The 288,358-nt window shown below is 44.7% G+C and overlaps 5 protein-coding genes and 1 long non-coding RNA gene across 17 annotated transcripts; 4 read left to right on the forward strand and 2 right to left on the reverse strand.

Moving 5' to 3' along the window:
• Positions 1-16,810: 16,810 nt before the first annotated feature.
• CC2D2A (coiled-coil and C2 domain containing 2A) lies at positions 16,811-99,282 on the forward strand. Of its 7 annotated transcripts, none has more exons than XM_081157294.1 (38): positions 16,811-17,074; positions 21,861-21,920; positions 23,861-23,944; positions 25,761-25,890; positions 32,016-32,104; positions 32,423-32,524; positions 33,517-33,618; positions 34,359-34,541; positions 36,446-36,608; positions 38,932-39,068; positions 39,698-39,829; positions 45,042-45,251; positions 46,205-46,311; positions 48,303-48,443; positions 51,271-51,427; positions 52,227-52,465; positions 53,653-53,830; positions 60,170-60,326; positions 62,910-63,057; positions 65,477-65,615; positions 67,528-67,731; positions 69,255-69,347; positions 70,920-71,011; positions 74,152-74,319; positions 74,526-74,631; positions 74,825-74,934; positions 76,670-76,766; positions 77,228-77,326; positions 79,309-79,485; positions 81,268-81,288; positions 83,842-84,045; positions 88,909-88,998; positions 90,928-91,041; positions 92,338-92,472; positions 93,262-93,384; positions 94,574-94,632; positions 96,341-96,518; positions 98,245-98,568. In XM_081157294.1, exons 2-38 carry the CDS (start codon positions 21,882-21,884, stop codon positions 98,431-98,433), a joined length of 4,896 nt encoding a protein of 1,631 aa, XP_081013420.1. In that variant the 5' UTR covers positions 16,811-17,074; positions 21,861-21,881; the 3' UTR covers positions 98,434-98,568. The 7 variants fall into 7 exon arrangements, with proteins under 7 accessions (XP_081013420.1, XP_081013419.1, XP_081013421.1 ...); XM_081157293.1 differs by lacking the exon at positions 81,268-81,288 and adding an exon at positions 99,164-99,282 and having other exon boundaries at positions 16,888-17,074; positions 98,245-98,429; XM_081157295.1 differs by lacking the exon at positions 81,268-81,288 and having other exon boundaries at positions 16,888-17,074.
• A 2,621-nt stretch (positions 99,283-101,903) lies between these two features.
• FBXL5 (F-box and leucine rich repeat protein 5) lies at positions 101,904-138,288 on the reverse strand. 2 transcript variants are annotated; one of them, XM_081157367.1, is made up of 12 exons: positions 138,094-138,276; positions 129,754-129,969; positions 126,928-127,023; positions 124,993-125,179; positions 122,761-122,943; positions 120,616-120,741; positions 117,726-117,874; positions 117,041-117,123; positions 115,558-115,994; positions 115,275-115,461; positions 109,152-109,300; positions 101,904-102,701 (listed from the first exon to the last, which is right to left on the reverse strand). In XM_081157367.1, the coding sequence occupies exons 1-12, from the start codon at positions 138,175-138,177 to the stop codon at positions 102,625-102,627; spliced, it is 1,974 nt and encodes a 657-aa protein (XP_081013493.1). In that variant the 5' UTR covers positions 138,178-138,276; the 3' UTR covers positions 101,904-102,624. The 2 variants fall into 2 exon arrangements, with proteins under 2 accessions (XP_081013493.1, XP_081013492.1); XM_081157366.1 differs by having other exon boundaries at positions 115,275-115,994; positions 138,094-138,288.
• Positions 138,289-160,504: 22,216 nt separating this feature from the next.
• Positions 160,505-166,142, forward strand: LOC308568742. The gene is made up of 2 exons (XR_014000522.1): positions 160,505-161,269; positions 163,403-166,142. It is a non-coding gene; the product is annotated as an uncharacterized lncRNA (long non-coding RNA).
• A 2,465-nt stretch (positions 166,143-168,607) lies between these two features.
• On the forward strand, positions 168,608-174,809 carry BST1 (bone marrow stromal cell antigen 1; the record flags this gene model as incomplete). Its single annotated transcript, XM_081156751.1, is given in 7 exon segments — positions 168,608-168,677; positions 169,395-169,477; positions 170,938-171,014; positions 171,350-171,442; positions 172,788-172,804; positions 172,807-172,873; positions 174,746-174,809. Coding segments are annotated over 7 exon segments (471 nt in total).
• Positions 174,810-192,674: 17,865 nt separating this feature from the next.
• Positions 192,675-216,707, reverse strand: LOC308555484 (ADP-ribosyl cyclase/cyclic ADP-ribose hydrolase 1-like). 2 transcript variants are annotated; one of them, XR_013998547.1, is made up of 7 exons: positions 216,380-216,707; positions 202,102-202,231; positions 200,264-200,399; positions 198,322-198,407; positions 195,649-196,457; positions 194,044-194,136; positions 192,675-193,696 (listed from the first exon to the last, which is right to left on the reverse strand). XR_013998547.1 is itself a non-coding variant. In XM_081133828.1 (7 exons), exons 1-7 carry the CDS (start codon positions 216,568-216,570, stop codon positions 193,582-193,584), a joined length of 825 nt encoding a protein of 274 aa, XP_080989954.1. In that variant the 5' UTR covers positions 216,571-216,707; the 3' UTR covers positions 192,675-193,581. The 2 variants fall into 2 exon arrangements, 1 of the variants encoding a protein (XP_080989954.1); XM_081133828.1 differs by having other exon boundaries at positions 195,649-195,722.
• A 25,344-nt stretch (positions 216,708-242,051) lies between these two features.
• Positions 242,052-273,300, forward strand: LOC308560667 (ADP-ribosyl cyclase/cyclic ADP-ribose hydrolase 1-like). Of its 4 annotated transcripts, XM_081144820.1 has the most exons (9): positions 242,052-242,292; positions 243,135-243,440; positions 259,907-260,036; positions 261,912-262,047; positions 263,890-263,975; positions 266,516-266,589; positions 268,112-268,204; positions 268,553-268,639; positions 269,151-273,300. In XM_081144820.1, the coding sequence occupies exons 2-9, from the start codon at positions 243,190-243,192 to the stop codon at positions 269,212-269,214; spliced, it is 921 nt and encodes a 306-aa protein (XP_081000946.1). In that variant the 5' UTR covers positions 242,052-242,292; positions 243,135-243,189; the 3' UTR covers positions 269,215-273,300. The 4 variants fall into 4 exon arrangements, with proteins under 4 accessions (XP_081000946.1, XP_081000945.1, XP_081000947.1 ...); XM_081144819.1 differs by lacking the exon at positions 242,052-242,292 and having other exon boundaries at positions 243,064-243,440; XM_081144821.1 differs by lacking the exons at positions 242,052-242,292; positions 269,151-273,300 and adding an exon at positions 268,766-269,141 and having other exon boundaries at positions 243,118-243,440.
• Positions 273,301-288,358: the final 15,058 nt, after the last annotated feature.

The following is a 288,358-nucleotide window of genomic DNA, read 5'->3' on the forward strand; positions in this document are numbered from 1 at the left end:
AAATGTGATGAATTAATCAGTGATGAGTTCTTTTCAGTCACAATTTTTACATGTGGAGGGAAGGAGGGAGGGAGAGAGAGAGAGAGAGAGCGCTCTCAATAGAAAAGCCCTATGACGCTGGCCGGTGTGGCTCGGTTGGTTGGGCAACATCCCAGGCACAAAAGGTTGGCAATTCAATTCCTGATCAGGGCACATGCCTGAGCTGCAGGCCCCATCCCCAATAGGGGGCATTCAGGAGGCAGCTGATCGATGTATCACTCTCACGTTGATGTTTCTCTCTCTCTCCCCCACTCCCTTCCTTTCTTTCTAAAAATCAATTAAAAAATCTTTAATTATTTTAAAAGGCCTATGATCACCCTGTGCATTGACCAAGACTCTTCAGATGACAGCTGCCAGAATACAACTCAAACTGGCTCAAGAAGGAGGACACCCCCTGAAATAACAAAATTCTACAGCCAGATCTGGGTACTCACCTATCATCACCAGGACTTTATCTCCCATCTCACAAATCAGCTCTTTCCAGTGCAGACTTCACTTTCAGGCAGACTCTTTGAGGTCAAGATAGCCACCAGGAAAATAATATATATATTTCTCTTTCTCAGTTGTCCTGGCAAAAGTCCTGGGGATGACAGCCTTTTGCTTCTGATGGGCTCCCCTTAAGTCATCCCTCAATCAATGACTGGCCAGAGGGATGTGCTGTTCCCATTGGCCATGTCTGCGCCACATGTCTACCCCTGGAACTAGAAGCAGGACCAGTCCCCTAAGTCACATGAGCTGGGGTGGGGGAGAGGTCGTTCCCCAAAGGAAAATGAAGGTGGCAGGTATAGAAAAAGAGAGTTTTGTTGATAGACGGTCAAAAGCAACAGGTGACCTCTGTAAGCTATTTCCATATAAAATCAAAACCACATTTATTTTTGCCTGCATGAGGCAAAATAAACGTGTTGCTAGATGACTTTTCTCTGAGATAGTCTAATTCCTATAATATTGACTCAGAACTGACTATTTTGCACTGCATGGACCCAGCATCTGCGATGATCTCACGCTACCGGCTGTCACGATAGTTGCTCCCAATTGAGACTTCTCCTGAAAGAACGTACTATTCTCAAGTTAAATGCTTCCTCTCCTCCAACTTTCTGATTTTTACATCAATAACCTAGAATATGCAACAATTCATGGGATTGCCTTTGATAATTATAAAAAGAAGCATTCTTGGAAATTAGTCTCTTTGTGGAACAAAAGAAGGGGCAGTAAATGCAATTCATTCCTTGGCCAACATCGTCACAGATCTGAAAGTGGGGGTTAAAAAGCCATCCTAGGCATGGACTACACTGGTGCCATGTTTTACTTCTGGTTTCTTGAGAGACATCAAGAGGTGGGTGCCTAGTGACCAGTAGCGACCATTTGCTCTGTGCCTTCTTAGTAACCGGCACCATGCTGAGTGAGTCCTTTTAGCATGGTACCTTATTTTATCCTCAGGAAGAGCAGTGTTCCTCCCCCCCTAGATGGAGGAACATTGCTATGAATGTGTCAGGAGCCTCAGTGTTGGGGTATTGATCAAGCATGACAAGGAGATCAAAGGAATGGCCTCCTCTATGTGTTCTCTCTTGGGCACGTGCCACTCAGGGTCCAACATCAGTGCACATTCTAAAGGCTTCCACCATGAAGAGTTGAATGGAAGGACTGTATTAAGAGGTGCAGACAGGGTTAAAGGAATCAAGCAGGGGTTTTGAGGTATCCAAGGATTAACAACAGCAGGAACTCATCACCACTCTAAAGCCTGAAGGGGAGGAGGCTGTCATGGCTGCTGAGTGGTTGCTGAGTCAAGCAGAGACCTATAGACTTAGCGGAAGGACTCTCCTCCAAGAATCAAGCTGGAGAAGAGCCCAACCACTGCCAGAGCCATGCAGAAGCAGGGAGCAGGCCAGGGTGATCAATCTCCCGGCCACACTCTCCTTCTATCCCCCAGTCTCCTATCCGTACCTTCCACTGGTCAAACCCAATGACTCTGAGGGCAAAGGAGGCTGAGTGTGGCAATGCACAGGGATGGGCATCCTGGGCAAAAAGTAGTGCAGAGAAGAACAGAAACTGGGGAGCCAGGAAGGGTGGGAGCACGTGGAAATTAAACAGCTCCCCTCTTGACCCCTTCTCTCTCTAGATTCTCTCTAGTGCAACAGGTACAATAAAACTGGAGCTCCATCTTGAGAAGGGCAGAAGGGACACCTCCCAGAGCTGCTTAGGGCTGCTTATAATGTATGCACAAGAATGCCCTCAGGTCTCAGAGAGGTCCAGCTCCAGCTCCACTTACAAGAAAATCCATGGGAGTCTGGGGCCAAGGCCTTGCAGTGATGCACGGAAGTCCCCCCTAAACTTGCACAGCCACAGGCAGCTGGTAGAGCGTCCAGGGCCTCAAGGTTCTAACCAAGTAGCTTTCAGCTCATCACAAGAGAAGCGCTCCTCTCACCCAGTTAGCCATGAGACTAGTGAGGCTCCGAGCCACTGAGCAGTTTTCCCACAGTCAAGTTAATAAGCGTGGGGCTCTGACGCCTGCCCACTCACGCCCAACGCCCACGCTGTCGTGAGCACACACACCTGCCTCTCAAGAGCAGCCCCTAAGACGAGGCTTCCCAAGCAGACGGCTGCGCTGTGGGGTAAAGCCTGCCCCTCAGCCGTCTCCCTCAAAGCTGGTAAACACTGTCTCCCTCTCACTTCAGCTGGCAGCTAAGGCCCTCAGATCAGGACCAGCTCGTGCAGGATCGAAACATTCCGTGTGGCTCGACCAGGCAGCTCTGCAGACCCTACGGAGCCAAAACTGCACCGACCTGCTTCGCTCTGTCCAAGAAACAAAGACTGACCCTCAGGACCAGTGCCCATCTGTGAGCCTAGGTTAGTTGCACCGAGAAGAACCCAGGCTAGACCATCGGTGGCATCAGTGATATCATTATGCTTAAATTATCAAGCAGCCTGAATTGCTTTCAGTTTTCCTTGCATGACAGTAAAACAGTTCTTATAGTAAACATGCACACACACACACACACACACACACACACACACAGACTCATCACAGGATTAGTCCTAACAAAAGCCAGGAGCAAGCAGGTCCACACTTCCCATAGGCCCCACGTGTCCCTCAGAGTGGTTTTCGGGTTGAGCCTACACTTGCCAAATACTTCAGGCAACTGAAGAGTCCTTTGGAGAAGAAAATTTTTTTTTTAGAACACACATAAAACTTGTGATACAGATTGTTTAAATGCTATGCCAGGGTTTCCAAAGATACATTGAGCCTCCTTTGTGTTTTTGGTCTACATCGGGGTCTCTCAACCTCAGCAAAATTGACGTTCGGGCAAAATCATTCTCTGTTCTGCAGGTCTGTCCTGTGCACCTTAGGGTGAGTCAGCAGGATCCCTGACCCCTACCCAGCAGGGGCCAGTAGCTCCTCCCCTCCAGTCATGACAATGACCAATATCTCCAGTCAAGGGCAAATGACCTGGGGGAGCAAAACTGTCCCCAGCAGAGAACTTCTCTGCAATCTGGTCATGGTGCCAGAGCCTACTCAGTCTCCACAATCTACCTGTTGGCCCACAGCCATTTTCCATCTGCTTTTTTTCCCAGACATAACCACATGGCTGGTCACCATTTGGGGCAGGATATCCGTTCCCTTCTAAGAACCCCCAGCTGAACACACTCTCTCTTGGAAGAAGCAGGGAGGAAATGCCCTCATCCCAACTCCCCCTTCCGAGGCCAAAATGCGTCTGTTTAGTTTTGTCTAAGATGCAAAACTCAGGCGTCTCCAACTTCTAAGAATGTATTCCAAGAAAATAATTAATAATGTGAGCAAAGGTTGAATTACAGAAAGAGGCTTGCAGCAGAGTTTGTAAGATGGAAAATTGGGAAATAGCCTGGGAGTCTGATAATAGAATATTGGTTAAATGAGCTGTAAGACATCCGTCCAATAGTCATTAAAAAAGTGATGAGAATGAAAATGCATTGGCACCATACGATGTTCAAGGCTAGTAACAGAACAAAAGAGAGCACTAAAAAGCACTTTCAATTATTATCCCATATTTAAGTGTGTTTGCATATGTGCATAAAAAATATCTGGGTAAAAATAAGTTAGTAATAGGAATTTAAAATTTTCTACCCTTTGATCTTTGCTTTCATTTTGTTATTTTTTTAAAAACTTATCTTTATTGATTTCAGAGAGAGGAAGGAAGAGGGAGAGAGAGAGACAGAAACATCAATGATGAGAGAGTCATTGATCAGCTTCCTCCCGCACACCCCCAACTGGGGATCGAGCCACAACCTGGGCCTGTGCCCTGACCGGGAATCGAACCCCGATCGCCTGGATCCTAGGTCCACGCTCAACCGCTGAGCCACGCCCGGCCGGGTTACATATATATTTTAAAAATTATCCCACCCTCACTTAAATAGGGAAGGAAATGAGTCTCGAACTGACATCATTTTATTGAGTTCTTAGCCCAGAGCTCTGAACCCGATGGCTTAGCCAAGGATGAAGTCATTCAGAGCCAATGCATCCGAGGGATGGCCAAGGTGTTTCCAAGCAGCGTGATGTCAAAGGCTGAATCGGGGCTTCGCTCCAGTGCCATTGTGGAGGTGGCAGAATTTATGAAAGAAAAAGCTTTTCCAGTCTGGTCAGAATTCCAGGAAATGATCTGAAAGCCCTGAAACAGGGAAAATCATTGCATACCCGCTCTTCAGCACAAAAGTGCCCTCTTTTCCAAGATGGCTTGTGAGCTTCTACCTGGACTGAGATAAACAGGGCGGAGCAAAGTCTGTCATCTGTCCCTTCTCCAGCTTCAGATACCATTTCGGGCTCTGCAGTGCATCCCTATCGTTACTGAAATTACTCTGGAGCAAGGATAGGGAGCCGCAAGGATTATCTAGAGAAACACCCAGTCTTGCTGTATTCAGAACTCAGACTAAAGCCCAGCTACCAGAGGTGTTCCAGACGGTGGCACTACTGGCAAAGATTATATGGTTGGTAGGTGAGATGGTCAGGACCCAGGACATACGAGCATTGCTATATCAAGATGTGCACACACAAGAAGTGCTCACCCACTTGACTACCTACCCCCCAGGCATAAAATTCAGATTAAATTCAGGACATTCCATCAAATTTGAATTTCAGATAGCATAAGAAATCATTGTTTAGTATACGTATGTCCCAAATATTTAAGTGGGTGCCTTATGTTCTTATTTTCTACATGTGGCAGTTCTGCTCCCCTGGAATTCACCTGCAAAGACATAATATGAATTCAGGTGACCTTCAGAAGGGCTGTGCGTGGAATGTCTCACGTGAGAAGGAGCAGCTTTTATTAGGACAATGCATTCTTAGTTCCCCGAAACAGCTTCAGAGAGGCCAATTTCACCGAACAGAAAGACCTAAGAAAAGATGGCTGGGAAGTCAGAAGACTTAAGATTTAATCCCAGCAATTCCAGTAACCAGCCTTGTGTGGCTTTGGGACAAGTCACCTACATCCTGTAAGTCTGTTTCCACATTAGATTTGTGGTGGGAAGTAACTGGTTGCCTTCCTGTCTCGGAGCTCAGGGCAGACGTTGCTCACGGATCCCCACATTTCCACCAAACTGGGCCCAGGGGCAGCCTTGGGATTCTTCTCAGCTGAAGTCCAGGCGGTAGACAAGGGTCCACCCTTGAGACGAAACCTACTTGCCTTCCCTGAATCAAATGAGCCTTCCGTTCCCCTTCCAACCCTAAGGAAAGCCTGAACCCCTTTGTATTCCAACTCAACTCCAACAGCCAAGATCTTACCTAGGTTCACACTCGCAGTAAGCAAACTGCGGCACCTTTTTTTATGTATACAGTATGGTCCTGTTTTATAAAATACATAAATAAATGTTCACAAAACCCTTGATCGGCCGCACCTGCAACAAGCCCTTTACACGCCACCCCCTCCCAAGAGTGACATAAAGGCCAGTGGGTTCTAGGCTCTTGCCATCTCTCCAGTCAGAGAAATGAGCCCTCTGCCCTCCCTCCACTGGAAGGGGTCATAAAGGCAGAGAGAAGTCGCTGGCGATTTAAAGCCAATAAGAGATGAGAAGTTCTTCTTTTTCAGGGTGGCAGGAACTGAGGGAGACAAGAAATGATGGCAGCCCCCTCCCACACTCAGGAGGGAAGAGCTGATCTGCAAGCTGTCCCCCTGTCACTCTCGGTAGCTGCGCAGCAGCAGGCCCAGCTCTCGATCTGCGGGGGGCCTGCGCCACCGAGATCTTTGCCATTCCTCCTCTGTCCTGTCACCCAGACGTCAGTGTCACACAGTCTGTTCAGTGCTGCACTCACGGGGCTGTCTTCGTTCCTTCCATCTCTCGCACTGAGATCGCCAGCAAACTCTGCAGCGAGTGTTTAGCAGAAGGACTTTGGGGGTGTCAAGACCGAGGCTCTGATAGATCCGAAGGAGAAAACGGTTTCCCTGGGAGCAATTCTTCCTTCTCAAAACAAGGTAGGAACATGATGCTTTTGCTTTTGCTTCAAGGTTCGCTCTGGCGGCCGGGGGCGGCCAGCTCCTGTCTCCGGGGCTGACCCCGAGCGGCCAGGGGCAGGAGCGACTCCCCCCGGGAGCACGTGTTCCCACCGCTCGGGTGCGAGCTTGGAGGGGCTCTCGAGATGCCCTTTCTCCACTCACCTCATGTCCCCGCAGAGCAAAGACGTCCGTATACAGAAGGAGGAACTTCTCAGTGGCCACGAGGATGGGCCTGGAACTCGCGACTGGCTGGTTCCTTCTGTTCCTTCATTCAGCACAGACCCACTGAGCGCTGACTAGTGCCAGCAGCCTCCCTGAGCAGCGGGGGCCCGGGGGAAGGACAAGGCGACGCGGCGGTGCTGGCGCCGAGCCCTGGAAGGGGGAGGCCGAGGGGAGCCCCGTGAGTGACGATGGAGCCCTCCCCGGTGGCGGGGGCGCGAACCGGGACACGGCCTCAAGGTCTCAAGTGTATTTTGGGATCTCAAAGAGCATGATCAGAAACCTCAGGTCCCCTTGGGAAATTAACCCAGGTTGGTAGTGAAGGGGGAGAATCTTCCTGTGGTGACAAAACTCATGTCCCCTCCCACAACTATGTTTCTAGAATTCACTCGCCTTTTGAGGATTTGCAATCTCCACTAATACCACCGTTCTGCCCCCTGAAATTCCTCTTCTTCTTACCTTTCTGCCCCAAGCGTGGGTATAACCCTTTCTGCAATCCCCGCAGCACAGATGGGACTGTGTGGGAACAACTGTAAGACTTTACTGACGTCCCAGAAAAAGGTCAGAGGATGAGATCAGTTACTAAACACTGACAACTAGATACTATGGCGCTGGGGACCCACGGGCCCTGGTGTACGCTCATGAGGTTGGCCAGGCTGCTGTAGGATTGCTCCCTTGTCTAGCCCTGGTTACTACCCAGGACACTCAAGTAGGTCAAAGCCCTTCAGAGTCCAAGCCCAGGAGAGCAGAGTAGTGCATAGTGACAAGTGTCCCTTCACCTCTCTGGTCCAAATGCCATCTCTCAAATATCGAGAACACAAGCAGCTATCAATTTACAGAGCGCTTTTACTCCAGAAATCTATCTGCTAGACAGTTTTTTGGATTGTGTCATGCATTTCCACCCCCCCACCCCCAAAAAAAACAAAAAACAAAACTACACAACAACAAACCAACAGTGATTGAAATCAGAGGCAAGTCCAAGGAAGTTCCAAGGAGCTGCATCTGCAGATGGCAAAGACATGGGCATCCTCGACCTGGAATCAGGAGAGAGATCGTTTCTAACCTGATTCGAGCAAACTGCCTAAGTTTCCCAGTATCTTCAGCATTTGGTGCTTTGGGAGGAGATGCAGAACAGTTTGTGGCATCACAGAACACGAGAGAATGAGAGGTGGGCCAGAGTGCCCAGTGAGTATAGTATTTTTTATCAAGAGATAGTGTAAACTGCTCCTCTGTCTAGTGAGCCCAGCTTGTCTCCTTGGGTAAGATCTTGCTTCAATGAAGGGTCATCCGAGCAACTCTTCTTGATTACGCAAATGAAGGGGACACCCACTGCCCTGGGAAATGGGGGTGTAACAGGATTTTCTGTGACAAGACTAATGCTGCTCTTTCCAATATCCCTTGTCATCCGTGACACCCGTGAATAAATTTGCAAAACGGAGCCTCCTGGGAAAAAAAGAATTTAGACACTGGCCTCTTTCCTGCTGAATTTCAACAGCATCAGAGAGGGCTTACTCTCTGATAAAGTTGAGTTGACCAGCCAGGAGGGATACTAGACATCGTGGAGGGGAATGCAAGGTGAGGAGGGGGCTGTGGACTGTGGACCGGAGACTATGGCCACTCGTGTAAACCATGTTGGAGAAACCAGGGTTTCTCAGCCCCGACACTATTGACATTTGGGGCCAGGTAATTTTTTATTGTGGGGTGAGGTGGGCGAGACCCTGTCCTGTACACTGTAGGAGGTTAGCAGCATCCCTGGTCTCTGACCTCTAGATGCCAGTGGCACGTCCCTCCAAGTTGTGACTACCAATGTCCCCAAACTTTGCTAAATGTCCCCTGGGTGGACAAGCTGCACACTGGTTGGGAAGCCCTGGAATGAACTGAGGTGTGTAACCCTAGAATCTCAAATGGGAGGAGTCTGGTATGAGCATTGGGACTCTCAGACCCACCAGGCACCCGAGGCAAAGATGCCCAGCTTCCTAGGGAGCCGTTTCCTGCAGTCACCAGCTTCACACCTGCCTCTCTCCATTGGCATTTGGGTGCAGGACCACCCTTTGAACTGAGTAAGCCTCTCAAGATTCATGAACAACTCCATGTGAAAATGAGCCTTCAAGGGGGAGGTACTGGGTGTCCTGTTAATAAAAACGAGCATTTTTTCAAGCAATAATTAGAAAATGAAAGCATTGTGATGATATTTGTTCCCTAAGCTGGAGAAGCAGGTCGCCCCAATGAGACCCACTTAAGGGAAGTAGCTGGAAAGAAGTAAAGCTTGTAAAAGAACCTTTTCAGCAAGAAAAATACGAGAGTCCACTCCTTACACTAGAGCAGAAGTTTCCTCTACATAAGAGTGTCTCGTTATTTCAGATGATGACATGAGTCTCTAAATAAAAAGAATCTTATAACATTTCATTCCCAGTAGCTCAGACGGCCCTCTTAGGAAGCGAAAATGTTGTGAAATGAAGCAAATGAGAAGACAGTTGTTACAAATGAAAACAAGTTGAAAATCAGAGCCCTGGAGGAAGGAAATTAAATGCCTTAATATGTATAAAATGAAAATAGACTGCACGACCAATATCTCTGAGACAATAAGCGTTTCTCTCCATTTACTATGGAAATGAGAGGTTCCGATTTGCTGGAGTTCAAGTTCTGTTTTAGGGGAAGATGTAAATAATTCAGTAAATTTGAAAATATAAATTAAATATTAAAGAGCGTGGTTTTATAAAATTTATGATTCAAAGGTGATTCCTCAGCTCCCGAGTAGAGTCCTATTTTTAGTGATGTGTTTTTCCCTGTGATGCGATTTTCTTTCATGGAGAATGAATCAGCCGCAATCAAAGCTATTATAAAACCCGAAGGACTGAGTAAGGACACATTCCTCTAAAGCTACAATCGTGTTCCACATGGTCAGGTGTGAAAAGCACATTTTTACCATTTATTGACCTAAATAACACACCGTTGTAGCATTGTCGTCTCATTTCGGGTCCTAGGATTTTTCCATGTTTATTCCAGTGTCTTAATCTCCCAAAGAGGCTTCAAATGCATCATGCTTTCATAGCATTGCCCTTGAAGGCATTAAATGCAGTTGCCTATTTTTTAGGTAAAGATGTAAAAATCATATGCCTCAGAGTCCCATGTAAAAAAACAATGACTATATTTCATTCATTCATATATATATTAATTTATTTAAAATGTGACTGTCACAGTTACTATTGCTGCATAACAAATGACCCCAAAACACGGTGGCTTAAAACAATCATTTTATTATGCACATGGATTATGTGAGCCAGGAGTTTGAACAGAGCACAGCTGGTTGGCTGATCTCTACTCTACCATATCTGAGGCCTCAGCTGAGAAAACTTGAACCCTGGGAGGCGACTCAATGTCTAGGAGCTGGAATCATCCAAAGGTTTGTTCATGCACCTGTCTGGAGCCTCGGCTGGGACGACTCAAAGACTAGGACTGCCAACAGAGCATGTCCACCTGGCCTTTCTGTGCGGCCTGCCTCTCTCACCGGATGGTGTCTTTCAGTAGGCAAGTGGATAAGCAAATGTGGTGTCCATACAAGGGAATATTATTCGGCCTTAAAAAGGAATGATGTACCCACACAGGCTACAAAATGGATAAACTGTGAAAATATTATGCTAGTGAATTACGCTAAACATGAAAGGGCAAATATTGCATAATTCCACTTCCATGAAATAACTAGAATGAGCAGGTTTATAGAGACAGAAAGTGGATTAGAGGTTCCAGGGGTTGGGCTGGGTTACCAGAAGGAGGAATGTACAGTCGTTTATTGGCTACAGAGTTTCTATCTGGGGTGATGAAAAAGTTATGGAAATTGGTAGTAGGGCTGGTTGTACAATGTTGTAAATGTCCTCAGCACAAAATAAATAATTTGTAACTATGTGAGGCAACAGATGTTAACTAAACTTATTGTGGAAATCATCTTGTAATATGTACATACATCAAATCTTTATGTTGTACACTTAAAACTAATACAATATGTGTCAATTTTATCTGGAAAAATTACTAAAATAGCAAATTTTATGTTATATATATTTCACCACCAAATAAAAAAATCTCACCAGATCCACAGTTTTATAGACAAGTTCACGGTACAGGGGGGGGGTGTGGGGGGGGGTGTGGGTGGGTGTGTGTGTGTGTGTGTGTGTGTGTGTGTGAGAGAGAGAGAGAGAGAGAAACAGAGAGAGAGAGAGAAACAGAGACATAGTGACAGAGAGACAGAAGGCCAGATACAAAGAGAGGAAGAGATTAATCTGCTTTTTGAGATTGAAATATCCTCTATACTAAAATAAGAGCAATACAAGAAAGGAAAAAACAATAATACGATCTCAGTTATGAGCATAAAAGATCTAAATATTAATAACTAAATCCAACAATTATTTTTTAAATATTTCTTTTGGTGTTGAAACCCGTTTTAAATATTTTGACCAAGTTTAGTATATTCAAGAAATGCAAGAAAAGTTTTACATCAAAAAGCCTGCTAATGTAATTCACCACATTAAAAGATGAAAAAAGAAAAATCATATTTGATTATCTCAGAAGATGCAGGGAAAAGGGCTTGTGCTATGTGATTCAACACTTGTTTTTGATTAAAAACGCTTTAGCTAGCTAGGAACACTTAACCTATAAGAATGAGAATTTTGCATTTTGATTTAAAGCAAATCTGCTAGATTCATTTATTTTGCTTGCATAAGAATATTTGCAAGAAATTATGTTTTTGAATTATGCTTTTTACTAGTTTCAGAACATTATGAAGAGGTTTATAATTCTTATGAACTGGTTTAGCTTAGTTAATGTTAAAAGATAAAGAAAGTTATAATCAGAAGGTTAATAAGCACAAGAGTGGCAAACAAATCCCATCTCTTACAACAGTTGATCACTTCAAGTGAATGATCTCCTACAGTAAGCATCTGTTACAGACTGACCTGTGTACCCCCCAAACTCACAGGTTGCTGCCCTGTATTTGGAGAGAGGGATTTTAGGAGGTAATTAAGTTTAAATGAGGTCATGAGAGTTGAGTACTAATCCAATCGAGGATGTCCAATAGGAAGAGAGAGTTATCTCTCTCTCCATCTGAATGCGTCAAGCAAAGGCCGTGTGGAGACACAGCCAGATGAGGACCATCGACCAGCCAGGAAGAAAGCCCTCACCAAAAATCGAATCAACTGGCACCTTGACCTTGGATTTCCCAGCCTCCAGAACTGTGAGAAAATCAATTTCTATTGTTTAAACCACCCAGTCTATGGTATTTTAGTAAAACTCTGAGTTAAGATAACATTCATCTTTTTTTAAAACTTAATAAATCTCATAGCATTTCTTGTCTGCCAGGACTTGATAAGCATTAACTTAATAAACCTCGTAACAACTTTCTGCAGTAGTTACTATTATTAATCTCATTTTACAGATGAGGAAATTGGAACCCAGGGAAGTTAAGGAATTTGACAAAGATCCCTCAACTTTTAAAATCCAGCATTCACCTTCTTTCTCTCTTCTCCCCTCCTGGGACTCCACAGATCTCCTCAATTTCTCCCCCATGACTTTCATCCACTCTTTCCCATTTTCCATCTCTCTGTGTCATATTTTAATTTTTTAAAATCTCTTCTTTACATCATTAATTCTCTTTCTAGCTCTCCCATCAGAAATTTAACCCATGCTTTGCTTCAAAAAAAAAAAAAAAATCACAACTGTATTATTCATTTCTAAAAACTCTAGCTGGTTCTTTTTCCCACTTGCCTGATTTTTCTGATGGTATCTCACTCTTCTTTCATATTTTCAAAGCCTCCTTTTAAGTTCTTTTATGGTCATCGTTTTTGTTACGTTCACCCTCTGATCGTGTATTATCAGAAGTTCTCGGGTATCAAACAGTGCCCTCCTGTGGTCTGTAGATCTGATTGTTTCCTCCTGTGCTGTCTAATTTTGGATTGTGAGCTCATCTTCAGCCAGGTTTAGCTGCGGCCATCCTGAACTGACTCCTTGAAGGTATGTCTCTCCAGAAATGTTTTGCGTCTGCTCTTGCCTGGCACCACACCGGGGTTCCTAAAAGACGTAAGTAGAATAAATAAGACAGACAGCATAGTACAGCCAGTGGTTATAAATTCCCTGGAGAATGTTTTTCTCACCACATTTGGAGCACAGACTGAGACAGACAAGTGTGTTTGTTTCCTCCTTGTGTCAGCTTTCAATCTAAAGACTTATTCTTTCACTTTTGAGAGTTTTTCCTATATTATCTCTTTGATAAATTCTACCTTTTCATTTTTTATTCTCTCTATATCTACAGGTGTGGAATTTCTTAACCTGAGATCCTCTCATTTTCTCTGGAATGCTGTTTTGTAAGGGTGATATGCTAGTTTCTTCACTGGAGGATCTAGAAACGTCAATATCTGAGATCTCTTCTTTGTGACTGTTCATTTTCTCCAGAAAATAACTTTCCATGTGTTCCAGTGTGATGCTGGTGGAGGTGGGACAGGGGAGCGTAAGGTGTATTTTTGGTTGCCTCAGTTCTGTGAGAAGGAGCGTGCTCTGTCCACCTCTTCACTTAGTCTTCAGTTTTCAGCGCTGAAACACACCCAGCCTCTGCCATACCTGGGACCTTGGGGCCAGAGTGTCTGTCATTCAACTTTCCTTGAAGCCTCCAATCTCCTTCAAGTGGCAGAAGAAGAGGTGGGGGGATGGGCATTATTCCTCAGGCTGCCGGGAGTAAGGGAGGGTCCTGAGAATCTTGCCCCTCTGTAACAGACTTTCAAATCTTCTTGCATTTCAGCCCCATTCTCTCCCCACTCTCCTTGGTATCTGACTGTATTAGTTTCCTGAGGCTGCTATAACAAAGTATTGCACACTGAGTGGCTTAAAACAGCAGAAGTGTATTGTCTCACGATTCTGGAGACTAGAAGTAAGAAATCAGGCATTGGCAGGGTTGGTTCTTCCTGGGGGCAGTGAGGGAAACACGGGTCTGTGCCTCTCTCCAGCTTCTGGTGGCCTCAGGTAGATGTGCCCCTCCCCACCCCGCGTCTTCACATCGCCCTCTGTCTGCCTGTGTCTGTCTCTGTGCACAAACTCCCCTTTGTCATAAAAACACAGTCATAATGGTTAGGATCCAGTCTAATGACCTCATCTTAACTTGATTCCCTCTGTCAAGTCCCCATCTCTAAATAAGGGACTGGGGGCTGGGACACCAACATACCTTCTTTAGAGGGACACAGCCAGCCCATCACACATTCAGCCCAATCCTGGGCCTCCCTGGGGTTCTGCAGAATGACCAGCTCATTTCCTCACTCTAATGCCTACCTGCCCCCCACACAGAGACACATGTATGTACACAGACACACACAGAGATAAATACACATGCAGAGATATACACACAGAAACACACAAAGGCGGATGAATTCCCAGCCGAGAGTTGGAGGGGTCCTCGCTAGACTCTGGGCTGTCCCGGGCCGTCATCCTGTGGTCTGAGAACCACAGTAGTGCAGGGTCCCTTTCGCCCAGGAAATACCCAGGGTGTGGAGTTTGACCCCGTGTCCTGAGGGCAGGCTTACCAAGGATTACAGTGGCTGGGCACTGTAATGATGGACTCACTCCGCTCAGACAGGCAGGCTCCACTCTGCACAAAGCCAGTCCCAAGCCAGGCATCCCTGCTTGTCTGCCTCCGGCCTTAGCCAGCCTTACCAGAGGTCCCCCCTATCATATCTGTCCATACAAGGGGTGCCTAGTACCTTTGTCCCCTCAAATGGAGAACTCTCATCCCACAACTCTGGTTTCCAATTGTTGGGCTAGTGACCTGTTGCCCTGCCTTTCAGGTTCCCCAAAGCCCCGATGCTTTAGGAGGCCGAGGAGAGCGAGAGAGCAGCCGCCTCTCGAAGGGAAGGGGAGTCCCTGTTAAGTTAACCCTGAGGCCCTCCTAGATGTTGGTTTCAGGGACCAGAGAAGCTTCCTGGTGACCTATGTGTGGTAGCTGGGCCGGCCAGGCAGAAACAGCACCTCGAGCCCTGAGGACAAATCCTGTCGCCTTCCCTAGGAAGATTAGAAACTGCCAGGCGTCCCTTATTTTCCAAGCCTGATGAGTTTGGGCTCATTTACCCAGCAAAAGGTTTTGTTTAGACCCTCGGGAAGCAATTCCAATGAAAAGCCAAAGTTAAAAGGCAGCCATGCATCTGTTGTTTTCCTGTCCTTAGTTATCTTTACCCTCACCTAGAGCCCAGGGTCCTTCAACCACAACCCTTAGTTCCACCTGGAGGATTTCAAAAAGGCTTAAAGAAGTCAGCCTGAGCTTAACTCCAGACACAAAGGAAGGGCAAGGGAAGAAAAGAGCACCCTTCCAGCCAAAGGGCGAGGATCTCTCTCTCCTTGGGAACTAGTAACCTCACAGGGAAACGCCGCGGGGAAGGGTCTTGTGTGACTTTACGGTGTTCCTGGGCTCAGGGACTTTGTCTCACAGTCAGCGAGGTACCGAGTGCAAATTTCCCTCTGCAGGACCAACTCCTCCAGTCACAGGAGCCTTCCAGCAGGGAGGACCCGGCACGGAGCGGCAATCCACAGAGAGAGAAAAGCCCATGGCGGGGAGAACATGCAGGGAGGACAGGGAACAGCCATGCTCTTCACGCCAGGGTGGCGAGGACTGGCTCACCAGTGATGACACAACCCGGGTCTCGGTGCCACTATGTCGTAGGCGGCAGGGGACGGCTCTGGGTGTTGGTCCGATGGGGTCACACTGGTCTTAGGTTCAGCAACCTCAGTACTCGGGTTCTGACTAGGAAAGAATTCAGAGCCAAGACCCAAACTACAGGAAAACATTTATTTGGTAAATCACAGAGGTAGAAAAAGTAATTCCTAGAAGAAATGGGCTTAGGAAACAAGTTATAAAGGCAAAGGAAGGGCCCTTGGAGCTTGGGAGAGAGGAAGGTGATGCTAGTGCGCCTGGGGGATGGGAGGAGGAGGGGCCAGGGAAAGGGGGAGAGGGCCCTGGGCCCCCGTCCTAAGGGTCTCAAGGGAGATTTTAGGGGAGGTCCCAGGGAAGAGCTCAATAGAATATTCAGCAGCTTTCCAGGTGTGTCCTTTCAGGGTCTGGGTCCCCACTGATTGGTTGGGGCCAGGGCAGGGGGTCATTATCCAAGGCAGCTGGGCCTGAGGGCAGCTGTGGCTGGTTTAGCTGCTTTTCTGGGCCTGGAGCTGAAATACAACTGAGGCCTAGGTGTTATCTCCAGGAAGGAAAGGTCAGGGGGCCCAAACCGCCTGTGATATGCTAGCGGAGGGGAGTTCACCCTGGGGGCGAGGTCCCAGCCTACAATTGTCCTTTGCTAGGCACCTGGGGCTTTCCACCCTGGTGACCTTCTGTACCTGGCCCATTGTCCTTGCTCTGCTCACGTCTGTGGAACTGCCCACCACATGTACAGGGACACACCCAGAGAGATAAACACACATGCAGAGATATACACACAGAAACGCACAAAGAGAGACACCCATAGGCACAGAAACACAGATGGACACCTAACACGGAGAGATGCACAGACACACCACACATACACAGGTACACTGAAACTTAGACACAAACACAGAGACACGTATGTACATGTACACATGCAAAGATACACAGAAACAGGCATGCATAGACACGGACACAGACACACAAATACACAGAGACACACAGGCATAGACACCCCACACATACTTGTACCTGGCGTGCAGCTTTCCCCGGTCTGTTCACTCCACACTCTCCCACCTGCTTTGCCTCTGCTCTCACCCGCTCTGCTTTTCTGAGCCATAACATTTCTATCCTATTTCAGTGGGATTCAGAGAGTAAGCCGAGATTAATTTTGGAGACTCAGCCTCCCACATTTAACTGAAAGACCCTCCAGAGCAACATTCTCGGGGGCCCGAGCCCCCCTGGGGAGCCCTCGCTGCAGAGAGGACACCCTCACCCTGCGGTCAGGATTCTAATCTGCCCGCCCCTGAGCGTGGCCTGTCTCCCACCAGAAGCTCCCAGTGACCCGGGGACAGGACACGGGCGCCCTGGCTCCTGAAGCTTGACCTACTTTCTGCCCAGCTCCTCCCCCAGGCCCGTGTCTCTTTGTCCCTGGGTACAGGCTGGGCCCCGCTGCTCAGCGTGTTTCTGCCCCACTGGTAGGGGAAACCTGTCGCTTTAAAAGGAAAAAAAGCCACCGAGTGGCCTTCCTTAGGAACGGGTTGCCAAGTGGGTGTTGTGCTGGAGGCGGCCGGCGGCAGCCCGCCCCGTCCCGCTCAGCCTCCTCCTTCGGGCTCCGAAGACTCGGGGGAGACCGCTCCCTGCACCCCCTGGCTCCCAGAAGGCGGGACCTGCCAGCGCCCCTGTACAGCTTCCTCAGGTAATCAGCCCCCCAGCAGAGCTGCAGCTCCCCGCCTCGGGCCCAGCCTCTGCCCTGGGGCCCTGGGCAGATTTAATGAGTGGTCAGGACAGGGCCCCCTCATGAGCCCCGCATTCTACTTTCCGGGATGGGAACGTGGAGCAGGACTGCGGTCGCTTTGATGGAGCTGCTGCCTGGAGGCTGGTTTGCGGAAACGTCCAGGCAGCTCATCACAGCCCCTGAGAGAGCGCCTCCCTCCTCGGGGGACGGTCACCGCCTCCTTCCCAGGACCTCCAGCCAGCCTGTTGCATCCCAGCCCCGGAAACATTTGCAGCACGTTGCGTTCTGGGCTTTTTCGGCTCAGATTGGTTCAAGGGGCTGAGTTTCGGTTATTGCAAGCTCCCCTTTTCTTGGCACTAGACAGAGAAGGGCCCTCGACAGACAAAGGGCTGAGTGAGGATCGCTGCTCTCCCCCCAAACAAGACAGGAAAATCTGCCAGCTGCGATTTAAACAGACTGCCTCCATCCACTGCAAAGAGGTGCTGTGAAAAGCTCATACAGTCTAATGGAAGACACATGTATGATATTACATTTCATACAACTTCTGCAGATAAACGGCACCAGAGCAAAGGGCTCTGCATCTGTCTCCTAGAGCTCATTTGCAGAGTCATCCATTAAACGTGCATCGAGCATGAGCAGTGCACCAGGCAGGGCACTGAAGCTTAAACTGCGCAGGCCAGCTTAGAAGCTCAGAGTTTATAGGAAGACAGACCTGTAAACAGATAACAGTGCGACGACTACCTGCCATGAGAGATTTATAAAAGGGGCTAAGGTGCTTAGAGCCCTCGGGATCCCTCCAGGAGGGCCAGGGGGCTCCCAGTTCATCAGGCCAGTGCACTGGGCACATATCACATAGCGCAGCTCAAATATTTACAGGCGCTCTCTGACGGCGATGTATGTTCTATCCAGCCAATTAAATGATGCTCTAAAGCTATTTGTCACTAACCTTACGCCACGAGAAGCTATGGCTGGAATAACTCATAGAATTAGGTAATGAATTCAAAAAGGGTGCGAGCAGCCCCTGCCCAGGGCTCCAGGCTCCGGCTCTAAGGGGATGGGACAGAAAAGCTAAGCACTGTCCTCAGGGAGGAAATGCTCAGGTGTGAGGGCAGGGAAGGCTCCCAACTGTACCGTCCATGGAAACAGAAAGGAGCGGCCTGGTGTCTGCAGGCGTCTTATGGCACACCCTCCGCCACCTAACCCTTATAAAGTAATCCCCATCGAGGCAGGAATCACGGCCACACGTTCACAGACATGGAAATGCAACTCAGAGAGGTGAAGGCCTAGCTCTGAGGGCACACAGCTGATGAACAGAGCCGGGATTTGAACCCAGGCCCATGTAATTGTCTGCAGAGCCCTCACTCTTTCTATGAGCCCGTGTTCTCACTGTTCTGGAGCAGGATGCATATAGTGATTTTTTTAAGCAGCCAAGGTTGAGGTGCAGACATTTCTGCCCTTTTCTTACATCTTTATGCCTTCCTCCTGGCAGCCTGTTGAAGGTGTCACAGGTCCCTTTATGACTGATCCTCTGGGGACCCTCGGAGAGAGTCCATTAGTCTAGATGGAGATATCAGTACTTTCCTTCAAAAATGTGTTCGGTTTTCTGCATAGAGTTAAATAAATCATTAATCTAACATAGCAAAAGCCCTTTCTCACTGGGGCGGTGCTCCCAGTTTTCAGTTGTAAATATTTCCAGAACCTGGGGCTAGCGGAACAGCTACTGATATCGCTGAAAAAACAAGAGTAAATGGTGAGACAGAGACAGCGAGTAGCACCGGGCAGGGCGCCGGAGTAGCCTTGGGTCAAATTCTGAATGTGACATTTAATAACTATAATCTCGGGCAAATCATGTAAGCTGTCAGAGGTTAACGACAGAGGGAACCTCGGTCTCCTTACGTGTAAACTGAGGCAGGTGCTACTAAGCTAGGGTGTTGTCGGGAGACCTCGTGCTAACCTGTATCCAGACAGAGCACAAAACAAGTCGGCAGCAAGTCACACTCTCGTTTGGGAATGTCTTAACAGGCACTCAGCGCCCATGCTGACAAGCTGTATATTAAAGTTGGGCAGTACTGATTTATCTTTTCTTAGCAAGAGTATTCATACAAAAATAAATTCTGATGTCATTTGATTTTCTTAGAAACTCATTCAGAGGTAATGATCAGGAAAGAATCAGAAGAAAAAAATCAACCGTGTTACATTTTTCATTTTCTATTTCTTTTTTTTCATACATAACATTTTTAATTTATTGAGAATCTTTTTTTACTTATTAAAACATCCCACGGTTCTTTTTTTCAAGTTCATAATTGCCAGTGTTATTTATTAGAGCGCTTTTGTGTCCTTCAGAATTTTATTTTTCTCATCTGCCCCCTTGTGCTCTCTGAATCACCTCCTCAGCTTTTATTTTCTTAGCTGCTTTCATCATTTCCCTTCCTCTCTTTTTTGCAGCCTGTGAGGAGGTCTGGATGGGAGACAATACAGTTTTAGGTGCTTTATTTCTCTTTAACATGCCAATTCCCCATTAGGGTCAGTGAAACCTTGAACAACTTAGATGAGCTGCTTAAATGAGAGTCCCAGTTAAGATTCAGCTTCCAGGGGCATCGGGGAGGGCTTAGGATTCATCAGCCTTGGTATTTCTCCCCATGTGCTCAGTTAATCTTCACAGCAGCCCAGGGAGAGAACAATGAAGGTTTGATGGGCTCCAGAATGGACACACAGCTGATAGTGATGTAGTCATTTATTTGAAAAGTATTTATTAGAGTCTACTGTGTGCCATAGTCCCAGGCTCTCGAGATAAACAATGAACACATGTTCCTGTCTTCTTGTGGCTTATATTCCAATGGGGAGTGGGCAGACAACCACAAATAAATATGAATAAATGTGTTTGTCGAGTGGTGATAAGTACAATGGGAAAATAAATCATTGTAACCTAGTTGCCGAGTTCTAGGAGGTGAGGGTGGAAGGTTTTCCTTGAATTGTGAGTGTTCAGGAAAGACCTCTCTGATGAAATGAAATTCAGAGTCCTGAAGGACTTGGAAGAGAGAGAGCCACACCGATGTGTTGGGAAAGAGCATTCTATGCAGAGAGAACAGCAAGTGCCAAGGCCCTGAGGCCAGAGGATTCAAGCATAGACCAGGTGGGGTCTTATAAGCCATTGAAAGAATTTTGCATTTTACCTTGTTGAGAAAGGGAAGTCTTTGGAGGATTTGGGGTGGAGGAATGACATGATTTCACTTAAATTTTCAACAATTCACTCTGGTTGCAATGGAGAGACTGGACTATAGGTAACTCAGGTGGGAATCAGACTAGGAGGTTCTTGCATGAGCCCACGTGAGAGGCAAGGGTGCTCAGCCAGAGTGATAGCGGTGGAGGCATGTAGAGATGGCTGAATTCTCAATATAACTTGAGAGCAAAGCTGGAAGGATCTGATGGGTTGGGTGGGGGCTGTCATGTGAGAGTAAGAGTGGAATGAAGAATGACTCCAGGGTTTCAGCCTGAGCAAGATGCAGTTCTGGTTATTAACAGGGTTATTAACAAGGGGGGTTGCAGGACTAGCAGGTTGGGGTCAGGACAAGGAGCTTCATTTGGAGCAGGTTAAGCCAGTATCCATCTAGCATGTGGACATTTCCATCTGGAGTTCTGGGAGTGTGGGCCCAGCATGTAAACTCGAGAATACCAGCAGGGAGATGGTGTCGAAAGCCTAGCAAGGACGAAACTGCCAGGGGCCGGAGCAGAGGGGCTGAGCCCGGGGCACGCACCCTGGGCGGTCAGCAGATGGAAAACCAGCCCAGGAGTTTGAGAAGCAGCAGCCAGCAGGCAGGAGGAAAACCAGGGAAGAACATGGCCCAGAAGCCACGTGAAGGAAATATTTCAGATTTTTCTGAAAGTGATGCATCACTTTCATTGTTGCATGTCTCTGTCGGGTCATATGAGATGACGACTGAGGACTGATCGCTAGATGTGGGGGCACAGGGGTCATCGGAGACCCCAGCAAGAGCCATCTCAGGAAGTGCTGAGCTCGGAGACCTGATTGGAAAGAGAGTTTGGGGGATTTTCCTGGAGAGGGTTGAAAAGTTGAGCAATGACTAGAAAGAAACATGAAGTCCAGGGAGCTTTTTTTAGGAAGGGGCCACTTATAGCACTATGTACACTGATAGCAATGAGCCAACAGAACAGGAAAAAGTAACTGTCCAGATGAAAGGGAGAAACTGTCCTGATCACGGTCCTGGAGGAGGGGAGGGGATGGAGCCAGTGCAGGGCAGAGGCCCAAGTGGAAGCAGAGGAGAGATGACATGATTCAGTGGGGAGGGGGAGGGGGTTGTGGAAACCCTCTCTGGTCCCATCTCTTGGCACAGTGAAGTGAGAACCAAGGTCAAGGGTATAGACAGGGGTGGGAAGGTGAGTTTGAGGGGATTGAAGAAGCTGTGCAATATCCTCCCAGAGCTGGACTCCAACCTGGGTCCTTCTGATGCCAAGAGCTGAACCCTTCCTGGCTCCCACCTGCTGCCCAGCACAGCCCAGCTCATTGCCAGGCTCATGGGGATAAAGGGTCTGGCATCCTTCCTGTTCCCCAAGGGCTCATTCCCACCAGTTCCCACCAGTTCTAGGTCTGCAGGAACGTATTCCTTGTGAATGGGACATCAGTTCAGGCACTTTTCTAACCGTGGAGGTCAGCTTCATATTTATCAATAGCAAGAGAGCTGTTTAGCTGATGTCCAAAGGCCTGACTTCTTTGCTCTTTGCCTGCCAGAAAGGAGCCATCACAGCCAGAATGGATCCCAAGGAAGAAAAAGTGAAAATAATTACAGAGGTGAGTGGTTGCTTAAATACTGCTGAGGTTGTGTTTGTGAGAAAGGAAGCTAAGCCCACAATAAGCATTAATTGCTGGGCCACTGCACCAGAGGGTGCTGTGTCAGGCACGTGGCAGGGTGGGGGAATGGTGAAGGAAATGCAGCTCTGAGGGCAGGCCAGGGGTTGTCACTACTTGTCACCAGGTCCTGAATTCTGCCACGCAGAAGCTCTAAGGTACCACCTGCTGCTGGGTCCAACTTGGCCGACACACATAGATTTCTAAAGAAATTCAGAATGAAGGTAGCAGTCATAGATTAGAGCCACTGTTCAAACTCTCTGTCTCGTGGAGTCCTGCGATTTCTAGCTCATTGTGTACAAACATCATTAAACACTGGCTGGAACAGAGGAGAGCTGTCTCCCATTTGGAGACTGTAGCCCTCCAACCAGAGGAGAAATTATTCCTCCCCACCCTTGCTTCTCTCTGCGCTCCAAGGGCTCACTGACTAGAGACCACAGAGGCCGGAATGGAGACAATATGCTGTTTTCAATAATATTTCAAAAAGCCTGGAGGAACTCATCACTCAGATCAAAGCACATCACGTTATGTTTGCTCATTCATTCATGCAACGGATATTTACTGTTCCTCTGGTCCCTGGGGATACAGCAGTGAATTATAAAACCCAATGCCTTTGTGGAGTTCACATTCTGTCTCATTTGAAAGAACCTAGATTTCTCATAAGTTCATTCTAAGCCAATAAGAACTTGGACTTGTCTTAAAACCCATACTTGGACGCCCCCATAATATCAGCACTGTGTATCTAATCCAAGTTGGCGAATTTCTGAGCTAAGAGCACTCCCTACCTGGTGGGCACCCGAAGGACATATGGACTTGAACCCAGAGGATGAGTCAGAGAAGGGAGATTAGTCCTGTGGACCAAGGAAAAGCCCACCCTACACCCATTCCCTGGGTGGGACCTCGAGGACCTTCTCTGTAACTCAAGTCCATGTCTTCTCTAACCCAGACAGCCAAGGGCACTGACATGTCATTGGAGCCCAGCCCAGCAACCTGCATGACGTTCCGTTGTCCTCTTCAGCCATTAAAATCCGTATTTTGAGTTCTGAGTTTGTTTCTGCATAAAAGTTTTTTAATTCCCAATTTTAGAGAAAAATCCTAATAAATTTGTTGTACCAGAGAGAGGTTCTGGCTTTATCCTGCAATTACTTTTACACCCAGAGGTGTTTGCACCCCAGTCTGGAAAACTTTAGGACTAGAAAAGTTGGAAGCTTGAGATTTGAGAGCACTCAGCTCTAACAAATTATGAATAAAACTTTAGAAAGTGGAATGTGGAAAAAGAAAACAAAGTTTGCTCTACTAAAGGATTCTCACTTTTCAGAAAGATCTGCTAAATTTTCTTTAAATCAAAACTCCCATGATGATTTAACCTGTATCTTCATCTTCCTCGACGTGCTAGTGAGACTGGGGAGCAGAGAAGCCCAACCCTCGAAACCCTGAGTCTGGTTCTGAGGTCCCCCTGTGTCTATGGGCTGGACCACCTGTCCTGCAGAGTCACTTGTTAGTTGCTCTCTTTAGATTGTGACTTTGGAGGGCCGGGGTATCTCTGTGCCCCCCGGGGCCTAGAACACCGGAAGTGCTCACAGTCCTCTGCTTGAAGGAGCACCTGGGACAACGGAAGCCCCATCATCTCATTTAGAATGTTGCCATTTGATTATTTTGAAGGACACGCCTATTTTGAGAAGAGTAGATGAGATGGCTGCTTTGATCAAATCAACTGTCTTTTCCAGCCACTTACACTCAGCGTTAGTGGATGGAGGGCCCAGGACAAGACGGTGATTTCAGTTTTAACACCTAAGAATCACATCCCTATTTCTTTCAATGATTCTTTCCCAGCTTACATACACACCCCAAGTGACAACTCTTTCATTTGCATTTTAACAAAGGAGGTCCTTGAAAGCGCTGAGGATGCAGACGTGGGAAGAAAGAAGACGACTTCCAAGGCTCAAAGACAAAAAAGAAAGAAACAGGTAGGAGTGACAGGAAAGACCGGTCTGTCTACTGGGCTGTCGGTTAACCACCCACCCGCTCCCACAGGGGCCACACACACTCCTCCGGGGGAGGCAGGGATGTCATGGGTGGTCCGGGTGTAGCACCTTGTGTGGGACAGATGCCACTCACGGTGAGACCCTGGTCAGTATGGGAACATTTTCCTGTAAGGTTTCTCCCTTCCCCAGGTAGGGAGTAGTCTAGAAAGGATGCAAAGAGCCCAGTGTAGTGTTGCCATCAAAGGCCATAAGCTAAGGCCAGCGATAGATGGCAGTGCAGGATTACAAATCTTGGGGAGCCCCCCTCCTGCAATTCCCAGCGCGGATTCTGCTTTAGTCTGAGCGGGAGGCCAGCTCCGGGCTCAGGGCTGCTGGCAGTCCCCCCCTGCTCTCCTCTCCGCAAGGGTGGCCCTGCTTAGCTGGAGCAGCCGGGCGCGCAAGGTCAGCTTCTCAAGGTAAATAGAACCCCTTGGTCAGAGTCCTCCCCTTCGAGGAGGGGGGGACAGTTTCTTTGGATACTCAGATGCCAGCTGGGGAGGGAGGGGTGGGAGCGCCATTTTGAGCCAGAAGCCATGTGATAGGCCCTGTAGGAGGGGAGCAGGGGAGGCGAGAAGGTGGGGAGGGCATCGGAGAGCCCGGGACTGGGAAGCAACCCTCCTCTGGGCCCCCCTCCCCGGCACTGCACAGTTGGGACCGGCCGGGCAGAGGTGCGGCCTCGGCTCCTGCAGCTGAGATGGAGCCGCCCAGGGGAGGGCCCAGAGGATGGGAGGTGCTGCCCAGCCACGTGGCTGGTCCCTCTGGCCACTCTGGGAGCTTTAACCCCTTCCTGCAGGGTGAGTGGTGGCTCTGCAGCCAGGGGCAGGGGAACCCATGGAGGCGGCAGTGGCCCAGGGCAGACAGAAAAAAGTGCGAGTCCTTAGATCAAGGGCCGCAGGCAGGGTGAGCAGTGGTGACCGGGCGGGCGAGGGGGTGTGGATGGAGAATAGAATCCAGTCACAGGCATCACGCTTCCTAGGTGTCGTCTCATTCATTTAACCGGCTCAGAGCCCTGACCGCAGACAGCACCGCAGTCTTTGGGGCATCACAGAATTCTAGAGCAATGTTTCCTAACCCCACTGACACTTGGGGATTTTTTTTTTCAGTAGATGCCTCAGATTCCCCCAGGTCATTTATTTGTCAGCATCTCTGTGCCTTGCACAATGACTGATACAGAGCAGTAACTCAGTGAATTTTCATTTCCTTCCTTTATAGATGAGGAGGGAAGGAAGTTAGGAAGTCAAGTAGCCTTCCCAGGTTCCACAGAGAATCTGAGCTCTGGCGCAAGCCTCTGTCTGACCTTGAAGGCCATCACTCAACCATGGCCTCACTGCCACTTCCGCTCCCCACCCACCCTGCTCAGGGAGTTTGGGGAAGAGACCAGAGGCTGTTCTTTGCCCTGGATTATCCAGGGACACTGAGCAGCTGATTTCAAATGAGTTGGAGTTGGGATCAAATAGTTTGGTTGTGACTTTCCTGCTTCCCTTTCTCTCCAATTTCTGCTGAGCTCTGTACATATACCTAAAAGAAGTGAAAATATTCACTTTATTTTGGTAATTTCCCTAGAAATCTCTTAGAGAGACTCAGGGTTGGCATCGCTTCCTTGAGGGGTGACCACAGGGACTCAGATTGCAGGGACCACGGTTATCTAGATCTGAATACTTTAAGGTCTGTTCCCTGTTTAAATGACCCACCTCATCCTGAGATAGGATCTAGTCAACTGAAGCCCTGGGAGTCCCAACCTCTGCCCCTCCGCCTGCAGCTGCGGACCGCTGGTCCCGAGGAAATGGTGTCTGGAAAACCCCAGGGTGGCAGCCAGCAGGAGCCGGTGCAGGAAGATCCCAACCCTGACACCCACCTTCTGAGCATGACCACCCGACGAGGCCCACGGAGTAAGTGTCTCTTGGTTCAGTTCTCTGATGATTAGTAACATTGAGCATTTTTTCATATGCTTGTTGACCATTCGTATATGATGTTTGGAGAAAAGTGTATTCTTTGCCCATTTCCTAATCCAGTTATTTGTTTTGTTGCTATTGTTGAGCTGTAGGAGCTCTTTATATATTCTGGATAATGACCCCTCATCGGATATATGATTTGCATTGTTTTCTCCTATATCATGGTTTGCCTCTGTACTGTTGATGGTGTCCTTGGATGCACAGAAGTTTTAAGTTAGATGTGGTCCCATCTGTCTGTTTTTTGTTTCGCTGCCTATGTTTTTGGTCCCATGTTCAAGCAATCATTGCCAAACTCAGTGTCATGAAGATTTCCTCTATGCTTTCTTCTAGGAGTTTTATAATTTTAGGTCTTACATGTGGGTCTGTAACCCATTTTGAGTTTATTTTTCTATATGGTGTGAGGTAAGGGACCACCTTTATTCTTCGGCATGTGGATGGTGAGTTTCCCGACACCATGTGTTGAAGAGACGGTCCTTTCCCCCTTGAGTGGTCTGGGCATCCTTGTTGAAGACCATTTGACCACATACATGAGGGTTTATTTCAGGACTCTTGGCCATGGGGCCTTGAGCAATAACCAAATCCACCCGAGCCATAGGAGCCTCCTCTGTACAATGGGGATGACAAAATCCTGGCCTCACGCAGCTGTTATGACAATGACACCAGGTGAGATGCTGACAGCATCCCACAGAGGGTCTGGTGCATACCTGGTACCTCCTCCAGCTGGAAGAAAACCTTGATGCTAAATAACTAACAAACATAACTTCATTTCTTGAGGCTCTGACCTGCCAGGCACCGTGACAAGGTCTTTACATGCATTAGATCATTCAGTTCCCAGAACAGTCCTATCATTAAGCACTGTTCTATAGACTAGGAAACCATGGCTCAGAGAGAGCCACAGCTGGAGGTGGTGGAGCCTGAACACAGCCTCCAGTCTGCAGGCCTCTGGAAGCTGCACTATAGCATCATCCTACGCCCACAAATCTTAACCCCGACTGGTCTTTGAAGCTAACAGTGTCCAGCTGCCCATGAAAGAAACAATGCACTGTTACGACCAGCACTGTCAACAGTGGCTCCCAGGGCCCCGAGGACTCTTCACGTGGGGCACAGAGCCAGCTCAGAGTCTTCACAAGGCTGTTAGCCTGGCTATGCCTCATTTTTTTCCCCAAAGAATGTCACTCGGGTAAATCACACACCTTACTCCCCAGACTAGACTAACCCCTTTTCTAGTTGGGGTTTTTGTTTGTCTTATCCTAGCTCCTTACTTTTCAAAAAGCAGTATTCATGTCACCTCTTTTGGGAAGGTTCCCCATGGCCCCCATATGGGTGGAGTAGACCTGCTCTGTGCTTTGTGTCCCCTGTGCCCATGGGAGTGCCCGAAGTCTCTCTTTGTTGGCACACAGCCTCCCCTCTCTACTGGACTAGAAGCCTCTGAGGGCGGAGACTGACTTTCAGCTCTGCGTAGCACAGTGCTGGTACATAGCCGGCACTCACCAATGCTTACTGAGGGAACAGTCGCCTCACGCTGGCCTTCTGCATCTGACTGGAGGCTGTGCTCTGGCTTAGCCTGCTCACTCACCACCCACCTCCACGCCCACCATGCCCTTCCTGCCAAGTCTGCTCACCTGGGCCCAGAACTTTCCCATCTTGGCCTGCCCCTCGGAGCTGCCACCCCAGCTCCTCACCTTGAACCTGCGGCCCTCTCTACACTGCGGCATTCCTACATGGCTCCAAGAGCTATCAAGGTCAGACAGGGTTCAGACACTCAGATACCAGCACCCTGATTATGTGGCCTCCCCCACTGCTCCAGGCACAAGTCCAGAGGTGCTATGTCCCTGATTAACAGCAGCACAAATCTGTGCGGGGAACTCTTTGGCTTCTAATTTCTATTCAAACATATACACAGTCAGGCTATTCCAAACAAAGCAAGTGTTTCACTGAACAGACACTAGTTCCAAACCAAATAAACACAGAACAAAAGTACATGCATTCCCCATGATTCCAACTCGCACCCCTTCTTCAGGGAGTAACTATCAAATGGTAAGTGATTTCTCATGAACATAAATTTCTTCATTACCAACATCTGTTTTCCATTCATTTGTGTTAGTTTCTCTGATTAAAGCATCGTTCCAGGGCCAATTTCTCAGTATTGATTGAAAAGAAAGTTCAGAATCTGATGAGATGTGATGCAAATGAAAGGAAATAGATCATTTAGTTTAGGAATACTTTTTGTTTGTTTTTTTTCTTTGTTAATCCTCACTTGAGGATATGTTTTCCATGGATTTTTTAGAGAGAGTGGAAGGGAGGGAGAAAGGAAGGGAGGGAGGAGAGAGAGAAACATTGATGTGAGAGACACATTGATTGGTTGCCTTCCCCACATCCCCCGGGTACGCGCGCCCTTGACTAGGAATTGAACCCTCGACCCTTTGGTGCTTGGACCGACACTCTAACCACTGAGCCACACTGGCCAGGGAGAGGCATACTTTTTAAAAGCCATCAAGACCCAGAGAAACTGACCCAGGAAACAGATGTTAAAGGTACAGCCTGAAACAGAAAGGAGAATTGCCCAAAGGGGCTGGGTCTTGGGAGTCACCTCAGAGCCCAGCAGCTGGAGAAGGGAAAGAACATTCTAGTCAGAGGAAGCACCGTGGGGAAGGCTGGAGAGCCAAAATGTTCACCTGCGCTCGAGGCACTCCTCGCACCGTGCTGAAGAGATCAGTGTGAGTACACAGCACACTGTATTCTAAAATATCTTTTATTTTCTGGATATTATGATGGAGTGACTTGAAAATATCCTCCATAATTTCTTGCATGTCCCCAAGTCAAATTTTAACAACTTTAATAATTATTTCCATCGCACTACTTTGCATTTGATGCTGCGGAAACTTCAGTCCTGCCAGGGTTTCTTCATGTGTCAGGGCCACTTTCCAAAGGTGTCTTTTTATGTAAACGTGAAACAACACCCTTCCCCAGGCCTGCAAAGCAGCTCCTATCCTCAGGGCAGGAAAAGTAGAGACTGTGCGGGATGCATAGGTGATGGGTAACTAGTGGAGTCGTTGACTGTAACTTAGGGGGAATGTTTCACGAGGGTGTCCGAGTGTCCCCAGCTGTTTAAAGCAACACTGGCTGCCATAGTCGCCCAAGATAAAGTGAGAGTAGTTAGCCCTATTCGTTATTACGGCAAAGGGAGAAAATGAGCCCTCCTGGCTTTCCATGGATATCATGTCAGGTCAGTGATATTATCTTTTTTTTTTTTTTTCTTTTTTTAAATGTGTTTATAGATTTCAGAGAGAGGAAGGGAGAGGGGGAGAGAAAGATGGAAACATCTATCGGCTGCCTCCTGCACACCCGCTACTGGGGAACGATCCAAACCCAGGAATCAAACGGGTGGCCTCCTGGTGCATGGGACGGCGCTCGGCCAACTGAGCCGCACCGGCCGGCAGCGATGCCTTCAAAACGGGTCATCATTATCTGATTTCATCCATTAGGATTACATTTAGTTTGTTTAAATACCTGTAGCCCGGCCGGGCGTGGCTCAGCAGTTGAGTGTCAACCTAGGATCCAGGTGATTTGGGTTCGATTCCCGGTCAGGGCACATGCCCAGTTGCAGGCTTGATCAATGACTCGCTCATCATTGATGTTTCTCTCTCTCTCTCTCTCCTTTCCTCTCTCTGAAATCAATAAAGATATAAATAAATAAATAAATAAATAAATACCTGTATACGAATAATATCCCTCACATCCTTGTGGCCCCTTTATCTGTTTTTCCTTCGCTGATTTAGTGCTAAAAAATGCCAGGTACTAAAGTCACCAACATGGTCCTTGCCCTCAGGCTGGTCACAGTCTAACTGGGAAAATGACACACCACCAACTACCTGCACAGACCTGATTTGGAAATCTTTATGTCCCTTAAATGTTACTAGCGGACTTTTAAAACACTGTTTATCATTCAAACGCTTTCCAGTCGTTAAGAACTAATACTAAAGAAACCATGGTAGTTGTATTGTTCAGCAGAGAATGTTTAAATAAAATATCTTGTGTCTCTTTTAAAGAATAACTCATAAAAGTATTCTAGTGAACCACGTACATATAGGTATTAGCCGTTTTAAGTAAACTTGAAAAGCTAGAATTCTTTTTTATTTTATAAAAAGGAGGATGATAAATAAACAAGATGCTTTTTCACATTCAGAGACATTTCTTGTTAGTTATAAAAGGGTTTCTCTTTGGGGGCAGAAGCAGGGTGGGTGGTGAGCTGGGGAACAGGAGTGACAAGCACCGGGAGGCTCAGACCAGAGCCCCCCTCCTTTATTCCCCATTCCACACACTCGCTTAGTGACACTGACCACGGGCCTGCCCTGTGCAGCTGGGGCCGCAGAACCTGGGGATGGAAACAGGCGTAAATCAAATAACCACACAGATGTACAAATTCAAAATGTGACAGCTGTTTACCAGGAGGGTCACTTTGTTAGTTACATCAATATCTAAGCACTATGCTGCACACCTGAAAGTAATATAATATTGAATGTCAACTGTAATTGGAAAATGAAACTTAAAAAAAATAAATAAGAAAAAATAAGAAAGCATGACAAATGTGATGTAGGAAAGGCCTTGGGACTCTGAGCATATATAACAGGGGACACGATCTACTGTGGTTACAGAATCTTTAAAACGGAAAGTAATGACCTGGGTTTGTTTTAAGTGAGTTAATAGAGAATGCCAAATGGCCAAAGGCTGTTTCTTTTTTTTTATTTAATGTGCCTTTGTCATTTGTATATCTTTTTTTTTTAATTTAATTTTGTATTTATTGGGGTGAGATTGGCTAACAAAATTATATAGGTTTCAGGGGTACAAGTGTCCAGTGCATCACCTGTACATTGTACTGTGTGGCCGCCCCAGGTCGTCTCCCTCCATCACCGTCCATCCCCCTCCCCCTCTCCTGCCTCCCCACCCCCTTTCCCTCTGGGAATCCCCGTGCTGTTGTGTGTGTCAAGGGGTTTTTATTTTTGCTTAATCCCTTCAGCTTTTTCACCCAGGCCCCCAAACCACCCCTCTGACAGCTGTCAGTCTGTTCTCTGTCTCTGTGAGTCTGTTTCTATTTTGTGTGTCTGTTCACTGTGTTCATTAGATTCCACATATGAGTGAGATCATGTGGTGTTTGTCTTTCTCCGACTGGCTTATTTCACTTAGCGTAATGCTCTCCAGGTCCGTCCACGCTGTTGCAAAGGGGAAGATTTCCTTCTTTTTTATGGCCGAGGGGTATTCCATGGCGTAAATGTCCCACAGCTTTTTTATCCACTCATCCACTGGTGGGCACTTGAGCAGTTTCCAGATCTTAGCTATTGTTAGTTGTGCTGCTGTGAACATAGGGGTGCATATATATTTTCTAATTAGTGTTTCAGGATTCTTTCGATATAGTTCCAGAAGTGGAATTGCTGGGTCACTAGGCAGCTCCATTTCTAATTTTTTGCGGAACCTGCACACTGCTTTGCACAGTGGCCGCACCAGTCTGCGTCCCCACCGGCAGTGCACCAGGGCTCCCTTCTCTCCACACCCTCGCCAGCGCTTGCTGTTTGTTGATGTACTGATGGCAGCCATTCTGGCAGGTGTGAGGTGACATCTCATTGTGGTTTTAATTTGCATCTCTCTGATGATTAGTGACATTGAGCGTCTTCACATCATTGCTCCGATGGAGGTTCTCTTAGGAACGTGACCCTCAGCCCACAGGTGCGAGACCATAATCCTTACCAAGGCCACGTCACGCCTCCATACCGGCACTGAGCGAGTGGCGCGGTTGGACGGGTACATGTGTCTGGCCTTGAATAGTCCAATGTCGTTCATTTTACTCTTAGTTATGTTGCTGTGAAGGTCCAGGCAGGATTGAGGCTTTCACTGTCAATCTCAGAGAAGCCAAGACAAACAGATGGCTCTGAGTATCCTTTCCTGTTTACTTAGGCAAAGTTCTAAATTTGCAAAATAAAATTACATTCTCTTGTTATTTTTTAATTTAATCTTCCCTTTGGAAAAAAGGAAATGTTGTTTTAAAGTATTCTCTTATATTTTTTTAGGCCTGCCTCCAATTCCTTCGGCTTCCAGAACAGGCCTCGCAGAATCTTCCATGCGGGAGCGCGTGAGGGAGAAGTTGCAGGCGGCGAGGGTGAGGGGACCCCGGGCACTTGGTCCGGTGCCCAGCGCAGTTCTCCGGGTCTGGTCTCTAGTTTGCTCTATCTGTTCAAACTGTGTGGATCTGAAGGCCATTAAATGTTGCTCACACTTAAGTGTCAATGTCGCATGTAACATTGGTACAGACGAAAATTATGCTTAATAATTCAAGGTTTCTCTAAACCGCCCACTTGCTCTCGTGGCTTGAGGAGGTGAAGCGTCTATTTTCACCGACTGCTCCAGCTGGAGGGTGACTGTGTTTTCACAGCGTCCCTGACCCAATATAGCAGTAATTTCCTGTTTGGTTTTTCAGTCCAAAGCAGAAAGTGCTCTGCTCCGGGAAGCCCCCACCCCCCGGCCCAGGCGCTTACGAAGCCCCGGTGAGAAGGAACTGGAGACTGGATTTGGCACGGAGGTGAGACACGGGCCATCGCTGCTTTACGGCTGGAGATAGTGAAGCAGAATGTGACACTTCCAGCAGAAGTTCTAGAACAGACCTTCTGGTAAAAGAACAAAGCTAAACACAATCTCCAGGAACCCTTAAACATGAAGGTGGAGATGACACAGAGCATTTGAATACTTGGGCGCCACTAGACAGGACCAAAACTTCTCTATTTGTGGGCCAGGGTCAGTGTCCAGGTTACCCAAGATCTGATCCATTGACACACTCTGCCTGTTATCCAGCCAGCATCTGGGGGAGACTCCTTCCCGCCAGGTGTCCAGTGGGCCCTGAACTCACAGAGGTGACAGTAACCGTCCCCCCTTGAGCAGCCCACGGGGGATGTCAGTCATGTTAATAGACAAAGGAGCTATGGGGTGGTGAAGCTCTGTGGTGTCTGCTGGGTGGAGCAGCGAGGTTCTAGAAGGGGTGGTTTCGAAGAGAGATGCGACCAGGTGGGAACAGCAGCTGGCGGATTGGCTGTCAGAGGGAAGAAAGAACACCCATAGTGAGTGTTAGCACATCAAGCCGGTGTAGGGAGAAGGCTCAGCCTCCAGTGGGGACAGCAGTCCCAAGGCCCACGAGACGGGCAGGCTGTGTGCCCTGAAGGGTGTATGTCAGGCTTATTTACACTCAGACATTATTGATACTTTTCTTCATAGACCGTTTGGAAATGATTCTTTGTGAAGGATAATGTATTGATCTGTAGGAGAAATAACACTTTTCATTTTAGGGTGTATTGAGTATAAAACTTCAGATTTGTTTGGTCCTGAGAGAGACAGAGCTGAGTAAGACAATATTCAGCAACCTTAACCTTCAAATAGATTTGACATTTGTCAGCATTTCATTCCTCAGGAAGGGTGATCTGCATTAATGGTCACAAGATAAGCCTTTGGAGAGTTGACGCTTGTTTAACATCCTTAGTTTCTTGATTTAAATGACATATCTTTCATTTTCTACTCACCTAGCCAGGTAGAGAGGCACAAAGGACTCCACAAGAAGATGGCCCCCAGAGTTATTCAAGAGTCAAGTTCCGTGATGCCGTACGGAAAATCAAGCCTACACCCCCGGTGAGAAACCCTGTCTTTTTAAATCACGCTTGCTTTAAATCATGCCTACTTTAAATCACGTTTTCGTTAGCTTGTGTTTTTCAAAAATATCCAATGAGAGATGATGATATACATGGCCTGCCTCCTATTGCTGTGGAGTATGCAAGAAAAACTATGAGAAATAATCCTTCTTTCAAAACCCTAGACTCTGCTCAGGAGGGATTAGCCTAATGCTTGATTTGGGGCAGGGAAATGCGCGGAGGGGCAGGAAATGTTAGTGATGAAACTATTTGTTCTGCTCTGAATTGCTCCAGCTTTTAATGTGGGGGAAAAAGGGAATACTAACTCAAGAAGAACCAAAACCAAAAGCAATGGTCTTAAAAAAAAAAAGGCTAGCAAATCTTGTATTGCTCATAATTAAATAAAACTGTCTCAGCACTGGCCTATAAAAGAATGAATCCACTTTTTAGCATTTTAATCATACTTTCTAAAGCTTCTACTGCTCTAAATAATATATGTTTGTGCTTGTGGGAGAGTAAATAATAGCTGGTGTATAAAAGGTAACTCATTAAAGGGACTCATTAAAGGAGGCCACCAGCCGCCTGTTGCACTTGTTACCGCTCATGACCGGTCACCTCGCACCGTCAGCAGAGGTAACAGGCTTCCAAGGCCTAGGCCGTGCCGATGCCTGTAGCAGGAAATGTGGGCGCTCACTCCGGCTCCCCCCATCCCCAAGCCTGTCGCTCTCTGCCTCTCCTTAGGCTCCGCCTGGCTTCCCCACCGCCGAGGAAGCTTATCGCTTCTTCACCTTCAGCTTCGATCCCGATCCCGATCCCGAACCAGAGGGATCCGAGGGAAAACCGAAAGCAAAACACAGAGATGGAGCTGAGCACGAGGAGGAGGGAGAGGAAGGGGAGCCACCGGTGCGGGGAGCAGCCAGCACGGTATTTAACATCGCGATGGTGACGCGGAGAGGGGCGCGGGTGCTGGTGTCAGTGACGATGAGGACCACGATGGTGATGGTGGTGGTGATGTTGCTGAAGCGGCTGGGGCTGACATCCTGGCCAGGAAGAGGGTGGCTGACGGCAAACCTGTCACCACCACACGGAACAGCTCACCCATGTCTTAGTTAAAAGCAAAGGGGTACTAGGCTGACGTTACTTTTTGTGGCCTTTGATTTCCCCCCTCAGTTTGGATAGTGAGGGCCTTGAAATAAATCTGTCTCTCTTTCTTCTGTGGGGAAAAAAAGTAGAACAGTGTGGTTTGCAGGTTTTTCTTGCCAGACTCCACACAATGAGTATTCATTTCACGTGCAAAACGTTGACCTGCCCAAGGCTAAGGAAAGCTCCGTCTTCCCCGCCCGGCCGGCAACCTCACAGGTAGGCAGCCTTTTGTGCCCGGGCCACACCCAGGCCAACACAACTCAGATTCCATAACTGGGAGAGGTATGTGTGCGATAAAAGAAAACATGCCAGTAAAAATATGCAAAGGGCTTGAATAGACATCTCTCCAAAGAAGATATGCAAATGGCCAATAGGCACATAAAAAACGCTTGACATTACTAATCATTAGAGAAATGCAAACCAAAGCCACAATGACATACCTCTTTAGGCAGATTACACGTCTTCCCAAAAGCCACTTCTCTTCTCTCTTGCATTTTCTCCCCCGGAATCTGTGCTTTGAAAACCGCCCTTTGCAGTCGTGCGCACTGTGAAACCCCTTCGCTGTGTCCGGGCCCGTTTTTGGTATTTTCATTCAGCGGGTTCGGTCTTTCCAGTGGAAGTTTTAGATCACCCAGAGGCCCTTTCACTGCCTTCCTTTTTCTGCCTTCTCTGCAGCTTTTCCCAATCCTGTCTCTGCTCATCACAAAGCAGAGCCGGGGCAGGAGCAGGAAACGCCACACACTGATATTTGGGGGGGTCTCTCCTTTCCTTTCTTGAGGTGTTGGGCATTCTCTTGTCTTCTAGTTATGCTGAGAGCCTGGCTACCGTGTAGTTGACTTTTCCATTCTTATTGTCGGGGGTGTGTGGGGAGGAAATATCAGGAGGCAGGCAGCTAGGCCGCCGCCGGCGTCTACAGCTACCTGCCAGTCTCCGCAGGATTTTACAAGGCGTCGCTCGTAAATGGGCTCCAGGCTCAAATTTTATAAAGGGGAAGACGGAGAAAGTCAGAGAGAAAGGGAAGGAGGGGAAAAGAGGGGGAAACGTGGAAAATCCTCAATTAAGCAAAATTAACTCTCTTCGGCTAATATTTATAACTCCAGGTCCTGTGCTGAAAAGTTTTACATGTGCCATTTAATTCTATCCTGTCCAAGCCCTAAGAGGCCATCTCTGTTAATGTCCCCATTTTACAACTGAGAAAACTGAGAGTCAGAAAAGGGGGTGAGCTCCCTGACGTCGCCGGGCAGCACAGGGCGCAGCTGGGGCTCCAGGCGGTCTGAGCAGAGACTGTGGACCCTATGCTTGTGCATTTGCCTGGGCTGAGAGCCGGGTGGAAGCTTAAAATGCTACATAATTTATGAACCCACGTTCTTTAAATAAATGTCAGCTCTCCCAGGAGGCCAGGGTTGTTGAGCTTTCAGTAGCTTCCCTTAGCAGTCTCTTCTAGTTTCAGCCCATTCTGATTTTGACATTTTCCAAATACGGAGAATAGTAAAAAACAAAGAAAATCCACATGGTAAATGTGAAAGGCCATGCTTTCATTTAAAAAAGATAAATGAAAAGGTAATTTTGTCATAGAGCGTGTTGTTTGTTTGATGAGTTTAATATCATCGATTATTTTTCTGGTGTAAACTGACCATCTTAGCGTAGCATTTTTTGTTGTTTTGTTATTTTTTAACATAATGCAGGGTGAGGAAGAGCTACTTAATGGCGAAGATGCCCAGGATTTCCTACTGGGCTTAGATCCCGCGGCTGAAGATGTCGTGGCTGTGAGGCCCGCAGACTACGAAAGCGCCCGCGCTCGGCTGCAGAGGGAGAAGGAGCTCCTGTTCACACCCAGCAGGCTGGCAGGTGCTGGCTCCTTCTAGATTCCTTCTCATCATTTTCCTTCCAGTGAAATGCTGCCGGTGTCTAAGGACGTCTGATGTCCCTCGCTCTTCCCAATTTCTAATCTGATTTAATAATCGAGAAATATCTTCACACACACACACACAAATGTAGAATGTGGAAAAATACCCACGGAACAAGCACTTACTGATAGAATAGCGGAAGGAATCCCACGATGCCCTGGGACCCCTTCATCACATCAGTGGCCAGCTCTGGGAGCCCTGGGATTCAGGCCGCGAAAAAGCAACAGCTGTGTGTCATGCCGTCCTCACACTCGGCATCTCGGACACTCCTCTGACCAGAGGGGCGGGCTTTTACATACGCCGACCAGTCCTCCAACACCAGCGAGGTGTCCCGCAATTCAGCCCTGATCTACCTGCCTGGGGTTAGTGCAGACCCCACGAATGAAGGGCTCAGTCCCACAGGACTACCTGCTACTTCAGGCGGCAATTGCCAAGTAGCATGTGCCCAGGTCACACACACTTCTACCCAGGTTTACGGCCAATCAGCCTGCGCTCACCTCGCTTGGAGGTTGGATTTCTTTCCATTTGTCATGTTCTAGCTGGACTCCAGTTAAATGCTGAGCCAAGGATAAATGATCATTTCTTTTATCCCATGACTCCCTCTCCAGGTTCCATAACTTGAGAGAACAGCACAGAGAACTCAGGGAAACACTGGCTTATATTTACTGGTGAATTATATAATAAAGGACGTGATAGAGGATACAGGTGAAGAGATGCTGAGGGCAAGGTATGTGGGGAGGGTCACGGAGCTCCCACGCCCTCTCGGGGGCCCCCCTGCCCCCAGCATCTCCATCTGTTCACCAACTCAGGAGCTCTCCAAACCCCTGCAGTTGGAATTTTTGTGGAAGTGTCATTATATACTCACAATTGGTTAAGTCACCGCTGTTGGTATTAATTCAGTCTCTAGTACCTCTGTGCTTTTCTCCCAGAGGTGGGAGTGGAGGGAGGGGTGAGCGAAAGTCCCAACCCTCTCCTCACACGGTTGGGTCCCCAGGCCACCAGCTCTCATCCCGAGACTATTGAGGAGCCATCTCATTAGCATACAGAAGGATGGACAGTGGTCGCTTTGGAGAGTCCAAGGGTTTGAGCAGCTGTGTGTTAGGAAGCAGGCTGGTGGGGGTTCCCTGAGGTGGGGACTGGCCAGGGTACGGGAGCGGACCTTTTGATTAACAACTCATTGCTGCTCTGCTTCCTTTCTGCCCTGAGTCTCCCGTTGCTCTTTTCTCCCCTGGAATTTCCTTTCCCCCTGAGGCACCTGAGGGGTTCCCCCAGTTCCTAGTAGCTCACACTTAAAATGCAGGGCAGCCTGAGTCCTGCAAGCGAGTCCCCGTCAGGCCAGGGAGTCTGCGCTCACCTCGCTTGGAGGTTGGATTTCTTTCCATTTATCATGTTCTAGCTGAACTCCAGTTAACTGCTGAGCCAAGGATAAATGATCATTTCTTTTTGATAGGTCGTTTTGAATCACATATGTTCAAAGTATTGGAATTTGTTAGACATCCCAATAATCCAGTGAGACACATGTTATCATCTCTTTTGTGCGAAGGAAAGAGTTCAGGAAGTACCTGCCCAGCCCTGGCCCAGTAGCTCAGTTGGCTGAAGCGTCATCCAGATAAGCCAAGGTTGTGGGTTCAATCTCCCATCAGGGCACATACAAGAAGCAACTCATCATGCGTAAATAAGTGGAACAACAAATCAATCTTTCTCTCTCTCTTTCTCCCTTCTCTTTCTAAAATCAACTTAAACGTTTAAAAAATTTTTTATTATTATTTTATTCCAGAGAGAGATAGAAACATCAATGATGAGAGACTCATTGATCGGCTGCCTCCTGCATGCCCGCTACTGGGGATTGAGCCTGCAACCTGGGCATGTGCCCTGACTGGGAATCAAACCATGATCTCCTCAATCATAGGTTGATGCTCCACTGCTCAGCCACGCCGGCCAGGCTAAAAAAATTTTTTACAATGACATGCCTGCCCAGACTCATTCTGGTAATGACAGTGGGGCTGGCTTTTCAATGTGAACGCCACACTCCTCAATCTACATGCTGGCGACTTACGTACTGAATTATTTCATCTTTCTCCGACATGATATTGCAGGGGAGCACATTCATTTTTTCCTTAGTTCTGCTTCTAGGAATTAATTTGGAAAATGTGCATATTTCCAAGAACAGAAACAAAATCTCCCGGGGTTGCTTTAACTCACCAAATTTCAGCTTGAAAGGTTGGGCGGGCACTGACGTCGCTGTTTCTCTGTGCACCGGCTAGTGCCCTTGGATAAGAAGCTTCCAGAGAACGTGCAGCCCAGGTTCCTGGAGGACGAAGGCCTCTACATCGGGACCAAGCCCGAGGTGCCGCGGGCCACACAGAACACCGTGGAGAACAGGCTGCTGGTGCAGGAGCCCGTAAGCAAGCCACCCGCTCCCTGCGTCGCCCCGGGACCCAGTGTCTCCCTGAGTGACCCTCCTAACAGGGCAGCCAAGGCACCGCTGCACTCGCTGCCACTGGAGGGTGTCCACACACAGTCGTTTAATTTTTTCTTAATTTGTCTCAGCATGTTTAGTGATCTCAAACAGCACAGACTCTTCGCTGCTCAAAACCCATCTTCTGCCAGCTGGATTCGAGCTTCTGCTAGATCAGATGTTGGCAATGTTTTCCCCATTCACGGAGATGTTTAATGCTCCAAGACAGAATGTTCTCAGTTGTTTTTCTCCTGTGGGTTTTTTTTTTCCTTGATTTTTTTAATGAGTAGAATGCAAATTTTCCCATAGCAATTATTTCAGTTTTTCTTGAGCTTTTTGTTTTTTGCAGGGTGTGGAGGGGGGATGAAGACTATATCTTGAATTAATTGTGGGGGGGGCATTAGTGAAGACCCCATATCTAACGGAAACAGAGGCTTTAGAAGATGTATTGGGAAAGGGGAAGGGACATGAGATGTTACGGGGACCTAGAGTTTCCCTGCAAACGTTGTTTATTGTGTAAACCCTTTCTGCCCAATGAGAAGAAAATGTCCTTCCCTCCACTTGATCCCCAGGACAGAAGGTGGTTCGGAGATGATGGCCGGATCCTAGCCCTGCCCAACCCCATCAAGCAGTTCCCTTCAAGGCCACCAACCTTGACACAGGAGCAGGACATTAAGGCGGAACTGGAAACGCTGTATAAGAAGGTACACCCTCCTCCTTTTGATACGTGCATTTGCTTGAAAGTGCTCTGCTTCTTGAATCGCGTGGCGTGCTGCATTTGTAACATTCTACTTGGATTTATTTTTTAAATAACTCAGTCTCACACATAAAGGACAGAAGACAGCAGGCATATTTACGAGCGAGTCCGCAGTGCTCGCCCGATCCCTTCTTAGGCCAGCAGTGAGTGGACCAGGTGGAAGGGCTGAGCCAGTGTCTTATTTGCATACCCAGGTTACTCGCCCCTATTTTTCTTCTTTCCTTTCTGCCATTTTACTAAAGCTGCAGGATTGCTTCCCACTCTTTGTCTCTTTATTATGTAAATTTGGGTTTTCCCATCCCTGCAAATTCTTTTCTTTGTCTTTCCCTGAGCTGTGGTACCTTGAGTCCTGGCACTAAGCTCCCCGGAGGGCAGACTTGGATCTTTGTCTCAATTTACTCATCTGTAGAGTGGGCGTCATAATAGCACCTATCTCCTGGAATCCTTGGGCAGGTTGGTTGAGATAATACTTGTAAGTGCCGGAACAGGGCTCAGTGAGGGCCGCCTAGTGTTATATGGACAGAGTTGCCTGTCTTCTCATTTAATTACATTGCTCTTGCTTCCTGAGCAAGGGTCTCCTCCTTCAGAAACCTGTGTAAGCGTAGATTTGTAACATTTCAGCTGATAAAGTAAAACAGAATGAGGGGAGATAGTGATCATTCTATAAAGTGGGTGATGAACAGAGAAGACACAGCGTGGAGTCCGCCATTCTGTCAAGGATCTTGTGGCTTTGGGCAGGTCCCTGTACCTCTCTGCACCCGTTTCCCTCATTGAAAAATAATAATAATCTTCCCTACCTCATACGATCATTGAAAGTATTGAGATAATATATATGTGTGCCTTTTAAAATTGTGAATTTTTATAAAATATTGTTGATTACAGACAAGTATTGACAAGTGGCTTCTTTGTGCAGAAATGAGATCCTGGGTGTAGATTACAAAACAATCATAAACCTCCGTCCTAGTCCATGAGGGTCTTATCGATTTGCTTACATGACAAAGACACATGATAAAATCAGTGATCAAGACAGCCTCAGCTTATACATCTACATAAGGATCCATCAGTCTCTCTCTTCATCTGCCCATCCATTACAGCATACAGCACAGATACAGTGAAACACTAAGTTATGGGTTAAAGTTAGAAACCAGAAGCATCATTACTGTGGAGAGTGGGGTATTAGAGCCAATGAATCTCATCTGTCTCCTTGAGAAGTTCTGAGCTCGTTGGAAACGCACAGGATTCAGAGGGGTGCAGATATTGTCCCACAGAGGGCAACACTGGATGGTGGAGTGACCTGGAACCAAGGCCAGATAGTCTTCCTGCTCCGTCTTCCATGAGTTATGTTCCCCATCTAGACACAAGCTGAGCAGCTAGAGGACTGCCCCGTGAGCCCAGACGTGGAGTGCCCAGGACAACACGGGGGCCGGCGAGCAGGCTCTCCTGGAGAGAGCTAAGAGCTACCGGTCACTTTGCCCAGCAGAGGACCTGGACCAATGGGTCTGGGGCTCCGCTTGACTTGCCAATCGGGCACATTCTTCCTTCCCTCTAGCCTGTGGATGGCGGAGGGGGGGAGAAGCACAGAGGGTTCCCTTCCCTCCCAGTGCTTTTGAGAGGGGAGATCTTCCTATCTTGTGGGCAGAAATAAGAAAGTAGAGAAAGAATAGTCCCACTAGGAGGGCTGGTTATCCAGCATCACAGAGCAAAAGAAGTTAGAGAAGAGAGAAACCCAAAGGGGCTGATGTCTGCCAAGGTCATTCCTTAGAGGGTAGCCTTCGAACACAGCAAAGTAGGGAGAATGTGGTCGAGTGTATAAGAGAGAAGCATAGGGGTTTAAATTCGAGGGAGCCAGTATTAGGCCTATCTCTTTGTTTCTTCATAACAAGTTACCTAGTAAGTTTACTGTTTACCTGTGTATCTCAGTCCTTTTTAAAAATGTGGTTTGACTGGCTGGGTGGCTCAGTGATTGGAGCATCATCTCACACACCAAAGAGATTGTGGGTTCGATTCCTGGTCAGGGCATGTACCTAGGTTTTGGGTTCGATCCCTGGTCAGGACAGGTACAGGAGGCAAGCTGTTGATGTTTCTCACATCGATGATTCTCTCTCTCTCTCTCTCTCTCTTTCTCTCTCTCCCCCCTTCCTCTCTCTCTAAAATCAATAAAACATCCTCAGGTAAGGATTAAATTAATTAATTAATTTAATGTGGTTATATATATATGTAAATACATATATATATAACCACATTTGCAGGGAGGCCAGAATTCTCTATGTGTTAGGGGGCGTGACCCTTCCTAACCTAGGCTTAGGGACTCCAGAGGAAAAGCGTAGTATTTTTCCCCAAGGCTCACATAATTAACCTCAAGGACAGACATCAGTTGTAAGTGGCACATATGTGTCGTTGCCCCCCTGTTTCCCCCCCTCCCCTCCTGGAGAGAGAGAATGAGAAACATCCCCAAGAAAGACCAGGACAATGGCCCTAGAAGCTCCTGCAGGCTCTGGGCTGGATTCAGACTCTGTAGCTACTATTTTCCCAGGGTACATATGTACACACAGATATATCAAAAAGAAAGACAACAATTCAGGGGGTCTTTCTCCCCTGTAGGAAGGAAGTTGGGGTCTTTTGAGTGGTCTTACCCAATGACTACCAAGAGTTCTGGAAGCTACTTTTACTTAGCTGAGCTCAGCGTAAGGCAGAGACCACCAATAATCATTTGAACACGGGCTGATGCAGATCTGGGGAAGGGGATACAAAGTACAGGCGCCCCAGGTGATAGTTTAAGTAATTAAAACTGTGCTACCAACGTTGATTACTCACCAAGAAGAGTACAAGACAGAACCTGAGAGCCACACCCTGAGTGATCTCAGAGCCCCATGTAAAGAAAGGCAAGGCAAGACCCAGCAAGAGCAAATCAGCTGGGGGGGAATGTTCCACGAGGCCTATGGCGTGATGTTCAGTTGTACCTGTCTTAGTGAGGTGGGAGTGTTTTAAGTTCCAGGTGGTCTGGGTGATCACAAGACACATAGCGACCACATGCAGAGTAGAAACTTCTCACATGAGTGCAGGTGATAACTGAGTACTTTTACTAGAATAAAAGAGGAAAGAAACAGGCTTCCATTGTTGCCACCTAAATGTAAAGACCTTAATGGCCAGAACAAGGGCTTTCACAAGGTGCAAAATATTGGTGGAATATTACCAGTACAGGGTGGTCTTTCTGCCCTACAAATGCAAATGGAGATTCAATTCAGCATATCTGGGGAGGGACTGAGACATAGTCAGTCCTTTCCTGTTAGAGCCTGCCGTACTTGTAAACACAGCCTGGTTTACAAGGACTTCTTTTTTTAAAACGAAAAATCTACCAGTCTTCTCATTAAAGACAGACTAAATGCTTTTTTATAGGAGAAAACTTGCTATTTTATTAAAATCAATGCAGGATACACTCTACTGAAGTCTCGCAGGAAATTATAAGTCCTAAATATACATTAGTAGTCTACGAATCTGGGGGGAGGGCAAAGTATAAAATTAAATGGCTAGAAAGAATAAACTCATATACTCTTATCAGTACAAAGCAGCCAGCAACACAAAACTACGACAGATTTACTGGTAAATGACGACTCGTGTACATGCTTTGCTGTAAGTGCGAATGCCTGGCCTATTTCTATGACTAATAGTAACTGAAAAGCAGATCACACTATATAACCAGTGGGAGCACAGAATGTAAGTGTGTACACACACCCCCCCCACCCCCCACCCCCCCACACGTACATGCACACACACACACACACGTACATGCATACACACACACGTACATGCACACACACACGTACATGCACACACACACGTACATGCACACACAATCTGGACCTCCCTTTTCTGCTCTTGGTCTGACAGGGGAGAATGTCAGAATCTTACAATCATAGGATTGCGGAGTCCCCTCTCCGGGGCTTCCCAGCCTCCCCCTGCACACCCCAGGCCGTATCTTTCCCGCCTCGTGTTATAAAGATCGGATCCCAGGCCTCCTTCTAACTCGAGGGCTGCTTGAGGCCCACCAAGTTGCAGACCCCATTCATCTTTGTGGAAGGAATGAGATGGTATATGTGAAGTGATTTATATGATGCCTAATGGCCTACAAAATGCTAACTGAGTCTTCTTCCTCAGCCTCCCATTTCTACAGATGGAGAAATAGAGGCTCAGGGATGTGTAGCGACCTGACCGAGGCTCCAGAGCAAGTTAGAGTTAGAGCCAGAGCTGGAACCCAAGGCCTCTAGCCCCAGCTCAGCATCTTTACATGATGCCATGAAGAGGAATTAAGTGAAGAGATTACTGAACGTTACCCACAATTTACGAAGGACAGACGATACAATTCTTACTAGAGTGTTTACAACCTCTCGTAACTTATAAATAACATATTTATGTCACAGAATCTTATATAATCATTTTCCAGACAGTGTAAGTAGCTTCCAAAAGCTGCATTCTGCAAAAAGGGAGGGTCGAGTGATGTGTCTCAAAGCCCAGATCCCGATCAGCCAGTGTCTGCATAAACGAAGACACAAAATCAGAAAGGTCTCCCCGCCTTGGACCTCCCAACCTCAAAACCTAGACTCCCACAAAGCAGTGGTGATCGATGTAGCATATCTTAAAGATTTTATGGAATAAACAGAGAGATTGATCGGACACACTAGACACCAGGTGACCCAGGAAAGTCCCAGTGGAAATTTCCATTCCTGTTTTCCACACACTCAGCCTCTCCACCTCAATCTGCTGCTGTTCCTATGCACATGGGGAGTATATCTATGATCCCAGTAATGACCAGTTTGGACCAGAGTCTGTGCTTCTCTTGTCAAAATAATTTCAAGTCACCAGCTACAAAACCTAAGAAAAAGGATAGTCTGCAGGACAAAGATTAGGACTGACTTGAGTCAGAGAAAACCTAAAAAACCTTGGAGACAAGATAAAAATGGTTTCCTTTCTCACTCTGGTCTGTCATGTTGCCTTTCAAATATTCCAAAAAGAGCAGGCCCCTAACACCTCCAGGAAACAGGATGGGCATCATTCTCCTGCTTGGCCAGGTTGGAGGTGTTTTGCATCTGACTGTCTTCCCTTGCCTATCAGATCATTACTGGTAAGTAACTGTGTCCCCTACACTCCGCTTTCTTTGGCAGGCGGTCAGATACGTGCAGAAAACTCAACATATGATTGGACCTGGAGACCCTCCTGAAAATTTCCAGCTGGACATTGATATTTCAGGGTTAATCTTTACCCATCACCCCTGTTTTAGCCGGGAGCATGTTTTGGCAGCCAAGCTGGCCCAATTATATGACCAGTTCCTTGCAAGACGCCAGAGAAACAAGGCAAAATTTCTTACCGATAAGGTAAACTCTTCCACCCTTATTGTTGGCGGGGTTGGCTCTTCTGATGACCTGAACAGAAACACCTCCAGCAGCAGTCATTCGTGGGCCTCCTTCGCCTGGTCCCTCTTTCTAGGGGGCTTGATATGTTGTACCTAGAGGCAAAGAAAGGATGTGACGGTGCACTTGAACGTGTGCCAGTCCAGTGGCTTAAAGAGGAAGATCTGTGCAGCCAGTGATGTCGCCTGCCAGGAGTGGACATTAGATAGAGGATGCTTGGCTGTGTCTCGCTTATGTGATATCAGGTGCTGAGGCTGTTCAAACCTTGAGAATTGCTCTGTCCGTAGAGACATTCTCATTTTTATATGTAATTTCCCATAACGTAGCGCGTAGACACAAGTGAGTTGTTTCAACTGATGCTCAAAGGAATGGACATCCCTTTTAGATTTGTTTCCAGTGTAACCCTATCCTGTGGAATTTTCATAAATAATTTTTACTATAGGCAATTTTAGTCTTATACCCTGACGTTGAGACTTACTGTCCCCCCAAAAAGATAACTCCATGATACCTCCTTTTATGAGTCTATTATTTTATGATCTCTTCACATCACAAGAATATCATTGTAGGTCCAGGACCCAGAAAGATCCACTTTTAGCCTTGAAAGAAACCTTGTTCCTGAGACATGCACATAAAAGTAGCATTTCTCATGAGCCCCTTGATTATCTGGGCCACAGAACAAGGACAGACATGCAATGTTCTTTAGTATTACTTTTCTTTTTAAGAATAGGAGAAATAGCTCTTTGTCACAGTTCATTTTGGGGAAAGCTTGAAGACAACTGGATGCTTGGGCATCCATTCACAACACAGGGTCCTTGGGTCATTTTGTGGGTGGGTCATTTCATAGGAGGGTCCAGGCACATTACCTGAAGTAGGAAGGAGAGAGTCTAACTCAAAACTTGTATCCATGTCTTTTTAAGCTCCAAGCTCTAAGAAATGCTGTTGAGATGGGCCTTGATCCAGCAAAAACTGATAGGTCTGTTGATATAACCCAAAAAGCCATCAATGAGTATAAATCTGAAATTCGGTGAGTAAATCTGAAATTCGGTGAGTAAAGTCTGTAGTTGTAACTTTTTTCCCTCGTTGATGTGTACTTGTTGAGAACTCATTTTTCAGAGTTTTTCTGAATGCACTGAACACATGTGAAATTAAGCCAAAAAAAGCAGTGAGATATATCTATCATATTAACACCAAATTCAAAGCCCAGTAAAAGAATGGGGATGGAGGATGTTGTCACTTGCACACTCTGCTGGTGTGAACAAATACTGCGACAGCCCCCACCTCAGGGAACAGCCTGGCCATAGACAAGCAAAGTGCTGAAATGCACATCAGCAAGGACCCAGCAATTCTGCTCCAGTTGTGTGCCCTCCAAGGAGCCATGTGCACATGTGCACCTGGAGGTGTGTGCAAGGATTTCACAGCATCATTTAAAAAATCAGAAACTAGAAATAACATAGCAATGAACACATCTGCTAGAGTTACACTGAACGTCTATACCATGGTTGAAATGACTGAATTAGATCTGCAGGTATCGATGTGGATGAAACAATGTTGAATTTAAAAATTCAGGTGTAGCTTTGGCCGGTGTGGCTCAGTTGGTTGAGTGTCATCCCATGCACCGGGAGGTCACCAGTTCAATTCCCCATCAGGGTACATGCCTGGGTTGTGAGCCCAGTTCCTGGTAGAGGAAATGCAGGAGGCAGCTGGTCATTGTTGCTCTCTCACTGATGTTTCTAACTCTCTCCCTCTCCCTCCCTCTCTCTCTAAAATCAATCAATCAATATATATATGTGTGTGTGTGTGTGTGTGTGTATTAAATCCAGGTGTAAGCGGATGCTTGCTGTGTGATGCAGTTTACTAAACCCACATAACACCTGACACAGTACTCATTGTCCTAGGCACACACGTGTGGTACACATGGAAAGAAAAGACACATACCGGCTAGTACATGATAGAGCCAGGACTTAAACCTGGGTGGTCTGGTTCCCACTTCTGTGCCCTTAACCACAATGCCTAGCGGCTCCTCAAGAAGACTGCTTCTTATTCTAGTTCTCTGCTTTCTTGCTTTTCCACGGCCTTCAAAGAGTCCTGAATCTCGGCCACCCAACAACTAACTGGCTGTCATCTTCCTTTCCCAACGCCACCAGCCATCACAAGTACAACCCCCAGACTCAGGCCTTCCTTCTGGAGGCCAGGAGGTGCTCATTCCTGAAACACTCTCTTAGGCCAATCTCACATTGTATGTAATAGTCATTTATCTATGTGTCTGCCTCCTGAGCTAAACTTCCTGAGGACAGAGACCCCTTCTGTCTCCTAGACACTTCCGAATCCCCCAGGATGACACCTGGTACTTGCTCAAGAAAAAAAAATTGTCTAATTAATGAATGAAAGATATAATAGAGTACATTTGGGTTCTGGGTTGGGCTGTCATTTGTAGAGAGAGGTTAAAGTAAGCCATTAGATAATTGCCAAACACTTTGAATAATGGAAATGAACATGGAAGCATTTTCCAAGGATGCCTCTTCAAATCAGGCCGAAAATATTGTTCCTCTAGTTGCACCGCACTCGCCGAGGCATGCTCTAACACTGCTTCCTCTCCTAAAGGGAGACCTGAGACCTGAATATATTAGCTGCCAACTGGGACAGCAACATGCTCCCCTATGTTTACAATCATTTGGTCCATGAAAACTGCGTTTACTGGGCCCTTAATTTTTATAGCGTCAGTGGTGGCGATTGGATGAAGGGTACTTTGTGTTAGTAATAATTTTAAAAGGTAATTTAGTGAAGTAGAAGTCAGATTCCCCTCGCAAAAAACAAAATCAAATAGCCTCTCAAAACGGATCAACAGCCCAATGTCTTCAAATTTGCATTCATGTTTTGCTTTCCTAGTACTGAAGAGATATTGTAGCTCTTAAATAGGCAATCACTATAGCATTATTAGTTTTTTTAAAATCTGCAAACACACCTAAATAACGTGTGTATGTGTGTGTGTGTGTGTGTGTATTTTTTATCTTGTAGGCAAACAAGAAAACTCCGTGATGCTGAGCAAGAAAAAGATCGCATGTTGCTTAAGAGCATCATAAAAGTCTGGAAAGAAATGAAGTCCCTGCGAGAGTTCCAGAGGTTTACAAACACACCCTTGAAACTCGTTTTGAGAAAGTAGGCTCTTTTCAAAAATTGTTTTATTGGGTTATATCATGCATAGAGAAAAATGTATAAAACATAGATACGGTTTAAAAAGTAATTACAAAAAATACTTACAAATGAAGAGCCATGTAACCACGCCCCAGGTTCAGAGGTGGAGCGTCGCGTGGTGGCCCCTGTCCCCAGCCCCAGCTTCACCCCTCAGTCCCCAAGTAACCTTTTCTGGACTATTAGGACCAGTGTTTCCTTGATTTTATTTATAGGTCTGCCATCATATGTAATCCCTAGGAATATATCATCTTTTACTTATAGAACTATAAGAACTATATTGTGTGTATTCTTGAGTGAGTACACGCATAGAACTATATTGTGTGTATTCTTGAGTGAGTACACGCATGTTTCTTTGATACTATGTGAGACTCAAATAGAACTATATTGTGTGTATTCTTGAGTGAGTACACGCATGTTTCTTTGATACTATGTGAGACTCACCTACACTGTGCACACAGCTATAGATTATTTGCTTTGTAATTCTCCATTATATGACTGTTAAAGGGTTTGTCCATTTTATTGCCGGTGGACATTGAGTTGATTCCATTTTTCAACTGTTACAAACAGCACTTCTGTGGACACTTTCGGGTGCATGGCTTTTAGGGTACATGTGCCTAAGTTTTCCAGAGTGTACCTGGAATGAAACCATCCAGCCTTAAGGGAGGCACTTTGCTAAATATTTCCATGCAGAATCCAAACATTTTTCCCAGGTGGCTGAGCTGATTTATCCTCTGACCTGTGTTCCCGTGGGCTCACGTCACCCTTATCACCCATCGCGCCTGATGTCGAACGTGAACGTTGTGCCAATCTGATGGCATGTTTTAGTTTTTGTTTCCCACACGTGAGTTGACCATCGTGATTTCCTCTTCTATGAAGTGTCTCTCCAAGGCTTTTGTTGATTTTCGAACTGGATTGTTTGTCTTTTTATCTTTTTCATAATTTGTAGGAGTTCAAGGGCACCCTGTTCACAAGACCTTTGTAAATGATGGGTGCCGCAGGTGGCCTCTCCCATCTGAACTTGTCTTTTTACTCTCTTTCTGCTGCTTTTTGATGAGTAGAAGGTCTTAGTTTTTAAAAGAATATGTTAGTCTTTTCTTTTATGGTCGTGCTTTTTGTATCTGCTGAGAAACCCTCCCGGAGTCATGCAGATGGTCTACGTTGTCTATATGTCGTCTCCTGCGGTCTTTACAGCTCTGTCTTTCACGTCCATCTCTACCCACTTGGAATGACCTGGGTATGGTGTGGGGAAGCTATGCTCTGTTCGTGTTTATGCTAATGAAGCCCCACTCACTAGACTTTGATCCATGATCAAGAGCACAGTTACCACAGAAAGGCCAAGTCCTGTACATTAATCTAAGAGTGTCTCTGTTGGCACCGGTGCCCTCCTGACTGTTTCCTCCGAATAAGTTGCCCTCACACCAACATGAAAAGTGACGAATGTGGGCAACTAGCTGATGCTTTGCTTTGAAGTCAGCCATGTTTCAGCCAAAGATGCTGTGAATTGTGGTTTTGGGGGGGGTTGTAATCCTCATGAGGCTGAGAAGGCCTCCTACAGGTTCCAGGACAAAGGTGACACTATGCTCTGTGAGGTTAGGGACCTTGTTGCCATTAGATCTCTGGTCCCCAACAGAGCACCTGCCACTTAGTGGGTGCTCACTGAATATTAGTTCATGAAAAATTCAGATAGTTTCTCCCACAGAAACCATGAATATCTCCCAGAAATTCCAGTCTCCACTTCTAAATTCCGTCTCCCAGGCTACCCCTCTAACCTCGAAGCAGAACATAAATATTTACAAGATTGTTTTCTTCTTCCTTCCTTCCTAAGTTTAGGATAAACTAAAATTTATAGAAAATTTACCCTTCAGGTCACCTCTAGGTCACCTTGGGGAACTGCTAATTGCTAAAGCACCAGGCCACACTGTTGCATAGCAAACACTTGTCAGCTCTAGGCACTTGACTACATTTATCTAAAAGGGATGAGGGACCTTAAGAGGCCATATGGCACTGATCTGAAGTGGTCACTTTAGGAGATAAGCACAGGCAGTCAGTGGCAACAGCTCCAAGTGCTGGGCAGGATGCTCTGGGTGGGATGTGCTGTTGGGCAGGCATGTTGACCATCCCCCTCCTAGAGAGTCACACTGTCCAGTAACAGATAAAGGGCTCTGCAGAGCTGAGCAAGGACCTCTCACGTTCGTCTGACCTCAGGCTGACCTGGCCGCAGCACCTTTTCGTAGGGCATCTCACAGAACTACTCTTCTACAGGACACACCTTGGGAAACCCTGCCCTGGGCTGAGCCGAGCTCCTGCTGGAGTGTCAGCAGAACCATCCAAGAAAGCCTCAGATCGTCCACCCAAAGTCAAAAAGTGGTTTTAGGGACTCAGTAGCAACATGGCAAAGTGGGTCCTCAGAGATGTAAAGAACTAATAGGACAACTCGGTGACCTTCTGCCGCTATAGGGGGAGAGTTACGAGCACCGTGTCAGTGTTTCCATCTGGGTCATTTAGCTTGGAGCAGCATTGTTGCTTAGCGGTAAAGAGATTGGGCTCATATTCCAGCTCTTCCATCACCACTATGTGTTCTTGGGCAAGTTACTTAACCTCTCTGTGCCTCTGTCTCCTCGTGTGTAAAATGCAGATGATAAGTCCCTGCATCTGGGGTTGGACTGCTCTGCAACAACCCCATTTAGAAGAGGGCCTACCACAAAACAAGCCTGGTGCAGGAGTCTGCTGTTATTATTACTCTATTAATTAATTTCAAGAAATAACCAAGGCACTGCAAATTATTTTAAAGGGAAAAAGTGGACCAGAAAGCAGATGAAGACGCATATGAAGCAGAAATTCAAGCTGAAGTAAGCGAATTGCTGGAAGAATGCTCGGAGGAGTACCAGCAGAAGATGGAGGGGTACAGAGCCGCCTACCAGCAGTGGAGAGCCTGGAAGAAGGCCCAGGTTTGCACGCGGAGGCTCAGCCTCGGACTGGGCTGACCTGGGGGGGAGACGGCCTGGGGGCACCCCATGAGGCAGAAGGAGGGAAACTGGGCAAGCAGACTGGGGTCCCCCGCTGGCTCTGCTGGCTCCCTCCCTGCCCCTCGCAGGGGACAGAAGAGCAAGCGAGTGGACTGGCTCATGCATGCACTTGCTACAGAAGCCGCGGAGCTAGCTGAAACCAGAGCGTCTCTTCCACAGAAAGCTCTTAGCAGGCCGAGGCCCTTTGGGGGACAAACAAGTAGCAACTGTAATTGCTCATGTACACGTCAAGCATTTTACACGAGTCATCCCACTGAATGTGGGGCATGAATGCTCACCGGTCTCCCTCAGAAAACTACATAACCTTGCACACATCACCTGCACAACTAATTTCAAGGGCAGTAAGTCATTGATGAGGGTGACCTGCAATGCCAGCCTTACTTTAATTTCAAGATGTGCCCTTGGCCTTGAGAACCGATGTTAACGATCATATGAATAGCTAACATTTTAAAGCTCTTTCTAGGGGCCGGGCATGTGATGAGTGCTTTACGGGCACTAATTACCCCATTTCAGCGGCCCTGGAAGGGTTTTCTCATGATTGTCCTCATTTCATACCTGAGAAACCCGAGGCAGGGAGAGGCCAGGGGCTTCCTCCCCGCCCAGGGCCCGCAGCTGGTCGAGGAGGAGCTGGCTTTGCCCGCAGGCCTCCGATCCTGAAGCCTGTGCTCTTCAGTGGAATTCCAACATTTCCGTTTGACATAAGGTTGCTCGTCCCCAACAGAGGGCCAAGGGAAAGAAAAAGAAACACGCAGTCGAAGAACATCCCGAGGACGAGGCGGAGGAGCCACTTCCCGGGCAGGATCCTGTGAAACCCCTCCCTCCGGAGCCCACCGACCGGGCCGCGCTGGAGCAGCAGGTGCGGGAGAGGGCCGCCCGCAGCAGGAGGCGGCCCGGGGAGCCCACGCTGGTCCCGGAGCTGAGCCTGGCGGGGAGCGTGACGCCCAACGACCAGTGTCCCAGGTGAGGCTGACGTGTGACATTCGGACTTACCCGTGCACGTGTGCACACATATTCACACACTGTGGGGTGTGCATCTCCTGTACGCCTCCCGACCGACACCACGCAGTCAGGAGAATCGTCAGCTCTCTGTAAACGTACATCTGGTTGACCCGCATGAAACTGCCCATATCTGTCACTGTTTTGGCGATTCCACCCGGTTCCTTCTCTAATGAGCGCATCCCTGCTGGCTGCCCAGGAGCCCGTGACGCGAAGCTGCCTCTAGGGGGCGCTCTTCACAATTGCTGCCCGCATGGCTTTTGATTTGGAGCCTTTATAGGTAACCTCATGTGTGTCGCCTGTCCACTGGTAGCGCACCCCTGTCCCCGAGACAGGCACTGGGTCTCTCCTCAGCCCTGATTTCGGCTGCCCCAGAGGCCAGCTTCTGCCGTTGCTGGCCTTGCGGAGCCGGCCACGGGAGCTGTGGACACGCAGTCTGGCCGTCTGAAGCCTACCCTCCCTTAACAAGCTCCAGCAGCCACTGACTCAACCAATAGCTGGAGCTTTGGGTGGGCATCTCTGCACATAGACACAATAAAATTAAAAGCCACTCTTGGAGGTTTTGATATTTTTTTTAACTTGCTGGCTTTAAGAATAATATACTTTCCAAGGATACCTTTTCTTGGAATTTAAATGACCTTTAAAAATAAGGGATATTTCTTGATCTCCCACATCCAGGGAGCAGTCATTCACCATCAGAAAGTGTTAAAAACCAGCTTGAATCTTGGGGACGCGTGGCCATGACCTAACTGCTACGATATGCTATCATATTTTTAGAATAAAATGTCCCACCCAAATATAAATCACTACTACCCGTTATGGTTTGAATTCTCTCCATTTAATAACTAGTATGTTTCTGTTTACTTAAAACTTTGGGATGCAAATGTAAGGTTTGCTTGAAAAAATTAAGGAAGCTGTTGTAGAGCAATGCTTGGCCCTGTTCTTAAGGCCTTCTTGGGCCCCCTACTCCACATCACAATACTTACTTTTATGAAGCTCTGCAGGACCTGGGGTTACTTTGGTTCAGTGAGGGCTACCGTGACTGGCAGAGTCGCTTCCAGTGTCCCTTGCCCTGTTCAGTGCCCATCTGCCAAGCACTCCAGTTACGCTGGGCAGTCAGTACGAACCTCACCTGCTGGTGGTCTCTGCAGGGCGGAGGCCTTACGAAGGGAGGATGTCAAGAGGCGCTCGGTGTATTTAAAGGTTATCTTCAACAACAAGGAGGTGTCCCGGACAGAAAGTCGGCCACTTGGGGCAGATTTCCGAGTTCACTTTGGACAGATCTTCAATTTGCAGATAGTCAACTGGCCGGAGAGTTTAAAGCTGCAGGTATGCATTTTAATGATAGTCACTGTCCCAAGAATATTTTGGTCATTGCAGGTGCGAGATGGTTTGAAATGGCCCATCGGCTACGCCGGCTTCCTGGTAGATTCTCAAGGGGAACAGAGGTCAGCCTCCTCCTGGACATGTCTGTTCCTAAGGTCTTGGCAGAAGGAAGCCTGTTATCAGAACTCACCCCCTGAAAATGCTGACAGTAACTCTGGCCACAGTGCTCAAGGGTGTGCCTGGAGAAGAGGGGGGCTGAGGGAGGGGGCGCTGGGAAGAATCTCTGGCTTGTTCATCTAAGGAGAGCCTCAGTCTCACCCTCTATAAGGACCCTGGCATAATGTACCAGAGAAATCAATTACGTTATAATCACAGGTGGTTGTGAGGGGCATTGGGAGTGGGGGTTACAGGTGTTAGGATCCCCCCAGAAATAAAACTCCCTACTAGCTTAAATCTCACCATTAGCAATATATTTATCTCTGTCTGTTTTAGTTTCCTAGAGCTACCATACTAAGCAACACATATTTGGTGGCTTAAAACAATAGATATTGACTCTCACAATCCTCGGGGCCCTGAGTCTGAAATCCAGGTGTCAGCAAGGCCATGCTTCCACCAGAAGCTCTGGAGGAGAGTCCTTCCTGGCCTCTCCCAGCTTCTGGTGGCTCTGAGAGTTCCTTGGCTGATGGTGGAATAACTCCAGTCTCTGCCTCTGTCTTCACGTGACCTTCTCTGTATTTCAGTGTCCTTTTTGTCTCTTACAAAGATACTCTCGCTGGACTTAAGGTACATCCTGATCTAATAGGAGCTCATTTTGATCCTTAACTAATCACATCTGTAAAGATGCCGTTTCCAAATAAGGTCACACTCTAGATTCCAGGTGGACAGCGATTTTTAGAGGACACGCTATTCAACCCACTACAGTGCCTTAGACTTGCTGTGTTCATGGTGAACCCTGTCTCCAGTGCTAATAGAATTTATCTTTTACGATACTAACAGGGCTGTTAACCAGGGTTGCAGATATGCAGCACACATATTTGCCGCGCACCACGTGTGCAGAATCACTCATCTTTATCCGCCACTAATGCAGAAAGTTCTCATTCCCCTCCACCACCCTTTCCAGAAACGACGACTTGACGGTGCCCCTTTTATCTCCACTGAGCCCGGATATCACTTCAGAATCCTTCTCAACACAGCACTCTAGCAGCCACTACCTGTTAAAATATTTAAATACTTCTGTACCAAACGGTAGGTGGCTGCCGACCTGGATCCCCCAAAATGCCACCCTGGCCACATGGACCTTAGTCCCAAGGCCCTCCCCCACCTCCCCACAGGGGACCAGCTGAAGCCCCCGAGACCCTGTTCCCGCAAGTGGCTGGAATCTCCTCCGATTGGTTCGCGCTTGGCCGCGGGTGCTGTTCAGCATTTTGAACACAACCCTGCCCAGACTGCTCAGTAGTTAAAAACCTTCTAAACCTGGGAGAAGAAGCTTGAGACACAAGACAGGGGGGCCTTCTGACAAGGGGAAGGAAGCATAGTAAACATGCTCAGAAAGAAGTAGAGGTGCCAAGAAACAGGGTGGGCACCCCGGTAGGGTCAGCACTGGACACCCAAGGTCAAGCGCCTCTCATTGGGATGTTCCCAGAGACGGTGGCGATTTTGTCCCATGGTTTTCGTTTGTGACCTGGGGGTGGCGAGGGTAGAGGGTGATCCTCATTCCCAAAGCACCGAGCCGCGCAACGCAGCCCAAATTCCTTTGCCGCGCTGGTAGCAGCATTGATATCTACACAACTGAAGAATTTTTAAATTTTTTTAAAAATTTTAGAACTTGGCTTAGTCCAGTCACTCATATGATTCCTTTAAACCCCATCTAATTTTTAAGGAAATGCCTGTATATTCTGGAACTTGAAAAAATAGAACTTAATTTGCTACTAAACTTAAACATAACCATATGGATGAGAGGAGAAAGCAGGACATTCTGTTAAAGCAAAGGATGGTTTCAGAAAAGGGGTTAAATTTGGAGGTTTGGTGAAAAACTGAGTTTTCCTGAAGTCCAAAACTTCCCTTCACAAATATCGTTTGTGGGAAAATAACCTTTATAAACTCCTACTGGTTCCCCCGGGTTTACAACTCTATATGGATGCAGAGGGTGAAATGAGGTGATCGTACCTGAAGGTGGGGGTGAAAAGTCACCTGATTCTGCACTGGGAGGGTGAGCTGGGCCACCTCTGGGCAGATGACTGGTGGGCATACCTGGTGCCAACGCCCCTGCTCTCAGCTGTCAGGTCCACCTGACTCCCCTCCCACCTTCCCGGTGCCCCTGTGGAGCCTGATGCCTGGGCCACCCCAAGGGTTCCCCTCCCTCCACCGTCTTAGCAAAGCCACGTCTGAGGGGGTCTGGGTCCTTCACTAGCTTTCATTGTATCTCCACTCCCTGTGAGGCGCACCATTACCCGAGCCACTTCAACTATGACACGCCATCAAAAGGCAGGGGCCCATTTCAGACAGGTTGAAATTGGAAGACCTAGTGTTCTCTGTACCATTGCCACCTGATCAGGAGCCGCCTTTCTGGGCCAGGGATCCCCTGCAGCAAGGAGCCTGGGGCAGTCCCCTTCTGTCTGGATGGCGAGGGGCTTTGGAATCCAAAAGCCCTTGGGCGGAGGGTGGCACTCTGCTGGCTCTGGAGCCTCTCTCCCCCCACCTTCACGCTTCACACAGGGACACCCACCCCACCCCTGGCCCCAGACACATGCACTTAACCTACAATGTAAAGTAAGACTTACACTGCATGTGGAAAACTGTCTACATGAAAAATAAAACTTGATGGAGAAAGTAAATGAACACAATCTCCAGGTGACACCTTGCTGTCGCCTGCCCTTAATAAGGAAGGGGTTGCTGGGGGCCCCTATATGAGCCCCTCCTGGTCTCCATTCCAGCGGAGCAAAGGCCCGTTACTCAGTTTGCCCCCTGGTTTGAGATCTGTCCTAACCCGCCCTCCCCATTCCCCCTGCAGAGGAAAGGCTGCCGTGAGAAGACCAAGATTAACGTGAGAAGACCAGGCAGGCAGCTAGCATGAGCTAAGAGACAGCAGCAGAAAAGGTGGCAGGTAGGAAGGGGCACCCCACGGAACAGAAGACAGGGCAGGAGGCAAGGCGTCCCCTGCCGGCAGGTACCCAGCCATGCCTCTGTTGACTGCATCACCTGGGCAGCCATCCTGGTCAGTTCTGAATTTTCTGGAAGGAAAGACCTCCTCCGCCTTCCACTAGTCCACCAATATTTTTATTTCATAGATATTCTAAAATATGAGAAGCCTCCTATACTTTCTCCTGTGTACTATCTTGAATATTAGCTTGCTGTGGATGTTACAATCAAAACAATTTTTTAAAGCAGTGTGAAACTATAATTCTCTAAAATATTATGAAATGAATTTTTTAAGTAAACAAGCAAATCTTTATTTTATAATACCTAGAATATACTCATCTGCAATTGCTTAGCCCCACCCAAATAGCTGAATCATGTAATCTTCTTTTAAAAATTACAAATGAAAGAAGTTTTGGGTAAGTTCTTAAGCTATCTATAAATATGTAGTAACTGATCAAATCCCATGTCCTAATGGCTCATGGCATAATTTTTTATGATTGAGTCACAGTTACACATGAAATTAATTTAGGGGGTACTGTATTTCAACTCTCTAGGAATAGTACTATGCCATTTGAAAATTTTACATATAATTGCAAGTCTTAAATTAGGGAAGGTTTAAGAATTATTGGCAACTTTAGGAGGGTGAGAAAAATTGCCCTAAGTGCATCAGCTTAGGCCAGTGCTATCAAATTCCTAAGTTTAGACCCTAATTATTTCAGGAAAAGTTCTGAGGTTCTCAAAACTATAACTTATCAACTGACGAACCAACAGGAAGGCATAAATGTTGGCTGTTTGCGTGTCAAGGGCCAACTGAGTGTCCAACACTGAGCCTGGTACGTGGGGGAGAATTGGAAAGCTTGCGTAGAAGGGACGGTGCCCGGCCCTGTCTCCAGGACTTTAAGCCCAGCTGGGAGATAAGAGAGAGAGAGCTACAAAAATGTAAAACCCAGCTGTGAGCCGACGGACAGGCCCCGGGAGGGGAACCACGTGGGCTGCAATGTTTGATTTCTTGTGCGGATTGAACCATGGGGCTTGTTGCTTCCTAGACAGGCTGGAGATAAGAGTGCCCGGGCAGTCCTTCAAAGCCGGAGAAAAGTCCTGTACAGAAAGCCAGGAGTGAGGGGATGCTTCGGCCTGGCCTTGGAGACAGGAGGGAGGAATTAACTAAGCCATACTGCAGCCTGGAAAGGAGGGCTTGACAGGACTTGATGACAGTTTGGCTTAAGAAAGCAAAACGGAGGAGAGTCAAAGCTGGCCCCAAGGGAAGGGCAAGATTGGACTTCGGGGGGCGGGGGAGTTGGAGCGGGACCTTCCAGAAAGGTCTTGAAATCTCCACCTCTGAGGTCTTTCCAAAATAAATGCTTGGCCTTCTACAAAAATGAAATTTGATTTAGAGATAAGAAAGCTTGTGATATGAAGACTCCCATTTCTTTGTTTATCACTCACATCTGTAACATCGCCACTCGTAGTCATCGCCTTAGTCCCCCAAACTAACAACTGTTGTGTAATATTGCTGGGTGGCTTTTACAGTTTTTAGCATGATGATTTTTCCTTATGAATCAATCCTGTTGAGCTTTCGTATTCCTGGCATTGGGTTGAGGTAGGAAAGTTTCCTTTTAACCCGGTTGGCTCTTCCTTGAGTTTCCCTTCCCAGGGCTTCCCCCGATTTCTCTGGCTCAAGGGCAGAATTGCGCTATGGGCGTGGGAAAACCAATCCCTTTTGGAAAAGGGTCCTTGTTAATGCTGCCAGCTCCCTTTTGTGGTTGTCGTTGGTCCTTTATGGACATAAGGCCATGACACATGATTGGGTGAGTCAGATTACTGAGGTCATCCCTAGGATCCAAGGGGAGTAGGTCCAGGGACCTCCCAGGATGTACAGACAGAGGACCCAGGTGGCTGAGGGCAGGTAGAGGGACAGCGGCTGCTGGAGGGAAATGGGTCGCCCGGGGCGTGGTAGACACAGGCGTAGTCATCCCAATGGGAGAAGATGGGGGTTTGAGTAGGCAGGGCCCGTGGAAATGGGGGAAATCTTTAGGCAATAACACTTACCTAATGTCTACTCAGGACCGGGTTCTTTGCATATGCAATCTCATGTTATCCTGAAGAAAACCATGGTACTTTTACTCTCCCGATTTTAAAGATGGAGAAATTGAGCTTCTGAGATACTGAGAAACTCAGTAACACAAAGAAAGTCAACGGCAGAGCAGAATTCAAGCCCTGCTCTGTTTGACTCTGAATTTCAGGCTCATTTCACCATATTGTATATAATGGTCAAGAAGAGCTAAGTCCAAAATCTGACACATCTCTGCACTCTGAGAACTAATTACTGTGAGGAAAGCCCTAGAAGACAAACTGAGGCATCACTATGTGCTGAGCTGTGTTGGTTTTTAATACTGTTTAGTATAAGACAATAGTTACTGGACAATTGCAACACACCAGGCACCGTTATTTGTAGATGAGCTCATTGAATCCTCACAAGCCTCCATGTAGCTGTATTTTTGTCCCCATTACCCTGCAGTGTGGAGACATTAAGTAACTGGCTGAGGTCACACAGCCAGAAAGGGGCAGAACCGGGGCCCAGCCCCCAGAGCCTGTTCTCTTATCCACCTCACTGCACTGCAACCACCTGTGGTTTGTACATTCAGCCCAGCAAGTGCTTCATTGAGCCAATGCTCCGTGCAAAGCGCAGTGAGAAACGGGAAGATGACCCAGATGTTAGATGTGGCCCATGACCCGGCAGGTAGAGCGCAGTGGGGCGATGACGTGAGGACCCGGCGACTGGGCCCGACGGGTGACGGCAGAGAAAATGAAGGAGGCTCCCTCCCAGAGGCTCAGCAGAGAAGGGGAGGAGGGAGCTGGAGCAGGGTTTTGAAAAGGGATCATCACTTGTTTGTTGATGGAGCCATTCTGACAGGTGTGAGGTGACATCTCAGTGTGGTTTTGATCTGCATCTCTGATGATTAGTGACGTCGAGCATCTTTTCTTGTCTGTTGGCCGTCTGTATGTCCTCTTCGGAGAAATGTCTCTGCAGGTCCTCTGCCCATGTTTAAATTGGGTTGTTTGCTTTATGGGTGTTAAGTTGTATAAATTTCTTATATATTTTGAATATCAGCCCCTTACAGGATACAGCATTTGCGAATGTCTCCCCATTCAGTAGGTGCTCTGTGGCTGTTTTATGGGGCTGTTTCTCTCCCTCGACTGCAGGTATATGAAACAGTTGGACACAGTGGCACTTCCTTGCTGGCAGAAGTGTTTCTGCCTATTCCTGAAACTACCGTTGTTGCTGGGAGGGCTCCCATTGAAGAAGTGGAGTTTAGCAGCGACCAGCATGTGACCCTGGACCACGAGGGAGTTGGAAGTGGTATGGGACAGCCGATCATCCTCAGTGCCTCACAGTTCCACTGTCAGATTTGAACAGATCTTTTTTTTTTTTTCACTTCTCAGTCAACCAGATAATTCTAAAATTGCTGTCAGAAATTCAAATTGAAACAATGATATACAATTTTTTGCCAATAAATCCGTGACATATCCTTTTTGGCCAGTACATTCATATAACTCTGCAAGGATAGAGTAGTTTGGCAGTGTAATTAAGGGCTGTTAGAGTGCGTTGATACCTTAATTCTGCTCCTAGGAATCTTTCCTAAGAAAATAATTTGAAATGAGGAAAAAGCTTTGTGCATAAAAAAATGTAATTGGTGGTATTATTTTAAGGCTGAAAAGTTCGAAATGACTTAAATAATTACAATAGGGAGATTACTAATTAATATTCTCTTTTATCTTCTTCTGAGATTCTGGCTAGATAAATGATGGACCATCTCACTTCTTCCACTGTGTTTCTTATACTTGATATCTTTTCTTTTTACTTCTCCATTCTGTGTAGTTTCTTTATATCTGTCTTCCAAGTCATGAATTCACTTTTCTTTTTTTAAAATATATCTTTATTGATTTCAGAGAGAGGAAGGGAGAGGGAGGGAGAGAGATAGAAACATTAATGATGAGAGTCATGGATTGGCTGCCTCCTGCACGCCCCCAACTGGGGATCGAACCCGCAACCCGAGCATGTGCCCTGACTGGAAATCGAACCCCGATCACCTGGATCCTAGGTCGATGCTCAGTCGCTGAGCCGCACCCAGCTGGGCATGAATTCACTCTTAGGCTGAGTCTAATCCATGCAATTCGTCATTGCATTTCTCATTCAATTCTTGTATTTTTTCACCTCTAGATCTCTTTTTTATTTTTTTTTTTTAAGAAAATATATCTTTATTGATTTCAGAGAGAAGAAAGGAGAGGGAGAGAGAGAAATAGAAACATCAATGATGAGAGAGTCATTGATCAAGCCCGCATCGCCTGGATCCCAGGTTGACGCTCAACCACTGAACCATGCCCGGCTGGGCTAGCTCCACCACTGAACCATGCCCGGCTGGGCTAGATCTTCTCTTTAGCTTTTCTCCAATCAGCCTGGGCAGTTGTGATAATTTTTTGTCGCTTTCTCAGACTTGGTCATTTTTTTTATCCATTCATTACTTTATTTTTTAAACATATTAAAATATTATTTTAATATTCTGTATCTGATCATTCTAATACCTTTTTCTGCTTATTGGTCTGACTCTGTTGCCATTTGTTCGTGGTGGTTGTTTCCTCGTGCGTCTGGTGGTTTTTTATTATGAGGTCATACCTGGAGTCTGCAAGAATCCTGAGGCCCAAATCCAATTGCCAGTCTAAAGTCCAAAGACTTAGGCTTTCATCCCAGCTCTGACAGTGACGATATCATCTTCCTCATTCATAAAATAGATGTAATACCACCTCCTTTAGAGCCCTATAGGGCTACTTTGAAGATCAAGATGGGATATTTAATACGTAGCAGAAATCTCTGAGAACCACAGAGATGCATTACGGTGTGATAGTGGTATTGTTTCGTGTTAACAACATCAACTGGAAATCCAGCGTGTGAAGTTGCTCTGTTTAGTGCTTGAAAATCTTTCCTTCCTTTAGTTGATTAAACATGCTGCCCAGAGACTTCTTGTCACTCATTTCCATTCGGTGGGGCCAGATCAGGGGGGTTTCACTGTGGCCACATAGCTTTTCAATAGTGAGCATTTCCTGGGGGGTCACTGTTTTGCAGGCACTGAGTGCTTTGCCAGCGTGGCCTCACTTATCCCACTCTTCCTCGCCCAGGCACACTCCCGGCTTAGGGCTCTTACACTCGTCTCTTCTGCCAAGAAATGCTCTTTCCCAAGATTTCTACGAGTCTCACCTGCTCACTTTCTTCAGGCCTTTATTCAAAAGTCCCCTCTCATGGAGCCTCCCCCAGCCTCTCCATCTGAGAGTCCAACCCCTCCCCACCCCCAAAACACATAATTTCTATGTCCCTTCCCTAATTTATGTTTCTCCTTTGCGCTTACCACTCTGCAACACACTACGCATTGCATTTAACTCATTAATCTTATTTATTGCCCATCTTTCCTACCCAAATACAAACCCATGAGATCAGGGGTTCTTCTCGGTTTGGTTTCTTTACTGCTATCTTCAGTGCCTAGAGTAGTGCCAGGCACGAGGCAGGAGCTCAATTAAGTATGTACTGAGTGAATGTCCTCCAATAATCCTTTGAAAGAGATACTATTATTACCCTTGTTTTATACATTAAGAAACTAAGGCTCAGAGAAGTTAAGTAATTTGTCTACAGTCACACAGCTGCTAAGTGTCAGAACCAGAAAATGCACACAGACGGTCCTGCTCTGGAGTGCATCGTTCATTATGGTGTCCACCCTCAGAGACAGAGCCAAGCAGCGATTCTGAGTGTCGTGTCCTAAAGTTCGGTGACGTTGAATGTGTTCCACCACCCCCACCACCCGCCTGCTCCATTGTCTATTGTCAGCTTTATCTCCAGGACTGGGCTCACTCCCTCTTTCTAACCAACATCCTGTTCCATGTGCTGTTTCCCTAGGCGTGCCCTTGTCGTTTGAAGCCGACGGTAGTAATCAACTGATTCTGATGACCTCAGGGAAAGTGTCCCACAGTGTGGCATGGGCCACTGGAGAACACGGGACACCCTTAATCCCTCCGCTCTCACAGCAGAACACGGGATTCAGGAGGTAACGTGTGGCTGGAACTGACTAGCGAGGTCAGCCTTCCCATGAGCGGTACCCAGTGGGGAAAAAGCTGGCAAATCACATTCTTTCCTGATATCGTCCTGGGCCAGTATCTTCAGGGGGTTTTATTTTTTTAAGGCAAAAGTTAAAATATGAATGGCCTAACAAATACCTGGTGTTTACCAGTGTCGGAGACAGCAAAAAGCACTTTCTCTTACTGAATCTTCACAAAGCTCTGTGAGGTATTCTCCCGTTTTACAGGTGGGGAGGAAGCCGCACGTAGTTGCAGAGGTTCGCTGCTCATGATGATTGGTGTCCCCCCATCTGGTTGCATGGAAGTCCCTGTGCCCAGTCCCCTTCCTTGATTGCTAGAGTCTTAGCTTTCTACTCAAAACAGAAGAGACCCCGAGGCAGGCTCCCTCTCTTTTTGGGTGATGTCTGTCCAGGCAGCCTGGACTGTGGGAGCCAGGTATCCTGGGTTCGAGTCTGCCTCTGTCATTTTTCAATAGATTTGTCTTGAGTTGATTATTTTACATCCTAGGCCTCAGTGCCTCATCTGTAAAAGGATGTATTCTGATCCCCGAGAAGACACCTTCCAAGCCACAGACTGTCATTTTCAAGATGCAGAAACACAGACCAGGCTTGTTCTGTTCGCCGCCTGCCCTCTGCATCCCAGCACAAACCTGTGTCTGTGCGATAGAAACGACAGGGACGTGGGGCTCTGCCCTTGCTCAGCCAGGAGCCTGGCAGCCCTCTCTGGGGCGGCCGCCTGTGCCCCTGCGGGTACGCGTCCTGCAGTCATTTCACCGAGGCTCGCTCTAGGAAATTCCCGGGGGTTAGAGCTCCAGCTCAGGGGAGTCAGCGAGAAACGCGGCACTGCTGCTAACACCCCAGCTCAACGGTGCTGACCGCCCTGGCCTCTGTGCAATCGATGGCGTCCCAAGCTGGGGTTTATGTTAGTTGCATGTTTATTTTTTTCTCTTTTTTTATGGTCTTAGCTACAAGTGGTTCCCCAGCTGCCTAAATGTGAGCCTCCTGGGCACCCCTGCAGCAGGTGAGGAGGCTCCTTTTCCCTGGCCTGGATCCAGGGACTCGGGGGACCCTGACATGCACTGGGCAGTTGTGGGAACAGTCACATTTCCCTTCCTTCCCTTTGTACTTTTTTTTATTTTCCCAGGTTTGTTGAAGTATAATTTCCATATAACATTGTGTAAGTTTAAGGTGTACACCATAATGATTTATGTCCACACTGTCAGATGATCACTACAGTAAATTCTAGTACACCGCATATAGTTGCAAATTATTTTCCTTGTGATGAGAACTCTAAAGATTTACTCTCTTAGCAGCTTTCAAGTATACATTACAGTGTTACTAACTGCAGTCACCATGCTGTTTATTATAACTGGACATGTGTGCTTTTTGACCACCTTCACCCATTTCCCTCACCCCCTGCCTCTGGCAACCACCAGTTTATTCTGTTTCTATAAATTTGTGTGTGTTTTTTTATATTCCACATATAAGTGAGATCATACAGTATTTGCCTTTCTCTGTTTAACTTATTTTACATAGCATAATGTGCTCTAGATTCATCTACGTTGTCGCAAATGGCAGGATTTCCTTTTCTATGGCTGAATAGTATTCCTTTGTATGTATATATCACATCTTCTTTATCCATTCGTCTGTCAATGGACACTTAAGTTGCTTCTATCCTTTGGCTATTGCAAATAATACTTCAGTGACAATGAAGGTGCAGATACCTCTTAGGGATAGTGATCTCATTTCCTTCAGATATATACCCAGAAGTGGGACTGCTGGATCTCATGGTAGTTCTACTTTTAATTTCCTGAGGACTCTCCATACTGTTTCCCATAGTGGCTGCACCAATTTACATTCCCACCCACAGTGCATGAGGGTCCCCTTTTCTCCACATTATTGTCAACGCTCATCAGCTCTTCTCTTTTTGGTAACAGTCATCCTAACGGGTGAGGTGGTATCTCATTGTGGTTTTGATTTGCATTTCCCTAATGATTAGTGATGCTGAGCATTTTTTCATGTACCTGTCAGCCATTTGAATATCTTCTTTGGAAAAATGTCTATATTTAAATTATCTATTTTGTCTATTTTTTAATTGTTTGGGTTTTTTTTGTTATTGAGTTGTATGAGTTTCTTATATATTTTGGACATTAACCCATTATCAGATATGTGGTTTGCAAATATTTTCTCCCACCATTCATAGTTATTTACTGTCCTTCTAACATATTTAAGAGCAATCTTCAAGTAAAGAAAAACGGTGGAAGTCTGTCTTTATTACCAGACTTTCTGTGGTGGATAACAGCTTCCTTAAACAATGTGTCCCTGGGATTTCATGCTGGAAACTGCTCTGTGGTCAAGTCTGCCTCATGGAATGAACTTTGTTTTCCAGTGCTTTGAAAAGAGCCGATGCCATCTCATCCATTGGCACCTCGGGACTGACGGACATGAAAAAGTTGGCCAAGTGGGCGGCAGAGTCCAAGCTCGATCCGAATGACCCCAACAACTCCCCTTTGATGCAGCTGATCTCGGTAATGTGGCAGGAGGACCGCGCTCACACGCTGTGTGCTGACTCGGTGTGACGATAATAGGAGTGGCTCAGCCCTTTCCACACGCTCTCACACTGTGCTCTCTGCGGAGGGCCGAGCGGGCGGCAGGGTTAAGTCCCAGCCCTGCACCCTCCTGGCCGTGTGACCGAGGCAGGCACCCATGCGTCCCACCCTGAGATGCCCTCGCCGAGCTGGCCCGATGCATGAGCCGCTGCATGTCAACGCCATTGGCGTGCGATACATACTAGCTGCTGCTGCTGTTACTCTTACCCCAGCCCTCTACAAAACCCCTGAAAAAGGTTTCATTTCCCCTGTAGTTCCTGCTCAAGGTCACACAGCTGGTGAGGACTCAGATCCAGGGTCACTGGATTTCAGAGTATGTGCCTTTCCCATCCCACCTTCACCCACTGATGGGCCATTTTAAGAAATGATGCTTTTGTTTGTGTTCTTGGGCGATGATGAATTTTATTATTATTTAGGTTTCATTTAAGTATTTATGAGATAAGTTGCTTGTATCTATCATAACATTCAGAATTCTTCCTCAGTGAATTTATAAAGAAAATGGTTCATTAGCCAGTAAATGATTTTTCTTGGTAGCAGATACAAATGTTTTTACTCCCCACGTCATGATTCCCACACAGACATAAACAAGTAGATGATCCAGAAAGAGTGACGATAGCAACACATCCTGTGATCCTGTTTATTAGTGTAGGTTCATCAGTAGGGTGGCTATAACTAGGGTGAAAATTCTCATTTATCTCCTGGTATTTCTAAGTCCCAAAGCAAGCGTCTGGCTTTTGTCCTTGCAACATGATACCGTTAGCGTGGATAAATGTTAGAAAGAGCAGGTCCTGTTACCTAAAGGGTAGTCTATTCCATGTAAAGTTTTCAAATCACGATCCGATTACGACCTTTAAATCAAAGTAGCAGAGTACACGTGTCACCTTCACTTTCCCTTTATGACTATTTGCCTCCCCGCAGAGGCACAAACACGGGGACGCCTCCCAGGCTGGTCTCTTCAGGAGCCAGGATGTGCACAGTAGGATCACTGTCCCCGTCACAAAGCCCAGCAAGCCTCTGCTCCTGGGCTTCCAGCAGAGGAGCTCGTGGTCACCTGGGCGGAGCGAGGCCCTCGCCTGCTCAGCCTGCAGCGGTGCCACCCCCGTCCGCCCTGCGCCACTGGAGGCTGGCGCCTAGAACCACCTCTGGCTCACTTTTCTCAATGACCAGGGCAGGAGGGCGTGGCCCTGGCACTAAGTGAAGGTGATGAGCTGACTGTCGTGCTTTTATCTACATAGGTGCATAAGAATATAGAAAGTTATATTGTAAAATATAAAACATGAGGAGGGTAAAGGGGGTCAAATACATGGTGATGCAGGAAGACTACACTGTGGGTGATGGGCACACAATACAGATAACGTATCATAGAAATGTACATTTAAAACCTATATAATGTTATTAACCAGTGTCATTCCAATAAATTTAATTAAAAATATGCATATATTTAAAACACATATATTAAATTTTATATACACTGCATATGAGTAATCTTATTTGCAGTAGGTACCTAGTAATACACTACTATAAATTTCTTATTTTTCAGTCTGTATATTTTCATAACACCTATTAGGGGAGTGTGCATAGCAGAAATGAACCTTATAATTTCTGTTTCTTTGGAAAAACTATTCGTGGTACTTTTTATAGCTACTAAGTGAATATAACAGCATCTTCCTTGTTACTATCCCATTTTAATGTACTTTGTCTTTAAATTAAACAGCATTTCCAGTCTCTCAGTCTACAATACTTAAGCTTCCACTCCCAAATGCTCAGGGCCGGCTTTCTTTGCATGAGATCTGCCCATTACCTAGAGTTTTGCATCCTCTGTGTTTTACAGGTTGCTACCAGTGGTGAATCCTATGTCCCCGATTTCTTTCGACTGGAACAGCTGCAGCAGGAATTTAACTTCGTTTCAGATGAGGAGCTAAATAGAGCCAAACGATTCAGGCTCCTGTGTCTTAGAAGCCAAGAGGTGCCAGAATTCCGAAATTATAAGCCAATCCCAGCATACGACCGAGAAATTATGGAAAAGGTATTCCAGGTAAGAAATGGCTGTAATAAAATATCGCTGTGCTACTTGGTAAAGTTTTCTCCATGAATTTTGTTGTTGTTATGTTTGCTCCCAGGAGCAATACTGGTTTCTCTTTTGCAGCACCTTACAAACCTTTCCATCAGTTTTCTTGAATCCAAGGTTGATATAATCTCGTATCTCAATATAGTGAATGACATCAACTAAGAAAAATTAGAATTGTAGGGTTGAGAAATATCTTAAGTGTTAATATGGCAAATTGCCCTGCCTTAGTCAGGAAGGCATTCCAAGGCCCTTTTAATCCAATAAGCCAAGCACGAAGCCCAGTGGTGAGCACTGGGGGAAATCTGAGGGTAGGTTGGAGCAGCCTCGGGGTAGAAGGGACAGAAAGGAAGTGGGGAGCAGGGCGGGCATCCGGGCAAGGGCAACCGGCCGCACGGCGCCTGGGCGGGCCTGGAGCCCTCTGAGGGCTGTGGGGAGGGTCTTTGGGCGGGGCAGCCAGGAAATACAGGCCGGTGAGTTTGTATTTGATGAGGTGAATGGAGGGCCATTAGAAACTGGTACCAGTCAGACTTTTATTCTTGGAGGACATTTTCCATTATTTGGTTCTTGTCTGCATTGCCTGGCTTGTGACTGTGATAAACCCATTTGAACGAGCTCAGGCACCAAGGGAAGAATGAAATCCCCAAATGGGGCTAAATGTCCAGAGATGTGTGCATGGTAGGAATTCATCTGTGCCCCGGCGACCCCTGGGCGCAGAGCCTGAATGCCACCAGGGCCCCCCCCCATCCTACCTGGGCTTCCCTCGCTCTGGCAGCTTCATTTTCCCCCATTGTAGACAGACTTTGTCTGCTTGGCTGCATGCTCGCCAGCATCATCCAGGTCCACATCTAGCAATTTCAGCTGGAAGGGAGAGATGTGTCCTCTTGTCTCAAGTTTAAAAATCTTGGGACCAGCTCTTGAGTCACACAGCGTGGGGTTTAGAGGCCACCCTGAGCATCCGGTGTGACCAGCAAGGGACTGAAGGAGAAGTGGCAGCTCCCTGGGGCCCATTTGGAATTTTATTGATGGAAAAGGGAGGAAAATGCAGACAAAGCCAAAGTACCTACGACCTTCCTCCCCTTTGATGACCAAGTTGGCTGCATCCAGATGCTATTTGCTGTTTTCTAATTCCTTTACTCAAGATGGGAAAAGGCCAAAAGTAAGCACAGGCTTTGGCTGAATTGCCGGGTGAGTTTAGCGTCTTGAACCACGGCGATTGTTACCTGCGCGGCCTCCATTTCTACCCTCGTGAACATCTCAGGTGATAATTACAGGTTTCTCTTCCACGTATAAGGCATCAGCCACTGACTCCAAGTCCCATCTCTCACATCAAAGACGGATTCTGAACCAAAAGGTCAGAGGAAGGTGGAAGAAACATTCAGAACCCTAATTTATGAACTTGAGCCACATGTGATAAATTCTCTAATCTAGAGAAGGCGTGAGAGAGGGCTAACACTTTAAAATCATAGGATTATTCCTTCTTAATTTTTTAGGACTATGAGAAACGGTTACGAGACAGAAATGTCATTGAGACCAAGGACCACATAGATAGCCATCGGGCCATAGTAGCCAAGTACCTCCAGCAGGTAAGGAAAATAATTTATAACAGTCCTAAGAGGGGAAAACAGCCAGCACCCTAAGAGGGAAGGTGGGAGGTCTCTCTTCTTTTAAATATCTATGTGATGCTTAACCCCTGAAGGCTTATTGTCTCATAATTTCAGATGTGAAATTAACAGCTCTCTCTTTTTTTTTTTTTTTTTTAATCTTCACCTGAGGAGTGAGGATATTTTTCCAGTTGATTTTTAGAAAGTGGAAAGGGGTGGGGAGGGAAGGGAGAGAGAGAGATCGATGTGAGAGAGAGACATCAATTGGTTGCCTTCCACACGCACCACAACAGGGACCGGGGGATCAGACCTGCAACCCAGATACAGGCCCTTGGCCAGACTCGAACCCTCGACCTCAGCAATGCATAGGCCAGTGCTCTAACTACTGAGCCACGCTGGCCAGGGCTCTCTTCATCTTTTGAACATATGAAAACATTAGGATGTACCTCAGTTTGTTATCTTAGGTGGGGTATGACTACAAGAGACTCAGTATTTAAATGTTTGCATCATCCTATCTTTGTAATAAAATAGAAGTTTTATAAATGACACACTGACTGCCCTGTGCACTAGAAAGTTGAAGTGTCTTTCTGTGCCCCTCTCTGCCTCCCTTCCTGCCTTCCTTTCTTTAAGAAATGTAACTGACAAGAAAGGCTACAGTGACTATAGACTATAGTACATTTTCCCATCCAGCTGATCTGCCCTGTGGCTCATATATAAAAAAAACAACTTATGATATTTAAGAGGCCCTCTATTTAAAAGAGAATTGGGAAGTAAACCAGTCTGAATAGGGGAAGAACTTAAGAATCACTTCTGGCCCTGGCCAGGGTGTGGCTCAGTGGGCTGGGCATTGGCCTGTGCCATGAAGGGTTGCCAGTTCCACTCCCAGTCAGGGCACAGGCCCAGGTTTCCGGCTAGATCCTCAGTAGGGGGCGTGCAGGAGGCAGCAGATCAATGTTTTGCTCTCACATCAGTGTTTCTTTCTTCCCTCTCCCTTGCTTTCTCTCTAAAAAAATAAAATAAAATATATATATACATATTTTTTAAATATATCTTTATTGATTTCAGAGAGAGGAAAGGAGAGGGAGAGAGACAGAAACATCAATGATGAGAGAGTCACTGATCAAGCCTACAACCAGGCATGTGCCCTGGCCGGGAATCCAACCCTGATCGCCTGGATCCCAGGTCGACGCTCAACCACTGAGCCACGCCCGGCCGGGCTATTTTTTTATTTTTAAAAAGGATCACTTCTGCATTGTGCGTGCTCTGAGACTGGCCCTGCTTTTCATTCGGCGAGCTTTCACTATCTGTGCGTCGGGACCTCTCCCAGGCGCTGGGGACCCGGCAGGGAGCAAAGCCGAAAGCCTCTGCCTAGAGCCTGCCCTGGGAGCAAAGCTGGGCGGTCTCCAGCAGCGAGAGGGCAGTGCTGCGGAGAGTGCACGTGGACCGGCGGAGGCTGCACTGAGGGGACAGCGGGGCAAGACATGGGGTTTAGGGAGGGGCCCGTGAAGGCTCTAGGACAAGAACATTTTAAATAAAACTTCCTTCTTTCCGCAGGTTAGGGAATCAGTGTTAAATCGTTTCCTAATTGCGAAACGCCATTTTCTTCTTGCGGATTTGATAGTCGAAGAGGAAGTTCCCAATATCAGGTAAAAACCACCTCTGGTACTTCTAGAAATTATTTGTATTGCATTAGAGTAAAATTTTCATGTAGATATAAGGTGCTTATATTGTATGGTGTGCCTTCGGGCCACGAATAATGCTGAAGACAAGTGAGACTTGATTAATGCCTACCGATCGCACTAGGCGAGGGGCCTCTGTCAGGTCAGGTCATGCAAGGTCCTCTCCATCACGTGGCCAGGCCTGTGTCCCCTCCCAAGGGCCCCTCAGCTTCGCCAGCCTTTGCCCTTTGCTCATGGCAACCAGCCTGACGGCGCCGCCCCCGGCACACACGCCTCCTGCCCCGTCACCTCCCTGCCTGTCCGTCACGGGGCAGGGGGTGCCGAGCACCGGCCCACGGAGGTCTGGGCGCTGGGGCCTGGTTCCAGGACCGAGCTGGAGGAGAGAGCTGCTGAGTTCGGTGAGGCACCAGGCCAGCCGGGAAAACGATGTTGCCGCAGAAGGTGGAAATTGGCCGTATCTGCCTCACTGCCCTCCTGTCATTTAGAAAAAACTCCAGACGGTCCCAGCGGGGGTGGGTGCGTAAAAGGTGGAAGGTAACATTCTCCATCGGTCACCCCACGGCCCTTCCTGGGCTGGATCTCCTGGTCTCCTGAAGAGGTCGTTCCTGAGGCGTGTACTCCCTCCCACGCTCCGGCCGGGCAGGGGACCACTGTGCTGTGCCCGCTGCCCCGGCCGGGCCCTCGCCTCCACCCCCGCTCAGGGACGGGCTGTGCCCGCACCCACTCACCAAACCCCTTCTCTGTCCCCCGGGCCCAGAGTCTAGGCCCAGAGTCTAAGACATTCAGTCTTACTCGGTCGTGAAAAGTATACTTAGGCTCGATGGTGACTTTTCATGCTGTTTTTCCATTTCATTTCTTTCTTTTTCTTTTTTTCTGCTTTACTTTCTGCATTAAGTTCTGAAGGCTCGGGGTATGTTCTTTCTCCTTTAAATTTTGATTTGTTCTGGACTTTAAACTAAGTTGTTTCTGTGTTTCATGGTGCGGGCCTCCAAGCTGTGCCCGCGCTGGCTGCCATGGAGTCGGGGGGAGCCCTCTCGGGGGAGGGGGCAGTATTAGCAAAGGGAGGGGTGTGTTGTGTTAGGACCCCTGGCACCCGTGTCCCTCTCAGGTCCCAGGTTGGGGTTAGCTGGTCCTGGTGGAGAGCTGAGGAAGGTGGGCTGTGATTTGTGACAACAGGGATGGACCTAAGTGAACTAAGTCAGACAGAGAAAGACAAATACCATATGATTTCATTTATATGTGGAATCGAAAAAGCTAAACTCATAGGAACAGAGAGTAGAATGGTGGTTACCAGGGGCTGGGGGGTAGGGGAGTTGGGAAGATGTTATTTTAGGGTATAAATTTATAACTAGTAGATGAATAAGTCCTGGAGATCCAATGCCCAGCACAGTGATTATAGCAACAACACTGTGTATAAACTTCAGAGTTACTAAGAGACTAGATCTTAATGGTCCTCACCACAAAAAAGGAAACGACAGTTGTGATGTGATCGAGGTGTCAGCTGATGTCATTGCTGGAATCTTATTATAATGTACGAATGCATCACTCCAACATGCCGTACACCTTAAACTTACACAATGTTAATCCAGTTACATCTCAGTAAAGGTAAATTTAAAATAATAAAAATAACAAAATGTAGATAATCACACACACAAGAAGAGATCTGCGAGAATATAAAATAATGCCACTCTCCCTGCATTTTGATTTGGAGAGGAGACTTAGTCTTCCTAGTGTTACCTTATGTTAACATCGCCAGGCTCATTCTTGCTTTAAGTGAGCTAATAAATAAATGTCTATACATATTAACCAGGAAGAAGAGGGGCCGAGATTGAGCCCCAGCTCCCCCTCCCCTACCTAGGAGCCTTCGGCAAATCCTATCAGCGCTCAGAGCCTCCAGTTTCTTCCTATGAAAACTGGGGGAAACGTTACGCCTGTGAGGCTTAGAAATATTTTATGTAAGGCCCCTAGCTCTGGCCAGACTCACGGAGGTGCAGGTGAATGGGAGCTGCTCTGTGCTCTGCGGGACAGAAGTCCTGGGAGGACGGAGATCCAGCCTCCCCGGTGGCCTGGCCCCCGGGCCGGAGGGCTCCCGCCCAGCCCGCAGGGGAGCAGAGCACCGCAGCCTGAGGCCCACCCAGCCGCCTTTGCTGTGGGCTGCCTGGCGGCTCAGTCATGTCAGCTTCCAGGTACCGAGGCACGTCTGTGTTTCTGCTTAGTCTCCGGGCCAGAATTTAATTATCTGCTCCAAGGCCCTTTCTCCCATGAGCCACTGACCATGCTGCTTCCATCTTCGGGGAAGTGTTTATCTGACAGCCTCTCAGGGACAGGTGGGGAGACTTGGGGCCCTGGTGCTCCCTCCCCTCCCTTCCTGTGATTCTACCTCCTGCTTCCTTCCAGCATAATCCCTGGCATCATAGTCACTGTCATCATCCCGACACTTACCATGTCTCCTCTGCTCGTACTAGACCAGACCTAGGGTGCTCGGCAGGCACCTCCTCACCTAATCCTCTCAACAACCCGGGAGGTAGCTGTGAGCCCCATTTTACAGATGACGAAACAGAGGCTTAAAGGCAGAATCATTTGCTCAAGGTCAAGGAGCAAGCAGAGCCAGGATTCATGCCCAGTCTTGTCTAACGTCAGAAAGGCAGTAAAGGTCAGCTGTCAGGAGGATGGGGCAGCAAGAAAGTGCTCCTGGGCCTCCGGGCAGGGAGATCCTGCCCTGAGGGTAGAAAGAACTGCTACTGAGCGGGCAGATGGGAGGAAGGTGGAGGGAGGGCCTCCGTGTGCAGGGACCAGGGGCAGGCAGAGGCAGAGAGAGGAGAGATGGGCTGGTCTGAGGGGCTGCGGGGTAAGCAAGACAGGAAGCAAGGGAAGCGCGGGGAGGGCCCAGAACACCCTTTTCTTCCTCTGATCAGTAGCAGCTAAAATAAACTTGAATAATCCATACAGTCAGATCACTTCCATCTTAGGAGAATCTCTTGACAGTTTCCACCCTCTTTAATAAGACAGAGTTTTCAAGGACCTGTAAGGGACAGAGCCTGAGTTATCTGGTGACTTTCTAGATCTTTCTTTTCCTTAGAGCCCTAATCCTGTTCTGTAATTATCAGCATTTTGGGCCTAAGCCTTTTCAAGCTGGCAGAACAAAAGCGACCCCTGAGACCCAGGAGAAAAGGCCGGAAGAAGGTGACAGCCCAAAACCTGTCCGATGGGGACATAAAGCTGCTGGTGAACATCATCCGGGCCTACGACATCCCAGTGAGGAAGCCGACAGCAAGGTGAGAGCCCTCGGACAGCCCTGGGATGGATGGGGCAGGATCCTGGCCACGTCCATCGCTTCTTTACAGCATGTCCACTCCTGTTTTTAACATAGTGTTAGTCTGGGGGGTGGGGCGTTCTTGCCCAAGTCAGAGTCCCATTGGTTGCAAGTAATAGAACCAATGACTCCCTGTCATTTATTTTTTTCATACATTTTCCTTCCTAGCAAATTCCAGCAGCCATCAAGGTCTTCAAGGCCTTTCAGTGAAAAGCACGGTGCTTCCCCAACCACACACAGCCCAACCCACAGTGCTGACTACCCCCTCGGCCAGGTGAGATGCCCAAATGCTGATCTCTGCTTAGAACCTACCCCCTTATGTCTCTGAGAATTGCCTAGACACTTCCTACTCTGTTTCTGCTTTGCTTTTTTGGAAGCCAACTAGTTAGTAAACATATTCTACCTATGCAAAGAGGGAAGTAACTCAACTAGCCGTACGGACTCCTATCATTTGCTTTTGATTTTAGGTTTTAGTACGTCCTTTTGTAGAAGTCTCTTTCCAAAGAACAGTTTGCCATACCACGACGGCTGAGGGCCCGAACCCCAGCTGGAATGAAGAGCTTGAACTTCCATTTAGGTAAGCACGCATTCCTCTTTTAAAGTTCTAGAGGGTATTTTGAAGAGATGCGAAGGAAACAGAGGCTGGGGGAGGAATAGCTAAGGTGAAAGTTTGTGCGGCTAGTGAGCTGAACAGGAACCGGGAACCCTGACACCAAGTTCCGTGGTTTCCCTCGTGCACCACAACTGACTCCAAACAGGAATAAAGTGGGGAAATGTCCAGCGTTCGAAACTCAGGCTCGCTTCTTGGACACCTTCCTCCCCTCCAGGCTCTGGCTGCTGAGCGCCCAAGCCTCCCATTCCCTTCACCCACGGCCCCCCATCGCTTTGCCTTTCTTCCCCATCTCCCCAACTCTGGAAGCTTTAAGTACATTTGAAACTCCCTCATTCTCATAAATTATGCTTTCCCCTTACCAGAAACACACAGGCATTTAAAAAAGAAGGAACTCTTACCCTTCGCGACAGCATGGAGGGACCTGGGGAACATTGTGCTAGTGAAATAAGCCGGTCAGAGAAAGATAAATACCAGATGATTCCACTTACATGTGGAATCTAATGAACAAAATAAACTAACGAAATAGCAACAGACTCATAGATACAGAGGACAGACTGACAGCTGTCAGGATGGAGGGGGTTGTGTTGCGGGCCGGGTGAAAAAGGTGAAGAAATGAAGCAAAAAACAACAACAACAACATACACAGAAAACAGTATGGTGACAGCCAAAGGAAAAGGGGCCGGGGAGACGGAAGGGAGTAAGGGGGACAGTGCTGGTGGAAGGAGGCTTGACTTTGGGTGGTGAGCACACGGTGCAGTGTGCACATGACGTGTCACCGAGTTGTACACTTGAGACCTGTATGGTTTTATTAACCAATGTCACCCCACCAAATTCAGTTAAAAATAAAATTCACACACATAGATATATAAAAATAAATGATTTCAGATATTGAAGGCTCATTATCTCAAATCTTGAAGCAATCTTATAAATTCTCTAGTCCAACACTCTTACTTTTATAGAAAAGAAACTAAAACCCAAAGATGGAAGGTGATTTGCTTAAGATTAAATAGTAAATTAGAGACAGAGCAAGAATTAGGGCTAGTGAAGTCAGAAGGGAGGGGCAGATACCACTAGTATACATGGTATAAGCCAAAACAATGGGAAAATGTAAAGGCCAACACTCACCAGACACCTGCGGTAGCCGGCCTTGGCTAGGCCAGGGAGCAGCCTGCTTCCACTGGCCCGCTAGCCTCAGAGCAGCTGTCACAGGAGGTGAAGCTCGCCCTGCAGTGCTCCACTCATCAACGGGGAAGCAGGTGGACGCCCGGAGGGAGCGTCCCACCAGCCGCGTAACGACAGGAGGTTCGGGCCCGGGGAATGGCCTGCTGGGAAAGCATGTTCTGGAGCCAGTTGCTTGGCAAGTCCGCGTACCGACTCCGGGCTCAGCTGGAGACCCTGAAAGTAATCCACCCACTGGGCCAGCTCCGCCCTGGCCAGCTGGCTCCTTGCAAAGCTCACCGCGGGGGAGAGGGTGGGACATGGACCCGAGCCAGCAGACGGGGGTTTGGCGCCCGTTCCGCCTGGCTGCAGGCATTATGCTGCGGTGCCCACCCCGTACAGGGAAACCCGGGAACCAAAGCACCGCTTAGGATCTTCACGCCGTGCCCTCGTTCGAGTCCTTCCCGAGTGTTGATGTTTGAGCGTCCTTTCTTTCTGTCTCCCATCCTCCCGCTCCCTTGGTCCCCTGTGCCACCCGCAGGGCCCCCAACGGGGACTACAGCACGGCCAGCTTGCAGTCGGTGCAGGAGGACGTGTTCATTAACATCTTCGACGAGGTGCTGTGTGACGTCTTAGAGGTGAGCTCTCCATCCGAGAGACGCCCGCGCTCATTTTCATGCCTTGCATCCCCGACGTCAGACCCGAACCCGCTGCCCATCCCCATCCCTCTTGTATCATGAATGTCTGAAACCTGACGTAAATGAGGAACGAGAGAAAGAAGGCGCTTTTTTATTTTCAATTGAGGTCTGCTGGGTTCCAGGAATTGTACCAGGTGCTCTTCATACGCCTTTTCTTATTTAATTCTAAAATAACGCTACGAAGCAGACTGTTAAATCTCCAATGTATTAATGAGAAAACTGAGGCTCAGACTTTCTTTGGGTCACAAAACCATTAAGCATCTGAAGCGGAATGTGACTTAGCACCGTCTACCCTAAGCCCATGTGCTTCCAGTCCAACTCCGGCTGCCTTCCTGCTGCAACATTCATCAGATGAGTGTCTGCAGTTGTTAACCGATCATTTCTTCCCTCCCCTCCTTTAGGATGACCGGGAAAGAGGGCATGGGATCCACACCCGCATCGAGAGACACTGGCTGGGATGCGTGAAAATTCCATTTAGCACCATATACTTCCAAGCAAGGGTAAGCGTCGGGGTCGGCCTCCATGGGAACGGGGACTGCTCTCCCCATCTGCCTGCTCAAGCCTTCCTGTGGGTACGTGCCGCCAACCCCGAGAGGACCCACGTGCAAAGCCGCCTTGGAGACGCGAAAACCACTAAACAAGGCCATTGATTTTTTGTCATATTTGCACCACTTAGGAAACATCCATCTTCCTTAGTTAGTTGTTAATGTCTGACTGTTAGTTGTTAATGTCTGACTGTTCCAATCTGAGATTTTTTAAAACATTTAAATAGAAGTGAAGGAGAAGGTGGGACTAAGTGGAAACTTGTCAAAGTGACGAATGGAATGGACAGACTCCTGAAAATAGCGTGAAGAAAACAGGACATTTGACGGCCCATTGAACCAAGTGCGTTTCATGACTGTTTCTAGAGTCCTCACTATTTCAAACTCCCTCAATGAAGACACTCCTCTTCAGAGTTTAGCAATTTTTTTAAAGGGATCCATTAGGTTAACAACTCTTGGATGACTTATTGCCTCCAATCGGGGACAGTTAAATATGCTGAAATAGCTGTATCGTCCCAGTTCTAAGTCCATGGCAACAGAAAGCTTTGAGCGACGAGACAGTGGCTAATCTCACATGGCTGAGGAAGGGGCGGTTTAATTCCACATGCGATGAGCACGCAGAGCAGTGCTGCCTGGACCACAGAGTCCAGCAAGGCCAAGACCAAGCCTCAACCCTGAGAGGCTTGGATTGATAGGAATCTCACAGATCATTTGGAATTGCAATCACTCCCCAGACAAAAGGGACAGTTTACAGGCAATGCTGCAGTGACATGCTTGCCGAAAGAGTTCACATTTCCTTCCTTGAATAAATTTTAAATTTAAAAAAAAAAATTAAAGCACACCATTTTGCAACTGAAATGGCCCATGGGGTTGGCCATTGCTGAGTTTCACATTTGGAGGAAAACTCAGGAGAAATTACTCCAAACCCCTTCCTGATCAATCAGTCTCCTTAACTATATCCAAGTAATGTCCGTTCCTCCCTGAAAGGCATATTCACTTCGAATTTAAGCTCTTTCCCTATTTCTCCTGAGACACAAATGCCACTAAAGACTGAAACAAAAGTTTGAATTCTATACCTTCAGGTTCCAGCCCTGATCGGGTTTGTAGCACTAGAGAGTCTTTAATAAACACTGTTGCTTTGACTGTACAGGAGTTAAAAGTTCTGCCCTTCTGAACCTCTGCATAGTTAGCTCATTCTGTAAAAGCGGCTTGTAATCCATTAAGCCCGCATTTAGTGGGTATCTGCTGTGTATACAGAACACTGCCATATATCGGAGAAGGGAAATACAGAAGGGAGTGGGATACAGATTCTGTTCACCGAGAGCAGTTACCTGGAAGAAAATCACAAACATGTACACACCTATAAAGTCTGACAGAATGTGTCAGTGTAACAAATGACAAAAACAAACTACACGTGAGGCTGGTGGAGATGACAAAATAAATCATGATGGCAATAACATCCGGCCCGAGCCTTGAAAAATCGTTAAAATTCTGAACGATGGAGGCGGGAGGCTGGGGCGTTCCAGAAAAGGGGGGGCCGCTAGCCAACACGACTGAGCAGTTAGCTGTGCGCCAGGCATTGTTCTCAGTGCTTTACATCTATTAATGCATCCGGCACACACAACTGCCCTGCAAAGTAGGTGCTATCATTGTCTCCTTTTTACAAAGGCATAAATTGAGGTACTTGGGGTTTAATTCAGGATGTGAACCCAGTGTTAGTATCAGTGCACATAAGTAGTCGACACACTGCAGAACCAAGAAAAGGCGGGGAAAGGAGAGCCCTGTCTCTAGCCCTTAAGAAGACTGGCGGGGAGATGGGGCGGACCCTGAATGCCAGTCTGGGCAGTGCACTGAATTCATCACACGATGAGTTGACACTTGCCTCTAAACGTCTGTTGGAAAATGACTAGGATGTTTACCAAGCCGCATTTTCTTCACAGATTGACGGAACGTTTAAAATAGACATCCCCCCAGTTCTTCTGGGCTACAGTAAGGAGCGGAGCGTGATTGCGGAGCGGGGTTTTGACTCTGTCCGCAGCCTCAGCGAAGGCTCCTACATCACCCTGTTCATCACCATCGAGCCCCAGCTGGTTCCTGGGGAGTCGGTGCGAGAGAAGGTAAGTCGGGCTACACTTTGGAATCACGTCTGACGTTGACGAAACACGAGACCTGCTCGCTAGGCCATGCCGGTGTGGGCTTGGGCTGCGCGGCACGAGTGGGGTTCCTTTCCCCAGCATCCACCTAACACTCATTCAGCTTGGGCAGAGTGAGGGGCAGAGGGCAGCCATGTGCGTCTGTGTTTCCACGGAGCCAGTAACTAGGTCAATCAGCAGCGTCAACTTTTAGGCAAAGCAAGGCCAGTGCAAGCATGTTCCCCTCTCAGGAGGGTTTTCTCAGTGGGAGGAAGACAAGTGTGACTCTTTATCTGGACACGTGTTGGTAACGCGCTGAAACACATTTGCACAACCTCGCATCCCTGCCGCGCTGACTGAATGGATCCATAGGATTATAAGGCTGGGTGACCTTCAGGGGTGACCTCAATTCATCTCTAACTCTAAATCTTACACGTTCAACAAGTATTTGCAGAGCCTCTTCTATGTGATAGGTGCTTTTCAGGCTCTGGGGATACAACAGTCTAGAAAAGCAAACAAAAATTCCTTGGAGTTTACGGTCATGTGTGAGCCCAGGTTGTTAGCTACTAAGCTGCACTGCATAAACTACAATGCCGACTCTTTACCCGTTGTAATTAGGCTCAGATGGAGATTTTTTTAATGAGCAGATGCCTCTCCTTTTTCAGTATTACAATTTGGTTCACAGAGGAAAATACTCTCATTATTTCCCATTTGCAAAGCATTTACAGAGGAAATAAAGGGTTTTTTGAAAAACAAATCTGAAATTCAGATTCATCTTACATGCTGGCCTTTTGTCACCGAAGTTGTGAAAAATGTGTTGTGTAGAAAGCATGTTAGAATATATGCATTGCAAAATAGTTTAGAAAAGGAAACATGTTCAGAATGTGTAAGCTGGAGGAAGCCAGCAGGCATGTTTACACAGAAGGCTCGCGACAAAAGACCACAGGTCCATGCATCCTAAGGAGGGAAAGCAGTCGGCTCACGCCCGCCCCCCCAGGTGCGCTTCCAGGCCCTGCGGGCACCCTCTGCCTGCGGCTGTGGCCGTGCCTGGAAGGAGGAAATCAGACTCCCTGGCACTTGGCAGATCCAGGGGCACTGGCCTCCTATCACAGAATGTTCCAGAGGCCTCCAGGGCTCGGAAACGTAGCTCCCCAGACCTGCAGCCTGCCTGCCTTGGAGCAGATAACTAGGCTGTCCTTGCTGCCTGTGTGGCATTTCACTGCCCCGCTGTGGCTGCAGGAGGCATTTCTCTGAGACCTTAAAACCGAGGCCACAAGAAACCCCTCGGAGCCAGATTCTGTGATGCTTCTTTATAAGGAAGGCACAGAGCCTGACAGCACCCTCACGTCCTAACCACAGAGGCAGAGAATGTCCCTCGGGGTGACCCCTGCACATTATGCGGGAAAGAGAAGCTCTCCCGAAAATAATAGGGACCCACACCTGGAATTGTTTTTCCACTGACAGTAACCTCCAGGATTAGTGGACGAGTCTTCCCTCCACCATCATCCCATATGGGACCATTCCATGGGACTTTTTAAAAAAATGTATCTTTATTGTTGAAAGTGTTACAGATGTCCCCCCTTTTGATGAGGTCTTTAAAGGTATTTACTCATGAAATTTTCTAAACAATCAGCAGCAAATCCTGAAACTCTTACTCTAACATCCCCTCCTTTACATTGTCTTGGTTAAAACAAGTTTTTGAAAATAGATTATTTCTGTTAATAAAGTATTTCTCTTGTTTCTTTTCTTTCTTCTTGCCTCTGAGAGATGAGTGAGATGCTTAAAAAGGTACCAAGTCTTTTGTTTTTACCATCCACCAGTCACCAGTTCCTAGGCTTTCATTCCCTGCTGTTGTCCCCGCCGCCGTGTGGAGTCTGCCGGGTCCTGACGTGTGTGTGTTCCCTCAGCAATGCACTGCAGACGTCTGCATTTCCACAGAATGTCCAGCTTTGTCTTTCAGCCCATCTCATTTTGTCAGAAGGACTGTTATTCAGCTTTGACTCTCAGTCACAGGTGCTCCCAGTGTTTCCAAGTCCATAAAGCCCATGAGCAGCATCTTAGAGAAGGTGTGTCTGAGACAGTTATTTCTAGCCGGGGGAGCGGTTGCCATGTGGCTGTTCACAGGGAGAAGCCCATTCAGCTCCCTTTAGTACTTACATTAACCTGGAGGCTAGAGAAAACTGAGCCAGTTAAGAAAATTCCAGATGTCACCTTGAATCAAATGGTGAATCTGTCAGTTCCACCTTAATAGTTTCATCACAAATGACCAGAATTCTCTCAGCATGGAGCTTTTGCTTGGCACTTCTTAGATTACCAGCGTAGCCTCCTGCTCCTTAAATTACTGTTTCGCGCCATGAAATGGCATCCCAGCGGCCTAAATAACTATTAATGGCCACTGATACTTATTAAATGTTTACCTTGTACATGCCCTGTGCAGAAACGAACAAAAAGTGATTCAGACATGGGCCCTGCTCTCAGGAAGCACTGGCTACCGAGTCAAAACACACCACCAGGCCCAAGTGGCAGAGAAAGTGTAACACACTTTTTCCCAACTTGCAAGGCCAGTAGTCCCGAGTCGAGATTTTTACTGTCCTTTCTGGACAGTGCCTATGCCTGCCTCCCTCAGTGCCCTGTAGCACGGTGTTGATCCCCACAGAGGTTCTGGTCAAGCGCTTGAAGAGCCCATTGCTTACTGATGGTCCCCTCTGGACTAGAAGCTCCTTGAGGGGCTGTTTCATACGCATTTGTCCAGAGTGCCTGGGACCCTGCAGACTCCCAGCGACATTTTTAGATAATCAGCTGAATGAATAAGGAAGTGAGTGAGTTTGAAAGAACAGGAATAAAATTTTACTGAGTGCTTTTTTTCACACCACCCTTGTTTCACGATTCTCCATCTTTCTAAAGTTGTAACTCTGTCTGGCCTGAGAGTCCCCAAGGGATCTGTGACACACCCATACCAAGCCTCACAGGCTCGCCTTGTCCATTTGTGTATTCGTCACTACACCTGCTGGGTGGCTGCCATGTGCTGAGTGGTAGGTGGTCACGATGACGATGATGTTTTCAAGATTCTGATGTCAGGGGGGCATCCCATGGGAATATATAGGGGGCTTTTGGAGGTGCCTCTGCCCTGTCTAACCCCCACAACCGCTACCCTAATTCCTCAGGGTGCGGAGATCAAATTAGAAACAGAAGCCATGGTCCAGCTCCGATATAAGGGAAGAAAGAACAGTCACAACATTCTCGATTCTGGCTGAAGTCACAAACAGTAGTGTGACCGTTTCCATTCATTCACTCAACAATATCTGTTAAACTTACTATGTGTTGGGCAGTATTCTTGGTACTGGAGATAAAAACCGAGATCAAAACAGAATCCCTGACTTCAGGAAACTTACTCTATGGAGGAGATAGAGCAAATAAACTTAACATATATCAGCGATTTTAAACAATAAAAATAATAAAATAGAGATGAGGAGGATAGCAGAGAATGGGGGGGGAAGCTCGGTGTGTTTTCGTCTTAAAAAAAAAGAAACCATAAAAACAAAACAAAAAGCTTTCAAGCACTGCCTAGAATCTAAATTCTACTTGAAAATTCATTTTCCTAATAAGATTTTATTTGCATTTGTCTTGAAATCCTCTGAGGTGTAAGCAACAATGCATATATTTTTATACTAAGCAACACAAATCTTATAAAAACATTTAAAGAGCTGCTATTTTTTCCATGCTATTTTTTAGCAATGGCTTGAGGGGGGGAAGGGCAATTGAAATTTGTTCTGTTTCATCTGCTTTGAGTTACTTAAAAAGTCTGGGAAATGGTAGCTCATCTTGGATCAGCAAACCACTAAAATAACTGTTATCCATTGGATGTTTCCAGTCCTGCTTCCTTTCTCCTTGAGAGCCATTAGTTATTTCATTGATTATGGATTTGAGACTTTTTAGTACACCCACAACTTCTGTAAACTTGCTGTCCTTTCACCTTGAGCTTTGGCTTGGAGACTTTAGACTTCTGAGCCCCTCTCCCCTCCAAACCCAACATCAAAATAGGCCTAGAACTGCCGCTTGGTCTCGGAGATGAGGATTAGCCCATCCCGGTGTGAGTTTTATCGGTTGTTTCGTGAATCCTGTATGGCTGCTTGTCTGTTGACTACTTTCCTTCAACCCTGTTAAATGTACTGTAAGCGTTTAATGAACCATCTAACTTTAAGATTATAAGGCTTCGGCGACACCGGGCGGGCGGGCGGGTGGGAAGGGGTCGCTCGCTGGGCTCGCGGGACTGAGACGTGCGCGGGGGTTACTTCGCCCCCGGTCCTCACACGTGGGCTCCGCGGGTCTTTCTCTTTCAAGTTCGATTCTCAGGAAGATGAGAAATTGCTTCAAGCAACAGAGACGTTTCAGGCCGAGTGTGCCTCCAAGTTCCCGAATCGCCAGTGCCTCACGACCGTGATCGACGTGGGCGGGAAGACGGTTTTCGTTACTCGCTACCTGCAGGCGCTGAACCCGCCCCAGGAGCTGCTGGACGCGCATCCCGGCCACCCCCAGGCGGCCGCGGTGAGTGCGCGCGGTCGGCGGGGGTGCGGGGGCGCTGAGCGCATTGCCAGCTTCGGGGCATATCTCACGGTACTTAAGAAAGTGCCCCAGCCTCCTGGGGGGCCCGGTGGGTGAAGCGTCGCCCTGCGCCCCAAGGCGGCCTGGGCCAGCGCACACGCTCAGGCTGCGCCCTTGTCGGAACCCACGAGGGACGCAGCTGATGGCTGTTTCTCACATCCATGCTTCTCTCTCTCCCCCTCCCTCTCTCCAAAAAGGCAATAAAAGCATATTTTTAAAAAAATGAAGGTAACTGTCACTCAGATCATGAGTGATTAAGGTAAGGATGAAAGCGTGCGTGGTACCGCGAAGCTTACGGTCCTCAGAAACGCGCGGGGCCCCGGGGAGGACCATCCTTGGCTCGCCCTCCAGCCCTCACTGTGCCCGTCCTGCGTCCCCCGCACGGGGCGCGCCAGGAAGCGGAGGTCCCGGGGCCGCGCTGCGCTACCACGGGGGCTCCCTGAGCGCGTCTTCCCCACGCGGTGTCCACGCGCAGCTCCGTAGGCCCTGAGCCTGGGCCCCCACTGCAGAACCCTGGCGCTTCCACCCCCCAGACAGCTGCTCAGCGTTATGCTGACGGTACAGGCATTGCTGAGCTCAAATAGGCAAAAATGAGTCCCGGTGTTTGGGCGCGTGGAGCGCGTGGGCCCGCACAGCCACCCCGCGCGTGGGCCCGCACCCCCACCCCGCGCGTGGGCCCGCACCCCCACCCCGCGCGTGGGCCGCATCCCCACCCCGCGTGTGGGCCCGCACCCCCACCCCGCGCGTGGGCCTGCATGGCCACCCCGCATGTGGGCCGCATCCCCACCCGGGCCGTGGCCGCGCACCCCCACCTCGCGCGTGGGCCCGCATCGCCACCCCGCGCGTGGGCCCGCACCGCCACTCCGCGCGTGGGCCCGCATCCCCACCCCGCGCGTGGGCCCGCATCCCCACCCGGGCCGTGGCCGCGGGGACACGCGCCGGCGGCACGGGGCGCAGTTCAGCCCAGCCGCGCGCTCAGCTGGCTCTTGCTCAGCGACTCTAACCCCCGCTGTCTGCAGAGGGGATGGTACAGGAGTCACTGCTGCTGCTACGTTATTAAAATCGTAATTTAGGACCAGGATAACGAGCTCTCTATTTGCAGATATAAGTATATAAAAAAAAAAAACCCGTGTGTTCCACATTTTATTTACTCTTTTTATTAACCGATTTTTACTCAAAATCATAAAGGGTCTTCTACCGTCTCCAGCACAGTAGAGATGTGCGGAAACCTTCTCACAGGACAGAACATTTAAGAGATAATTAAATATTTAAAACATTTTAAAATCGCGGCTGAACTAGGAAGGGACGGGAAACAGCAAGAGCGAGATTCCGCCAGGGCGAGGGCTTGGAGTAGCATTTGCCCCGCGGGCGTGGAACAGTTCCCGGTACTGGAGCTGGTTTCCACGGGCCGCGAGGCTGCTGGAGACGGGGAACCGGGCCCGAGAAGGCTGAAGGAGAGGCTCGGCCACCACGAGCACCCCGACGGGTACGCGGCGAGCCCGGAGCCGCCCTGCGCGCAGGAGGGGGCCCGCCTGTCTCGGCCTTGCCTCGACGGAAGGGAAAACAAGAAAACTCCCCTGCGAATTCCTCATCCCGAAGCTGTATTTATTCACGTTCAGTGCTGCAACTTACACGACCAGTACGACCCAGAAAAACGTCAACCGAAAATTTAATTGCAACTACTCCCCGGCCCTGGCCAGGTAGCTCAGTTAGTTAGAGAGTCATCCCCACGCGCCAAGGTTGTGGGGTCCATCTCTGGTCAGGGCACATTCAGGAATCAACCGGTGAATGCAGAAGTAAGTGGAACAACAAATCTTTGTTCCTCTCCCCCTTCCTCTCGCTCTCTAAAATCAATTAAAAAATAATAATAATAAAGTATTCCCTGTTGGTAATGCCCCTAGATCCCGGTCAGAAGCAACACAAATCCTTCTAGAAAAACACCCTTTAAGCTCAGCCTCAAAAAAAGTCCATAGACAAAGTTCCAAGCAACATGAACATATAAAAGAGCGTCAATGAAGAAATAAGCCGTCATGAGGAAGAAAACATCAGAAACAACAAACTGCAGAATCGGGGCATAAAGACTGCAAAGAGTAGAGTGATCAGATTTGGAATATAAAATAGATACATTTACTAAGTTTCAGAAATCTATGGAATTGAATGTACAACAAAAGAAAAAGATTATCAGAACTGGCAGGCAGCTGTTAAAATTACACTTGCAGAAATAAAAGATTGTATAGTTAAAATTAACTGTAAGAAATTAAACAAACAGGTTAAACAAAATGCAGTTAAATACAGAGTTAAGTTACAGACTGCTAAAAACAGAGAAAAATAGTGGACTGGAATACACATGCAAAGAAATTTCTTGGTATACAGCAGAGAGTGAGAAAATGGAAAATGGAAAGGAATGGTTAGGAGATGTAGGTGGTGGAGGCAGGAGAACCAAATTGTGCTTAAAAAAAAAAAAAAAGCAATATTCAAAGAAAACGAGCTGAGAATTTTCAAGATTTGGTGAAAGACAACAATCCTCTAATTCAGGAAGTCCAGTGAACCCTGAGCAAGATAAATATAAAGAAATGAAGATCTAGGCATATCAGAGGGAACTACAAAGACAAGGATGATTTTAACTGCAGCTCAAGAGAAAACAGATTATCTACAAAAGAAAGAAGTTTAACCAATACACTTCTCAGCTACACAAATGAAAGCCAGAACAGGAATAATTTCTTCAAAAGACTGAAAGGAAAGAGCTGTCAAACTAATCGTTTATACCCAGTGAGACTATCTTTCACACAAACACTGGGAGAATTTACAGCCAAAAGATCCTCACGAAGGAATTCCTTAAAATAGAGGGTGTCCCCCAAAAATGTACACACATTTGAACAGCTGACAGCTCAATTTTGAAAATGAAATGTATTTTAATGAACACTGCCTTTATAATTATTCAGTGTGTGTATACATTTTTTTGGGACACCCTATATATACTTTAAAGAGAATAAAGGCTCTCAAATAAATTCTAGATGAAACACATAAGGCTAGGTAAAAATAAATAAATGAAATTTGTGAGGAAATCTTAAAAAGCATTGTTTTCATACCAATAGTAATATAATGTGGGTGAAAAATCAAGATAGAAAAAAAATCCTGAAAAAATGCATGCATGTCAGGACAGGACTGGTGGAAGTTGTTTTTTCCAACTTGCCCCCTCTGCCCCCTTCCAGCCCCCTTGCCCTCTGACAATCACCATACGTTGTCTGTTTTTGCTTAATCCTTTCGCCCTCTTCACCCAGTCCCCTAGCTCCCCTCCCCTCCCCTCCGACAGCTGTCAGTCTGTTCTCTGGATCTATGAGTCTGTTTCTATTTTATTAGTTTATTGTGTTCATTAGATTCCACACATAAGCAAATTCATATGGCACTTGTCTTTCTCGGGCTTTTCTGCTTAGCATAATACTCTCCAGGTCCACCCACGCTGTCCCAGAGGGTAACACCCTTATATTTTCCAAGATGAGCACAAGTATATTTACTGACTTTTGAATTTAAGTAAAATTTTCATGTTGGAATTTCTAGACTAACCACTTAAAAGAATAAGAAAAGTGAGTACTATAACTTCCAAAATAGCAGCAGAAAAAATAATGAAATGGGGCGAAGAACGTGGGGAGGGGGAAAATATATAGAAAAAGTGCAAGAAATAAAAAGCACAGAAGAAGGTAGTGAAAATAGTCTAAATATTTACCAATAACAGCAATCAAAGCTGAGGGATTAACTTTCCCGATAAAAGACAGTCTGTTAAATAGATTTCTGGTTTTTAGTGGAACTTGACAAGCGGATTCTAATATTTATTTATATGGAGTGCAAAGTGTCAAAAGTAGCCAAAACAGTCCTGCAGAGTAAGAGCTCAGTGGGAAGATTTGCATCTTAATTTAAATGACTATATTAACAAAATAAACTTATAATATTAAGAGAGAGAAAAACAAAACACATTTGCCATACCACACATCCCGACTGCTAAGACCATAGTGATCAGGGTAAAATGGTCCTGACGCATGGAGAACATAGAGAAAAATAAAAGAATAAAAGCTCCCAACTGGAGCCACTCAAGTATGACCCACTCGAACCTGGTACCCGACAAAGCGGGCGCTGGAGAGGAGTAAAGAAAAGATGAACTATTGCATCAATTGTACCAGGATCATTGATTTTCACATGAAAAAATAGAAACAGAGTCCTACTTCACCTCATTCAATTGCAGATTGAGGACTTAAATATGAAAGGCATTTTTCTCTTTATGACCTGAGATACAAAGTGTTTCCTAAACAAGGCAAAACAAGCACAAACTACAAAAAGTATGCTAAATTTGACCTCATTAAAACCAAGAACTTGAGTTGATGAAAAGACGCTATAAAGAAAAAGAAAAGACAAGCCACAAATCAGGAGAGGATATTTGCAACATATGTAACAGACGAAGGAATAGTAGCTAGACTATGTAAAAAAACAAACAAAATGATCCCGAAAAGTCTCGTTTTAGCAGACAGTAAGGAAATGGGGGTGGGGAGGTAATAAAGACGTTTCGAAGAGACACAGGACCAGTTTCTTCATCTGTAAAAAATGGATAAAAACGGCCTTCTTCATAGGCTGTCTGGAGAGGACTGATGGGCTAATATTAATACAGCACTTGGGAAGCGCTGGTGAGCACTCGTTTTATTTTGTGCACATGAATGTTTGTGATACATGAAAGTTTCCTGCAGGCAGTGAGGCACAGGATCCAGCTTTCTATTGGATTAGAAATTATTTTTCTAAAGCTAATTTTTGTTTAAACAGGAACTAGTGGCTTGGTATGTGTCACTGATTCCTTTCCTGCCCGACACCGTTTCCTTTGCTGGCATCTGTGACCTGTGGAGCACATCTGATGTAAGTCGTTTTTCGTCACAACTTACCAGTTGGAGCTGACTTCTTGGAATATTACCTTGCATAATTTTAAATCACAACATTCATTAATCATTATAAAAATCTACTGTGTCATCTGTTTACAGGATGGGCTGAATTCTTAAGTATTTTTTCTTTCTGCATTAATCTGCCCAAAGATCAAAAGTTAAAAAAAATTATTTGCGCCCAGCCGGTGTTTTGCTCAGCGGTTGAATGTCAACCCATGAACCAAGAGGTCATGGGTTCAATTCCCGGTCAGGGCACATGCCCAGTTTGTGGGCTCGATCCCCAGAAGGGGGCGTGTGGGAGGCAGCCGATGGATGTTTCTCTCCTTGATGTTTTTATCTCTCTCTCCCTCTCCCTTCCTCTCTCTCTAAAATCAATAAAAAATATATTAAAAATTATTTGCACAAAGAAATTTAAAAAAAAAACAAGCACTTCAGATGTCTTAACTGTGATTTATCCTTCTAGTATTTAGTCTTATCAACATCCGAGTTTTAGTCATTAAAAAATCAAAACTACAGCCTCTATTACATTCTGAATTGTATATTCCTTAATTTGTGGGCTTCTTACGCTATGCCATGTCATTATGCATTCAGTATGTATTTCCTGGCCACCGAGCACGTATCAGACACTGTACTAAGTTCTGGCTACCAGGGAAAGCAGCGTGGTCTCTGCCCTCACAGAGCCTAGTCTACGTGTGCCACGAACGTCCAATGGGATCTCTGAAGAAGGAAACACACATATATCGCTGGTCCCGATTCTGTTCTGCATCTCGGGTTGTACTGTATTTGCATAAAATCAAACTTGATTATGCAACTCCCTTTGAAGGACAGCTCTAAGACGAAGAAATTGAAGTGCACTTTAAAGTTTTTGTTCCCCAATATATTTTGGCAACATGATGTTGCCAATTCAGAGATAAAAATTTCCACAACCTGGAGACATCTAGAAGGTATACAAAACACTGTCCATGGGCTCTAGAACCAGACTGGCTCTCCCACCTCCTAGGTAGTACCCATCCCTCTGCGCCTCCACTTCCCCTCCAAGGTTTGTTCTGGGATTAGCAGACAATGTGAGCGGTTACACTTTTATATTATCGTTATTTTTAGTAGACTGGAGACTTAGTGGTTAGAATTTGTTCCCTCAGCCCACTGCAAATATCCCTACACTTGGGGCACATTGAGGTAATTCTGGGTACAAGTTTAGAAAATTCATATGGACTGAAGCAACTTATCCAAAAATGCAATGTGTTTAGAACACTTTGGAGGCAGGTGAAGAAGATCTATATGAGTGGGCAGAGCACACACAATTTGTAGGGCAGCGGACATACTCTGTGCGACATTATAGTGATGGATGCATGTCATTATACATCTGTCCAAACCCATAGCATGTACAACACCAAGAGTGAAGCCTCATGTGAACTATGGACTTTGGGCGATTGTGATGTGTCAGTGTCAATGTAGGTTCATCAATTCTAACAAATGTACCACCCTGCCGGGGGATGTTGGTAGGGAGGCTGTGCATGCGGGGCAGGAGTTACATGGGAAATCTCTGTACCTTCTTCCCGACTTTGCTGGGAACCTAACTGCTCTAAAAATAGACTAAAAAAAGCGTTCTGCACATAGTGAGCTGTCACATATAAATTCAAAATGAAATGTAAAATTTTGAGATTAGTCTCCCCCACCCCATAGCACTGATTCTAGCGATCCATTTCATTAATGTCTGAGAAAGTACCACGTTCACTAAAAGCGCTTAAAAATAAAATGAATTAAAACCCAGGGCCCAAATTTTAGAACAGATTTAAAAACTAGGTCACACACTTTAAGGCACAACTTTTAACAATGGCTTTTTAAAATCCTGCACAGCCAACCCAGAATGAAACAGTCAGTCAATGTATTTTTTTCTTCTTGGCAGCAATTTCTGGACCTCCTGGCAGGAGATGAAGAAGAACATGCAGTGTTACTATGTAATTATTTTCTCTCCCTGGGAAAAAAGGCCTGGCTTGTGATGGGCAATGCTATTCCTGAGGTGAGACCCGGTGGGCTGGCTCTAGCAGAGGGGTGGAGTTGTCTAACAGGGTTGCATTATGTTCCAGGTCAAAAACAGGGCTTATTTTCACAACTATCTTTTGAGTTGTAAGGAATGTGGCCCAGAGATTCCCTCACAGGCAGAGAGAATCAGTGATAAGACATGAAGTGATTTTCAGCGGTACCCGAGTACCAAACCCTTCACACTTCAGACTTTTTGGCAAATCTTCACCCTTTCCCATGCAAAGCACCGCCTAGCTTTGTTTAGTATGAGCCTCTCCTGCCCTGTTACTAAGAATTCTGATTCCCTCAGCGATCTAGTGTTATTCATGCTAAGGTAAGGGGATCAGAAGTGTGGCAAGTTAAAGGTCTCTCCTTCCGTTCCTGCTGCTTCTACAGGCATCTGCTATTAACCCGCAGGGGAAGGGAGCAAGGCAGAAACCACAAGGAGCAAAGTATGTGAGCAGCTGTATTTTGATATTATCAGTTATTTTTATTAGACTGGAGATTTATTGATTAGAATTTGTGTCCCAGCCACTGAAAAGATCCCTACACTTGGGACACATTGGGGTAATTCTGGGTACAAGTTTAGAAAATTCACATGGACTGAAGCAGCTTATCCAAAGTGTTTCAAAAAGAGGCTCTAAGAGTCTTCTAGGAATTAAATAGCACAGGTTGCTGCAAGGCAGGTAGCATCATATCTGAATCCTAATCATTCCCCTTCCAGAGAGCCTGGGACAGGGAAAAGACCACTGCGCTAGAAGTCACAGGGCCGGGTTCAAGGCTCTGCCCACTCCTCCGGAGCTGTGACTCTAAGCCACTCATTTCACAACTCTGAGCTCTAAGAAAACTGGGATAATAATTTTTACCCTGCCTTCCCCAGAAGGCTATTGTGAGCATGAAAAGAAACCATGTACATGAGCTAAAAATAAATAAATGTTCATTATAAAAAGATAATCCAATAATATAGATGCATTCCAGGCTCCAAACCCAATCCTACCGATTCCTCAGGTGTAGTCACTCACTACTGACACTTGGATATGTATCTTGTCAAACTGCCTTCTATGTTTTTACACAACTATAAATGTGTATCAAATATTACTTCACATACTAGAAATAGCAGTATTCAGACATAATCAGCCTTCTAAATACTTGAAAGACTAAAAGAGAAAATTCAGTGAGTACTTATTTCCATTAATAATAGCCCTTCAGTCAATCTGAAGCTATATTGGTCGAGCCATGTTTGTTCACTAAACTGCAGTAGCTGGAAACTCTTCTAATGGCTCTTTTCCTTCAGGGCCCAACTGCCTACGTGCTAACTCTGGAGCAAAGTCACTACTTACTATGGAATCCCTGCAGTGGACATTTTTATGGACAATTTGATACATTCTGTCCCTTAAAAACTGTAGGCTGTTTAATAGGTCCCGATAATGTAAGTATTAACATCTCCTCTTAAATATGGTTGGTGGACTGTTGCTTTATTTTTTAATTGACCTACCGACTTAAATAATTATGTATCCAAAGAGCTTATATAAACATCCACATACACCATTTATTTTATTTTAGCCTCACCCGAGGATGTTTATTGACTTTAGAGACAGGAAGTGAGAGAGAGAGAGAAACGTCAATCAGTTGTCTCCCGTATGCACCCGACCGGAAATATGCAACCTAGGTATGTTCCCCGACCAGGAATCAAACCCACCACCTTTTTGTGTACAAGACATTGCTCCAACCAACTGAGCCACACCAGCCAGGGCTATTTATATACCATTTAAAGAAATGTACTGTCAGGCACAGTCACACAACTGTCCTAAATAAGCTATTGTTGGATTAGTCACCTGCCCTGCAAAGAAGCAGAATGAAGTTAAAGAAGTAATATGGGATTAGAGTCAGAGGACCCAAGTTTGTGTCCTGCCCGTCCTGTTTACTCTTCCAAAATATCTTACAGTGCCTAACGCATGCTGCTTTGAGTTATCACCTGAGAAAATTGAGTTTCTTTTTTTTTTGAGATTTCCAGGTACCACTAGATGCTTCTGGTTGCATCCAGTTTGCGGGCCTCTTAATGATGGAGAATACTGTATAAAGTGGGGATCTGCCTCTCCACACATACATGCACACACGCACATGCATATACATCTAACACTATACGTACATGCACACCCACACACACACGCATATATATCTAACACCGTATGTGCTAATTTGGTCCTGTCTTTTTTAGATCTGGTTTAATATTCAACGATACGATTCCCCACTAAGGATAAATTTTGATGTCACCAAGCCCAAGCTATGGAAATCTTTCTTTTCAAGAAGCCTTCCATACCCTGGCCTTTCCAGCGTTCAGGTATAATTCTTTTAATAACAAGTAAATGTAGACAAAGAAAGTGAAGAATTTGAAGTCACTGTACTAGGTAGCCAGATATCTTTTTCACCCTTAATTCTACTCCTAGATATTTTGTCTAAAATAATATGTTTTCAAACTTAGTTGAGCCCAACTCACAATAAGAAACATACCGCATGTCATGAACCAGTACACACCTGTGAAAGAAAACGTTTTGATATAAGGAGTCCCGTGACATAAAAAGTATCATGAAGTTTATTCTACATAATTTTTTAAATTCTGGTGTCAACTCACAAAATTAATTTTATAGCATGATCCTCCATAAAATTAATATGGGGGGTCCTGGTAATAGATTGTTAAGCAGTAAGCATGAGAGTTGTTGACTGCCACTTTTGTTTGAGAGCTAGAATTGTATGTGTATGCTTGGGTGTGTAATATAAAATGTGTTTTTTACTATGATCAAACCTTAAAAAAAAAAAAGGTTTAATAAACCTTGTCCTAGGGAAATTCTCCTACGTGTGCAAGGTGACATATACAAGACTATTCATAGCAATGATGTTTTCAAAAGTCTAAGAATTAGAACAGCATGGGCATAAATTATGGTACATAATGGAGTATTTTATAGTTGTTACACAAATGAATTAATAGTAATTAATTTTAGTTAAGCACTCTAAAAATGTGTTTGCTATTTCTAAATATACTGTTAAGAGAGAAAAAGCGAGTTGCATATTCACAGTATAAAATGATTACATAGTTTAGAGAACATACAACACAGTATATTGTTAAGGGATATGTATGTCTGTAATAAAATCATAAACGCACTTTATTAACTTGCCTATGTCCACTTTAATTTAAATATCATAGGGGCAGAAGCTTTTATTCAAAGCTACATGCCCATCACCTGACACAGAGTAGGTACTTTATGTATGTATCACAGAAGTGCTAGAAAACAAATCCAGGTCATGGTTACTTCTGTGATGAGAGAGAAGGGAAACCGAGGGAGAACTGTAAGTTACCGGTGATGTCTTACTTAGGACGGGCATGGGCACACTGGCTTCGGGCATGCCCCTCTCCGTGTCTGGCTGGGAGTCTAAGATGCCACAGCTTTAGAAAAGGGTGCAGGAGAGGGTGCAGAGCTATTCAAATCAGGTGCACGGGGCCCCTAGAATTCTGAACTCTTCCTCTCTCACAGCCGGAAGAGCTTGTTTACCAGCGTACCGACAAGGAGGCCGCAGCCGAGCTACAAGACAGGTCAGTGAAACCATCACTTCACGTGGACTATCCCAGGAGTATAATTCCACACTAGCTGATTCTCAGCCTGGAGCAACGTGAAATCATTTGGGCAATTAAATTTTAATCCATGTTTACAGACTTCAAGCACAGATGTGGTCTCTAAATCCCGTGGCTCAAAAGGAGACTTGAGCATCAGCATGGAGTGGGACAAGCAGACGTGAACTCCGCAGTGCTAGGATTGGAGTTCAACACCGTGTTTATGGGTCTTGTTCAGGCAGATCATAATCCTCAGCTTGTATGCCTCCTTTGTCCAATTAGTGGCTTACAGAGCTTCAGCCAGTTTATAAACCTAAACTATGGCAGAGGCTTGTAAGAACCTATTTGAGTCCCTATAATCCTCATAATCCTGCAAAACAGAACCACTTCTCCCAGTTTCACAAATGTGGAAATGGGCTCAGAGAGGTCCACGTCCTTGTTAAGGATTGGGGTGCTGGAGCCCTGCCAGATCGTTGTGATCCAGATCCTGTGCGCCCTCTCCACTGTACCAAGCTCTCTGAGGAGCAGCACGCCAAATTACACAGACTGAACGTGGCCCGGTTTAAGGTACTACTACTAGGAAACACCAATTCACTCAATTTCAAATTCAAATAAAGCCTTATTTGGGATTCCCACCTAGAATTAATTGCCAAGAAATTCTTTATCTCTTCTAATAGTTTCAGGACACTGTTGGTTAGACTCATATCATCTGTTTCTCTAACACTGATGAGAAGTGCAAGGCAATTCTTGCTCAGCCCATCCTGAAACCCAACACAGAGACCGTGTTATGTGCTAAGAGGAAGGGATCCCAGAGCACTGAGCCATAGGACGCTGGTGGGGTCCCTACACCCAAGTGTCTGGTTAGGGACGCACAAGTGGCTTTAGAGCTAGCAGGGCCTCAACTCAAATCCCAGCTCCCCTGCCATCATCATTTATCCTATCTCACTGTCCCCTCACAGGCAAAATTGGGGCAATATCACCCAACCTCATAGGGTTACTGTTAGGATTAAATAAAAATGTATAAAAAGCCCTAGCACAGTATCTAGTGAATAAAGGCTCAGTAAGTAGTAGCTGTTTCCTTTCATTCCATGTTTAAGCTCCCCATCCTCTGGATGCAACACTCATCATATTAACTATAAAGTAGGATATCAAAACTTAAGTTGCAATGATGATGGATATTTTAAAGGCAGTTTTAAGGCAATTTACAAAAATAATCCTCATGAATAGAAGGCACAGGAAGCAATACGCGCCATTCACAGCCTATTGGAAACTCTCGGCAAAAACCCACCCTGTATGCCCAGGTCTAATTGGTCTGTACGTATGTTACCGGTAAACAAAGTGATAAAACATTTCGTGATAAATCTTTTGCTGACTGTATTGAATTTAGCTACTCCCCTTATTCAGTGCTCCCTTTTGTGTTCCAGTTCAAGAATCTGTTATGGCCCTTAGGATATCATATACTTTCCATCACAGGTCTGTTTCCCATCCCAACCATATACAGCCCTTAAGGGTGGGATCACTTGTGTTAATTTCTAGCTCGTATTAGGTACCAACTACGCCCAGTGAATGACAACTCCGCAGACAAAAATGTGGCTATGTAATCACCTGAATCTCCACTGCACTCAAACTGAATTTTTGTCTAAAACGGAAGTCAAAGCAGCAAAAAATGAAGTTTATTTTTTATAAACAGGATTGAAAAAATACTAAAAGAAAAAATCATGGACTGGCGGCCACGGCACCTGACGCGGTGGAACAGGTACTGCACCTCCACACTGCGCCACTTCCTGCCCCTGCTGGAGAAGAGCCGAGGAGAGGAGGTAGAGGAGGACCACCGAGCGGAGCTGCTGAGACAGCTGGGGGACTACAGGGTAAGCCACGAGGCCCTCAACTGCGTCTGTGCATTTCCATGTTTCAAATGGGAAATTGTCCCGTAATGGGTTTTTGGCATCAAATTCCTACAATGGCCCATCAAATGAGTGGATAAAAAAGCTGTAGGACATTTACACAATGGAATACTACTCGGCCGCAAAAAAAAGGAGGAAATTTTACCTTTTGCAACAGCATGAACAGGCCTACAGGTATTATGCCAAGTGAAATAAGCTGGTCAGAGAAAGACAAGTACCATATGATTTCACTTACATGTGGAATCTAATGAACAAAATAAACTAACAAAATAGAAACAGACTAATAGACACAGGCGACTGACAGCTGTCGGAGGGGAGAGGGTTTGGGGGGCTGGATGAAAACGGTGAAGGGATTAAGCAGGACAAATTGGTAGTTGCAGAAGAGCCACAAAGATGTGGATTGCAGCGTGGAAATATAGGCAGTAACATCAAGATAAACGGGTATGGGGCCAGGCGGGTGATTGGGGCAGCGGGGAGACCACTCTGTGGAGTGCAGTTTTCTGGCCACTATGCTGTGTATCTGCAGCTGGTGTAGAATGGTATTCAATGAAGACTGTAATTGAACAATAAAAATAAATCCTACTTTCTCTGCAAAGTATATAGATAAAGTAGTGCAGACTAAAAGATGTCCCTAAAAGTTTAAATCTCAGTAATTAACCTATCATTAAATAGCAGAATACCTCTTTAAAATGAAAACACCAATTTTTATAAGATGATCCTATAAAAAGTAATTTATAAAATACATTGCAAGTATTAAATAAAAGCATGTGGCTGATTCAACTGTGCATAAAGATGAAACCAACCACTCTCAATCAGGTTTCTTAAAAGGATATGATTTTATACTAATTGCTTTTCACTGCTAAGAACAATTCTCATTAATAGACAGTATATCCTCTCTACTGCCTATTGGTAGTGCTGAGTGTTCACAGCTGGCCAGTAAAACCTTGCAAGCAGTCTCAAAACAGTTCTCCTTGTTAGACAAACAGTGTGAAGTTGGACATTTAATTCTATTCACTGACTTAAATGTATCCTTGAACTTTTAAGGCCAGGTTTTCAGCCAGATGTTCTCAAGTAACAGAAAACTTAGTCCAAACATCCTTGAGCAATAGAAATAAGTTACTGGCTTGTTTAAATAAAAGAGGCGAGTACGTATCAGGGCTTTTCTGCAAGTCTGCTTCCTCCAAGTGATGCTATCTTCCTCAAACTGGCTTCTCCAGTGGCAGCAAATGGCTGGAAAGTTCCAGACAGGATTCCCACCTATTGACAACATGCATACACACTGCCAAAGCAGGAGAGCCTGACTGCCATTATTCCTAGCAAAGTTCCACTTTGATCACGTGCCCATCCCTGTGGCCAGGGGGATAGAATGCAATGATTACCTTAACCTGGGCCCTGAAATAACATGGGTCACTGTGCAAACTAGGGGCTATAGGTAAGAGGGAAGGGAACAACGGAGGGTGACTAACAGGTGTCTTATACACCAGGTCAGTATGCTTGCAACTAACAAACAAAAAAATATCTAGAGCCACTCCTTTTTCTGTATTGCTAGTATACAGCTGAACAGAAAGACAGAACTAAATAAATGACTTTGAGATCCGGAAGGAAGGCTTATTAAGAATTGCATAGATGAAGAAAAAAATAAAATCTTTAAGCTTCACTAATGTCTACAAATCTTGTTTTCTCCCTCCAGTTCTCTGGATTTCCCCTCCACATGCCCTACTCTGAATTGAAGCCTTTAATTGAAGCTGTGTATAGCACTGGAGTACACAATATTGATGTTCCTAATGTTGAATTTGCTTTAGCTGTATATATCCACCCATATCCCAAAAACGTTCTGTCTGTTTGGATCTATGTTGCCTCCCTTATACGTAACAGGTAATTTTTTTCACTCCATACTTTTTATATGATGTAAAACTGTAATTAGGATATGAGAATAGTTTTAATACTGATCAGTCGCATCGGAAGAAAATATTTGCAAATGAAATAAAAATTTCAAACAGTGCCAAAAAAGTATTATTTAGTAGTCAGCCTAGTTTCTGCTGCTTTGACCTAAACTCAGAAACTACCAGTTTCCTTACACCGAGCTTTATCCTGCCATACTTTTGTATTGCTGACCTCCTACTTGGAATGCCTTCTCTGCCTGTCCAGCAGAGTATCAATCATACCTTTAAAACCCGGTAAAACAACTCAACTTTTCTGCGGGGAGGAGGCACAACATTGCACTATACAATTATTTTTAATGCTGAATAAGACCATATCCTACAGAAATACCAAGCAACTAGATATATGCATTCCCATGCACATATATACAAACACACATACACCCACTGATTGAAGCACTATAGTATTTTTAGAGGGGAAAAGGGAATATTTTTAAATATGTAACAAAAGGGAAGTAGTTTAAAAAATTAAGCCATTGCTATGGACTGAAAGTTTGTGCCCCCCACCCCCACCCCCAGCTCCTATTCTGAAGTGTTATTTTGATACCTTTGTAAATGGTATCTGGAGATGGGGCCCTTTGGGAGCTAACTGGGTCATGAGGGTAGAGCCCTTAAGACGGGATTAGTGCCCTGATAAGAGACAGGAGAGAGCTTGCTTCCTCTCTCTAGGCCGTGTGGATACGTGAAGATGGCTGTCTGCAAACCAGACTGAGAGCCCTCACCAGGAGCCAGATCAGCCAGCACTCTGACCACGTACTTCCCAGCCTCCAGAACTGTGAGCAAGGTTGCCTAAGCCATTCAATCTATGGCACTGCCATAGCAGCCCAGACATGAGGACCGAAGTGCAGGTACCATACGAAGCAGTTACAGAGGATCAAATGTATGTGCTGGCAAGGGAAGGAAGGTGTGCCCAGGAGAGACCCATAAAGCAGGATTTCTCAGCAGCAGCGCCGCTGACATTTCAGCCACGTAAATGCTGCTGGTGCAGGCTGCCGTGTGCATTGCAGGATGTTTAGCTGCTTCTCCCCACTCCACTAGTTACATCCTTCCCCTCTGCCAAATGACAACCAAGGACGTTTCCAGACACTGCCTCATATCCTTTATGATATAAATCACCTCCAGCTGTGAACAACTAATGTACCTGGAATAGGACCTCACTTCAAAACAAAACAAAGACAGAGGGAGCAAATAAAGGAAAACCTTCCCCTTTATATTCCCTTGTGCCTTCCTATCAAACTGTTAAAATAATGTTTCTACACGCCTCTGATACCGACATGAACTCTTAAGGGGAGAGGTCCAGGACTGGCCCCTAACAGTCATTATCAGTGTAACAGAGACAGAATGGCACAGTGGGTAAGAGAATGAACTCTAGAGAAAGCCGAGCTCGCCACTTCCTAGCTGGGAATCCACGGACATGTTCCTTAACCTGTTACTGATTTTTCCCCACATAAAAATGGTGATGGTTACATTGCCTACTTCATCACATCGTTGTCATGATTAAACAAGTCAGTACACGGAAAGTACCGCTGAACCTCAAAAAACACAGGGGCTGGGGCACAAGCTCCCCCCCAAAAAAATCTGCATATAACTTTTGACTCCCAAAAACCTTAGTGTCCCTCAGTATCCACAGGGGGACTGGTTCTAGGACACTCCCACAAATACCGAAATCCAGATGTCCAAGTCCCCTATATAAGATGGCGTACATCAATGCATACAATGGGCTCTCTACATCCACAGACGCCCAACTGCGGATCAAAACAGTCAAATATTTATTGAAAAACTCCATGTATGTGGACCCTCACAGTGGAAACCCAAGCTGTTCAAGGATCAACTGTACTTAGGACCCTGCCCAGCACTGAGCACCTGATGTCAGGAACCACAAGGTGCTTTACATTAACCATTGCCTTGTATTCTAAGAATGAAGTTTCAATAGTTTGTGAAATCAATCACAAAACCCAAGATAAATTTAAACCAAGTATATATAGTGTAACATTAAATATTAACCATCCTCTTAATAATGGAACAGCAATAATGTATGAAAACTAAATGCAAATTACGCTGTCTCCCCCATGCAACTGGACGGAAGGTGGAGAGTAGAAAACATTTCCACATGATGAGTACTGACTTGAAGTCAGTGTGGTTCAAGCTTGCCAAGTCCTACTTAATTGTTCGCTAACATCAACCGGCACAGGGCAAAGCAAAAGGGAGGCACCTCAATTACCGCCAATCCCTAGGGAAATGAGCTGCTCAAATTAATTAATTTAAAAGAATAACATTTAGAACCAAGTCCTGAAACACCATTTAATCATGATTTTTTTTTACATAAGTATTTTCATAATTTCCACCCAGAATATTATGCTGTTGTATGATTTCACGGGAGATAAAAGTGAGTCCTCCCTTGGCGACCTGGGCATGGTTCTAGATGAGTAATTTTACCATGCAGTTTATGGAAGTACAGAGAAGACCAAGTACAGAGTTGGGTGGCATTCACCACAGAAAAATTCTTGTTGTTTTCTTGAAATAGTCCCTGATGTCAGCTTTTCCAATAAACTTGATTAAACATTTAGAGAAATAAAAATGTTAACTATAAGACAGTCAACCTTACAAAATGAAACCTCCGACCCTGTAAGTGTTCCGTAAGCTCAGGTTTCCTTTCGAGTTCTCTAAGGGATCGAGAAGCAGTTCCTCCCCCAGGGCTTAGGCCAGCCTTTAGAGGACAAGGCGGTGCAAGCAGTACCACAAAGACGTAACTGCTTAAGTTGAAGAGCTGCAAACTCAAAAAGAAAGATGGTCCCAATTCAGTCACTCGACATCCACCCTCGAGAGCTGGTCTTCCCTCAGAGAGTAAACTCAAATGTTAGTGAAATGTAAAAGCATGCGTGAGTTACCCTTATTTATATGCCCATCAAATGATTCTTCTTTCATCTTTAAAAAGCTCTAAGACCAAGTTTTCTCTTAGGCTGAACTGAAACCTGTTTACCTATCGTTTCTATCTCTCCTCCTATCCCCCAATAAACTAAACAATACCTGGGAACACAAGTTACAGGACCGCAAGACCACTTCCTCTTCCGCAGCCTCGCACGTATTTTGATGGCATGCCACTCACTATTCTCTTCCTCGTGACATAAAATTATATACAGCATTATCAAAAATTGGCTCAGTATGCACCTTTCTGGACAGGAGGTCTCCATTCCCATTATCTTTTCACACAGCAATGAAGATAAGCTTACAAATTCCAATTTTGACTACTGCATAATTAATTTTTAAAAAGTCAGCTCAACAAAATTAGGTGTCTGTCTAAAACTGTTTATCAAGGTCAGGATTTCATGGGGGCTAAAATATTTAGTCCTATTTTACACTAAAGTAAACCTGCATTGAGATGATAAAGTCAAAACACGAAAGACATTACTTGGTAAAGTCCTCAAAGTAGATTTTATTTATACATTTCTTCAAATGATTGTGGAATTTTTAAAAATCCCTCCCAAATTTGACAATTTAGGGACACAGTGGTAGGAACCAGGGTTCTTTGAAGCAAATACAAATAAATTGGTGCTTTGCGAGCTCACTGAGCTACTGCCAAGTAGCCAATTTATTCTATAATCTTAAAGAATCTTATATGTGGGTGTGTCTGAATTGGCCCTCTGAGAATTGTTCAAGTAAAAGAAACATTATGGAGAACAGGCTGGTTTCCAAAACGTGCAGTCTTTGAAAATAAAACTTCAGAAGTGTATGTTTGAAAAGATCTGCAAAGCTTGGTACAGTGTTTATATAGAAAGAGAACCAATAACCCCCACTGACTTTAAAACTCAAAATAATCTAAAAAATACTTTAAATGGCAAGGCATTAGTGACATTATTTTCAAAGCATTCAATTTAAAAGAAATCTGATAAAACTGTTCTCATCCTCATGAAAAGACCTAATCTCTTTCTAAAACAAAAATATGATTTGTAAGAGAAACAACACTGTACAATTCACTGGTAAGTTTTAAGATTTCTGAGGCCGTAAGGAATGGGACCAAAGTAAGTCACACTCAAAAAGGGATGGTTAACACAAGAAATGTGCTACAAGTAAAGTGCATGAAAGGAAGCCTGCTCAGCTAAATGAAGTAGACAAATGTCAGAAGTCAAGGGTCATTCGCCAGAGCGGCAGCAGGCTCGAAAACCACACTGCAAATTCTGGCATCCGCTGGCGGTATCAGCATGAGGACCTGTATAAAAACAGAAAAGTGTGAAAGGAGGAATTTCTTTGGGATCACATAAAAATAATCTTGCTTTTATGAAAGAGCTTAGAACACTGATATATATATATATTTTTTTTACCAGCAATGCATTTGTAACATAGAAGTAAAATCTCACAATTAGTGTATAAAAATTTATTCAGACACAAAAATTGTCAATAGCTTGACTTCAACTAATATATCCTTCATGGTCCAAAAGCTAAATGAAAAAAGAAGGAAAATAATATTTTGGCAACATTCTTACAAAATAAAAATCTAAGAATAAAAGGAGATAACCCACAGCAAGACTGACAGGGCCCGGCCGGGCACGGCTCAGCGGTTGAGCATCCACCTAGGATCCAGGCAATCGGGGTTCAATTCCCAGTCAGGGCACATGCCCCGGTTGTGGGCTTGATCAATGATTCTCTCATCATTGATGTTTCTATCTCTCTCTCCCCCTCTCCTTTCCTCTCTCTGAAATCAATAAAGATATATTAAAAATTTTTTAAAAATAAAAAAGACTGACAGGTTAGCTTAACAGATTTCTTATACTCTGAACATCCTTCCGAAAACTATCATTAAGGCAAAAACAGCCTTATCTGTAATAGATCAGCTAAAGAATCCAATATTGAGCAATTACAATAAACATTATATTCAGAATTTTAAAAAACTACAGAGACATAGGCTTAACATGTTTGTCATATTTTTATAACATCTGCAGTCAAAATAAATCATATGTAGTGTTAAGTGAAATAATCTTCCAGAATTAAGTATAGAGTGGTTAACTAACTAAACATATCAAGACATAATAAAAAAATGTGATTCAGTTACAAAGTACAGTAATAATACTTGTGGAATAGCTGATATTTTATCCCAGTCACATTATGCTACCCAGAAACTAGATAAAAGACCATTAGGGAACATAGCTGTGAATTTTAAAATGTGGAAAAGAGATATCATGGCACATAGTTAAATGTCAATTACTTTGAATAAGTTTTCAGAAAGGCAGGCAAATGTGGAAAAAGATGTTTTAACTGTACAGAAGCCTTTCAGTGCACCTGCACCATGAACAAAGAAAGAGCAGAAAATAGTTCTTTACTCATCAGTCAGAACTAAAAGACTTGCAATTGTGATAAATGTTAAGGATCACACAAAAAGTACATGAAATGTAATTTTATTATAGACTATGTCAAAGGGTTATAATTGAAAAATTGCAGTACTCTGGATTGACATCTAGCTTAACCAGAAATGTACTTTAAATTAGCTTTGTTTCTTAAAAAAGCAACCCATTGTAAAAGGCCACTATGCTAATGCCAACCTAAGAAAATAACTACTCGCAACTGGACATGCATAATACATTTATTTCCCAGAATTTAACTGTTTCTTGTATCCCTGAAATTGCATGTACAAAATACAAAAGGCAAATTTCTTAGTATATACAGTCAATGAAGCATAATGTTCATATACTTCACTACAGAAATGATAATGTATCTTATAAGTAAGAAGAGAAAGTAATGAACTTTACAAACATGTGGAACTGCAACAGCTTATCATTTCATTTACTTTCACTTATGTTTAACTCTGAAACGGAAGTGGTGCCTGGGACATGGGGAGCATGTATGGAAGTGGGCAGTGGTATATGAAAGAGACTGGCCATAGGTTTACAACTACTGAAGCCAGTGATACACAAACATTCATTACATTAGTCCATATTCATAGGTTTAAATGTTTCCACAATAAATATAAAACCAAATTACCACAAGCTCATTTTTTATTTTAAAATGAGAAGTTGAGTGTGTCAAATATTTAAAATTCACAAAGTAGCATTTTTGTTAAGATTATTTTCCCTTAAAATAAGACACAAGGTTAGTCATCTTAACCAAAATCAAAGTATAATTTCTTAGTGCACATTATCAGGTATTTATTATCAGAAATGCCCTGATAAGAAGCCTATGGTTTCACACCCTTCTCCCACTGTCAACCTTTGACCTGGTTTTCCCTTTGAATACATTTTCAGCTTTTATATTTTCAACACCACCCAACCCTCCATGCCACCCCATCTTGCCTTACCTCACCACCACCACCACCACCCCAATGAACTCCGTGCCTACCAATCACCCGGTGACTTTCTTCAAGACCCAACCCCCTGTTCACTACCATGGCCCTGCCCTGACACTTAGAAATTGAGGTGAAATGCTTGAACTGGTAGCTTGTGCAAAAACGTATTATCCTTTAAAGATATTGATTATCTTTTTCTCAGTATGTAATTCTACTCCAAATTTTTTAAACAGGAGAAATAAGAGGAAAGAGACATGGAGACGTCATATAAATTCTCCAAACTAAAATTCCCTAAAATACTTCAAAATGTCTTTAGAGTAAATTCATCAGTGGCCAGAAAAAAATCATAAACAATGACTGAAAGCAATGAAAAGTGAGGTATGCTACTGGTTTTCAAGGGAGAAAACAAAGGGGAGCCTTCAAAGGAGCCAGTTGGATGAAAGAAGCTAAAGATCCCTCTTTCCAAATACCACAGTTTTTTACCATCTGCCACAAAAGAGAGGGGCCCAGCATCCTCAGTCTCCACTCTGGCCACCTGGGCTACTCTTTGCTCTCAAAAGCTAATGGATGGTAGTAGGGATAATAGTGAAAGAAAAGAACACATGCCCTCTATTAGGTAGACAGAAACCCAATCCTGCTGCCTGTCAGCTTCTCATTATTCATGACAAAACAACATTCTTGCTCACACTTATGTAAAATGTGCTCCCTCCCTCAAACAGTCATCACTAGAATGTCTGCATTTCAATGGGATTCTAAGTGAACAGAGTAAACAGGGGGAATTAATATGCCAGTATTTTCAATGTGAAAGTAGAAAGCCTATGGGTACTTAAACAATAACTGCAACGGTAACTGCAATCCCATCATAAGGTCAATGACAGAGCAGGTGTCTGATCCTAATAATCCATCCCAGTGATGTCATCCATGAAGGGACTGTATGCTGTTGATGGCCTAGGGCAAAGCAAAAGTGAAGACAACCACTATCTTTAACTTGGGTTAGTCTCATATTGTAGAAAATGGGAGAGTGACAATTTCCAAAGCCTGGAAATCATAAGCAATGTTAAGAGTAAAACCGTTAAGCATCAGAGGGCTGTTCAGAAAAGGGAATAAATGGACAACAGAAAAAAAGAGGCAGCATTGGGAAAAAAATATGACTAAATATGTTAGCTATAGTTATTCACTCAAATTTTTTATTATTGAATGATTTGTTTTTCCTTGACATTAAGCATCTTACTTATTATGCTGTATATCTGCACTTACCTGAACTTACCTTTAATTCCTCTTTAACTTAAATTAGAAACATAAGAGAGCAAATCATCTGAGACTGTCACCTCCAAAACTATAAGCTAATCTATCTTAACTCATAAATTACACATATACTGAAATGCAAATAAGTACAAAAAGTTTATTTCTTATCATTGTTCAGAGCTCTAAAACTATGCAATTCCATTTAACACTTGTTAAAAGAAGGCTAAGAAGCCTTCTTTTATATTTAAATCTTAATTTGTCAAATAACAAATTTAAATGTCATGAAGAATCATTCAGAAGAATAAAAAATGGCATTTTATATCGACATTTAGTACAATGTCTTCCTCACAGTAGATATTGTTTAAATATTAGATTACTGAATTACCTTCTGCAAAACCTCTGCCAGAGCTTAGGAAACAGATCATTCTGCTTTACTTATCACTTATTATTTAGATAATGAATATTGTTAATCAGTACTTACTTCTTTTAGTTAGTAACCTGTAGTTAACTATGTAAACTTTCTTTTGACAAAACACATTTTTCGTTAAATGTTACTCTCAAATATTTAAAACATAATTTGTCACCTAAGTATACTTACTATTTTAAGACCATGTATAAAGCATATTAACTACTTTCAAAAATAATTAAAATGATAATAAAAAGGGAGGCCCCCTAAGCAGTCACTATTTACTGTATAAGTTTGAGCTGCAGTGAAAAGTACTGGATGAATCGTGTCATCCTGCAAAACTGGATGCAATGCAAGTGTATCCTAACACTTTCTAGGCTGTCCATGTCTTTTTAAGAAAAAGATTGTATCAGAGCAATTGGCTGGTACTCTGGAATACAAGTAACATGACCAGTTCACCCATAAGCGTTAAAGGGTTTCCATTTCCCCACATCATGCTTTAGGAAGCTGTAAAGGAGGCTTACTACTGGATTACACAAGCACTGTCAATTCCTTCAATGTCTTTCAAAGTCAGGTATCTTCATTAAAGTTCATTTATTGAAAATTATCACTCACATGAAAAAAATCTAAAATTCAATAAAAGGAATATAGCAGCTCCTCTGGAACACTTTATAATTTATGTATTCAAAACCAGTTAAGAGGAAAAGAATTCTAACATCCTAACAAAGTACAAAAGTTTTTTAAGTATTTTATCCCATCATGTAAATTATTTCAAAAGACTTAAAAAATTATGCACACAAAACAAGTAGGCAGATCATAAAAATGAACTGAGACGAATCTCCCCTACCCCATAATGTCTATATACCCAAAATAAATACAACAAATTCGGTTGTGAGATTTATTCCCACAAGCATAACCTATGCTAAAATCATTCTGGACAATTCAAGTGCAACATACATATATTTTTCTTATAAAAATAACTGCTTACTGGTTACTTTTCACAATGTGTCCTATTAAGCCTTAGGAAGTACAATACTACACCTATAATAACATAACTGTACATTAAAAAAAAAATCTCCCTTCTCTGGGGACAGCATGGATGGACCTGGAAAGTATTATACTAAGTGAAATAAGTCAGTCAGAGAGGGACAAGTAGCACATGATCGCACTTATATGTGGAATACAATGAACAAAATAAACTGATGAACAAAGTGGATCCAGAGACATAGAAGCATGGAACAGACTGAGGGATGTCAGAGGGAAAGCAGGGGTGGAGGAGTGGGTGGGGAGATATTAATCAAAGAACTTACATGTTTATATGGGTAACCTATGGACACAGACAATGGTATGGGAAAGGCCTGGGGGGGGGTGGATGTGGGGTGGAGGGGATCAATGGGGGGAAAAAGGGGAAATCTGTAATACTTTCAACAATAAAGATAAATTTTTTAAAAATCTCCCTTCTCAAACTCACTGCATCTATGCAAAAAGCAAGTCCTTCACTATAGTGATCAGACTGTTTTTAACAGTGCACCTAGCAGGTCAACTGAAATTTTAGATGTTCATTTCACATTCCTTGATTATACACCAAAGGCGACAAAGGGCAAAGAAATGCTCCAAGTTAGTGTTGCTATTTTGAGACATGAAAGATCATCTCCTGCATCACCAATGTGATGCCAGAAATAAGAGAGCTGCTATCTCCTGTCTCTTCATATATATTTTAAGGAAAATCTAATCTCTGAGAAACAGCAAATTTGCTGACTTCTCTGCCTACTGGTAGTAATTAAAGAAGAGACCACTCCTCTAGGCTTCCTGGCTCCTGTCCATCGTTGTGCTTGAGAAAAACTCAGTTGATCTTCCCATCATCTTAAGATGAATCAGGCTCAGACGACAGTATGTGGTGTAAAAAAACAAGTGCACGGTATAATCTGAACCATCTAAATGTTTCCATTTATAAATACAGAAAGTTGAAATGCTTACTAATAATTGGAGAGCAGCTTTTTATGCATCTGGGAATTTCAGTCTCTACCAGTGACTATCAAATGCTCAAAAGGGCACTGGCTATACTTTGCAAAAGCACATGGAAGAGGCCCATGGAAGGGTAGGGATAGGTGTAAAAATCAAGACATGTTTATCTGATGATTGTTAAAAGTAGGTTCAGGAATCAGTCTTCAAAATGCTTTAAGAATTTTAGTCATCTCTAAAGCACCTCAGCCACTTCCCTCACCCTCCTCACTCTTCCATGATTTGTTTGGAACCAGACCCAGAATTCCTGAGGAGTTCACATGACCAAAGTCCTCCTTTCCTACTGCATTTTATAAAGCTGTCCCACTAGAAAACTGAGTCTGTCATGCCTGAGATATCAATGTATCCAGAACATCAACACATCCACATTGTTAATGAGCGCTATGTCACTCTAGAGGAACTGCCCAAAACTTTATAAGAATTTTAGTATTTCTACAACTTGCCACTTTGAAATGACTGAACTACTACGTATCTCAAAAATATGGCAGAATGGATATCTGAAATATCTATAAAACACTTTTAGAGGAGCTAATTAATAAAAATGTGATTTTTAAAAATTTTTATCAAACATAAAGGACTAAATCTGAAAGTAAAACAGTTTGGTAATTAGGAATCTAGAAAACTAAATAGAAACCCTAAGAATAACCCGAATTGTTAAAATTTTAAAAAATCAATTCCTTCAAAATTATCTCATTGGTAAAAGGCATTACCGTTAATGTTGTCACAGTAGTAAAAGTATTCATCGTTTAGAGAAGGACATGCTGAAACCAAATCCTGCAGGCCGGCACCAGTCACCGTAAGACAACCAGAGAGATTAAGGTGCTCCAAATAAGGCAGCCCTCCTCCCAGAGTCAAAACCCTGTAAGAGAAGCAATCCAGCAATTAGAATATGTTCATCTATGAAAACTTCTTTATTCCATTCCAATGGCCCACTGGAACACTATCAATAAACCTTTCAATTTGGTAATGAGAAAATCTAAAAATCACCATAAAACATGATAACTAACCTCATCTTTAGGCAGGAATATATTTGATTGTGTAAGGACAGAGTGTTTATATATAATTGAAATAAGTTGGTTATCAAAGTAGGCTGTTTTAAGTTCTGTTAACTGTATCCCCAAGGTAACAACCAAGAAAATAACTTTTTAAAAATACAGAAAAGGGGAAAAAAGGGAATCAAATGGTACATTATACACATAATTTTAAATGTAAATCAAACACTTCTACTAAAAGGCAGAGATTAGCAGACTGGATTAAAAAAACATGATGCATCTACATGTACTATCTATAAGAGACTTCACTTCAGATACAAAGACACAAAGAGGTTAAATGTAAAAGTATGAGAAAACATATTCCAGTGGCCATACTACTGCTGAACAACAGAGACCGTAAACTTAAATTTAAAAAAAGGTTACAAGAGACAAAGAAGATTATATATTGATATAAGGTTCACTACACCAAGAAGATAAAACAATTATAAACATATACATATGTAATAACAGTGTCCCAAAATATAGGAAACAAAATTTGACAAAATTGAAGGGAAAAAGAGGCAGTTCTACAAAAACAGTTGGAGACTTCAATACCAGACAAACGGTCAATAGGAAAGCACAGAAAACCATAGAACTTGAACAGCACAACCAATTAGAAAGACAGAATACTCCATCCAAGAACAGCAGAAGATACATTCTCTTTCTAAGAAAGGCCACGTTAAGCCACAAAACAAGTTTTAATAAATTTAAAAAGGTTAAACTCATACAAAATATAAATATTTTCTGATCACACTGGAATCAAACTACAAATCATTAACAGAAAGAAAACTGGAAACTCACTAATAGGTAGACACTAAACAATATACTATTAAGCAACCAATGGGCCAAAAAAAAAGTCTCACACACATAAAACTAAAGATGGATAAAAAAAAAAACACAACAAATCAAAGCTGCTGGAATACAGCAAACACAGGGCAGACAGCAAGCTTCACAGCTGTAAACACTGACACTAAAAACAAAGATCTGAAATCAATAACCTAACTCCCCATAACAAATTAGGAGAAGAGCACACTAAACCAAAAGCTAGAAAAGAAAGAAGTAACAAAGACTAGAGCAAACATTTTTTTAAAATAAAGAATACAAAAATAATAGAGAAAAATCAATGAGACCAAAACTTGGTTCTTTGAAAAGTTCAACAAAACTGAGAAGCATTTTGCTAGACTGTCTAAGAAAGAAAGAAAGAGACTCAAATGATCAAAGTTGAAAATGGGAGCTGGGACACCACTACCACTCATAGAAAAAGAAAGGACTATAAAACAGTAGCATAAACAACTGTATGCCAACAAACTGTGTAACCTGGATGAAATGGTCAAATTCCCTAAAGACACAGAAAGTACCAAACTGAATGGAAAAAAAAAGAAAATCAGAATAGACCTATGTAACAAGTAAGGAGATTGATTTAGTAATCAAAAACCTCCCAACCAAGAAGCCAAAATCAGATGGCTTCACTGGTGAATACTATTAAACATTTAAAGGACAATTAAAAATAATACTATGGTATCCAATGGGTACTAGATTTACCGGGTGATCACTTGGTAAGGTATACATATGTAAATGTCTAATCACTATGTTGTACACCTGAAACTAATATAATATTGTATGTCAACTGTAATTGAAAAATTTAAATAATTTTTAAAAATCTTTCTCAAACTCTTCCAAAACACTAGAGAAAGAAGACTTCATACTCATTCTATAAGGCCAGTGTTACCCTGATACCAAAGTGAGACAAAGGCACCAGAGAAAGAGACTACAAGCCAAATTCCTTATAAAAATAAATGCAAAAATCCTCAATAAACACTAGCAAACTGAATCCAGGAGCATATTAAAAGGATTAAACACCATGACCAAATGGATTTTATCCCAGGAATGCAAGGGTGGTTCAACATATGAAAATCAATCACCTTTTTACACCATAACATACCATGTTAACAGAATGAAGTAGGGGGGCACATAATTATTTCAACTGATGCAGAAAAAGCATTTAACAAAATCAAATGCCCTTTCATGATAAAAACACTCAGTAAACTAGGACCAGAAAAGAAGTTCCTCCACATGATAAAGGCCATATATGGAAAATGCACATTTAACATACTCCATGGTGAAAGGATGAACACTTTCCCCCCTAAGATTAGGAACAGGATACGGATGCCCACTAAGGACGCTTCCATTTACTACAGTACTGGAAATTCTAGCCAGAGCACTTAAGACTAGAAAAATCAATAAATCAATAAATAACATCCAGATTGGAAAGGGAAAAGTAAAATTATGTGTTTGTATATGACATGACCTCATATGTAGAAAACGCTAAAGAATTCACAGAAACACTAGAGTTAATCAATAAATATGGTAAAGTAGCAGAATACAAAATCAACATGCAAAAATTTCTATATATGAGCAATGAACAATCTGAAAAGAAAATTTTTAAAAAACAATTCCACTTACAATAGCATCAAAGAGATAAAAAATACTTAAGAATGAATTTAACTAAGAAGGCAAAACACTGCTAAAAAAATTAAAGAAATGAAAACAAGGACTCAAATACTTGTATGCTGATGCTCACAGCAGCATTATTCACAACAGCTAAGAGGGAGAAACAAACCAAGGCCCATCAATGAAATCAGAGATGAATGAAAAAACGTGGTGATATTACTCAGCTATAAAAAAGAATGAAGTTCTGATACATGCTACAACATGGATGAACCTTGAATACATTAAGTGAAATAAGCCAGACACAAGGACAAGGATTGTATGTTTCCACTTATATGACATATCTATGATGTATAATGCAAACATATAGTAAAACAGAAGTTACCAGAGACTGGGAGAGATGGGATAATAAGGAGTTACTGTTTGCTAGTTACAGTGTTTCTGTCTTGAGTGATGAAAAAGTTTTGGAAATAGTGGTGAAGGTTACACTTAATGCCACTTAAAGATGGTTTAAATAGTAACCTTTATGTTTATTTTTCCATTATTTTTAAAAGATGCATATAAACCCTGAAGCAAACACTAAATAAATGAGGTACTAGCAAATAGTGCAAATAAAACAGTACTTAATAAATCTAAAAGCAGTCAGGAAACGACAAAACAATAAAGAAAAGATGAAACAAGGGGGAAACAAACAGCAAGACGGCAGGCATAAATCTAACCATATCGCCTAGCCGGTATGGCTCAGCAGTTGAGTATCGATCTATGATCCAGGAGATCGAGGTTTGATTCCCAGTCAGGGAACATGCCAGGGTTTCGGCCTCAACCCCCAGCAGGTGGCGTGAAGAAGGCAGCCAATCGATGACTCTCTCTCATCACTGATATTTCTGTCTCTCTCTCCCTCTCCATTCCTCTCTTTGAAAGCAATAAAATGTATTAAAAAAAATAATAAATTTAAAAGAAAATCTAACCATATCAATAATTCTATTAAATGTAAATGTTCTAAACAGACCAACTAAATAACAGTGTTCAACTGCATAAAAAAAAGACCCAACTACATGCATGCTGTCTGCAAAAATTAAAGAGCAGCTGTCTTCAGTTCAAGAAGAGAAAGAGTAGTTTGTACAAAAACAATAATGGTAATGTGAAGGGTGGCAAAAAAGACTGAGAATTTACATTAAGAGGTATTTTTATTCAATGACAACCAAGATTTATTTTATTTCATTCCTATGAAAACCTTAAAATGTTACATTAGCACTACATACAACACTATCTGTTCCTTATGGCTTCCATTTAGTTTGAAGCTTTAATCTTCAAGCTACATTTTGTACAATACTCTTTTAACAAACCTCATTTAACAAACTTGCCAAAACTCATGCTACTCATCTCTGCGTAAGACATAATGAATAATGCAGAAGGATACACTGAATGCTCCCAACTAGCACTTCTGTTCCCATAAGTTGAGCTCTTCTTTTCCAAGTTGAGCTCTTCTGTTCCCATAAGTTGAGTTGAATACTTAATGAACTATATTTGTTCTCTAACCTGTTGACACCAGTTGTACTTAGTGTTATAACTGGTTAACTGAAATATCTTTTGCTTTTTACTTTATATATATTTTTTAAATTTATCTTTATTGTTGAAAATATTACAGATGTCCTCTTTTCCCCCACTAACCCCTTCCATCCTCCACCCACTGGAAACAGCCCAAGTGCCCATCAGTAGATGAGTGAATAAAAAAGCTGTAGGACATTTAAACCATGGAATACTATGCAGCTGTAAAGAAAAAGGATATCGTACCCTTTGGGACAGTATGGATGCACCTGGAGAATATTATACTAAGCGAAATAAGCCACGCAGAGAAAGACAAATATCCCATGACCTCACATCTGGAATCTAAAGAACATAATAAACTGGTAAACAAAATAGACTGATTCAGTGGCATAGAAGCATGAAAATACTTTTTAAACCAACATGATGAATTCAAAAAAGTTGTTTCTAAATATTAAATTTGTATTTTCTATTTTCTTATTTTTTTTCACAGAAAATGCACACAAAATTACTAATTTCATTCCAATCTCTACTAAAAAAAAAAAAAAATGCTTCCTTTCAAGGCCTTTCCTGACCATCAAATATGAAGTATTCTCAATGTTCTCTAGCCTGTAACCCTACTTTACTTTTCTTCAGAATATTGAGTTTGGTATTATGTTTATTGTCTATTTCTACTAATAGATTATAAACTATGAAAGCATGAAATTTGTTTGGCTCCCTAGTAATGAGAACAGGACAAGTCATATAGTAGGTGCTCAATAAATATCTAAATGAGTAAGAAAGATTCCTTTGAGATAACCTAATTAAAAAGAGACCATTTGTACTCAGATTGCCAAGTTTTTTATTATCTACCAGTCCAAATAATATCACATAAGATAGCTCCTGTGTTTCTCCAATTCCCAAAAGAATTCTGCCCTGAATTCAGAGCCTTATCTCCCGGCATTCCCCAAAACATATCCTTCACTACAACCAAACTGGAATACCAAGTCTCCTCTAAACATTCCCAACCAACTTCAATTTAATCTGCTAGAGAACATACTTAAAAGAAAAGAGAAACTACTAGGTTTTATGCTGGATGAATTTTCACTGTTTAACATGACTGACACCCCATTATTAAAGAGCCTTAGTAAAAAATTCAAGTCTATTAGAAGGCAAAACAGAAAACATGTAATCAATTTCCAAAGACTCATATCAAAGATAATCAATTATTGCACATTATTAATGATGAGAACAACCATAACAAAATAACCTAACAGCAGGTACAACAGTGCTATACTGTGTGTTCAAGTGATCCCCACTGCTTAGAAATGTCTCTTCTCCCACTGCCACCTATCAAAATCCTTCACCTTTCTTCAAGGTTCAATTCAGTGCCACCTCATTACATTTTCTGATCATTTACTTTCTTCTTTGATCCCCACAGAATCTTTATTCAAAATTACTTAACAAATGTACACAAATAATACCCAAGAACAGAAGATGGCATACATATTTTCTTCTCTATTACAAGTAAAAATTCTTATCTTATTGATGTTTACATCCACTAAAGCACTGCGGAAAATATGTTGTAGGCATTTAAGTATTTACTAAACGTTTATGTTCTTCCACATATCACAAAGTATTTGACCTGACCGAAATGAAACTTCATGCTGAAGTTATATTGTTCCAACACTTTAAAAGTAGGACAAATCAGGGTTGACAATTTTGGACAAATAAATCAGGTAAAAGGCATGACACTTGGATTCAAAATGTATATTCCATTTGAGAATGAGAATATGTCCATTTCCCAATACTCTGCAACTGACTACGTACCTGAGACCGTGGTCTGTGATCTGGTAGCACCCAGACAGACTGAGAAACAGAAGTACACGTCCAGTCTCTCCATCAGCTTTTTCCCTCCCAGGGTGTAAGTCTTGTTCCCTAAGCAATCTAGTCCGTAATGCTTTTCCACACAATGCAGAAGACTCTGGGAGAGCTGACATAGTTCTTAGAGCTGTTCCTGTACAACAAAATGAATGACCACAATATGCAAAGGCTGGAGAAGCACAATGCTGCTGCCAACAGACACTAGTCCTTAGTCCAACAATGTCCTTACTGTAACAGCCAGAGGAGGAACTACTCAAGTTGGATGCTGTTTCCATTACACAAAGACTTTCCACATTTCTATGTCTCCATTCTACAGCATCTTCAATATCGGCAAGATCTTCAGCATCTAACATCCACACATAAGGAGAAGTGAAATTCTCAGAAGAAACAGGTTTAGTCCAGGGGTGTTCATTATCTATTTCTTCTCCAATGCCCTTGTTAGTTAAATCTTGCAAACAAGCATATTGATTGGTGGACTGCATGGTAATGTCTTTATTTTTCCATGTAGTCGAAGTAATTTTGCTTGTAGTTTTCAAAAGGCCACTCTGATGAGATGTGAGAACTCCAAGAGCTCTAGATATCTTCTCTAGAGCCACATCTGTGATTTTTTCACATCCAGACAGATCAAGATGCCGAAGGCTCTGGCAGCATCCAAGCCAAGACCAACTATAATTAAGAGGTAACAAGACTATTAATGGATATTATTAAATTCTTCAAAAGCATTTGACTATATGTAAGTAGAAATAAAAGACTTTAAATATAATCAAACATTTACTAAATATATATCATCAGGCACAATTTTAGATGCCAGAGATACAAAAACACAATAAGAGAAATTAGGAACTTAGAGTAGTTAACCTAACTGAAGGGTAGGAAAGGAAAAGACTTAGTTTATTTTACTGAAAAGTAACCAGTAAAGGAAAGGCTGTGTACATGAGAAAAGAGGTAACTAATGATTAATGCAGGAAGATCCAGAAGAAACAAGCTCTAGGAAGTGATAGAGCATTAGCTTTAGCCAGAGAAGGGTACACCGTTCCCCGACATGGGAAGAAAGTGCTGATCTAAATGCGAGGGTAAAAAAAGGAAATTGAGGTAGACTGAGAAGGAAATCGGTAGCATCCAAAGAAATAAAACCTGTGAAGAATGTACCTGGAAGAAAGTGTTACAATTTCAGAATAAATATGAAGACTATAAGAGGGAGCCTTGCCAAACGGTACTTGGGAACAACTAAAATTGAAAACATCTTAAAAACATTAGTGCACAGCAAGGCTCAGAGGCCTAGACACAGTGCAGAATTACAAAAAAGACAGAATGAGCCCAGCCAGTGTGGCTCAGTTGGTTGAGCAATGTCCCATGCACCAAGAGGTCTCTGGTTTGATTCCTTGTCAGGGCACATGCCCAAGTTTCTGGCTCCATCCCCAATAGGGGGCGTGCAAAAGGCAGTTCTCTCTCCCTCTCCCTTCCTCTCTCTGCAATCAATAAAAACATACTAAAAAAAAATGACAGGATGATACAGACTGGAGTTTTGGATCAGCTGGGACCTGACGAGAGGCAAAGAATTGGAGGTGCTATCAAGTTACAGCCATTCATGACTGAGAATTGACAATAAAAAGTAAGAGTCTGATTAAACTACAATTATGCAAATAAGGAACTACAGAACAAGTCTAAGAATTCATAGTTAGAAATCATATTTAAATATAAAAACAACTAACCTGTCAAATGCAGAATCTGAAATGTCAGTTTGGGTAAGGTCCAGGTGCTCCAGATTAGGACAGAGCTCTAAAATCTGCCTAACCTAAGGGGGGGAAAAGTCACTGTGAAGATCTATAAACTTTTAAGAGGCAGATAACTTTTAGTAAATAACATAATCCAGAGGTGTTCAGACATCTGTGCATGTAAAAATCACTTCAAATATGCATTGCCAATGTGTATATTGTGGGCTCAAATCCCAGAGAATCTGTTTTAGTAACTGTGAATTCAGATCCAGGGAATTTACATTTTTAAGGAATACCCAAGGAGATTCTGATGTAGGACATCACAAGATATATTTTTATAAAACAGATTTAATCTCATTTGCCTATCTGACCATGCCTCACATACTATAAAAAATCATATAAAACTGGACTCCATCACTAACATCTGCAAAACTAAACAGTTTAACCTCTCCTAGCCTCTGCACCCTTATCTATAATGTGTGGACAATGATATCTACGTACAAAGATTACTGTGAGACCTGAAATGAAATAATATAAAAATGAGCAGTGTATGCCTACACATGGCAAGGAGCTCTCATGGGTAGTTTTTTGTTCTCCTTAACTAAACTCAGGAATAAGCAAACCAAATTTAGATCACTGCTAGTTTTTGTTAATACCCAAAACAGTGCTACTTTATACATACCATTTTGCTGGAAACTGCAGAGCTGTACGCTAATACTAGAGTTTTTACAGAAGTACCAACATATGGCAGAACATTATGAATTAAGCCATGGAGTAAACGTTTTTCCATTTGTGCAATGCTGATAGCAATCGATTCCTCTGCAGACTCTTCTGTAAAATGAATTCAAAAGTCTAAGAACTTGAAACACTAATTATAATTAGGCTACTCAAGGAATCATCAAATCATTAAATACAAAACACTTTTTGCTATTCTTAAACTCCCTTATGTATGCAAAGCAAGTAAAATAGACAAAGTCTCGCTCTCCAGGCCTTAATATTTAACTGGTCTGGCTTCAACTAAAAAGATGCGAAAGAAGAAAAAAATGGTTTACAATGAGAATTAAGGGAATGTTTTTTTCATATCAAGATAGGCAGCAGAGAAAAATTAAAAATAACTCCAGTTTCAGGCACTGAAAACAGTTTCAGAAAAAAATTTTAATACTTGAAGAATATTAGATCTTCAAGAGAATATAGGACATCAAAGGAAAAACAAGCCATACTAAAAGTGGGATTTGTTATTTTACCTAAATAAAAGGAACACAGAACTGGAAAAGATTTGAAACAAGTCATCCTGGTCATAATGTATCAAGCAAAGTAAAGTACCTTAGGGTTTTTAAGAAGTTAAAAATGAGCATGGCTTTTGCTTTTTGCTTAACAATTTCGGTAGAGCTTGGATGTTTACAACAGGTTGCACTACTGTAACAACAGACAAAACAAAAAAACTACAAACTTCAATTTGACATAAGGAAAAAAAAACACTACACTAAAAAGAATGAACTGATAATTTTATCACCTTTCTCAGGGTCCTATTGTCATTATGCTTACCTGAAGACCTTAAACGTCTCTAAATATAAAACAGTTTAACCAAATAAGTTAAGGAAGTCTCATTTAAAAAACAAAACAACGTAGCTGACGAAAGGAATATAAGAGAAAGAACAATTCTGAATTTGTCACTGATGGTTCCATGTTTACAGGTAATATCCCAAATTCCTCCTTTAGCCAGACATTTTATATACTTATGGATAGAAATGACTTTTGGTTAACCCTATTTATTCTACTATAATTTTATTCACAAATGCTTCTTTTCTCTGTGGCCCTCCCTACCTAAATGTGTACTGTTTACTATGAAATCTTAAAAAAAAACTTAAACATTCTATGAAGAACATTAGCTTCTATACAAGACTGGTAAGGACAGCTAAGCTGAAAAAGTACTAACTTAGATGGTAGATCCAAAGTTTAGCCTTAGATCCACCAAATAACTGAACAGACATACGATCTTAGAAAGGCCTTGCTTTATAGCCTTAATTTTCCCCTTCCAATACACAGGAAAACAACACCTTCACTTTGGCCATCTTCAAGTGTTGAAACAGTTTGGTAAAGCCTTAAAACTCAACATGGATATTACGAATCAATTTTCTAGAACAGATAAATCAAGTCTTCCTTAAGGTGACATCTGCATAAAGGCCTTACCTCCTTGAGGTCTTTGCTCAAATTTCTCAAGCGACCTTAATTATTCACTCTATTTAAAAACATAACTTTTCTCTCTTCCTGGCACTCTTGCCCTTCTTTGTTTTTCTATACAGCAGTAGACACTACCTAATACAGAATATATTTTGCCTGCATTTATTATCTGACTACTCTCTACAAATTTTAAGCTAAACAAGGCCAGAGATTTTCCCCCATTTTATTCACTATTAACCCCATGCTCAGAAAGTACCTGCAACAGGACAAGCACATCGTCAAATCTAACTGGAATAGATCTCTTTATTCCTTATATAGCACCTTCCAAATGCTCAAAACTATACCAAAATGTGGCACCTTCATGTCATAAAATACTTTCCACATGTATAGTTCTTTTGCCAGACCAAGTTATTTTTTAAGTGGGCAACTTCTAAATAAAAATTTTCTACCGGTTCAATTTTACCAAGTAGAACAGTATCTTATCTGCTGGTCTTTTTACTATTTCATCATCTTTTAGTGATTATTATCCAAATAACATCTGAGACAAACTTTATGTTTTTCTCCTTTCCCAAATAGCACCTTTCTACACCTCTATTAAAATGCAGTTTTCATTATAAACTGTGAATTAAGAATCATGTACTCTAAATTCTTACCTGCGAGTACTTTAGGGGTAGAGACAAAGTCTTATTCACCCATGCATTCTTCCACAGTGCCTAACCAATGGCTACACTAGTCCCTTACCATTTGCAAAGAATTTTCATATAGATTACTTCTCAATTCTACGACCACATGAGGCAAGTGGTATGACTGTTCACAAATGAAAAAACAGATTCATATGGGGGGATAAATGGTGATGGAAGGAGACTGGAGCTGGGGTGGTACACACACAATATACAGATGATGTGTAATCGAAGTATACATCTGAAACCTACATAATTTTATTAACCAATGTCACCCTAATAGTCAAGTAAAAAAAAGAAGAGAAAAAACAGATTCAATAGCTCCATGCTCCTTCCTCTGGGCCACGAATGGCTCAATAAATACTACTGAACTGATCAAATGAGCACATTTTAAAAAACGCATTGTACACTTCAAAGCACTATAATAAATGTACATTATTTCAATAAGAGTCATGATTTTCTGATTTTTAAGGTATTTAAATATAGAAGTATATGAGAAACAACCCCATACACATTTAAAAAATTACTTCAAACAGAATACATTTTAAATTGCTGATTATTCCTTCAAATTTTAAAAAGTAGTAGGCTTAAAAACAAGTTTCTTTAGAAAACACAAAATACATAAATGTTAACATCCGAGCATTTACTTATTTAATACAATACTGATGACTAAAGAGCCATGGAAGAGTTTTACCTCCAAGCAGGGCTTACCAGACTCATCCCTATCGGCATCTTCGTCCCACTCCTGATAAGCAAGGCTTTCAGCTTTTCTGTTTTTCACCCATTCCTCATCAGGCTCGGTATCAAGTTCAGTTGCAGGGCCACTATACCAGTCACCTATTTAATAAACAAGAACAAAATAAGATTAGATTGGCTACCATTACAAAAAAAATAACCTATTTATAATAAAAAAATCTCTGCACAAGGAAAATATATGAGAACCAGCCAATGCGCCAGCTATTGTTAGAAATACTCAATTACGGTTAAAAAGAATTACACTTAAATAAGTAAAGAATTCAATTTCAGACATACTAAAAAGAACAATGAAAAACAATTTATCAATAATCTTACCGGCAACTTTAGAAATCACTAAAAACAACCTGACTTTTCCCCCTATAGGGGCTTCACACTGGCTCCAGAACTATCCCCATTATAATGACAGCTAATAAACAAAAGGAAGCAAGACTTCCGGCTTAGTGAGTTAGTCAGCAATTCACAAGGAAGTTGGAACAGAAGTAAAAGGGAAAGATTAAGGTAAAGTAAACCATAAATCTAAAGATCCTGGAGAATATACTGCACTTTGATTATATGATTGTGAAGCGAGAGACAACGCAGAATTAACTTACTGAACTCCCAACATTACATCTAAACTAGGGTCTCTCAAACCTCGACACTACTGATATTCTGGGCTGGGGAATTTTTGGTTGTGGGGGCCTGTCCTATGCATTGCAGGGTGTTTAGCAGCAACCCTGACCTCTACCTACTAAAGACCAGTATATATATATATATGTCCCCAGATGGGACAAACAAAAATGTCTCCACAATATTTCAAAACGTCCCCTCAACGAGGGTAAAATCAATTCTGAGTGAGAACCACTGGAAACAAATACTCTAAGTAAATAAAAACCATTTCTACTGGAACTTTTCAAGCATACTGAAACAGGGAATAAAAGAAACATTAAGATCCACTTAACTTCACAGAAGTCTAGCGCAGCATCATGATGACATTTGATCTTTATTTTAAATAGTACTTACATTACATATTAATTCCTAATAACTATTCATAATTAAAAATAGAGCTGAGCAAACAAGCATTTAAAACGTCCATATTTGTCATTTGATTTTCATTATACTGCACTAATAGAAAATATTATCCCATATAAAAATAGAAATTCTGATCATTTGGATCACATAAGCCCACCCACAACTCCAAATAGCTTCACTCAAAAAATGTTAAATATCTAACAACAGCATATTTTTAAAAGCGCTACATAATTAATGAAAAAAATAAAACTTTTAAAATCAGATTTATAATTTAATTATGTGAGAAATACATATATTTTTTCATTTAAATTATAGAAAACTAAGAATAACTTACTGTGAATTTTGAGGTTAATACTCACCTAGAAATTACTTTAACTCAGTGACAAAAAAAATATATGCAATAGTAGCTGCATTTATCCCATGAGTGCATTACATGCTCATGAAAAGAAATTTTCTTTCATTGCTCACATGTAAAAAAGTAACTTACCACATGAAATTAATTAACATAAAATTCTGATTTACTGAATGAGGCATTACTACTCACACAAAAAAATATGCAGAAGACAGAAACAGATTCAGTTACTTTGTGCCACTACCAAAAGGCAACTAACAGCACCTCACTCTAATTTAATTTATTCTGTATTTTTTAAATACTCAAACAACCCACTTATTTAGAGCTGTTCCGACACTTTGTTTCTTACTCGTTGTTATGGAAAACTCCAAACATAATCAAGAGCAGGAAGAAAGAGCATTAAGAAGCAGCACGGGTACCCAGGCACTCACCGCCTGCCTTCAACGATGATCAACAGTTTATTATTATTATTTTCCATTCTTTCTCCAACTATTTTCTTGTGATTATTTTAAAGGAAACTGCACACATCACATAATTTATCCATGAATATGGAATACTTCATTTAGCTTTGCTAGTTTCTCCAAAATGCATACAAAGATCATAATCTAATTTTAAAATCTACTTTTTAGTCAACCTCTCAGTTTCCATCCCTAGCCTTGCTTATTAATGTCTATGAGTATTTATCTAAAAAAAAACCACTAAAATATTTTTTAAACAATCTAAAAGTCCCATACACCTACCTCTGGCCCAGTGAACAGGGTAAAGATGTTTCCAAAGCGATCCAGTCTTGGCCAGCTGAGACCATTTGGTGCTTACTTGACTGCATCGACATAATTCTTGAGGATTAAGATAGCTGAAAATTGACAGCATTACCTCAGGAGGAAGATGGGTTATACCTGTGGATGGTTCTGACACTTCCGCCTCTGAAAAAAAGAGAAAACTTTAGTATTAGATGCTATAAGAACAAATGCAGTAAGAAATTACAATCATATTTCTATAAATAAAATCAAGTGCCTAAAGTCCACTCCTTCCTGCTTGCAAGATGTGAAAAGGAAGTAACATGGATTAGACGTAACATGGGGATGTTAAACTTGTTAAGAATCCGTAGGGTTAAACTATCATGGTCCAAATCATACTTCATCAGTGGAAGCTACAACAGCAAACACAGGATCCACTTCCTCTTACAAAGGCGTCACAGAAAAAACAATACTCACTTTGTAGCATAAGAAGCATCATTTCAAAAAGAAACCCAACAGGTTATACTGCTTTAAATCAACAAGTGTGGAGTCGGCCAGATTATGAGATCTCCCTGGCATTTTTAATGACACACAAAAATCTCACAACATTTTCCATTCATGCATTATGATTCCTGTCAGTATCTTCACAGTGCCCCCTCCTTTCACATTTCATATAAGAGGTCTGTGAAATCTCAATTCTTGAACCTATAAATATCCTAAGCTATTTATACATCTATTATTTATGATCCAGTTGAGACAATATAATGTAAATATATTTCTAATGCTGGCATACATTTATCAGGAATCTTTTGTCAGCAACTATTACAGAAAGTAGTCATTGGATGTAAAATTTCCTATAATGTATTATTTCAGTAGCAATTTTCTGAAAAAAACATAAATGAGGTATACAGTAGGATTCACTGTGACAGTACTATGAAGAATTTGAGGACTCTGGATTATGTGTCTTCACACAACTAGAGAAATGCTGTGATCAAATTACTTACGGCTAACCCTTTTTAAATGGCAAATATTTTAAAAATAATGCAGCTATAATTTGCTTTGAAGGAGTGGGAAAATTAAATGTAATAAGTATGATGCTTTTAAATCCCATGTTATACTACAATTAAACCAGACACAGCAGGTCTTGGCTTGGTGTCTAAGGCACAAGTTGAATTTCAGAGTGAAGCACACAAGCTTTATAGGTTTAATTATAGCTTAACCTACAAAAACGTTTTTGTTTCAACACGCATCTCACCTACTTTGTTAAGTAAAAATAACAGAAAAGGACCAATTTCAAAAATTTTTAAGCTATTTTAACAGAACTGTCATTGCTATTGTGTATCTAGAAAAAACAAAGGAATTTTTACTAACCTAAGGATGCCAATTTTTTAAAAATGGTGTTTAAAAGGCAAAGCTATCTCAAAGACAAGTAAGAATAAAAAGGAGGAAGTAGTCTAAGAAAAAAAGTAGGCATATTTTGCCCTGCCCAGTGTGGCTCAGTTAGTTGGGTGTCATCCTGTGCACTGAAAGGTTGCTATTAGATTCCAGGTTAGGGCACATGCCCAGGCTTCAGGCTAGATCCCCAGTAGGGGGTGTGCAGGAGGCAGCCAATGGATGTTTTGCTCTCACATGGATGTGTCTCTCTCTCCCTCTCCTTTCCTCTCTCTCTATAAAGCAATAAAAATTCTTTTTAAAAAAGTAGGCATATTTTATTTGCATTTCTCATTTATTTTCTCAAAGTAACTATTCACAGAAAAACTATGCCTCTCATACTCCTCTATGTATTACAGGATGTAAGCTAAGAGAATGACACATGGGAAAGGATGGAAATAAAACTATAAGCATAAATGATTTTGAAAACTGATGAAAAAACAAGGAAAGATAAAAGCAGCCATTATGGTCAACGGAACTCAAAAAGTTGGATGATACTGCTAAAGTGCTCTGTATATGGTAGTTTTCAGTAATTTTGCCAGGCCAATTATTATTACTGTTAGTTTATGTATATATAAATCCCTTTAAGAAAGGGATATAATGTTACATGTGGCCAAGTATATGAGATATTAAATTATCAGACACTAAATTCTAAGACAGCAACTACTGCCTTCAATTAAATTTATTATACTTGAAAATAAATGGCTTAAATTATTCCTCAAACAAAAATCTAAAGTTCTTATCAACAACAAAAAAATGACCTTGAAACTAATAAATCATTTGCTATCTAAACATGAATCTCACCTTTATCTGATTTTTCATCCACAGAATATTTAAAAAACTTCTGTCGCTCCTCAGCTTGATTCCATAGGCTAAGACCTCTAAGGAGTTCTGCGGTATCCTTTTGAGAGCAATGCTGTGCAATCACTTTCTTTTTAATATCCTTAAGTTCTTCATATGTAAAATATTCCATTAACATGGGCTGGAAAACCTAAATTAAACAAAAGTCGTGAGGAAAGATGCTTAATTCGTTTTATTTTACTCTACACCTTTTAAACTACCAATGACTGAAATGTAGTATTATTACCAGCTATTTCAAAGAAATAAAAATTTTAGTTGTTACCACCAAGTTAGTTTATCCAAAAATTAGAGAGAAGACTATCACCAAAAAGACCCTTCTCTCTATGAATTCTCTAGTTAAATCAACCCCTAAACAATTTCAAAGCATCAGAACCAGAATGTCCTCCTGTCCAGAGCCTGTCCAACACTCTTGGTCCTTCTCTGACAGTTAGACAGTTGGGTCAGTTAACTGCCTTCCGCTCCTCCAGTAACTGGCTCTACCTGAACAGGCCTCAAAGTCCTATGCGAATGGGACCAGCTCTACGGAGACTTTCAACTATTCAGTATTACCTAGATTTCTTCATCAAAATAGATGCTTAGTCCCAACTGCTAATTTACAGAATTAGAACCTTTAGAGGTGGAGCTTTTTTTTTTTTTAATGGTCCACAGATAATTTTGATGTACATGACAGGTTAAGAAACACTGCTCTAGTAACTAAGTGGTTTCAATGCTGGTTGCTTGTAACAATAACTTGGGGAGCCTTTGAAATGTACCCATACCGTTATCTCCCACCTGATTTAACTGGTCTGGAAAGGGCTTAAAAAAAAGTGTTTTGTTTTGTTTTTTTAAATACCAATCTGATTATAAAGTGAAGCTATAGTTAAGAATCACTATAATAACTGATTTACAGATGAACAAGAATCCAGTTCCTTATCAACTACTTTCTCTATTCCTTACAGTGATATTCATCCCACTTTACTATTATTATTATTGTTATTATTATTATTGTTATTTTTAAGTGACAGTAAGTTTATTAAAGCTTGGGACAGTGAGGCAAAGGGAGAGCTCCTAGAAACAGGATCTGGGGGTAATCCCAGAACAAGCTTCCACTGCCCATTGCTTCCCTGGGTGCAGGTCTCATAGGGACCCTTAGAGTTTAGGGCAGAAGCAGCAAAGCACAAACCTGAGGAAAGGGGGGCGAGGGCGTGCTCAAAGAAGAGTGCACCCATCCCACTTTAGAGAAAGAACAGAATGAGAAAATATTTTGTTCATCCATTTAGTGATATCCTAATACATGTGTACTACATTTAAGATTGATAAGTTTAACACCATCACTTAATTACTTATCCACTACTAAACAGAGAACACTAAAAATTCTTTAAACTTAGCATGAAAATATACAAAAAGTTTAAAGAATCCTCTAAAGGTTCTGAAAATGCATTAGGGTAGCATAAAAAGTTACGAACATTCAATACAGTGCCATCTGCATAATAAGAAAATAAATATTGAATAAGTGAATTACATCATTCATTCAATGAAAAGTAACAATCACATCCTAAAATGAACTGGAGGCTTATCTTCCTATGTATTATTTGAAGAATCAAAGGTAAAATAACTATTTATTCATTTTTCAAAATATAAGGGAAAGTTTATTTGGCAAGTTAACAGAAGTAACAGAAGCGAGCCAGCTGCACTGTGTAGGCTCAGGAAACAACTTACAGAGCATAAGAGGGGCCCTTGGGGCTTAGAGGAGGGAAAGGGAAAGGTAAGGCACCTGGGGGAGGAAGGGCGGAAGGGAAAAGCACAATGTGCACCTGCACCCAAGGGGCAGAGAAAGCCCAAAATAATGTTTTTAAAAATTTATAAATCAAAATCACAAGGAGGAAAACGTATGCTCACCTCTTCTTCCTCTTTCATGTGAGGAAGAAAATCTCTTGTGAAAGCCTCCAATCTCTCTTTCAGCTGTTTCTCATAATTTAGCTGCTCATACTCGTTCTAGAAAGAAATGAAAGTATTCTATAAAAGTCCTGCTTCATTATTTACACTGTACCTGATCCTAAGAAGCCAGTTTAAAATGCAACATAAAACCTAAAAAAAAAAAAAGACAAATAGCAAAGTGGTCTCTGTACTTTTCTAAGTATAAAAGATGTCTTGTCTTAAGGACATCTTGAACCTTGAATTCCTTTAAATAATGAGATCTCATACTTTTTTTAATATCATAAGAAATCTAAAAATAGCAAGTATTTGCTCAAAACTTCTATTGATTTTAATGTATATATTTGTATAATTTCTGTGTGTCAGTTTTCTTAATATATCTCCAAGCAGTCCACAGGAGCCTACCGGACTCTTATTGTTACAGAATCCCTTGAAGGTGGTGATTTTCAACTGCTGTGCCACAAGAGGCACACTGCAAGAATTTTTAAACCATGTAATACCTGACTATTTAGTCAGAAGCACTGACCTCTCTTCCCTGAGATTATCAGGTAAAAAAATAAGACGAGCAAACACAGTAATAGCCATCCAGTGTGAATGAATCAAACATACCTATTTTATTTTGTCAGATCAGCAAAAAATGTATTTTTGATATGCCACAGAATTTTAGTAATGAGTTTATATGTGCCATGAGATGAAAAAGGTTGAATGAGATCATCTAGTGTATCTTCCTCTAAGCAATTCAAAATACATGTTACATTACCCTACAGAATAGCATATACACTTCCAGAGACAAGGTATCTACTTCTAAAAGCAAGGAAAGTTCACTACATCTTAAAGTAAATCGCTCTAAGTCCAGATAACTGCTAAAAATTTCTTCCTCATATGAGCTAAGATGACATCTCCCTATAACTTATCCATCACTTCTACATCAGCCCTCTAAACTTAAAATGTGGAAAATTTATAAAATAATTAACTTTCAAAATGTGGGAATATTTTATTCCTGCTGAGTCCTCTAATCTCCTCCTTTTTCAACTAATTTATTCAATTGCATGTCCTATTCTCTTTAAATTTTATACATTTTCCATAAGCATGCCCAAGTAGCCTCCATTTCCTCTTACTTGCCAATACTGATCGTTTGCTTTTCCAAACCAAATTACTCTTTTGACCTTGAAACCCATCTATGCCTCCTCCTATTAATAAATGCCCACCTGGATTGCACAAGCAGGTCAAACCCAATCTGTCTATAACAGATCTTTTTATTCCCCAAGTGTCTTCTATACTCCCTAGAAATCAGGCTCAATTCTCATTCTTATTTTCTTTCTCTCTCTCCTTCCCTCCTCCCTTTTTATGCAGGCATTACATCCTATCTATTTTATATGTCCTACAAAATTCTCAAGTCTGCCCCCTCCTTTCTATCTCCATTATCCATTACTTTAGTTCATATCTAATCATTTTATAAAATAGGTAATACATAAACATAATACAGGGTGGGGCAACAGTAGGTTTACAGTTGTTCATATGGAAAATAATACAATAATAAATAATAATACAAGAATAAGCTTTCATGTATTCACAACTGTGAACCTACTTTGCCCCACCCTGTATAAAATTCAATGAGTATAAAAAAGTATTCATAGAAGTAAATCTCCCATCATCACTACCCAGTAACCTACCACTAGCCCATCTTCCACCTCCCTGTCAAGTAGCTATTGAGTGTTCTTCCAGAGACTATTACAGTAATTTTTTGTAACAGTCTTCCTGCTTAAATCTTCTTTCCTTTCAAGCCATCCTCTTTCCTACTGCAGAACAGTCTTTCTAGATAGAATACAATTCTATAGGCGACAGGTGCACGGTGGTCTGACAGAGTTGCAACTTAAGTCTATGCTTCACCAAGGCAGCAGGGGGATAAACAATGACCAAATTTTTAAAATCCTATAATATGTAAATATAATTAGTAGAAAAATCTCTCTATATAATTTTCCTAAACTACACTCAAAACTATTTAACTTTTATGTTCACAAGTAAAATGATCCTGTTTAACAAACCCTGTGTCCTAAATACGGAAAAAGAAAATATAGTAAACATTTTAGCTAACATTTAATTTTAAAATACAATTTCTAAAATTACAGTGTTTATTCTGTGTAACAATTTTACCTTTAGTCACCAGTAACTGCATTTATTATATCTTTCTTTTAAGAGTTCAGCAAATATAAGACAGTAAAATTTTTACAGTAATAAAATTTCAACTTTAAAAACAACTAAGATTTTGGGAGCAGCATTCGTTATAGGATTTTATATACAGTAATAAAGATGTTACTGACAAAGATTCTTATCAAACCTGACTGAGGCTCCACTAAGCCCTCTTAGCTAGGTTCAACCTTGAGCTTTGTCTTTGGCACACTTAGTCCAGTTTTAGCAAAAATCATCCTGAATCAATCTAACCTACCAAAAAATTCCCTCTTAGCATCTTATCACCCTTAATATCTATTCACCCTTGAGATCTTACCACTCAGGTCTGCCTTCAGGAAAAATCTTTATCAGTCTAGCAAGAATCTCCATAGCCATGAAGTTTCCCCTTAGTAATTTTCCTGCTCACAACCTGCTCCTTAGCTACAAATCCCCACTTGTCCTTGTTATATTCAGAGTTGAACCCCACTGCAATAACCCCCTAAATAAACTCTTCCTTACAGTCATTAACAAGTGTCAAAATGTTTTTTTTCTTTAACATCATTTACTATAAAATGCTAACAAGTTTTACCAATGACATACAAGACCCATTTTACAACTCACCTTAACATTCTTCAGTCCCTTTTCAAAGAGGCTAAGCATCTCAGAGAGTTTGTTGTCAGAGTGTACATTATAAATGGTCTGGCTGCGTTGTTGAAGCAAACCAATAATGTATTCATTTTCAATCTGCTCATGCATTTTGAACTCCTTAAAAGTAGCATACAGAGATTGCAGAAGAGCACGGAAATCATTGTTGTTTGAAAAGTTGGTTTTAGAAAGCTGAAAAAAATTTAAAAAGAGAGGTGTAATAAATACATGTAAATATGCACCAGTAAAAAATACTGAAATGCGTTACTATTTAGTTTGTACATAGCAAAATAGCTCTCTTATACTTGGTTAAATTACTTGATTAAATTTCAGGTTTCTTTAAAAAAGAGAGATTAGACTAGATTCCCTCTAAACCTAAAATTCCATTAGTCTATACATATGCTAAATACATACTCTGTAGAGTTATACGTAAACATTAAAATAGTTGTATAAAGTATAGCACAGGGAATATAGTAAATAATACTGTAATGATGTAAAAAAGTCATTAGAATGTAATAAGTGATTTTTTCTTTGTTTAAAAAGTTCTTAATGCTATTATACTTTTACAATTTAAACAATTCAAAAATATTGTTAGTTTGTTTACAACTTTAATATTAAGATGAGTCTGCTCTGTTCAAAAAATAATTATAAAATACTGAGCTATTAGAACATTATTAGAAAATTTTAGGGAAACTAACTCAGCAGCTTATATTAGAAACCACATACTTTTCTGGAGTGGATGCACTACAATAATACAATGTGGAAACCTAGGTCATAAGAAGGCAAATGCACTTGAAGGAAAAAACAAATCAATGAAAACATAAAAAAATATATACACTGCCATTTTAAAATTCTATTCAACAAGAGAAAATGACTATTCTGATTATTTTTTTACATTTAAATGACACATTAAATTCTCATGTGTAATGCATACATATTATCAACTTAACTCAAGTTGAAAGTTCAAATAATCAAGCCTTCCATTACTTTTGCCATATTAAATCCACCTTTGATTAATACCAATTCCAGTTTCAAAATGCACTTGGAAGTGGAAAATCTGATTAGGTTAGAAATAACAGTAAATGGGTGGAGAGAAGTTACTAACACCATACTTCCTAGACTTGCTTTGTAAAGCCTGATCTAGTATTCCTACAATGGAGCACGGTCTAAGCTGTCTTAATTGCCTGTTCTCGGCAGAAATAGGCTAGACAAAGCATGAGAAAAGATGACTAACACACAACTCCACTATACACAACAGAATTAATTTAGCTCCTGTAAAAGGCAGCGTGGGTGAGCTATTAAGAGTCATTTATAGAAAACCAGACCTATGGTCAGATTCTAAGATCAGATCCCAGTTCTACCCTTTATTTAGCTGTGTAACCGTAGCTAAGTTAATTTTCTCCCTCCATGCCTTAGTTTCTTCTTGGGGTTAAATGGGAATAACAACAACACCTGTACTTCACAAGGTACTTGTGAGAGTAACATGAATTAGTGCTTAGTAAATGTAGCTATCATTATTTTGAAAATTAATCATTTGGTTTTATAAATTCATGCATTCTTTACTCTAGATATTTAATGAGCAGCTATCATGAGCCAGGTACTGTTTCTGATGCTTTGGATACATCAGTTAATAAAAATGACATCTCTGTCTTTGTAGAGCTTACATTCTATGATGTAAATAAAGGAAAATAAGACAATGAATATAACCACAATAAATAAGTAAATTATCTAAAACAAGGGGTGGCAACTTTTTTCGTAAAGAGCGAGGCAGTAAATATTTTAAGTTTTGCAAGGCAAGTCAGCTGTTGTTGCACAAAAATAGTCACACAAATGAGTATAGCTGTATTCCATAATTTTACTTATGGACACTGAAATTTGATTTTCGTATAATTTTCACATCCTAAAATATTATTCTTTTAATTTTTTCAAACTTTAGCTCCTGAGCCAAACAAAAACAACACAGGATGATTTGGTTAAACCAATGTAGATTTTTATCCCAAGAAATGCCACATAAGATCACAACAAAACTTATTAGTTCTAATTTCAGCAAATACTATCATGTGTCACTGTATTTTTAAAAAATTTTAAATGAGTCAGTAGAAATAAGAGACAAATCAAAAGAAAGCATTAATAATAGCTAAAAATTTTTTAAAACACAAGAACAAAAGCGTGGCAAAAAAGTGTCCTAGGCCTTGGCCAGTAGCTCAGTTGGTTAGAGCATAGTCCCAATGTGCCGAGGTTTTGGGTTCAATCCCAGATCAGGGCACATACAAGAATCAACCAATGAATGCATAAATAAGTGGAACAAATTGACGTTTCTCTTTCTTGCTCTCTCTCCCCCAAACTCTTCCTCTCTCTCTAAACTCAATTAAGCAAAAAAATGTCCTCACTTAGGAAAATGACATTTTAAAAGACATACAGGAATTTTGCATACATTCTCATTGGACTATTATAAAATCTTTCAGATTTAATGACCAGCTAAGGTAAAGCCCAGGTTCATGTTACAGACTGAAAACCAAATCAGATACATAAAAGGACTCTATGTCATATGGAGAGTCAATCCAGCATAGTGGTTAAAAGTGCTGACTCTGGAGCAAGATTGCTTAGGTGTGAATCCACCTCTGTCAGCAAAAGCCATTAAATTGCTCTGTACCTCAGTTTCTTCACCTGTAAAATAAGACTACTAAACTAACATTAACTACCACAGAGGGTTCTTGTGAAATTTAATACATTTAAAGAACACAGAATATAACATGTGTAAGCCTTACTTGGGCTTTTCTGTTATTTCTATATTTAGGTCAAATAAAACTATCATTGAAAGTCGTTATACTACCCAAGTTAGTTTTTCTCCATTTGAAAAGAACTGTTTTTAACCCGACACTAAAGTGAATAAATTCAGCAGTTAAAAAAATAACCAGAGCATAAACAATTTAACTTTTATAAAATCTCTTTATATGAATTGTTTTTTAAATTTTTGTTTGCTTGTGCAAAGTTATTCAAGCATATAGGCTTGATTCAGAAAAAAAATAAACCTATACAGTAATAGTATCTGGGACATACTGAGGAGTATGATGTGCTAAGTATTATTCTAAGTATTTTTAGATATTATCTTACAATAACCCTAGAAAGTAGGTATTATAATTCCCATTTTATAGGTGAAAAACCTTAGGCTCAGAGAAAATGACTTACCCCTAAACGAGGTAAGTAGTAGACAACAAAACAGAGATCAGATCTCTACGACTTTAAAACCTATGAGATACAGTGTCAGTCCCAATCATAAAAGCCATCTTTTCAGATCCCACAGAGTGTACTGTCAAAAAGAATGCCAGCTCTAAAGCAAAAGTTCTCCCGAGGGAGTTGATTTTGCTTCCCAGGAGCTAACAGGCAAAGTCTGGAGACATTTTTGGATGTTACCACTGCAGAAGTGCTACTGACCTCTAGTGGGTAAAAGTCAGGGATCCCGCTAAACATCCTATGAATGCGCAGAAGGGCCCCCACAACAAAGAATCATCGAGCCCAAAATGTCAGTAATGCTGCAGTTGAGAAATGCTGCTCTAAAGAAGTGTTTTTTAAATATGTTTAACTATGATGGTTAGTATGAAGTACAGCGCAATCTAGACACACAAACATTTCAAACAAATTTCAGCAAACAGTATTTCTCTCTCTAATCTGTGATATACTCCAATATTTACTTTTTCATTTCATTTTTTAATGCTGTTTCTGATCCACAAAATTGATTTAATGACCCCAAATGGGTCATAGGGCACACTTTGAAAAACAATGTTCTACAGTAGGATATAAAAGTTCCTGGGTGACCTATAAACTTGTATACTCTGATGCCTGGCAAATTCAACAAACAACTACGTAGAACAGAATACTCATAATCAACAAATAACAACAACCAGTAACATGGTATCTCCCATATTTTAAAAATTTATAGCTGATTCTGTCTCACTCTACAACCTAAAATCTTACAGCCTCGCTTCAAACTGATTTGAAAAGTTGTGTGTCATTTAAATACTAGATAAGTTCAAAAACAGATAAGAAAAAAACATAACAAAACCCAAACACTATTATTATCCCAAATAAATTTTTACTTTTTGTCTACTCAGTCAGACAATGCTTTCACTTAATTAAGGGACTTTTACACTTAATGAAGAAACTCAACTACCTCTGGTCAAACTAACTCTACAAATAGAAAAAACTGTGATCCACAGGGAAGATGTTTTGCGTAAAATCATACTGTTAGTAATAAGCAGCAGAACCAGTAAGGTAATGCAAAAAACATGGGCTTCAGAAACGGGAAAAATCCTAAGATTAAAATTCAGGCTCCCCTAATTACTAGTTGAGTGAGTTGGGTAAATTACTTAACCACTAAGTCTATCTCTTCATCTTTAAATGAGGGATAATACTTGTCTCACAGGGCTCTTGTGAGGATTTAAAGAAATAACTTAAGCATGTAGTAAGAATTCATTGAATACCCTTTTCCTTCCTCTCCTAGTTCTCAATTCAGCATTGTCTCAAATAAACCAATCTTCTCAATGCCAGTCAATAACAGTATACGAAGAAACAGAAAAACAAGGGAAACTAAACGAATTCTTCATAAAGCTGTATTTCTTCAATTTTTTAAAAATCTGTTCAAATTATTCTGAACTTATTCCTACCCGAGTTGCTTTGGTCATAAAAGGTGCTTTCTTTATAAAATGAAAAAGTAGATGGCACTTTTGATATCCTTACCTGAAAAACTTGGGCACTCTGTAAAGCCTTCACCACTTGAATTTTTATAACTGGCTTACGTGTAAGTCTGGGAATCTTTGAGCCATGCACGTCCTTACAACCACCACCTACTTTGTTCTCAGGAACTAGTTTGAAGAGACTCTAAGACCAGTCCCAGCACTCTATTGTACAGCTGACCATATACCTCCCTTGGCTCCCACTATTCTGCACTTGGATTTCCATCCTACCACAAAGGTTTGAGTGTAAAGTCCTTAAGAATAGGGACCTCATCTCACATCGCCAACATAAGTTACTATACGGCCAAATGACATAAGAAACTCAATGCTCACTGGCAGAATTAATGTTAAATTTTTAGAGGAAAGACTGAAGAATTGGAGTAAACTGGAAAAAGAATGTTATCCAATGAAAATGTTCACTAAAATTATCCCAATTGGGCAGGTCAGTGAATTAGCAAAAAAAATGTCATAAAAGAATGTTATCAAAAAATTTCTTAAGAAACTACTCTGGTTTCATACAAAGAAAATAAAACTAGGAATCATGCATGATCCTGACTTGGGTTTTCACCTGAATCTATCACTAACTGCTTATGTAAACTTGGTCTAGCTAACCTAGGCCTACAAGTCCCACATGCTTCTTTATAATTACTGGGCAGAGACAACATTTAGCATACAGTGAAATAACATACTTTGTATGTTTTTTAGTTTGCATATAAAAACTAGTTCTCATTTTGTAAAGTTTTACTGTAGACTGTTTGCATTGGATATCCCTGGTCTAAGCAACCAAAAGACGATGAAGGCAAAGGCTGGGGTGGCAAATGAGTAAAAACAAATAGTCCTTTAAGACTATTCGGCCATTATGAAATACTTATTTTTTTCCATGCTAGTTCCCAAAAAGTCCTAGGAGAGTTCCATTGGCTATTAGTATCAAGAAGAAATCTGGATGCAGAATTCCAGATTCAAACCTCCTAGGGAAACGTACACATGCACAACAATTTCCTTAACAACTTCAGGTGATCCCCTGACTACCTCTCCTCAAATCTAAAATGGAAAGACTTCAGATTCCACTAGTCCTCACTAACTTTCCCTTTCTGATTTTGATAAAGTAAAAAAACCTCCCCATTTTTCTTCTTTGCTGCAATTAAAGGATACTGTCAGAAGTTCAAAAGCCAGAGGAGCTAAAAACACTACAGTAAGCTAACTCAAAAAAAATCAGGGTTACTCAGCCTAACTAACAGCTTACCCACTCTTGATGCTTCTCCTGGGTAAGTAGTTCTCACCTTTGGCTGCACACTGGACTCACCTGGAACTTTAAATTATACAATCATGTGCCCCTTAACAATGGGGATACATTCTGAGAAACTCATCATGAAGTGATTTTGTTGTTGTGTGCACATCAAGCTGCACACCATCTAAGCACAGCCTATGACTCACCTAGGCTATACGGTGTAGCCCAGTGCTCCTAGGCTACAAGCCTGTACAGCATGTTGCTGCACAAAACATAAGGTCATAGCAAGCACGAGAGCAAATAATGCAATCAAGAGATGTGGCATGACACGGCATCTGTTGTGCAGGAAACTTTTCTGTTGTTGTTAATCCTCACCCAAATATTTTCTTCATTGCTTTTTCAGAGAGTGTGCAAGGGAGGGAGGGAGGGGGAGGGAGGGGGGGAGAAGGGGGAGAGAGGGAGGGGGAGAGAGGGAGGGAGAGAGAGGGGAGGGGAGAGGGAGGGGGAAGAGGGGGAGGGAGAGAGAGGAGAGGGAGAGAAGGAGGGGGGAGAGAGGGAGAGGGGAGGGAGGGGGCAGAGGGGGGGAGAGAGGGAGGGAGGGAAAGATGGAAGTATCTAGACACATCAACTGGTTGCCTACAGCACAGGCACCAACCAGGGACAGGGAGCAAACCCAAAGCCCAGGTCCGTGCCCTTGACCAGGAATCTAAACCCAGACCCTTCCAAGGGAGGGCCAACACTCTAACCACTGAGCCATACTGGCCGGGGCAGGAACTATTTTCTCTAAGCAAAAAAAGTACACTCCAAAAAAAACGATGAAAAGTATAATAAATACAGAAACCAGTAACAGTCATTTATCATTATCAAGTACTATGTGAAGAACTGCATGTGCTATACCTTTACTCCACTGGCAGTGCAAAAGGTTTACACAAACATCACCACAAACACATGAGTAATGCACTGGAGACAACGGCTACAATGTCACTAGGCCACAGGGATTTTTTAGTTCCATTATAATCTTATGGGACCAAGGTCATATATGCTGTTCCTCCTGAAGGAAGAATCATTACATGCACATGACTGTACTCGATGCCTCAGAGATCCTGGTTTTAGTGCTTTCCGCATCAGGGTTTTCAACAGCTTTTGGTGATTCTAACGAGCAACCAAGGTTGACAAGCACTACCCTAGAATACCTTGGTGTTTAAACCTGTATCTGAATCAGGGAGTTTTTAATTTTCAAAATGAAGGGAAGGATGGCTGTGAGTGCACTTGAAATGGCTGGTTTTGAGTGTGGCCTAGCAAGGAACCTCTGGGCATCTGCAACCACTTCCCTGGGCCATGAGAACTCCTCTCTTAACAGTGGTTCTGATTAATGCTATGTAATTTCTGAAAATTCATAAAAGTTGATTTCTGTGCTTAAACAATAGTTGTTTAAGTGGTTTTTATGTGGTTCATTTCTACACGAAACACAACTGCCCAAAGTTTTCAGGATATCCATATGGACTTTGCCCAAGAAAACGTGCACTCTTACTACTGTTTTAGAATCATGGGCAAAAGGCCCTGACCCATCTCCACAAAAGTGCTTATTCAGCTTATGCTGCTCAATTAAGAGTCCAAAAAGGTCCTCAACGGTTAAACCAACTTTTTCCGAGGCCCCTTTTTATTCCAGCCCGCGTAAAGAATTCTAAATGCTCAGGACAATAAAAGTTGCAATGAAAACATAAATAAAGAACCACAAACGAAGAGGGAAGATCCGCTAGTTCCTAAAGCCAAGAAACCTGGGTTTTCTCCCAAATCAAGCCAGTGAAAAGCTGGGGCTGAAAACGAGCTGGGGGCAGCCGGGAGAAGCTTCCCGCGGAGCCAGGAAGCGAGCTCGCGGCTCGGAAGATGGATGGATGGATGTCTGCAGGGAGGCTCGGGAGCCTCCAAACCCGCCGCGGGGAAGGCGGGGGCCGCGCGGAAGCGGCGGCGGGAACAGCTGCGGGCGGCCCGCCGCAGGGGGCGGCCCCGGAGTCCCCGCGGGGCGGCGGGAGCGAAGGCGCCCCGCTTCCTCGGGGCGCGCGAGCGGGAGGCCCCGCGCGGCCGCGGGAAGCCGGCCCCCGCCGGGAGGGCCGCGCCGCCAGCCCCGAGGGCAGGTCGGAGGCCGGGGGCGGGCGGGGCGCGGGCTCCGGGAAGGTGCGGGGCGGCGAGCGCGGCGCTGACAGCGCCGGGGAAGGTGCGGGGGCGGCGGTGGGCGCCGGGCGGCCCGGGGGCCGCGGGCGCGGCGCAGGCCGGGCGGCCGGGGGGCCGGCCCGCTCCTCCCCTCCGCCCGCGCCGCCGCGAGCGCGAGGAGCGACAGGCCCCGCGCGCCGTTACCTTGTCGCAGTACAGCCCCACCAGCTGCTTCATCCGCCAGTGCGGGGCGGTGAACACGTCCACCTCTTCGGGGAAGGGCGCCATCGCCGCGGCTCCAGCCTCCGCCTGAGCAGCCGCGGCCGCCGCCTCTCCATAGACACCCTCGCCGCCGGGCAGAGGCGGCGCGCCCCCTGCGCATGCGCCCGCCCCGTCGGCGCGCGCACCCGAGCTGCGCGGCCGGGCGGGACGCGGGGGCGCGCGGACCCCGCCGAGGGGCGCCCCGGCCCACGTGACCCGGCGCATGGCGGAGGCTCGCGCGTCCGCCTGCCGCCCGCGCGGGCGTCATGCCTGCGAGTCGCAGAAAGGAACCAAGTCTCTCCCTGTTCGCTTTGCAACATAAAACCCAGTGTCTGTGGAGACGGGGTGTCCTTCTCGGGGAGCGCCGGGCGCTTCTCCTCACCCACCAGACCCTGAGACCCCGCGCCGGCACAATGGTGGACCTGGCCGGGCGCTCTGCCCCGCGCCCGCGCTCGGACGCCCCCGTGGCTCCCGGATGTCAAACCAACCGCCGGGCAGGGCTCCCCCCCCAGGCCCCAGTGACGGTGAGCCCGGCGGGAGGGCTCCGGGCTTCCCACCGCAGGGGGAGGGGCCCGAGGAGGGGCACTGGTGCCCGGCGGGCGCTCAGGGCGGCCTGGGCCTGGGTCTGGGGCAGGGCAGAGACCAAGGAGCGGGGCTCTCCTGCCCTCTCTGGGGACATGGGGGCGCCATGGAATTCTGCAGGCTCCACGGAGGGAAGGGCCCCGAGGAGGGAGGGCGCCCCGAGCGCTGGGGAGGCGGCGGGGTGACGGAGCGTCGTCCCCAGGGGTGGGTGCGGGCCTTGGCATGCGCCCCTCCCTGGCCAGCGGGGGCTCGGGGCAAGGGGACGGGAGGCCTCCCCGCCCAGGTGGCCTGGCCCCTGCCCGGCGCCCAGGGCCCCGGGGGCCCCGGTCCGGCCCCTTGTCCCCTGGCGGGGCCCCGGCGGTGTGCGGGGCCGGGCAGACCTCGCCGGGGCGCTGCGGGGGGGGGGGGGGGTTGGGGTTGAAGCCGCACGGAGCGGCCGGGACGCGCTCGGGCGCCGCAGCCCCGGGAGGTCGGAGGAGGGCCCGGGCGCGGGTTTGGGGGTAGCCCCAGAGGAGCCGCCGCCCCCTGCTCCCCGGTCGCGAGTCTGGGGGGTCCCGTGGAATTGAGGCGCAGGCCTGGGGGGGGAGGGGAAAGGCAGAGCCCGGCCGGCCTTGGTGCTGACGCTTCTCTCTCGCAGGTGTGGGAGGGTTTCAGCCGACTGTGCACCGCTTTCCCAGGTGCGCTCTTTCGCGGCTCTGGTCTCTACCATTGGTCAGCTCAGGGAGGGGTCATTCATTATTTCAGCTGGTCCTGGCATCGCCGACCTGGTTTTGCTGCTTCTCTGGGCCTGGAGCCGAAATACAACCGAGGCCTGATGTCACCTGCAGGAGGGGCCTTCTGTCTGGCTGTGCATCGCGCGGCCAGTGGGTCCAGCTCTGCCTCCGTTTCCCTGCTCTGCTTGCCCAGGAATTCTCCCGGCTTCTTACTGCCCTGCCTCGGGGTCACCCTGATCAGCTCTCCACTGTTGAGTTCACCTCTTACATGCCTAGTATCTGTCACAGTTCCACGACACCGTAGGGGTTGGCCGGGGGGGGGGGGGGACACGACGACGACTGGTGGACACAGAGATGGGAGAAAGCAGGGAAGGCTGAGAAAGAGGGTAGGGTTACCTGTCTCCCTTACCGGTGAGGGAAGAGTAAAGAAACAAAAGGGAGCCACTGTAGTCAAGCTGCTCACTCACTAAAAACAGGTGGGCTGAGGCGGGAAGCCTCTAGGACATCCAGAGGATGGGCGTGCAGGACTGATTCTTCTCAAGAGCGTAGTCTTGACTGTAAGAAACTGTCAGGGCTCAGCTTCTTTTTCTTTCCTTCGCAACACGCTGGATATTGCCTGGTTGTGTATCCGGTTTGCAAACCCTAAGACCCTTGAATAAATGTTTGCTATTTATTTCTAGGCCGAGCCTCCTGACTCTTTGTGTTCTGTTGACAATGGCCATAGACTCCAGGAGGGCAAGAACCAGATATGTTCTGTTCACACCTCTTACGTGCCTATTATCTATCACACCATAGGAGCTTGATAAATAATCTGGTTTTGCCAGATACTACTTGTGTGACCTTCAGTAAGCTACACGACATGTGGGGGTAACACTGCTATGGACTAACCCTGAAGAGGGCGCTCGCCAGGCTGGCACCCTGATCTTGGACTTCAGACATCCAGGACTGTAAGAAATAAATTTCAGTTGTTTATAAGTCCCCCAGTCTGTGGCATTTTTGTTATAGCATCTGAGCTAGCTGAGACAAATACCCACCTCATAGGACTGTTGCGAGGATTGGGAGAGTACATGTATTTGAACAGCTTTTAATAGTACCTGGGACACAGTAAATACTGTCTGTAAGCTATCACTATTAAATAAAACAACTCGGTGAGGGAGTGCTGTCAGAAACTAAGTCCTGAAGACATTCTGGCACCTGCCTAGGGTCCCACAAGTTAGTAAATGAATAACCTGGCCATATGAATCTAGGTTTGACAATACCCTTCCAGGCACTGTGTTAGTTGTGTGAGATACAGAGATGATGATTTAAACACAGTCTGTCCTAATGACTCAGGAATAATGCTTAAGTGATAGAATATAGGTAAGGTCCTTAATATCTCACTCTTTCTCACATCCTTTCCTCCTTTCTCCTTCCGTTTTATGCACTGCCCTTTCACTGGGGCTTCGCCTCTGTGTTTTTTAATAGCTCCCAGAAGGCATTTCCATATTTCCCCTCTATTTCCTTACTTCATTCTGATCTCTGACTCCAGATGCCTTGGAATGTAGACTCACACCTCAGGTGCACCCGCTACGTAGAGAAACGAGCTCCATGGGAACGTGCCGTGTCTTACCCTCAGCACTCAGAACAATGCCCAGCATACAGTTACCGCTCAATATTCGCTGACTAAAGAAAGAAGGAATGGAGTGCCTGGCATTCTGTAATTTCCTAATTGTGACTAACTCTCAGTACACCGTGTTTCATTTCCCAGTGCCTGTGTGCCTGTGTGTCTGTGTTGTTTGTCTGTGTACCTCCTAAAACCAGGCACATGAAATAGCTTGAACAACAAAAGAAGTCCATCTACACAGTTTCACTGTAACCCAGAATCTGGAGCTGTGTAGTCAGCTAAACAGTAATAGGAGCCACTTTGGACTCTGGCCATTTCAGGGAATTAGTTTAAGATGACAAAATGAAAGAAAGAAAGTGATAAATAATAAGTCCTGTGGGTCATTCTTCCCTTTGAAAGAAGCCGTTAACATCAGCTCCATATGCTGAGTAATGTAGCAATTAATAACCTGATATATCTAGATAAATGATTGATTTACATTAAACTATAGCCCCAGAAAGAAGACATTGATCAATTTAGTATCATTACTGTAGGTTATTGCAACTGCAGCAGATCAGAAACTGTTAGTGAGGCCAAGGTGTTGTCAGTTTAATCACCTCTCTATGATTCCTTCTGTTATAGGGCAGCAAAGAAATTCTGACCTACCACCTAGTTATCAGCCACCACAAGGAGGCTGGATAAGGCACATGACAGAGCAGTGAAAGTCCACATGGTACAGTGCCTGGAGGACCTGTGGTTTCTTCTTTCCTGTTCCTATTCTCTCTGAAAAACTGCACGCTACAGGGGGAAAAAGATGCCAAATCATTCCCTGGTGACCTAAAAATATGCCACTATGTCTCTTCTTTAGTGTTTTCCAACCCTAGTTTGAAGGCCCCAGGAAGGGTTACTGGTCAGGGAAAGTCAATTCCAAGGCATTTAACTCAGTTTATTTGAGTGTATGACTCAGCACTTCCCCCAATAGGGGGTTAGTTGTGAAAACAAGCAATGAAAGAATGTTGCTATTGTAAAACAGCTGGGATTCCATTCCTAACTCCTACCAGAGTTGATCCTGTCAGTCAGAATAGCCAATGAACAACTGTTACAGAGTTAACCGGAAAGCTTTAGTAGGGATGATGACATTATTAAAAGAAAAGATAGGCACTGAGTTAAAATCCAATGCTAGATACATTTTTTTCATTTTCCTTTAGGTTACGTTATATGCAAATGAACCTCAGGATATGAAATATGTATTAGGCCTGCAGTTTGCCCCAAATCCTTTCTTTTTTTTTCTCTCACTGAAATAGAGAAAATGTAATAAAACCTTTCACACAATAAAAATATTGGAAACAAGTTTTTGGAAACATAGCAATAAGCTACTAGATATTAAATAAATTATAGCACATTCATTCACTGGACAAATATGCATTTGTTAAAAAGCATAAGAAAAATATATGTTCCCTGTGAAACCAAGATTTACTAAGTTTAAAACAAATATTTTGTAAGTATGCTCTCATTTGTGTTTTTAAAAGTAGATATAGTTCTAGAATAACGGCAGAAACTTGTGAGCAGGGGTTCTGGGATGTAAAGCAGTTAAATGCCTTTTAAATATGTACCCTTTGGTGCAGTTTTATTAAAGAAAAAATGTTTGATTATATGTAATCAGTAGAAACGGTGCTAAATGCAAGTAGAACCATTTTATGTTTACCCCTCAATTTTTAAAACTGGATTTTAGAGAGAGAGGAAGGGAGAAGGAGAGAGGGAAACATCGATGTGAGAGAGAAACATAGATCACTTGCCTCCTGTATGCGGCCTGGGGATCAAACCCACAACCTGGGCATGTGCTCTGACTGGGAATCAAACTGGCGACCCTTAGGTACACAGGACAACACTCAACCAACTGAGCCACACCAGCCAGGGCTCCCTACATTTTATTCTAACCTTTGCTGTACATCTGCTTTGCCTCCAGCTTTTCTGTTTACAGTGCCCTTTGGTCCACACACATCGTCCCCCTGGGGAAATGGGTATGATAGAATGTAAACTGAAACGTGGGATTAAAGTTGTTCATACAGTATAATAAACCACACCAGGTTTACAACACAGCGTAAGGACCGGAAATGACTGATGCAAAGTCTTTATAAGTCTCCTTGGGTGATGTTTTTCTCTTCTTTCTAATGTTTTAAATGAACATATATTTTACTTTTAATGTCAGAAATACAGAAATGAATATATTACAAACAATCTGATGACCACCATATTTAATAAATGCATTTAAAAGGCATTAAAAGGAAGTATATCACAATGTTGACAATGGCTGTCTTTGGTGGTGGGACTGTGGCTGACATGGGGGAAAGAAGAGCTACTTTTTTCTCAAATTTTTAACAAAAATTTTCTTAAAATTTTGTAGTTGAAAAACAAATTATTTTTTTAAGACTTCAGTTTTATCAGCATTAACCACCGTAAGAACTATAATGCAGGCGCTATTTCTAGTCTCATGGAGCCCCATCCTATCTCACAGACATAGAGTCTCCTAGGATGTTTCCTGTCCCTGTGCCTAGAGGCCTTTGCCTTCATCTCCTGCCACTTGGTCCCATCCTTCTGGCATGGGACTTTCTCAGCTCGTCACCAGGAGGCCATCCAGGGAGTTGCATCTGGGTTCTAGTCCTGAGACCACCAGACCCCTGTGGTGCTTCCTAGGTGACACACACAGGACCCTTCACTGTGGCTAGGCCTCCCTCACCAGCCAAGGTTGCTGCCAGCTCTTTTAAAAAGTCTACCTAGTTGCTAGAAAGTTTGGGTTGGGGAGGGTGGTATCTACCACATTGGGCATTTCCCTGCTCAGTGTCCCTCTGTAATCACAGTGAGTCTGTGTCCCTTCCCAGAACTTCCAGTTTGGGTTTTGGAGCACGTGCTTCCCATTTTGACCAACAGGATAGGTCATGAGACTGGAGTACAGATGCTGCTTGCTGTGCTTTTTGCAAGGTGTGGAGCTCTTGCCCCTAGAAGTGGCTCACTGATGCCTCATACGAGAGAAGAAATGCTTGGACATATGCAGAGGCAGAGGGTCACAGAAGAGCCGAACAAGGGGAAGGCATAGAAGAAAAAGGAATAGGAGAAATGATAAGATGAGGAAAGCAGAGTGGGGGAAGGAATAAAGGAAAGAGAAAGGTTGTAGGTGGACAGGGAGAGAAGAAAACAGTAATTAAAATGTACCGAGGTCTTACCGTGCACCAGGCCCTATGAATGCTCACCATGGAGGGAGTACCACGTGGAAGCCCCACAAACTACTACATGGAGAAGGTTCTGTTTTCTCGGTGAAAAAGAGAAATAATGTTTAGACAGAGTTATTGATTTGTCCAAGGTCTAGAGCTAGTTAATGGGAAATCGGGAGATAAAATCTGTCTCTCTCAGCCTTGAACATGTACCTAACCCTACAATGAGAGACAATTCTCTGTCATTAACTTGTAGCAACAAACTAAATACCTAGTATGTGCTATTAACTGCTGAGCTGGAGTCCAAGGTGACTGAGAAGAATGCGGGTCACACCACAAGCTGCATAGTAAGTGTTCGAATAGGAGGAGTCCCGTTCCTGAGATTACCTGAGAAGTAGTTTAGATAATACTAAGATCACAGTTCACTCCAATACAAATGTGGAGGGAGCTATAATGTGTGCTTTATAATGCTTGTTTGCAAAAATTCCCAACGGAAGAGAGCCTTTTATTTCCTAAGCATACCTGGGTGTCACTCATCTTGTTCTTAATAAACATGCCAAGTCAGTACCAACTCCTGTTCTCAGTGAAAGGCTCTATTATGGGCTGACTCGCATGGAACAAGATGGTACAGTGTCCATGTCAGTGGCCTGAGGGGAATGTGGCTGGTCCCAAGGCAACTTGCCTGAGCTGTTTGCACCGTATATCAGGGAAAAGTATCACAAGTTGGAACAGAAATGAACGATAAGCTTCCTGTAAAGTGTTGGGCTTGCATTCACTGCAGTGATGAAATCTGGCAAGTGGTTGCTTAATTCCTGCTTACAGAAAGGGAAAAACAGTCTTCAGGGAAGTGTCAACTCTGTTTCCTTCCTCCAACCCCTGACATTAAACAAACAAACCAAAAAACACCCTCGGAAACCCAAAACACAGTACAAACCGTATCCCCTGTTTCATAAGGTTACTTCCAGAAAATTTTAAAATGCTGAGAGCTATGTAGGCAGAAAAAAACAGGAGTATCTTACATCCATTTGATTCCTATTAATTGACCAGTAGCATTTTGGGGGGAAGCAGGAGAGGGAACAGCCTGGTTACAGAAAACATTGACCTGAGTTCTAATTCCACCTCTGCCACTACCCTCCTACCATGGGACCTGGGACAAACCCCTTGCGCATTCTGGGGCTTTGGTTTCCTCCCTTGCGCACACTCGCACAGAGGAGGTCAGGGCGCCTTTGAGAGTGATAAGGGGTGATAAATAATTAATACATATTAATTCATCTACAACACGTGTAAAGAGGACTGTCCTAGGCAAGTGCTTACCTATTATGGGAAATAGGTCACCAACCACCCAGATAAGTCCATCAAGAGTTACTTGACCTTTAACCAGCCATGATTTTCTTTGTGTAACTAGTGTAACTGTGATTTGTTCCACTCACACTTCCTAAAACGTCTCTACCAACATGATTATTTGGATGCTACAGGTCTTTTCCCTCATGTGCAACGTGTTAAAACATTGACATATGCTTGTAATTGAACTGTTTGAAAAACATTCCGTAACAGAGAGACAGTAAAACAGAGCGGTTGGTGTGTCCATCTGGTTTATACAAAATGAGATGGTGAGTGTCTACCTCACAGTGCGTCCTGAGAATTACACGTTGTGTGGAACTTAAAGAAGTTCCCGGCAAAGGACGTACTAAATATGAGCTCCCACTTGTACCTGTGCAATGAGATTGGGCACGATGCTCTCTTTGGTCTCTTCTGATTCTGTTTCTGGGACCTACATGCAGCTCCTTGAAAGCTGTTTCTTTAGGTTAATTCTACAAATTAACTGGAGAAGGGAGGGTCTCAGAGTTAGTCTTGGCTATTATATGACAGGAAACACAAAATGACACTGGCTGAGGCAAGATAAAATGGTTTTTCTTCTCATGATATTTCGTATCTAGTGCTGCACAACAAATTACCCCAAAACTTAGTGTCTTAAAGCATTTATTGTCTCACAGTTTCTGGGGATCAGGAATTCTGGAGTGGCTGAGCTGAGTCCGATGAGCTCAGGTTCTTTCCTGAGGTTACAGTCAAGCTGGCAGTCTAGCCCACAAAGCGCAGGAGAAAGTCACATTGCTTTAGTCTGCAGGATGAGCAGTGAATGAGACGGTTGTGAAATACGTACCGAATGGAAACATCCAATCTGAGTCAGCTTTAGGATGGGCTGAAATAAAAGTAATGTTATTCATGGGGGGGGGGGGGGGTTACATGTTTAATCTTGCCAGTCTCTAACTGAACATTCCTGAGAAATGATAGACCTCCTTTTACATGCAGCGTAATACTTCTCTGACCTTCCCCTCCGAGTGTCAGGGTGAATTATGCACTGATGATAGCCATCACTTACTGAAACTGAAAGACTACCATTATCTCCCAACAGCGTGAAGTAGGTTCTGTCAAACCAGTTTCACAGATGAGTGAAGCAAAGCTCCGAGAGGCACAGGTAGGATTTGAAGCCAGATCTCTCCTTTTCACTGCCCTATGATGTTCTTCCCCTCCTGTACGCTGTCACAGTGGACTTTCCACCAAACACCTGTCCTACCAGGTGGCCTTCTGGGAACTTCGTCAATGCAAAGGGCTGCAGAGTGAGAAACAACATATAGCCAAACGGGAGGCAGAGGGCACACTGCTTCAAGGTTCTTAGCTAAGTGCTTCTCTCAGCTAAATTAATGATAGAAGATCAGAAATAATTAAGAGGCAATAAACGTATGTGCTGACAATGCAAGTGCAGTAAGACTTCAACCAAACAGTGCAGAGGCCTAGGGTACCTGAACTAGCCCCATCCCTTACAGTATTCTTCAAAATATGGTCCTCAGGGAACCCAACTAACACCATATCAGGTCCTTTTAAAGACATGCTTTCTGAGACTCACCCTTGGAAATTTCATTCAGTACATTTGGGGTAAGGTCTCAAAATCTCTACATGATTCTTATGGAACTAAAGCTTGACAAATACTATTCCAGTTACTAACCACACTTCCATAACTAAAACTGTTTTTCAAACTTGGTAAGTTGTTTGTAGAATTCATGAAACTCATGGTATCATTTATAAAACACAATACACTAAATGTAATAAAGTTAAATTTGGAAGCTAGATTACCACAGAAATTGTATAGACTTTGTAAATAAACAGACCTGAACTCTAATCTCTCCCCAGCTGCTTAGTAATTATGCCACTATGGGAAAGTTCTTGAATATCTCTGAGCCTTGGCTTCCACTGCTGTAAACTACCGATTATCATACCTTGATGAGTTCTTGTGAAGACCGAAGATAAAATATGTATAATGCTTGGCACATAGTAGCCATTCAATAAGTGATAGGTTTTTTATTATCAAATATCTAATACTGTATAAAATAGGACAGCTTATCTTAATAGATTTGTGTTAAGAGATATTAGGGGACAGAGGTTTCAAAACAGTTAAAGCCATTACAGTGGTTCAGCTTTGCATTCAGATAGTCTGGGTTCAAATTCCAGCTGGCCTGCTTTCCCACTTGCCACTCACAGAGTAAATCAGAACTTCGCTCACCTTTTAGGAATGAGGCCTTTGTCAACACTGTTAAGCCACAAGCCTGTCCACTATTCTGCTAAAGAAACTGTGAAATGCAAACAGTACTACCTATCTGACAGGGTTATACGAAGAGTACATGAGATGATACAGGTAAGGAGTTTATGACAGTGCCTGAAACATGATCAAAGTGCATTAAAAAAAAAACCTGCTCGTTTCTATTACTATTCAGCAAACACTATGTGACCACCGTGTGTCAGAAACTCCAGGTTCAGTGTGTCTGAAAGTGAACTAACCAGTTTGTCCCTGCTCTGAGTTTGCCAAACCTGAATCTTCACCTGATTTTCGTCTGTCTGTTTTGCTACCCCAGCTGGAGTAGTGGCAGCAAACAAATCTGAACACAGGCACTGTTCTAAGCACTTTTTGGTATTAAGTTCTATCTCTTCACGGAACGGCTGTATGAAGTGTAGGTACTATCACTATCCCTACTTGACAGATGGAAAAACAGAAGGAGAAGGTACGTAGTTTGCCCAAGGCTACGCCACGAATAGCAGAGCGGAGATTCAGACCTAGGCAGGCTGGCCCCAGAGTCCACATCTTTCCGCGGACAAGATGCTGCCTCTAGAGATTTTGGAGTTATTTTAAAAGCTTTCACTCTCCATCACTTCAATATTTAATAAGATACGCAGTCCTAGTAAACATCTCTAATGCACCCCTCTTCCCTATGCGTGCTGATTTGGACCCAGTCTAGGCCCTACTTGACTCCTGCTTGAACTGCTGGTCTCCCTGACTTTAACTTCTCATTCAATCTTCTGCCAGGCCAACTAGTCAGAAATGTGTCTAAAACACAGATCTGATAAATGACTCTCCTTTAGTTAAAAGCATTTAACGGCAGCCAATTCCTACAGAACGGGGCCCAAACACTCTTAGGTGTCACTCAGTGAGGCACCTACTGCAGGACCTCGGCCCAAAGGGACTGCATTGCATCTTCTTTTCATTGATATGGAAGTGTCTTTTTCTGCACTAACGTGGGCCCTTTTTGAAAAGAGGGACACTGTTTGGCTCATCTCAATATAACCCATAGTTCCCCAGGTCCCACCAGCCCCTGGATACAGATAAGGTAACAACAGCATTAATCTATGAATGTTAATGATTCGTCACCCCACCAGCAAGTTCAGAACCTGAAGCTTCAGCACAACTTCCCAAGCATTACTGTGAAGCTCTTCTGAGTCCTCAGGGCTGTTTCTCACATGCTCAGTTACAGATTCACTCCCGTTATAGCTGTGCTGCTACCCCAGGTAACAAGTGAGCCACTGTGTCTCTTCCATGCTTCCTCCAGTTCCTGTATTCTCAGATCATCATGAGCTTAGGTGCAAAGAACGCCTTTCTTCTTTGTGACATACTGTTAAGGGGTCCCAAAGGAGAGTGGCTTCATTCTCATGTGCTCAGGGAAGTAGCTTTGAAACATACTCACTTAGAGGCCTCTCGCTCCCTGGCCATCAGAGATGCTCTGAGGGGTGTGAGCAGGGCAAAGGCAAGGGCCAGCCTTCCGTCATATTCCGAATCCCTCCCTCACTCCCACCGTGGGTTTGGGGTTGGTCCCGCTCATTCCTCTTCCCCTCAGGATGGCCTGTCTTTGTAAGCTACCTCAGTAGATCTGGGAAAACTTTTATGGGGCACCCTGCCAGTATGCCAGATGCATCTAAAACTATCCAAACTCCAGAGTGCCGCAGGGAATACTCAAGGTATTCTCGCCAAGATACGTGTCTCCTCCTCTCACTCCCCTCACCAGGCTCATTGCCTGCATGGAGCTTTGTGTACACTGGAGCCTCAGTAAATCGTTTTAAACATGTAATAAAAAAATGAAAGTTGAGCAGAGCTAAAGTTTACCTGAAGAAAGGAACATAAACTTAGGATGAAACTATCTGGCCCTCAGTTCAAAATTACACAGAAATCCTGACATTTAAAGGAAAAAACAACAACCCCAAACCCATGAGCTCTCTCAGCTGAGATGGATTTAGCTGTTGCTAGGATGCTGAAGACGACAGTTACATGCACCTACGTTCTCTAAAGGAGCCTTTCAAAGGGATCTGGGTCACGGGGAACTGTCCAAGGCCATATGCCACACCCTTGGAATGAGACAAGAGGAAGCTGAGTCACCTTCCTTTCGGTCAATTGCAGACAGATTGCCTCAAGTTCTATCAACACGTGCGGTGTTTGCTTAAGTGCAACTTCCATTTTATTTTTCCCAGAGAACTTTTTCCAGTCCTTAAGGAGTTAGCTCCTCGCATGGAAGTTTTAACACATATTAAACAACGTACGAGTTACATCCTGAGCAGCAGTACACTCCTACTTGACACGTAGATCTGGAAAGGTTCACCATTACATTCAAATGAGACTGAGCAAAGTCGCATGTTGCCTCTAAACACCGGTCAAATGGCATAGTGATGTGCTTTTGTAAACAACAGGTCGAAAGCTAATCATGGATGGAAACCAGCAAATCTTTTTAGTTGAAAATGCCAAAGCAGCTTACTCTGAGCAAGGACTGTACCTGCTGCCACAAATGCCATGATCAACTGTGGCCACTGTTAATTCATGATAAATAAAAAATAAATTGGCTAGGACATTTTGATTTCTATCTTCTCATTTGGCATATTGTGAAACAGAAAACGACCAAATACCTGGCTCCAAATCCTTGTAGTTGGAGCTACATATTTTCTTCTAGCATGTTTAGATACGATGTGTATAAATTTAAATCTCAGCTAATTAAAAGCGGTACAGTGACAGCACAGTAGCTCATTTTCTCACTACTGCAGAACATTTAGAAGCAATACGTAGCACAAGTCTACTGATCTTTCAAAATCCTATTTGAAGAGAATAAGCTGTGTAACACTTTCGGTTTGTTGGGTATGTGTAGCAAGATCAGGAGGTAAGGATGCATTATGTTGTTTAACTATAACTTCACTCAAAATTGAATTAGATATATTTACAGTAGATACTATATTGCTGTAGAATATTAATTTTTAAAATGTTTTATGATGGAAAATTTCAAACAAACACAAGAATAGAGGCAATGGTACAATGAGTACCACCATGTACCCAATACCTGGCTCCAATACCTTCCTCTCTGAAATCAATAAAAACATATTAAAAAAATTAAAGATATTATTACACCTCATTTTTTTGATACACACTTTTATAAAAGCTTTATGGAAGTATACGTGACATAAATGAACTATACATATTTTACATATAGGATCTGATGTTTTGACAAAGGCATAACCACAAGAAACTGTCACCTGAATCAAGATATCGCCACCATCCCCAAATCTCATGGCACCCTTGGTAAGCCTTCCCTCCTGCTATACCCCCTCCACCACCCCTGCCTCTCTGCCCCAGGCAGTTACTGATCTTTCTGTCTCTATAAATTAGTTTGCATTTTCTAGGATTTTATGTAAATGGAATCACATGGAATATGCCTTTTGTTTGGCTTAGCATAATTTTTCTGAAATTCATTTATGTTGTAGTATTTACTAATAGCTCATTTCTTTTTCTAGTTGAGTTGTATTTCATTCTATGTGTTCTATTGTATACCAGTTTATCTATTTACTTGTTGATGGACACTTTATTTCTAATTTTGGTCATTACAAAATAATGGAGCTACCATGAACATTTGTATAAAAGTATTTGCATGAACAAATATTTTCTTTTCTCTTGGGTAGATATCTGAGTAGAATGCCTAGATCACATGAGATAAATGTTGAATGTGCCAAAATACTTTCCAACTGGTTGTACAGTTTTACAATCTTCATCCCTGGCAATATTCTTCGTTCTGACATCTAATTTGTCCGACAATAGTCACTTCTGCTTTCTTTCGACAGGGGCTATCTCATCTCTGTCCACCCTCAACCTTTTATTTTAAACCTGCTTGTGTCTTCTAAGCAGCATGTAATTGGGTCTTGCTTTTTTATCTAACCCAACAATCTGAATTTTAACTGGGGCAGTTTGTGGTTCTCAACTGGAGGTGGTTTTGTCGCCCAAGAAGAATTTGACAATGTCTGGAGACATTTTTGGTCTTTTTAAAAAATAACCTTTTAAAAATGTAAAAATTGTTCTCATATTGCAGATCGTAAAACAACAGGCTACAGACCATAGTTTTCTGACATCTAGTGTACTTCCATTGGTCTGACTCGACCTGCTTTAACATTTCTTGTATTTCTGCTACTAATGAATTTTCAGTTCCTGTCTAAAAAAGTACCAAACATTCAAAGAAGAATTAACACCTATCCTCCTTAAACTATTTCAAAAAATCCAAGAGGAAGGAACACTTCCAAATTCTTTTTATAAGGTTAGCATTAGCCTAATTCCAAAGCCAGATAAAGACACTACAAAGAAAGAGAATTACAGGCCAATATCCCTGATGAACATAGATGCTAAAATCCTCAACAAAATATTAGCAAATCGGATCCAGCAATATATTAAAGAGATCATACACCATGACCAAGTGGGATTTATTCCAGGGATGCAAGATTGGTACAATATTCGCAAATCAATAAACGTGATACATCACATAAAGAAACTGAAAGACAAAAATCACATGATCATATCAATAGATGCAGAAAATGCCTTCGATAAAATCCAACACTCATTTTTGATAAAAACTCTCAGCAAAGTGGGAATAGAGGGATCATACCTCAACATAATAAAGGCCACATATGACAAACCTACAGCCAACATCATACTCAATGGGCAAAAACTAAAACCACTTCCCCTAAGAACAGGAACAAGACAGGAATGTCCATTTTCACCACTCTTATTCAACGTAGTACTGGAAGTCCTAGCCACAGTGATCAGACAAGGAGAAAACATAAAAGGCATCCAAATCAGAAAGGAGGAAACAAAACTGTCATTACTTGCAGATCACATGATATTGTACATAGAGAATCCTAAAGACTCCACCCAAAAACTACTGGATTTAATAAATGAATTCAGCAAGATAGCAGGATACAAAATTAACACCCAGAAATCGATGGCATTTTTATACAACAATAATGAACTCTCAGAAAAAGAAACTAAAAAAACAATCCCATTTACCACTGCAACCAAAAAAATAAGATACCTAGGAGTAAACTTAACCAAAGATGTAAAAAAGACCTTTACTCAGAAAACTACAGGACATAGAAAAAAGAAATAGAGGAAGATATAAACAAATAGAAAAATATACCATGTTCATGGACTGGAAGAATTAACATCATTAAAGTGTCCATACTACCAAAGCAGTCTATAAATTCAATGCAATCCCTATTAAAATACCAACAGCATATTTCACAGATTTAGAACAAACATTTCGAAACACTGTAATCAAAACAGCCTGGTACTGGCACAAGAACAGACATATAGATCAGTGGAACAGAACAGAGAACCCAGAAATTGACCCACTTCATTATGGTCAATTAATATTTGACAAAGGAGGCAAGAACATACAATGGAGTAAAGACAATCTTTTCAATAAATGGTGTTGGGAAAATTGGATACATGCAAAAAAATGAAACTAACTTACCATCTTACACTATACACAAAAGTAAATTCAAAATGAATAAAAGACTTAAATGTAAGACATGAAACCATAAAAATCCTAGAGGAAAACATAGGCAGCAAAATTCTGAAACCTCTTGTAGCAACGTGTTTGCTGATACATCTCCTAGGGTAAGAGAAACTAAGGAAAAAATAAACAAATGGGACCTCATCGGCCCTCTCTGAGCTGGACTGGATTACTTCTAATACTTTTGGGTGGATCCTTCCTTGGCCTCAGATAATTGCCTCACCTGCACACACTGATAAGTACTCACCTGAAAACCCAAGGGAAATTCTTTCCAGATTTCTAGAGTCCTCTGTGCAGCTCTCTCCTCTGTAGTGCTCTTGCTGCAAATTCTAGCCACTGTGGTTTCACCAGACTGTCATCATCAAACCCAGAATCCCATCAGCTCTCCCTGTGTTCCCGCACCCTGTGCTATGGCCTGGAAGCTCTCTCAAGGCAGAAAGCTGGAGCAATCATAGAACTCGCCTTGTTCGTTTCTTCTCGTTCAGAGTTCACTTTTTTTTTTAAAATATATCTTTATTGATTTCAGAGAGAGGAAGGGAGAGGAGAGAGAGAGATAGAGATGTCAATGATGAGAGAGTCATCGATCGGCTGCCTCCTGCACGCCTCCAACTGGGGATCAAGCCCACAACCCCGGCATCTGCCCTGACCTGGAATTGAACTGTGATCTCCTTGATCCTCAGTCAACGCTCAACCTCTGAGCCATGCCCGGCTGGGCCAGAGTTCACATTCTTAATGAATTGTTCACTGCCTGATGCTCAATGTCTTTAAAAACATTCTTTCATATATTTTGTCTATTTTTTTATTGTTTCTGGGCTGTCTTAAACTTTTAACCATTATATCCCAGAAAACAAACAAACAAACAAACAAACACAAAACATTTGATGCATTCAAAAAAAACATCTGGATAGACTCATTTGCTTTCTAAAACTGTGAATCAAAAATTGAGTTATACTTGGTATTTAAGAATATGAATTATAGCTTACTTCCCATGCACAATAAAGAATGAGGGGTGGGGAGAAGGGGTTGTGTGGAGGTGGAAGAGGGTATAAGGAGAATAAATGGTGGAGAAAAAGATGAAATAGAATTTTCCATTAAAAAAAACAGTAAAGAATGATCATGAGACATTAAATATATCATTCGTTTGGGTAAAAATAACAAACTAGAATGTAGCACTAATTATTCATGCTTTTAATATTTAATTTTTAAAAAAAGGAAATGGTTAACAGCGTATCAAATATGTGAGAACTGCCTTTGTGTATCCCAGACTGGAATAACTTATGAACAGAGAGCACACTAATCACATTAAATATTCTTCAATTTTTATTTGTATTTTTAGTTGGAATTATTTCTCTATGTTGCATTTAAATATTAGTAAAATTGTATGTGATCACTTTTTTCTTCTTACAAAGGTATAGTTTTGTGAAACTTTTATGTCAGCCATAAAACTTTCCTTTCTCCCATCAGCTAACTCATTTCTATTGTTAGAAACGATCAAGGTAAAGGCTTTTAAAGATAATTTGCCACAAAACAACAATCATTGTTTTTGCAAACTCCTGTCAGTGCAGTGGGAGTCACTGATGAAGAAAGCAGTGAGCCTGCCACCCAGACTACTTCTACACACCAGACAGGTAAAGCAACTCTGAGATATTTCAGTGAGGTGCAGCCAGGCTGTAGATGACTTTGTCGCATCACTGACTTTACAGCATCTGCTCAGTTATGTAACTGTAGAGGAATGTGATTTCCCTCTTGTGTTCACTGCCTATATTCTGTTACATAAGTCATTTTCTTCAAGTTAACGTTAACTCTGTTAATATTTATAAGACAAGCAGGAACTAAAATGGGAAACAAAGCATACCAGTATAAAAATAAATGAGGCGAATACCACAAATAAAAATTATTTAGGACTAGATAACCAACTACTACTGCAGCCGATAAAGGTTTTCCTGCATTCTTCCCATCCGGGATGCACATGGCTTCAGGCATAGGCCCTACCTAAGGCCTCCGTCTGACTTTCAAACTCAAGTCTTAGCTATGACACAGGCTGTGCAAAACACAGAACTGCTCAAGGGTGTTGAAGGTTTACTATGTACCATTTTTTACTTTCTCAGTCACAAAAGCTAGCTGGACAGGCAGAAACGCCATCCTGACCACCTCCTTTCTGATGCAAAAATACCTTCAGGTAACGGCATATACAACTAAGGCAAGTTTTTAAAAGTAGTCAAAGGTGAAAAAGAGCCCCACCTTCTATTAAATTAGTTTGGCTCTGGCAGATATTAGCTCTCTGGGCCTTAGTTTCCCCATCTGTAAAAACAGGGAGGTTGGAGGTGATAAGACTACAGAGGAATACAGCTTACGGGAATTATATTGCTTTGTAATTCTTAATTCATACGTATCAAGACAGTTTCAAAATATTATTGAAGCCTTTCACCTCCTGATATGTCTGAAATAGTGTGTATAAACCACCACGTAAGAACTATTTTTGTCCCCTATGCAAAAACAGTCAAACTTTAACTTAGTCATCCACACTTAAAGGGAGATCCTGTTATATAAGAGACACAAAAAATATCAAATGAAATGTATAGGCATAGTTTAGATCCTAATTCAAAGAAACAAGTGTGAAAAGTCATTTTCTGAGAAAATTTAAAAATCCAAATACTGGCTATTAGACAAAATGTTATGATGACCAAGATTCTTTAAAATAATTCCCGCTGAGAGTGAGGTGAGGGTGCATGGAATGTTTTTATGGCAGGAAGGGAGGGGATAGAGGAAAACAAAAATCAGCCAAACATTAATAATGGTTGAAGCTAGGTGTTAGGGTGTTGTGTTCGTTTTACTATTCTCTACTTTGAAAATTTTCATAATAGTAAAAAAGTATGACTTTCAAATCTATTAACTTTATGTACATGTTACCTAATATATCACTGGTCCTCTTGAAATGGAATTCTGAGTTAAACACAAAATCTTAAGAAAACCAAAAAAAAAGACCCCAAAAAAGTAGTCACTAAAGGCCCAATTATCCAATAAGTGATGCAGCCTATATCTATTAAAAAAATAAACCATCAAAACCTGTAAAATTAATATACCCAATCAGATTCAACAATTACCAACTCACAGTACATCTTTTTCCATGTAAAACCCTATCCAAGATACCCCAAAAGCCCTAGTCTATATTAGAAATGGCTTCTTACAAGGCTCATTAGTTTGATTCTTATTGAGTTGCCTTGAAAGGAACTTTGTTTTAGTCTTTGGGGCAAAAACCATTTCTATGCTTAAATACAATGAGTCAGCTCTACTTTCTCACCTGGCAGGTTCAGGGTTATGCACATACTCATTGTTAAATAAAGTAAAACATTCATTTGAAAAATGAAAATATCTTTTTTTACTCTGGAGATTGGGAAGAATTTTTAAAATAAGATATAAAAGAGGATAGTCTATTAACAGATAAATCTTACTTTCATTTAACTTGTATCCATCATTAAGAAAACAAAACAAAACAAATAGCACAACAGAAAAGTGGGCAAAGATATAGCAGGCATTTTATTGATATAGAAACAAGAAACAGGAAGATATTCAACTCTCAGTTATCAAGAAAATACAATTAACATGACAAAAAGATTCCATTCCTTTTCCTCCTGACTGGAACAAGACGAGTTTGATAATTACCAGGTTTGGGCAAGGATGTAGAATAACAATTCCCATACAGCGCCAGTAGTATTGTAAATTGGGCCACCTACTTTAAAATATCAGCTTTGCTGATTAAGCACATGTGCAAATCCTACCACATAGCAATTTTAACTGTATTAGTTTGCTAGAGTGGCCATAACAAAAATACTCTAGATTGGGTTGCTTAAGCAAGTTATTTATTTTCTCAGTTTGGGAGACTAGAAGTCCAAAATTAGAGTGTGCACAGGTTGGGTTTCTTCTGAGGCTTGCAGAAGTCCTCGTGCAGTATCCTCACATGGCCTTTCTTCTAAGTGTGCCTATGTCCAGAGCCTCTCTATATGTCCTAATTCTTATAAGAACACCAGTCAGATTGGACTAGCATGCCCCAACAGAAAGGGCCTCATTTTAACTTAATTATCCCTTTAAAAGCCCCATATCCAAATGTGGTATTGGTAGGTATGGCTTCAACATATAAATTTTGGGGAAACACAATTCAGTCCACAGTGCTACCTCTAGGCTTATTAGCCATAGACACTTTTGCACATTTTAGAGAACACAGATACCAGTTTAGTTCATAATACTAAACAATATAATGGATAATTCAAGTTTGCTGTACTTCTAAAACCAAGTACTATTCAGTAGTGAAAAGGAATAAACTATAGCTACATGCACAAATTTGGATTACTCTAAGAAACAGTGTTAAACAAAAAAATAGAGAATTTTTATAAAAGTTTGTTTGAGCAAAAACTGATGACACAGACCAGGGAGGAAGACGTCAAATGCCCCAGAGAATAACAGTTTTGCAGCTTCTTCTACACATTTGAAGTTAAGGATGGGAGGTAAGGAAGGTTACGTGAAGGTGGGAGAAAGCAAGGCGGGAACTGGATTACAAAATAGTTGAGTCCGAGCTTTCCTGAGGGGTCTGAAAAGAGGTATTTCAAAGATATGTTAATGCCCTGGCCAGTGCGGCTCAGTTGGTTGACCGTTGTCCCAGGAACTAAGAGGTCACCGTTTGGATTCCCATCACATGCCCGGGTTGAAGGCTCAGTCCCCAGCAGGGGGTATTGCAGGAGGCAGCACTGATGTTTCTCTCTCATGCCAATGTTTCTCCCTTCCTCTCTCTCTAAAAATCAACTTAAAAAAATAAAGGTGTGTTAACGTAGATGCACAGAAACAATGGACAAGAATTACTTGGAGCAAAGATAAGCCTTTACTAAAGTAGTTACACTCCTGGGGCATGACTACCCACCAAAATCTGCCCAGTTAGGAATATATGACCTGATTACCCCATGAAATTAATAAGGAAGCTAGGAAAATTCTTTGGCAAGTGGAATAGGGAAACTGAGAGCAGTAAACAGCAGTTTGCAGCCATGTAGTAAATCCTATCTTCCCTAAACCAGCGACACTTAAGATTAAATAGTTTACACTTCTCCTCCCCAACCAGAGGGTAAATAGCTTAAATCACCCTACTCAGGAAGATGGAGAGCAGTCATTTGCCAACGCCACACAAAGGACAGATGAAGGTAGGGGAATTTTGGCATATAAGCATAAAACTAATGAATATTCTGTTGAGATCCTCCCCTAAATTCCCAGCCTTTAAAACCCCTCAAAATGAAGGTCCCAGTAAACCCTTCCTCCCAGGAGCACATCCGGGCCTGTTCTCCCCTCCTTCCCCTCTCCTTCCCCCACAGGGAGGCATCTCCTAAACTCTAAGGGACCCCAGCAGGCTTGCAACCAGGGCAGCAGTGCGCAGCCGCAGTTCATCTGATGCTAAACCCCTGACCCTGACCTCAAGGCCTCCTTTTCTCTGACTTCTCAGTGAGCCAAGCAGCCCAACCTAAGTTCATTTCCCCACCTTGTCCCTCTCCTGCTACCCTGGGCCTTTCTGTGTTTCACTAGCCCCATTTTAACAAACATCCTATAAAATTCACCTGGACTGGTGTTGTGGCACTTTTCCTGCACTAAGAACCCACACACTACCAGTGGGCCCTAGGCAGACCAACTAAGACCCAGGTGCTCTTTCCGGTAACATTACTTTCCACAGAATCCCTTTTTTCTTCCACAAAGGTAAAAAAAAAAAAAAGGGGGGGGGGGTGCCTGGCTCAGCAGTTGAGCATCGACCTGGGATCCAGGCGATCGGGGTTCGATTCCCGGTCAGGGCACATACCCAGGTTGCGGGCTCGATCAATGACTCTCTCATCATTGATGTTTCTATCTCTCTCTCCCTCTCCTTTCCTTTCTCTGAAATCAATAAAGATATATTTAAAATAAAAAAAGGGGGGGCATATTTTTGGGATACTTCTAGGTAGCCTTATATAAACTACCTTAGCATTCTATTTCTTAATTACATGTTGGGCATATGTGTTAATCTTATTATTCTTTTGTGGTACAATAAAAAATATATTTAATCATTGCCTGTTTCTTGTTACAAAGCTCCTGAACCCTTGGAATTTCCTGACAGGATAAACAGGAAACCAATTTAAGGTGCCTGTAGGAGGCCATGAGGAACAGCACTAAATGGGGATTTGGGACCTGAGACTTCTCAGCGCACCGCTTTTTCTGTGCTTTCTATGTAGTTCTTCTTATGTAGTTTCATGTAGCTCAGATCTATGTAGTTTGACTGAGCCATATAAAATAAACATTTGCTAATCAAATAGTTTAAAAAAAACCCTCTGTGTAATCCTGTTAGTAAAAGAAGTGGTAGCTTGAAGAAAGGCTGACAGTCATGTGAGGTCTTACAGGGGTGAAACGAAAACTTCTGCATTGTATCTGACCTTTTTCTGTTTCTTAAACTAAATTATAATCAACCTAAAAAACAGTTGGCTTGTAACAAAGATCACTTGCTTGCACCGACTTTTTGTTACTAATTAAGAAATGCGACGTTAAAATCATTACAGAAATATACATATCAATGTTTTCAATGTGCTTAGTGAAAGGCAGATGCATGTTCACAGACAACTGCTAACCTAAAGAGACAAGACCGCTGCGATGATTAAGTACAATGTGGTTCCCCAAATGTGGAAACAAGGTAAGACGATATTAAAATTCTAAATTCTCTGTTATTCTCTTACAAAGACTGTCCAGGTACTTGCGAGCGCGCTCACGGGTGCACCGGCGGGACCCGAGCGGAGGCGCCGGAAGCTGGGCGGGCCTCGGGGTGGGCGCGGCGCCACCCGCAGCTTCGCCCGCTCCGCGCGGCTGCGGCGCCACCTGGAAGGCCTCCTTCGCCGGCAGCGGCCTCTTCTCTGTCCCCACGATGGGGACCGGCGGGGACGCGCCCCGCCTGAGCTCGGCGGCAGCGGGGCCGACACGCCTCCCCACGCGCCCCCCGCCCCCGGCGGCCAGCGCGGATTACCGCCCGAGCGTTCAAAGAACTCGCGCGAGAGCAGGAAATGCCGCTAGATTGCGCGAGAGCGTCGGGAGCGCTAGAAAGCGGAACCGGCCCCCGTTTCGCGCTTGCGCAGCAGGCCGAGACAGCCGTCTTCCGGCTCACATGGGGCTCTCAGGGGATGCCGAGGTTAGGCCGGAAGTGGTGTGCCGTAGGGACGGGGGGCCGAGCGGGATCGCCGACGCGCGGGCGGGACGCCGGGTTCACGGAGCAGGGGTGAGGGTGAGAAGGCAGGAAGGCAGCCCGTGACGGGATGGACCGAAGTCCGCCTGCGGGAGACACTCGCTGCGGGTAGACACACCCGGGTTTTGCGCAAAGGACGAAGGGACGTCTACCCGGGGAAGAGGACCCAGCCCGGGATCTGAGGGGAGACGTTCTAGGGTCGCCTGGAAGGGTCCGGCAGAAGCTCTTAAAGTGCACAGTTGGCTCCCTAGAGGGTTGGAGGGAACAGTCGGGGAGGCGGTTACGTTTTAATCTCAAGGCTCGTACCCGGAAGCTCCCACTCCTCAGGCCTGTGAACTGACTCGCGCGTGACGACAGCGCGGGAAGCAAAGGGGGACGCGCGCGTGACGACAGCGCGGGAAGCAAAGGGGGACGCGCGCGTGACGACAGCGCGGGAAGCAAAGGGGGGGACCAGGATGGAACTAGTTTTCAGTTCGCGGTGCGGAGGGAGGTTTGCAGTGCCTTCAGGGGGCGTTAAGCCTTAGACATCCTTGAAAACTAGAATATCTTAGACCGACAAAGGTAGAAGTACAACTGCACTAGATGCGCACTTGCCGCCCGGCCGGAGAAATGAACCGCTGCTGTTGCATAAGTTCCCGAGGTCCTTTGCTCCACCCAAGGTAACCACTGTCCCGAGCACCTTTATGTTTTAATTTTTCATTACATCTATAGTGCTGTTTTGCGTCATTTTAACCATCAGTATGTATAGATCCTTTTCGCAGCTTTCATTTACTTGACGCCTTTTCAGATGGTCAGTGCTCTGTGACTCCCCTCCCTCTGCTGCAGCAGCCGTCGCGGCGCTCGCGTGTCCGAGCGCAGGGCTCGCTCTGCGTTCCGGGGCCTGATACATTGTAACCGCGGCGCTGTTAGCTGAATGGACGGCTGCTCTCGCGTTGGCGCTACGTCCTAAGTAACGAGTAGGATGCCAGGTGACTTAAGACGAGGAGAGTATTGCAGGCAAAGGGAATACTCGCCAGAAGGAAAGAGAAGTGTGAAAGCGGATGGGGTATTTCAAGAACGTACATAGTTCTTAGAGCTTAAAATGTAGAATTGTATGGAGAGAGGTGATGAAGGAGAAATTTAGGGCAATAGGATGAGGCTCAGATTTAAAGGATATTATCTGAGGAGACTACAGTATCTTCAGAGCCATTAGAGGTTTTTGAATTATGAGGAAACAGAGCTGTACTTTTAGAAGATAATATTCATAGCACCATGGAGATATGTCTCAGGGGTAAAAATTAGTAGCAGGTAATTAAACACCACCTCTCTAGCCTCATGACAACAGTGATCATTGCATTAAACATGTGAGTCATTCGTGCAGACTCACTTAAAATTCTGAAACAGTTTCTTACTCCATGGTAGCCCTTCCCTAGACAACTATTTCATACCCTCTGTCGGACTTGCAGCATTTTCTCCTGCCTCCCATTTAGCTGACACCTTACATCCTGTTTCAGAAAAGGACTTTGCCATGCTTTCATCCCCACATCTACCAGGTCTATACCCTAATACACTACCTCTGCTATTTCTGTAAGTGAATTGTCTGATTGAGGAGAGAAACCCCTTAAGAATACTTTTTCAACACAACAGTCTTATAAAGTCATGAGACTGGATTGAAATGGGAATAGTAAAACTATAAAAGAACAGAATGATTAGAAGACAATTGTTTTGTCTAAAATAATAAATAACCCAGATCTATAATAATATAAATGTGATATTAGTTTTTTTATGTGAGTTTCTTATTTTCAGGTAGATTTAGGTGTTAAGCTTTATAAGCTAATTCTGAATATAGTTCACATTCATAAGACCATTGTTTCTACTATTAACATTATAAGCAGTTTATTTTGAAATAAATATGTTTGGTGATCCTCTTTTAAAAGAAATATATTTTACTGCCTTTGTCTTACATATTGCCAAATTATCCAAATAGAGTTCAGTAACATATTTTTCACTGACTGATAAAAATAGAATGTACGTTGTATGACTTACTACAGGTGTTATTCATTCATTCTTTTAAATCCATTTATTGAGTACCTACAATATGATAAACACTATTATAAGTAGATAAAAAGATTCATTAATGGAAAATCACCAACCTGAAACCATATTATGTGACTGTATGAATGCACCTTGATATATAAGAAACTTTCACCTACAAGCATGTGATCACCTTATTGGAATTCTTTCCTGAAGAATACCTAGACTATGTGCACAGCTGCTTAAAGAGCATCATTGCTCGAAAGTCTGGTAATACAGCCTCAACACTCAATCTCAGTGCACACATCTTAGATATTAGTGCACTACACTCAATCTATGTGAATGAAGTGATGTGTAGGCACACCCTACTATAGCCTATAATGCACATATAGGTTATATGCAAATATTCCATCATTTTATTTAAGGGATTTGAGCATCCATGGATGTTGGTATCCATGGGAGATTCTGGAACCAATACCCCATGGATACTGAAGGACGACTATATGTGGTAAATGAGCTCTGCTCCATCATGGCTTGCTGTATTCTGCTTTATCAGTATACTTTGTAACTCCTGATGCCAGCTTCCAGATTTTACTGGTATCATTTTTCTATTTATTTACCAATCTGTATTGAGGTGGTTTGCCTTACAGAAATAGGCCTAAGCCTATATAACAGTGATGAGAAGAGCTACTTTGGATAATGTTGAGGTCCCTATAGCTGACAATAATATTGCTCTGAATTGTAATGTTCAAATGTCATGTCTCTACTCTTATTCCCAGGTCAAGAATGCATTCCAAGAAAGTACTGAAAATATACCACCAGTTTCAAACTGAGAGTTGACCTAGCCATGGAAAAATCTCATTGGAACCTCACTAAATCAAACGATAACTGGCACTCTTAAAAACTCTTCCATCAAAAAGTATCAGGAATGACAATCTAAGATATGTATCTACCAAGAAAGTTCCGGTACCAGCCAGCAGTGTAAGAGATCAGCTAGTTTCTTTGGTCATCAAACAGACATACTCAAGCTATCAACACAACAGTGGAAAATGTCTCTATATCAATGTTTTGCACACTGTGTGTGTGACCCATTAGTAGGTCATGAAATCAATTCTGTGAGTCATGATGAATATATTTTTTAAGACAAAATAAAATATAAACTATCAGAGTACTTTCCATAAATCCTTTGCCAGAATTGTTCACATTGCAAGGAGTACTAAGGTCAGTTTCAATATGTGAAAAAATATTTGATGGAGGGGATATGAATAGAATGTATATTGGCTAAGAAATGTTTTTCCAGTCATTTGTCCACTGGGGGTCTTGTTTGATGTTCATAATAACAAGGTCAGTAGTTTTATATTACCATGACTTGCAGCTAGATGTGAAGTCTGAGATTGTCAATTGAGATTCAGTTTTACAAACAGCATTTTTTGGAAAAGATGTCTGAGCTATAAATATATGTATGTATGTATGTATATATGTATATATATATTTGAATTTGTGACAATTACAATATTTTAATCAAAATTGCTTTTAAAATGGATCATTTCTTTTTTAAAAGAAAGGACTGATAAAGAAATATGCAGAAGCATGTTCAAGTTCAGCTGTTGGATCTGGAAGTGTGAATAGCAGCAATATTGAGAACAATGCTCACTCTAATCTGCAAACTTCAACATCATTTGAGCCACATTTCAAAAAGAAAAAAGTGCAAGAAGATATAATGAAGATTATTTAAAATACGGTTTTATCAAATGTGAAAAACGCTTTGAAAATGACAGGCCTCAGTGTGTTATTTGTAACAATATTCTTGCAAGTGAAAGCTTGAAACCTTCAAAACTAAAAAGCCACGGAGAAACTCAGCAGGCTGAGCTTACTGAGAGACCTCTTCATTGTTTTCAGAGAAAGAGTGTGTGCAGTTACCAACTGAACTAACTCCTTAGTTGTTCTGCTGTCTGAGGGAAAGCCTTAGTGTCATCATATTTGGTTGCTTATCGCATGGCAAAAGAGAAAATGGCTCACACAGCTGCTGAAAAAGTTATTCCTCCAGGATGTTTGGATATGGTGCATAGAATTTTTTATGATAAATCACCCAATAAGTTAAAAACTATCCCTGGTGATAAAACAATATCTCTTCAGAGCTGTGCTATCACAGAACATTTAGAAACAATGCTTATGTCTCGGTTACAGTCTGGTGTAAATTTTGCGATCCAGCTTCATGAGAGCACTGACATTGGAAGCTGCACGACACTTTCAGTTTATGTCAGATACACTTGGCAAGGTGATTTCATGGAGGATTTTTGGGTTGCTTACATTTGACCTCACACCTAAGTGGGTTAGACATTTTTACAGAATTAGAAAAGTGCATTGTTGGTCAATATAAGTTAAACTGGAAGAACTGCAAAGGAATTACAAGTGATGGAACAGCAAACATAACTGGAAAGCATAGCAGAGTCATTAAAAAATTGGTAGAGGTTACTAATAATGGTGCTGTGTGGAATCATCGTTTTATACATCGTGAAGCTTTAGCATCCAGAGAAATTCCACAGAATCTCATGGAAGTATTGAAAAGTGTAGTGAAAGTTGTTAATTTTGTTAAAGGAAGCTCACTAAATAGCCGACTTCTTGAAATATTTTGTTCAGAGATTGGAACTAATCATACCTACCTACTGTATCATACCAAAGTTTGTTGGTTGTCTCAAGGGAAAATACTAAGCAGGGTTTACGAACTTGGGAAGAAGATTCACATTTTTCTCATTGAAAAAAATCTCATTTGGCAAGTATTTTTGAAGGTGACATTTGGGTAACAAAATCGCCATATTTGATATTTTTGGCATTCTTAATGAACTAAGTTTAAAACTACAGAGGAAAAACAGTGATATATTCCAACATGTTGAATGTATCCAGGGATTCTGAAAGACATTATTGTTATGGCAAGCAAGGCTGAAAAGCAATCAGCCTAGCTACTACATATTTCCAAGGTTTTTGCAGCATATTGAAGAGAATATTATTAATGAAACCAATTTGAGCAAAATAAAATTAGAGATATGATTGCATCTCACCTGTCTCAAACTTTTAATCATTTCTTTCCAGAAGAGAAATTTGAAACATTAAGAGAAAACTGTTGGGTAAAAGATCCATTTGCTTTTCAAAACCCAGACTCAATAGTTGAGTTAAACTTGGTGCCTGAAGAAGAGAATGAATTACTGCAGCTCAGTTCCTCATATACATTGAAGAATGATTACGAAACATTAAGTTTATCAGCATTTTGGATTAAGATAAAGGAAGACTTTCCTTTGCTAAGTGGAGAAAGTATCCTACTATTATTACCATTCACAACAACTAGCTTGTGTGAACTAGGGTTTTCAGTCTTAACCCAGTTAAAAACAAAGGGAAGAAATGGGTTGAATGGTGCAGCAGATATGCGGGTAGCCTTATCCCCCCGTGTTGCAGACTGGACTGAACTTACGAACAGGCAAAAACACCCATCACATTAAATAAATCTTGCCTGGTTTTTGTTTCTGTGTTTCTTATTTTGTGGTATTTTTCTGTGTTGTATTTAAATGTTAATATGTAATTTTATGTGGTAACTTTGTTAGGTTTTTATTTTTGTTATGCTTAAATATTGATAAAGTCAATGCAATTTTATATTCATTGAACAAAAATTTAATGAACTTCTATGAGGGGCCAAGGACTATGATAGAGACATTTGGGATACAAAATGAAGAAAACGAAGATCATTCTCTAGTGGAGCTAATGTTCTGGCAATAGGCTTTATAATATTTAGAAGATAAGTGCTCTAGGAAAAGTAATAACAAAAGGAGGTAAACTATTTGGGGACCAAGTCATAAAGGGCTCTGTACGTCATAGGGCCTCTGGGATTTTTTTAAGTGAAATAGCAATTGAAGGGTTACCTCGAGGAGAGACATGATCTGTTGTTTAGAGAACAAATTGAATTAAATGTTACTTCCCTAAAGAGGACTTTCCTAACCACCTTAGTTTGGGTACATTGTCCGTTATTCTTCCTTTCATTTCTTTGTTTTCTTTGTAGTATACAATTTGTAATATTTTTACTTGCTTGATTACTAGTTCTGTCAGTGTGCCACCCTGGAATCTCTGCTCCTTGGGAGCAGAGGTCATATTCACCTTGTATGATGATACACATTTGATCAGCAAATGAGTTAATATCTGTCATCTGTAACTTGAGGTCAGATTCCCAGGAATACATATTAAATGTGTTACAATTTTTTTTGCCTTTTTTACATTTTAAAATCTCATTTTGTCAGGTAATCTCTACAAGCATCCATAAACAGCATTGATTGATGTTGCTTTCTCCCATCGTTGCTGATAAGTAAGCAACATATATTGCTTAATATGTCTTCCTCAAACCAATTTCACATTCCCCATCTTTCCATATTCCCTCACCCCGCTAGGTGATGTTTCTCTTGGCATGTTTTTATCTAAAATCATAGATTAACAATTCCTTTCCATCAGCCTAGCATTATTACAATATTGTGATTTTTCAGATTTTATATTCAAAGTAATAGATGTCCCCCCTTATTGGTGCTTGAACTGAAGTATTGGAAGGCAGTTCTCCATAAGTAGTTCACATTCCCGCCCAGCTTCTCAGCACCCCTCCCATCTGGCAACCATCGATCTGTTCTCTGTATCTATGAGTTCGTTTCTGTTTTGTTCGCTCATTTATATTATTCTTCAGATTTGACATATAAGTGAAATCTATGCTATTTATCTTTGTCTGACTTATTTCACTTAGCATAACACCTTCTAGGTCCATGTCACAAATTTTTTATAAATTGTTATATGCACCACCTCTTCTTTATCTGCTCATCTACTGACGGGCACTTGGGCTGCTTCCAAATCTGGGCTATTGTAAATAACACTGCAATGAACATAGGGGTGCATATATCTTCTTGAAGTACTGTTTTGGGTTTCTTCTGATATATATCCGGAAGTGGAATTGCTGGGTAAAAATGCTATAACTTTATAGTGGGAATATTGCAGAATCATCTTCCAAAATTCAGGTTATGCACCCACTAAGCTAGTAGCCCAAACGTTGAGACACCGGTGCTTGGAGACAGAAAGTTTTACTCGATTTGGCCAGAGAGTCTGGAGGCGCAAGATCCCTCAAACTCATATACCCCCAAAAGCACAGTAGGGAGTTTTTATGCAGCTAGGGAGTAGGGGAGGAGTAGTTCCAGGAAACAGAAGTATGTTGCTTTAGTCACAAATGACATTTTGTGCAGCCAGACTCCTGGGCCCCAGCAACTGGCCACAGCTACTTAGGAGACATTCTTTCCTTCTGCAAGACAAACTCATAAATTTCTCCTCAATACCCCTAAGTCATCACCTCCTGCTTGACAGAGAGACCCCACCTGAGCAACTTAGGACTACATTCATGAGAACAGGAGAGCAGTTAACATGAACAAATTAATTCTACCTGCCAAAAGTACCAGGGGCATTAAAATCACAAGGAGTTTGGCTACAGGAAATACAAAGTATAATATAAAGGGAATATATTGTGTATCATCCTAAGCACAGCTGTGGAAGAAAAGGAGGGGCTCGTGCTCCCCCTTTTCCAGATGTGGAAACTGAGGCCCAGGGAGAGTACATGCCTTGGTCCAGATCACTTACCTAGTGTGCCACAAACCCAGGCCCCTTGACCTTTTAAATCCAGGGATTGCCATGCACACGGGCAGACGCACACCTGGGGAAATGTTTCACTGACATTTGCACGATACCCTGGACTGAAGGGACACGAGGCCGGGGCACTCTCCGACTTGGTCAGTGAAGACCCAGAAAGGACAGCGCGTCTGATGTGAGGCAGGTCAGAGCTGAACGAGGAATGAGCTGCCTGACCTAGATTGATGATATTGTGCCTGAAAACTGTTTGTTTTGATTTGATTTGATATATTACTGTTGTCTTTGTTTTTCCTTAGTCTCTGTTCTGGGAAAATACCCAGGAACCCATGGCCAGGTCTGCGGACAACACCCGTCGGTTGATGCGCCTGGGCGAAGTCCTCTATGGCAGCATCGGGCGTCCCCCGAGCTGGTGAAGGCCGGAGAACTCGGGGGAGGCCCTGCACAGCTCCCAAGAAAACCAAGAGTTCTTGCCATTTGTGCTCGTTGCTTCCATATGCATTTACCTCATTGGACCCCCTCCCCAACCCCCTGAAGTAGGTGGTAATAATAACAATAAAAACGCCTCTCTTTTGTTAGGTGCATTTTAGGCACTTTGAAGAGGGAGAGGCCAGGATTCAACCCTCTTCTGCCAGATCTGAGGCCTGGGCTCTGAAAGGTCACTCCCAGCCTCCAGCTGATAAACTGAGATTAAAATCACAGTGAAAGTCGAAGTCAGGAGGAGGGACCTGAGGGTAGTGACAACTCTTCTCACTCGACCAGCTCCCAGGCTAGGAGCTGGCAATAGTGTCCCCACCCTCGGGGAGCTGATAGCCTAGCATTCCAGTCGAGAGAAAACCCAGCTAACATCCTGGTGGGCAGCCAGGCTCACTCATTAGCCAACTGCTCAGTTCTCCACGCCCCTCACATTTGTGCCAAGATGACCGATGTCTCTGTGTCACCGATTGGGTGGTCACTCATAGGCTCCTTGTAGTTTAGGTGGGCAGAACTGTGACTGTCCAACTCGAGCACATTGTGCAGATATGGGCTGAATATATTTTGTAGAGCCAGCAAATATCTTTAATTCTTCCCAATATAATCTTTGAAATGAAACGTATTTGTCCGTTTGCCTCCTAGAACTCGATTACCAATCCCACCCTACACCAGAAGATTGTGAAGACAATGCTATGAATTCTTTCTGGAAAAGGGTATCCGTGCAGGTAATCCTAGACCCGTGAACACGGGACAGAGGGGGCCCGAGATGTTCCGAGACTGGGCCACTGGGTCATTACTTAGCTTCTCGGAGCGTCACTGTCCACCTTGTCAGCATTCTGATTCATTCTCCCTGCTCCATAGAGCTGGCTGGATTTCAGGAGCTGAATGTGGAGCCTGGCACAGAGGAAATGTTCTGTGCTGGTCCTAGACAAGGATATTAAATAGTCATTATTACTGTCATGTGGTGGTGGTTGTGTGATTTTGATTGCTATGTAAAATGTGGTGGCCCTTGCTTCCTGGGGGGCCCTGGGACACCCGAGATCTAGGTGTGAGAGTCCGAAATGTCTACAAGACTGATGTCAGTGAGAGAGGAGGTGAGAGAGGACTGGAGACAAACTGGAGACACAGAAATGGTCCCCTTAAGGTAAGTCCGTTCCTCAGATAATGTTGTCACCAGAGGTGATGACAGTTACTAGTCGCTCTTAAATGCCAGTGAGTACAGCTCACATGTCCTGCCACCAGGTTAGAACAAATATTAGAGATAAAGAAGGTTAAGTCTTTAGCTCCGTGCCCGGCAAAGGGCTGTCTGTTATTAAATGATCCCTCTATCGGCTAGGTGGCCCATGGACTTCAGGGTCCTCCCTCCCATTGCTGCCAACCCCCTTTCAGGGCCATCCGTGTGTCTTTTGGTCCCACTTCCTGCTCTGCATTCCCAGGTGTCTCCCGGGCCCATTGCTAGTGAGGACAAGAGGGGCTTTGGTCAACCCCACCACCACAGATGCAGCTGGGAGCTAAGCAGAGGGCCTGCTCCAGGCAAGTGCGTTCTGTGTGTGGGTTCTCTCCCGTCAGCTCCGGTGGGAGCCCTGCATTTGCACCCACTCCCAGCAGGCTCAGCTTTGAGTGTAGGCTCCAGGCAGGAGTCAGGGGGTGTCAGGACCCCTCCCTGAGGCCGGGGCTGCTGTGGGTGCATCTTCACCTGGACGTGGGTCACAACAGCAACTCGGGGCCCGCGCAAGAATCAACCCATGAATGCGTGAGTACGTGGAGCAACAAATCAGTCTCTCTCTAAAAACCCATCAATAAATTCTTTTTTACTACTCTATTTTATTATTATTATTATATTTTAAAATCCTCACCGGAGGACATTTTTTCCATTGCTTTTCAGAGAGAGTGGGAGGAAGAGAGAGGGAGAGGCAGAGGGGGCGCGGGGGGGGGCAGATGTGAGAGAGAGACATCCACTGGTTGCCTCCAGGACTCGCTCCCAGTCTGCTGGGGATGGAACCTGCCACCGCAGCACATGCCCTTGGCCAGAATTGAACCTGGGAACCTTCAGTCCTGGGACCAACGCTCTAACCCCTGAGCCAAACCAGCTAGGGCAATAATTTTTTAAAATTTTTATTTGACCATTTCATAGCTAAAAAAAGACATGTCTTAATTTACTCACAGTACTCGCTTCTTCCTGCAGTATGCCAAGGATAGCTCTGGGGTGATCCATGTCATGCTGATCGGTTCAGAGCAGACAGGAGCCTATCCCATCAGAGGGTAAGAATGTCAGCCCCAGCAAGCACAGCAGAGATGCAAAACTGTTTATCTAGTTGTTTTGAAAGGAGGCTTAAGAGAATCGTCCTAATCCCCAGTGTAACGCTTGCTTTTGTAAGTTCAGGTAAAGGAAAACAATCAGAAGGGATCAGAGGTGTTTATCGAGTCCCACCATTAACGGTGATGAATGCATGAATGAAATAAGTGACCTAAAAATTAAAGCTGAAAAATAACCCCCAAAAGCTTGAAAACCAAAGTAATGTGTAAGTCAAATAACATTGAAATGGCAACGTATCATATTGCTTTAGGACTTTCAGAATGTCTTTCCTGCTTTTCAGGACTTTTGTGAAATCTGAAACTCCCTCCTTTCAGAAAGATAGAATCACAGGAACCGAGATCAGGGTTATGTATGACATCGGAGCACCCAAAGTGTAAGTTAGGGTGCTCTTGATGAGGGTTACTATGCAAACATGCTTTTCTCGGAGGTGATATGCTCAAGTCTGCTTTACATTTTCATTTTTGGGGAAACAATAGTCTTCTCTGTTTTAAAAAATATATATTGATTGATTGATTTTAGAAAGAGAGAGGAAGGGAGAAAGCCAGAGAGAGAGAGAGACATCGATCTGTTGTTCCACTTATTTATGCGTCCATTGGTTGATTCTTGGATGTCCCCTGGCCAGGGCTTCGAACCTGCAGCCTTGGTGAATTAGGACAACGCTCTAACCATCTGAGCTATTGTGCTCTCAGTAAACTGAGGCAGGGCCCTGCTTGTGATGTGAATACAAATACCATGCCTGTTGACCACACCCATGTGCCTTGAAGCATCGCCCCTGCTTAATTAGGATGGGGTAGGGGTGGGACGCAAGAAGCCTGTTGGTGAGAATCTGGGGAAATGGACATCTCACACTCTGCTGGAGTGGTCAGCATGGGGCTCAGTTTAGCGGTGCCTATCAAGAGCCTTAAAATGCATTCAGAAGCTTCGTGCCAGAAAACCTATTTTCAGGAATTTGTGCTAAGGAAACAAGTAATTAAGGATGTGTATAAACATGAAGCTTCATCGGTGTTTGTTGTAGTGTCGATGACATTGAAATATAGGAGTGAACCTTGATCTTTAACAAGAGAGGGGCTGGTTTTTATGGATTATGTTCCAATTATGGAAGGGAGAGCACATAGGAATTAAAAATAAGGGCAGGTATATATGTATGTGCACAGACACCGGCAAATGCAGAAAACAAAATGCATGGGACAGCAGAACTCCATGGTTATATTTTAAAAGTCTCATGGGAATAAATATATTTTAAAAGTCTAGAATGATATACATCAAAGCATTAGCAGCATTTGTCTCTAGTGATGTGAGATTTGTTTTTCCCCCATTTTATTTATTTGCATTTTCTAATATTTTTTGATTTGCATGTTTTTGTTGCCATTTGCAGCTTAACTTAGTACACTGTAGGCTGAACAAGTGCTGGCCAGGGGCACATCACAGGTGGGGGGGTGGGCTATGAAACACCCTGTGAGCGCTGCTCCTGCCTCGGCAAGGTTTTCCCAGCGCACTTGACCTGCAGGCTTTGGACTGGGTGTTAGGTTCTCAGAGCAGCGCCCTTGGGGTGCTGCGGGTGTATTGCAAGCAGCCCTTTTGGGTCCAGAGACTTTCCCAGCTATTTCTTCAGAAGAGAAGACTATCCCCGGAGCACATGGTCAGAATAAATTTTAATTAATCTAGAAAGAACTTCTTCCACCCTCATTTTATTTTACATTTCTGTGTTTATATTGTAGGGAATCCTGTGGAGAGGGCATGTGAAAATCCTGGAGGAGAGACAGAAGGGAATGGGTTTCCAGGACAGCTGCATCAATGACCACCTGTAGGTGGTGTATTGTACTCCGTGCATCTGTTCATTTGGTGATTTCGGAGGGTAGGGGGCTGTTGGAAGAGTTTTAGGGGGATCAGCTCTAAAGACCAAGGGCCCGTGCCTTCTGAGTGGTCACTGGGTATGGGGACTGAGAGTGCCTTCTGGCCAGGGCTCTGCCTGTCTCCACCCACTTCTGTCCAGAGCCCTTTTTAATTCTTGAAGGACAGACAGAGCAGCCCTTTCTCATTTGTGCATGTCCAGTTTGCTCTGCACTTGGTAAGGGGACAGTGAGCAACCTGCAAATAGGAAGCGTGGTGCCTGTGTCTTTAGGTGCCCCCTGCCTGTGGGACCCTTGCCCATGAGAGGCGCTAAGGTGGAGTTTGTTTGAGATACTTACAGGTAGGTTTATCTTGACTATAGGCCAATAGGGAAAAAGCTACCGTTTAGTGAACACACTGTGGGCCAGGCACGTCATAAACTTACAATCAGATCTGGTTGCAGGCATTCCTGATTCCTGGAACTGTAGATAAGTTTGGCTCGAAGCCTGAGGCAGTTGGAAGCCCTGCCCTCGACTGGGAATTCCTCACCCAAGTCTGCGCTGTTTGGTTCCCCAGAGTCAGAGCGCTTCAAGGACTTAGCCGCTGTCCCAAACGTTTGAGGGTGTGGCAGAGTTCCAGTTACATCCCCAGTCTCGTCCATCACCCATGCCATCCAGCCGGCTCCATTTCCCTCTGCCTTCTCAAATGCCCTGGGGGCTGAATAATCCTCCCATCCGAGCAACTCCCCGTGGAAGTGGGGGTCTCCCTCAACTCATGCCTCCCCAGGAGAGTGAGTCCCACGGCTTGAAGCTGTACCTTTTACTCACCTATTATTGCTAATACTTTCAGGAAGCTCAAAAGCCAGGTGTTGTTATCACTCCTGTTTAAAAACAAAAGAAAGCTAATATTCTGTTTTTAAGAAAATAAAAACTTTGTACAGAAAAATGCACAAACCATACGTATCCAGTTGAATGAATTTTCACACATTCAACATACACATGTAACAAGCACCTACATCAAGAAACAGAACAAAACCAGCACTCCTGGGCCTCCCCTGAGCCTCCCTTTTAGTCTCTCCCTGCCCACAGCAGTGACCACTCTCTAGATGTGTAAGGTCATAGGTTGGTTTTGTCTGTTTTTAAGACTTCTATATTCTTTTTTTTTTTTTTTTTAAGTTTTTATTGATTCTAGAGAGAGGGGAAGGGAGGGAGAGAAAGAGAGAGAAATATCTATGTGACAGCAAAACATTGATCAGCTGCTTCCTGCACGCCCCCTACTGGGGATCAAACCCCAAATCCGGGCATGTGGCCTGCCTGGAAATTAAACCGGTGACCTTTCAGTGCACAGGACGATGCCCGACCAACTGAGCTACACTGACCAGGGCTGTGCAGAGCAATTTAGCTTCTTTAGCTGAAGCCTGGGCATCAGCCATCACCCAAGTGCTTCAAGTCCAACCTTCTGCCCAAAATACGAATCGAGGGGTTTTCCCAAGTGAAATAGCACATCCATGCAGAAGTGATTCTGGAGCTTGGGCTCCAGAGTGAGCCTGCAAAGTTCAAGTTCAGCTCCACAACTTGCTACTGTGAGCACTTGGGCAGGTCCTGTGGAGAAGTACCTCTTCCATGTCGTTGTTGTGAGGAGTAAATGACATAATTTATATAAAATACATAATTCTTGGTACATAGTGAGCATTTAATAAATGCTGGCCAATACTTTTTAAAAAGAAACTGTGTTCTTCGAGGTCAGAGACTTTGTATACCCGGGACCTTGCAGGCACACTGTAAATGTTTGATGAATGAAAGGCATCTAAACAATCCCTTAAATCTTAATTCTTTTCATTCCTTAGGCCCGTGAAGCTCTTACAGTGCGTGGACCACGGCACACATCTTGGGTGCACCTTAAATTCATAAATAAATATCCTAACCCAACCTCGTTGCTTCCCCAGGATAAACCAGGCCTGGCTCTTGGTGGAACACTGGTGAACTGCAATATGGTTTTTGCTGAATGCCCGCTGTGGAGTCAGGTTTGTACGTCTGCACCGCACTTCTCTCAGGTGTGACCCGCTGCACCTAACCCCCGCCATGCACTGTGGAGCTGAGCCCCCCAATGGCAGGAGGACCTTTTAAATTTATTTTTTAATCCTAATATATTTTAAAATTACATTATTTTTTTTTGGAAAAGGTAATGCAAATGCATAGGATGAAATTCATAGTTATAAAAGTGTCCAGTAAAGAGGACAATCTTTCTTCCTCTATTCCTACTCACCCAATTCCCTTACCCAGAGGCAACCACTATTTCTTTTTTTTAAAAAATTTTTCAATTACAATTTACATTCAAGATTATTTGCCAGTATTTCTAATTTCTTGTGTATCCTTCTAGAATATTCTGTGCCTGAAACAACACATACACACACAGGCGTATCTCTCTTACACTATGCATATAAGTGATAGTATACATAGGATTCTACAACTTGCTTTATTTCACATAATGGTGTATTTTGGTGCTGTTTTCATATCTACAGATGAAGCTGTCCCTCTTTTTACCAGCTCTGGGATGTTCTATTGTACGCAGCATGTACCATGGCTTATTTAACCCATTACCCATAGGTGGACATTTAGATGGTCTCCAGTATTTAGTTGCCAGCAACAATGGCTAAGAGGATTTCTTTTCCCTCTGCTCCATCTCCTCAAAGCAATTTCCTTGAGCATTTTGGGCTCTCTCTTGCCTCACGCCCTCAGTGCTCAGGCAGACACACCTGTTAGAGACGCAGATGTAAGTTTGTTTCGTTTTTGTTTGGTCTGATTTTCTTTTAATTTGCCTTTTTTCTTTTTTTAATTTTTTAAAATTTTCTTTTTGTTTAAAATATTACAGATGTCCCTTTTCTCCCCATTGACCCGTTCCACCCCGTCCCACCCCCTCCCCAGTCCCTCTCCCCACCATTGTCCGTGTCCTTGGGTTGTGCATATACATGTATAAATTCCTTGTTACTCTCTCCCCCTCCACCCACCCGCCCTGCTCCCTCCCTCTGACATTCGTCAGTCTGATCCCTGCTTCCATGTCGTTGATTTAATTTGCCTTCTTTTTTGTACAAAAAGCAGTCGTGCTGGGCATACTGTTCTGCCATGGGCTTTTTGCGCTTAACGGAAGGGGGCCCTTCTCGGCCCGCCCGTGCTCTCTGACTCGGTCTCCCAGAGGCCGCTCACCATTGGTCACTGTCCAGTCACAGGCAGACTTAGCTGTAGGTTGTAGCTGTAGTTGTCTTGTAGTTATAAACAATTCTGAGATACAATCCTTGATTGTATGCCTCGAGCTCTGATGCAAGCATTAGTGTGCAGACCACTAGCCATGGAGTTGTGTGTAGTTTGAATGTTGACGTTTCTGAAAGGCTGCACCCACGCGCACTCCTGCCAAAGTTTAAGGAGGGTCTCCTTTCTCCCCTCCTAACCTCCCTCTTCACTGCGGCCCCGTGATGTGGGCAACTTCTGGGTGAAGCTTGTGAAAGGAACACGAGTTCCCAGAAAGGGGGCGCCGTTCCTACTGGCGGGTGTAAGCAGAAGGCATGGTGCTGGGCCATCCCCAACTGGGCGTGGCTGGGGCCACCTGGACAGTTACTGAGAGAGAGAGAAACATCTGACTTGCCCACGCCACTGAGACTTGGGGTCATTTCCACAGCCAAAGCTGCATCTGAGCCAGGGTGGTAGGTGCCGCTGTGCTCGCTTCAGAGGGGGAGAAACTCAGTCCCAGAAGCTAACGAAGAACTCGCTCAAGATCGCCCAGCGGCGAGCGGGCCTGAAGCGAGTCTCGAGGGCCCCAGAGTTCACGCTGTCAGCCGTCATGCTCGTTTGGAGTCGGGACGGCAGATCCACTGTCACCAGCATGTGCTCTTGCAGCTAGCACCTGGGGCAGCCGGTGACCGGGCGTCCTCTCCCCATCCTGCCATTCACTTTCTGTGAACTTGGCAGCATCATTTCAGAGTCCACTTGCAGGGGACGGGCCTGACACCGGTGAATTTTATATTATAAGTGAGGCTTTGCAGATGGGGTTAAATTAAAGGCCTCGAGATGGGGTTCTATCCTGGATTATCCAAGTGGGCTCTGAATGTAACCATGTGTCCTTCCCAGCAAGGCAGAGGGACACTGACACAGGAGCAGAGGGGAAAGCCATGTGATGGTGGAAGAGACTGGAGCGATACACTTTGAAGAGAGAAATAGCAAGGAGTCAGATTCTTCCCTCGGGAGGGTCCTTGGGAGGAACCAGCCCTGCCGACACCTTGACTCTAGCCCGGTAAACGGGCTTCTCACTCTGGCCTCCAGAGCTGTAGGAAAGGAAATTTGTGTTATTTTAAATCTAGTACAGCAGCAATAGGAAACTAATGCACCCCTAACCTTGTTTACCAGTAGTCTTCCTGTGTCAACTGATGGTAATGCCCACCCTTCCAAAAATCCCCAAATGCCCGTTCCAAAAACCTCGAGCTGTCCTTCACCCCTTCCCTTCTCTCACCCTCATCAGAAAATCCCGCCAGTTCAACTTACAAAATTGCTGAACAACCCAGCCATCTACTGTGACCAGCCTGGTTTGATCTGCTCTCGTCTATAGCCTGGATTATGGCCATGGACCCTAAGGAGTCTCCCTGCTTCCACCTTGTCCCACCCCCCATGGCCTCTTTGAAACCAAGCTACTGGAGTTAACTTTTTGTTTTTTATTAGGTACATTCTCAGACATACACGAAGTCTAGAGTGTAGTCCTTTCAAAACAGTCAGTCATCTTACTCACATGCTCACAATCCTGCAGTCGCTCCCATGTCGCTCAGAGTAAGAGCCAAACAGCCTGCCCCCAGCCACCCCTCACTCCCCTGCTTTCTTTTCTAACTCCCCTTGCTGTCACCGAGCCTCAGTCACAGTGGCCTCCTGGAACATGCCAGGCACATTTCCACCTCAGGGACTTTGCCCCTGCTGTTCCCTCTGCCTGGAAGTCCTTCCTAGCTGTCCATGTAGCTGCCTCCCTCACTCCTGTGTTTGCTCATATCTCACCTCCATGAGCATACCTTGACTTCAGTATCTAAAATTACAGCCTGCACCATAAACTCTAACTCTGAAACCCCTCACGCTGTTCTGTTCTTCCCTTTTATAGTGTCTGATCATCTGCTGACTTATTTGCTTATTAAGTTTATTTCTTATGGCCCATCTCCCACCTGTTAGCACATAAACTCCAGGTGGGCAGGGACTTGTACCTGTTTTCTTCCCTGGCGGATGTGTCCCAAGAACCTAGAACAGAACCTGCAGCCTGGTGGGCACTTAGGAATGAATGACTGAGTGGACAAATGATTGGTTTCTAGCCTGGGGAGGCACAGACTTGAGACAGAGGATGCTCCAAGGTGCTGGGCAGCCAAAAGGAATGACATGTGACCTACAGGAGTTGGAGTATCCAGTGTCAGGTTTTGATCTCAAGAATCCAAAACCAACTATGGCTCACTTAGGTGGAAAAATGGGGAGTAAGGCTGCTGGGAGGCTTTAACAGGATAGCCGATCCTTAGTGTTGCAGTTGTCACATCTGTGGTTTTACTCCTTGCCTCCTTAAGCAGACAGTAAACTTTAGATAGATGCAGAGCACGCAAAATTCCTTTGTGCAACACCCATTGCACTGTACACTGCTCTGCCTGAAACAGGAAACTGGTGTCACCCTGGCACCAGTGCTCCAGTTTACCTCCCCTGCTGCAGGATGTGTAAGGTGAGTGAGGGTGGCTCTTCTCAGGGCTTTCCGAGCACTTTGGATGGATCAATCAGGCTTCCAGCTCAGCTCTCAGGAGTCTTCACCTTGTTTCATTCCAACCACAGATTCTTGCAAGGTGGGCAGTTTGACCCCCAAATGGTTCTGAGGTTCAGAGATCCTGGAGCCAGGCATATAAAACAGAGGAAAACAAAACTACCTTTCTATCTGTGCATGCTAAGGGGTGTAAATGATAGAAGTAGGTCTGAGAAGATAAACTCCAAATTGCTAACAGTGTCACTTCTAGGGGAGGGGGAGAGAACTGGAAAAGATAAAAGGAGACTTATTATTACTGTATTTAGTTTAGTATTACTTTTTTTTAATAAATGTTTCCTTGTATAAATTAGTTAATTATCTAAAAGCAAAAATATAATCAGTTTTGAATGAATCAAGTTTGGGACATTGACTGAATCAGAAGTGCAATTGTAGAAAATGTCCGGCAGGAGGAGCCCTGGTACAAATTTGTGGGCTGCTGGAAATTCCTTCAGCAAAAACCGGGACCATCATTGTGGCACAGGCCTGACCAGTCAGCGCGACACCCAGTGGCCTCATCAGGAAAGCACTAGCCTTAGCAACTGGCCAGACGTGTGGGTGCCAAGGGCAGCCACAGCAGGGGTGGGACTAACCCTGCTCATTGTTGCATTTTCAGCCCCTGGCCCAGCGTTTGGCACATAAAAGTTGCTCAATAAATATCCAGTGAATATACGATTGTTCTCTGTTGTTGACCTTTTCTTTAGAGCCTACATTGGCTCCACGTCTTTTTTTGGAGTAGATGTGCTAAGCCTTCTGAGACTTCCTAGCATGCCCTCCCTTACCCCGGACACGGATGCCAGTTAGCGCTGCCTCCTGAGGCTACTTGTCATGCTTCCAGCTTCCATGACCTGCAGACACGCAGGCACCTGGTGGAACAGTGGATCTCTCCCTCGAAGCCAGAACACTCTGGGGAGCCTGGGTGTGGCAGGACCCTACATACACATGCTATGGGGGGGCTGGGAACCAGGGTAAGCACAGAATGGGTTAAGTAAACAGACTCTGGAAAGAAAGGCTGTAGAGGAACAAATTCAGAACTGGCATGTGTCAATGCTATCACCATTGATGTGAATTGTAAGAGTGGGGTTGACTTTTTTTGTTGTTAATTCTCACCTGAGGATACTTTTTTTTTTTTTTGGAGAGAGTGGAAGGGAGTGGAGAAAGGGAGAGAGAGAGAGAGAGAGAGAAACATCGATGTGAGAGAGACACATAGGTGGGTTGCCTCCAGAATGTGCCCCCACCAGGGCCGGGGATCAAACTTGCAACCCACGTACCTGCCCTTGACCAGGAATCAAACCCAAGCCAGGCCAATGCTCTAACCACCGAGCCAAGCTGTCCAGGGCTGGGGCTGACTTCTCAGAGAAGCTCTATCCAGCGGGGCACCATCAGACCATGTAACTTGCCTTAACCCAAGTGTGCCCTACTTTCTCACTCCTCGGGGTCTTGGACATGCTGGTCTCTCTGGATTGATTTCCCTTCCTGGCCTGCCATCCATTTGGCAGACTCTAAGGCCCACCTTAAGCATCACCCCCTCCCTGAGTCCTCTGGCTCCCTCCCCCACAGGAACCTTGGCTGTCCTCCCCTCCTTTGCTCCCCCAGCCATTTGTGAATTCCCCTAACACTGTCCATCTCCACCGTCTGGTCACCGTTTGGGACTGTGGCTTCTTTGAAGACTTACCCACCTTTGCACCCCTGGCCTGGCCATGCCTGGAGAAAGCGGACATTCCACATGTGGTTTTAATGAGAGAATGGATATGTGGAGGAACTTCAGAGAAAAAAGCATGGGGTGGGTGATAATTTCATTTTCTTTTACTGTAACTTTTGCTGGAGGAGGTCAGTGATGGTATGAGATTAAAAGCATCATATTTTTCTGTCTTTATGCTTTATTTCAATTAAACATTTTAAATGGGTGATATATTATTAATATGGGTGAGGAGAGAGGGTGACAAGTGGCATAAGACCTTAGGATACCTAGAAAGGAAGAAAAAGGGTCCCAACTGATTTCCAATTCGTAGTTTGTCTCTGGGCTGATCCCATGGAAGCCCCAGCCAAGGGTGTCTCTCGGGCCAGGCTTGAGAACACTGCGTCTCCTGCTTTTGGGTTGCTGGGTTACCAGGCCCCTTTGTCCCACGAAGCACACTGGCCTGTGACTTAATTAGATGCTGCCATTTTGAGTTCTGCGGAACAGAAAGTGCTTTATTTTTAAAGAATAAAAAAATAGCTTCACTTTTATTTGACTATAAAAGTAGTAACACCGACTCCCTTGAAAAACTTGAAACAATGCAGAAAACCAAGTGTCTTCTGTTACACTACATGCAAAGCAGCAGACTTTTCTCCATGGTCTATTCAAACGTACATTTGTATTTTTAAACGCATGAGCCTATGTTCCGCATCAGGAATGCAACTGAGAGCAGAACCATCAAGCCGAAGGTTCTAGGCTTTTTACATGTTAAAATGCTGATTTCAGACATAAAGTTGCCTCCTTCCCCTCCAGCCTAATTTCTACAACACTGTCTGAGCAGTCATTCTAAGCCAGGATCGGATCCTGATTACAAAGCCCCCCGCCCCCCGCCCCCCGTCCCCAAGTCAGAAGCATCAGTGCAAAATTAATCCAGATTCAAAACCTTTTCATTTGCCCCCAAACTGCCTTCCTAGTCTCAGGTCCCCAGAGACCCCCTGGCTCTCTAGGTGCCTCCTCTCGCTTCCCTTTTCTCAGGAGAAGCCTCCGCATTCGGTACATTGGCTCACTTCCTCCTCGAAGTCCCACTTGCCCTCCTTTCAGATGTATTTGTTTTTATGTCTCTCTTGAGGACAGTGACTTTATCGCTTTGTCTTTGTGTCTGTCACAATGCTTCACCCTGACCAACCGGGGCCCAGTGAACATTTGATAAGTGAAGGAATCAACCCTGAATTTGCACTTAATGAAGTGAGTTCAAGGGCACACAGTTAGTGAGCCCTGTTCAGGTGTTACTTCCTAGCAGTGTGGTTGCCACCAGAGTTGTTTGATAATCTACAGAGTTGCTTGACTATCTGCCAATCAAGTGCTTTCCAATCTAGGTCAAGAGGTTACTGTGCAGCAGGCACTGCGCTTAGTACTTTCACACGGTCCCTGTTTAACGCTCACCCAACTCCAGGGGGTCAGTTCTACTATTCTCCTGTCTTATAGAGGAGCAAAGATGAAAGTAGAGAGCTTTCGTTACTTGGCCAAGGTCACGTGACTTTCTGTCCCTGAGAGTGTTCCCTGGTCGGGGCAGTGAGGGTGGCGGTCGGCCTTAGCAGACGCAGTGACACATCAACTCTGTTTCTCCATCGGTTGGCATGTTCTGCGCCGGCATCATGCCCAGCACGCAGTGGGTGCTTATTGCATATCTGCTGAGTGAGTGAATAAATGACAAGCATTTAAAAATATATATATTTTTATTGATTTCATAGAGAGGAAGGGAGAGGGAGAGAGAGAGAGAGACATCAGTGAGAAGGGAACACCTATCAGCTCCCTCCAGCACACCCTCTATTGGGGATAGAGCCTAAATCCTGGACATGTGCCCTGAACAAGAACCCAACCAGCAACCTCCTGGTGCATGGAACACACTCTCAACCAACTGAGCCACACTGGCCAGGCGATGACAAGCATTTGACCACAAGAGAAATGCGCGGGGAAGGCCTGAGAGCACAAGAGAGAGAACAGGGCAGGCTCATGGGCAAAGTAAGTTCTAGTCCTTCCTGTTCTGTTCTGAGTCTCTGCAACAGCCACCGATAGAGTTGGTTGTTTTCTTTCTAGCATGAAAGACTTGTCACCAGGGGACTTTCCTTAGAGGAAGTGGACACCATGGTGATAAAGATACTGACAGCTCAATAAGTCTGAAACACAAGTGCCTCTGACTCCTGGTAGGGGCACTTACAACGTCCAAAGATTAAGCACCTGAATTAATCTGAAATATAAGTATATCACTTATAAATTATATAACATATACTCATGTGACAGGGGTTAAAGTTTCTTTTTCCTTAAGTTTCTTTTCCTAGGCCTTTATGCCCATACACTGCCTTTGATTCTGGATGAAGCAATTAAGGGGGTGACACAGCCTTGGACAATATGGCCAAGAGGCACGGTCAGGCCGACCCAACCAGGATTCAAGGTATCATCTTATCGAGACATCGCCAGATGACCAAGAACAATAGCTGACGCCCATGGACCTCGGGGGCTGCACAATAGCTGCATTCCTTTCCCAGCCTCAGTTTACCCCATTTCCCTACAAAACCCTATCCCTCAGGCCATTCCTTAAGACAGGTTTTGGATGCTCGTATGCTCCCTGTCTTCTTGGTTGGCCAGCCTTCTCAATAAACGCCTTATATGATTCAACCCTGCCTCCGTTGAATTGGACACAGGCAGCCCGAACCCCCCAGCGTTTCCCGGTAACACTCCCACAGGAAGGGGGCCGAAATCTCCAGGGGCTCTGACTCCATCGCAGGCCCACCTGGCTCCTTTTAACCCTGCCAGTGTCCCCCCAAAGCTTCAGTGGCAACAGGATGAACTAGAAGCCCAATTTGAAAAGGAATTTCAGACCCTGGAGACAAGCTTAATGAGGCCTGTGAGCCCTTCCTCGGAGAGGGAACTGCTGTGCCTGGGGCGAGTGTTAAGTTAAGGAGGTGGGACATGCACGGGGGTCAGGGTGTGAGGACACATACGGGGGGACCTGGATTCGAGGCCTCTGACAGTGCTGGTAAATAAAAAAGGAGACAGAGAATGAGAAAAAAAAGTCCTAAAAGCATTCCTGAATATAGGTTGATTTAAAATACATATCTGAAAGCCCAGGACTGTGATAAAAACCATGGCAACTCTCTTCTGTGGGGTCAAAGACATGAGGTGGGAGTGAGCACATCCTGGCTGCCCGATAGGCCGCGTGTCTGAAACTCACATTACTGCACTTGTTATGGACTGAACTGTGCCCCCAAAGTCTACGTTTTGTTAGGGCAGCCCTAGCAAACCAGTGAATTCTTCAAACGTAAGGTACAGAGCAGGCGTGTGCGGGAGTGGAAGCCAGCTTTCTCGATGCCTTCTCTCCTGCGATCATAAAGAAAAGCTGATGTTGGCCCAGGATGCTGAGTAGATGTGAGGCACAGAAGACCATCACTCGGGGAGTGCTCACGGCCCCCCCCCGCAGTCCCGAGCAGAGCCCATCCAGCTCCTAATTCTTATTCCATTTATTGACTCTCTCTGAATTCCTAAGCGCAGGGAAGCGGGACTCGTGATAATGAATCTTCAGGGAAGACTTGGCAGTCGCTGGAACTTAACGATCAGGCTTTTGAGACGCAGAGCTCAGCTTTGTATTTCACCAGAGACTTTTGGTGCCAAGGAAAAGGGGAAACTGGAACACAGCACTGGCCAGCAGGGCACGAGTACTGCTGAGAACTGGAAGCTGCATTCTAAGGCCTGGAGAGGGTCCCAAATGTCCACATTAATAACCAGGGAAGCAGGGTGCAGAGTCCAAACTATGCTGAGACCAGTACAGCCGTTCACAACTCGCAATAATGTTTTTGTATTGTCTTGGCAGAGTGTATTTAAGATATATCCCAAAATAAGAAATGAGTAAGTATTAAATCACTTTACTTAGCATTTTAGGAATTAGTTGTTCTCTTTCCCCAAAAGGTGTGGATTGCAGTTGGTTTTCTGAAGAATATTTGTTCATTTGTTATGTTATTTTTGTCCTTTGAAAGTTTTATTGTTACGTAGCTATTAAGGATAGCTCTTGAAATTACCCAAAATGTTCCCTGAAATGCTGTACTTGAGAAAAATGCGTGCAGACAAGCCAGTGTAAGTGTGTGTTTCCATCCTGTGCAGAAGTAGAAGAGGTTCATGCAGCTTGTACCAGCTACACCTGCAGGGTTTGCTTATACAAATGTGACAACTCTAAGACGGTGCTTGTAAGATTTTACTCTTTGGAAATAGCAAGCACACAGTTAAAAAGCTCTCAGAAGAACACATTAAGCTTGTTTGGATTCTGTGTGACACAGAGATCTGTACAGAATTATAATCAGAATGAAGATTTTGTTTCCAATGGCTGCTATTAATAGAATGTAGAGAGGGAGAGAAGGAGAGATGCTTACTTCTGACCCTCATTGACTGATAATTAAACCAGTAATTGTTCCCTGTATGTGTGTGATGGAAACACACGGGTGCTTTGGGATTACAGAGTGGGGAGTCTAATGCAGTCTAGCCTCAGGGAACAAAAAAGTGGAACCAAAAAGATAAGGGCTATTTAGCCAGAGGAGAGGCAGGAACATGAGGGGGTGAGTTGGAAGTATTTCCAGGGAGGGAGACTAGTACGAATAAAAGTTATGTTCTCAGCTACTGAGTTTGTCTTAAATGTTTGCACTTTGTTTACTTAACAAATTTATATAGTCATTGATTTCTTGCTCAGCCAATAGTAATTGATTATCTTGATTAGGAGCCCTAGGAGACTCAGTGACTGTTCAACATATTACATGTAAGGACAAGAGGCTGAACTTGGCCCTGCAGCTGCGCCCTCCTCCAAGGAGTTGCCAAACAAGGCTGCTATCAATAAGCACAGGCACAGATCGGAAATTGCTATCATTGGTTACCAATTAGGTTGTCAGGCTTGCACCAGAGGCCTACCCTGTCAAAGATGAGGTGGGTGGGCCCCAGAGGCCATCACATTCAGATGGGTAACCTTGCCTGGAAGTAAAGGCGGCCCAAGAATGTTCTGCTCTTAGCAGTCCTTTCAGGAGATCTTCTTTCCCGACAGGGCTTGATGGGACCCTAGGAGATGGAAAGAGGAATGTCTAGGCAGATAGACAGGGAATAAATAAACTCGGCCATGCTCACTCATTTATCCGTGGCTGCTTTCGAGCTACAATGGCAGAGGTGACCAACTGTGACAAAGACTGTATGGCCAGCAAAGCTGAAAGTGTTTATGATCTGGCGCAGCACAGAAAATGTTTGCTGACCTAGGACACAGAGTCCACAGTCAGTGGCTCTACTGGGAAAGTAAGGAACCATCTGCTTGGTGCCTCATGGCATCACTCCCTTCACAGACCCACAGTACCAGCAGGTAATATTTCTTTTAGGGTTTTGCTTGGCGGTGGGCTGTGAAAGAATTTACAACTAAAAGAAGAGATACAGAGAGGAAGTTTATTTCACTTCCCCCCCAAGGGGAAGGGAAAGGGCTGGTACATTGTTAATCGATACAAGGGCAGGGAACAAAAGGGCCGCCTGCTCTTTTAAGCAGGTGCTGTTGCTAGGAGATAAGAAGGAGAAGGGTTTGGGTTGTGCCTTGAAGTTGAGCAGATGCCAGGGAAGTTGTCTTGAAAAGTTTGCTTTCCAGGAGATAGTCCAGCTGATGTCCTAGGGGGGTGTCTTATCAATATTTCTCCCAAGCCTGTAAAACAGACTTAGAGCAAAAGTTATAGAGTTCAAAAGAGGCCTATTTGAATGGGAGGGGGAGGGAACTTTCCACTCAGTAGAGACTCCTCGGTGTGAATTATCACAGAGCTGTGAAAACAGCAGGGAGGAGGGGCATGCAAGAATGTAGCCTTGAGAGTAGCTTATCTTGTCTGCAGTTTGAATAGAGGGGCTGCTTGAATCAGGGGAGCCAACAATCGTGGGGCTTTATCACCAGGTGCTTCTCATAAATCGTGAAAGGCCACAGCAAAAAAAAAAATAAAAAAAAATAAAGAGGCCTTTTCCTGTCCTTGCCATTTCCCCCCAACATCCTCAGCTGTGCGGTTACAGCTGTGAAAAGCCAGTGAGAAGCGGTGTCTCAGAGAGTAGGAGGCAGAGGTCTTTCCCCCCAGGCTTTTGTGGAGCTGTTTTCCTGGGAGAAGCCAAGAGTTGCGCAGAGAGCTGAGGTCTCTGGCCTTCTTTTCTTTCTCAGTCGTTGGCTGAAGGCTGCTCCCAGGGAGGATGAGCTCCCCTGACACTGCCGGACTGCAGAGCAGTTGCGGGAAGTCAGCGAAGGCTTTGGGGCCTCCCACGGGGAGGTGGGCAGGTGCGCTCAGACAGGACCGTTGCCAAGGTGGTAACAGCAGGCACCAGCCTTTTCTGCTACCGTCGGGTTTTTCTCACTTGATTTAGATGCTTCCCAGTTGAGGGATTGGGTTGTATTCAGTTCTTTTACTTTATTCAGGGCTCCTTTCTAGAATCCTTTCAAATTTGCCTCTACTGAAAAATTCCTTCTTGCTACGGTTCTGCCTAAATTCACGGCCAATTTACTACACTTTCTTATTTTTTTTCACAGCAAAGAATACCTTTGAAAAGATCTTCTTTAATGAAAACAAAAGAGTTTTCCTATTTAATATGATGCCCAATTTGAAATGGAGCAGATGCATTGTTCACCAGCAAAGGCCAGTAAAGGACCTGAGGCAATCCTTTTCTCCCCCTTCAGATGGAAGACTTTAATATGTACCTCTGCTCAGAACTAGAGAGATGTTTATTAATTATTTGTGAACGAGAGCAGGAAGAGTAAGATACAGAGCTCTATCCGGAGCTGTGGTCAACCTGGCAGCCACTAGTCACTTGCAGCTACGCAGCATCTGACATGCGACTATCCCAACTGAGATGTGCTGTAAGTGTAAACAAACACCACACATCAAAATCTTAGTACAAAGAGAATACAATGTAAAATATCAAATTAATAATGTCTTTATTCATTATATTCTGAAATAATGTTTTAGATAGGCTGAGTTAAATGAAATATATTATTAAAATCAATTGCACCTGTTTCCCTTTCGCTTTTAAAGAAATATGACTACTAGAGGAATTTAAAATTAGATCCTACATGTAAAATTATATCCCACATGTAAGTCTGCATGGCTTACATTATATTTCTATTGGACAGTGATGACCTGGAAATAATTATTGTGTGGTCCACCATGAACTACAATATGATTCAAAAGTCCACAAATGCTAGCTTTCAGGACAGTTAAGTTACTTCTCAATTCTTGAACAGAGTGTGATTTAAAAATAAAACCATGTGCACCTGTCCCCAATTTACTCGTCACACTAAATGATTTCATTCACCAATTAGGGCAAGTCATGTCATCTCACCGAGTCTGTTTCCTAACTTGAAGGAAACAAAATTCAGTAATAAAGATTGGTGACTTATTGATAACTGTATAAGGTGAAAGGAAGGTAGAGTCTCTCTATTTTTGCATGCTTTTGAAAAACTACCTACAAACTAAAAAAGCAAGCAAACAAAAAACAACCACCCCAAACACCCAAACACATGAAACAACAGAATAAATGCAGATGCGTATTAATTACAGCCCTATGATCCCAGTTATGTTTATATAAAAATCCAAGCCCTGGATTTTAAAAGTGCACCTTCAGGTCTTGTGAATGTGCTGAGAGATCAGAGGTGACAGCATTAGCCCACAGGGATGGAGGATTTCCTCTGTGCCTGGAGCAGCTCTAAGCATTTCCTGTGCCTCACCTCATTTGAGCCTCATAATGCCATTTACAAGTTAATAACATCCCACCTCAATTTTTAAGTGAGGTAACTTAGGGGTGGAAAACAGGAAAATAATTCACCAAGCTGCCACATCTAGGAAATTATGGAGCCAGAACTCAAACCCTCAGAAGTGGCCCTAGAACTTGCATGGGTAACCACCATGCAGGACCATCTGTTGGCAGCAAAATGGCAGCAGGTGTAAGACTGGTCAAGTCAAACCGGACCTGGGTTCAGCAACTTCGGTACCTGAGTTCAGGCTAAGAAAGAATTCAGAGCCAAGACTCAAACCATAAGATAAAGTTTATTTGGAAAGTCACAGAGGTAGAAGAAGTGAGATGTAGAAGAAATGAGCTCAGGAAACAAGCTATAGAGGCAAGAGAAGGGCCCTTGGAGCTTAGGAAAGAGAAAGAGAGAGAATTCTCTGAGTCTTTCATCTTGAGGGGTTTTAAAGGTGGGGAGTTTAGAGGAGGTCCCAGGGGAGGATCCCATCAGTTATCAAGGTGTGTTCTTTCCGGGTTATGGTCTCCAGTGATTGGTTGGTGCCAGGGCAGAGGGTCATTAGTCACCGCAGCTGGTCCTGAGGTCAGCCGTGGTGTCACTTGTCTAGTTTTGTTGCTTTTCTGGGCCTGGACCTGAAACACAACTGAGGCCTAGATGTTACCCGTAGGGACCGGTCATGCAAGGGGTGCATAGGAGTCACGCGAGGCCATTCTTCATCCCCTTGTTCCTCCTCTAAGGGGCTCTAACCGCATGACTAGCAACGTGCCAGGGGAGGAAAGGTCAGAGGAGGGTCCAAACTGCATGACCAAGGATATGAAAGGTCAGGGGATCGAAACTGCTACAGGAGGAGAGGCCACCCTGGGGGTGAGGTCCTTGTTGTCCTAGTTTTACCCATGGCGAGGCACGTTGGGCTTTCCACCCTGGCGGCCCTCTGCACCCAGCCCGCTGTGCTTGCCCCGCTCATGCCCGTCTGGCTGCCTCCCACACATCCGTACCATTACTATTTACCAGAATCGTCACCATCAGCTTCTTCTTCATCTTCCCCTCTTCTCCCTCCCCCCCCATTCTCTCTGAAAGGTCTAATTCATGTATCTTCTTTAATTACAAAGAATTAAGAAACGTATTACTTGAATAACACATGTACATGATACTCATTGTTTCTTTAGTCATGTTATGCCTGTGTTCTTGTCTCTCTTTTCTCATCACAATGTATAAAATCCAGCATTTCTTATTTTTCACCTATCATACTAGTCCCTCTCTTATAACAGGTATAAGAATGCATGGCAATGTGGCAGCTGGGGGAGGTGGCTTGGATAAATCCAGAAAACGAATTGCTACCAGTTTTAAATGTGCTAAGAGCTTTAGATGTATCCTTAGAGCAATAGGGATTAAATGCTGATTTAAAAACTTTGACAAAGGACGTGTATGATCAGATATGTACTTCAATCATTAATTCATTCAACAAATATTATTTGTATCTATGGGTTCCAGGCACTTTTCTAGGTGCAAGGATTTTTTCAGGGAAAAGACAAAAATCCATGTCCAGTTGGAGTGCACATTCTAGGTAAACAATAAATAGTTTCTATAAAGAAGGAAATTGTATTTTAGAAGGCGATGCAGGTTATAAGAAAAATATAGCAGGAAAGAGATATAGAACATGGGGAGGGTGCAATGGTGCTAAATAGGGATGCCTGGAATGGCTTCCCTGAGAAGATGACATTTGAACAAAGATTTAACGTTGTGGACGCATCCATCCAAGTTGGTATCCACGGAAAGAATATTTCAGGCAGAAGGAACAGCTATACATCAAGTTACTGAGCCTGATATATGCCCAGCTTTATCTGCCAGGTATATAAGAGACAGGAACATGGCAATAGACAGATCCCCACCAACAGTCACACAGAGCTACAGAAAGGACCACAGAATACAGAATCACTGTGGATGGAGAGACATGGGTTTGGTATATTGAAAGTGTGTATAGGTTCTGTATGCACATACACATGTGTGTGTGTATCTTTTCAAGTATTCAGCCTAAAATTTCAGATCTGTATTTGAAAGTGTGCTTCAAAAATAAGGTCAAGAACTATTACAGAAGGAAAATAGCCTTTGGGAGTTAGAAAAGGGAAATTAGGTGCCAGCTCATTTCCACAGCCTCTGGGTAAGTGTGGTAGTGGGTGGACCTTGGGATGATAGGGGATTTTCTAGAGTGAACAAGAACGCAGTGTGGAGACAGGGGGTAGCTGGTTTCTGAGTCAACTAGGAGGTTTATGAGCAATCAGTAATCCAGTAGAGAGACACTGATAAGAAGAGGAATATGGAGGGTCTATTTATGTATGTAGTCAGAAAGGCCTCAGGGCTACAGGTGGCTGCATGGCCAATGGCAAAGATACCCACTTTGGAACTACAGAGAGAGGAGGCAGGGTTGGGCCCTCATGGTAATAAAGATACAGAGGTGGTGCAAGGAGGTGCCAGGTATATAAGAGACAGGAACATGGCAATAAACAGGTCCCCACCAACAGTGACACAAGAGCACCCCAGCGTCCAGCCACCTCCAGGGCTCCCTGGGCCTTCTGCAGCACATTGTGAAAAACCATGGGACCAGCCTCCCTTAGTCTCCACCAGCTTTGACTTGAACACTCCAATGAGTCTTCTTGGGAGAAGCCTCCTGCAAACTGATTTCTACTAAAGAACAACATTTTTCTGACACAGGCACCTCCTTCCAGGGGCATCCTCGTGAACAAGAAAGATACACCCAGAGAGTCCAGAAAGCAGCAAGCAAGCCCAACAACAAGCCAGGCATTGTCCTGCGGGGAAAACAGCCAGGTCACCCAGTGGATTGGCAGGGGCCTGTTGCTGAAGACGCTGTGCAGGTGGACTTGGGACAAGTCTGAATCTTAATCAGCCCTGGTCCCAAGCACCCAGCCTCATGTCCAGTCAAGAGTAAATCCCATGGGGAGAAGGGGCTAGTGAAGAATCCATGGCTGACCACCATGGCTGTAGCTACGAGGGCTCCTAAAGGAAACTGGATTGCCAGCCAGTGGCAACCAGAAAGGAGTCAACCTTGGTTCAGTACTCGCTTACTTACAAGGCACTGTGGCTTGTAATTTCTGTCATCTTCTTTGGTTCTCACCACACTTTAATGGGGGGTAAATTGATAATCCTTATTTGTGTCACCAGGACATTGAAGTTCAGAGAGGTTAAGTGTTTCATTCAAGATCACAGAGTGATGCCAAAATATGAACCCAGAAATGCCTGACTCCCAAATGTATGCTGATTTCAACAAACCAAGTGGGTTCCCTCAAGGAGTCTCAAATTAGTTTGATAATTTTTCATTCAAACATCTATGTTTTAAAAAAAAACCTGGGATATATCCAGATGTTTGAAAATTAAGCAACACATTTCTAAATAACAATCAAATTAGAAAATATATTTTAAGTAAATGATAATGAAAGGAGAGATATCAAAACTTAAAAGCTGCAGCTAAAGCACTACTCAGAGGAGAAATTATAGTACTAAATATATGTGTAAAAAAATGAGCTTAAAAAAATCAGTGATCTAAACTTCCATTGCAGGAAGCTTATTTTATAAATCCAAAGGAATTTCTATATACCTAATAATAAAGAGAAGAACAAAATACACATAGACTTAAAAAGAAAGAGAAAATCAACAAAGATAAAGGTTGGTTCTTTGAGAGAGTAATAAAAGTGATAATTCTGACCAAGACAAAGAAAGAGAAATGAACAAAGTGAACTGCCGGTACCAGGAACAATACGTATTTTGACTGCCTGCTACAGGTGTGAGACACTGAGCATGAACAGCAGGAGGGGGAGGAAGAAGATGGAGAAAAAGTATCTATTTTGAAACTATCCAGAAAAATCACATTCTCGATTCTATTGTATTCAAGTTAATCCAACATGTATTTGTTTGAAGAGAGCACAAGGCACTATCAGTTTGGGATTATAGGTCTAGAAAGATAAAGTGCATGTACTTTGGAGTCAGACAGAGCTCACTTCAAATTCAGCCTCTACCTCGAACTCAATGAATGACTTTGGGTGAATTATATTAACCTCTCTTCCATTTTCTTCTCTAACAAATACCAACCTCATAGAGCTGTTAGAAGGGTTAGAGGTAAAGAACCAAGCACATGGGTAGCTTACATCCTACAGAATATTTTCGCCAACATGACCCATAACTATGACCCAAACCCATGATAGTTTATCAGTAAAAAGGGTACAATAATATATCCTGAGACAAGGCCACTCATTTGGAAATGTAAAGTGCTCTGAAAAGCTTGGGTATCTACCTTTCCTTACTTGCCTGTTTCAGTTAGAGAGGTTTGGTGTAGTCATTCTTCAATAGAAAGGATGTTGCCAACATATAAACATCATATGAAAATTAAAATAACAATGTAAAATTTTCATTTTAATTTTATATAGTAATTCATCTTTTGTTGAATATTAATATATCGAAATAAAAATAAAAACTATGCTTATAACACAAGTTATTTTAATTTTTAAAAAAATATATCTTTATTGATTTCAAAGAGAGGGAGAGATAGAAACATCAGTGATGAGAGAGTCATTGGTCAGCTGCCTCCTGCATGCCCCCTGTTGGGGATGGAGCCCAAAAGCTGGGCATGTGCCCTGACCGGGAATCCAACCCCGATCCCCTGGATCCTAAGTCAATGCTCAAGCGCTTTGTTGAGCCACACCTGGCCGGGCAAGTTATTTTAAGACTTTTGGGGGAAAGGCTTCATCTCTGGTGTTGACATGATGACAGAAGATCCCCCAAATCTTCAGCTTTCCACCAGGGTATTTCTGAGTTGTGCATGATCATGTACAAAGATCTCAAAGACCTGAAACCACCATGCCTACGGCTCATATTACAGAGCTGCAAGACGAATGCTTAGGAGTTTTTGCACACTGAAGAAGATGGATAGGCCTATGACAAGAAAGCAAAAAAGGAAATCTTGAGGCAGTTCAATACATCTATCGTTCAATTCATCAAGGGAAAAAGACCCTTCATTAGCAACAAAAGTATGGGTTGAGCACTTAGCATCCAGACAAGCTCCTCTCCCGCAGTGACAACATGGAGAAAGGTCAAGTCCAGGAGTGAATGACTTAAGGTGGGGCCCAGCTGAGTTTCATTTCACTTGTAAAGTCATAAAAATAAATACTGAGAAGGGATGTTAGATGATGAAAACAAATGTCTGGCTCCAACATGGCACAGATGTGGGCCATGAGTGTCAGCTGCTGAGCAAGAAACAGCAGAAGCAGCAGCCTGTTTTCTTCAGAAGGTCCCTGGCTGTGAACACCTCTGGGGGAGGCTGGGGGGGGGAGGCGGAGGAAGAGAGGTCACCATAGGTCACTATCCCAGATCTCCATCCAGGCCCCAGGGAAAATGCCCACAGATGGCAAGATGGCTATTTCTTCTTCAAGAACAACTCATTTTCTGTAATCTCCTTGCAGATAAATGCAATTCTCTTCTCACTTACAATTGATTTTAGATCATTCATCTCGACACCAGAGCATCTGTGCCTGGGAAAGAACAAAGAAAGTGTTAAAATAACAAGATCTTCAAGCATTCCCTGAGTCGGTTTCTTCTAGGTAGCAGGCCTTGCACAAAGCCCTGGCATATGGAGGTGAAGCTGAGGCTGCCTCTAACTGTTCACAGGTCAGCAGGGGAGCTGAAGGTGAGAACTAGGTAGATACCCAACATGGAGATAAAATTGAGAGGTTGTGGGGATGGGCTGAATGTACAGAAAGTCCTCATTCATTTCCTGAGCCAGTCTTTCCTCAAAGCATTCTCGAGACTGTGGATTCTTTTGCACAGTGATTCCTAAAGTAACCCTGAGAATATATGGGTACAAAGTAGTAACATATACCTGAGATTTCCTCCAGTCTCATACGTCAGCCAGACTTGTAGTTTAGTAACACTCTTTGGATTCAAATGAGGGACTTCCACACTTAGAAAAATGCTAAGATATAAGAGAAAAGGAACATTGTTAACCCCAAACGAAATGGTTCAGGTACCCATAGCCCCTGGAAAGCCAGCAGGTGGGTCGCCATTGGTTGGAACCCACCCTCTGGAACTGAAGCCACCTTTACCCTTTCAGTGTGACCCTCAATGAGTAAGGCCCTCTCAATAAGATTCCTTATCTGGACCATGATGTTGATTCTTTAAGAACTTGGTTTTCCAAGAGTGGGCCTTAAACCAACAGAACGGCATCGCCTGGGAGCTAGTTGGAAGGACAGAACCTCAGTCCACCACCCCTGCTGAAGCAGACTCTGCAGCCATGCAATCCCCAGGCCATCCACCCGCTCAGGCACGTTGCAGCCGGGCTTTGAAAGACTGACGTCCTGCTCTAGCCCCACCCTCAACTCTTCCCCATGTCGCTGACGCCGGCCACTCCCACGGCAAGTACAGAGGACCCTCCTACCAGATTATAAAATTCTGAGACGTCAGCACTTTCATCCAAAGGCCCACAAGGTTGAGGTCAAAAGAAGAAGACAAAAGGACAAATGATTCTTCGTAGAATTAAATATGAAAACAGGAGAGAGGGGAACTCATTGGGGGCACCTAGACTGCTCCCCCCTCTCTATCCAGCCTTACCCAGGGAAAGACTGGAGAACAAAGACTGGAAAGGTCACCCACGTGGTGAACACTAAGTACAGAGTCAGCAGAGGAGGAGGCATTGGGGTGTCCACGGCGTGGAGTCAGTGAGAGAAGAGCTGGTTCTCAAGGGGCGCCCCCTCTGTCAGGCACAGAGCTCGGCCTTTTTCCTGCTTGTCTCAGCCCATCGTCACCTCGCCACCACCTCTGCAGGTACCACCACAGGCTCCCAGGGGTGACGCGCCCTGCCTACAGTCCCGTACAGAACACGGGACGGCCTCTGGAGGCCCCGCTTTGAGCTAGACTGCGGACACCGCCTGCAAGGGGATAAGGCAAGTCAAGAGCACGGCGCAGCTCCCGATGTGCCCACTCGTAGCTGTGGTGCTGAGTGGGACTCAGGTGTCGACGGAGGACAGAGGCGCGGGGCAGATCTGCGTGGATGGGGAGGGTTTAGCGAGGCAGAGGGAGGGAGGGGGCTGGTCATATGGGGAACAGCGTGGACCAAGGAAGGAAATGGGCAGCGTGGAGCGTAAAGGAAGACAGAGCTGAGGAAATTCCACCAGGCCTCAGAGTCCAGAGGGGGAGCTGCACACAGCACAAGGACCATTAGGCCCTTTAGAGGATTATGCGCAGCAGGAAAATAGACAAAAACATTCACTTAGAAAGACAAATCTCTCCATTGAATACAGTTTTACCTTTTTTGGCCCAAATCTTCAGGAGTGACCTTAAACATCAGGAGCATATTTTGCTACAGGGGAAATATCTACTACGGGGCTGAGCTAACCCTTGCAAACACAATGCAGAGAAATAAGGGCCTGTGTTCTTTTACATCACCATTTAAACCCCGGTCCTCATTCCACCCTCCTCACCCCAGTACCTGTTTTTATCAAAGGTGTCCCTGTGGGACCCACTGAGCACCGCCTGGACCACACCACAGGAATTTCTTGCAAACTTTAAAAGAAAAGAAAGCCCACAATTCCTCAGCATGTAGATTGAGTCAGCATACCCCAGCAGCTGCACCCAACACAGCTCTTAGCATTTGTGGTTATGGGGAAAATAACCTGTATGTTCCCAGCTCAGTATTACTAGGTCTATGGACTTTCATCCCAAACCACTGGAGGGATTATGCTTCACATGAGCTCTGGCAGCGGTTTCTCTGATCTCTGTTTGCACAGTGAGGTTCAACATCATTGTCACTAAATTGGTGGCTCAGAAGTCACAAGTTCAGCGGGGTAAGAGGAACATTGCTGCAGGAGGAAGATAAAGGAGCTTTCTTGGTGCCAAAAACTGTAGACATTGAGCCTTTCATTTAGGGAGCAGAGCAGACCATCCAGGGGTAAGGAAACGGAACAATGAGACAGGTGGCACTGAGGCTTGCCCAGGGACAAAGAGAGGTGGGGAATGAATGAATATTCAGAAAGGTCTCCTGGTGGAAGAAGAGTGGTGTGTAGGGCCACCTTCAGGGGAGTCTGAAGCTGGACAGGGAAGTTCGTTCATGGAGGGCCATGAAGGCTTTGCCAAGAAACCTGGCCTCGCCCTGCCAGTATGGCTCAGTGGTTGAACATCCAGCGATGATCCACGAGATCTTGGTTCGATCCCCAGCAGGGGGCCTGCAGGATGCAGCTCATCAAGGACTCTCTCATCATTGAGGTTTCTGTCTCTCTCTCTTCCTCTCCCTTCCTCTCTCTGAAATTAATAAAGACATATTAAAAAAAGAAAAGAAAAGAAAGCTGGCCTTTAGTCTGCAGGTGATAAAACACCCTGAGCCACTTGAAACAGAATTGTGAAAATCCACTGTGGCTTCTGTCCTGCCTGTGGTGAGGGGCAGAGGGCAGAGGCCAATAAGTGTCAGTCACAAGTGCTAACTCAGGGGAGTGCTCACAGGGGGTCAAGCACTGACCCCGCAATGCTAGGTAATCCTCAAAGCCCCGTGAAGTAAGTGTTGGGTCCCTTTACCCCAAGGTCACATGGAACTGAGAAAGTGGGATGGGGATTCAAACCCCAAAGGCACTGCCTCTACTGTCAGAAAAAGAAAGGACCTAGTCTGGTAAAAGAAGGCTGTCTACTTACATCCATGAGCTCGCATTTGGCCAAGATAAAGGTGCACCCAGGGAGCTCCCAGTGGGAGGGTGCACCGTCCGTCACCATCACCCCTGTGCTCCTAGCTCCAAGGACAGCGCGGGGAACACTAACAGGTGCTTGTCAGTTATAACATGAGACTTGGCTTTACAAGTTTTTAGCAACAGCACTGCCCCAAAACATATCATAGAGGGACCAAATAGACACTGTTCTCAGAAAAAGCAAGAAACCCTTCTCAAAAAACAAACAACGAAAGCCTGTAAGGTGCCTCTGATTTTTCACAGCACATAGTGGGTACTCAACAAATATTTGTTAAAAGAATGCATTCTTCGTGAGCGGGATAGCGGTATCCTGTTTCAACATTGTGGTAACCTGAGACAGGCCTGAGTTTTATCCTCAATTGAAGGTCAGACGGGTGGTAAAGGATCTTTCCAAGTAGAAACAGTCTTCCTGCTTCAAATCCCAGGCTACCTCCTTTCTCTACCAGGGTTTACCCGAATCTCCTTACAGTGGGTTGGGCTCTGTCTCCTAACCAGCCCGTTGACCTTGGATGAGTCTCTTATCCTCTGAGTCTTCATTTCCTCACCAGAACCTTCCCTCAGCACCCACTGTGAGGATTACATGGGGCGACATAGGTAAGGCGCCTGGCCCAGGGTTTGTCACAAATAGGCACCTAACAGATGTGAGTTTCCACTGGCCCCAGCTCCTCAGTGTCTGAATTGAATTTTGGAGAATTACAAGTAGTGTAGCTTTACTTTCTCCCTCTTTCTCTTTCCTTCACATCTTCCTTCCTTTCTTTCCCTTTTCTCCCTAGTCCACTTGCGCGAGAAGGAGTGACTTACACAAAAAAGAAATATGCACAAAGGCAGCTTAGCTCGAAGTGAGAAATATAGAGAGAAGGGGCTGGGGAAGATGGTGACTGTTTCCCAGCCCCGATTCTGGACCTGGAGTGAGACAGTGGGATTAACTCCCAGACCTGCCCCTCACCGTGGACCTTCAGCAGAGGCTTTCCTACTATTTGGGCATCTTAAATTGGTGTGATGCTCATGGTTCCTACTTCAGAGGGTTCGTGTGAGGATGAAAGGTTTCAATCCAGGTGAAGCCCAAGGACCGCGCCTGGCACACAGGGCGTGGTCTGCACTTGCGGATTATTAAGACTGTTCCAGGAACCTAGGACTGGCCAATACCTGGGCCAGAGGATTAAACCGAGCAGGAGATTCCTGGCAGCCGAAGCCCAAACAATGGGCAAGAGCAAGGACTCTTCCATGGGGCCCATGGGCCCTCCACGCAAGCCCTAAAATTATCTGTGAAAATCTAGAATGTACTCAGGAACCTTTTCCTCAGGAAGGAATCCCAAACTTCTGTTTCTAAAAGGATGTTTCATCCCAAAAGGATTCAAACCAACCACTGTCTAGATGACCTCTTCATTCCATGGCCTCTCCAATTCTAGAATTTCGCTTTTGGTACCTACCCTTTTCGATGCAGCTTTCCAGAATTCAAACACAGTGTTGTTTACACAGTCTTTCCCGCTCTCTTTGCAATACTCGTAGTTAATTTCTGAAAGACAGAGTTTATAGAAAATAATTGCAGTGGAAAGTCAAGGTGTCATTAAGCTCCATCCCTCCTTGGCTGTGGAGTCAAAGCAGAGCCACTATCCAAGGGGCTCTGCCGAGGTGGAGGGTGGAGAATGGGCCCAATTTAACTGTGTACACCTGACTCCCATCTGAGTCCTTACCTTCCCCTCCAAATCCCAGACAGGAACACAGTGACCAGCTTTGAGTCTGCATTCTGGGAAACTGCAGAAAGCTCGTCTGACAGGCAAGCTCCCAACATCATCCCAGAGTGCAGGGAAATCACAGATAGAAGTGGGCCTTGGGCCATTCTCCCTGACCACTCCTCTGCCTCCTGCTGACTCTCTCCTTTGACAGCTCTCTGCCCCCACATGCTAGGCCCACACCCTAGGCTCAGACAGCCTGGACTTTCTACACTGTCCCCATTGAGAAAGCTCAGGCCTCGAACCAAACTCAGGCACCAAACTCAGGGATGAATTCAGTTCCTACGTCTCTTCTCCCGAGGATGCCTGCCTTAATGCATAAACACTTTTTAGTTATTTCTGACACAGAATTGACAAATAAGACTGTAAGATATTTAAAGTGTACAATGTGATGATTTGATAGACATCTGTACACTGGGCAGAGATTTCCCCATGTGGAGTTAACACAGCCATCAACTCCCATATTTATCTTTGCAGGTGTGTCTGTGAGAGAACATAGGCCCTCCTCTCTTGGAAAATTTCAATTACCCTTCTACAGTGTTACCAACGATCGTCACCATGCTCTACACTAGATCCTCGGACGTTCCTCATGTTATAAGTGGAAGTTTGACCCCTTTTAGCAGGCTGTCCATATTACTCCACTCCCTGCCCCTGGCAACCACTTCTCTACTCTGTTTCTATAAGTTCCTGTTTTTAATTTCTTGTTTTAGATTCCACACATATAAAGTGACACCATGCAGCATTCATCTTTCTCTGTCTGGCTTATTTCACTTAGCGCAATGCCCTCCAGATTCATCTGCACTGTTGAAAATGGCTGGATTTCCCTTCTTGAGGCTGAATAATGGGCTGTTTTATAGAAATACATATGCCACGTTTACTTTACCCACTGCCTTTGATGGCACAGACACTGGAGAGTTAAGTCCCGGGGATAGAGGGATGAATTAGACAGAAGCCCTGCCTCCAGAGACCACTCCATCCAGCATAATGGAATAAATCACAGAAAGGTCAACCTGGGTGGGAGGTGGTGTGCAGCACCGTTGGGGAAGGCTGATGTTGAACTTGATTTTGCAGGATGAGTAAGAGTCTTCAGACAGAGGAGGGAGAGGGAGGTATTCCGTGCAGAGAACATGTGCAAAGGCAGGTGAGAAGCAGCCTTGTGGGCTTAGACTAGGACCACCAGAGCAGAAGGCAGGAGAACAGGAATGCTGGAAGCTGAGGCATCTGAGAGACAGGGCCCGGCCATGCTAAGGAACTGGGGCCTTATCTCAGAGGCAAAAGATAGCTGTGGAATTTAGGTTTTTGGTTAGAGACAGAGACAAGCCCACGGTGGTGGCCATGGAAGCTGACCTACAGGGCTGAGGAGTGGGCAGTAAGAGTGTTAGAACTGTCCCAGCAAGCACTACGTTAGTGTGCTGGACTCGGGGGGTGGTGACGGGTAGGAAAGGAGGGATGAACACACCAGCTGGTCTAAAGAACACCGCTGTCCATCAGGCTGAGCTGTCATTTGGGGCATAGATGGCATCAGGGTGGGCCCTGGGGCTCCGTCCCCCACCTCGATCTTTCAGGGCCCCTAGCAGAGCTCAGGGCTCTCACCCCACACACACATCCCTAGACGATCCCACATGGCCCCGATCCTCACCAGAGGAGCCTGCGTCTCCGCACCAGGTGAGGTTTTCAGCAATGTAGCCCATCAGCGTGTCTCCCACTAAAATCAACCCTGGGCGGGTACTGGTGTATCTTTTTGCCAGCTCCTTTGATTTGCTCCAAAGAACACTCTAAGGAAGATTAAACACAAACTATTGTTGAGATCAATTTAGCAAGCTAAATCCCCCACAAATACACATCTTTTTAAATGATAGACAAACACAGAAAATATCAGAGTGAATCACATACAGCCTGGTAAATGTTGTTCATTGTGTTGCTGCTGTGTGTGTGTGGGGGGGGTTGTTTTAGGTCACAATGTAAACTGAACTTACTACTCTGGGTTGCAGTAAAAACAGAAAAATGTCTGAAAGCCACTGATCAAAATCTTACACAAAACATAGGCTAGGAACACTTTTGGAGGGGGCATTAAGCAGTTACAAAATCTTCAAGTTTTCTGCAAAACAATGTTATCTCCCTGCTGCTTTGGGGGAGAAGTGCTCTTTGTTTCTCAAAGAGCTCTGTACAACAGCTTCTCTTCCCAAATCTCCCCTTCTGCATGAAAGAAAGAGAAAGAAAGAAAGAAAGAAAGAAAGAAAGAAAGAAGAGAGAGAGAGAGAGAGAGAGAGAGAGAGAGAGAGAGAGAAAGAAAGAAAGAAAGAAAGAAAGAAAGAAAGAAAGAAAGAAAGAAAGAAAGAAAGAAAGAAAGAAAGAAAAGAAAGAAAAGGGAAAGGAAAGAGCAAATACAGTGACTTTTTCAGGGTCTCTTGTAAAGGTAAAGCAATGAAATTTCTGAGCGCTCTTCAGCTCCACGGATCCGCTCACTCTGACTCGGAGGCCGTGGAGAGTGTGTTTGGAGCCTGGGCCCTGGGGTCACTGCCCTGTGAAGCCCAGCGTCACTGCCCATTAGCTGTCTGACCCGGGACACCCAGAGCATTGCAAAGCCTCACTTTCCCCATCTGTAAAATGGTAGCAAGGACAATTGTAAGAGACTCTTGGGGTGCTGAGGAAGTAAATGAGACAATGCAAATAAAGTGCTGAGCCCACGTCTGGGGCACAGGCACTCATTCCACAGTGTCACCAGCTGTTTGTCTACCAAGCAGCTCTTCCTGGTCAGGCCTTGGGCATGCTAGGTGCCCCCGCAGGAGCTCCATATAGCTCCAGCTTTCTCCTGCTGGGTGAGGGAATATAGCTTAAGGGCTTCACGAAGATGACCGGGGACATGTTGAATTTTCACCTTCAATGCTACTTCGGAAAAGATTCCCTGCACTGCAGACTTTCTCCAGTATAATCGAGCAATGTGTTAAAACCCAGGCCTCCAACTCTTGTGCCATTTCAACTGTTCACTTTCAAGATCATCAAACTTGAGGAGTCACTGGTCACCTAAAGTCCCCAGGCTTCACTTTCTCTCTGGTGAAATGGGGGTGGTGACAGGGGACCTGCTTGTTCCACAGGGTGGCAAATGTAAATTGAAGTCATTGATCTTGATTTGAAGTTACCGCCAGAGGTCAGGGAACAGTTTTGTAATTACATAAAGCTACGATCTTTTTGTTTGGGTGGGTTGAGTTTCTTGTGAGGGTTACTTTGCCTGATTCTTACACAAATGTCCTTCCTCTTTGCGTGTTCCCATTTCTCTCTTATCTCCCTCCCCGTTGCCCTAAATGCTGATCATACCCTGTTTTCCCTGTAGCCCCACAGGCTCCATCCCGACAACCACACCTACATTCTAATGTCCAGATCTTTCCTCTTCCCTCATCCTGGTCAAAATTTGGCCCTGTGACCCCTCCCCTCTGGCTTTCAGTCTCAGGGTTAAAATCAAGAGCTTGACCCAGTTACCTTGCTGCAGGGTATGGTTTGATGGGTCAGACGCATCAGCTCTTCATAGTCTCGTTCTGTAGATTTACAAGGATCCTTGGAAATAAATGCGTTTATGAACGCATCCTTTATTTGTGGGCAGTTTTTATCTCTGTGAGATAAAACACAGAAAATAGAGAAAGCATGAATAATTAGATTTCAAACATATTTTGGGAGCATAATAACCCCTTGCCCAAAAATCTCATGTAGGAAGCCTTTCCTGAGTGCCCTGTAGTTCAAACACACGATCTCATCTAATCTGTACAACCTTTCTTAAAACCTGTCTTTATTGTTGAAAGTATTACAGATGTTCCTTCTTTCCTCCCCCCTTGACCTCTTCCACCCCACTCCGCCCCCCCCAAGCCCCCCCCCACTATTATCTGTGTCCACGGGTTATGCATATATGCATATAAGCTCTTTTTTTTTTTAAAGTTGTCTTTTTTCTTTTAAAATATATATTGATTTCAGAGAGAGGAAAGGAGAGGGAGAGAGAGAGAAACATCAATGATGAGAGAGTCATTGATCAGCTGCAGCCTGCAACCCGGGCATGTGCCCTGACCGGGAATCGAACCCCGATTGCCCGGATCCTAGGTCGATGCTCAACAGCTGAGCCACGCCAGGTTGGGTGCATATAAGCTCTTTGGTTAATCTCTCCCCCAGCCATTGTCTCTGAGATCCCTGAGTCTCTTCCATGCTTCTGTCTCTGGATCTATTTTGTTCATCAGTGTATTTGTTCACTGGATTCCGCATATGAGCGAGATCATGTTATGGGTGAGCACTACCGTTCCCGCCCTACAAAGTCCCTGCCCTCGTGGAGCTGCCTCTCTGGTTAGACAGGCAGACAGCACACAAACAAGAAAATTAGACAACAATCAAGTGCCGATGATCATTAGGGTGCAGGAAGGCAGTGGGGATGGGTGACAGCCCAGTACTGAAGCAATGGCCACTTTAGGGAGGCTGGCCAGGGGCGGTCTCCCTGAGAGATCCCTTGAGCTGAGACTAAATGAGGAGAAAAAGTGCATTCGAGACCAAGGGCACTGCATGTGCAAAGGCTTTGACAATGTAAAATCCAGTTGAGTTGAGGAACTGAGAGGAACAGCATCACTGCAGGGTGAAGAAACAAGCTTGGGGGAAGGGGAGGCATGGCGAGAAATCAGGCAGGGAAATAATCGAGATGCAGATCACTTAGCCTCTTGGGCCAAGGAAAAGATTTCAGATTTTGCGCTAATTACAGTGGGAAGCCACTGATGGTTTTAGGCATGGAAGTGTCCTCATCTGTTTTTTGCTTTGGAAAAATCACCCTGGGAAACTCTGAGCTGGCCCCACAGAAGGAGAAAGAATCTGAAATAGAATTTTCACTCCAGGTCCCCTTTAAACAGCCCCTGGAGGCGGGAAAGCAGGCAGGGCAGGAGGAAGGGATGCGGGCCTGCAGGGGCCCTGGGGAGGGCGGGTGGGACTTGGTGTGTTTGTGTTAACAAGTGCACACAGTCCGTCATTTCCTCGGGGCAGAGACGTGGGTTTCCACCGGGAGCGTTCAACTGTCCCTGTCAGGGCCACGTCCGGCCTTTGGAGCAGGATCCTAGAGCAGTACCAGGCCAGGCAGCTTGAGCTGGGCACGGGAAGCCCAGGCTCCTGTTTCCTGCTCCCACTGCAGGGCGCTGGCTGAGCAGGCCGCTCCCGGGGCCTTCTGCCCCCAGGACGCAGACTAGCTTCCTGAGAGAGAAGCCAAGGAACCCGAGAGCCTTAGCATGGCGCAGGCCTCCACAGAAGCACCCTGCCCCCTGCTCTTTCTGGGACAGGAAACAGGGGAGAGCCCTTTTGTCTGTGGCAGGGATGCAGGCCCTCGAGTTAGGCTGCCTGTCTGAACTCTGGCTCTGCCAGTTACACTCTGTGTCCTTGGGAGAGCCGCTCAGCCTCTCTCTGCCTCTCTTTCCCAGTCTGTGAAGTATCTATCTGACACAGATATTCTGCCATTGACTCTGAAATCCTCTCCGAACAGGGCCTAGAACAGAACAGGGGCTCAAGCAGTACCCGTGTTACAGTTCCTTCGGTCCTCTGTGGCCCCTTGCTCAGGCCTTCCTCTCGGTCAGCAGTCTTGCCCAGCCAGCGGGAGTGGTTAACGGCGTCAGGGGTTCGGGATTGGCCCAGGAATATGCAGATGGGGACCTGACCATCTGAATGATCAGCAAGGAAGTCATGTCAAGAGCTGTTTTAATTTCCAAATGCAATGCCTATCTTTTTGTTATTGATTCCTAAATTGTTGTTTTTTTCTTTTATTTTGTGAATTTATTTAGGGGAAGATCTTGGGAAAAACATATCATGAGTGTATGATTAAAAAAGCAATGTCCTGGCATCTATCCTTTCATGCCGCCACCTTTTGTCCCCCTATCAAGCCTGAGCACATTTTCTGCTACAATATTCAGCAAGCCACTTCCTTCATAATTATCAGTTGGGATGAAAATTATCCTAAAACTGTAAAGCAAAACAAATTAGTAAAAGAAATTTATTTATTTTTATTGAATTCATTGAGGTGACATTGGTTAATAAAATTATACACGTTTCAGGCATTCAGTTCTACAATACATCACCTAGGTCTGAATCATCCTGTGACAGTAACTTGTAACCCTTTAGTTCAAATTCTGTTACTCATTAAATTCTACTGATCACTATTATAATATCCAGTTGTTATAAACATGAACTTACGAAGTATATTTATATTAAGAAAACACAACTTTATCTAGTTTATATTCACATTCCATTGTTCAATAATTAGAATGCTTGCCCGACTGGGCGTGGCTCAGCGGTTGAGCGTCGACCTGGGATCCAGGCAATCGGGGTTCGATTCCCTGTCAGGGCACATGCCCGGGTTGTGGGCTTGATCAATGACTCTCTCATCATTGGTGTTTCTATCTCTCTCTCTCCCTCTCCTTGCCTCTCCCTGAAATCAGTAAAGATATATTTAAAAAAATAATAATAATAATTAGAATGCTTGCTAAGTGTCAGGCAGAGTATTAAGTATTTACCTGGCAAAAACAAACTTTTTCCTACAGAGAAAGAACAAAAACTAAAGACATATTAAAATTAAACTGCAGCAAAATCTGCCCTTATCATATTGATAAAAATCAGAAAGTCAGGAAAATCCAAAAAAATTCAAAACAACCTGTGTAGTAAAGTTATGGGGAAAGAGAAACTCTCCGTGCCTCAAGGAGAGAACTGCCTCATAAGGAGAAATTTGGCTGTCTTCAAAATTAAAATGGCAATATATTCTTTAACTTAGCCATTCCACTTCCCGGATTCTGTCTTAATCATGCAGGGATTTTGAGGCAGCATTTTTGGTAACATATTGTAAAAGGTTTAAAACAACGTAAGTACAAGTCCAGATGGGGTAGAAACAAAACAGAAGCCTCCATAAAATGCAGCGCTATGGAACTTAGCGCTAGACCACGCTGACCATGAACACGCACTGGCCAGGGCCGGGCGGGACAGGAGAGAGGACGCGAAGGAGAAGCGAATATAAAGTTACGCATTCAGAGGACATTTCTGGAAAGATACAGGAAAAACAAGTAGCCTCATTTGCCACTGAGAGAGAAGAAAAGGAAATTGGGAGGATGGGTACTTTGACTTTTTCTGTAACGTATTCTGTTAAAATCTGGAAGAGGGATCTGAAACAAATCCGCAAACAATCTGCTGCCTGGAGCGCCGCATGGTGACTAAATAGATATTTCCAGGGTTATTCTGTGGGCATCTCGGGGTGCTCAGTATTTCATAAGTGAGCATTCCTTACGTGAGAGGGGTGCTGACGGGGAAGAAGGGGCACAGAAGAGGAACCAGGGGCCCTGAGCGGACAGACTGGGGAGGACCAGGCCCCGCGAAGCCAGTGGCCCGGCTCGGCTGTCACCGGGATGTGCACACCGGCTCCAGGTGCCTTTAGAAACATTTTACTCAGGATTGAACCGTGAAACCAAGTCCCCCAATGTGCAGGGTCGCTCCGCTGGCCTTGGACCTTTGGCCTTTGGGTCCCACATCTCCCACCTACAACCGCACCTTCAGCTGCCTTCGTCCTGAAGAATTCCCAGGGGGACTGAGTCACCGCAGCTCTGACACTGCGCTAGCTGTTAGCTCAGGAGGGAGCCCTGACTCCCAGCAAGGTAAGGAGGGCCCCATCTCATTAGGAGTTTACAATATTGAAACCATGAGGTGCCAAAGGCAGAAAGGACTTTACATTTGCTTGGTTGTCATAATCAGAAAAAGAAACACTTGAACAATATCAAGGCCTATACACATCGTGGCCAAGTAAAATATGCCTTGGACAAGTTTCTAATGTCCCTTAAAATCAAGCTTTACTCACTACTCTAAAAATATCCAACGCCTCCCGACCAGCGGGGCTCAGTAGTTGAGCATCGACCTAGGATCCAGCGGATGGAGGTTCGATTCCCCATCAGGGCACGTGCCCGGGTTGTGGGCTCGATCCCCAGGCGGAGGCGTGCAGGAGGCAGCCGATCAATGACTCTCATCATTGATGTTTCTCTCTCTCTCTCCCTCCCTCTCTCTGAAATCAGTAAAGACATATCTAAATATATATATATATCCAAACACCAAAAATGCACATAACTTCCTACCATGTGGATGTACCATGGTTGATACATTCTAGTGGGAAGTGAAAAACTGAGCTCAGCAACTTTTTCAAAGGTCAGATTGTGGAAGAACTTTGAATTCTGTCTGTAACACTGTGTATGGTGAGGCCACCGCTTTAACAGGTGTGTATCTTCCTTCTGTGAGTCTCCTGGCTTTGTAGGAAACTGTCCACTATTTAGAATTCCACGTCGGGGGGCGCTCTGCACTCTCCTCTTCAGCTCTGCACTCTCCCGTGCTCTGCAGTGGGCATGCTTTACTGTTACAATTAGACAGACAGAAGGTCGTTGGAAGGAAGGACACAGAACTTTATTCTCTTGCTCCCTGTATCTGTCAAATTCGTTACCTCAGTTTTCACTTTCTTTATTGTCTTCAGAAACAAGGTCCTCATTATCTCATTGCTCCCGAGTGGATATTTAGAGGTGATGTTTTGCTGAAAGAGATAATCCCCTGCTCTCTACTCGGACCAACTACAGAATTCCATGGATATTATCACTGTCCCCAAACCCTCAGTCTCTGAAACACACACACACACACACACAGAATCTCAGTTCTTGAATTCATCTCTCACTCAGTTTCCTGTTTTGTTCCCAGAATCCTGTATCCATTCTTTCCCCATCCTTTATTTAAAGAAACTTTGCCTTGGTAATTTTCTAATATTTCTAAGGGGTTCCTTTAATGGCAAGAAAAAAACGCCTGATCATTTATTGCAAAGAAGTCTTAACTGACCCCTATTTATCTGAGTCACTGTCTAAGCGGACACTCTGCTCTCTCTGTACGTTTGTTTGTCTTCTACGTAATTAACAGGCTACTCCCAAGAACTTCTGTTTCTACTGACTTGGTTGTTACTTATCTATTTGTTGTGCTTGCTTTTTAAATGTAAATTTTAATTCAGCCCAGCCCGTGTGGCTCCCTTGGTTGAGCATCCGCCATACACCAGGAGGTCGCTGGTTGAATTCCTGGTCAGGGCACATGCCTGGGTTTCAGGCTCAGTCCCCAGTAGGGGGTGTGCAGGAGGCAGCTGATCTATCGCATCCATGTTTCTATCTCTCCCTCTCCCTTCCTCTCTCTGACATCAATAAAAAACAAAAACAAAAAAAGCTTAAAAAAAATTTAATTAAATTGTACACAAACAAACTGGGTAAGTGGAAAAAGAAAAATCATTTTTACTCACTTGAACGTTTTGTAAAAATGATCACAGGTGGGTTACTTAAAAACTGCTCCTGAGTTTGATATTGGTGAGCCAACTGTGAAGAGCCGCAGGAAGCTGCACGAATGTCGACATGTTCTTTCCTTAGGTGACTTCTCAGCCGATTTTAAAGGAGCAGCCTCTCAAACGAACCCAAGTTTCTTCCATCTTGAACCCCATCTTCTCCATCCTGCCACTCTCCCATTTCTGTTTCCTTTCCAGCAAAACCCTTTGCAAGAGTTGTCTCCGTAGACAGTCTCCAGTTCCTCCCCTACTGTTGTTTCCTGAGTGCATGTTGGACAGACTTTCATTACTACCACTCCCCCCGAGCTGACCTTGGCTAAGTCATCAGTCCCTGGGCTGGTTTTCTGTCCGTATCTTACTTGACCAGTTGAAATCACTGAAGGAATTGACTACACTTCCTCCTCACACATCTTGCCTGGAACTTCTGCACTGTGGACGTGCACATTTAATCTCCAGCCCAGACCTCCCCCTAGTACTCTAGACTTCATATGAACCAACCTCCTACGCAACGTCTCCACTTGGATGGCGAGCGACACTGCAAAGCCAACAGAAACAAAATCAAACCACTGAGTCATTTCCCAACTTGCTACACCCCGGTCTGCCCCTTTTTCACGAATGACGATTCATTTTCCCAGTCCATCAGCCCCCAAATCTTGGAGTCATCTTTGGTTTTTCTTTTTCTCTCACACCCCACACACAAATCCATAGGGGTCTACTTTCAAAACGTACCCAGAATCCGTCCATTCTCACCACCGTCCATCACTATGCAATGACATCAGCTCCCATCCGAATTAATTCAAGAGTCTCTAAGAAGCTTTCATGCTTCTTTCCTCGCCCCATTTCTAAGAAAATCATGAAAAATTGATCACAGGGTGGATATTGGATACTACTCTTAAAGGACTAATTACTTTTAATTCTGTGAAGTATGATAATGGTATTCTCGCTATGTTTTTAATGCTGTTTTTTGTTGGAGACACAGACTGAAACATTTAGAGATGAAATGACATGAAGTGTGGAATTTGCTTAAAGCACTTTAGGAATTCTGACAGGTGTGAAGTGAAGCCTAATTGTGGTTTTAATTTGCATCTCTCTGATGATTAGGGATGTTGAGGATTTGTTCATATGTCTCTTGGGCATCTGTCTGTCCTCTGAAACCAACAAACAGCAAGTGCTGGCGACGGTGTGGAGAAAGGGGAGGCCTGGGGCACTGCTGGCGGGAATGCAGACTGGGGCAGCCCGGATGGGAAACAGCATAGAGGTTCCTCAAGACATTGAAAATGGAGCTGCCATTTAACTCAGTGATCCCACTTCTAGGAATATATCCTAGGAACCCCAAAACACCAATCAGAAAGGACATATGCACCCTGATGTTCATAGCAGCACTATTTACAATGGCTAAGATCTGGAAAGAGCTCAAGTGCCCATCACTAGATGAGCGGATAAAAGGCTGTGGGACGTTCACACCATGGGATACTACGCAGCTGCGAAAAAGAAGGATCTCTTACCCTTTGGGACAGCATGGGGCACCTAGAGAGTACTATGCTGAGAAAAATAAGCCAGGCAGAAAAAGACAAGTACCACATGAACTCACTCATATGTGGAATCTAAAGAACAAAATAAATTGACGAGCAAGATAGGACCACGGACACGGATGCATGAAACACGGACAGATCTGAGAGGAGAGACGGGAAGGAGGGTGGGAAAAGGTTAACCAAAGGGCTTATAAGGACATATGCACAGCCCATGGACACAGACAACAGACAGGCGAAGGCCTGCACTGGGGTGGGAGATGGGGGGGCAAAGGTGGAGAAATGGGGGACCTCTGTAATACTCTCAACAATAAAATTAATTTAAAAAGAACAGTTTTAATAAAAGGACTTTAGGAAAAAAGTGAGGAGACAGATGAGATAGGGCCAGCCCAGGGTTGATCATTACTGAGGTTGGGAAACAGGTAAAGGGAGGCTGGGTTATTTTCTTTAGTTCTGCAAATGTCTGTAACAGCAAGTTCCCACCCTAAGGGCATTCTCGCTGTTTTTCGTCACCTTCGCCCCGGTTCTTCCTCTTGCCCAGAATGCTCTTCTCCAGACGGTTCTAGGGTTTGCTCCCCTCTGCCGTCAGGTCCTTGCTGACAGGTGAGCTTTCAGGGAGCCCTCCTTAGGTCGTTACCGCATCTGCGCCTCTGAACACCCCCTGCCCCAGCTCCCCCGCCGGTCCCGCACCCGCCGCGCTCTGTCCCGCCGGCGTCCTCAGGCCTCTGCCCCCGGAACGTGAGTCCACCTGAGCAGGAATTCGGTCAGGATCCAGCGGGCTTTGCTGACATAAGAGGAGCTCAACAAATACTTACTGGATAAAATGTTACGGAAACATTAAAACTTGGATAGAAGGCAAAGAGATGGGCAACACGGCCCTTCAGTGTCCCAGGGGGCATGATTTGACCGGTTGACCAGGACACAATACCCAGCACAATGTATCTTTGTCCTTGGCACTTACTTGGAGATCTTGTCTGTTAGAGATGCAAGTGCTTTCTCTCCAAGAGAAAGATATCCCCAAAGGTCATGGCATTTTACTACTGCCTTGTAGAACATTAACCAGGTTGATATCCCAGCTGTAAATATAATTCTAATATTCCCTTCAAATACTTGTAAATACTCAGTGCCTCCAAGTGGTCTTTGAGCTGACGTTATCATTTATGGGCTCATAAATCTTTGGCGTGTGTTATTCCGCATGTTAGGGAGGCGAGCTCTTAACCTTTGAAACGCCTGTTTCAGCAAATGAATTCAAGTTGCGATGCGCTGTGCAGATCTGGCTGCTTTGCTCAGCTCTTTGCGATTTGGGTCTCGGGTTCTGCCTTGCACAGCTACACAGCACACGTCTGAGCCCCTTGCACAAGCACTGCTCGTGCACCGGGGGGGTCTGTCTCCCATCGGGGGCCTCCAGGCCAGGCAGCCCAGGCCCTTGACCTCCATCCAGCTTCTCGCCCCTGCTTCATGCCTCACTCCCCACAAGCACCAGGATTCTGAGGCAGCGTCACAAATAGATGTCACCTCTTGCAGCTACTCCAACCCATTAGGGGCATCTACGGGCTGTGCTCTGTGAGGATTTTCAGAGGGACCCGGCTCACCCACGGTGCTCTGATTACTCAGCAGAGCCTCCCATGGACCATGGACCCCGGATAGCGGTGCGGCTGTGAGCGAGTCCTTCCTGCCTCAGCTCTAACGGGTGATGGGAGGTTCAAGCGGTGAGATAAACCACAAAGAACGTGTCCTGGCGACCAGGGCAGGACACGGCATTCTGCTGCTTTACTGGAGGAACCTGTGATATCTCCTGAAGTACCAAGACAAAGCACCCTGCCTCCCTAAAAGGAAGAGCTCTGTGAGCCCACAGTGCGGCCTCCTCACTCACCTTTGAGGCTGACAGAAGAGCAGCAGCTGCCCCCCTGCAGTCCACAGAAAGGCTGGTAGACTTGGAATGGGGGCCAGGCCCTGAGAGCTGCTGCGAGCACACCCTTCTGAAGGCCACACGACTCAGTAGCTCCAGGCTGTGCATTCGGGGCGAACACCTGCCCTACCACTCACCAGCTCTGGGCCTCGGGGAAATTCTTCCATGCCTCAGCTTTCTCACCAGCCTAATGGGGCTGCTGAGTCCAAGGATAGACAGAGTTGGGTTTCAGTCCCCACTGTGCCAAACTACAAGACTGACTTCATGGGACATATGACCAGTGCAGTCATACAGGGACCTGGGTTCAAAAAGGCCCCACACTCGGCATTTAATGCCCACATTAGCTGTTGGGAATTTTCTTTCTAATTCTTTTGTGCCTTTAATATTCTCAGACATATTGGCTTGTTTCTTCATTTCATTTCATTGGTTACGTGAAGTCATATGGTATTTGTCTTTCTCTGACTAGCTTATTTCATTTAGTATAATACTCTCCAGGTCCATCCAGATTTTCTTCTTTTTTATGGCCAAGTGGTGTTCCTCTGTGCAAATGTCACACAGCTCTTTTATCCGCTCAACTCCTGATGGGCACTTGAGCTCCTGGCTACTCTAGATGGTGTTGCTATGAACAGAGAGATGCGTACAGTCTTGAGTCAGGGCTTCAGGTTTCTTCAGATATATTCCCAGAAGTGGGGTCACTGGGTCATAAGGCAGCTCCACTTTTAATTTTTGAGGAACCTCCACACTGCTTTGCACAGAGGCCGCACCAGTCTGCATCCCCACCAGCAGCGCACCAGGGCTCCCTTTGTCCACACCGTCGCCAGCACTTGTTTGTTCATGTATTGATGGCAGCCATTCTGGCAGGTGTGAGATGATATTGTATTCGGGTTTAAATTGCATTTCTCTGATGATTAGAGACATTGAGCATCTTTTTATATGTCTCTTGGCCATCTGTATGTCCTCTTTGGAGAAGCCTCTACTCAGGTCATTGTATAGTTTTTAATTCGGTTGTTTTGTTTAGGTGTTGGGTTCTCCCTATAAATTTTGGATATTAAGGCCGTAGCAGATGTTTTGGTGATTATGTTCTCCCATTGGGTGGGTTGTCTTTTCCTTTTCTCGGTGGTTTCCTTTTTTGTGCAAAAACTTTTTAGTTTGATATAGTCCCATTTGTTTATTTTTTTCTTTTGTTTCCCTTGCCTGAGAAGATATATCAAAAGAAAACACTTCTCCAGAAATGTTGGAAATTTCACTACCTATATTTTCTTCTAGGATTTCTGTGGTTTCAAGTCTAAGATTTAGGTCTTTAATCCATTTGAGTTTATTCCTGTGTATGGTTTAAGGTGGTGTAGTTTCATTTTTTGCACATATCTGACCAATATTCCCAACACCATCTATTGAATGTACTGTCTTTACCCCATTGTATGAATTGCCTCCTATGTCAAATATTGATAGACTGTAAAGGCATGGGTTTATTTCTGGGCTCTCTATCCTGTTCCATTGATCTTTGTGTCAGTTTTTATGCCGGTACCATGCTGTTTTGATTACTGTGGCCTTGCAGTATAGTTTGAAATCATGTCCCGTGGTTCCTCCAACTTTGTTTTTCTTTCTCAAGACTGCTGTGGCTATTTAGGGTCTTTGTGGTTCCATATAAATTTTTGGAATATTTATGCTAGTTTTGTGGAGTACACCATTGGTATCTTGATAAGAATCACATTGAATCTTTAGATTGCTTTGGGTAGTATGGATCCAGAGACATAGAAGCATGGAATCTTCTAGAAGACTGATGAATCTCAGAGGGGGGGGGCGAGAAAGATTAACCTAAGAACTTATATGCATATATGCACATCCCATGGACACAGACAATAACCTTGTGAAGGCCTGGATGGGGGGGTGCAGGGTGGAGGGAGTCAATGGGGGAAAATAGGGACATCTGTAGTACTTTCAACAATAAAGATTTTTTTTTTTAATAAAAGGAAATTACAAAAAGAAAGAAGAAGAAGGAAGGAAGGAAGGAAGGAAGGAAGGAAGGAAGGAAGGAAGGAAGGAAGGAAGGAAGGGAGGGAGGGAGGGAGGGAGGGAGGGAGGGAGGGAGGGAGGGAGGGAGGAAGGAAGGGGGGGAGGGAGGAAGGGCCTCAAGGCAATGACCACATCCAGGGCACTGACAGTAAAATATGTTCACAGAGTCAAGACTTCAGTTTTGTGACTGTAAGGCTCTAAGATGTCATGGAGAAAAAGAGGGACCTAGCTTGTCCAGCCTCCCAGGTGACAGCAGGCTTTCAGCTGACCCCTCCAAGGTGTCATTCATGTGAGTGATGTCTGATCTGTTTTGCACATTCCAGCTTAGTTGGGTGCTCAGGTGACTTCAGGCCCAGCCAATATCACAGGAAGCAGAAGAACCGCCTAGTTAAGCCCAATCAATCACAGAATCGTGTAAAGTAATAACATGGTTTCTGTTTTAAGCCACTCCCTTTTGGGGTGATTTGTTATGTAGTAATAGGTAAGCAAAATACCGATTACAGATTATCTGAAACTGAAGAATAATAAGGAAGGGAACCTACGATAATCCCATTATTAACCCAGCAGTGCCATCATTTACCATCTTTTTTCTTTACATCCAGTTTCACACATGCAGTTACAATTATTACCTGTGTAATTTTTACACTGGTTTTGTCTTGCTTGGTATTACATAACACCACATTTTATGTTATTACATAGGGTTTTAAAAAAATATGTTTATACTGATTTCAGAGAGAGAGCAAGGGAGAGGGAGAGAGAGAGAGAAACATCAATGATGAGAGTGTCACTGATCGGCTGCCTCCTGCACGCCCCCGACTGGGGACGAGCCCTCACCCAGGCATGTGCCCTGACCGGGAATCGAACCGTGACCTCCCGATTCGTAGGTCAGCGCTCAACCACTGAGTCACAGGCCAGCTGTTATTATATAGTTTCAATAAAGGCCTGCAGAGGTTAAAAGAACTGGGTCAAAGGAGAAATACTAGGTTAAATACTTGACATAAATTGCTGCTTTCGCCCAACATAAAAGACCAGGGCAGGAGAGAGTAACCCGGCAGGTACAGATTGTAAGGTTTATCAGGGAGAGATCGCTGGTGTTAGGAGGGCACGATTACAAGGGCGATAGTCAGGGCGCCAAACTTTCAACAGCGTGGAAAGAAGGAGAAAGCTATTAATCAGTCATGCCCTTGAGGTTCAGGTCTCTGGGGAGACAACAGACATTAAATCTGATGCAAGGAGCACAGGCAGAGAGAGAAAACTCTATATGTGTAATGTATAGTATAGAACTAACTCCCCCAAAAAGAAATAAACAAGCAGCTCAGGAGAAATTAGCTAGGACCAGAACAAGAAATTTACAGAAAAAAGTATAAATGACCAATAAACGCATAGAACATGCGAAAACTCAGTGACAATCAAGGAGCGATCAGAAATCACTGTTCTCACAATGAAGAAGAGTTGATAGTATTCAGCAGTGAGGAGATTTGGGGCAGTCAGGTCCTCTGACAGATGGGGATGGGAGTCTAAAGCAATACAGTTATTTTGGAGGGAGCTTAGAAATACCTATCCAGATTTAAATAGGCATAATTCTTCCTTTGATACAGCAAGTTCACTACAGAAACCTATTCTACAGAAACATAGGTACGCAAAAGTATCTGTACAAAGACATTCGTTGAGACACGTCTCCCAGCCAGGACGGCAGCCTCGTGAGAGTGGGGACTTTCTCATTCCCTCCTGTACCGTCAGTATCCACATCACTGCCCGGGACATAGTAGGTGCTCAGCAAATATTTGTTGAATGAATTAATGGGATTGAAAATTAGACATTAATTTTCTGTCACAAAGAAGTGTTTTTGTCACAACCTGAAGGAACGCCTCACCTTCTAGTCTCTCTCAGCTAGTTAGTTATTTGTAAAGAAAACTTACGGGACACTGGCAGTCTTTGGACTTGACCAATTTGCAGTGGAGACCCCTGGGGTCATTGGAGGCGAATCCTTGGGCGCTTGCAGGGAGGGGCGCAGCGGGCGGGGTGAGGGGCTGGGGGGACCCCTGTCCCGGCCCCGACCGCAGGTGTCTGGGCGGCGGCACTGTGCGCCCCCGAACCCTGGGCATGAGACCCAGGCTCTCCCCGCCGCCTTAGGCAGCCCAGAGGCGGCCTTTCGCTTCCCAGCGCGTCTGCTCTGGGCCCAGCTTCAGGAGTGCGCTCTCCCCTGAGGCCCAGTCCCGGGACTGGGGGGGCAGGGCTCCCTCTGGAGAGGGCGGGACTGGGGGGGCGAGGGCCCTGGGAAAGGCCCCAGCACCTGCGGGGGGGCTCCCAGGGCTGCCCAGATCCACCCAGCGGATTCCCCTTCGCCTGGAACCCGCAGCTCAACCTTTAAAGTTACCATTGTTCCGCTGCGTCTAGTTCATGACGCGTTAACACGCCCGTCCCACCGCGCAAGAAGCAGGGGCTGCTGTTCTCTATCAGCGACACTCATCCGGAGCCCCCACCCGCCCCTCGAGTTCCGCAAGCAGCTGAAGGAGGTGTCATCTGCAACCTGCGGGCATTTTAAGCCCAGAGACCACGAGCGGAAACCCCAGGCAGAACAGAAGCTGCCGGCAAGCCCCAGGGCCACCCACCCCACCGGCGCCCCTGCAGCAGCTGGGAGGTGTCGGTCCCTGCGCGGAGCCCTGCGCGCCGAGCCCAGCGCGGCTGCGGGGCAGGGCGGGTCTGCCTGCGCGCACCCCACGGCCCAGCTGGGGGGCGCCGCCCCGCGCCCTGCTGCTGGCTCCGGCCGCCGCCCGCAGCTCCCGCCAGGGGCGCGCGGAATTGCACGCGGGGTCCTGGGCCCGCAGCCCTGCCCGGCGGGTGTGAGCCGAGCAGAAACCGGGTGCTTGGAGTGGGCATCCCGAGCGCTCCCCGCGCCCCGCCCCGGCCTCAGCCCGTAACCACCGCGCGGTGCCCAGCGGTGGGCAGCAGATACCAACTCACCGGAGCTCGGGCCACAGGTCCTCAGTGTAGCGAGTGCAGCGCTCCAGGACGATCTTAGGGAAGTCGGGAGTGGTGCCATTTCCACGCTTCCTTAGGACGAGGGGCACCGTGATGACCGTCACCAGGACCACGGAACATACGATACAGATAATAATGATTTTATAGTTACAGGAAATGTCCTCGCAGTCCATGGTGCTTTGGTAGTGCTTGGGGTCCACTGCAGGGTCAGCAGGGCTACATGGAAAGGAAGGGGCTGGGGAGGAGGGATGGAGAGAGTGGCCTTATTTGGAAACTGCACCTCTCCCATTATCTTTCACTTCCCTTTTCTAGGCTGCCTTTCCCACCCCACGCCCTCCTTCAAAGGTCACTGGACAGACTGACCAATAAGGATTTAAAGGACTTCACAGGACTTTAACAAAACAGGAGAGGCATCTAAGCTGGGAAAATTCCTTGACACATGCGCTGGGGAAACAGACAGACAGCTGAACAAACTGTCAGAGGAATTTACAGCCTGATACAGGTCCCCTCCCGACATGTAACACCTAGGCCTCAGTTGTATTTCAGCTCCAGGCCTAGAAAAGCAGTAAAACCAGATGGGCGATGCCAGGACCAGCTGCAGTGACCCATGACCCCCACCCTGCACTGACCAATCAGTAGACACCAGAGCCCTGAAAGATCCCACCTGGAAAACTGATGAATCTTCCACTGAAGCCCTGCCTGAGCCCTCCCCTGAGATTCCTGCCTGCAAGAGACAGATCAAGCCTTTAAGAAAAAGGACCCTCCCAGGGTAGCCTTTCCCTTCCTCCGCCTTGAAACTCTAAGGGACCCCACCAGGCTTGCAACCAGGGGAGCAATGGGCACCCACAGCTCCTGCAGGCGAACCCCAGGAACCCGTCTCCAGGGCGCCCTCTTCTCTGACTTCCCAGTGAGCTGACAGCAGCCCTGCCTCTGCTCATCCATTTCCTGTGATGTTTCTAGAGAACCACCCAGTGCAGCATAGGCTCTCCCCTTGCCTCAGTGCCAAGCCCTTCCTGTTTCACTGTCCCCAGCTTTAATAACCACACTCTCATAATAAATAAAAAGTGAGGGGGAGGCAGCCACCTCACACTTACCCTGTATAGTCTTGCACCTTTCCAACAGCTCCCTTGTCAGCCTTGAACTTTATACTTTAGCTACACTGCTTCCTGGTAAAGATGAAGGCTGGCTGCCAGCCTCTTTCTCTTTGTGCAACCAATGTCTTTCACCTGCAAAGCAATGCTCCACCTACACTCCTTAGAGTTGAGAAAAGCCTGCTCAGCTCCCTTTAAAGGCTCCACCTACGCCTTACCCCTTCTCTCAATGGCATCCAAGTCTGGGCTCTAACTTAGCTCCATCACCCAGTGGCTGGGCAAGGTGGGGTAAGTCACTTGACCTCTCTGTGCTCAGATGTAAAGTGGGGCCAATAGCAGTACCCACACCATGGGGTTGTTACAGCATGTTTAGTGCAGTGCCCGCTACATGGTAAGCATTCCATCAAGATTTGCTCTCCCTATTTGCCCTGTGAGCCTGTGGAGGGGATGCCAGTCTGTCATCCATGGGTTGTGCTTAGAAAATGCCTGGCATGCAGTGAGCATGTCCAGTGGTGGTTCAATAAATAACCAGGTGGCTTTTCCCAGACATCCCCTGCCTCTCTTCTCTCAAGGCCCCTTAGCACTGGAAACCCCAGACATGGGGTGGGGGTGGGGTTGTAGGAGTTCTGCCACCTCACAGAGGGAGGGCAGAGAGCATGGCTTTGGAGGTTGGAAGGTTAGTGACAGTGGACATTCTCTTTGATTGGTTCTCAGTGAAATGAGTCCCCTGCTGAGAGTGGGTAGGTGGGGTGCTGGGGAGGCTGCAGGAGCCTGGGGGAGCAGATGGAGTGGGAAATGAGAGAGGTTCTGAGGGTGTCATTAGTGGTCAGGAAGTGAAAGAAACATCAGACAGCGAGGGCACGTTGGTCCAGCCACCCACCTCTGCTGAGAAGAAAAGGAAGAGTGGGCAGAGTTGGTTTCATGGGGGCTGTGGCGGGGGTTTGCCTCTGTATTAGTTCGCCAGGGCTGCCATAACAAAGCCACAGAGTCTGTTGTGGCTTAAACAACAGAAATTTGTTGTCCCACAGTCGTGCTAGGAATCTGAGATTGAGATGTCAGCGGGGCCGCCTGGCAAGTGTGGCTCACTCAGTTGAACATGGTCCCATGAGCCCAAGAGGTCATGCTTTGATGCCCGGTCAGGCACACGCCTGGATTTTGGGCCTGGGCCCCAGTAGAGGGCATTCAGGAGGCAGCCGATCAATGTTTGTCTCATTAATGTTTCCATCTCTCTCTCCCTCTCCCTTCCTCTCTCTGAAATCAATGAAAACATATATATTTTTTAAATGGGTCAGCAGAGTTGATTTCCTCTGGGGCCTCTGTCCTTAGCTTGTAGATGGCCGCCTTCTTGCTGTGTCCGCACATGGTCTGTGTTCGCATTTCCTCTTCTTATAAGGACACCAGTTACACTGGTTTGGGGCCACCATACAGACCTCATTGGAACTCAATTGTCTCCTTAAGCTCCTATCTCCAAATCCCCTCACATCCTGAGGTCCTGGGGGTTAGACTTGAACATATGAATTTGGGGGTGGGGACACCATTCAGCCCATAACACCAGGTAAGAACAATGCAGTAGGAGAAAGGCAAGGAGGTGGAAAGTTTAAGCAAAGATGGAACTTTGTTGATGGAACGTAGCACCTAAGCCCCACAGAAACTGAAGTGAGGACACAGGGAAGGTGAGAGACAGTGAAAGAGGGGGAGCCCCGTGGCTGGGAGGGCTGATGGGGCCAAAGAGCTGACAGAGGAGGGAATGTCTCCACTTGCAGAACACTGTCCAAAACGGAACTGTTCATCTTTGTTCTTCAAACCAGACCTTCTCCAGGTCTTTCAAGTTGCAGTAAAAGGAGGCCCCCCTCCAGTTGCTCAGGCTAGAAGCTTGCAAGTCCCCAAACCCTTTCCTCCTCCTCAGCCCACACATCCACCCAGAAGTTGGTGCCTTCTGCCTGCTATTAATGATACTGGATACTTAATATTCATGATAATTAATGACATTTAATATTCATTAACTATCCACTTTCCTCACCTCCACTGCCACCAGCTAGTCCAGGAGGACGTCACCCTCTTTCTCACCCAGGCAGAGCTCACCGGGGCCTGAACTTCCTTCCCTGTGTCTAATGTGCAGGCTCCAAAAGCAGCTCCTGGGCACAGGCTCGCCTCCCGCCCTGGTTGTACCGAGCCTCCCGATGCCAATAGTTTCCTGGCTTGTAGCATGAAACATTTAAGACCTGCCATAAAACAACCCCTTTAAATGGACTATTTGCTCTTGATAATGAATATAATGAATACACATGGAGTAAAAGTCAAATAGGACAAAGTCCATATATGGAAATCTTTCTTTCTCCTGCCCTGGACTCTTTTTTACCATATTAATGACCGGGCGGCCTTCATACATGTGCATGTGAACAGGGAGCTAAGCCTTCATTGTTTCATAAAAATCATGGCATATCGCACACCCTGTTGTGCACCTGGCTTTCTGCACATCACCATCTATTCAGAAGGAATTACAGGTCTGCACATATCACTCTGCCCAATTCCTCTCAATGACCCCTGGTACTCCTTTGGATATGCTTTGGTTTATTTCATTAGGCCCATATCAGTCGGCACCTAGGTTTTCCAAGCCTTTGATACTACATTAAACATTAGAATAAATATTCTTGTGTCCATATATGTTCCCACATGTCCAAGAACATACTCTCCTCAAAGTAGGCTTCCTGGGTCAAAGGAAACAAACATTGAAAATTTTGCAAGACACAGATAACCAAAGAGGCTGCACAATTGACACTCAGGCCCTCACAGTTACACTTTCGGATTTGTTCTGTCTGCATTTCCCATTATGAATCAGCTCTTCAGCTGTTAGTCTCTCTTTCTGTTCAATGTAACAAAGACTTGAGAAAATAAAATCTCAAAGGACCCTGAAATGCTCTGCCCTGCCGAAGTCACCCGGTTGGCGAACACTCTCACCGTTCTACCTGTCTGCAGGGGAGGTGCTCAGCTACGATGCCAAGCATCCTGGTGCGCCCTTCGCGAAGGAGACTGCAGGTGCACAGAGAGGTAGCCACCTCCCTGCACTCCCTCTTGGTGGCGCACGATTCGGGGAAAGTTACATTTCTGAGGTAGTTTTCTCATCTGTCAAATGGGTGCAGCACAGTGCTTCCTCAGCAGTGAAGTGGGGATTGCCTGGGGTAATATACACACCTAGGACAGGCTAGGCACTGGACACATGATGATATTGTTACTGTGGACTTATTTGCACATAGTTACAATACACCGAGGCTCTAAAATTGGTATATGCTGGTATGTGTTCATTCAACAAACATTAAGGACCCACCATAGGCCAGGCACCGTGGTAGCTCGCTGAGGGCACAGAAGTAGACTGGCCTTGAGGGAACCTGTGTAGAGCAGTTACGTACATGGACTCTCTGGTCCGGTGGACCTCAGGGGGCTCTGCCACTTGGGGAGGGACCAAACCTCTGAAGGACAAGTTTCTCTTCTGTAGAGTGGGCTTAACATTGCTGCAGGTGTCACTGCGTTGCTTGGAGGATTGAATCAGGTAACGTATGTGGAGAACTTAGCTGAGAGTCTGACCACTAGCGAGTATCCAACAACTACGCACCAGTATCGGGCCGGTTGTGCTCGGGCAGGAGAGATCGAATACATCAGAGTGGGTTTCAGGGAGCCTTGCAAAAGACGGTGGCACTAGATCAGGCTGCTGATGGGCAAGCAGGATTGCAAAATGTGGGGAAAAACACATTTTGCAGGAGAATTGCGGGGGGATGATGGGGCATCTGGGGCAGCAGAGAAGTGCTTCCTCCCAGTCACACAGCCAGTTGGTGGAAGTGCTGGTTCTGGAATGACCTTTCCTTGGTCAGCTTCCTTAGTCATTTCCAAATCATTCCAGTAAAATGATCACATTTTAAAAACTGGAAATAGACAAAGGAAGAAATATGTCCCCTCTGTTCCAAAACCCAAACCCAACTATCACTAACATTTTGGTATCTATCCCCACAGCTTGTTTCTAATCTTTGCCAGCTTTCAAAGGAGTTACAATGCATACTATTTGACAATATATACATATTTCATATATATGCATATATAAATATGTAAATTATGCTGTTTCCACCTCGCTGTGCATCCATGATCCCTGCCAGGTTGTGTCTCCTCCCCCCAACACTGAACATCTCTGAGTGTTCATGTGTGCCTTGAGCTGCACTCTGAGAAGAAATTTGAAAAGAAAAATCTAGCCATCTGGTTACCTGCAGATATATACCCCACCTCACTTTCAAATAAATAAGTTTCTTAATTATTTCAAAGCTTCCAGCTTTTAGTTCCAGTGGTTCAAAAGTCTGAGGGAACAAAGGCAAGGCAATGGAAGAGTTCTGAATGCTTCCACCAGGGCTAGTACTGAGCCAATTGATAGAGGACCTTGGGGTCCATAGGCAGTGCGTACAATTTCCTCCCATTCCTTACAAAGGAAGCTTAAGCTTCAAAATCACACAATAAAATGTATTTTAATTTTGCAAATAACCATGGACTTGTGAAAAACAAAACACTCCAAACCAAACACACCGTTAACAACAACCACCACCAAACAAACATGGAATGCCATTTTCCAGTGTTTTTGCTAATACACAGCAGGGTGGGTTGAGGGAAGATGTTCTCTTAAACAACACCAACACCAGACGACCTGGCCTTGCAAAGAGTTGTGAAGAAAGGCTGTGCAGTGAAACTTAGCTACGAAAGACCCTCAGTGGAATGGATCTCGCCCTCTGAAACAACTAGCTCAGAGCTTTTCTTTCTAATCTCCAACATTTTGGTTTTAGGCAGTTTGGTTTATGGGTAACAGTTTGTATCACAAGGCAGGGCTGGAGTTGGGATTCATTTGAATAAACATTTTGAATTTAGCCCGGCTGAGCCTGGCTCAGCAGTTGAGCATAGACCTAGCACCCAGGAGATCGCTGTTCGATTCCGGGCCGGGGCACATGTGCGGGTTGTGGGGCTCGATCCCCAGCAGAGGGCGTGCAGGAGGCAGCCGATCAAGGACAACTCTCTCGATCATTGATGTTTCAGCTCTCTTCCTCTCTCTGAAATCAATAAAGATATTTTAAAAAAAAAAAAAAAAAGGAAAGAAAGAGAAATTGTGAATTCATATTTGCAGTACAGGCCACACCCAGGAAGTGACACTCAACCATTTCCTTGAGCTGAGTGGCGACGTGGTGAGAGTGTGTTGGATAGGTTAAGGAAGGCTGAGAAACATTTTGACTGCGAATGTATTACATACTCCTTGACCTTGTGAAGATGGTGCCCTAAGCAGAATGTGAACCTTCTCTGGAGGAGCCGGGCCATCGTCATGAACTTGGGTCATTGCAGCATCCTGCAGGTGGGTTGGGCTGGGGAGCGATGTTGTGCCTGCCGGTGGCCTTGGAGGGTGAACGACAGAGTGACTTTCCCAGGTTTTCCGTGCGGCGTCTGATTGCGCAGTGGCTGCCGGGTCCCTTTCCATGATGTTTAGTCTTCGATGTATCATTCTGAGCCCAAGGTCAAGCACCAGCTCCACCATGCCTTTGTCTTGTGACCGTGGCTGAACACAAGGGTGCTCCTCCCGTCTGTAAGAAGACAAAGACACGCCTCCAGGACTTGCAAACAGCGCCCCTTCTCGTCAGGAACACGTCCCCTCCCCACGCTCGCCTTCTTCTCACCTCTCCTTCCCATTAATATTGTAGAGGATCGTTCACGAGGAGTTCATTAGAGAGCACATGTTTCACTTTAAAAGGTCTAATGACGTCAGCATGTTGATGACTAAGATTTAATATCAGGTAATGAAGTTACGTACAAGCTTCGTGGTGTCAGTGCCTGTATGTTCCCATAACGAAACCGAACAAAACGCTTCCCACCTGAGCCAGGCGCTCATCACAGCTCGTGTGCCGGTGCCCTTTTCACTGTGGGGGGTCTCACAGCTCAGTGCCTTTTGTAGGGTGTTGGGCTAAGCCTATGCCTACAGTTAGGTGGACAGGGGTCGAACCCCGTATCCACCACACACTACCTGCGGGTCTTTAGTTAACTGACTCCCCCTGCAGCGGTCAGGGCTCTTAATTATGTGCGACAGGACTGTGTCCCAGCAGTGCATTCCAGGATATTAGGAAGCTCCAAATCTCTGGGAGGGCAAAGGAATTCGCCAAGAGGGACAGAGAATGTGCAGATTATCCCACTGCTCCGGTAGGGAGCCCAGTGCCCAGACCTCTGGGAAAGGAGCCGAAGTCTGCACCACGGATGTGCAGGCCAAGATTCAAACGCCAGAATCCTCACCAGCGCTACCTCTGAAAAGTCCCTGCCCATCACACTCAGCTTCTAAATCTGCAGAATGGGCGCAGTGATGGCACCTGCCTCGGGTTATTTTGAAGATTCAATAACGTGGTGCGTGCTGGGCACATGGCAACGCTCAGCCGCCGTTTCCTCTTCGTTTCCTGCTCTCCCTGCTCCCTTTGCTGCTCCTTCGCTCCTTTTTTCCGCCTCCCTCTTTTTCTCTTTTTCTTTCCCTCACGCTCCCCTCTTTCCGCCTCTCTGCTCCTTCTGCCCGAAGGGACGGGAAGCATCGTGGAAAGGTCCAGGCTACGGAAATAGTTTTCCCTGCCCCGGGCCGGGGGTCCAGGGCGCAGCGCCCCAAGGGCCAGCGCTCCGCCAGACGCGGTGGACAGCCCCCTGCTCGCTTCCCCGCCCTTCCCGGGGGCATCCACGGCGGCCTGGGCTGTCCTGCATCAGGCCCAGAAGAGGGGGGGCTGCACTAGAGCATGGAAACTGCACCAGGGCAAGGGTTTTAAACCAGCCTCTCTTGTTGAAACCTGTACAGTTCACATGCCACACGTCTACACAGCCATCACACACGTCTATACAGCTTACACAGCAGGACATCCACCCTCCTGAAGCCTCCGATTCGGTGCTTTTTAGAACATTTACAGCTTTGCAACCACCACGTGATCCAAGTTTAGGACATTTTGATCCCCAAAGAAGCCTCGGTGCCACTAGCCGTCACTTCTCATTCCCCACGTGCAGCCCTGGGCACCACTAAGGCCCTGTCCCTCTCTGCGCTGAACGACGGTCCAGGGTCCGGGCGGGCCACGTGCTGTTTGTCCAGTCGCCCCTGACGAACATTTGGGTTGTTCCCACGTTGAGGTTATTACGTGATGCTGCTATGAACATTCGCGTACATTTTTGTGTGGATATACGTTTTCTTCTCTCTTGGGTAGAGGCATAGAATTGGAATGACTAGTCGTATATTAGCTCTAAAATCTGAATAGCTGCCAGGCTGAGGGCAAGGATTTGCATCTGGTTTTTTCACTGCTGATACCATGCTGGCATATGGTGAACTCAACATAAATGTTAATTAAACAAATTGAATATAGTCTGGTGAATACATATCTTTTTCTTATATATATAAACATGCATAAAATAATTTTTTTTGAACATCGAATATGACATACAGTTCTTTCTTTTCTTGGTAACGGATGCCTATTAAAAATGGGATTTTGAGACTCCACTCCGGCTTGTGCAGTTCTGAGAAGGAGGTCTTTTATTGGTGTCCTGTGTGCCACCCTCTTGTTCTAAAAGAAAAAACAATTAACTAAGTGTGAAATTAAAACGAGATAATACTGCATATGACAATGCATGTTTAGTATAGAACAGGTATGCGTTAAAGCACTACAAAAAAAGAAAGTAGTTACTTTCTTCTTACCTTCTAGGCCGGTCATAGGTTGGTGGCTGAAAAACCAAGCTTTAAGACTGTATCTAAAATATGAGAACATAATTTATGAATGAAGACCTGAGTGAAGTTCTACTTTAGTTCATTCCCCATCCGTCAGTCGTGTTACCACGCTTCTGCTCATGAGCTGTACCACGGCGTGGGTAACAATCAGTCATCCTTAGTTAATAAGAATCCCTTCTCCTGAATAGACTACAGGCCTGTACAGGGCAGACACCTTGTCTTGAAGGTGTTTTATGTTCCTGGAATCTAGCCCGCAGCTGGCACACGGCACGGGCTCAATGCACAGTTTTGGAAAGTGTACGTGAAGGAATGAGTGAACTTTTGTGACATTACTTTGGTGCTTATAGGCCGTTTTCTGTTATGTGGATGGTTTTAAGAACTTAAATCTAAACTGTGCATTTATATATGTGTGTATGTATGTAACTATATGTTGTATGCATATATATTTGATTGGCAGGATACATAAACACAAATTTGTAAATTGTATATATTTTCAAATTATTTTGCAAAAAGCATGTATGACACTTCTGATGAGAAAAAAACTGTAATAAACGCATTTCTATAAACAAAATGGAATAACTTATTTCTAGGTGCTTGATAACGTTCTCAGTAGGCGACATCACTGGGAGGGCTGGGCTCCTTCAGCCCTTCATGACTTCTAATGACTGTAGCTTTGCATAGGTTTTAATTTCCAGTTTCTTCTGACTGTCCTTTTTCTTCTAACACCAATAATCGTATTTTCACTCACATTCCAGACATCTATTGTAAGAAACCACAAGACGTGTCCAGCAGACTTCGTTAGGATGATATCAGAGCATAGCAAAAGATTGGAAATAAACTATGGTATGATGATACCCTAAAAGATTAGCGTTAGAAACACTATATATGAAGAATATTTGAAGGCAAGTAAAATATCTATCATATAATGTAAAGTTAAAATCCTTGGACATAAATTCTGGGAAAATGATATATGTAACTATATATTGTGTGTGTGTGTGTGTGTATATATATGTGTATAATTTTATTTTCTTCTTTGCACTCTTCTTTTTTTAATGTTTTAATTCATCTTTATTCTTGAAAGTATTACAAATGTCCCCCTTTGCCCCCCATTGATCCCTTTCACCCTGCACCCCCCTCCAGGCCTTCACCACACTATTGCCTGTGTCCATGGGTTGTGCATATATGCATATAAGTTCTTAGGTTAATCTCTCCCCCCACTCCCCCCCCACCCCGACCCCTCACCCCTGCCTTCCCTCTGAGATTCCTCAGTCTGTTCCATGTTTCTATGTCTCTGGATCTATTTTGTTCATCAGTTTATTTTGTTCATTAGATTCCACATATGAGTAAGATCATGTGATACCTGACTTTCTCTGACTGGCTTATTTCGATTAGCATGATACACTCAAGTTCCCACCATGCTGTCTCAAAGGGCAAGGGGTTCCTTTTCACAGCTGCATAGTATTCCATGGTGTAAATGTCTGAGAAGACGCTTGATATGATTTCAATTTTCTTGAACTTGTAGGCTTGTTTTGTGTCCTAACATGTGGTCTATCTTTGAGAATGTCCCATGTGCACTTGAGGAGAATGTATATTCTGCAGCTTTGGGGTGAAATGTTCTGTAAATGTCAATTAAATCCATTTGATCTAGTGTGTCACTTAGAGTCACCGTTTCCTTGTTGATTTTTTTTTCCTGAAAGATCTATCCAGTAAAGTCAGTGGAGTGTTAAAGTCCCCCGCTATGACTGTATTGCTATGTCTCCTTCAAAGTCTTCCAGAAGTTTTGGGGTTTTTTTCCAGCCTGTGTGAGTCTTTTGTTCTGAGGTGGTCTCTTGTAGACAGCATATATTTGGGTCTTGTTTTCTTATCCATTCAGCTACCCTATGTCTTTTGATTGGAGCATCTAATCCATTTACATTTAAGGTTATTATTGATAGGTACTTATATATTGCCATTTTATTTCTTTATGCCTATGTTTCTCATTCTCTCTATTTCAATTTATTATTACAGCAGTCTCTAACATTTCCTGCAATGCTGGTTTTTGTGGTCATAAACTCCTTTAGCCTTGTTTTCTCTGGGAAGCTCTTTATTTCACCATCTGTTTTGAATAATAGCCTTGCTGGTAGAGTAGTTTTGGTTTCAGACCCTTGCTTTTCATTACCTTGAATACTTCATGCCATTCCCTTCTGGCATGTAGAGTGTCTGATGAGAAATCAGCTGTAAGCCTTATGGGAGCTCCTTTTTAGTTAACAGATTGCTTTTCCCTTTCTGCCTTTAAGATTCTCTCTTTGTTTTGAATTCTTGGCATTTTAATTATGATGTGTCTTGGTGTTGGCCTCTTTAGGTTCTTCTTGTTTGGGACTCTCTGTGCTTCCTGAACTTCTGTGACTTTTTCCTTTACCAAGTTAGGGAAGTTTTCTACCATTATTTCTTCAAACAGTTTCTCTAATCCTTGCTTACTTTCTTTTCTTTCTTTTTTTAAAAAATATATCTTTATTGTTGAAAGTATTACAGGTGTTCCATTTTTTTTCTCCAATTGACCCCCTCCACCTCACTCCCACCCCCTCCCCTGGCCTTCACCCTGTTATTGACTGCGTGCATGGGTTATGCATATATGCATATAACTTCTTTGGTTAATCTCTTCCCACCCTCCACCCCCCTTCCCTCTTTCCTCTGAAATATGATCATCTGTTGCATGCATCAGTGTCTCTGGATCTATTTAGTTCATCAGGTTCTTTTGCTCATTAGTTTCTTCTTAAAGAAGAACCCTCAACATTTCCTGTAGTACTGGTCTGGTGGTGATGAACTCCTTTAGCTTTTTCTTATCTGTGAAGCTCTTTATCTGACCTTCAGTTCTAAATGATAGCTTTGCTGGGTAGAGTAATCTTGGTTGTAGTAACATGTTTTTCATCACTTTGAATGTTTCCTGCCACTCCCTTCTGGCCTGCAAGGTTTCTGTTGAGAAATCAGCTGACAGTCGTATGGGTGCTTCCTTGTAGGTAACTAATTGCTTTTCTCTTGCTGCTTTTAAGATTCTCTCTTTGTCTTTAACCTTTGGCATTTTAATGATGATGTGTCTTGCTGTGGGCCTCTTTGGGTTCCTCTTGTTTGGGACCCTCTGTGCTTCCTGGACTTGTAAGTCTATTTCTTTCCCCAGGTAGGGGGAAGTTTTCTGTCATTATTTTTTCAAATAGGTTTTCAATTTCTTGCTCTCTTTCTTCCCCTTCTGGCAGCCCAATAATATAAATGTTGGGAAGCTTGGAGTTGTCCCAGAGGCTCCTTACAGTATCTTCATATTTCTGGATTCTTTTTTCTTTTTGCTCTTCTGGTTGGGTGCTTTTTGTTTTCTCATGTTCCAAATTGCTCATTTAATTCTCAGCATCCTCTACTCTACTGTTGATTCCCTGTAAATTATTCTTCATTTCAGTTCATGTAGCCTTCATTTCAAATCCGCACTTTATTATGTCATCGGTTTTCTCAGTTGTTTTCATAATACTCTTACTAATATGCTTGAGCATCCTTATAAACAAAATTCTGAACTCTGTATCTGTTAGCTTGGTTGTATCTATTTCATTTAGTTCCTTTTCTAGAGATTTCTTCTGTTCTTCCCTTTGTGACATGTTTCTTTGCCTCCACATTTTGGCTGCTTCCAGGTGTTTGTTTCTATGTATTAGGTAGAGACATTAGCTATGTCTCCTGGAATTTGTAGAGTGGCTTTGTGTACTAGGTATCCTTTAGGGTCCAGTGGCTCAGCCTCCCCAGTCACCTGAGCTGGGCCTTCTAGGTGCTCCCCTGTGTGGGCTGAGTGCACTGTTCTGTTGTAGTTGAGCCTTGGTTGCTGTTGGTGTCACTGGGAGGAATTGACCCCCAGGCCAATCAGCTGTGAGGACCAGCTGCAACCACAGCCAAAGAACTGCTGTGCTGGAGACACACTATGGAGCAGGATTTACTTCAGTGGAGCTTTGGTGTTCACCAAGTGTGCCTCTTGAGTGTCACTCGTGGATGTGGTAGAGTTGTAATCCAGCATGGTTGAGTCTGACTACCAGGTGCACTGTCTCTGGGGCCTCCGGGGAGGTGCAAAGTCAGCCTCTGCCAGTGCTTGCCCAGGGCCACCCAGCATGAGCTACACAGTAAACCATAGTTGGCTGCTACTTGTGCTGGGCTTAGAGGTGTCCAGGAGAGGCCAAGCTATGGACCAATGGAGGCTGCCACTAGTGCCAGGCCTGGGGCCATGTATCAAGCTGTATGGAGCACACTGAGGCCAGCTGCTGCTTGTTTGAGAGATTTTAGGAAAGTTCTAAGCATAAGGCTTGAGAGGCCACTTGCACAGAAAAGCCACTGGAAATGGCCTGGATGAGCTTGCAGTTAGGGAGGGGTAGGGTCTCCAGGAATCACCAGGGCAGAGCCAGAGGTGTGAATCAGGTGCTGGAGATTCAAATATGACTCCTGTTTGCAAGCTGTGTGGGGGGGAGGGCTCGCCAAAGGAGCAACGGCCTCTGCCAGCCCTTCTGTCTGGGAGGAAGCTGCCCCTCCACCTCTCACCCCAATTTCAGGCAGGCTATTTCTCCCCAAGTGTCCTACTTTCCTTTCAAGCTGCTGTCCTTTCAAGCTGCTGTCTGGTGCTGTCTGGGGCTCAGAGGAGGCACATCTGAGTCCGTGTGCGGGCCCTTTAAGAGGAGCTGGCTGGGACTCCCGCAGCCTCTGTGACCCTCAGCCACAGTCCCTGCTGTTTTTCACAGCCCCAGGTTATGGGGCCTTCTCTTCCCAGCCCTGGAGCCCTGGGACGGGGGCCTGCTGTGGGGGTGGGACAACTCACTCTTCCGGAAAACCTCCACCCCGGGATGCCCTCCCGGGTTTAACCTGTGGCACCGGGTGTGGGCCCACGGCTGCGTCTCCGAGATCAGCCCCAACCCGCCTGCGTCTCCACCCCTCCTACTCGTCTCGGTGCTTTTTCAGATTCCTGGTTGTAGGGCTTCTGTTCAGCCAGATCTCAGGAGGCTCTGAGTGATGGTGGTTCTGTATTTTAGCTGTAATTTTGATGTGGTTGTGGGAGGAAGAGGGTACAGCTGTTACCTACACCGCCGTCTTGTTTCCTCTCCTTGCTTACTTCCTAGATCTTCTAGCATTCCTGTGATGTGATGTGAATATTGTTATGTTTCGTGTTGTCCCACAGGTCCCTTAGACTGTCCTGCTGTTTTTTAATTGTTTTTTTCCTCTTTGGATCTCGGATTGAGTGATTTTTTCTACCCTGTCTTCTAATTCACTGATCTGATCCTCAGCTTTCTCTAATCTGTTTATTCTTCCAATGTATTCATAATTTATGCTATGTCATTCTTCATTTCTGACTGGTCATTTTTCATAGATTCCATATCTTTTTTCATGCTGATGAGCATCCTTACAATCAGTATTCTGAACTCTATAACTGATAGATTGCTTATCTCCATTTCATTTAGCTCTTTTTCTAAAGATGTCTATGTTCTTTCATTTGGAGCTTTTTTTTTTTTTTTTTTTTTTTTGTCTTTCCATTTTGGCTACCTATTTGGGTTTGTTTCTATGTATTAGGTAGATCTAGTAGGACTCTCAGTCTTTTTGGATGGTCTCTGGCTCTGGTGCAGGCCAATGCCAGATGCTGTTTGTGACTAGCCTTGAATATCCTGTTTGGAGCTATCAACAACCCATGGCTTGAGGTTCCCTCTGTTGGGGCTGGGTGCATTTGGACAGGACCAAGATGCACACCAAAGTCTGCTTTTCCAAGGCCCGGATCCTGAAGCAGATCAGGCAAAGATTCAAAGAACTCTGAGGTCTGCCTCTGCTTGCAGGCTGATTAATCTGATTCTCTTAATAAGCCTCAAGCTGTAGAAACTCCATAGAGTAGGGCGGCTAATTGTTATCAGTCTCTTAATGAGCCTCAGGCTGTAGCAACTCCACTGGGTAGGGCAAGAGGTTTTTCAGCAGGGTGGCACAATTGCTTCCCCCTCAGGCAAAAGCTGCTTGGAAAGTAAATCTCTGTCTATGAAAGATGTCCTCTGCAGTAAGGGGGAATGACTCAGCATAGAAATACAGAGGGGTGCCCTCTAAGCTCTATCTCCAGAGCCCACAACTCTAGTTTCTCCTCACACAGCTCCAGTCCACTCCACCCTCCCTCTGCTGGAGCCCAAGGTGAGTGGCTGCACACAAAACTTTGTGCATTGGCTCTTTAATGGGGGCCTGTATTTCCTGCTGGCTTTCCTTGGCAGACAGAAACCCAGTTGCTTTTCACAGCCAGTTGTTATGTGGGCACCTTTCTCAGTTCTGGTGCTCTTGGCTGGGAAGCCCAGCCTGGGGTTTCGGCCCCAGAATCCTCAGAGGGAACCCCCCCACAGCTGAGATATCCCTCCAGACCTTCAGCTGCTGCGTGTGGGAGCCCAGCCAGCCCTCTCCCACCTCTGCACTTCCTTCCAGAGTCTATGTGGTCTCCACTTTTCCTCCTTGATCATGAGGGTGCTCTCCAGCTTGTCTTCAGTTGGTAGTTGATTATTCAGGATGGTTTTTCTATATTTTAGTTGTAATTCCAGTTTGGTCCTGTGGGTGTCAGTGTAGCTTTCACTCAGTGTGTCATCTTTTTCTTCCTGTTTTTTAATTGTTTTTTTCTTATTGGTTCTCTGATTGGGTGACTTTTTCTGCCCTGTCTTCTAATTCAGTGATCCGATCTTCAGCTTTCCCTAATCTGCTGTTTATTCCTTCCAATGTTTTATTTATTTATTTTTTTGTTTCTACTATGTTATTCTTAATTTCCTTCATAGTTTCCATTTCTTTTCTCATGCTGTTGAGAAAAGAAATTTTTTTTCTCATGCTTTTCTCATCTTTATGATCAGTGTTCTGAACTCTATATCTGACAGATTGCTTAGCTCCATTTCATTTAGCTCTTCTTCTGGAGAATTCTTTTGTTCTTTCATTTGGAGCTTGTTTTTTTATCTCCCCATTTTGGCTGCCTGTTTGGATTTGTTTCCATGTATCATGTAGATCTTCTAGGGGTCCCAGTCTTTTGGATGGTCTCTGGTGCAGGCCAATGTAAGATGCTGTTTTGACTGGCCTTTAGTACCCTGTTTGAAGTTTTCCACACTCCATAGCTCTTGATTCTCTCTGCTGGGACTGTGTGTGTTTGTGTTATATCCAGTTTTTGCGAGATTAATTCACACAGAGGCCAAATTGAGCGTTTGGAGATTTATTATGCCGGTGGCTGCCAGGGGCTCATGCCCTAAACAGACTTGCAGCCCAGAACAGTCTTTGCAGGGAGAATATAAAGGCAAAAACCATATTGTTTGGCGAAGGGGGTAGGTGGGGGGCTAGTGAGGCAGTAGACAGAAGCTAAGATAAGCGTTAATTAACTTTCTTGGTTAACTATTTCCTGGAATTTACTCCCTGGAATATTTACGGAGGAAACTTTTTCCAAAGTTCACCAAGATACAGGAGAAGGAGAAGAGGTCATTGTTTACCAAATTTTGTTGTTCTTGCTTGTCTTCAAAGTAGCGGTTGTAAAGGCTGAAATGGGAGCACTATACTTCATTTAGAAAGGACCAAGATGCGTGCCAAGGTCTATTTTTTCAAGCTCTGGGTTCAGAAGCAGATCAGGCAAAGTCTCAGAGCACCCAGATACTGACTGTTATCTGTCCCTTAATGAGTCTCAGGCTATAGAAACACCAGAGTGTAAGGTCAAGAGATTTTCCAATAGGGTGGGGCAATTGCCCCCCCCCCCAAGGCAAAAGCTGCTTGGAAGGTGAAGGTCTGTCTGAGAAAGAAGTCCTCTGCTGTATGGGGGAATGGCTCAGCACAGGAATCCAGATGGCTACTCTAGGAACTCCATCCCCCAAGCCAGAATCCCTGGATTCTCCCCACACAGCTCCAGTCCACTCTGCCCTCCCTCTGCCAGAGCCCAAGGTGAGTGGCTGCACACAAAACTTTGTGCATTGGCCCTTTAAGAGGGTGCCTGTATTTCTAGCCACCTCTCCCTGGCAGACAGAAACCCCACTGCTTTTCACAGCCAGGTGTTATGTGGGCACCTTTCTCAGTTCTGGTGCTCTAGGTTGGGGAGCCCATCTTGGGGTTTAGGTCCCCAAATTCTCAGTGGGAACCCCGCACAGCTGAGATATTCCTCTGGACCTTCAGCTGCTGCCTGTGGGAGCCCAGCCAGCCCTCTCGTGTCTCTGCACGTCCTACCAGTCTCTATGTGGTCTCTACTTTACGTCCTTGGTTATGAGGATGCTCTCCAGCTAGTCTTCAGTTGCTTTTCAAGATGGTTTTTCTATATTCTAGTTCTAATTCCAATTTTGTCCTGGGAGAGCATCAGTGTAACTTCTACTCAATCCACCACCATCTAGGAATCCCCCACCCATATTTCTTAATCTGCTGGTGACCTCTGCACTCTTTTTAATTTTCAAAATTATATATGAGCACAAAATTGATATTATAATTTGAAAAATATTTGTAGAGCTGTTACTTTGCAAAAAGGGATATCTTTCTAAAATATAAGTTTGAACTTTGCTTTTACTACTAATCAATTAGCAAAATTTGCAGAATTTTAACATTTATTAAGTTGAAAGAAATTTAGTCTCAGAAACAAAACAAAATAATCAAAAATGTCCTTCAGTAAGTGAAAGAATAAGTAAACTGTGGTACATTTAGACAATGGAATATTATTCAGTGCTAAAATGAGCTATCAGGCCATGAAAAGACATGGAGGAAACAAATGCATATTAAAGAAAGAAGCCAATCTGAAAAGGCTACATACTCTATGACTCTGACTGCATGACATTCTGGAAAAGCAAAACCAGGTAGGTAGTAAATAGGTCGGTGGTTGCCAGAAGTTGGGGGAAAGGAGTGATGAATAGGTGAAGCACAGAGGATATTTAAGGCAGTGAAACTATTCTGTATAATACTACAATGGTAGATAGATGACATTACACATTTGTCTAATCCTATTTAATGTACAGTGCCAAAGGTGTGCCTTAATGGACTCTATGGACTTTGGTTGACTGTGATGTGTCAGTATAGGTTCATCGATTGTATCAAATGTACTGCTGTGGTCGGGGATGTTCAAGGTGAGGGAGCTGTATATGTGTGGGGGAAGGGACATGGGAACTCCACTTTCTGCTCAGTTTTGCTGAGAGCTTAAAACTGGTCTAAAAACTTAAGTTTATTTAAAATAATAAAGCAAAATAAAACCAATATCCTCACTTTCAATGAATTCTACTTGGGGCTTTCTTTTGAGTTTTGTGGCTCTTTTGTTGTTAGCCTGCTCTGAAGAACGCTAGGTTGGGAACACATTGAACAGCTGCCTCTTAGATACTCAAGTGTGTGTTCCTCCCCTCAGCTGAAATATTTGACCTTCAACCTCTTTGTGTTGGACTATAAGAATGGAAAGAACAAGTATCCCAGGGAATCAAGTAAACATCTCATAAGAAAAGCTGTTGAGAAAATCTTGGCATGAATTTTAGGGTATTCTGGGGTGGTTTGAAATATATATATGAGTGGGCTAAATTGGACATCAGTGAGGGTGCTTTTCAGTTGTTTTTGAAATTCAGCATCTATTTACCCTTCTTTGGGTGACAATATCTTGATTTTTCTCCAGAAAACATCCTTTGTGACACTCTAAGCCCATGTGGGCCTCCACTCCCCAGTTCAGGCAGCAGGGGACTGAGGCCTAATCTAATCAGAGCAAGCCAGCCCTAGGCCACAGTGATTGCCTCAGAGCTAATGGAAAAGATTTTTGTAAGTGACTGAAATTTGGTGGGGTATGTTTATATGCATTTGCTCAGCCCAGGGGCAGCATGGTTTAGAAGAGCATGCATTTCTGCCTGGCCCGGCATGGCTCAGTGGTTGAGCATCGACCTAGGATCCAGGAGATCAAGATTTGATTCCTGGTCAGGGCACATGCCCAGTTTGAGGGCTCAATCACCAATTGGGGGCATGCAGGAGGCAACCGATGAATGACTCCCTCATCATTGATGTTTCAACTCTCTCTCTCCCTCTTCCTTCCTCTCTCTGAAATCAATAAAGAGAAAAAATTGGAGAAAAAAAAAGGAGCATGTATTCCGGAGCTCAATGCTTGGGTTTGAATCTCAGTTCCCCAGTTCCACTACCTACTAGCTAGATGACCTTGGGTAAGTCACTTATCCTCTCTGGCTCTCAACCTCTCCTTATAAAATGGGACCAAGAATATGCACCACATCATGGGGTTGTTGTAGGGATTGAAGGAGGTCATATTTGTGAAGTCTGGCACCATGTTTGTCTCCTTGACGTTTTCACTTGGGTATGTAATGAGCATCTGAAATTTATTGTGCTTCAAATGAATTGTCCTTTCATAGTCTTTGTCAGCTCAGTTAATGACATTTCCATCCTTCCAGTTGCTCGAGCCCAAATCCTTAGGCTTGTCTTTGACCTTTCTCTTTGTCTCTTTACCCCATACACAAATTCTGTCAGTTCTACCTTCAAAATATATCCAGAATTCAACCAACATCTAATTATGCCAACTGGTTCAAACTGCCATCCTCTCTTGTTTGGATTATGGCCCCATAGCCTCCTAAATGGTTTCCTTGCCCCGTCCTCAAACCACTTCATTTATTTTCAACAAGCAGCCAGAGTGAGCCTGGCAAAACAAAGCCAGAAAATGCCAGTCTTCTGCAGTAGCAGTGCTCATCTATCCTCCTGCTCCCAACACATGCCCTTACATCTCTAGCCTCTCCTCCAGTTTCCTTCCTCCTTGCCCTTCTGCATCAGGCACCACTGACTTGGCCTCTGCTCTTCTTTCAATACCCCAGATGTTCAACACTTGCTCTGTTCTTCCCTCTCCTGAAACCCTGTCTCCCCAGATGCCATGTGGCCACCTCATCTTCCTCAGATCCTTACTCAAGTGCCACCTTCTCAGTGAGACCTTCCTTGACCTCATTCCGATGTTGCAACCCTCTCCTGGGCCCTTAATCCATTTCATGCTAATTTTGTTTCTTAGACTTATTTATCTTGTCTAATATGTCTATCCATATTAGAATGTAAGCTCAATAAGTACCAAATTTTTATTAACTGCTGTGTATCTAGTACCTAAAACAATTCGTGGAACAGAGTAGGTGCTCAGTAAATATTTAATGCACGAATGGATGAATAAAAGAAAGAAAAAGATCTGCATTAAAGTAATGATACTCAACAGTTTTCAGTGTCCACTTATAGTCTAGTATGGGGCACAGGGGAATGAAGAAACTGCCCCCACAATCAGGAAGGTGATTATGGGAGCCCATGGTAGGAGCTTGCAACCCAAACATGAAAACTTGCAAAAGAGGTCCCAGGCCTAGGGTGTCTAAGATGTCACCTGAAAGTTGAGGAAGAGCAAGTATCTAGATGAAGGGCGTGAATGGTGGGCAGAACTAAAGAGTCACAAATGTGTTTGGCTGAGCTTCGCCATCACTGAGGGCGTCGTTGAGAAGCTGAGTTCTCATGTTCTCAGTTCTCTCCCCAGACTGAACAAACAAGCACAGTGCACTCGAAGGAAGAGCAGGCAGCCCAAGTGAATTCAAACACTCCTCTTAATGCTTACTTCACTGAAAATACAGAGTAAACAGTGAATACAAGATACAGCCCTGCTCAGTTTCAGGATGTGGAAGGAGAAACCATGCAGTTTTCCTTTCCATGAGACTGCTGGAAAAAAACAGGTCTCGGGCTGTGTGTTTGACATCAGTGAGTACCCTCTTCTGTGGGTTTGATATTCAACATCTGTTCACCCTTCTTCTGGTGATGGTGCTCTGATGCGAGGAGGTACACAGCATGTCGAGGAGACAAACACGTTCCCAGGAAATCAGGTCCACCCCCAGCTTCCCAGTGATGCTCAGAGCCTTACGGCTGCTGTGGACTCATGTCCAAGAACGTGCTTTCACCTTGGACCACAAATCTCTGCAAGAACAGGTTGAGTCTGTCAACTCTGGACCAGCACGTAGCAGGTACCCATTAACTATCTGTTGCCTAATGGCATAGAGGTAGGTTAGTTGGGCAGGTTCGAAATAAGATTGTCTGGGTTCAAAACCTTCTTGACGAACTAACTTTAGCCAATCTAAGCCTCTCATCCCTCATCTGTAATATGGGGATAAGAAAATGTTCACATGACGGCAATGTTGTAGGGTATTGGACCCAAAGTATCTGACACTCAGTGATGCTAGTCACTCCTGTGGAAGGAGGAAGAATTCTGTAATTAACTGCTGCCACGGGCCTTGTCTCTCTTAAACACAGTGGTTTACTCTGCAGCAGATGAACACCGGCTGCTTGCTGGTGGTTGGGTGGGAGCTGCTGAATCTGATGAAGACCTTGAACCTATGAGCTTCTCCATCCCTGGGCGATGACCAGTCTGCAGTCCCTGGGTTTGAACTGCGGGAGAGGAAGGTGTTCAGTATGCAGGCATTGCTTTGGCGCTAACTGCGTACCAGGCATTGTTCCAGTTTAGGGGCTCAGTGGTAGGCCAAGACAGCCGGCAGCCTTATTCTCATGGAGCTCACTTTCTACTGTGAGGCGTGAGGACAGGAGGAACCCCCACTTCTAGGGCTTTACCAGGGAGGGTGGCGGCTCCTTGTTTTACACATACACTCACAGGTGCTCACGGCAAGCCTGAGACGGGGAGATCACAGGATAAGATGCTCAGGCTCAAAGAGCTACCAAGAGGCAGATGGTTGGGATCTGGCCCTGGGTTCAGTGTCTGGGAGAGGAGACACAACCTGGCAGGGATCATGAATGCACAGTGAGGTGGAAAGAGCATAATTTACATATCTATATATACATACATGTGAAATATATATATATATTATAAAATAGTATGTGTTGTAACTCCCTTTAAAGCTGGCCAGCATGACTCAGGGGTTGAGCATCGACCTTTGAACTGGGAGATCACAGTTCGATTCCTTGTCACGGCACATGCCTGGGTTTCAAGCTCTATCTGCAGTAGGAGGTGTGCACGGGGCAGCCGGTCAATGACTCTTTCTCATCATTAATGTTTCTATCTCTCTCTCCCTTCCTCTCTCTAAAATCAATAAAAAAATAAAAAGCTGTCAAAAGGTAGAAAAAAGACTCTGGGGATACCAAAATGTTAGTGATAGCTGGGTTTGGGTTTGGGAACAAGGAGGACATATTTCTTCTTTTTGCTATTTCCAGTTTTTAAACTGATCATTTTACTGGAATGATTTGGAAATGACTAAGGAAGCTGACCAAGGAAAGATCATTTCAGAACCAGCACTTCCACCAACTGGCTGTGTGACTGGGAGGAAGCAATTCTCTGCTGCCCCAGATGCCCCATCATCCCCCTGCAATTCTCCTGCAAAATGTGTTTTTCCCCACATTTTGCAATCCTGCTTGCCCATCAGCAGCCTGATCTAGTGCCACCGTCTTTTGCAAGGCTCCCTGAAACCCACTCTGATGTATTCGATCTCTCCTGCCCGAGCACAACCGGCCCGATACTGGTGCGTAGTTGTTGGATACTCGCTAGTGGTCAGACTCTCAGCTAAGTTCTCCACATACGTTACCTGATTCAATCCTCCAAGCAACGCAGTGACACCTGCAGCAATGTTAAGCCCACTCTACAGAAGAGAAACTTGTCCTTCAGAGGTTTGGTCCCTCCCCAAGTGGCAGAGCCCCCTGAGGTCCACCGGACCAGAGAGTCCATGTACGTAACTGCTCTACACAGGTTCCCTCAAGGCCAGTCTACTTCTGTGCCCTCAGCGAGCTACCATGGTGCCTGGCCTATGGTGGGTCCTTAATGTTTGTTGAATGAATACATACCAGCATATACCAATTTTAGAGCCTCGGTGTATTGTAACTATGTGCAAATAAGTCCACAGTAACAATATCACCATGTGTCCAGTGCCTAGCCTGTCCTAGGTGTGTATATTACCCCAGGCAATCCCCACTTCACTGCTGAGGAAGCACTGTGCTGCACCCATTTGACAGATGAGAAAACTGCCTCAGAAATGTAACTTTCCCCGAATCGTGCGCCACCAAGAGGGAGTGCAGGGAGGTGGCTACCTCTCTGTGCACCTGCAGTCTCCTTCGCCAAGGGCGCACCAGGATGCTTGGCATCGTAGCTGAGCACCTCCCCTGCAGACAGGTAGAACGGTGAGAGTGTTCGCCAACCGGGTGACTTCGGCAGGGCAGAGCATTTCAGGGTCCTTTGAGATTTTATTTTCTCAAGTCTCTGTTACACTGAACAGTAAGAGAGACGAAAAGCTGAAGTGCTGATTCATAATGGGAAATGCAGACAGAACAAATCCGAAAGTGTAACTGTGAGGGCCTGAGTGTCAATTGTGCAACCTCTTTGGTTATCTGTGTCTTGCAAAATTTTCAGTGATTGTTCCCTTTGACCCAGGAAGCCTACTTTGAGAAGTGTATGTTGTTGGACACGTGGGAAAATATATGGACACAGGAATATTTATGCTAATATTTAATGTAGTAACAAAGGCTTGGATATGGGCCTAATGAAATAAACCATGGCATATCCAATGGAGTACCAGGGGTCATTGAGAGGAATTGGGCAGAGTGATATGTGCAGACCTGTAATTCCTTCTGAATAGATGGTGATGTGCAGAAAGCCAGGTGCACAACAGGGTGTGCGATATGCCATGATTTTTATGAAACAATGAAGGCTTAGCTCCCTGTTCACATGCACATGTATGAAGGCCGCCCGGTCATTAATATGGTAAAAAAGAGTCCAGGGCAGGAGAAAGAAAGATTTCCATATATGGACTTTGTCCTATTTGACTTTTACTCCATGTGTATTCATTATATTCATTATCAAGAGCAAATAGTCCATTTAAAGGGGTTGTTTTATGGCAGGTCTTAAATGTTTCATGCTACAAGCCAGGAAACTATTGGCATCGGGAGGCTCGGTACAACCAGGGCGGGAGGCGAGCCTGTGCCCAGGAGCTGCTTTTGGAGCCTGCACATTAGACACAGGGAAGGAAGTTCAGGCCCCGGTGAGCTCTGCCTGGGTGAGAAAGAGGGTGACGTCCTCCTGGACTAGCTGGTGGCAGTGGAGGTGAGGAAAGTGGATAGTTAATGAATATTAAATGTCATTAATTATCATGAATATTAAGTATCCAGTATCATTAATAGCAGGCAGAAGGCACCAACTTCTGGGTGGATGTGTGGGCTGAGGAGGAGGAAAGGGTTTGGGGACTTGCAAGCTTCTAGCCTGAGCAACTGGAGGGGGGCCTCCTTTTACTGCAACTTGAAAGACCTGGAGAAGGTCTCGTTTGAAGAACAAAGATGAACAGTTCCGTTTTGGACAGTGGTCTGCAAGTGGAGACATTCCCTCCTCTGTCAGCTCTTTGGCCCCATCAGCCCTCCCAGCCACGGGGCTCCCCCTCTTTCACTGTCTCTCACCTTCCCTGTGTCCTCACTTCACTTTCTGTGGGGCTTAGGTGCTACGTTCCATCAACAAAGTTCCATCTTTGCTTAAACTTTCCACCTCCTTGCCTTTCTCCTACTGCATTGTTCTTACCTGGTGTTATGGGCTGAATGGTGTCCCCACCCCCAAATTCATATGTTCAAGTCTAACCCCCAGGACCTCAGGATGTGAGGGGATTTGGAGATAGGAGCTTAAGGAGACAATTGAGTTCCAATGAGGTCTGTATGGTGGCCCCAAACCAGTGTAACTGGTGTCCTTATAAGAAGAGGAAATGCGAACACAGACCATGTGCGGACACAGCAAGAAGGCGGCCATCTACAAGCTAAGGACAGAGGCCCCAGAGGAAATCAACTCTGCTGACCCATTTAAAAAATATATATGTTTTCATTGATTTCAGAGAGAGGAAGGGAGAGGGAGAGAGAGATGGAAACATTAATGAGACAAACATTGATCGGCTGCCTCCTGAATGCCCTCTACTGGGGCCCAGGCCCAAAATCCAGGCGTGTGCCTGACCGGGCATCAAAGCATGACCTCTTGGGCTCATGGGACCATGTTCAACTGAGTGAGCCACACTTGCCAGGCGGCCCCGCTGACATCTCAATCTCAGATTCCTAGCACGACTGTGGGACAACAAATTTCTGTTGTTTAAGCCACAACAGACTCTGTGGCTTTGTTATGGCAGCCCTGGCGAACTAATACAGAGGCAAACCCCCGCCACAGCCCCCATGAAACCAACTCTGCCCACTCTTCCTTTTCTTCTCAGCAGAGGTGGGTGGCTGGACCAACGTGCCCTCGCTGTCTGATGTTTCTTTCACTTCCTGACCACTAATGACACCCTCAGAACCTCTCTCATTTCCCACTCCATCTGCTCCCCCAGGCTCCTGCAGCCTCCCCAGCACCCCACCTACCCACTCTCAGCAGGGGACTCATTTCACTGAGAACCAATCAAAGAGAATGTCCACTGTCACTAACCTTCCAACCTCCAAAGCCATGCTCTCTGCCCTCCCTCTGTGAGGTGGCAGAACTCCTACAACCCCACCCCCACCCCATGTCTGGGGTTTCCAGTGCTAAGGGGCCTTGAGAGAAGAGAGGCAGGGGATGTCTGGGAAAAGCCACCTGGTTATTTATTGAACCACCACTGGAAATGCTCACTGCATGCCAGGCATTTTCTAAGCACAACCCATGGATGACAGACTGGCATCCCCTCCACAGGCTCACAGGGCAAATAGGGAGAGCAAATCTTGATGGAATGCTTACCATGTAGCGGGCACTGCACTAAACATGCTGTAACAACCCCATGGTGTGGGTACTGCTATTGGCCCCACTTTACATCTGAGCACAGAGAGGTCAAGTGACTTACCCCACCTTGCCCAGCCACTGGGTGATGGAGCTAAGTTAGAGCCCAGACTTGGATGCCATTGAGAGAAGGGGTAAGGCGTAGGTGGAGCCTTTAAAGGGAGCTGAGCAGGCTTTTCTCAACTCTAAGGAGTGTAGGTGGAGCATTGCTTTGCAGGTGAAAGACATTGGTTGCACAAAGAGAAAGAGGCTGGCAGCCAGCCTTCATCTTTACCAGGAAGCAGTGTAGCTAAAGTATAAAGTTCAAGGCTGACAAGGGAGCTGTTGGAAAGGTGCAAGACTATACAGGGTAAGTGTGAGGTGGCTGCCTCCCCCTCACTTTTTATTTATTATGAGAGTGTGGTTATTAAAGCTGGGGACAGTGAAACAGGAAGGGCTTGGCACTGAGGCAAGGGGAGAGCCTATGCTGCACTGGGTGGTTCTCTAGAAACATCACAGGAAATGGATGAGCAGAGGCAGGGCTGCTGTCAGCTCACTGGGAAGTCAGAGAAGAGGGCGCCCTGGAGACGGGTTCCTGGGGTTCGCCTGCAGGAGCTGTGGGTGCCCATTGCTCCCCTGGTTGCAAGCCTGGTGGGGTCCCTTAGAGTTTCAAGGCGGAGGAAGGGAAAGGCTACCCTGGGAGGGTCCTTTTTCTTAAAGGCTTGATCTGTCTCTTGCAGGCAGGAATCTCAGGGGAGGGCTCAGGCAGGGCTTCAGTGGAAGATTCATCAGTTTTCCAGGTGGGATCTTTCAGGGCTCTGGTGTCTACTGATTGGTCAGTGCAGGGTGGGGGTCATGGGTCACTGCAGCTGGTCCTGGCATCGCCCATCTGGTTTTACTGCTTTTCTAGGCCTGGAGCTGAAATACAACTGAGGCCTAGGTGTTACATGTCGGGAGGGGACCTGTATCAGGCTGTAAATTCCTCTGACAGTTTGTTCAGCTGTCTGTCTGTTTCCCTTCTGACTTGTCAAGGGATTTTCCCAGCTTAGATGGACCTCTGTAAAAGTCCTTTCCATCCTTATTGGTCAGTCTGTCCAGTGACTTTTGAAAGAGGGGGTGGGTTGGGAAAGGCAGCCTAGAAAAGGCAAGTGAAAGATAATGGGAGAGGTGCAGTTTCCAAACGAGGCCACTCTCTCCACCCCTCCTGCCCAGCCGCTCCAGGGACACTGTCCTGCCACTTAATCCCCTGGACCGGGCAGGGGACCCCATGCCCGACGAAAGCCCCGAGTCTGAGGAGAAGAAATGCTGGCCCGACCTCTCCCACGCAACCTACATCTATGTTGGCGCCGGCCTCTTCTTCCTCCTGGTCGCGGGGACGGCCGTCGGGGTGGTGGTGGGATTCCGGACGCGGCCCCAGGAGCGGAGGCAGTGGAGGGGGCGGGGCAGCACGCCCCACTTCCCCGAGATCGTCCTGGGGCGCTGCTACTCCTACACCGAGGTCCTGCGGCCCGAGCTGAAGTGAGTTGGCGTCGGGGCCCCTGGGGGCCGGGCGGGCGGGGCGCGGGGAGCGCTCGGGATGCCCACTCCAAGCACCCGGTTTCTGCTCGGCTCACACCCGCCGGGCAGGGCTGCGGGCCCAGGACCCCGCGTGCAATTCCGCGCGCCCCTGGCGGGAGCTGCGGGCGGCGGCCGGAGCCAGCAGCAGGGCGCGGGGCGGCGCCCCCCAGCTGGGCCGTGGGGTGCGCGCAGGCAGACCCGCCCTGCCCCGCAGCCGCGCTGGGCTCGGCGCGCAGGGCTCCGCGCAGGGACCGACACCTCCCAGCTGCTGCAGGGGCGCCGGTGGGGTGGGTGGCCCTGGGGCTTGCCGGCAGCTTCTGTTCTGCCTGGGGTTTCCGCTCGTGGTCTCTGGGCTTAAAATGCCCGCAGGTTGCAGATGACACCTCCTTCAGCTGCTTGCGGAACTCGAGGGGCGGGTGGGGGCTCCGGATGAGTGTCGCTGATAGAGAACAGCAGCCCCTGCTTCTTGCGCGGTGGGACGGGCGTGTTAACGCGTCATGAACTAGACGCAGCGGAACAATGGTAACTTTAAAGGTTGAGCTGCGGGTTCCAGGCGAAGGGGAATCCGCTGGGTGGATCTGGGCAGCCCTGGGAGCCCCCCCGCAGGTGCTGGGGCCTTTCCCAGGGCCCTCGCCCCCCCAGTCCCGCCCTCTCCAGAGGGAGCCCTGCCCCCCCAGTCCCGGGACTGGGCCTCAGGGGAGAGCGCACTCCTGAAGCTGGGCCCAGAGCAGACGCGCTGGGAAGCGAAAGGCCGCCTCTGGGCTGCCTAAGGCGGCGGGGAGAGCCTGGGTCTCATGCCCAGGGTTCGGGGGCGCACAGTGCCGCCGCCCAGACACCTGCGGTCGGGGCCGGGACAGGGGTCCCCCCAGCCCCTCACCCCGCCCGCTGCGCCCCTCCCTGCAAGCGCCCAAGGATTCGCCTCCAATGACCCCAGGGGTCTCCACTGCAAATTGGTCAAGTCCAAAGACTGCCAGTGTCCCGTAAGTTTTCTTTACAAATAACTAACTAGCTGAGAGAGACTAGAAGGTGAGGCGTTCCTTCAGGTTGTGACAAAAACACTTCTTTGTGACAGAAAATTAATGTCTAATTTTCAATCCCATTAATTCATTCAACAAATATTTGCTGAGCACCTACTATGTCCCGGGCAGTGATGTGGATACTGACGGTACAGGAGGGAATGAGAAAGTCCCCACTCTCACGAGGCTGCCGTCCTGGCTGGGAGACGTGTCTCAACGAATGTCTTTGTGCAGATACTTTTGCGTACCTATGTTTCTGTAGAATAGGTTTCTGTAGTGAACTTGCTGTATCAAAGGAAGAATTATGCCTATTTAAATCTGGATAGGTATTTCTAAGCTCCCTCCAAAATAACTGTATTGCTTTAGACTCCCATCCCCATCTGTCAGAGGACCTGACTGCCCCAAATCTCCTCACTGCTGAATACTATCAACTCTTCTTCATTGTGAGAACAGTGATTTCTGATCGCTCCCTGATTGTCAGTGAGTTTTCGCATGTTCTATGCGTTTATTGGTCATTTATACTTTTTTCTGTAAATTTCTTGTTCTGGTCCTAGCTAATTTCTCCTGAGCTGCTTGTTTATTTCTTTTTGGGGGAGTTAGTTCTATACTATACATTACACATATAGAGTTTTCTCTCTCTGCCTGTGCTCCTTGCATCAGATTTAATGTCTGTTGTCTCCCCAGAGACCTGAACCTCAAGGGCATGACTGATTAATAGCTTTCTCCTTCTTTCCACGCTGTTGAAAGTTTGGCGCCCTGACTATCGCCCTTGTAATCGTGCCCTCCTAACACCAGCGATCTCTCCCTGATAAACCTTACAATCTGTACCTGCCGGGTTACTCTCTCCTGCCCTGGTCTTTTATGTTGGGCGAAAGCAGCAATTTATGTCAAGTATTTAACCTAGTATTTCTCCTTTGACCCAGTTCTTTTAACCTCTGCAGGCCTTTATTGAAACTATATAATAACAGCTGGCCTGTGACTCAGTGGTTGAGCGCTGACCTACGAATCGGGAGGTCACGGTTCGATTCCCGGTCAGGGCACATGCCTGGGTGAGGGCTCGTCCCCAGTCGGGGGCGTGCAGGAGGCAGCCGATCAATGACACTCTCATCATTGATGTTTCTCTCTCTCCCTCTCCCTTGCTCTCTCTCTGAAATCAGTATAAACATATTTTTTTAAAACCCTATGTAATAACATAAAATGTGGTGTTATGTAATACCAAGCAAGACAAAACCAGTGTAAAAATTACACAGGTAATAATTGTAACTGCATGTGTGAAACTGGATGTAAAGAAAAAAGATGGTAAATGATGGCACTGCTGGGTTAATAATGGGATTATCGTAGGTTCCCTTCCTTATTATTCTTCAGTTTCAGATAATCTGTAATCGGTATTTTGCTTACCTATTACTACATAACAAATCACCCCAAAAGGGAGTGGCTTAAAACAGAAACCATGTTATTATTTTACACGATTCTGTGATTGATTGGGCTTAACTAGGCGGTTCTTCTGCTTCTTGTGATATTGGCTGGGCCTGAAGTCATCTGAGCACCCAACTAAGCTGGAGTGCGCAGAACAGATCAGACATCACTCACATGAATGACACCTTGGAGGGGTCAGCTGAAAGGCTGCTGTCACCTGGGAGGCTGGACAAGCTAGGTCCCTCTTTTTCTCCATGACATCTTAGAGCCTTACAGTCACAAAACTGAAGTCTTGACTCTGTGAACATATTTTACTGTCAGTGCCCTGGATGTGGTCATTGCCTTGAGGCCCTTCCTCCCTCCCCCACTCCCTCCCTCCCTCCCTCCCTCCCTCCCTCCCTCCCTCCCTCCCTTCCTTCCTTCCTTCCTTCCTTCCTCTTCTTTCTTTTTGTAATTTCCTTTTTTTAAAAATATATATCTTTATTGTTGAAAGTACTACAGATGTCCCCCTTTTCCCCCACTGGCCCTTTCCACCCTGCACCCCCCATCCAGGCCTTCACCAGGTTATTGTCTGTGTCCATGGGATGTGCATATATGCATATAAGTTCTTAGGTTAATTTCTCTCCCCCCACCCCACCCCTGCCTTCCCTCTGAGAGTCATCAGTCTGTTCCATGCTTCTGTGTCTCTGGATCCATACTACCCAAAGCAATCTAAAGATTCAATGTGATTCCTATCAAGATACCAATGGCGTATTCCACAAAACTAGAGTAAGTATTCCAAAAATTTATATGGAACCACAAAGACCCTAAATAGCCACAGCAGTCTTGAGAAAGAAAAACAAAGTTGGAGGAACCGCGCGACATGATTTCAAACTATACTGCAAGGCCACAGTAATCAAAACAGCATGGTACCGGCATAAAAACTGGCACAAAGATCAATGGAACAGGATAGAGAGCCCAGAAATAAACCCATGCCTTTACAGTCTATCAATATTTGACATAGGAGGCAAATCATACAATGGGGTAAAGATGGTGTATTCAATAAATGGTGTTGGGAGTATTGGTCAGATACGTGCAAAAAATGAAACTACACCACCTTAAACCATACACAGGAATAAACTCAAATGGATTAAAGACCTAAATCTTAGACTTGAAACCACAGAAATCCTAGAAGAAAATATAGGTAGTAAAATTACAAATGTTTTTTGGAGAAGTGTGTTTTTTTTTATATATCTTCTCAGGCAAGGGAAACAAAAGAAAAAATAAACAAATGGGACTACATAAAACTAAAAAGGTTTTGACAGAAAAGAAAAAAACAAAAGGAAAAGACAACCCACCCAATGGGAGAACATAATCACCAAAACATCTGCTACGGCCTTAATATCCAAAATTTATAGGGAGAACCCAACACCTAAACAAAACAACCGAATTAAAAACTATACAATGACCTGAGTAGAGGCTTCTCCAAAGAGGACATACAGATCGCCAAGAGACATATAAAAAGATGCTCAATGTCTCTAATCATCAGAGAAATGCAATTTAAACCCGAATACAATATCATCTCACACCTGCCAGAATGGCTGCCATCAATACATGAACAAACAAGTGCTGGCGACGGTGTGGACAAAGGGAGCCCTGGTGCGCTGCTGGTGGGGACGCAGACTGGTGCGGCCTCTGTGCAAAGCAGTGTGGACGATCCTCAAAAATTAAAAGTGGAGCTGCCTTATGACCCAGTGACCCCACTTCTGGGAATATATCTGAAGAAACCTGAAGCCCTGACTCAAGACTGTACGCATCTCTCTGTTCATAGCAACACCATCTAGAGTAGCCAGGAGCTCAAGTGCCCATCAGGAGTTGAGCGGATAAAAGAGCTGTGTGACATTTGCACAGAGGAACACCACTTGGCCATAAAAAAGAAGAAAATCTGGATGGACCTGGAGAGTATTATACTAAATGAAATAAGCTAGTCAGAGAAAGACAAGTACCATATGACTTCACGTAACCAATGAAATGAAATGAAGAAACAAGCCAATATGTCTGAGAATATTAAAGGCACAAAAGAATTAGAAAGAAAATTCCCAACAGCTAATGTGGGCATTAAATGCCGAGTGTGGGGCCTTTTTGAACCCAGGTCCCTGTATGACTGCACTGGTCATATGTCCCATGAAGTCAGTCTTGTAGTTTGGCACAGTGGGGACTGAAACCCAACTCTGTCTATCCTTGGACTCAGCAGCCCCATTAGGCTGGTGAGAAAGCTGAGGCATGGAAGAATTTCCCCGAGGCCCAGAGCTGGTGAGTGGTAGGGCAGGTGTTCGCCCCGAATGCACAGCCTGGAGCTACTGAGCCGTGTGGCCTTCAGAAGGGTGTGCTCGCAGCAGCTCTCAGGGCCTGGCCCCCATTCCAAGTCTACCAGCCTTTCTGTGGACTGCAGGGGGGCAGCTGCTGCTCTTCTGTCAGCCTCGAAGGTGAGTGAGGAGGCTGCACTGTGGGGTCACAGACCTCTTCCTTTTAGGGAGGCAGGGTGCTTTGTCTTGGTACTTCAGGAGATATCACAGGTTCCTCCAGTAAAGCAGCAGAATGCCGTGTCCTGCCCTGGTCGCCAGGACACGTTCTTTGTGGTTTATCTCACCGCTTGAACCTCCCATCACCCGTTAGAGCTGAGGCAGGAAGGACTCGCTCACAGCCGCACCGCTATCCGGGGTCCATGGTCCATGGGAGGCTCTGCTGAGTAATCAGAGCACCGTGGGTGAGCCGGGTCCCTCTGAAAATCCTCACAGAGCACAGCCCGTAGATGCCCCTAATGGGTTGGAGTTGCTGCAATAGGTGACATCTATTTGTGACGCTGCCTCAGAATCCTGGTGCTTGTGGGGAGTGAGGCATGAAGCAGGGGCGAGAAGCTGGATGGAGGTCAAGGGCCTGGGCTGCCTGGCCTGGAGGCCCCCGATGGGAGACAGACCCCCCCGGTGCACGAGCAGTGCTTGTGCAAGGGGCTCAGACGTGTGCTGTGTAGCTGTGCAAGGCAGAACCCGAGACCCAAATCGCAAAGAGCTGAGCAAAGCAGCCAGATCTGCACAGCGCATCGCAACTTGAATTCATTTGCTGAAACAGGCGTTTCAAAGGTTAAGAGCTCGCCTCCCTAACATGCGGAATAACACACGCCAAAGATTTATGAGCCCATAAATGATAACGTCAGCTCAAAGACCACTTGGAGGCACTGAGTATTTACAAGTATTTGAAGGGAATATTAGAATTATATTTACAGCTGGGATATCAACCTGGTTAATGTTCTACAAGGCAGTAGTAAAATGCCATGACCTTTGGGGATATCTTTCTCTTGGAGAGAAAGCACTTGCATCTCTAACAGACAAGATCTCCAAGTAAGTGCCAAGGACAAAGATACATTGTGCTGGGTATTGTGTCCTGGTCAACCGGTCAAATCATGCCCCCTGGGACACTGAAGGGCCGTGTTGCCCATCTCTTTGCCTTCTATCCAAGTTTTAATGTTTCCGTAACATTTTATCCAGTAAGTATTTGTTGAGCTCCTCTTATGTCAGCAAAGCCCGCTGGATCCTGACCGAATTCCCGCTCAGGTGGACTCACGTTCCGGGGGCAGAGGCCTGAGGACGCCGGCGGGACAGAGCGCGGCGGGTGCGGGACCGGCGGGGGAGCTGGGGCAGGGGGTGTTCAGAGGCGCAGATGCGGTAACGACCTAAGGAGGGCTCCCTGAAAGCTCACCTGTCAGCAAGGACCTGACGGCAGAGGGGAGCAAACCCTAGAACCGTCTGGAGAAGAGCATTCTGGGCAAGAGGAAGAACCGGGGCGAAGGTGACGAAAAACAGCGAGAATGCCCTTAGGGTGGGAACTTGCTGTTACAGACATTTGCAGAACTAAAGAAAATAACCCAGCCTCCCTTTACCTGTTTCCCAACCTCAGTAATGATCAACCCTGGGCTGGCCCTATCTCATCTGTCTCCTCACTTTTTTCCTAAAGTCCTTTTATTAAAACTGTTCTTTTTAAATTAATTTTATTGTTGAGAGTATTACAGAGGTCCCCCATTTCTCCACCTTTGCCCCCCCATCTCCCACCCCAGTGCAGGCCTTCGCCTGTCTGTTGTCTGTGTCCATGGGCTGTGCATATGTCCTTATAAGCCCTTTGGTTAACCTTTTCCCACCCTCCTTCCCGTCTCTCCTCTCAGATCTGTCCGTGTTTCATGCATCCGTGTCCGTGGTCCTATCTTGCTCGTCAATTTATTTTGTTCTTTAGATTTCACATATGAGTGAGTTCATGTGGTACTTGTCTTTTTCTGCCTGGCTTATTTTTCTCAGCATAGTACTCTCTAGGTGCCCCATGCTGTCCCAAAGGGTAAGAGATCCTTCTTTTTCGCAGCTGCGTAGTATTCCATGGTGTGAACGTCCCACAGCCTTTTATCCGCTCATCTAGTGATGGGCACTTGAGCTCTTTCCAGATCTTAGCCATTGTAAATAGTGCTGCTATGAACATCAGGGTGCATATGTCCTTTCTGATTGGTGTTTTGGGGTTCCTAGGATATATTCCTAGAAGTGGGATCACTGAGTTAAATGGCAGCTCCATTTTCAATGTCTTGAGGAACCTCTATGCTGTTTCCCATCCGGGCTGCCCCAGTCTGCATTCCCGCCAGCAGTGCCCCAGGCCTCCCCTTTCTCCACACCGTCGCCAGCACTTGCTGTTTGTTGGTTTCAGAGGACAGACAGATGCCCAAGAGACATATGAACAAATCCTCAACATCCCTAATCATCAGAGAGATGCAAATTAAAACCACAATTAGGCTTCACTTCACACCTGTCAGAATTCCTAAAGTGCTTTAAGCAAATTCCACACTTCATATCATTTCATCTCTAAATGTTTCAGTCTGTGTCTCCAACAAAAAACAGCATTAAAAACATAGCGAGAATACCATTTTCATACTTCACAGAATTAAAAGTAATTAGTCCTTTAAGAGTAGTATCCAATATCCACCCTGTGATCAATTTTTCATGATTTTCTTAGAAATGGGGCGAGGAAAGAAGCATGAAAGCTTCTTAGAGACTCTTGAATTAATTCCAATGGGAGCTGATGTCATTGCATAGTGATGGACGGTGGTGAGAATGGACGGATTCTGGGTACGTTTTGAAAGTAGACCCCTATGGATTTGTGTGTGGGGTGTGAGAGAAAAAGAAAAACCAAAGATGACTCCAAGATTTGGGGGCTGATGGACTGGGAAAATGAATCGTCATTCGTGAAAAAGGGGCAGACCGGGGTGTAGCAAGTTGGGAAATGACTCAGTGGTTTGATTTTGTTTCTGTTGGCTTTGCAGTGTCGCTCGCCATCCAAGTGGAGACGTTGCGTAGGAGGTTGGTTCATGTGAAGTCTAGAGTACTAGGGGGAGGTCTGGGCTGGAGATTAAATGTGCACGTCCACAGTGCAGAAGTTCCAGGCAAGATGTGTGAGGAGGAAGTGTAGTCAATTCCTTCAGTGATTTCAACTGGTCAAGTAAGATACGGACAGAAAACCAGCCCAGGGACTGATGACTTAGCCAAGGTCAGCTCCGGGGGAGTGGTAGTAATGAAAGTCTGTCCAACATGCACTCAGGAAACAACAGTAGGGGAGGAACTGGAGACTGTCTATGGAGACAACTCTTGCGAAGGGTTTTGCTGGAAAGGAAACAGAAATGGGAGAGTGGCAGGATGGAGAAGATGGGGTTCAAGATGGAAGAAACTTGGGTTCGTTTGAGAGGCTGCTCCTTTAAAATCGGCTGAGAAGTCACCTAAGGAAAGAACATGTCGACATTCGTGCAGCTTCCTGCGGCTCTTCACAGTTGGCTCACCAATATCAAACTCAGGAGCAGTTTTTAAGTAACCCACTTGTGATCATTTTTACAAAACATTCAAGTGAGTAAAAATGATTTCTCTTTTTCCACTTACCCAGTTTGTTTATGTACAATTTAATTAAATTTTATATTTAAAAAGCAAGCACAACAAATAGATAAGTAACAACCAAGTCAGTAGAAACAGAAGTTCTTGGGAGTAGCCTGTTAATTACGTAGAAGACAAACAAACGTACAGAGAGAGCAGAGTGTCCGCTTAGACAGTGACTCAGATAAATAGGGGTCAGTTAAGACTTCTTTGCAATAAATGATCAGGCGTTTTTTTCTTGCCATTAAAGGAACCCCTTAGAAATATTAGAAAATTACCAAGGCAAAGTTTTCTTTAAATAAAGGATGGAGAAAGAATGGATACAGGATTCTGGGAACAAAACAGGAAACTGAGTGAGAGATGAATTCAAGAACTGAGATTGTGTGTGTGTGTGTGTGTGTGTTTCAGAGACTGAGGGTTTGGGGACAGTGATAATATCCATGGAATTCTGTAGTTGGTCTGAGTAGAGAGCAGGGGATTATCTCTTTCAGCAAAACATCACCTCTAAATATCCACTTGGGAGCAATGAGATGAGAACCTTATTTCTGACGACAATAAGGAAAGTGAAAACTGAGGTAACAAATTTGAAGGATACAGGGAGCAAGAGAATAAAGTTCTGTGTCCTTCCTTCCAAGGACCTTATGCCTGTCTAATTGTAACAGTAAAGCATGCCCACTGCAGAGCACGGGAGAGTGCAGAGCTGGAGAGGAGAGTGCAGAGCGCCCCCCGATGTGGAATTCTAAATAGTGGACAGTGTCCTACAAAGCCAGGAGACTCACAGAAGGAAGATACACACCTGTTAAAGCGGTGGCCTCACCATACACAGTGTTACAGACAGAATTCAAAGTTCTTCCACAATCTGACCTTTGAAAAAGTTGCTGAGCTCAGTTTTTCACTTCCCACTAGAATGTATCAACCATGGTGCATCCACATGGTAGGAAGTTATGTGCATTTTTGGTGTTTGGATATATATATATATTTATATATGTCTTTACTGATTTCAGAGAGAGGGAGGGAGAGACAGAGAGAAACATCAATGATGAGAGTCACTGATCGGCTGCCTCCTGCACGCCTCCGCCTGGGGATCGAGCCCGCAACCCGGGCACGTGCCCTGACGCGGAATCGACCCTCCATCCGCTGGACCCTTGGTCGATGCTCAACGGCTGAGCCCCGCTGGTCAGGCGGCGTTGGATATTTTAGAGCCGTGAGTAAAGCTTTATTTCAAGGGACGTTAGAAACTCCTCTAAGGTATATTTTACTTGGCCATGATCTGTACAGCCCTTGATGTTGTTCAAGGGTTTCTTTTCTGATTATGACAATCAAGCAAATGTAAAGTCCTTTCTGCCTTTGGCACCTCATGGTTTCAATATTGTAAACTCCTAATGAGATGGGGCCCTCCTTACCTTGCTGGGAGTCAGGGCTCCCTCCTGAGCTAACAGCTAGCGCAGTGTCAGAGCTGCGGTGACTCAGTCCCCCTGGGAATTCTTCAGGACGAAGGCAGCTGAAGGTGCGGTTGCAGGTGGGAGATGTGGGACCCAAAGGCAGGCTGGAGACTGCGGTCCAAGGCCAGCGGAGCGACCCTGCACTTTGGGGGACTCGGTTTCACGGTTCACTCCTGAGTAAAATGTTTCTAAAGGCACCTGGAGCCGGTGTGCACATCCCGGTGACAGCCGAGCCGGGCCACTGGCTTCGCGGGGCCTGGTCCTCCCCAGTCTGTCCGCTCAGGGCCCCTGGTTCCTCTTCTGTGCCCCTTCTTCCCCGTCAGCACCCCTCTCACGTTCTCATGTTTAAAGCTAAGGAATGCTCACTTATGAAATACTGAGCACCCCGAGATGCCCACGGAATAACCCTGGAAATATCTATTTAGTCACCACGCGGCGCTCCAGGAAGCAGATTTTTTGCGGATTTGTTTCAGATCCCTCTTCCAGATTTTAACAGAATACGTTACAGAGAAAGTCAAAGTACCCATCCTCCCAATTTCCTTTTTTTCTCTCTCAGTGGCAAATGAGGCTACTTGTTTTTCCTGTATCTTTCCAGAAATGTGCTCTGAATGCGTAACTTTATATTCGCTTCTCCTGCACGTCCTGTCTCCTGTCCCGCCCGGCCCTGGCCAGTGCGTGTTCATGGTCAGCGTGGTCTAGCGCTAAGTTCCATAGCGCTGCATTTTATGGAGGCTTCTGTTTTGTTTCTACCCCTCTGGACTTGTGCTGATGGACACTTAGGTTGTTTTAAACCTTTTACAATATGTTACCAAAAATGCTGCCTCAAAATCCCTGTATGAGTAAGACAGAATCCGGGAAGTGGAATGGCTAAGTTAAAGAATATATTGCCATTTTAATTTTGAAGACAGTCAAATTTCTCCTTATGAGGCAGTTCTCTCCTTGAGGCATGGAGAGTTTCTCTTTCTCCATAACTTTACCACACAGGTTGTTGTGAATTTTTTTGGATTTTCTGACTTTCTGATTTTTATCAATATGATAAGGGCAGATTTTGCTGCAGTTTAATTTTAATATGTCTTTATTTTTTGTTCTTTCCCTGCAGAAAAAAGTTTGTTTTTGCCAGGTAAATACTTAATACTCTGCCTGACACTTAGCAAGCATTCTAATTATTGAACAAAGGAATGGGAATATAAACTAGATAACGTTGTGTTTTGTCAATATAAATATACTTCATAAGTTCATGTTTATAACAACTGGATATTACAATAGTGCTCAGTAGAATTTAATGAGTAACAGAAGTTGAGGTAAAGGGTTACAAGTTACTGTCACAGGATGATTCAGACCTAGATGATGTATTGTAGAACTGTATGCCTGAAACCTATATAATTTTATTAACCAATGTCACCCCAATAAATCCAATTAAAAAAAATAAATTTCTTTTACTAATTTGTTTTGCTTTACGGTTTTAGGATAATTTTCATCCCAACTGATAATTATCAAGGAACTGGCTTGCTGAATATTGTAGCAGAAAACATGCTCAGGCTTGATAGGGGGACAAAAGGTGGCAGCATGAAAGGATAGATTCCAGGACATTGCTTTTTTAATGATACACTCATGATATGTTTTTCCCAAGATCTTTCCCTAAATAAATTCACAAAATATATTATCCAACATAAAAGAAAAAAAACAACAATCTAGGAATCAATAACAAAAAGATAGGCATTGCATTTGGAAATTAAAACAGCTCTTGACATGACTTCCTTGCTGATAATTCAGATGGTCAGGTCTCCATCTGCATATTCCTGGACCAAGCAAGAGCGTCTGACACGTTAACCGCTTCTTCCTGCTTAGTATGCTTTCCTCACTCGCCTTCCAACATAACCCAATCTTCCGCTTTCTGTCCTATACTCTATCCAGTCTTTGCTGGTTTCTTTGAACCTCTTATGTTGGAACATCTCAAGACTCAGTTATTGGTCATCTTCTTTTCTTTGTCTTTTGGACGCTTTGAGTAGTTTCATGACTTTATTTCTCCTGAACTTCAGACTCATATACCCATCTGTTTATTCTGTAGCTTCACTTGCATGGCTAATAGACGTTGAAACTCAGTGTGCCCCACACCAATGATCAATGCCACCTCCATCCAAAGCCTTCATCATCCCAGATATCAGCAACTCCATCCTTCCATCATCTCAGATCCCAACCTGGGAATTATCATGGACTCCTTGTTTCTCTAACACCCCACATCCACATTAGGAAATTTACAATGAATCCAGAATCTACCACTTCTCACCGTCTTCACTGTGGCCACGCTGGTCTAAATAACCATCAGCGCCTGCTCAGATTACTGGTCTACCTGCCTCTACCCTTTCGCTCTTTCTTACTATACTCAGCAAAGCAACCAGGAAAATCCTTTGAAACAAGTAATATCATGTACCTCTTGTGCTCAGGCTTCTCTATGGCTCCGCAGTTCACCATGCGTAGAAGCCAAGATTCTTACTATGGCCAACCCTGCCCAGCCTGACCCCATTATCCTTCTGACTCCATTTCCGTCTATTCTCTGCCCTCCTCACTCAGTTGCAGCCACACTGGCTTCTTTGGCATTTCTTGAACATATCAGGTATGAGGGCCTTTGTTATCACTGTTCTTCAGCCATTTCCTTGGACATCTGCATGACTAAGTCCCTCACTTCCTTCAATTCTTTGCTCAAATGTCTTCCACTGCCCATCCTGTTTAATGCTGAACACCACCACCTTCTGTATCACTCCTGACACCCTTGTCCTACTCTATTTTTAGTTTTTTCCATGGAACTTAAAAATATCTAGGGTCCCCTATAACTTATTTACTGTTCATTATTTATTGTGAGTCTTGCTCTGATAGAATGTAAGCTCCTACAAGGACAGGGACCCTTGTCTGTTTTGTTTACTGGTATATCCTAAATGTTCATGAATGTGCCTAGCACATACTAGATTATCAATAAATATTTTCCAAATTAATGAATTCTAAGCTTCCTTTGGCCTAAAGAGTCTTCTGATTTTAAGACTGTTGAGAAAATCCCAAGTGCCTCAGCGAATCCCACCGATCACTCACCTCTGCCACCAGGTGGCAGTCTTTGCCCTCAATACCAACTCCAGTAGTCTCAAATTTGAGAAATACTTGAGGTAACCTGCCTGTTTTCTTTGGGCCAAGACAACCTGCCCTGCGGGACTTGTCAGCAGGAAAATTCATCAAGTTAGTGTAATTACCCATCATGATCTAAGTGCTTTTAGGAACATGGATTTAGGGCGTGTGAGCTTTCCCTGGAGAGCAACACATTATGAAAGTGATGTTGCTTCATCGACGGGGACCTGAAATATAATTAGTAGTGGGAAGGGTGTAGGTTTAGAGAGAGATGACAGTATAGTAGGCTGACAACACACCAAATGGATTTAACCACCAAATGTATCAGCTTTTCCACCTTAGCATGGATGTCACAGCATAAGACTTTAACCCTTCCTGCCCCATCTCCTCTTACCCCATTCACTGTATCCGTCACCTGGGAATAGCTATGCCCTATTCTGGTTTTCACCTTCTCACTAGATCTGGGGAAATGTCAACACCTCTGGGGTCTGAGGGCCTCATTTCTGTTAGGAACAACCTCATTATGAGAATAAGGCCATGAGTTTATTTTCCTGTGGGAGGCAGCATCGTTTGGAAGAAGGAACAAAGTTTGGGATGCAAGGCAGCTCTGTGCTCACTGTTTGGCTTTGGACCAGTTACAAAACTCTCTAAGCTCCAGTAGCTCCACAACAGGGGTCGTGAGAGCATCCTCCCCAGAGGGCTAGTGTGAGCTGTAGACAGGATGAGTCTAAATTAGGCACTTAGCGCCGTCTCTGGCACCTGGCGGACGCGCTCTCTGCCTCTTTCTGGTACCACCTCCTGCCTCTGGCCCCTGGGCAGGTCAGAGGTAGGGAAGCAACAGGGCATGACTCGTGCAGGATGGGGTAAGTGAGGAACCGTCTAGCGTCTGTTGGGCGGAGCAGAGTAGTAGGAAGGGAAGGACAGATCATTGACCTTGAATCCTGACATTTGTGCCCAGCACACACCACAAGTGGAAAACTGTAATCAGGCTAAGACTCCAGCTCAGCGAGAAAACTTACTAACAAGTGGAGACTTTCAGAAGCTGGTCCTGGAGCTTCTGCCAGGCATAGACACAGACTCAGGCTTGCCGATCTCCCCAGGCCTTTGATCCTGTACATCCCAGCCAATATCGCCCATTACCGTCAATGTCCCCAACCCAAAACCACCAGGAACACACTGCAGTTGACTCAGGGCGGGTTTTCTGGCTCTTTGCAAGAAGACTGAGCACGGTTCCGTCCAAAGATGTTAGAAGGGACTTATAGGATCTGGGCTTGTTCAACTAAAATTTTGAGGAAGGTTCAAGGAGGTTGACTTTGTGTGGATGCTGCCAGGAGGAAGAGGAGATGGGGGTAGTTCTGTGGTAGGTGTCCCCATAAATTGTATCCACGAGGCTGGAGGAATGTCAATGGAAGAGAAGCAGCAGGCACTATATTTGCTACGATAAAAGGATGTTTGGTCATTTTTTGTGGTTTGGACCTTGTTTTCATCTGTTGACATTGTGGTCTGTGTGGTCACCCAGTGGCCATATCTGATGTTTGCATTGTGAATTATATTCAGCAAAACACCAAGGCCTCTGGGCGAGTGCCAGGCTGGCTCCTGAGTGCCGGGGCCTGTGATTCTCTTTCTCGCCTGCAGCATCCACGCACTACCTTGCACTCTAGGTCCCAGGGAGGAACGAATGAGCAGCTGGCCTGTGATGACTTTACTTAATATGGGAAGAGGGATGATCCTGGGGAAAGAAAGGAGGGCAGGTGAGCTGGTCTAGTCTCGTTGTCAACTGGACTTCCATGAAGTGACATTTACCAGAAAAAAGAGACCTGTCTCTGATTCTCTATTTTTTAAAAAAGAATATGTTTTTATTGATTTTCAGAGAGAGAGGAAGGGACAGGGATAGAGAGATAGAAACATCAATGAGACAGAAGTATTAATCGGCTGCCTCCTGCATGCTCCCTACTGGGGATCGAACCCGCAACCCAGGCAGCCTAACTCAAGGGCCTGCATCCCTGCCACAGACAAAAGGGCTCTCCCCTGTTTCCTGTCCCAGAAAGAGCAGGGGGCAGGGTGCTTCTGTGGAGGCCTGCGCCATGCTAAGGCTCTCGGGTTCCTTGGCTTCTCTCTCAGGAAGCTAGTCTGCGTCCTGGGGGCAGAAGGCCCCGGGAGCGGCCTGCTCAGCCAGCGCCCTGCAGTGGGAGCAGGAAACAGGAGCCTGGGCTTCCCGTGCCCAGCTCAAGCTGCCTGGCCTGGTACTGCTCTAGGATCCTGCTCCAAAGGCCGGACGTGGCCCTGACAGGGACAGTTGAACGCTCCCGGTGGAAACCCACGTCTCTGCCCCGAGGAAATGACGGACTGTGTGCACTTGTTAACACAAACACACCAAGTCCCACCCGCCCTCCCCAGGGCCCCTGCAGGCCCGCATCCCTTCCTCCTGCCCTGCCTGCTTTCCCGCCTCCAGGGGCTGTTTAAAGGGGACCTGGAGTGAAAATTCTATTTCAGATTCTTTCTCCTTCTGTGGGGCCAGCTCAGAGTTTCCCAGGGTGATTTTTCCAAAGCAAAAAACAGATGAGGACACTTCCATGCCTAAAACCATCAGTGGCTTCCCACTGTAATTAGAGCAAAATCTGAAATCTTTTCCTTGGCCCAAGAGGCTAAGTGATCTGCATCTCGATTATTTCCCTGCCTGATTTCTCGCCATGCCTCCCCTTCCCCAGGCTTGTTTCTTCACCCTGCAGTGATGCTGTTCCTCTCAGTTCCTCAACTCAACTGGATTTTACATTGTCAAAGCCTTTGCACATGCAGTGCCCTTGGTCTCGAATGCACTTTTTCTCCTCATTTAGTCTCCGCTCAAGGGATCTCTCAGGGAGACCGCCCCTGGCCAGCCTCCCTAAAGTGGCCATTGCTTCAGTACTGGGCTGTCACCCATCCCCACTGCCTTCCTGCACCCTAATGATCATCGGCACTTGATTGTTGTCTAATTTTCTTGTTTGTGTGCTGTCTGCCTGTCTAACCAGAGAGGCAGCTCCACGAGGGCAGGGACTTTGTAGGGCGGGAACGGTAGTGCTCACCCATAACATGATCTCGCTCATATGCGGAATCCAGTGAACAAATACACTGATGAACAAAATAGATCCAGAGACAGAAGCATGGAAGAGACTCAGGGATCTCAGAGACAATGGCTGGGGGAGAGATTAACCAATGAGCTTATATGCATATATGCATAACCCGTGGACACAGATAATAGTGGGGGGGGGAGACCTGGGGGTGGGGTGGGGCGGAGTGGGGTGGAAGAGGTCAAGGGGGGAGGAAAGAAGGGGCATCTTTAATACTTTCAACAATAAAGATAGATTTTAAGAATTGTTGTACAGATTAGATGAGATCGTGTGTTTGAACTACAGGGCACTCAGGAAAGGCTTCCTACATGGGATTTTTGGGACAGGGGTAATTATGCTCCCAAAATATGTTTGAAATCTAATTATTCATGCTTTCTCTATTTTCCGTGTTTTATCTCACAGAGATAAAAACTGCCCACAGATAAAGGATGCGTTCATAAAAGCGTTTATTTCCAAGGATCCTTGTAAATCTACAGAACGAGACTATAAAGAGCTGATGGATCTGACCAGTCAAACCATACCCTGCAACAAGGTAACTGGGTCAAGATCTTGATTTTAACCCTGAGACTGAAAGCCAGAGGGGAGAGGTCACAGGGCCAAATTTTGACCAGGATGAGGGAAGAGGAAAGATCTGGACATTAGAATGTAGGTGTGGTTGTCGGGATGGAGCCGGTGGGGCTACAGGGAGAACAGGGTATGATCAGCACTTAGGGTGACGGGGAGGGAGAGAAGAGAGAAATGGGAACACGCAAAGAGGAAGGACATTTGTGTAAGAATCAGGCAAAGTAACCCTCACAGGAAACTCAACCCACCCAAACAGAAAGTACCCAGCTTTATGTAATTACAAAACTGTCCCCTGACCTCTGGCGGTAACTTCAAATCAAGATCAATGACTCAATTTACATTTGCCACCCTGTGGAACAAGCAGGTCCCCTGTCACCACCCCCATTTCACCAGAGAGAAAGTGAAGCCTGGGGACTTTAGGTGACCAGTGACTCCTCAAGTTTGATGATCTTGAAAGTGAACAGTTGAAATGGCACAAGAGTTGGAGGCCTGGGTTTTAACACATTGCTCGATTATACTGGAGAAAGTCTGCAGTGCAGGGAATCTTTTCCGAAGTAGCATTGAAGGTGAAAATTCAACATGTCCCCGGTCATCTTCGTGAAGCCCTTAAGCTATATTCCCTCACCCAGCAGGAGAAAGCTGGAGCTATATGGAGCTCCTGCGGGGGCACCTAGCATGCCCAAGGCCTGACTAGGAAGAGCTGCTTGGTAGACAAACAGCTGGTGACACTGTGGAATGAGTGCCTGTGCCCCAGACGTGGGCTGAGCACTTTATTTGCATTGTCTTATTTACTTCCTCAGCACCCCAAGAGTCTCTTACAATTGTCCTTGCTACCATTTTACAGATGGGGAAAGTGAGGCTTTGCAATGCTCTGGGTGTCCCGGGTCAGACAGCTAATGGGCAGTGACACTGGGCTTCACAGGGCAGTGACCCCAGGGCCCAGGCTCCAAACACACTCTCCACGGCCTCCGAGTCAGAGTGAGCGGATCCGTGGAGCTGCAGAGCTCTCGGAAATTTCATTGCTTTACCTTTACAAGAGACCCTGAAAAAATCTTGCATTTGCTTTTTCCTTTTCCTCCCTCCCTCCCTCCCTCCCTCCCTCCCTCCCTCCCTCCCTCCCTCCCTCCCTCCCTCCCTCCCTCCCTCCTTCCCTCCCTCCCTCCCTTCCTTCCTTCCTTCCTTCCTTCCTTCCTTCCTTCCTTCCTTCCTTCCTTCCTTCCTTCCTTCCTTCCTCTCTCTCTCTCTCTTCTTTCTTTCTTTCTTTCTTTCTTTCTTTCTTTCTTTCTTTCTTTCTTTCTTTCTTTCTTCCTTCCTTCCTTCCTTCCTTCCTTCCTTCCTTCCTTCCTTCCTTCCTTCCTTCCTTCCTTCCTTTCTTTCTTTCTTTCTTTCTTTCTTTCTTTCTTTCTTTCTTTCTTTCCTTCCTTCTTTCAGAAGGGGAGAATTGGGAAAAGAAGCAGGGAATGGAGCCCTTTGAAAAACAAAGAGCACTTCTCCCCCAAAGCAGCAGGGAGATAACATTGTTTTGCAGAAAACTTTAAGGTTTTGTAACTGCTTAATGCCCCCTCCAAAAGTGTTCCTAGCCTGTTTTGTGTAAGATTTTGATCAGCGGCTTTCAGACATTTTTCTGTTTTTACTGCAACCCAGAATAATAAGCTCACTTACATTGTGACATAGAACATCCCCCCCCCCACGCACAGCAGCAACACACTGAACAACATTTACCAGGCTGTATGTGACTCACTCTGATATTTTCTGTATTTGTCTATCATTTAAAAAGATGTGGATTTGTGGGTTTGGCTTGCTGAAAGGATCTCAACAATAGTTTGTGTTTGTTCTTCCTCAGAGTATCCTTTGGAGCAAATCAGAAGAGCTGACAAAACTGTATAGTCATGCCTACCCGGAGCTGTTCATGCTGGAGGACACGCTGATGGGCTACATTGCTGATGACCTCACCTGGTGCGGAGACGCAGGCTCCTCTGGTGAGGATCGGGGCCATGTGGGATCCTCTAGGGATGTGTGTGTGGGGTGAGAGCCCTGAGCTCTGCTAGGGGCCCTGAAAGATCGAGGTGGGGGACGGAGCCCCAGGGCCCACCCTGATGCCATCTATGCCCCAAATGACAGCTCAGCCTGATGGACAGCGGTGTTCTTTAGACCAGCTGGTGTGTTCATCCCTCCTTTCCTACCCGTCACCACCCCCCGAGTCCAGCACACTAACGTAGTGCTTGCTGGGACAGTTCTAACACTCTTACTGCCCACTCCTCAGCCCTGTAGGTCAGCTTCCATGGCCACCACCGTGGGCTTGTCTCTAACCAAAAACCTAAATTCCACAGCTATCTTTTGCCTCTGAGATAAGGCCCCAATTCCTTAGCATGGCTGGGCCCTGTCTCTCAGATGCCTCAGCTTCCAGCATTCCCGTTCTCCTGCCTTCTGCTCTGGTGGTCCTAGTCTAAGCCCACGAGGCTGCTTCTCACCTGCCTTTGCACATGTTCTCTGCACGGAATACCTCCCTCTCCCTCCTCTGTCTGAAGACTCTTACTCATCCTGCAAAATCAAGTTCAACATCAGCCTTCCCCAACGGTGCTGCACACCACCTCCCACCCAGGTTGACCTTTCTGTGATTTATTCCATTATGCTGGATGGAGTGGTCTCTGGAGGCAGGGCTTCTGTCTAATTCATCCCTCTATCCCCGGGACTTAACTCTCCAGTGTCTGTGCCATCAAAGGCAGTGGGTAAAGAAAACGTGGCACATGTATTTCTATAAAACGGCCCATTATTCAGCCTCAAGTAGGGAAATCTGGCCATTTTCAACAGTGCAGATGAATCTGGAGGGCATTGGGCTAAGTGAAATAAGCCAGACAGAGAAAGACGAATGCTGCATGGTGTCGCTTTATATGTGTGGAATCTAAAACAAGAAATTAAAAACAGGAACTCATAGAAACAGAGTAGAGAAGTGGTTGCCAGGGGCAGGGAGTGGGGTAGTATGGACAGGCTGGTAAAAGGGGACAAACTTCCACTTCTAAGACGAGGAACATCCGAGGATCTAGTGTAGAGCATGGTGACGATCGTTGGTAACACTGTAGAAGCGTAATTGAAATTTTCCAAGAGAGGAGGGCCTATGTTCTCTCACAGACACACCTGCAAAGATAAATATGGGAGTTGATGGCTGTGTTAACTCCACATGGGGAAATCTCTGCCCAGTGTACAGATGTGTATCAAATCATCACATTGTACACTTTAAATATCTTACAGTCTTATTTGTCAATTCTGTGTCAGAAATAACTAAAAAGTGTTTATGCATTAAGGCAGGCATCCTCAGGAGAAGAGACGTAGGAACTGAATTCATCCCTGAGTTTGGTGCCTGAGTTTGGTTCGAGGCCTGAGCTTTCTCAGTGGGGACAGTGTAGAAAGTCCAGGCTGTCTGAGCCTAGGGTGTGGGCCTAGCATGTGGGGGCAGAGAGCTGTCAAAGGAGAGAGTCAGCAGGAGGCAGAGGAGTGGTCAGGGAGAATGGCCCAAGGCCCACTTCTATCTGTGATTTCCCTGCATGATGTTGGGAGCTTGCCTGTCAGACGAGCTTTCTGCAGTTTCCCAGAATGCAGACTCAAAGCTGGTCACCGTGTTCCTGTCTGGGATTTGAAGGGGAGGGTAAGGACTCGGATGGGAGTCAGGGGCACGCAGTTAAATTGAGTCCATTCTCCACCCTCCACCTCGCCAGAGCCCCTTGGATAGTGGCTCTGCTTTGACTCCACAGCCAGGGAGGGATGGAGCTTAATGACACCTTGACTTTCCACTGCAATTATTTTCTACAAACTCTGTCTTTCAGAAATAAACAGTCAGTCTTGCCCCGACTGGACGTATGAATGCACAAACAACACTATGTATGTGTTCTGGAAGACAGTGTCCAAGAGGGTAGGTACCAAAAGTGAAATTCTAGAATTGGGGAAACCACGGAATGGAGAGGTCATCTAGTCAGTGGTTGGTTTGAATTCTTTTGGGATCACAGATCCTTTTAGAAACAGAAGTTTTGGATTCTTTCCTGAGGAAAAGGTTCCTGAGTACATTCTAGATTTTCACAGATAATTTTAGGGCTTGCGTGGAGGGCCCATGGGCCCCATGGAAGAGTCCTTGCTCTTGCCCATTGTTTGGGCTTCGGCTGCCAGGAATCTCCTGCTCGGTTTAATCCTCTGGCCCAGGTATTGGCCAGTCCTAGGTTCCTGGAACAGTCTTAATAATCCGCAAGTGCAGGCCACGCCCTGTGTGCCAGGCGCGGTCCTTGGGCTTCACCTGGATTAAAACCTTTCATCCTCACACGAACCCTCTGAAGTAGGAACCATGAGCATCACACCAATTTAAGATGCCCAAATAGTAGGAAAGCCTCTGCTGAAGGTCCACGGTGAGGGGCAGGTCTGGGAGTTAATCCCACTGTCTCACTGCAGGTCCGGAATCGGGGCTGGGAAACAGTCACCATCTTCCCCGCCCCCTTCTCTCTATATTTCTCACTTCGCGCTGAGCTGCCTTTGTGCATATTTCTTTTTTGTGTAAGTCACTCCTTCTCACGCAAGTGGACTAGGGAGAAAAGGGAAAGAAAGGAAGGAAGATGTGAAGGAAAGAGAAAGAGGGAGAAAGTAAAGCTACACTACTTGTAATTCTCCAAAATTCAATTCAGACACTGAGGAGCTGGGGCCAGTGGAAACTCACATCTGTGAGGTGCCTATTTGTGACAATCCCTGGGCCAGGCGCCTTACCTATGTCGCCCCATGTAATCCTCACAGTGGGTGCTGAGGGAAGGTTCTGGTGAGGAAATGAAGACTCAGAGGATAAGAGACTCATCCAAGGTCAACGGGCTGGTTAGGAGACAGAGCCCAACCCACTGTAAGGAGATTCAGGTAAACCCTGGTAGAGAAAGGAGGTAGCCTGGGATTTGAAGCAGGAAGACTGTTTCTACTTGGAAAGATCCTTTACCACCCATCTGACCTTCAACTGAGGATAAAACTCAGGCCTGTCTCAGGTTACCACAATGTTGAAACAAGATACCGCTATCCCGCTCACGAAGAATGCATTCTTTTAACAAATATTTGTTGAGTACCCACTATGTGCTGTGAAAAATCAGAGGCACCTTACAGGCTTTCGTTGTTTGTTTTTTGAGAAGGGTTTCTTGCTTTTTCTGAGAACAGTGTCTATTTGGTCCCTCTATGATATGTTTTGGGGCAGTGCTGTTGCTAAAAACTTGTAAAGCCAAGTCTCATGTTATAACTGACAAGCACCTGTTAGTGTTCCCCGCGCTGTCCTTGGAGCTAGGAGCACAGAGGTGATGGTGACGGACGGTGCACCCTCCCACTGGGAGCTCCCTGGGTGCACCTTTATCTTGGCCAAATGCGAGCTCATGGATGTAGGTAGACAGCCTTCTTTTACCAGACTAGGTCCTTTCTTTTTCTGACAGTAGAGGCAGTGCCTTTGGGGTTTGAATCCCCATCCCACTTTCTCAGTTCCATGTGGCCTTGGGGTAAAGGGACCCACACTTACTTCACGGGGCTTTGAGGATTACCTAGCATTGTGGGGTCAGTGCTTGACCCCCTACCCTCTGCCCTCTGCCCCTCTGCAGGACAGAAGCCACAGTGGATTTTCACAATTCTGTTTCAAGTGGCTCAGGGTGTTTTATCACCTGCAGACTAAAGGCCAGCTTTCTTTTCTTTTCTTTTTTTAATATGTCTGTATTAATTTCAGAGAAAGGAAGGGAGAGAGACACAGAAATCTCAATGATGAGAGAGTCATTGATCAGCTGCATCCTGTAGGCCCCTGCTGGGGATCGAACCAAGATCTCCTGGATCATCGCTGGATGTTCAACCACTGAGCAATACTGGCAGGGCGAGGCCAGATTTCTTGGGAAACCTTCGTGGTCCTCCATGAACAAAATTCCCTATCCAGCTTCAGACTCCCCTGAAGGTGGCCCCACACACCACTCTTCTCCTACCCCGAGGCCTTTCTGAATATTCATTCATTCCCCACCTCTCTTTGTCCCTGGGCAAGCCTCAGTGCCACCTGTCTCATTGTTCCGTTTCCTTACCCCTGGATGGTCTGGTCTGCTCCCTAAATGAAAGGCTCAATGTCTACAGTTTGTGGCACCAAGAAAGCTCCTTTATCTTCCTCCTGCAGCAATGTTCCTCTTACTCAGCTGAACTTCTGACTTCTGAGCCACCAATTTAGTGACAGTGATGTTGAACCTCACTGTGCAAACACAGATCAGAGAAACCGCTGCCAGAGCTCATGTGAAGCATAATCCCTCCAGTGGTTTGGGATGAAAGTCCATAGACCTAGTAATACTGAGCTGGGAACATACAGGTTATTTTCCGCATAAGCACAAATGCTAAGAGCTGTGTTGGGTGCAGCTGCTGGGGTATGCTGACTCAATCTACATGCTGAGGAATTGTGGGCTTTCTTTTCTTTTAAAGTTTGCAGAAAATGCCTGTGGTGTGGTCCAGGCGGTGCTCAACGGGTCCCACAATAACACCTTTGATAAAAACAGGTACTGGGGCGAGGGGGAGAGAAGAGGTGGAAGAGGGGATGGGGGGATAAGTGGTGATGGAAAAGAACACAGGCCCTTATTTCTCTGCATTGTGTTTGCAAGGGTTAGCTCAGCCCCGTAGTAGATATTTCCCCTGTAGCAAAATATGCTCCTGATGTTTAAGGTCACTCCTGAAGATTTGGGCCAAAAAAGGTAAAACTGTATTCAATGGAGAGATTTGTCTTTCTAAGTGAATGTTTTTGTCTCTTTTTCTGCTGCGCATAATCCTCTAAAGGGCCTAATGGTCCTTGTGCTGTGTGCAGCTCCCCCTCTGGACTCTGAGGCCTGGTGGAATTTCCTCAGCTCTGTCTTCCTTTACGCTCCACGCTGCCCATTTCCTTCCTTGGTTCACGCTGTTCCCCATATGACCAGCCCCCTCCCTCCCTCTGCCTCGCTAAACCCTCCCCATCCACGCAGATCTGCCCCGCGCCTCTGTCCTCCGTCGACACCTGAGTCCCACTCAGCACCACAGCTACGAGTGGGCACATCGGGAGCTGCGCCGTGCTCTTGACTTGCCTTATCCCCTTGCAGGCGGTGTCCGCAGTCTAGCTCAAAGCGGGGCCTCCAGAGGCCGTCCCGTGTTCTGTACGGGACTGTAGGCAGGGCGCGTCACCCCTGGGAGCCTGTGGTGGTACCTGCAGAGGTGGTGGTGAGGTGACGATGGGCTGAGACAAGCAGGAAAAAGGCCGAGCTCTGTGCCTGACAGAGGGGGCGCCCCTTGAGAACCAGCTCTTCTCTCATTGACTCCACGCCGTGGACACCCCAATGCCTCCTCCTCTGCTGACTCTGTACTTAGTGTTCACCACGTGGGTGACCTTTCCAGTCTTTGTTCTCCAGTCTTTCCCTGGGTAAGGCTGGATTGAGAGGGGGGAGCAGTCTAGGTGCCCCCAATGAGTTCCCCTGTCTCCTGTTTTCATATTTAATTCTACGAAGAATCATTTGTCCTTTTGTCTTCTTCTTTTGACCTCAACCTTGTGGGCCTTTGGATGAAAGTGCTGACGTCTCAGAATTTTATAATCTGGTAGGAGGGTCCTCTGTACTTGCCGTGGGAGTGGCCGGCGTCAGCGACATGGGGAAGAGTTGAGGGTGGGGCTAGAGCAGGACGTCAGTCTTTCAAAGCCCGGCTGCAACGTGCCTGAGCGGGTGGATGGCCTGGGGATTGCATGGCTGCAGAGTCTGCTTCAGCAGGGGTGGTGGACTGAGGTTCTGTCCTTCCAACTAGCTCCCAGGCGATGCCGTTCTGTTGGTTTAAGGCCCACTCTTGGAAAACCAAGTTCTTAAAGAATCAACATCATGGTCCAGATAAGGAATCTTATTGAGAGGGCCTTACTCATTGAGGGTCACACTGAAAGGGTAAAGGTGGCTTCAGTTCCAGAGGGTGGGTTCCAACCAATGGCGACCCACCTGCTGGCTTTCCAGGGGCTATGGGTACCTGAACTATTTAGTTTGGGGTTAACAGTGTTCCTTTTCTCTTATATCTTAGCATTTTTCTAAGTGTGGAAGTCCCTAATTTGAATCCAAAGAATGTTTCTACACTACAAGCCTTGGTCATGCATGACATTGGAAGAAATCACAGGTATATGTTACTACTTTGTACCCATATATTCTCAGGGTTACTTTAGGAATCACTGTGCAAAAGAATCCGCAGTCTCGAGAATGCTTTGAGGAAAGACTGGCTCAGGAAATGAATGAGGACTTTCTGTACATTCAGCCCATCCCCACAACCTCTCAATTTTATCTCCATGTTGGGTATCTACCTAGTTCTCACCTTCAGCTCCCCTGCTGACCTGTGAACAGTTAGAGGCAGCCTCAGCTTCACCTCCATATGCCAGGGCTTTGTGCAAGGCCTGCTACCTAGAAGAAACCGACTCAGGGAATGTTTGCAAGATCTTGTTATTTTAACACTTTCTTTGTTCTTTCCTAGTCACAAGTGCTTGGGACACAGCATTGATGATCTGAAATGGATTTTAAACAACAAGAGTATTCCATTTTCCTGCCAGGATGACTACAGGTAATTGATTTGTTCTTGAAGAAGAAATAGCCATCTTGCCATCTGCGGGCATTTTCCCTGGGGCCTGGATGGAGATCTGGGATGGTGACCTATGGTGACCTCTCTTCCTCCGCCTCCCCCCACCAGCCTCCCCCAGAGGTGTTCACAGCCAGGGACCCTCTGAAGAAAACAGGCTGCTGCTTCTGCTGTTTCTTGCTCATCAGCTGACACTCATGGCCCACATCTGTGCCATGTTGGAGCCAGACATTTGTTTTCAGCATCAAACATCCCTTCTCAGTATTTATTTTTATGACTTTACAAGTGAAATGAAACTCAGCTGGGCCCCACTTTAAGTCATTCACTCCTGGACTTGACCTTTCTCCATGTTGTCACTGCGGGAGAGGAGCTTGTCTGGATGCTAAGTGCTCAACCCATACTTTTGTTGCTAATGAAGGGTCTTCTTCCCTTGATGAATTGAACAATAGATGTATTGAACTGCCTCAAGATTTCCTTTTTTGCTTTCTTGTCATAGGCCTATCCATCTTCTTCAGTGTGCAAAAAATCCTGAGCATCCGTCTTGCAGCTCTGTAATATGAGCCGTAGGCATGGTGGTTTCAGATCTTTGAGATCTTCGTATGTGACTGTGCATGACTCAGGAAACACCGTGGTGGAAAGCTGAAGATTTCGGGGATCTTCTGTCATCATGTCAACACCAGAGATGAAGCCTTTCCCCCCAAAGTCTTAAAATAACTTGTGCTATAGGCATAGTTTTTATTTTTATGTTGATATATTAATATTCAAGAAAAGATGAATTATTATATAAAATTAAAATGAAAAATTTACATTGTTATTTTAATTTTCATATGATGTTTATATGTTGGCAACATCCTTTCTATTGAAGAATGACTACACCAAACCTCTCTAACTGAAACAGGCAAGTAAGGAAAGTTAGATACCCAAGCTTTTCAGAGCACTTTACATTTCCAAATGAGTGGCCTTGTCTCAGGATATATTATTGTACCCTTTTTACTAATAAACTATCATGGGTTTGGGTCATAGTTATGGGTCATGTTGGCGAAAATATTCTGCAGGATGTAAGCTACCCATGTGCTTGGTTCTTTACCTCTAACCCTTCTAACAGCTCTATGAGGTTGGTATTTGTTAGAGAAGAAAATGGAAGAGAGGTTAATATAATTCACCCAAAGTCATTCATTGAGTTCGAGGTAGAGGCTGAATTTGAAGTGAGCTCTGTGTGACTCCAAAGTACATGCACTTTATCTTTCTAGACCTATAATCCCAAACTGATAGTGCCTTATGCTCTCTTCAAACAAATGCATGTTGGATTAACTTGAATACAATAGAATCGAGAATGTGATTTTTCTGGATAGTTTCAAAATAGATACTTTTAACAATGTTCTTTTTAAAAAATTTTTTTTAATGTCTTTATTGATTTCAGAGAGAGGAAAGGAGAGGGAGAGAGAGATAGAAATGTCAATGATGGGAGAGTCATTGGCTGGCTGCCTCCTGCATGCCTCCGACTGGGGACCGAGCCCGCAACCCGGGCATGTGCCCTGACCGGGAATCGAACCCCGATCTCCTGGATCCTAGGTTGATGCTCAGCTGAGCCACACCCGGCTGGGCTCAAAATAGATACTTTTTTTTTTTTTTTTATCTTCTTCCTCCCCCTCCTGCTGTTCATGCTCATTGTCTCACATCTGTAGGAGGCAGTCAAAATACGTATTTTTCCTGGTACCGGCAGTTCACTTTGTTCATTTCTCTTTCTTTGTCTTGGTCAGAATTATCACTTTTATTACTCTCTCAAAGAACCAACCTTTATCTTTGTTGATTTTCTCTTTCTTTTTAAGTCTATGTGTTTTTTGTTCTTATCTTTATTATTAGATATATAGAAATTCCTTATAATTTCTTTGGATTTATAAAATCAGCTTTCTGCAATGGAAGTTTAGATCACTGATTTTTTTAAGCTCATTTTTTTATACATATATTTGGTACTATAATTTCTCCTGTGAGTAGGGCTTTAGCTGCAGCTTTTAAGTTTTGCTATCTCTCCTTTCATTATCATTTACTTAAAATATATTTCCTAATTTGATTGTTATTTAGAAATGTGTTGCTTAATTTTCAAACATCTGGATATTTCCCAGGTTTTTTTTTAAAACATAGATGTTTGAATGAAAACATAGATGTTTGAATGAAAAATTATCAAACTAATTTGAGACTCCTTGAGGGAACCCACTTGGTTTGTTGAAATCAGCATACATTTGGGAGTCAGGCATTTCTGGGTTCATATTTTGGCATCACTCTGTGATCTTGAATAAAACACTTAACCTCTCTGAACTTCAGCGTCCTGGTCACTCAAATAAGGATTATAAATTTACCCCCCATTAAAGTGTGGTGAGAACCAAAGACGATGACAGAAATTACAAGCCACAGTGCCTTGTAAGTAAGCAAGTACCGAACCAAGGTTGACCCCTTTCTGGTTGCCCCTGGCTGGCAATCCAGTTTCCTTTAGGAGCCCTCGTAGCTACAGCCATGGTGGTCAGTCATGGATTCTTCACTAGCCCCTTCTCCCCATGGGATTTACTCTTGACTGGACATGAGGCTGGGTGCTTGGGACCAGGGCTGATTAAGATTCAGACTTGCCCCAAGTTTCAGGGAACTCCACCTGCACAGCGTCTTCAGCAACAGGCCCCTGCCAATCCACTGGGTGACCTGGCTGTTTCCCCGCAGGACAATGCCTGCCTTGTTGTTGGGCTTGCTTGCTGCTTTCTAGACTCTCTGGGTGTATCTTTCTTGTTCACGAGGATGCCCCTGGAAGGAGGTGCCTGTGTCAGAAAAATGTTGTTCTTTAGTAGAAATCAGTTTGCAGGAGGCTTGTCCCAAGAAGACTCATTGGAGTGTTCAAGTCAGAGCCGGTGGAGACTAAGGGAGGCTGGTCCCGTGGTTTTTCACAGTGTGCTGCAGAGGGCCCCGGGAGCCCTGGAGGTTGCTGGGTGCTGGGGTGCTCTTCCCTCCTTGCACCACCTCTGTGTCTTTATTACCATGAGGGCCCCCCCCCCGCCTCCTCTATCTGTAGTTCCAAAGTGGGTATCTTTGCCATTGGCCATGCAGCCACCTGTAGCCCTGAGGCCTTTCTGACTACATACATAAATAGACCCTCCATATTCCTCTTCTTATCAGTGTCTCTCTACTGGATTACTGATTGCTCATAAACCTCCTAGTTGACTCAGAAACCAGCTACCCCCTGTCTCCACACTGCGTTCTTGTTCACTCTAGAAAATCCCCTATCATCCCAAGGTCCACCCACTACCACACTTACCCAGAGGCTGTGGAAATGAGCTGGCACCTAATTTCCCTTTTCTAACTCCCAAAGGCCATTTTCCTTCTGTAATGGTTCTTGACCTTACTTATTTTTTTACTTTAAAATATTTTTTTAAATTCTCACCTGAGGATATTTTTCCCATTGCTTATCTGAGAGAGAGGGAGAGAGAGAGAGACAGAGAGAGAGAGAGACATGAATGTGAGAGAGACACATCAATCGGTTGCCTCCTGCATGCGCCCTGACCAGGGCCAGGGATCGAGCCTGCAACCCAGTCAGGTACCCTTGATCAGAATCGAACCCGGGACCCTTCAGTCTGCAGTTTGATGCTCTAGCCACTGAGCCAAACTGACTAGGGCTTGACTTTATTTTTGAGGCACACTTTCAAATACAGATCTGACATTTTAGGCTGAATACTTGAAAAGATACACACACACATGCATGTGCATATAGAACCTATACACACTTTCATGATACAAAACCCATGTCTCTCCATCCACAGCGATTCTGTATTCAGTGGTCCTTTCTGTATCCCTGTGTCCCTGTTGGTGGAAACCTCTTTTTTGCCATATTCATGTCTCTCATATACCTGGTAGACAAAGCTGCTCACATATCAAATATTTTGGCAAAACACATTCTTTCTTTGGCTTGACAGCTTTCTGTGCCTTTAGCTTTTGTTGGAAACAAGCTCTACCCATGTCTGCACAGTCCTGGACACAAGGGACGCAGCAGGAGAGGCATCGACTAACTTCCTGGCATCCCACTCCCCCCTAGAGCAATGCTTAAGACTGTGGCTTGAGTATCTCAGGGAGAATCCATACTTTTTTTGTGGGTTTTTAAAAGGCTAGAACTTATATGCACTAGATGAATGTTCTGTGTGGCAAATTAAAATTGTATAAATAAAATGTTAACGTAAACCTAGAGTATGATATAACTATAAAAGGTATTTTATAAATACATTGTTAATCCAGATATTTTCTACAGATTTTTAAAAAATAACAAAGCAATTAATTATTGATATGACTAAAAGTTATCATTTCAATGTATATATATTTTTAATGGTCCATCAGGGAGTCAGTGCTGGCATCTCCCTGAGAGGCAGTGGTTAGCTGGCCCTCAGCTCACACTCACAAAGCACAGAAGGTTTTGAACTGTCCCTAACAAAGAATTTACCCTTGAACTTGATTCACATAGGTGCACATTGCCATTCTCATCTTCTGATTGAAGTGCAAGCAGCACAAGGTAGCGAAAACCATGGAATCAAGAGGCAGGCGATCCATTAGGCAAGTTTATTAACATCTGTGAATCTCCAGTTTGGAATGTATCTATAATAGACATAAATGAATTATATAAACAATAAAAGAATACTAAAGGACTTTGTGGAATCATTTTTTTAAAAAAGTTGCCTCTACAAATACCTCATGATCTCACTTATAGGTGAAATCTAAAAAGAGTCAAACTCATAGTAACAGAGAGTAGAATGGTGGTTCCCAGGGCTTTGGGGGAAGTGGGGAGATACTGGCCAAAGGGCATAAACTTTGTGTTATAAGGTGAGTAAGTTCTGGAGACCTCCTGTACAGCATAGTGACTGTAGTTAATAGTACTGTAGGAATAGCGCTGTTTGCTTTTTATTAAGAACCTCAGCTTTGAGAATCACGTAACACGCCTTTGTTCTACTCACCTTGAGACCTCCCGGGAGTCTGTGTGATGACACAGTGAAATGTGTGATGCTTAACAAGGTACATAAATGGGAAACATTTGAAGTCTTGATGCAAAATGCAGACCTGCGGAGAGGAGAATACTAACCTGCATTGTACCAGGCACTTCACATACGTGTCCGCCAGTGATCTCACAGCCCATTCAAACCTTGCAAGAGAGTGCGGCTGACCCTACTGATTGTCCAGAGGCCTTACAGCTCCAGCTGGAGATATATTTTCCAGAGCACATTAGGGAGTTACAGGTTCTCCAGGGGGACAATAAAAGTTTGGAAGCCTCTTTGTCAAGAACAACACCCAAAATTACTCCACAGACTGACCAGCAGAGAAATCATTCTTGTCCTGAAGCTACTTGGCTGTCACTTTGTCACTGTGAGATGTGACCACTGCTGCTTCTGGAAACAGAAGTAACCGGAGTAGATGGTGCACCGTTCATGGTGGATGGCACATGAAGCATGGTGCCTGCCTCAGGCTCACCAGCCCCAGGTTCACGAATGCACAGATCCACCTGGAGCACAGGACCCGATACATGGAAAGTGCTTAGAACAGAGCTCAGAGTTCAGTTTTTCTATCTGAGAAATGGGGATGATGAGAGTGCCAACCTCTGGGTTATCTTGAGCATTAAGCAAGATGATGGAAGTATAAATCTCAGAATAGTGCTTGATATAGGAAGAGCTCTATTAAGGTTAGTTTTATAATTTTTTAAAAAGTTGGAACCTGTTTTATTCCGGAGGAAATTCCTTGACAAGCTGAGACCCTGGGAGTAAAGGAGAAGAGGGTAAGGCATGGCCTTCTTGGCAACCAGCAGAGTCAGCCACACTCACAAGGTCTGAATGGCCTTAGATGGTTAGGACTAGTCCACCTGGGAAGACTGGGCCAGGTGTCCTCCAGAGACCTTTCACTAAGAGCTGGTTCCCATCCCAAGGTCAATATAGACAAATGGTATCAACAGATGATGCCCCACGGCCCCCCTCTCCACCAAATCTAAGGATTTAACATTTGTAATTGTCATTCTTCGGCCCACCATGAATTCAACAACTTCCCCTGGCATTAGGAAGCCAAGCCCTGCTTGGTGACCAGGGCCCACCACTCCAGCGACAGTAAAGGGGTGCAGCTCTCATTAGTAGAATGAAATCAGAAGACACAATGTGCTGCAGGCACCACTTCCCTCCCAGTAGAGTCGGTGCCCTGGAAGAACACTGGAGGAGGGTGAGAGAAGGAACTGGGTGGCTAACCCAAGCTTTCAGTGCAAGAACAAATCTCCCTTTGTGAAGGCTACTTAATAATCAGTTCCGTTTCCACAAAGCTGCCTTCCAGGGAATTCCCTGACTGGGCAGAGTAATCAGATCCAAGTTGACCGCTGGAGGAAGAGAGGCCCCCTTGGGAGCCACTCAGTCTCAGATCACTCTTGGTTGCTCAGGGTTAATGACTTTGGCCCTGGGTCAATGAACTCAGAGCTTCTCCAGGGACAGCTCTGGACTGGTGAGGTGGAAGGAAGTGGCCGGAGGTGTCCTTCCTGCTGTCAGCTTCTAGAACATGGGGAGGGGTCCCTGGGTCTGTGCAGTGAGACTGGATTCTTTTAAAGATGTGTTGTTTTTTAAGTGTCACCCATGACCATTCACATGTCAACTACTTCCACATTAAATTAACAAACAGACATTTCTGTAATAATGTATTGTGGAATAATGAAAGATTACAGACCCAGAGCAGTAACTCGGCTTCTCCACTTGGCGTGTGAGGAAGTGAAGCCTCCTGGGAGGGTGGGCGTGGAGCTGGTGGGAGTAGCTGGGGCGGCAAGTTGTCCACACTCAATGTCTCTCGTTCAGGCCACAGGGCCTAAGGCCCCGCAAATGGGTGCAGATGACTGACTGTGGCTTAGTGTCTGTCACTTCCTGGCTCTTTTTAATAAACAGTATTTGTCAGCCCCCCCATTTTTAACTAGGAACCCCGTTTCCAGGCAACAGAATACATCCTCAACTCTACGGTGGGGTCTGGCGGAGGGGACGCGAGTGGCACGAGTAATGCAATTGCCTGGCTATTTGAAAGGCAAAGGCCCTGCCCCAGTTTCCCTTTTCCTTCCCTTTGCTGAGCAACAGTGAAACTCCAGTAGCAGCCTGAGACCCGGAGACGAAGCCACGGCTTGTGGATGACAAACCTGACCCGTCACAGAGGAGGCCTCTCTCCTGCTTCCCCAGCCTGAGTCGCTGTCATCCAGAACCTCGGCTCCCCCTGGCTCAACTGGGTCTGTTTTCTTCCCTGCTTCATCCTTACTCTAGGCCCTTAGGAGAAGCTCAAGAAGCATTTGCCCTCGGAGCTCCTGGCTCCATGACACCCTGTTTCATTCTGGCCTCTGCATCTGGACCTGGCTTTGCTGGCCGCATCAGCCTCCCTGTGAAATAATCGGTTTATGGATTATTCATTCAATCACCAGTATTAACTGACCCTTTTCGTGGACAGAGTCTAGTCTTTGAACTGAAGAGAAAGGTCAATGTGTAGTTTTAAAAACATGTGATGGAGATATATTTTATCTGAATAAATTATGAATGGAAGGAAAACAGTTGGCATTAGATGGAAAATTGCATAAATGATAATAAAGTGCTTGAAACGTAGGTTAACATGGTGCTTTCCTCTTGAGTTAATTGAATTCAAGTAAGACATTGAATTAGTGAGGCGTCTCCCCATTGGGTGCACACATGGGTGTTTTGAGTCAGAAACTTGGGCATGAGTGTGAAACTTCCAAACCAGGTAAAGCGCGTTTGTCCACTCCAGGAGCAAATTTAAGGAGACATGAGTCTTCTGATGCTTAGTCAAGGGAGATTTCCCAGCCAGGAGTTATGTGAGCTTCGGAGGCCTCACCTGTAAAGAGAATTCAGTGCCTACCGACACATCTGCCAACGAGACCTCGGGAACACCTTCGTCGCAGAACACAGTGTGGGCACAAGAAACAGAAAGTCCCGTGGGTCAATGCAGCCTCCGAAGGTCACATTCGCCTGGCATTTGAACTTCTTAAAGTTGAAGAGTTATGGAAGGAGACGGTGCGACACCTTGCTGAGGGGGAGAAACAGAGAGAAATGCCAAGTCATGCTCCGTAGAGGTCACGGTGACTGTAGGCCCAGATGTCCAGACCGAAAGAGGAAGCGGTGTGGGCGGGGGCGGGGGGGGGGAATGGTGTGAGGTCTGGAATAGGTTCAAATCCCAGCTCTGGCATTTACTCAAGTTCTCAGGGGCCATGGGCAAGCCATTTCCTGTCCAGTCCTCAGAGAACGCGCATGTAAATGGGTTAGTAATGGCAGCTACTTCCTAGAGATGTTGGGGACACTAAATGGCCTGGTGCACTTACTGCGTTACTGCAGTGCCTGGGGTGGGGTTGGAAGGCAATAAATAGTTTTTATTAGGGAAGGTTAGAAAACCATGAAGTAGGATATAAAGTGTTACAGTCTCTAGCTTGGTTTTCATGTTATACAAGGTTCTTAGTCATATGGGGGTCTTTCTCAGTGACAAAAAGATAGAATTCATGGCAAAACATTCTACCAGAGCCCACAGAAAGCGTGCCACATCGCCTTTCTGAGCCCCAGTTTTCTCTTGCATAGAGTGGAAATGACATTTTACTTACCTCACAGAGAGGATATGAGAGCCAAGGAGAAAATGTCAGGAAAAGCATGGGGCAAAGGTGAATTATTGGTGTGGTGATGATGATGACTATGATGACAATACGATTTTTATCAATTCTCATCTTGTAATTTGGGGCAAAAATAGAATTTTTATAAACCAGGCTCTATTTAAAATGCCCTTATAAAAACTGAGTATGTAAAAGAAAGTTATAGCAAATATTCAAGGCCAATAAAATACCAGAATACTACCTAGCAAATAACAGCTGTTGTGTAAGCAAATATAAAAACAGCCAGCAGAGGGAGGCAGACACTGGCTTTGGTACAGTAGCCCCTTTTTCTGCCTCCCCGGAGTGACTCTGACGTCACTCCAAGCACAGACAGTGGGGCCTCTCGAGGCTGGCTCTGGTTCCTGCTCTACATGCTCTTGGAATTCAGTGAATTAAATAGATAAAAACTAACTCTGATTTGAGGGCCGACTGTTGGAGTGGGAAGGTCATCTATGTTAGATGCCACATTTCAACTGCTTTTCCTTGCTAATTCCTGCCCTGGGGTCTCCCCTCCCGCCTGCTCTCTCCAGAGCTCCTCCATGTCTTCATAGCGCATCTCCTGTGTTACAATCCTCGATCCCTCTCTCACCCCCACCTCCAGACCCACAGAAAATCCCATTGACTCAACCTCCAAAATATATCCAGAATCTGACCACATCTCACCACCACGGGCAAGCCCTAAATGCCCTCATATTCTTGGAAAGGCTTCCTTGACCTGTTTCCTGCTCCTTCCCCCACCTCCCCTCCTTATGGTATATTCTCCCACGAGAAAAGCCAAGATGGACAACAAGCCCTAAGAGGGTCTCCCCCCACCCCAATCCCATGCCTCTCTGCCTTCATCGTCTCCTTTTTCTCCTCGGGCCACCCTGGCCTCCTTGCTGCTTGACATTCCCCAACCAGAGTCTTGCACTGCCTTCTCCCTGGGCCTGGACCACTTCCCTAGATATCTACCTACATGGCTGGTTCTCGGGGTCTTCTCTTCTGTGAAGCTTCCCTGGCCACCCTATATGCATGGTACCCCCCCCCCCCCCAGCCCCCATGCTTCTTACAGCCTTTGGCCCCTTCTCTGCATTATTTTTCTCCACATTTATTAATTTAAAACTTTCATGGTGCTTCCTGTGTGCTGGATACGATCCTGAGTACTTTCAAAATCTCTTGCTTACTGCTCACAAAAGTCTGTATGAGGTGGGCCTTATTATTATTTGCATTTCATAGACGAGGAAACTAAGGGTCAGGAAAGTATGTAGCTTGACCAGCGTTCCCGAGCGAGTGTCAGTAGAGTTGGCTATACATGCCCCACTCAGTCTACCCAGCTGCCTCTTGTTACACTTAGCACCGTGGGACGAAGTAGTTCAGTATTTACTTATTTATTTTCTGTCTCCCTCACTGGAGTGCAAGCTCTAAGAGGTCAGGGAATTTGTCAGCTCCTGGTCCCCACCTCCAAGACACAGTTTATAGTAATGGTCTGTTTACATGTCTCTTCTACTGTCCGTAAGCTTTCAGAAGACGGACACTGTTATTCTCATTATTTTAATTCCAGTAACATAGTGCTGATTGCTTGAAACTTAAGTATAACATATTTAAAAACAAAATTAAGTCATAAAGGATGAAATAAAGCAGATTCTAAAACCAATACAAACAGCAGCAAATTAACCCAACCATATATCATATTGATAACTCAGCCACCCAAGCACAAGGAATTAATTCAAGTCTTGTTTGAACATAATACCCTGACTGTGCACCATCATTGCGGTATAAGGGGGAAAATAACTGCAAATAAATCTTGAACTTTAATTAATAGATTGTATTGACATATTTCACGTTTTGTAGGTTAGACCAGATGAGTACATAGAACACATAGATAAAGTGGGAGACGAAGGAAAACACTGTGGTGTTGGCCTTGAACTGGTGGGATCGCTATGAACTCAAACATATTTGCAGCTGCAAAATCATTGAGCTGCATTGCTGTTTAGCTATATTTATCCGAATTCCTCTGCATTGTGCTTCAGCAACCTTTGTTGAATGCTCGGCGTATTTTGGACACTGTGCTGAGAGCTTCATATGAACTATTTCACTTAAGTTGTGTGACTTGTACAATTGTTGCCAGGCCAGTGAGAAACTTGCCCGAGGCAATGGCAGAGCCGGGTTTGGTCTGACTCCAGAACTGTGCTTATAATCGCAGTAAGACAAGTCCATACAAAACCTTTAGCCCCATCTTAAAGCACTGTACTCATTTGTGACACTGAACTCGATCTGACTACTGAAATGAATAAGCTTACTGGAGAAAAAGGACCCCTTTGGAATCACTTAATTTGTCAATAAAAGTATTTGTGTCATTTGGCTTAGAGCGTATTCTAAGTTGCCTGGGAGGCAAGAAATCCCGGTTTTGGACCCTACTCTGCCCATCCCAGATGCACAAACTCTGCATCTCTCTGTTTCCTCTTTTCTAAACTGAAGGAGCTGAAGGACAGAGAATGACAGACCCAAATGTCTACAGGAGTTGAAGGGTGACACAAAAGAGTAAAGTGGCCTGATGACCTGTGTCCCGTCTGAGGTGGCAGTGACCCCTCACCTCCAGTCTATTGTTGCCAGGCAGCTGTGCAGGCCTGAGGCCATCTGATCTTTCAACTCCTCAAGAGAAGCCAGGAATACAGACTTTTTTGACTTTTCTCAAATCTTAAATTTTAAAAACCACAACATACTAGTATGTGACCCTCAGGCCAACACCTTGCTATTTTTGGACCAGATGAACTCTGAAGTCTCTTTAAGGATTATTTATAGAAAACAAAATGGTCCTTTAAATTGTGATGCTAAAAGCCAATTACCTGGTTTACGTTCTCAGAACCTTTCAAGGTTTCATTGGGATAGTGGACAAGTCCTAGGCCAACACCTCTAGAATGAATGGCCTCTGGAGAAGGGGGAATGAAGCTGATATATACTGAGCACCTGTTATATGTCAGACTCGTCATGAATCATGTCAACTGTATTAGTCATTAGTCAGGATTCTCCAGAGAAACAGAACCAATAGGATGTATATACATATCCTTTTGGTTGTATTCTGATATCTCTCTCTCTTTATATGTGTACACAGGATGTCCCCCAAAATGTATACACACTTTGAACAATTATAAAGCCAGTGTTTGTTAAAATACATTTCATTTTCAAAATGTAAGCTATCAGCTGTTAAAGCTTGTATACATTTTTGGGAGATACCCTGTATATATTGTAACTGTAGAGCCCAGCACACTGCCTAGTACGTAGTAGGTGTTCAATAAGTGCCTACCGAATGTATGCATGAGTGAGGGAATAAATGAAATTATTTATTTACACATCTGTGCCTTTTACTCCACAATCTCCTTAAGCTAAAAACGTGAGCTCACAACTTGGACTTTGTGATTTTAAAGCCCAGCCCCCCTCTTACTGACTGCTGGGATATGATCTCTCCAAGGCTCAGCGATTGCAACGGTACAATGGTACTAAGGGCACTGTGAGGACCAAAGGAAATAATGAAATTACAGTGCTCAGTGGAGCACCCAGCAGCCAATGCTCTGTCAACAGTAACTATTTCATTGCAGTTATCATTAATTTCTGTCTTCCTGGCACCCAGCAGGACTCAATAAGCAACTGTGGGCAATAAATGGATTTATAAATTAATTTATCTTGGGCCACTGGGGGCAGGGGAACAGGCAGAGCCTCCCTTTTGCTCTCTGGGTTGTTTCCTCTCGTCTCACTGCTATGTCCCCGTCAGGGGCCTTGCTAGTCCATGAAACCTTGGAGACCAGGGACATGGAATGTGGAGGTTTGGTGCAGTGAGGATGCAGACCCAGCAACCCTTTTCCTTGTAAATTCCCACCTAGTCTCTAAGTTAGTGACATGTCCTGATGAGTCCAGAGTGAAGGAGGAATTAGAGTGTTCTTCAAAGTTTGAAGGGAAAGAGAACGGGACAACCTTTCTCCCCCCTTCACAGGCAGTCATTGCCTCATTAGATGTCTACCTGAAGCACATTTCATTAAGAGATCAGCCAAGTTAGTCCTACCTGGAAAAGGCCAATTCTCTATAAGTAGTGCCCAGCCCTCCCAGTGGGCCATCAGGACTCTTCTGGGCCACTGGCTTCCCTTGATTTTTCACATAGTACCTCTTCAGGGGTAGAAATATTTCCAGTTTATAAGAAGAATGTGTAATATGCTTTCGGCATCTCTGCATGGAGGCAGAGAAGTAGAGGCTGACTTCAGAAAGGTATGGAGATATGGTGGAAAAAGTGCTGTGTGGCCTTGGGTCAGCCACCTCACTTCTTTCGGCTTTAATTTTCTCATCTGTGTAATGAGGGAGCTGGACAAGATGATTGTTAAGATCATTCTTGCTCTAAAAGCCTATGACCCTTAAACCCGAGAGTCAACAAATCACCCATGTGTGGAGAGAAATGCTGCCTTAGGAGGTTAGTCTAGCAATAGCTTGTAGGATAGACTGAGGAATCCAGTAAACCCCGTAAAAGAGAAAACCATTTAGATGCCCGTTAGAATCAAGGAAGGTGACCTCTTGTTTTGTTCCCAATCCCAGGGACCAAAGTACCCAGTGGCTTCCCATTTCTAGCACATGCCATCTAATACCCTGCTAGTTGCCAGGGATTCATAGTAATAGTGTCCACCTTCCCTAATAAGGGCCACCCAACATAAGCAATTTTCTAATGAATACTCTGGTTTCTTTGAAAATGACGAACATTGCTCTTTTCCTGGAAGTCCTTGCTATGCCTTTGTTTGTTCCAAGACCAGGGAAAGTTGGAAACACTATTTAAAGAGATTAACTCTTCTGACTTCTCAAGACCCACCTTCTTAGCTACATCTCATTCAACGATATCAGACAGTGCCACTTTGGATGTGACTTGGCGTGGAATCACCACAATGGCCAGACTCATGTTCTGGAAGGCATCGGCTTATCTCTGCATCTCACCCTTTATCTTGGCTTGGCAGAAAGTCATTAGCAACTGGAAATGTTTACATAAAAATGTCCACACTTCAATCAACTTTCAAGAACCTTTGTTTGAATTCAGTTAAAAGTTTTTGCCAGAGAGAGTTGGTAAAATATATTTATTTGATCCAAGAAAGTAAAAAACCAAACAAATACATTTTGGGGGAAGGAATAATATTGTAAAATATTTTGTTCTTTTAGCCTGAGAGTAACAATATATTGATTTTTCTTTCTGAATTGAAGACCAAATATAGTCAGTTAAGAATGAATTCTAAATAAACATGTGGCAAAGGAAAAGGAATGGGTATAATCTTTGGATGACAGATTCTAGATTGGAGTAATAAAAATATCCTGATTTGATCCCAAACTCTCAAGTTCAGGCTTTCTTGATGTCTATGGTGATTTTGTCAAACTCAGTTCTGGGAAAAATTTTAAGTTCCTGTGCTGTCTATCTGAGGTCAGTGGAAAGTACCGAGTTCCCTTTTCTCAGGACCCATCTCCTTAGCTAAGTTTCAAAATGAAAATGATTCAGAAAATGCTCAAGCTATTCCTTCTCAGTACTAAAGAATTAATGACAGTTCTGCATATCCCAAATCTTGAAATTCAAAACTTGCTCTTTAGCTTCTGTTGAACTGACACATCTTATTTTTATATGTCTCAGGCTTTGCAGAGAGGGGGAAAAGAATTTGAGGTTACATGTAATATAAATATTACAACAAACATTTGTTAAAATAGTTGATATAATAAGCATTTACTTATGTAAGGTTTATCTGTAAAGTAATTTTTATAACTTTGTATATAGAATCACAAAACAAAATGTGGGAAGTACTCTAAAAAGAGAAAGAAGAAAGTAAGTCTCTTCTAATTCCATCACTGAGAGTTCATCGCCGTTTGCATATTTTTGGTGTAATGTTGAACTTAATGCCTGATAAAAAGCAGATACATACAATTAGTTCATTGACTATGTCCTCAAGTCTTTATTATTATGAAATGTATGTGCTAATCAATATGTTTTTAATTGCAGTCATAGCATGTGCACTGTTTTGTAATCAGCTGGTTAACATACACCTCAAAATTGCAAGCCAAAATGAGTTTTCTGTTTCTAAACAGTGCCCTTGGACATACATTCATGACTTAAAAACAAGTTGGTAGATGTTTTGCTTTGAACCACCTTAAGGCATATGTGTGTTTTAGGTCAGGTTCCTTGGGAAATGGATTTTGAGAAGGTGATTCGAGAGCAGAAAGTTTCAGGGTGCTCTTGAGTTCAGATCTATACACCAGGAGGGAGGCAAAAGAATCAGGATTGGGCAAAAGGAGGCGCAGGCTGAGGAATGCTACTGAGCCATGAGAAAAGATGAAACCTGAATTTTCAGCAAGTCCTTCTACCTAGTGTTTACCAACTATAAGAATGATATTTTATTCGTCATCTGCCTTAATTCTTTGACTATTTTTCAACTAGGGTGCTATTTCTTGAGCCCTTAGCCTTAAGACATGTTTATTAGAGGAAATTTGGAAACTTCAGAGAAACACAAAGGAGAAAAAACATCCATAGGGTCACCAAGCAAGGACTGCAGTCGGCATATTTCCTTCTGCTCATATTTCTTTTTAGAATAAAGAAAACAAGTAAATCTTTCTTTTAGAAACTAGCTGCTCACCTCAAACAATTTTGAAAAATCCAAAAATAAATAAAAACAAAACTTACTCATAAACTTACCCCTTTGTTGATCTTAGTATTTTTTCTATGAATTTTTAAATTAGTTTTAAAGAATGCAGGTCACATTGTAGACATAATTTTACAGCTAATTCTTCCCTTTGTTTTTATTTTATCGGGTTTCATAGATGCACATAGTTATAGTCAAAATGTTTTAAAAGACTTGTCAAAAACCAGACTCTTGGCTTTACCAACCACCCTTTCCTCTTCTCCAGAAGCAAACTTGTTCAACTCCTTTGCTGTATCTTATAGTGTATGGTGTCCTAGATTTGACGAATTGAGGTATATATTAAGAAAAACCTAAAAAGTTAATACTCTTGACTCAGATGTTTACTGCAGTGTTATTTCTATCAAAAACTGGTAAACACATCCATAGATCAAATAAATAAAGTATGATACCCCCTTGTTGGAAGATTTGGTTATGCAGTTATAAAAATTAGCTTTAAGAAGATTTCCCAATAATTTAGAAAATTCGTATGCTGTCATGTTAAGAGATATAAAGTGAGCTAGAGACATCTGATGAGAGATGATGGATGGAACACAAGCATTTACTTTTGCTGACTTCCAAACCACATCAAATGAGAACAAATGAGACACATAAAGAAAGACATAAACCTTTCAGGACAAAAGCTTTGGGAGACAGATTAATGGCAACTACATTTTGGAAGATAGAAAGCATTTGGTTGAGTGGAGTTGGCAAATCCAAAAAGCTAAATCTAAACTAGTACAGGGGGAGGCTAAAGTAATTCAATTTTATACCACATGGTATAGGCTGAATTACATCCCCCCAAATTCGTATGTCGAAGACCCAATACTCAGTGCCTCAGAATGCGACTGTATTTGGAAATAAGATCTTTCAAGAGGCAGTTAAGTTAAAATGAGGTCATTATGTCCAGCCAACATGGCTCAGCAGTTGAGCATTGACCTATGATACAGGAGATTGTGGTTCGATTCCCGGTCAGGGCACATGCCCGGGTGCGGGCTCGATCCCTAATAGCGGGCGTGCAGGAGGCAGCCGATCAATGACTCTCTCATCACTGATGTTTCTCTCTCTCCCTTCCTCTCTCTGAAATCAATAAAGACTTATTTAAAAAATAATAATAATAAAATAAAATGAGGTCATTAGGGTGGGTCTTAATCCAATGTGACCGGTGCCCTTTTAAAAAAAGATTAGGACACAGATATGCCCAGACGTGCACAGAAGGAAGATCATGTGAGGACACAGGGACAAGACAGCCATCCACATGCCAAGGAGAGGGGCCTCGGAAGAAACTAACCCTGCTGACACTTTGATCTTGGACTTCCAGCCTCCAGAATTGTAAGAAAATAAATGCCTGTTGTTTAAGCCTCCCAGGCTGTGGTACTTTGTTTAGGCAGCCTGAGCAAACTAGCACACTGCCAATCGCTTGAAAGGAATTGATGGAAGCAGATGCCTCTGGAGAGTGGTATGTCAGACCAGAGGGTGGACTCCTTAAAGGTCTGTATAAGAAGTAATTTAAATCCTGGGTCCCCTCTTTGAATTTAACCATCTCCACCCTGGGAGATGATTGGAGGTTTCTTTTTCTTAAGAAGATAAAATAGAGAGGATTTCTAGACTGGTAGCCATGGCCACACGAAAGAGCAGTGGTTCCATAAAAAAACAAAAACAAAATGAAGGATTAATTAAAATTTACATTCTGAATGCTGAGACATTGCTCCTACCCTTCTTTCGCACTCAGTCTCCACGAAATTGGAGTGTGGCTGTGCCATTCAGAAGAGATTTGAAGAATCTCTTCTAATGAATTTGACAGCCCAAGACATCAGGGGATTTCTCAATGAAACGGCCCAGCCAGACCACCCTATAGTGAAGCCCACTTTCATTAAGCAACCCCGCTTCTGTCCCTTGGGCTCCTAACTTCCAAATGGTTCTTCAAACCCAATTCATCATCTTCCCTGGGCACCCATGACCCCTTCCTCTTGAATTCACTATTGAGCTCTCTCAAAGGAAATCCTCTTCACAGATCTCTTCAATCTCCAACTCCTAATCCTTGTATACCCCATATAAATCAGCTTATCAGCAGAAGACAGACACTCAAAAGGTAATTAAAGAGAGTTCTAAGAGGGGTCATTTCCAAAGGTGTAGACAGGGTTAATGGAACCAGTAAAGGACAGTGAAGCCCCCAGAGGGTAGCAACGGTGGGGGGCTGTTATCACCCCTACACAGGAGTGTCACTAGAACTGGAGGAGAGCTGTGGTCATTGAAGAGGGGCCTCCTGCCAAGAACGGTGGCCACTGCGTGCCACTATGTGCACATAGTACAATATGATGCTCTTGGTCTTTCTCTCATACTTGCTACCTCTTTGTTGCAAGACAGTTGCTCTACCCTAAGAGAGGACATTTGAATTGAAGAAGGAAGAACCCTGAAGGTTGTCCCAGCAATGCCTTTACCTTTAGTCAAATAAACAAAACAAAACAAGAAAACCTCCCCAGAATTTCCTAACAGAATCCTTCTTATGCTTCATTGGCTGTAGATGTGTCATATGAATAACTCCTGTTGCTATGGAGCTTGAGAAAGTATCTAATTTTTTTCTGGCCTTTATAGTAAAAGTGGCATGAGAGAAAGGGGTTGGAATATCTATTGATTTGACCAAAAAATTGTCCTCTGTTCTGTTTCCTCATTTATCTTCCTTCCTCTAAGTTTTCCTTCAAAAAATTTTAGAGCCCCTATAACAAATTACCATAAACTGGGTGACTCAAAACAATAGAAATCTGTTCTCTCACAGCTCTGGAGGCTGGAAGTCCAAAGTCAAGGTGTGGAAAGAGCCGTGCTCCCTCGGAGACTCTGGGTAGAATCCTTCCTTGCCTCTTCCCAGTTTCTGGTGATGGCTGCTGATCCTTGGCATCCCTTGGCTTGAAGCTTCAGCACTCCAAGTTCCGCCTCTGTCATCACAGGGTATCAGCCTCTTCTTATAAGGCCAACAGTCATATTGGATTAGGGCTCACACTAATGACATCATCTTAATTTGATAACATCTGCAAAGACCCTATTTCCAAATAAGGACACATTCATAAGTACTGGGGATTCGGATTTCAACACTTTGAAGGGAACACAGTTCAACCCATAGCATGCATGTAATAGTCACCATTTTTTCCCACTTACTTTGGGTCAAGACTATTCAATGCACTGCACATATTTCATCTTTTAAAATTGTGCCAAAATTTAAGAAAATACAACATAAAAATCTCAGCTTCTGGGATAGAAAATGACCCTGAAGTGATTCATCATCTTAAAAATGATTTAAGCTCTATAAAAAGTGCACTGCTGGTTTTCTTGAAGTGGAGATTTTTATTTCATTAAAATAGGATTTGATTTACACAGGTTTCGTTTACATAAAACATTTAAAAGACGGGCTGTACTGTGAAAAATAAGGCCCACCTATAATAAAGCTAATGAATATGCTTCCTACTTCTGTCAGGAAGGGCATTCCCCTTTACTGACTTCTGAGGAATTATCCATTGAAATATATCTAATCAAGTAATTAGGGAGCAGAGTAAGTTAGTATATAACTGAGTGCTGAATTGTGTGGTACCAACTAAACATGGTTGTGCTTTGAAGCCTATAATTCTGTAATTAAAATCTTGAAATTCAAGTTCTTTATGCAACTACAATGGAGTATGAAGAGAAAGAATAAGTTTCATTATCAACTTGGGAGAACCTGGAATTGTGTTCTAACCTCAGCTCTGCTCTTCACTCTTTTTGTGAGTTTGGGTAAAGTAATTAACTCATCTGAACCTCATTGTTTTGTGGGTGGTTTTTTTGTGTGGCTTTCCCCTCCAAAATTTAGTGCCTTAGAAAAATAACCATTTTATTGGGCACAATTCTGTGGGCTGGGAATCTGAGCGGGGTCCGGTGGAACAGCTTCTGACTGCCCCATGAGGTGTCAGCTGGGGTGGCTCTTCTGGGGCTGGAGGATCATTCACGCCTGGTGCCTTAGCTGGAATGGTTTGAATGTCTGAGGACTCACTCTTGTGGTGTCGGCTTGAACCTCTCATCTGCCTGGAACCTAGATTCTCCTCCATGTGATTTTTTCTGTCCACACAGAAAACTTGCACTTCTTTCCGTGGTCGGCTGGCTGGGTTCCTCGCTGAGTGAAAGAAGAATCTATGTGGCTTCTTAAGGTCTAGGCCCAGAAGTCCCAGGGCAATGCACTGGCTGCATTCTGTTGGTCAAATCAAGTCACAAGGCTAGCCCTGGTGTCAGGGTTGGGGAACTGACTCCTGTCCTGCTGGGAAGAGGAGCCCAGTAATCATCTTTGCAGACAATCTGCCACAGAAGCCAAGGTGGAAAATCAGCCATTGCCACACTTCTCTACCAGCC

This window comes from Miniopterus schreibersii (assembly GCF_964146895.1).
Source record: "Miniopterus schreibersii genome assembly, chromosome: 1".
NCBI classification, from domain to species: domain Eukaryota; kingdom Metazoa; phylum Chordata; class Mammalia; order Chiroptera; family Miniopteridae; genus Miniopterus; species Miniopterus schreibersii.

Bases quoted from the DNA above. Each gene is read 5' to 3' on its own strand.
- LOC308560667 (XM_081144820.1), top strand. From the start codon at position 243,190: ATGCCCGACGAAAGCCCCGAGTCTGAGGAGAAGAAATGCTGGCCCGAC. The intron at 243,441-259,906 runs GTGAGTTGGCGT...TTTATCTCACAG, and splicing joins GTCCTGCGGCCCGAGCTGAA to AGATAAAAACTGCCCACAGA. The intron at 268,640-269,150 runs GTAATTGATTTG...TTCTTGTCATAG, and splicing joins TCCTGCCAGGATGACTACAG to GCCTATCCATCTTCTTCAGT.
- CC2D2A (XM_081157293.1), top strand. From the start codon at position 21,882: ATGGATCCCAAGGAAGAAAAAGTGAAAATAATTACAGAG. The intron at 51,428-52,226 runs GTTTGCACGCGG...CGTCCCCAACAG, and splicing joins GAGCCTGGAAGAAGGCCCAG to AGGGCCAAGGGAAAGAAAAA. The intron at 84,046-88,908 runs GTGAGTGCGCGC...TTGTTTAAACAG, and splicing joins GCCACCCCCAGGCGGCCGCG to GAACTAGTGGCTTGGTATGT.
- FBXL5 (XM_081157366.1), bottom strand. From the start codon at position 138,177: ATGGCGCCCTTCCCCGAAGAGGTGGACGTGTTCACCGCCCCGCACTGG. The intron at 117,124-117,725 runs GTATGTATAAAG...TCCCCCCCTTAG, and splicing joins CTGCAGTTTCCAGCAAAATG to GTTAGGCAGATTTTAGAGCT. The intron at 102,702-109,151 runs GTAATGCCTTTT...GTTTTTATACAG, and splicing joins CTACTGTGACAACATTAACG to GTCCTCATGCTGATACCGCC.
- LOC308555484 (XM_081133828.1), bottom strand. From the start codon at position 216,570: ATGGACTGCGAGGACATTTCCTGTAACTATAAAATCATTATTATCTGT. The intron at 202,232-216,379 runs GTGAGTTGGTAT...TTTATCTCACAG, and splicing joins GACCTGTGGCCCGAGCTCCG to AGATAAAAACTGCCCACAAA. The intron at 195,723-198,321 runs GTAGGTACCAAA...TTTCTTTTAAAG, and splicing joins GGAAAGCTGCATCGAAAAGG to TTTGCAAGAAATTCCTGTGG.